At 37.1% G+C, this 288,358-nt stretch overlaps 4 protein-coding genes, 1 non-coding gene and 3 pseudogenes across 13 annotated transcripts; 3 read left to right on the forward strand and 5 right to left on the reverse strand.

The window, feature by feature from the left end:
* The first annotated feature begins 13,450 nt into the window (after positions 1 to 13,450).
* COCH (cochlin) lies at positions 13,451 to 27,551 on the forward strand. The gene is made up of 12 exons (XM_047863186.1): positions 13,451 to 13,516; positions 13,863 to 13,920; positions 14,012 to 14,059; positions 16,096 to 16,252; positions 17,574 to 17,707; positions 18,213 to 18,275; positions 19,349 to 19,393; positions 19,480 to 19,627; positions 22,594 to 22,697; positions 23,413 to 23,639; positions 23,809 to 24,325; positions 26,928 to 27,551. The coding sequence occupies exons 2-12, from the start codon at positions 13,887 to 13,889 to the stop codon at positions 27,101 to 27,103; spliced, it is 1,653 nt and encodes a 550-aa protein (XP_047719142.1). The 5' UTR covers positions 13,451 to 13,516; positions 13,863 to 13,886; the 3' UTR covers positions 27,104 to 27,551.
* A 3,001-nt stretch (positions 27,552 to 30,552) lies between these two features.
* Positions 30,553 to 137,724, reverse strand: STRN3 (striatin 3). 3 transcript variants are annotated; one of them, XM_047862931.1, is made up of 18 exons: positions 137,197 to 137,724; positions 85,874 to 85,977; positions 85,169 to 85,242; positions 80,181 to 80,262; positions 77,452 to 77,625; positions 73,083 to 73,212; positions 70,499 to 70,640; positions 65,344 to 65,458; positions 55,518 to 55,654; positions 50,640 to 50,773; positions 49,101 to 49,276; positions 48,859 to 48,906; positions 48,440 to 48,561; positions 44,540 to 44,707; positions 43,107 to 43,247; positions 39,002 to 39,109; positions 32,373 to 32,459; positions 30,553 to 32,288 (listed from the first exon to the last, which is right to left on the reverse strand). In XM_047862931.1, the coding sequence occupies exons 1-18, from the start codon at positions 137,476 to 137,478 to the stop codon at positions 32,119 to 32,121; spliced, it is 2,394 nt and encodes a 797-aa protein (XP_047718887.1). In that variant the 5' UTR covers positions 137,479 to 137,724; the 3' UTR covers positions 30,553 to 32,118. The 3 variants fall into 3 exon arrangements, with proteins under 3 accessions (XP_047718887.1, XP_047718885.1, XP_047718886.1); XM_047862929.1 differs by lacking the exon at positions 55,518 to 55,654 and having other exon boundaries at positions 30,637 to 32,288; positions 65,348 to 65,458; positions 137,197 to 137,721; XM_047862930.1 differs by lacking the exons at positions 55,518 to 55,654; positions 65,344 to 65,458 and having other exon boundaries at positions 30,637 to 32,288; positions 137,197 to 137,720.
* On the forward strand, positions 136,910 to 187,204 carry AP4S1 (adaptor related protein complex 4 subunit sigma 1). Of its 3 annotated transcripts, none has more exons than XM_047862933.1 (7): positions 136,910 to 137,074; positions 165,818 to 165,993; positions 166,635 to 166,837; positions 170,029 to 170,115; positions 170,959 to 171,027; positions 177,353 to 177,364; positions 186,584 to 187,204. In XM_047862933.1, exons 3-7 carry the CDS (start codon positions 166,700 to 166,702, stop codon positions 186,710 to 186,712), a joined length of 435 nt encoding a protein of 144 aa, XP_047718889.1. In that variant the 5' UTR covers positions 136,910 to 137,074; positions 165,818 to 165,993; positions 166,635 to 166,699; the 3' UTR covers positions 186,713 to 187,204. The 3 variants fall into 3 exon arrangements, with proteins under 3 accessions (XP_047718889.1, XP_047718890.1, XP_047718888.1); XM_047862934.1 differs by having other exon boundaries at positions 165,821 to 165,993; XM_047862932.1 differs by lacking the exon at positions 165,818 to 165,993.
* LOC125168104 (small nuclear ribonucleoprotein G-like) lies at positions 144,270 to 163,116 on the reverse strand (annotated as a pseudogene).
* On the reverse strand, positions 172,733 to 173,294 carry LOC125167975 (ubiquitin-40S ribosomal protein S27a-like; annotated as a pseudogene).
* A 1,921-nt stretch (positions 187,205 to 189,125) lies between the features above and the next one.
* HECTD1 (HECT domain E3 ubiquitin protein ligase 1) lies at positions 189,126 to 280,810 on the reverse strand. 5 transcript variants are annotated; one of them, XM_047862926.1, is made up of 43 exons: positions 280,220 to 280,810; positions 278,612 to 278,772; positions 259,124 to 259,358; positions 255,120 to 255,347; positions 253,880 to 254,161; positions 253,513 to 253,783; positions 252,912 to 252,988; positions 252,728 to 252,826; positions 249,994 to 250,108; positions 249,182 to 249,356; positions 240,874 to 241,012; positions 240,514 to 240,684; positions 235,221 to 235,443; positions 234,430 to 234,693; positions 234,255 to 234,331; positions 230,084 to 230,218; positions 229,384 to 229,530; positions 227,744 to 227,838; positions 225,902 to 226,007; positions 223,881 to 224,015; positions 222,978 to 223,117; positions 222,372 to 222,695; positions 220,997 to 221,163; positions 220,729 to 220,905; positions 216,200 to 217,036; positions 215,279 to 215,500; positions 211,091 to 211,218; positions 208,891 to 209,013; positions 207,166 to 207,322; positions 204,332 to 204,554; positions 203,180 to 203,234; positions 202,776 to 202,958; positions 202,185 to 202,392; positions 202,015 to 202,100; positions 201,670 to 201,797; positions 199,218 to 199,419; positions 197,639 to 197,776; positions 195,475 to 196,082; positions 194,450 to 194,528; positions 194,229 to 194,322; positions 193,374 to 193,524; positions 190,889 to 191,033; positions 189,126 to 190,779 (listed from the first exon to the last, which is right to left on the reverse strand). In XM_047862926.1, the coding sequence occupies exons 2-43, from the start codon at positions 278,749 to 278,751 to the stop codon at positions 190,642 to 190,644; spliced, it is 7,827 nt and encodes a 2,608-aa protein (XP_047718882.1). In that variant the 5' UTR covers positions 278,752 to 278,772; positions 280,220 to 280,810; the 3' UTR covers positions 189,126 to 190,641. The 5 variants fall into 5 exon arrangements, with proteins under 5 accessions (XP_047718882.1, XP_047718880.1, XP_047718881.1 ...); XM_047862924.1 differs by having other exon boundaries at positions 211,085 to 211,218; positions 280,220 to 280,809; XM_047862925.1 differs by having other exon boundaries at positions 211,085 to 211,218; positions 278,612 to 278,881; positions 280,220 to 280,809.
* LOC125169334 (small nucleolar RNA SNORA15) lies at positions 245,040 to 245,177 on the forward strand. The gene has a single exon (XR_007153642.1). It is a non-coding gene; the product is annotated as a small nucleolar RNA SNORA15 (small nucleolar RNA).
* Positions 247,978 to 248,367, reverse strand: LOC125167977 (elongin-C-like; annotated as a pseudogene).
* Positions 280,811 to 288,358: the final 7,548 nt, after the last annotated feature.

A 288,358-nucleotide genomic window follows, 5' to 3' on the forward strand; every position in this document is an offset into this window, starting at 1 on the left:
TAAGCCATTACCTCAATAACAGGATATATAGTTTACTTTCCTAAAACAGAAACAGGCACAGAGACTTAAACAAAATGAGAAGACAGAGAAATTTGTCCCAAATGAAAGAAAAGAACAAGGCCACAGCCAAAGATCTAAGCAAAAGAGATGTAAGTAACATGGCTGATGGAGAATTTAAAGCAATAATCATAAGGATACTCACTGGACTTGAGAAAAGAGTGGAGGACATCAGTGAGACTTTTAAGACAGAAATAAAGAATAACATAGCAGAGATAAAGGGCTCAATAAACAAAATGAGAAACACTCCTGATAGAATGAAAAGCAGATTGGAAAAAGCAGAGGAATGAATTAAGGAGTAGAGTATAGAAGATAGAGTAATGGAAAGTAATCATGCTGACCAAAAGAGAGAAAAAAAGAATTATGCTACATGAGAATAGACTTATAGAATTCAGTGTTTCCATCAAATATAATAACATTCATATTACAGGAGTCCCAGAAGAGAGAGAAAAGGGGGCAGAGAATTTATTTGAAGAAATAATAGCTGAATACTTCTCTAATCTGGGGGAGGAAACACATACCCAGATCCAGGAGGCACAGAAAACTCCCATAAAAATCAACAAAAGCTGAGCCACACCAAGACATTTTATAATGAAAATGTCAAAATTACAGTGACAAAGAAAAAATAATAAAAGTAGCAAGACAAAATAAGACAGTTACATACAAAGGAAACCCCATAAGGCTATCAGCAGATTTATCAGTAGAAACTTTCCAAGCTAGAGAGGAGTGCCATGATATACTCAAAAGTGCTGAATGAGAAAAACCTGCAGCCAAGAAGCCAAGAATACTCTATCCAGAAAGGCTATCATTCAGAATAGAAGCAGAGATAAAGGGTTTCCCAGATAAACAAACACTAAAAGAGATCATAACCACTAAACCAGTCCTGCATGAAATATTATAGAGGATGCTTTTGGGGCATCTGAGTGGCTCAGTTGGTTAAGTGTCTGACTCTTGATTTCGGCTCAGGTCATTATTTCATGGTCATGAGATGGAGCCCTACATTGGGCTCCACATTAAGTGTGGAACCTGCTTAAGATTCTTTCTCTCCCTCTCCCTCTGCCCCTCCACTCACTGCTTCCTCTCAAAAAAAGAAAAAAAAGAGAGAGAGAGAGAGAGAGAGAGAGAGAGAGAGAGAGAGAGACTCTTTGAGTGGAAAAGAAAGGCCAAAAATGACATTATGAATATGGGAAATAAAAAAGTAATAAAAATGAATATTTCCATAAAAAATCAGTCAAGGAACTCACAAAATAAAAGGATTTAAATATGACACCATACCCCTAAAACATGAAGAGGAGTAAACAGTGGGTTCAAACTTAAATGACCATCAACTTAATATAGACTGCTATATGCAAAAGATGTTAGATACAGACCTAATGGTAACAATAGATGTCATACTGACATGAAAGAATAAACAGAAATAAATCCAAATATATCACTAAAGAAAACCAGAATATCATGAAAGAAAAAAAGACATGAAAGGACCAGAGAAGAGTCACAAAAATAATCACAAAACAAGTAACAAAATGGGAATAAATACATATCTATCAGTAATTACACTGAATATAAATGGACTAAACACTCCAAATCAAAAGACACAGGGTAATAGAATGGATTAATGAACAAACAAACAAATAAGACCCAACAATATGCTGCCTATAAGAAACTCTTATCAGACCTAAAGACATCTGCAGATTGAAAGTGAGGGGATGAAGAAACATTTATCACGAAAATGGATGTCAAAAGAAAGCTTAAGTAGCAATATATTGGACAAACTAGACTTTAAAACAAAGACTGTAACAAGAGACAAAGAAAGGCACTATATCATAATAAAGGGGACAATTCAAGAAGAAGATATAACAATTATAAATATTTGTGCACCTACTATGAGAGCACCCAGCTAAATAAAATAGTTAATAACAATCAAAAAGGAATTAATCTATAATAATACAATAATTGTAGGGTACTTTAACACCCCACACACACTTATAAACTTGTATCAATGGACATCTTAGCAGAAAATCAGCAAGGCAACAATGGCTTTGAACGACAAACTGGACCAAAGGAATTTAATGGACATATTAGAACATTCCATGCTAAAACAGCAGAATATGCATTCTTTTCAAGTGCATATGGAACATTCTCCAGACTAAATCATCTATTATATCACAAAACAAGTCTCAAAAATTTTAAAAATATTGAAATCATACCACGCACCTTTTCTGACCACAATAATATGAAACTAGAAGTCAACCACAAGAAAAATCTGGAAAGACCACAAATATGTGAAGGTTAAATAACATGCTATTAAACAATGAATGGGCCAGCCAGGATGTCATTGAAGAAATAAAGAAGTACATCGAAAAAAATGAAAATGAAAACACAAGTATTCAAAACCTTTGGGACTCAGTAAAAGCAGTTCTAAGAGGGAAGTTTAAAGCAATACAAGTGTACCTCAAAAAGCAAGAAAAATCTCAAAGAAATAACCTAACCATACATCTAAAGGAGCTAGAAAAATAACGACAAATGAAGACTAAAGACAGCAGAAGGAAGGAAATAATCAAGATGATAGCATAAATAAATGATACAGAAATAAAAAAAAAACAAACAATAGAACAGATCAATGAAACCAGGAACTGGTTCTTTGAGAAAAATCAATAAAATTGATTAGTCTCCAGTCAGACTCATCAACAAAAAAAGAGAAAGGACCTAAATTTTTAAAATCATGAATGAGACAGGAGAAATAACAGCCAGTCCCACAGATATACAATCATAAGAGAATATTATGGAAAATATATGCCAACAAATTCGACAATTTGGAAGAAATGGATAAACTCCTAGAAACATATAAACTACCAAAACTGAAACAGGAAGAAATAGAAAACTTGAACAGACTGATAACTAGTCTCTGAATTAGTAATCAAAAATTCTCCCAACAACCAAAAGTCCAGGGCCAGATGGTTTCACAAGTGAATTCTACCAAACATTTAAAGAAGAGTTAATACCTGTTTTTCTTAAATTATTTCAAAAAATAGAAATGGAAGGAAAATTTCCAAACTCATTCTATGAGACCAGTATTACCCTGATTCCAAAAGCATAAAAGTCTTCACTAAAAAAGAGAATTACAGGCCAATATCCCCAATGAACATGGCTGCAAAAATTCTCAACAAGATACTAGCATATTGGATCCAAAAGTAAATTAAAAGAATCATTCATCATGCTCAAATGGGATTTATTCCTGGGCTGCAACAGTGGTTCAATATTCGCAAATCAGTCAACATGATACACCACATTAATGAAAGAAAGGAATAAGAACCATATGATCCTCTAAATAGATGCACAAAAAGCACTTAACAAAGTACAATAGCTTTCATGATAAAAACCCTCAACAAAGTAGAGACAGAGGAACATACCTCAAGATAAAAAAGATGATAGAGCTAAGATCATCCTCAATGGGGAAAAACTCAGAGATTTTCCTCTATGGTCAGGAACAAGACAGGGATATCCACTGTCAACAATGTTATTCAACATAGTACTGAAAGTCCTAGTCTCAGAAATCAGACAATAAAAAAAAAAAAAAAGGTATCCAAATTGGCAAGGAATAAGTCAAACTTTCACTATTTGCAGATGTCATGACTCTATATAGAAAACCCAAAAGACTCCACCAAAAAATTGCTAGAAAATTGCTTTATTGATTTCAATAAAGTCACAGGATATAAAACCAACATACAGAAATATGTGACATTTCTATACACCAATAATGAAGCAGCAGAAAGAAATCAAGGAATCAATCCCATTTATAATTGCACCAAAAATCATAAGATACCTAGGAATAAACCTAACCAAAGAAGTAAAAGATCTATACTCCTAACACTATAGAACACTAAAGAAAGAAATTGAAGAGGACACAAAGAAATGGAAAAACATTCCATGCTCATGGGTTGGTAGAATAAATACCGTGGAAATATCTATATTACCCAAAGCAATCTACACATTTCATGCAATCTCTATAAAAATATCAACAGTATTCTCCACAGAACGAGAACCAACAATCCTAAAATTTGTATGGAACAAGAAAAGACCCTGAATAGCCAAAACAATTTTGAAAAAGGAAAGCTGGAGGCATCACAGTTCCGGACTTCAAATTATATAACAAAGCTGTATGGATCAAAACAGTATGGTACTGGCACAAAAATAGATACATAGATCCATGGGACAGAATAGAAAACCCAAAAATAAACCTACAACTGTATAGTTAACTAATCTTTGACAAAGCAGGAAAGAGTATCTAATGGTACAAAGACAGTGTCTTCTACAAACAGTGTTAGAAAAACTAAACAGCAATATGCAAAAGAATAAAACTGGACCGCCTTCTTTTACCATACACAAAAATAAATTCAAAATGGATGAAAGGCCTAAATGTGAGACCTGAAACCATAAAAATTCTAGACAAGAACATAGGCAGTAAGTTCTTTGACACTGCCCATAGCAACTTTTCTAGATAGGTCCCCTGAGGCCTATGGCAAGGGAAACAAAAGCAAAAATATACTAATGGAACTTTATGAAAATAAAAAGCTTCTGCACAGCAAAGGAAACAGTCAACAAAATTAAAAGGCAATCAATAGAATGGGAGAAGATATTGGCAAATGACATATCCAATAAAGGGTTAGCATTCAAAATATTAAAAACTCAGACAATTCAACACACACACACACACACACACACACACACACACAAATAATCCAATTAAAAAATGGACAGAAGACATGAACAGACATTTCTCCAAAGAAGACATACAGATGGCCAACAGACACATGAAAAGGTGCTCAACATCACTCATCATCAGGGAAATACAAATCAAAACCATAATACCACCTCACAACTGTCAGAATGGCTAAAATTGACAACACAAGAAACAAGTGTTGGCAAGGATGTAGAGAAAGGGAAATCCTCTTAGACTGTTGGTGGGAATGCAAACTGCCGCAGCCACTGTGGAAAACAGTATGGAGGTTCCTCAAAAATTAAAAAAAAATAGTGGGGTTCCTGGGTGGCTCAGTCAGTTAAGCATCCAACTTTGGCTCAGGTCATGATCTCACGGTTCACAGGTTCAAGCCCCATGTCAGGCTCTGTGCTGCAGCTCAGAGCCTGAAGCCTGCTTCAGATTTTGTGTCTCTCTCTGTCTCTGCCCACTCCCACTCATGCTCTGTCTGCCACAAATCGATAAAAACGTTTAAAATTTTTTTTAAAAATTTAAAAATAGAACTACACGGTGATTTAGCAATTGCACTACTAGGTATTTACCCAAAGGATACAAAAACACTAATTCGAAGGGATACATGACCCCTGATGTTTATAGTATCACTGTTTACGGTAGCCAAATTATGGAAAAGAGCTCAAATGTCCATCTACTGATGAATGGATAAAGAAGAGGTGATATCTATATACAATGGAATATTACTTGGCCATCAAAAAGAATGAAATCTTGCCATTTGCAATGACGTGGATGCAGCTAGAGAGTATAATGCTAAGTGAAATAAGTCTGAGAGAAAGACAAATACCATATGATTTCACTCATATGTGGAATTTAAGAAACAAAACAAAGGGGCAAAGGGACAAGAGAGAGAGAGAGAGAGAGAGAGAGAGAGAGAGAGAGAGAGAGAGAGAGAGACAAACCAAGACCAGACTCCTAAGTAAAGAGAACAAACTGATGGTTACCAGAGGGGAGGAGGGGAGGGGGATGGATGAAATAGGTGATGGGGATTAAGGAGCACACTTGTGATAAGCACCAGTTGATTAAAATAAAAACTTTTTTAAAAAAAGTATATAATCCTAAAAAAAAGTATATAATCCTGCCAATAAATAAGTACCATGTTAAAAATAAAATAAAAATTGATGTATAATGAAAAAATTGGCTTTTGCTACACACAATTATTTGGAAACATTTTGTTTCCAGCTTACACTCTTTGTTCCAGTAGAAAATGTTATGTGAGCTTCACATTTTAGTAACAGTGTCAATTTATAATTCCCCAGAACCACATGTAGATATTTTATTTCAGAGCTAATGGCTGAAAAAATCCATTGGACCAATGATTTCAAATAACCATTACTGTCACTATCATCTGACCACCCCACTGCAAATCAACCACATTTCCTGGGGGAGAATAGAATGAATAGTCCCACTATATATATACTGTAAAATGGACCTTTGGAGGAAAGGTTTTGGGATCATCACTAATACCCATCTACCTCAAAAATTAACTGAATCACATTAGGCTTTTGCTCCATATAGATATATTTTTGAAATTATTGGTTGACCTGAATGTTAAGAATATGAGTGGGGCGCCTGGGTGGCTCAATCGGTTCAGCGTGTGACTTCGGCTCAGGTCATTATCTCACAGTTCGAGGGTTGGAGCCCCATATCAGGCTCTGTGCTAACAACTCGGAGCCTGGAGCCTGCTTTAGATTCTGTGTCTCCCTCTCTCTCTGCCCCTCCCCCACTTGTTCTCTCTCTCTCTCTCTCTCTCTCTCAAAAATAAATAAACACTAAAAAAAAGGAATATGAGGAAAACCTGCTGTATTTGTACTTGGAATACATAATAATATTTTATAATTATCTTGTTATGCTAACCTACGGATTATATGCTTCTCTTGAGAATGTACAAATTTCATAGCAGATCTCAGAGGCCACACACCAGTCACCCCCACTCAGGGATTTATTTCTTCTTTTTGCATATTCTTCTAGCTCTTGTCACTTCCTTCACCTCCTTGTGGCTTTATTTGGCTATCATGAGGGAAAACACAGTATAACCTGGTGGTTAAGGGTGTGTGGGCTTTAGAGAGCTAGATTTGAATTCTGGCTCTGCTTTCTAGCTGTGTGATTTGCGACACATCTTCTAATCAATCTAGACATAAGTTTCTTCATTTATAAAATGAAGATGATAACCACAAAGATATTGCAAAGATTCTATAGGAACAGGTATAAATGCAAAGATTCTATAGGAACAGGTATAAACAGCTGTACACAGTGTCAGAATTACTATTATAATTAGCATTTTTATTACACCTTTGCCAAGAGCCAAATGGGCAATTTTCTGGCCCAAATCTTGCAGTGAAAAAGAAGAGTAAGTCATCATCAGAAAGCTGTCAGGACTGGAAGCTATGAACCATCCTTTATACCAGTGACTGAGCTTCTACCTCTACTCCAAAGCACTGTGCAAGTCGCTGGGATATAGAAGAGCATATGGAATAGTCTCTGCCTTCAAGATGCTTATAGCCTTTTGGAGAAGAATTACCACATATAAAAAAAAACCAAGTAGAAAATAAATAAATAGAGGGAAGGAGACAAACATCCTTGCAGAAGAATTTCCAGTAATTTATATAGCTACTCTGCCCTCAAGGAGGTTGAACCTAACTCCTCACTCCTTTTTTTTTTAATGTTTATTTATTTTTGAGAGAGAGACAGAGTGTGAGTGGGGGAGGGGCAGAGAGAGAGGGACTCACAGAATCTGAGCAGGCTCCAGGCTCAGAGCTGTCAGCACAGAGCCTGACGTGGGGCTCAAACTCACTAAATGTGAGATCATGACCTGAGCCAAAGTACAAAAGTGTAACTTTACAGCAGAGAAACCTGACAAACACCACCTCAGCCCCAAGACCAAGGTCAATGTCAACAGTATTAAGTCATGTTGATAGGATATATGCAACCTTGCTATGATGTGAGGAGAATGTTACTTCACCTCTGTGGCCATCCTCCAAAAACCCATAATCCCGACCTAATGGTGAGAAAAACATCAGACAAATCCCTACTAAGGGACCAGTACTCTTCAAAATTGTCAAGGTCATTGAAATAAGGAAAATCTTAGAAAGCTTCACCAAGAAGAGTCTAAGGAAATACATGCTGACTAAAAGTAATGCGGTATCCTGGATGGGATCCTGCAACAGAAAATGGATATTAGGTAAAAACTAGGGAAATCTGAATAAGTTGGGCTTTAATTAATCATAATGTATCAGTATTGGTTCATTGACAGTGGCATCTATACCATACTAATAAAAGATGTTAATAATAGGGAATCTGGGTGTAGGATTAACAGTAGCTCTCTGTGTTATTGATTTTTTGGTAAACCTACTGCCAGCATGGCTTAGTTGGTTAAGCATCTGACTTTGGTTCAGGTCATGACCTCCTGGTTCATGAGTTTGAGCCCCACATTGGGTTCTGTACTCTCCCTCTATCTCTCTGCCCCTTCCCCACTTGCACTCTCTCTCTCAAAATAAATAAATAGAGCTTTAAAAAATAAAACTGTTCTAAAGTACTTTCTAAAAATTAGTACAAGGGGGCGCTCCTGGCTGGCTTGGTCTGTACAGCATATGGCTTTTGCTCTCAGGGTCTTAAGTTCAACCACATTGGGCACAGAGCTTACTTTAAAGTAATAATAATAATAAAATTAAAATTAACAGATAAATAGTACAAGGGAACAAATGATAAGATAGAATGGGATTGATTCATTCATTCAACAAATACTTATTGAATAACCATTATGTGCTAGACACTGCATTGGGAACTACGGGGACAGCAATGATCAAAGAGGGAAAGAAACTTGTTCTTGAGGAGCTTACACGGGATGTAGGCTTGGCCTTTTAGAATGAATACATGTTCCCTGCCACAGCTTTCCTCAGGAGGGAAGTTTTGGTGGCACTCCAGTGGCCAATGTGACCTCTATTACTTGATGTTAAATAGGGGCAAAGGTAATCCAGTCCATAGTTTAGCAGTGAGAGGTGAAAAGAAAGGGAACTTGCATAAGAAATGATGGCTTCTGGGACAGGTGAGAGCCAGCTGGCACAGCCAGTGTTTCCTAAGGCCTTCCAAACCCCAGAAAAATGGCATAGCCCTTGAAGCCACTATATGCCCAGGAAGCATTTGCCCAATCACAGAAAGTGGCCAGGGGGAGGTCTCTTCCAATCACTTGGTCTAATCCATTTCACCCTATAGGAAAGGAAACTGAGTTCCAGAAAAAGAGAGTGATTTCTAGTGGTCACAGGACTATCTCTGAATCAACTTTTTTTCCCCCTCCACGTTTTTATTTAAATTACAGTTAGTTAACATACAGTGTAATCTTAGTTTCAGGTGTAGAATTGAGTGTGAATCAACTTTTTGATTTTCACACCTCAGAAGCTGTAGACAGTTATTCTGTTGCCAGAAATCATCAAAAACTGAAAGGCCAGATGTACATACTTGCTTAGTAGTAGATGTGAACAAAAAACAATCAGGCAAACTAGATCTAGAAAAAACATCAATGTGGTAAGATAACACAGGTGATGGGAGTTTTCAAACTGATTATGGTCCATAACCTATGGGATCCTGCAGGATAAACATACACTTCCCTAAAGGGAACAAATTCACTTTAAGTTCACTGTGACTGAAATAAAACCAAGTTACTACGTATTGCATTAGCTAAGTAAGTTTACAGGGGAGCTAAGGATAGGGGGTGGGACAGGACTGATACTCTTTTTAAAGATAAAAATTAAAATTAAAAGGGGTACCTGGGTGGCTCAGTGGGTTAAGCGTCCAACTTCAGCTCAAGTCATGATCTTCCGGTTTGTGAGTTTGAGCCCAGCATTGAGCTCTGTGCTGACAGCTCAGAGTCTGGAGCCTGCTTCGGATTCTGTGTCTCCCTCTCTCTCTGCCCCTCCCCTGCTCATGCTCGGTCTCTCTCTGTTTCTCAAAAATGAATAAACGTTAAAGAAAATTAAAAAATAAAAGATCAACAACAAGAATATTAAAACTTCCAGGTAACACCAGCTTCATACTTAGGTAAAGACAAAACAGAGAAGGGACCTGTAAACTAAGAGCTTATCTGTGCAGGTAATGAACCAAATCTAATCAGAGAACCACACTATTCTTGAGGAACTCTTTTGAGCTGCCAGCAGCATCCTGAAGCCTAAAAATCCCACTTAGGGTAATAGTTTTACAGGTAGGGTGGGAGGGAGGGGAGGGTGGGTGATGGGCATTGAGGAGGGCACCTTTTGGGATGAGCACTGGGTGTTGTATGGAAACCAACTGGTCAATAAATTTCATATATACAAAAAAAAAAAAAAATAAAATAAAATAAAAAATTAAATTAAATTAAATTAAAAAAAATAGTTTTACAGATAGCTCACTCCCTTAACAAGGCCAGCCCATTCTGTGACCTGACAGCACACTTGGGGATAATTACTTTTGAAACTGAGTTTTCAACTCTTCTGTTAGGGATTATTTTTAAAGTTTCATTTATTTATATTTTTAGTAATCACTGCACCCAATGTGGGACTCAAACTCATGACCCCCTGATCAAGAGTTGCAAGCTCTTCTGACAGAGCCAGCCAGGCGCCCGTTAATGATTGTTTTTAAACAAACATCAGGCCAGAAGATGCTTCCATGTTTTATCTGGGAAACACAGTAGGCATATTTTTGATGGAATTTTAATGAAAAGATAATGAAAGAAGAGAGGAAAATTAGAATTATTAGCTTAACCTCTAATATTGAGCTAAGTATTATGCATCCTGGGCAGCCCATTAGAATCACCTGGGAGCTTTAAAAAATTCTAACACACTGGCCCCATCCCAGACTAATTACATAAAATCTCCAGGGTGGGACTCAGGCTTTGGTACTTTTTAAAGCTCCCCCAGGTGATTCCATTGTGCAGTCCAGTTAGGAATCCACTGCTCTACAAGGAGTTATTCTAAATTTTGGATATCAAATAGTCTTAATTAAAGCAGGGTAAACTACCCAGGCATCTCAGGAGTACAATAACCCGAAATGTCACCCAACTGAATGCAAAACTATAATTTTAACAATTTGTCTTTTTAAGTCAAACATACCCAGATTCCTTTGGCTTTCCCTCTATTCTACAGATATTCCCACAGCAGAGACAACTACCTCTCAAGTTAGTTTTTCCTTAATATACTTATGGTGAACATGAGGTACAAACTGAGAATGAAAAATCTCATCCCCACTCCCCCACCCTTCTTGGTTGGCCTTTCAAACCAGAAAAACAAAGGAAGAAAAACTTCTCTTAAATGTTTCAAAACAAAATAATTAAAATTGTATCTTTGGGTAAACAACTGTGAAACTCAATGAGGTATTTCCTTTATTTTTTAAGAGTCATAGACTCAAGAGTCAATCATGGAAACAGCTGCATAGTTTTCATTCTGCCAAATGGTTCAGTGAAATTACATCACAGGAGGGCTGTACCCCATGGGAGTTCTGAAGAGCATGCACCCCTCTGGCCATTTGGGCACCTGTCTGCAGAGCTGTGGAGTGGGAGCTGTTTTCCAAGGATCTGAACTCTCCCTCATTATATAGCATCATGACAATCTGCCCAGCCTAATTGGAAGAGATTATCCAACACTGATTGAGGATACTCAATAAACAATCATGGAAAAGACAGTTTTAATAGTCCTGAAGGCTTGAAATTTCTACCAAGAAAAATACCAGGGGTGGTGGCTAGAATACTGGGTTTCGAAGAAAAGGGCAATTGTCTCTACCATGGAAGAGTTTACATCTTTAAAGCAGCCATGAAAGTAAGAATAAAAAACTTCCCAGCCAACAAATGTTATTTAATTAGTCTTTCTCTCCAGAAGACACTCAAATAGTAAATAGTAAAGGGAATGAAATCAGCACCACCCCCCTCCCCCCCCACAGTTGCCTGATTCAACACTGACTCATTCCAGATGGAGAGGATAGTTGTAAAACCACTACAGTGTTTGGCTTCCAGGTGGGGGTGCTATGTATCTTTCCTAATACCAAATGTACGGGAATACTACTGAGCAATAAAAAACAAGTACATACGGGCACCAGGGTAGCTCAGTCGGTTAAGCATCCAACTTTATTTCAGGTCATGATCTCAGCATTGGGAGTTCGAACCTCGCCACCGGGCCGTACTGACAGCTCGGAGCCTGGAAGCTGCTTCAGATTCTGTGTCACCCTCTCTCTCTGCCCCTCCCTCACACTCTGTCCCTCTCTCGCTCTCAAAAATTAATAAGCATTTAAAAATCTTTTAAAAAGCAAGTACACATACATGCCACAACATGGATAAACCTCAAAGACATTATGTTCAGTAACAGAGGTTGTATTATTCCATTTATATAAAATGTCAATAAAGGCAAATGTATAGAGACAGGAAGCAAATCAGTATGGCCTAGGGCTGAGGGTGGGGAACAACTGACTCAAGGAGGAGAAGGGGTCCTTTTGGGGGTAAGGCAAAGGTTCTAAAATTGGATTGTGGTGATGGCTGTACAACTCTGTAAATTCACTAAAAATCATGGTTTTATGGCATATAAATTATTGCTTATTCTTTGGACTAAATAAAACTATTTGAAAAAACGATACCCTGCCACCTCTTCTGGGTCTGGAGATGGTTCCTAGGCTGCTGTGGAGGTCACTGCCACGGAGGTCACACTGCCTGTCAATTCTGCTTTCTCCCACTTCCACCTGTTAAAAATTACCAGGATGAGAGAGGACACATTACCAAATCTGAGGTTCTGTGCAATCACTACAGACACCAGGTCTGGGAACTGGGAGAGGAAATCAAGCATAATTCCTTCCTGACGCAGAAAGGAAGAAAAGGCAAATACAATGAGGGGCCAGGGCCACAGTGGGGCCAGGGCATTACAGTGAATGGAGCCCGCTGGAGAAAATCCGATTCCAGCAGAAACCAAGTCGGAAGGCTGCTGGATCCCTATGGTCGAAAGAATAACCAATCAGTTGACAGGGTTTCTAAAAATACGAGGGACGCGTTTGCCAAACCTAGGTTGCGTTTGCTTTAGAAGTAGGAACTCCGTTTCCATGCGAGCACGAAGTTGGAAAGTTTGGTTCCGAGGCCGCGTGGACCTGGTATCTCTCTGGGGGCACAAGGCCTGGGCAGTCGGTGGCCCTGGGTCACCTCAGCCGCCTGGGCCAAAGCAGAGCCGGGGTTCACCGCGAGGGCCGCAGCTCCGCCGTCGGGAACCGCGAGTGGGGGACCATCCCTCCTCAGCCCGGGTGAGGCCGGCCCCGCACGTCGGGCAGCCTCCCCGCCCGGAGCGCAGTCCAGCCGGGGCGGCCGGCGCCGGGGACCCCGGGCTCACCGCGCGCGTCCCCAGGCGCGGGTCCCACCGCTGTCCTACACGCGTTCCCACACCCCTGACGCCGGGTCCCGCGGGGTCTCCGGGACTCTGCCGCGGGCCTTCGCGCCTCCCCTAGGGACGGACGCGGCGTCCGGGTGGCCGAGGTCCGCGCCGCGGGGGGAGGCGCCTGGGCGCGGGCCTCCCCCCGGGACCGGCAGGGGGTGAGGGCGGAGCTGGCCGGCCGCCGCCCGGCCCCGGGGGACCGGCTCCCAGCCCCCTCCCCACGCGCCCCCCGCACAGTGCTCATGCGCGCGGCCCGGCCTTTATAGCGGCGGCGGGAGCCGCGCTTTCCGCACTCAGGCGCAGCCGGGCGGATCCGACTCAGGTGCGGAGCCCTAGGCGTCCGGCGGCGGGCGTGCGGGTCCCTGCCACCTGCTTGTCTGAGTCTCTCCTTTGTCGCGCCCAGCTTCTTTCTGTCTTGATATCGCACCCCCTCCTCCGGGCCGAGGTTGCACATCGATGCTGGGTTTGGCTCGATTTGCAGCCAGAACATCGCCTCCAGATAGAGCGCTAGCTCGGGGGCAGCGGCCTCTTAGGTCTTCTCCCTCCCCTCCGCCGCCCCTGGGTTTCCGAGGGGTGCGGGATCTCTAACGGGAGGGCCGGCCCAGTGTGGTGGGGACGTAAGGGTCTCCCTTCCCGAGAGCCTCCCTTGCATTTTCCCTCTCTCCCAGGACCGAGCAGCCCCCTCGACCACCATGTCTGCAGCCTGGATCCCCGTTCTCTGCCTCGGTGGGTACGCGCTCCTCCCCGCCCCCCTTCCCCTCGCACCAAGCGGGGTGGAGGCTGGAGCGATCCCTCGCGCTGTGTTCTCTTCGCGCAGGTGTCTGTCTGCTGCTGCTGCCGGAACCTGCGGGCAGCGAGGGAGCCGGTGAGTTACGTGTTCACGGGTCAGGGAAGCAGGGCTCGGTCCAGGCGGTGGGAGGGGCTGGGGGCCGGCGGGTAGAAGCGCGCCCAGAACTAGTCCCTGGACTGTGGCCCTAGGGAAGGTTCAAGGCGCCAAGGTTGGAGCGGCTGTCTGGCGCACCCGCATCCATTCCCACAGCCTGTCTACGCGGGCTTACTCATTTCTCCCGCGCGAGGGGGCCCCTGGTATCCGATGGGGACGTTCTTCCCCAAGGCGCCGAGAACGAAGCCTCCCGGAATCCACTCGCCACATCGCGGGAGGCACCTGGCGACGCGATCCTCGGCATCAAAGGTCAAGACGGGGGAGTATTCGTTGAGTCCCACCAAGAGGCACACTAGTCCCGGGTTGTCCACGGCGTTTGAGGCCAGGGATAAGGCTCCCAGACCCGACTAAAGACTGCAAGAGCTGACAGGGACAGAGAAATGCTATGTCCCACCTTGCTTGAACCCCTGGTTTCTAGGAATAACCTCTATTTATAGACCCATTTCATATTGGAGAGAGTCTAAAAAACAGTTTGTTCCACATGTATAAGTCCGAGTATGGGTGTGTGTGTTTTCTACAATATAAAAGGCAAACTCTTTTTACAAAATCTATCCTTTGTTTTCCTGAAAGGAGGAATCAGGGTAAGTAAGACACACACTCACTCACTCACTCCCTTACTCAAGTCAGCATTGGCAGCTAAAGGCAGAGCCTCTGATGACACCAAAAGTGGTAGGAAGGATTCAGGCTGTTTGATAACAGGTATGGGGCGCATAGGTTTGAGGCTATTGTTTTTGGTAAGGATTTTAACTTGCACCGCGATCTTTAGTGTTGCACAGCTAAGGAGTCAGGATTGTACCTGGCATCCTGCCTTCCCTTCCATGGACGTGTACAGTCCAGGGTGCAGCTCAGCACAGAGAGCTTTGGGAAGAGGGTCATTGTTAGAGGCAGGCTACTCAAAGGGGCAGTATGACCAGATAGTATTACTGTCTTGGGGAAAAGGTGCTTTTTTGTTTTTTTATTAACATCTGTTTCAGAAAGGTTTGGGTAATCACAATATTCTTGTGTTTGGAAAGGAGTATTTAATAACATTATTCTCAACTTAAAATTTATAGTAAATTGATGAGTTAACATGTGGTATTATATTGTTACATGTTGCCAGTAACTTGTGTCTACCTAACATCTTTTGCAGTACAAACTTCAGTTCCTTATTAGTTGGGTTGGCTGTGTAAAACTTGAGAGTATTGGCACTGTTTTCTAAAAATGCATTCACTGTCTGATAGATCTCTCTGGGCAGATTCTGACCAGAAATAAGCAGGTTCAGTTCAGATAAAAATGCTTCATTCCAAAGGGACTAACTTCCCTGATTCCCTGATTCTGATTCCCTTCCCTGATTCTGCAGAAGTTGAGCTGTGTGACCTAGAGCAAATTAACCCCATGGCTTTAATTTCTGCATCTGTAAAATGAACGATTGAGCTAAATGACATTTTATAAAGTGAAACATCTTTTTACTGGCCTACTTAAGAGATAATTTTAAGACACTGCAGTTGGAGGAAAACTACTGTAAATGGTCTTCCAAAGCAAAGGATGAGACTTGAAGAGGTTTGTGCATGTGTCTATGAAGATATTCCTCATAGGCTTGGCCCAGATATAATATCGTTAGCTCAGGCAACTGTGTCCACAGTTATCGCTGTGAGATTTTTACGTTTCTAGAATGAACTAATAAATGGTGACTGACTAATGTCATTTTCCAGTTCTGATATATTCCCAGTTATATATTCCCAAGCTCATAAGAACTGAGAAAATTCTCCCATTAGGCTTTGGAGTGGTTGAGGACTAGATTATATTGGAAAGCTGGGTTTTGGCTAGCTAAAATCTGGAATGGTGTGGTACATATGTTAATATTCTTAAGAAGTGTAGAACTTAGGGAGGTAAACGTTCAACCTCAGACCCTAGTTTCCACCTCCCCATCCCCCTCAAAGTCCCAAGAATGGTCACTACATTCCCTCCTTTCTCTTCAGTTCCCATTGCTATCACATGCTTTACCCGAGGCCTGGACATCAGGAAAGAGAAAGCAGATGTCCTCTGCCCAGGGGGCTGCTCTCTTGAGGAATTCTCCGTATTTGGGAACATAGTGTATGCATCTGTATCAAGCATATGTGGTGCAGCTATCCACAGGTAAGCTGAAACATGCCAAGGGGAGAGAAATCCAAGTGTGATGATTTCCTTTCCCTCTTTAGCCACACGGACGGACCCACTATCTTCTTTCTTTTGGTGCCAATTTTGGCCATAGAAGATAGATACATTTTTAAACTATTTTTTTAAATGTTTATTTATTTTTGAGACAGAGAGAGACAGAGCATGAACGGGGGAGGGTCAGAGAGAGGGAGACACAGAATCTGAAACAGGCTCCAGGCTCTGAGCTGTCAGCCCAGAGCCCGACGCGGGGCTCGAACTCACAGACCATGAGATCATGACCTGAGCCGAAGTCGGCCGCTTAACCGACTGAGCCACCCAGGCGCCCTGATAGATACATTTTTAAGGTTTTCCTGGATATCCATGAAGCACCAGCTACACAAAGTAAGCTTTCTGACTAAAGACAAATTGTATTATTTCTTGGCAGCTAGATTCCTGTGATTTTAGAACATTCCTAATCATGTAATATATTAGTGAGTTTTTACTGTGTGCCAGACATAGTTTCAACTTCCATGAGAACTTGAGAATTGTATAAGGTGGGTACAGTTTTATTCCATTTTATAGATGAAGAAACAACTCAGTTGCCAAGGATCTTGCCCACGGTCATCATTGTTAGGCAAGTGCCAGAGCTGGAAATGAAAGGCCAGGTCTGCTTCCAGATCCCGTATTCATCACCCATTCTGCTATCCTACAAGACTTTGTGTGTGTGTGTGTGTGTGTGTGTGTGTGTGTGTGTGTGTTGTCCAAAGACATGTAGTTAAAGTACCTTAGAAAACTAAGAAAATTATTTGGTGCTCTTAACCCTGAATCTCCGAGCTGCAGGGAATGGGATCGTATAGGTATGTTCCTATCAACATTTAAGAAGTTTGACAGCATAAAACCATTTTTTCCCAGGCAGATGTTGTACCTATGTTAGCACGTTTTTAAAATTTTTTTTTTCAACGTTTATTTATTTTTGGGACAGAGAGAGACAGAGCATGAACGGGGGAGGGGCAGAGAGAGAGGGAGACACAGAATCGGAAACAGGCTCCAGGCTCTGAGCCATCAGCCCAGAGCCTGACGCGGGGCTCGAACTCACGGACCGCGAGATCGCGACCTGGCTGAAGTCGGATGCTTAACCGACTGCGCCACCCAGGCACCCCTGTTAGCACGTTTTTAAAAAGGCCAACAGCATCCTTAGATGTCTTCCCTGATAAACTATTTTCTTGATTATCAGAACAATAGATGTAACATGGCACTATAAGTCAGTTGGATACCCCTGGAAAAGTGTGGGTAGAATATCGGCTGTTTTTCTGTGTTGCAGGGGAGTAATCAGCAACTCAGGGGGACCTGTACGAATATATAGCCTACCAGGTCGAGAAAACTATTCCTCAGTAGTTGCCAATGGCATTCAGTCTCAAACACTTTCCAGATGGTCTGCTTCTTTCACAGTGACAAGTAGGTACAATTACATTGATTTTACCTTTGTGTAAATATTGCCTGACTCTCAAAAAAGTTTTCTGCTGTTCTTAGCCCAACGTCTTTGACTTTGATAGAAAAGCCTGTGATTAAGACTTGAAAGAGTCAACTATGGGTTAGAATCAATGACCTGGACAAGCAAAGCCCACTCAGGCCAAAGTTGGCTGAATGGAGGAAGGATAATCTTGCTGTTAGAAGGTTGCAATAGAAACTTGTGATCAGAATGCCCTGACACTTACAAGTAACACTAAATCAAAAAACTAGTGAATGAAAGTGAATGTGAATTCATTTTTGGTGATCCTTTTAAAATACAATTTAATAGATAAGAATTCATTTTGGTCTTTGAAACTCGCATGAAGCAATTACTCATGCAGTTGCCATTACTTGATTACATTTATCATCCCATAGACACCTAAGTTAGATTCATGATATTTTGATGGTAAAGAAGGAAGAGGAAAAAATAGTCTTCTCTTTATTTTAACAGAAGGTAAAAGTGGTACCCAGGAGGCCACAGGACAAGCAGTGTCCACAGCACGTCCATCAACAGGTATGGAAGCTATCTCCTAGTAGCCTGGCACAACATTTAGAAGTTAAAAATAAATGTGTTGTTGATAGCTTTCCTTTAAAAAGTAATTGACGTTGGGGCACCTGCGTGGCTTAGTTAAGCATCCAGCTCTTGGTTTCAGCTCAAGTCATGATCTCACAGTTTGTGGGTTCGAGCCCTGCATTGGGCTCTGCACTGACAGTGTGGAGCCTTCTTGGAAGTCCTCTCTGTCCCTTTCTCTCTGCTCCTCTCCTGCTTGCTCTCTCTCTCTCAAAAAAAGTAAGTTAAAAATAAACAAATAAAAAATAAAAAGTGATGTTAAACACAAAACCAGGGCACCTAGGTAGCTCTGTTAGTTGAGCATCCGACTCTTGATTTCAGGTCAGGTCATGATCCTGGGGTTATAGGATCGAGCCTTGCCTCGAGCTCTGCACCAAGCATTGACCTTGCTTAAGATTCTGTCTCTCCCTCTGCCCCTCTCTCCTGCTTGTGCCCTATCTCAAAAATTTAAAAAAAATTAAGAAACACAAAATAAATATCTTAAGTTTACTAGTGCATTATATAAGGAAACATTTTATATTTCAAATTCCTATCCTTCTATTTTCAATTATAAACTCTGCTACCAAACATTCTCTTGAAGTCCTACTATTTCTTTCTGATCTAATAAGCCATGCCTAGAAACTGGACAAAGTGACTTCCTAGCTCCATTCGTCATATGAATAAAAGGAATTCAATGTGTGTCCATTTTAACAAAGGCCAGGAATCTCCTTTCCTAAGATTGTGGCAGTTTTAAAGTCAAAGAAATTAAGAACATTAGAATCTAACTCTTGGCATTTCTGGTCCTGCCTCAGTTGTGGGTTTGAGATATCAAGTCCTGAATTGGTGGCAAGGCTTACAACAGTCCTGACTTCTTTGTTGGGGCATTTCTTCCCCAGTCCAAAAAGCTGTGAACAAATTAATTTTTTTACAAAACAAGTGTTTTTAAGAATGGCACTCCTTGTCACAAGCTTTTCCCCATGTGGGCTTCTTGCTATGAAACTGTCTTCCTATTGATGCCACTGCTTCCTTTGTTTCAGGTAAACGACTAAAGAAAACACCTGAAAAGAAAACTGGCAATAAAGGTAAGAGTCCACATATCCATTTGGGAAAATAACATTCTCCCTCCCTTTGAAACTGCTAACGGAGAGACATGTTTGGGTTTTCACAGACTGTAAAGCAGACATTGCATTTCTGATTGATGGAAGTTTTAATATTGGGCAGCGCCGATTTAATCTACAGAAGAATTTTGTTGGCAAAGTGGCTCTAATGTTGGGAATTGGAACAGAAGGACCACACGTGGGCCTTGTTCAAGCCAGGTACCAACTTGTTAAAATGGAAAGAGACTTGATGATAAAAGATCAGCCATTTTAGTGGATACATGTATTTCAGTACAGTATAAACACATAGAGTTGTGGATAGTCTGAATCCCTGAACTGTAAATATAGGATGTAAGACTGCCTAAGCAGACGGGGTAGGTCTAAGTGCTTCCTTTTTGGAATAAAAAGATTTAGAGAATTTGATGACCAGAAGGTAGACTAAAAAGGTTTTGTTGTTCATACAACAAAATTACCTCTGTACAAATTACCTCTGTACATACACTCTGCTCAATTCCTGATTCTTCTTTGCTGAAGGAAGAAATTATAGGTCTGTTTCTCTTCCCTATTCTGTCATTATTCTTTTAAACATTTCCCATAGTTCCATGAGTGCAGATCTGAAGCTCGATCTTTTTAATTTTATTCATTTAAAAATAATATTGATGGCTTTTAGGAAAATAATATGCTCACTATAGATACCTTGAAAAACATATAAAGCACAAGAAAAACAAATTTCCCAAATATGCTCTCCCGAGATAATCACTATAAAATGTTTGATACCCTTTCAGTATTTTAAGAAAATACTTGCTTGTACATGTGCATGTCTCTGTGTGTGTGTAATTGAAGTATGGTTGACACACAATGTTACATTAGTTTCAGGTGTACGACATAGTGATTCAACATTGTGGATTATGCCATGTTCCCTGCAAGTGTAGCTCCCATCTGTCACCATAAGATGCTGTTACAGTGCCATTGACGATATTCCTTATGCTGTACCTTTTATTCTCTTGGCTTATTCATTTCATAACTGGAAGCCTGTATCTCGCATTCCCCTTCCACCACTTTTTCCATCCTTCACCCCATTCTGCATAATGTGTTTCTTTTTCAAAAGCTCAAACTATAAAAATGTTTTATGTCCTGTTTTTTCATCCCTTTGTATTTTGAGCATTTTACACCACAAATGCTCTAAATCGATGATGTTTTAGAATGTTCCTTTGCATGACTGTTTAACTGTTCTTCCATTTTTTTCACCATCGGACATTACATTGTGATTAACATCCTTATGTCACCCTTGTGCCATCTTTGATTAGTTCATTAGACTCGATTTCTAAAAGTGAGATTGGGTCAAAAGGTTCTGACATTTTTAAGGTTTCGGATACAAAGTTTAATTGCTTTCTAGAAAGTTGACCCAGTTTAAATTGCTGTCACCAGTACTACACCTACTAATTTCTATTTCATTTATTCTTATGTTATGTTTTACAACTGGTTCTTAATTTAAATAGAATTTTTTTGGTATGAGAATTTGGTATGAGAATTTTTTGGTTTTCTACATAATTTAACTATTTGTCCCATATCTTTAAAACAGATGACTTTATTTCATTGATTTGTAATGCCAATTTTATATGCAAGTTAAGCAAGTCAGTTTCCTTGATCTATAAGCCAATTCTTACATCTTTTCTACAATGCTCTGATAATTGTAGCTTTATTGCACATTTTAACATCCTGGGGGGGGGGGACAAATTCCACTCAGTACTTTTCTTCTTACATTTTTTTCTTTGCTATTTGTGTCCAATTCTTTTTCAAGATGACAGCTACGCTATCTCGTAGAATCAAACAAGACTAGCTTCTCTATAAACTTTGAGACTTCTAGTTTACCGATTAAAAAAATTTTTTTTAACGTTTATTCATTTTTTGGTAGAGACAGAGTGTGAGTGGGGGAGGGGCAGAGAGAGAGGGAGACACAATCCAAATCAAGCTCCAGGCTCTGAACTGACAGCACAGAGACCGACACGGGGTTCAAACTCACGGATTTTGAGATCATGACCTGAGCTGAAGTTGGACGCTTAACCGACTGAGCCACCCAGGCACCCCTATAGTTTTCCTGTTTTAGGAAAAGCCTCAGAATAAACTATATAAAGAGTTTATATTTAAGCAGAATAACAATGTAACATTAAGGATGCAAAATTAAGAATAAATCTCCTAAATCACAATTGGGATAGTTCAAAGTGACCATTAATGTGAAAAGGTTATCTACCCATAATATCTGATTTTGTGGCCCAACATTTCACCAGATATACAGAAAGATATGCAGAAGTACAGTCAGTGCTATACTTTTACCTCAAAAATCTTGACTTAATGGCAATTGATAATACTAAGATCTTAAAATTTTGCACTTATGAAATACTGACTTACCTAAAAACCAACACAACAAATGGTTGTGTAACTGTTTTACTCAACATGGTCTCTAATAAACGTAGAGTAGTGATAAAAGTGAGTTGAAATCCTTTTACTATTAAATATGGAAAGTCCCAAATATTACAATATACATAATTTGAAGATCAGCGTATGTCAGTATCATTTTTTATAACACAAATCCAAAATTGTAATACTTGATACATTTTCTTGTTATCTTCTCATTTTTAAAACGTTGGCCTCGGTGTCCTTGAAATTGCCTCTTCTAACCAGAAGCCTGAGTTAATAGACTCACACTGTTGAGTGCTTCCATGGTCTCCCACTGGAACAGACCTAGCCTCACACCCAGTCACCTTCCAATACTCTGGTGCCCTACTCTGCAGATTTCCATTAAGCCCAGTGCCTTCAGCTAAACCTGGTTTCAGGTGTTCTGGAGCCAGACAAACCTGAATTTAAAGTGCAGCAGTGTTTTGTTAGGCAACCTACCAAAATGCTGTGAGCCTCAGTTTCCTAAGTTAGGATGAAATGAGATGATACATGTAATACGTATTTAGCATATTACCCAGATAAACCCTCAAGGTAGCAATTGTTTTTGTTACATTTCTGCAAGATGCCTTGAAATTTAAGTAAGGATGCAATACTTTAGTTGACTGTACACTATGGGATTAAGAAACTCAGGCATTGGCCAATTTACTTTTTTTTAAGTTATATAATGTTGCTTGTTTTGCCTTTCCACTTCTCTCTAGATAACATTTTTTTCCTATTTTTCCACTTAGTGAACATCCCAAAATAGAATTTTATTTGAAAAACTTTACATCAGCCAAAGATGTTTTGTTTGCCATAAAGGAAGTAGGTTTCAGAGGGGGTAATTCCAATACAGGTAAGTAGACTCTGGCACCTGGAATGTAACACAGGAGAGGGTTATGAAGCAGTCAGACATGTAAAGCAGTATTAGGCTATTTTATTTCAGCAGATGTGAAACTCTTCCTCTTGACACTGAAATCTTGGCTAGGTTTGTACTTGATCATCTAAGATACTCAATTTATAATGAAAAATATGCCAAAGGGTTAATTAATATTGCTTGTTTAAAACAAGCCAAAAAAGTATCGTGATTTATAATCCTTCTATTGGATAGAACAGATGCCACTTTAGAGAAGTACGTGTTCAGCAAGTTAAAAAGAAGCAAAGATCAACAGACTTGTTTAACAAATGCAGATGTGGCAGAAAGAACTAGCTTAGCACTATAGACCCTCTGAAGGGACATTTCTTGTTCTGAGTCTTTAGAGGTAATCAGTCACTAAGGGGCTAGATAGCAAAAGTACAGTAGTGGGAGTCAGTTGTGTTTCTGATGATTGATGTAAGGTAAGGAAAAATGAGGCTTCTGGGAGGTGATGGGGGAAGTAATGTGGGTTGTGAAGACAAAAAAAAGTTGATCTGATGGATAATTAAACTTTTGCATCTGATGCATCTATTATAGAACCAAGTTCTATGTAAGTTAAATTCTTAAACTTTTGGTGTCATCAAGTTGGTACAGGGAAATAGAAATGTCACTTGAGCAGTGGTGCTGCTCCAGCTTGCTTCTTCTTCAAATCTAGGAAAAGCCTTGAAGCATACGGCCCAGAAATTCTTCACAGCAGACGCTGGAGTAAGAAGAGGGATCCCCAAAGTGGTGGTGGTATTTATTGATGGCTGGCCTTCTGATGACATTGAGGAAGCAGGCATTGTGGCCAGAGAGTTTGGTGTGAATGTATTTATAGTTTCTGTGGCCAAGCCTATCCCTGAAGAACTGGGGATGGTTCAGGATGTTGCATTTGTTGACAAGGTAAGGAGGTGAGGGGTCTTTTCTGTTAGGGTAGTTACTCAGTTTTTGGACCTTCAGGCATAGTGCTGACTGGCCCTTATCTGGATTAACTCTGAACATTCAAGATTTAATGTTTTTATCATTTTTAAGAAGACACACTTTTTGATCCCGTTTATGTCTCCCCCATTAGGCTGTCTGTCGGAACAATGGCTTCTTCTCTTACCACATGCCCAACTGGTTTGGCACCACAAAATATGTAAAGCCTCTGGTACAGAAGCTCTGCACTCATGAGCAAATGATGTGCAGCAAGACCTGCTATAACTCAGTGAACATTGCCTTTCTAATTGATGGTTCCAGCAGTGTTGGAGACAGTAATTTTCGCCTCATGCTTGAGTTTGTTTCCAACATAGCCAAGACTTTTGAAATCTCAGACATTGGTGCCAAGATTGCTGCTGTGCAGTTCACCTATGATCAGCGCACAGAATTCACTTTCACTGATTACAGCACCAAAGAGAATGTCCTAGCTGTTATCAGAAACATTCGCTACATGAGCGGTGGAACAGCTACAGGTGATGCCATTTCCTTCACTGTTAGAAACGTGTTTGGTCCTGTGAGGGATAGCCCCAACAAGAACTTCCTGGTAATTGTCACAGACGGGCAGTCCTATGACGATGTTCGAGGCCCTGCTGCTGCTGCACACGATGCAGGTAAGTTCTTGTCCTTTGTCTGGGTAGGGAACTGAGAAGGGGTTCAGTGAGTTTTGTAAATATAAATGTAAGCATTTATTTTATTGAACAAACACGTATGTAATGGCAATCATTGTTCTAAGAGCTTTACTCAATATTAACTGACTTAAGTGTCAAACCAGTCCTATGAATGTCATTCTACAGATAAGGCAACAAATTTCCTCAAGACCACAGCTAGCAAGTGGTGAGGCCAGTATTCAAACCCAGGCATTCTGGCTGAGTCCACACTCCTCACCACTGTATTGTTGGGAGAAGTGCCATGAGAACCATGTCATGTGTCAAAGAAGCATGTTACAGGTGCTTATGTTGGCCCCAAACTTGGAATATATACCTCCACCCAATCACAATTTATCATAATTTACCATGAACCTATTTGATAATTCATCCTTTTTTAAAAAGTAGTTTTGAGTCTGGCATGAGTTTTCTAAGATGTTAGAGTCTCCAGTAGACTTTAATTCTATTCCATCTAAACTTCCTTTTTAGATTCTTAGTCTTTTTTAAGATAATAAAAACACACTCTGATGTTATAAAACAGTATAAAAAGGTCTTCTTTCTCCCTTACCCCAACCTTAATATTACTTTTGGCAAAGGCGACTCATTCCTGAAAACATTAGCATAATGTGTTGCTGAGATCAAATAGGGCAACAAAAAGCTGACGTTCCCTTTTCTGGGATAAAACTGAGTGATTGTGGTCCAATAATACTTAATAAAAAAAAACAAAAAACAAAAAAAAACGCTAACTTGGGAGAGGGGAATAGCGGCCTTGCATTTTTGTATACTTTTCCACACTTTTCCCTATTTAATTCCTCATGACTTAACTTTTTCCCTCTTACACATTAGCCACTGTTATATACTTTTATATTGACGAAATGCTGTTTAGTAGGGTAGAGAACCCATCCGCACAACTTAAGCTATATGTTGGCTTATTTATATACATCTAGCTTGTTTTATCCATCAGTAGCTAACCTAAATCGAAGACCTGTTTGCTATCATCCTTCTTAAAAACGTATCTTACTGAACTAATTTGTGGTTAACGGGGTTCAGGCTAAATTAACTGAAATAGATTAAATCAAATATATTTCCCCAATGTAATTAGCTGAGCTTCAGGAGGTTATGCCACACCATTTTCATGAAAATTATCCTTTAGAGATTGTGAAGTGCAAGTTAACAAAAGCCGGAATACAGGTAGGTTTTCAAGGCTAGGTCGTAACTTTTTTAATTGTTTAGCTCTGACCCAATATATAATTACAATCTGAGCTTCAGTCAGTCTACAAGTGAGGAAAACTGAGGGGGGGTAACTTTTTGTTTTCTTTTGCCAGGGAAGGAGATGAGAGTATTGAGTGGGGTAATAAATCAGAAATTGTTTCAAGGAGCTTTTACATAATCTAAACCTGCTTTATTTACATCTCAAGTATTTACAATTTTGAGCACTGAATACCATTAGAATGGGGATGAAGTCCTAGAAGTGACTTCGGAAGCTCTCCAAACATAGGAAATTTCACTCAAAAGAAAGATGGTAGGATACACTAAGAATGTGCTAAACAACTACTGCAGTTGGATTGAGGTAAATCAAACTGGTGTAGTTATCACCTTAACCAAAATGTAGTTGGAATACAAGCCGCCTACTGGTGCAAGGGAATGTAGAGGTTATGCCTCAATGTGTAACTAGAAGAAATTATTCCAGCTGCACAGACCCTTTTCTCTTTGGCTGTTTTTTTCACCAGATTTTTGCTTTGGGGTTAGACACTGACCAATTCTTTTTTTGCGTTTTAAGTATAGTTTTAGAGAGCATGTGGGCACAGGAGTGCACACCTGAGCAGGAGGGGGGGGAGGGGGGGGAGGGGGGGAGGGGGGGAGGATATCCCAAAGCATCCAACGCTAACAGCGGAGTGGGGAAGGGGCAGAGGCATGGAGGGGGGGGGGGGGGGTCAATCCCACAACTGTGAGATCATGACCGGAGCTGAAACCAAGAGCTGGAAACTTAGCCAACTGAGCCACCCAAGCGCCTAACACTGACAATTTCTGACTACTGGTCATTTTGCCAATGTAACATACACATCAAAATTGCAAAGTTCTCATTATTCAGAAGACTAGTCACCATTTCCAATGCAAGAGCCTTAGAAAACTTCCATTTATGTATCCCAGACTCTGTTATACTGGCTAGACCTCCAGTCTAATGATTAACTGGAGTGATGATAGCAGGCAGACCATTCTCCTGCCAATCTCAGGCAGTTTTCACCATTTCACTAAGTATGTTATAGTTATTTATTTTTTTAAGAAGTTATCTATCAGGTCATCACATAACTTTTTGTCAGTGATCATGTGATTTATTTGCCAATGTGGTAAGTTATACTGATGGCAAACTTTTGGTTTGGGCCCAACTGTTTAGCCATTCTCATGACTGTTTAAACCTAGCTAACCATTTGGTGAAGCAGATTTAATCCTTCAGACATTATAGAGCTTCCTCTCCAACTGTAAACTGAGTCATGAAAAATAATTACACCTGGTTTTCTATATAAGCTGCAGCTTGGTTCTAATGCATGCAAAAATATTTTCATTGTAGGTATTACCATCTTTTCTGTTGGAGTGGCTTGGGCACCTTTGGATGACCTGAAAGATATGGCCTCTAAACCAAAGGAGTCACATGCTTTCTTCACAAGAGAGTTCACAGGATTAGAACCAATTGTTTCCGACGTCATCAGAGGCATTTGTAGAGATTTCTTGGAATCCCAGCAATAATGGTAACATTTTGACAACTGAAAGAAAAAGTGTAAGAGGATGTAATGTATAAGTCATTTTCTCCTAATACTGAAATACTATATAGCATACTAGGACCAGATACAAAACGATTATATTAAAAATGCCAACAGCTGTTTCAAGCAAATAAGCATTCATTTAAAGCTACTACCTTCTAATTACAATTTAGAATTATTAAACACTCTGCTGAGGCTTCATAATCATGACCCTTATAAACTCTGGAAACAGGAGATATTGTGGATCTGAATCTTAAGAATTCTAAAATGCGTGTTAAATGTACAGAGACATAAATTCCATAGCTCAATAAAAGAATCTGATACTGAGAACAAAAGCAACATTCCTTCTCTCATCATTCTGTATTAAATATATAAAGAGAATGAAACTTAAATAGTTCTTTAACTCAGTTCATATGTAAGTCATTTTCCCCATAATGAATGTTGTCTTAAAACCAATAAGAGTTATTACTTAATAAAAAGTTTTAATTATGAATCAAATGGAAGGGAATGAAGTATCAAGCTTCTTTTGTAGTGTATTTTCACAATAACATAACTGAACTATCTCACTGAATAAGATAGAATTGTCTGATATTTTTCTATTTATATCCTTAATTTTATATGTGTATAGATATATTTGGCTTATACTCTAAAAGTCATCCATGTACTGAAAAAAATGTTGGTAAATTTTTACTTACCACTTTAAACATTTGGCTTTAAGGAAAATCACTTATTGAAAATGGAACTGCAGGAAAAATTATTGTAGTTTGACCAAGCAATAAAACTGTTAGTGACTATTATTCTAAGCTGCTTTACTTTTATTATTCCAAGTCCTCGCTCCCTGGGACATGGTAAAAAATCCTACATTCAGTACTTTATGTAGAAAGACCAACCTGAATTTTTTCTTAAAATTTTTATATTTATTCATTCAATTGTTTATTGAATGGCTACTGTTTAGGCATTATACACAGCCACTACCAAGTTAAACAGCAGGAGATGCTTAGTTACTTAGTTCAACAAAAATGTTTTGTAATTAACATTTTTACTTAAACATGCTTGTAAAGTTCCTAAGAAAAATGATCACAATACCCTTAATATAGAGCTCTCCCTTCAGATACAGGTGTTGTCATCCCATCTCGCTTGTCTACAGGCAGAACCTGTCCTCCCCCTCAGCCACCTGTACATCCTAGCTCCCTGCCCCCACACACTGATCCTATCTGAAACTTACAAGTTGACCTGAAATAGGTGTTAAATGGTCTACAATTAATACTTATACTCCAGTAAATCTCTGGAGTCCAGGGATTTTATAGGTGTGTAAAAGCAATGAAAGCAGCATGTATGAGAAAGGCAGAACTGAAATTGCCTTGGACAATTTTACATAAAAATTTGACAAAGTATGGGAAGATAATAAACTGACCCTTTCGTATAAAATGCCACATATATCCACGTAACAAGAATTTTCATTTAATTAAACAGGGGCACCTGGGTGGCTCAGTCAGTTAAGCGGCCAACTTTGGCTCAGGTCATGACCCTGCGGTCTGTGAGTTCAAGCTCCACATCAGGCTGTGCTGACAGCTCAAAGCTTGGAGCCTGCTTCAGATTCTGTGTCTCCCTGTCTCTTTGCTCCTCCCCCACTCATGCTGCCTCTCTTGCTCTCAAAAATAAAAAAATAAAATAAAATAGGTTTAAACTTTTACACCACAAATTCTTGGCTGAGAGTATCACTCCTTGAAAAATTAAACTCAAATGAAAACCCAGCCTCCAATCGTCTTTTTTTTTTTTTTTAAGTTATGGCTTCCTGCCCAGTGCAGAGCCCAATGCAGGACTTGAACTCACGACCCTGAGATCAAGACTTGAGCTGAGATCAAAAGTAGGATGTTTAACGGAGCCACCCAGGCACCCCCTCAGTACCCCTTTAAAACGCTTTTATTTTTATAAAGGACAAAGTTCTGAGTCATCTGAGGTAACCAGGGAAACTAACATTCTGACTTAAAGAGCATTAAGAGCAGAAATGACCCCTTTATTAAGTTACTATCAATTATTTTGTAAAAGCAGTAAAGTGTAAAGCACACTTTAGCAGGCATGCCAATTTTTCAAATATGCTATTTATAACATTTAATAAAGGTGTTAAGTGAGATGCTGGTCTTTAGTGGATAACTTACTTTGAAATGTGAGAAAAGTACACAAAAATAAAATATGAAAACGGCAGAATATGATTATTGAGAAAGTCAACATACTAAAGTTTGTATATAAAAATATTAAGCTTTATAAAGCACCATTTAATAGTCAAATGAATAATTTCCCAGAAGTCACAAATGGAAACACACAAAATAAGACTTTCTTTTTGCATCCTTTAGTCTCTTCCAAATGTTTAATATTGTAGAGAAAAACACGACCAAAGTAAACATATGTTTTAATTTTTATTCATTTCCATTTCAATACATACCCAGAGGTGAATGTTTATGCACTGCAACGATGATAATCACATTTCAGTTAAACAGTAATGCACTGGTTTGGAATTGCTGCCGGAAACCATATTAGCTTTGGAAAAATTATAATTCCCAAAAACAAGAAAAAATGCCCCTTAATTGGTTAAGTTGAATCTTCAGAAAATCAAAAACAAAACAAAAAAAACTTTAGGAGTATTTCTGAAAATTTTTAGTGTTTCAGCAGTAATGACTAAAATGCACACTTGGATTATGGCAGAAGACAAAAGTTCACAATATAAACACAATGTAATTTCTTTTACCAAGTAGGCATCCAAATAGAATTTTGCCACCCTAATTTTTGGATAGAACTTAAGAAAAAAATTTTTTTAATTTTTTGAGAGCGAGACAGCAAGTGGGGGAGGGGCAGAAAGAGAGGGAGACAGAATCCCAAGCAGGCTCTGTGCTGTCAATGCAGACCCTGATGAGGGGTTTGAACTCACCAAGTATGAGATCATGACCTGAGCTGAAGTCAAGAGTTGGACACTTAACCAGCTGAGCCATCCAAGTGCCCTTTAATGTTACCTTCTAACTGCATTTGCAATTTCCTTCCAAGAAAAAAGATATTACCTTGTTGAAGAAAGAAGTTTTGAGACACTAACACTTAATATTATTCATAGGGACAACTTTTAATTAATGAGTAATGTAATGCAGTTATTTTCTGAACTTTTTTGTGGAAACAGGCTAGATAGGAATGACAATACTATTAACTGAAATCCAGATTCAATAAAGGCATAGAATGTCTAAGGAAATGATTGAAAACTGTATCTCTGCTTTTCCTTTCGCTGTTGTGAACTATGTAACTTATACCAGTAGAAGATTTTTTTAAATTCCCAAATGGGGTGAAGTACTTAGAAAGTTATTAATACTGTTAAGTGTTCTAATCTTATTAGAGTCTCAAGCAATACCATGTTTAATAGAATAGCATAAAAATGAAGGACTCACTGAGAAATCATCTCCATTTCCTAGTTTAATGATGGAGAGTAAAGTATTGCACTTTATTATTCAACACAAAATAATGTAGCCAACAGTAACATACAGGTACACAATTTAATATTTATTATATGCATTTTATATACATTATTTTTCAACAGCTGTACGTTAGCTATGTGGTACAATCTTAAAAATTTGCTGATTCATAGTTTGTAAAACAAAAACCTTACAAAACTCATCAAAACTCGCAAACTGATCAGAAAAGTTTTTGGAAGACTAGAAAAAATACTTTATTGTCTTAATCATGCATTACACAAACAAAATCTTTAGTTACACCATAAAATTAAGCACATCTGAAAAAATAAAATGGGATAACTAGTCCAAACACAGATTTCTGTATCCTGATTCAACTATTTTTGTATCCTATTTGTAATGCAAATACAATTTTACCCCAAATATTTTTAAACAAGATAGTTTTGTTTGGAAACATGGTAAACCAAGATATGCATCTGGGGGAAATCACCTTGGTTTGTAACTTAAACTATAAAATATTCCATTTTTAGTCTATTTTAGACTATTCAAAGAGTTCCAAAATAGATATACAGGTTCCTTTAGCACATTAATAAAAGGATATAAAGACCAACAAAAAGTGAAATAAATAATAGGCTATTAGCAAGATGGATAATCCTTGATAAATAAACTTGTAAATACAGTAAGATGTACAAAATATCACATAGTGATAGGATGCCAAGATTAGTTCATTTTTTTTTTAAAGAGTTCATCTGGAGTACTAAACCCCACTGTTTCATTTTTAATACACTTAATAGTCCTTGGTTTATATGAAGACAATTATGTGATGATGAAGGTGATTTAGCATCTTTATGGAAGGACTTAGCTGAGCTGTATTAGGCAAAAGAAGGAAAAAGTGTGGTTACACGGCAGCGGGTCAGTGAGATCTCTGTGTTTTAGGGTTGTATAATGCAGAAAAACTTCAATACAATCTTGAGCACTGTTGTGACAGGCTAAATATATAAAAAGACTTATAAAAACTAGAATTTTATCCAAACATTTTGTGCAACTAATGCTAAAATATTTTAAGTTAAATTTTCTTTTTTTTTTTTTTTTAAAGCAAAATAAGTTTAAAAGGGAATCTGTGGCATTCAACTGATAAACAGAAAATCACTAAGAGATGAAAAAAAGCTACTCTTGGAGCTCACTTTCCCCCAACAAGAGCACCACATTCCTAACCCTAAGGCAGCACACAGAGTCCAAAATAAAAGTCTTTTTAAGATCAGACTCCACATTGGCTTAAAGATACCTAAAAAACAGACATACGCTCAGTTCATATCCAGTACAGGCCACAAATAATGGAGTCCTTTTTATTTGTCCCACGAAATACAGTAATTACAATTAAATTAATGAGCCTGACATTAAGATGTGATTTCCACCAATTTATGCCTGCCTCGAATAGCCTTCTCCAGGCAGATCACATGTAGTGTTATATCAGTAACCTTGTTGATGGCAGTGATGCAGACCCTCTTTCTGTCCAAGCAAATCTGTTGTTGACGATGTGATTTTTGCCGATTCACACAAATACTTTGGCAAGGGCATCAGCCCCTGCACTGGCAATATATGCTTTTGATGGATGGAAAGCAACATCATAAATTGATTCATCTAATTTCTTCCTATGTGCTGTTATTTCTTGTACACATGTCTTGCTATCCAAATTCCATAATCTAATAGAACAGTCATGGCCTGTAATAAAAGAATAAATAAAGTATGTTACTAGGTAATGATTCTTTTGTAAAGCTTGTGGCAGTATAGTAAGTTCAGACTTACTTCCAGACATCAAATAGATTCCATTAGGATCTACTGCTAGACTTGTAACAGCATCCAAATGAGCTACCATAGAATGGATCATTTTACCTAAATAAAACATAACACAGAAGATAAAGTTTTCACAAATAGTTACCAACTTGAGAGATCAGAAACCATAACACAGCATCAACATAAAATAGACAATCACTATAGCAATATATTTTTATTGTGGTAAAATACACATAACATAAAATTTACCATTTTAACCATTTGGGAAGGTACCATTCAGTGGCTTTTAGAGCATTCGCAATGATATGCAACCATCACCATTATCCAGTTCAGAACATTTTCATCACTGCAAAAGGAAACCCGTACCCATTAAGTAGTCACTCCCTATTTCTCCCCTTCCCCCAAGTCCCTGGTTACCACTAATCTACCTTTTCTATGATTTAGCCTATTCTCGATGCTTCATACAAATGAAATCATACACGTAACATGTGGCTTTTTGTGTGTGCCTTCTGTCATTTAAAGGTTTTCAAGGTTCACCCAGTATACAGGCATACCTAGTTTTACTGTGCTTCACAGATACTGCAGTGATTTTACAAAATGAAGATCTGTGGCAACCCTGTATTGAACAAATCTACTGGCGCCATTTTCAGTAACATTGTTCACTTTGTGTCTCTGTGTCAGTTTGGGAATTCTTGCAATACTGCATGCAAACGTTTTCATTATTAATATATCTGTTACGGTCATCTATGATTGGTGCTTACAACCTAGTGAAAGCTCAGCAATGGTTAGCAATTTTTTTGCAATAAAGTTTTCTTTCATTAAGGCAGGTACATTGGTTTTTTAGATATAATACTATTGCACACTTAAGAGATAACAGTAAGGTATAAACATGACTTTTATATGCACCGGGAAATGAAAAAATTCATTTGACTCACTCTACTGCAAAATGGGCTTTAATGCAGTTGTGTGAACCCACAATATCTGTGAGGTATGCCTGTAATAATTTTTTGAAGGAATTTTAATTCCAAGGCAGAACTTTCCCAGTTATTCCTAAAAAAGGCATCTGTGTGACAATCTGACAGTATCTGGTAGACAGTGAAAAACATAATGACTGTATGGTTGCATCCAAGGTTTAAGATCATGTAAACTGGAATTAAACTAAAAACAGGAAGAATCTCTCTCATTAAGAAATGTAAAGAGTATTTCATTTATGGGGTTCCTGATAAATAAATCACTATGGGATATATTCCTAACTAAAGATTCTACTGTTATCAAATTCATTTATCCTTTGAAATATTAATCATTTTGTACATTAGAAACAAGAAAGGGGAGAGAGGTGGGAGTATATCAGAGAAATTATTCTGGATTTCCCCAGATAGTAACAAAAACACTGTTCTGGAAAACGGAATTTAATGAGTATCTTCAATGAAGATTTGGAAGAAAACGGGATTCAATGGCAAGTTAAAATTTAAAAAAAAAGTTACGAGTACAAAGTTGTGTTGCATAAATACTTTGGGGGCAGGGGAATTAGCCTCCGCACTGGCAGTATATGCTTTTGGATAGACAGAAAGCAACATCATAAATTCATTTATCCAAGAAGAGAATAAAATAGCAAATACAGATACTTAAAAAAATTTCCTCCCCTTTCACTCAGCAATGAGTCTTTACTATTCAAATGCTTGAGCTGCTCCTAATGAGAGGCCTTCTCCAGAATTCTAGTTACAATCATTTGCCATGTTTCTGGTCCTCTGATGACATTCCACACTGGAATATGAAATATATCTACTTTTGTTATTTGCTACAGCTACTGGCCTGAATATAAAACCACAACATAATCAAACGTGCAAAAAGTTACTCTGAAAAACATAAAAAGTCCTATCACTTTCTGGCAATACTAAGCATGTCATCAGTTAAGTACAAAATTAAGTCTCTCATCATTTCAAATGACATCTGTTGGTTTTTCACTAATACTAACAGAATAATTTTAGGGATTCTTCTCTACTACAGAAAAATCATTCAACATACTATCTTTAATTGCTTAGTCCAACACAATTCATCTATCAGTTCTAGAATCCATTCCTCACAATATGCCTATAAAAAAACCAAGTATGAAATTGTTGGCTTCCAGAACAATAATCTCAAATAATTAGGGGTTAAGCAAGATTAGCTTCTCTGAAAAAGTCAAATCTTTGATGGTCACTCTTAACTCACAGATCTAGTGCTAACTTCTTTCCTGAGAATGATCCTGTATCTCCTAAATTTAACATGTCTTAAATACAAAGAATTCTTTCATCCAAACAGCAGAAATACCCATTTCTTTAAGGGTACTATAATCTTCCCAGTTTATCTCCTGTGCACTAAATTAACCCTCACTATGAAAACCTGAGTCAGTTTAGAGTCAACCCTTCCTCTCCCCAAATATGTGGAATGCAAAACCAATTTGAATGCTGGGCTTCCACTGATAACCACAGAAGTCACAAAACTTGACACCTCCCAAGAATTAGGATTCCTCCTTTCTCAACATATACTTAAAGCTTCTCACATTTAACCAATTTTACTTTTGCCTCATGCCTCTGCTACTACCTCTCTTCGCTGACCAAAATTAATTCTTTCCTTCTGTAACAGAGGCAAATAGAGGATACATGCAGTCACCTGTTCTCCCCTCCCTGGCACCTTAAGCCCTTGGACTTGGACAATCAATATCATGGGCCGCTAAGAAATGGGGACAAAAATAGGTATTAAAAAAACGTGGATTGCGGAAGCAAACTGAATAAGTGTGAATCCCAACCCTTTAATTTCTCTCTGCTGTGTAACAATGAACTAATTATATAACTTAAGACTTTTATTTCAAACCTAAAATGGAGACAATAATAATATATCTACTTTACAGTTAGTTATAAGAGGAACAAACATGTTTATATGTAAATCTAATAGAACAATGTCTCACTTGCAGTAAGCAATATAACACTAGGGTATAAATTCTAAGAGGACCAGACATTTTGTTTTGTTCACCAAGCAATGAAAACTATGCCAAGGATATGGCAGACACTCAATAAATTGTGAATGAATGAGTCCACAACAAATTCAGTATCTTCTGTTTCCAACTCCTCCATATTACTCACTTATACACCTTCTCCTAGACTCACTATCACTAACTAAATCTCTCAGGAACAGTATATGCAACACAAATTTATATCTCTACCAAATTTTAAAAATCATGAGCCCTTAATATTTCTCTAGAATAGTAGAAACTGAAATTATTTAAAGTCAAAGATCTACCAGATAATGCAATTTAAATAATCTTTCTAAACCAATTTTATAAACCCCTACTCAAATATTTTAAGTGGTTTTCACAGTGTATAGTATAAACAAAAATCCATCATTCTTAGCCTGGCTATGAAAAGTTCTCCTCCATTGATTGGGTTTCTCTTCTCCAAACTTACCTTTTTGGCGTTACCTATAAGAAACTTCTGTTCTAGCCCAAGTTTCTACCACCATGCTGACTCTACTCAAAATATGCCCTTATCTGGAATTTCTTACTACCTTCTTTCCTTAAAACAACAAGAAAAAAACCTTACCATTTCTTTAAGGCAAAGACCAAACTCTTACTACGAAAACTCCTTTATCTAGCATGGCTCATTTTACTGCATGTACGAGTGCACACGTGCGCGTGCATGTGTGCAAGCACACACATACATCCTATTTCCCCAAACAATGATAAGCTCCCAGAGAGCAGAAACCACACCTTACACAACATATAGCTAGTGTGCGTGGAATACAAAATGCTAAATATATTTTTGCTGTTAAAATCTAAGAACTTATTGAATCCATTCATAGTATCAATTTCTATAATGTTTGAGATTAAAAAATCAATTAAATATATTAGTCATTTGCCAGAATAATATTCTATTAGAAACTTAACTAACTGGCAACATCAGACCAGTTATGGAAATATTCTAGTTTGTCACATTTACTTTTTTTTATTTTTTTTAATGTTTTTATTTATTTTTAAGACAGAGAGAGAGAGCATGAGCAGGGGAGGGGCAGAGACCGAGGAAGACACAGAATCTGAAGCAGGCTCCAGGCTCTGAGCTGTCAGCACAGAGCCCGACGTGGGGCTCGAACTCACAGACTGTGAGATCATGACCTGAGCTGAAGTTGGACGCTTAACTGACTGAGCCACTCAGGCGCCCCACATTTATTTTTTATAAAGTTTTTTTAATGTTTTATTTATTTTTGTGAGAGAGAGAGAGCATAAATAGGGAAGGGGAAGAGAGAGAAGAGAATAGAGGATCTGAAGCAGGCTCCATGCTGACAGCAGAGAGCCCAATGTGGGGCTTGAAGCCACAAACCGCAAGATCATGACCTGAGCTGAAGTTGGATGCTTAATCGACTGAACCACCCAGGTGCCCTTAGTTTGTCACATTTAAATGAATTAACATTTTTCAGGGAAAAGTTTCTTTGGAAACAGTATATCTAAACACAATTTACAGTTTAACTCAATGTTGTTATGTATAGTGTTTACCTGTGTGTGAAGTGAGACAGGATTTAAATTTTTTTTTCACATTTATTTATTTTTGAGAGAGAGCAAGACAGAGTGTGAATGGGGGAGGGGCAGAGAGAGGGGGCATGGCGGGGGGCACAGAATCTGAAGCAGGCTCCAGGCTCTGAGCTGTCAGCACGGAGCCCGACACAGGGCTGGAACTCATGGACCATGAGATCATGACATGAGCTGAAAGTCGGACGCTTAACCGACTGAGCCACCCAGGTGTCCCTAAGTGAGACAGGATTTAAAAATAATTTTTTTCATTGTTTAGAGCCTATCGCTTTGTCTTTACATTACAGATAAGGTAACCAGACTAGTTAACAGAAAGAATAAATTGGTAGAATTTGTAAATGATCTGAAAAACTACAGGCTCCTTGTTATTAAATAAAATTTTAGTACTACGTTCTTGATTTCTGCCAATAAACTAGCTCTAGAGAATCACATTTTGCTGTTAATACACTACTAAAATTCCTGAACCTCCCCTTACAAATATAAATCCTCAATAGGTAATTAAAAAAAAAAATCTTTATAGGAGCACCTGGGTGGCTCAGTCTGTTAGGTGACTGACTTCGGCTCAGGTCATAATCTCACAGTTTGTGGGACTGAGCCCCATGTCAGGCTCTGTGCTGATAGCTCAGAGCCTGGAGCCTGCTTCAAATCCTGTGTATATCTCTCTCTCTGCCCCTCCTCTACTCATGTTCTGTCTCCCTTTCTCAAAAATAAACATTAAAAAAATTTTTTTAATCTTCTTATAAATACAGTAAAGGAAATTATCTCTGTGCTAGCAGCAGAGGTAGATCTTGAGGCTTCATAAATATGTTCAAAGAAATTGGGGCGCCTGGGTGGCGCAGTCGGTTAAGCGTCCGACTTCAGCCAGGTCACGATCTCGTGGTCGGTGAGTTCGAGCCCCGCGTCAGGCTCTGGGCTGATGGCTCGGAGCCTGGAGCCTGTTTCCGATTCTGCGTCTCCCTCTCTCTCTGCCCCTCCCCCGTTCATGCTCTGTCTCTCTCTGTCCCAAAAATAAATAAAAAACGTTGAAAAAAAATTAAAAAAAAATAAAAAATAAAAATGTTCAAAGAAATGATTTGAGAAGGTGTTAAACTGAGAACTTTCATATGAATATGAATCTTCTTTCCTGTGTAATATAGATTGTGAATATCCATTCTCTTCTCAACTTGTTCCACTGAGTTAAAAGGAACCTGTCCATTAGAGTGTTATTTTAACACAGGGATTTGTTGTTAGACTCTAAAGATTAATAATTATAACTATGTTCTCTATAAACTTCAAAGAGAATGTGTAGTTCTGATTTGCTGTCTTGCTTAATCTATTGCCCGGCAGTAGGGTTGCAATTAACATTTAAGTTTTTTTACTTGGAAATCCTTCAATACCCATTTTAACTTCTCAAAGAAGCTTCTCTAGCTGAGCACAAACAGTAACTTATGTGGTATTCTAATGACAGATGAAACAGGTCTATGGCCAAATTAAAATTTATTTTGACTTCTATATAATTGGTAAGTTTCCTTACAAGAAATGGAGGGAAAATGGCAATAAACCATTTCCACTATTTTATCATTTAAGCTGAGAAATAATTCTAACAGCATATTTGAAATGTCCAACACCAGAAAGAGACCTCTTCTGCTATACTAATGCCCAACAGAATATGAAGAAAAAAATTCAAATGGATGAGTTTATATTTAACATGACATGAAAAAATCGTTAATAGATAGGCAAGGTATTATATATGCCTAAGAACAGAACTTGACATGTAAGTAAAACAAAAATCTTAGTTAAAATGGTTTAACTTAGCAATCTTGAAGGCAAAAAGTCCATGTGTCTTACATAAAAGAACAGCCTTTTAAAAAAACAACAAAAACAAAAAAACAAACAAAAAAAAACACTAGCCTTTGTGCTCAGTGCACAGCCCAATATGGGGCTTGATCTCACCACTCTGAGATCAAGACCTGAGCTGAGATCAAGAATCAGACACTTGATGGACTGAGCCACCCAGGCACCCCCACCAAAATAGCATTTTTGATCATGTCAAATTTACAGTATTATTAATAAGACTAAAAAGAAAAAAAGACAATCTACTTACCCGTTTTATTATCAAAAAATTTGATGTGTCTATCTTCATGAGCAGTTATTGTAACAGGAAGTGTGGGATGACTTACTACTCTGTTAATGTGATTATTGGATTGTAAACCTGAAAAATAAAGGAAGATAATGCAGTAAAATTCAAACCTTCAATTAAAAACTGGATGATGGTTTTTTTATTCTTACCAAAAAATAAGAATCATTTAGAAATTAAAGCATTTGTATAAAATAAAAATATGAGAAAACCAGAGCCGTAGAGAGATAAAGTTTCTTTAAAAATACATGTTTAAGCTACCATGTCCTATAATATGGATAGTACTAACTCTGAGTTTAGGAAAAGTTAGAAGTACTTTAATGCAGATTGTCAGTACAGATGATTTAGAATCTTTTATTTGTTTGAAAGAGAGAGAGCAAGTGGGGGACAAACACAGGAAATCCCAAGCAAGCACCACGCTGTCAGCAGGGAGCCTGATGCAGGGCTTGATCCCATGAACCATGAGATCATGACCTGAGCTGAAATCAAGAGTTGGATGCTCAACCGACTGAGCTACTCAGGCACCCCTAAATGATTTAGAATCTTAAAAGACTCACGGTAATTATTACTTTAAATAAACAGCCCATAAATGAATTATAAACATTTAATGAAAAAATGTGTAAGTAATAATTAGATGTTTGCAAGGAACAATGCCCATCCTACCCACATTCACCAAAAACAAAAAAACAAAACAAAACAAAAAACACCACAAGAACAGGAATCAATGTTCTTAGGGATACCTTTCTTTGTAACCAAACTCTTAAAGTTTTTACTAAATTAGACAGAGAAGGATCAAAATTCAGAGGGGCGTGTGGGTGGTTCAGTTAGGTTAAACATTGGACTTGTGATTTTGACTCAGGTCATGATCTTACGGTTTGTGAGATCAAGCCCCATGTTGAGCTCTGTGCTGACAGCATGGAGCCTACTTGGGATTCTCTCTCATAATAAATAAATGTTAAAATAAAAACTAATGGGAAAATATCAACATTATTAGATTTAAACTAAATCAGTCATTCCACATATATATAAGAACTCTTAACTGAACTTAAGATACATTACCTAAGAGGGAGAAAGGGAATAGAGATGAAAAGACTTCTCTGAGCATAATGTGGAGATTTGACCATGAAAGCATTTAAATGGTTTAAATAATAATAAAGTGATTATTTTTTAAAGCACTCACAAAAAACACAAGTTAACTTAAAAGAATGTAACTGTAGGGGCACCTGGGTGGATCAGTCAGTTAAGTGTCCAACTTTGGCTTAGATCATGATCTCACGGTTCGTGGGTTCAAGCCCTGTATTGGGCTCTGTGCTGACAGCTTGGAGCCTGGAGCCTGCTTCAGATTCTGTACCTCCCTCTCTTTCCCCCTCCCCTGCTCGCACTCTCTCTCTCCCTCATAAATAAATAAACATTAAAAAAATTAAAAAAAAAAAAAAAGAATGTAACTGTATATCCAATTGGGGTATGAACACACAAAAAAAGAACCATTTCAAGTAACTTTAAAGCATAGTAATTAGCCTGTCTGTCCCTAGTGGAATATACCATGAATACAAAACTACTATTGGTAGTAGTACTGGTTTTATTATTCTGAGATGACTGTATTTGTACTGTGGAATAAATCAAACAACAGATTACAATGATTTTGCTGAGAACCAAGAGTTTAGCATGAATAAAATGAGGTAAGGGGCACCTGGGTGGCTTAGTTGGTTAGGTGTCCAAGTCTTGATTTCAGCTCAGATTATGATGTCATGGTTCATGAGACTGAGAGCAGCGTTGGGCTCTGTGCTATTAGTGCTTGGGATTCTCTCCCTCCCTCTCCCTCTGCCCCTCTCTCACTTGTATTCTCTCTCAAAACAAACTTTAAAAATAAATAAATAAGTAAATAAATAAATAAAATGAGGTAAAAAGCAATGACAGAAATCTAATAATCTTTTTTTTAATGAAATATTAATTCATTTTTAAGAGTGTGTGTGAGCAGGGTAGGGGCAGAGAGAGGAAGACAGAAGATTTGTAGCTCTGTTCACTGAAAAAGCCTAAAACAATGAGCAACTCAAGAGCTACAAAAGCCATGAGAACCAATCCAATAGCCTTGCACCTATATTGTGGTCTCTAAATGCCATTTTCCAATAAAAGAAACTATGACTCCTTAGAGAAATGGGTAATTTCAGTCTGAGGCACAAAATGAACAAGATGGACCTAAACATCTTGCTACATCAGAAAGTGAGAAAGCTATCAATGACTAGCAGAGTCAGGTCAAAATGACTCAAGAGCCAAAGTGAATAAGCTCCCACTGGCCAAAGATGAAATAATCTGAGGAGTGATAAAGATAACTTGCAGTAGATTAAAACACATCAGATAATTTATATCTGAGATCAGAGATTACGATGGTAATAAAAACAAACACCACCCGAAGAGATTCAATGGACACCTTTTTTTTTTTTAAAGTTTATTTATTTTGAGGGATAGAGAGCGCACAAGCAGAGGAGAGGCAGAGAGAATCCCAAGCAGATTCTGCACTGTCAGCACAGAGCCGTATGTGGGCTCGAATTTACGAACCACGAGATCATGACCTGGACTGAAATCAAGAGTTGGATGCTAAACCAACTGAGCCACCCAGGCACCCCTCAATGGTTACCTTTAGGTGATGCTAGGAAACCACTTCATTATTTTGAAAACTTCATTCATTATAAAGGTGGGGGGATCAACAACTGACCTTCCCCTTCACTTATAATCACTAACTCCAGGGTAACCAAATTACTGATAAGGGGTATTCCCTTTTATAGACAGATTCTAGCTAATAAGTGGAAAAGAAATGAAAGTATTAGAAAATCATTTTTCAAGAGAATTATGGACCTATGCAATAATCAAGATTGAAAACGTAAGAAAAATATAAACAACCAGACAATATTTACTTCCAATAAAAGTTCACACATTACTATGAAATAGTCTTGCCAAGAACCTTTAAAAACTTTAAAATGAAGACAAATAAAAACATTAAACCTGAGTTTGAATAAGCTTCTAGATCTATAAACTATTTACAGAAATGAAATGAAAAGAGAAAGCACCTTAAATGATACCACAAGGATGCAAACAGCAAAATTCACACTGTGGAGACTCTATAGGACAAACTATCCAATTTCTTCAATTAAAAAACCCAAAGGAAATAAAAGAGATGGACAGAGAATCTACAGATAGGAAGAAACCTGAGACTTATCAACCAATTACAATGCATAGGCCTTATCTGGATCCCTATTTAAATAAACTGAAAAACACATACCACTTTCTAAACATTCAGATGTAATTACTGGAGCTGGATAATGAATTCCTCAGGCTTATATTCTCTACTTTTATATGTATTTCCATTAAAAATTTTAGGGGCGCCTGGGTGGCTCAGTCGGTTAAGCTCAGGTCACGATCTCACGGTCCGTGAGTTCGAGCCCTGCGTCAGGCTCTGGGCTGATGGCTCAGAGCCTGGAGCCTGCTTCAGATTCTGTGTCTCCCTCTCTCTCTGCCCCTCCCCCATTCATGCTCTGTCTCTCTGTCTCAAAAATAAATAAACATTAAAAAAAAAATTTTTTTAATTTTTTTAAAAAATTATTTCCCTCGGGGCGCCTGGGTGGCTCAGTCGGTTAAGCATCTAACTCTTGATTCTAACTCTTGATTTTGACTCGGGTCACGATCTCACAGTTCATGAGCTCGAGCCCCACATCGGGCTCTATGATGATGGTGAGGAGCCTGCTTGGGATTCTCTCTGTATCCCCCTCTCTCTGTTCCTCCACTTGTGCTCTCTCTCTCAAAATAAATAAATAAACTTAAATAAACTAAACTAAACTAAAATAAAACAAATAAACTCCCCTTTTGCATTTGTGTTGCTCTACTCTCTGTCCCCTATACTCTCTAAGTTTTTAAGCATAATTTGAGAAAACAGCAGAAAACAATGTAAATGAGTACAACTACAACACATTAAAACTATTTTTTCATCATAAATTCAAACAGTCAAAATGTGAAAATTAAGATTATTGTTATTATTTAATAATCTTGTAAGGTTTCAAAGAAACTTATGGAAACTTACCAGAATCTATCTGTGAGGAAAGCATCACCAATGATTGTGATGTTTCTAAATCATAAATTACTGTACTACCAGTGTTGAAAGAGGTCACCATATGAGCTGGATCACAGCCTATAAAGTCAACTGATGTAGGGATTCCATGCTCTGAAAAGGATCCCCAAAGAGACACAAAGTAAAAACAATTTAGAAATCCCTGCTTTTCTCAAGTATTTTTGAAATAATGTTAATAATGAAAACGAGAGTGATTATATTAGGATAGTGAGATACAACAGGTAATTTTCCCTTAATTATTTTAAGTTGTTATAATATTCTGTTTAACATCATAAGAAAAACAGAGGGCTCAAAAGTTAAGAGGAGATATGTGCAGAAGTTAATTCTCTTATGCATTTTCTGCTAAGAAAGAAAAACAATCCAAGGTGAGTCTGCTGGCCGACTTGCCAACATTATTTTTTACCGTAAAATGATAAATTAGCATTCTCACATCACTGTTGTGGGAGAATACACCTGTTTGAGACCTATAAGCCTCATCATGTAGCTCATACAGATTGAATTTTTGGATCTGTGAACATAAAGCTTAGAGTCTGGAATCTGCCAATGCGTTACTATCCTGCCATGTCCAGAGCAGCAATTTCTCTCTTTATTGAAGTCAATGGGCCAGATTAATGCACAATTAGGTGAAATCCAGAGTCAAGCAATTAATTACCCAGATGAAGTAAGAAACAAATATCTAAATCAATTTTTACCTCAAAAGCTTGGGTAATTGAAAAATTAGTAGAACCACTAATGTATTGAAGAGACTTAACAAAATTAAGCATATATAATTCATCTAAAATCCAACATAGTTTTAAAGGTCTGATTTTTAAAAATAACTTTAAAGTGACTCAAATATGAGTAATACTAAAACATAAACATATGTACATAAATAAATGTTATCGCAAAGCAAATTGCCTAAAGCTTTATTGACAGGAAAATATTTGAAACTGTACAAGTAACTAACTCAGTTTGTACTTCCCACTTAAGGTTACTATTTCAATGATTATTAGACTTCTCAACCAATGTGCTCATAACATGGTATCAGCTATGCTTAAGACTGGGATCCCTTTAGTCTTTGTGGGCAGCCACCTGGAATTGGTGGAGGGTTTCAAGTTGTTCATATAAGTGGCCTCATTTGTCTACTGCACTATTACAAACAGTTTTATTTTTTAAATAGGATACGTCCTGAAAAGGTCAAAAGGCACCAAGCTATAGGATGTACTTGTAAAGCACCTTTCTTGTTTATAAGAAATGACTGGGAGTAAAAAGAGTATCACAAGCTTTATAAAATTCTTTCAATACATCTCTTGGAGTAGCAAAGAAATAGTAAATCAATTGCTTTGTTGTTTGTATCTTCCAAATTATTAAAAAGGTAACTTTTTTATAGGGCCAAATATACTCACCCTTGTCTCCATTGTAAGTGCAAATACATGGCAATTTTTCTTGTGGATTCCATAACCTAATAGTGCCATCTGCTGAACAAGACAGCAATTGATTTTTTATGCCACTATAAGCAAGACCCCAGACAGCATCTGTATGTGCAACTAAAGTGCCAGCTAGAACATTTGGCTCTGGGAAGAAACAACAAACAAACAAAAATTAGCTTAAAACAGTTGGAAAGAAATGTTTTGGATAAAGATAACTTACCATATAATTATGTATAAAAGACTACATATGATGGCCCTAAGAAGATAACCAAAGTGTACACAATGGTCATCACTAAGTTGTGGAATTATGTATGGGTTATTTTTATCTCCCCCACAATACTCTCCTGTATTTTTGCAATTTTCTATGCTTTTATTTTGTCTTGAGTTTAATTTTATTTAATTTTAAGTTTTTATTTAAATTCTACTTAGTTAATATACGGTGTAATATTAGTTTCAGGAGCAGAACAAGGGCCCTCCTTAATGCCTACCTGCCCTCCATCAACCCTATTTGTTCTCTACAGTTAAGAGTCTTATTTTCAGATTTGCTTTCCTTTCTCCCCCCCCCCCCTTCCCCTATGTTCATCTGTTTTGTTTCTTAAATTCCACATGGTGAAATCATACGGTATTTATCTTTCTGACTTATTTTGCTTAGCATAATATACTCTAGCTTATGAAGAACATACACTTTTTAACAAACAGCTTTAATGAGATATAATTCCCATACCATATAATTCACCAATTTAAAGTGTACAATTCAGTGGTTTTTAGTATCTTCACAGTTATTCAATCATCAGCACCTCAATTTTAGGACACTTTCATCACTCATTAGCCACGCCTTCCCCATCCCAATTCTCCCTGCTTTTCCACAGCCCTATGTAACCACTAATCTACTTTGTTTCTAGAAGTTTGTTTATTATGGACATTTCATACAAACAGCCTTTTGTGACTGACTTCTTACACTTAGCATAATGTTCCCAAGGTTCATTCATTCTGTAGCATGTCAGTACTTTCTTTTTAATGCTGAGTAATATCCATGGTATGGACATACTACATTTTATCATCATTTGATGGACATGGTAGCTGAAAATAACACTGTACACAATCTGTCCTACAATCCTGTATCTCTAGTAAACTTCCACTTTCCACGGCTATTTAAAAAAAATTTTTTTTAATGTTTATTTTGAGAGAGAGAGAGAGAGAGAGAGTGAGAGCGCAAACAGGGGAGACATTTCCTGTCTGCAGACATCCTAAGCAGGCTGCGCACTGTCAGCACAGAGCTGGATGAGGGGCTCAAACCCATGAACCATGAGATCATGACCTGAGCCAAACCCAAAAGTCAGACGCTTAACTGACTGAGCCACTCAGGAACCCCTCCACAGCTATTTCTTATTATCTCCAGAATTCTCATAGTTCCCAACCCCCCTTCCTCATGAATGATTACTTCACTGAGAAAATAGAACACTGAAGAACCTCTCCCCCATCTTTCCACCACCCAATCTACTAGTGTCTAAAGCCATCTTCTCCTTGCTTCCATATAGGAAGTAAGGAATTTTCCTTTTTTTAAAAAAATGTTTATTTTTGAAAGAGAAAGAGAGAAGGGAGGGGGAAGAGAGAGAGGGTGACAGAGGATCCAAAGTGGGCTCTCTGCTGTCAGCGCACTCAGGAATTGTGAGATTATGACCTAAACTGAAGTTGGATTGAGCCACCCAGGCACCCCAGGAATTGTTCTCCTTCTTATCAAAGGCTAATTCTATCACGTATATTCTGGATTCCATTCAACTCACTAAGTTGCTTTCATGATGACAGTTTCCCTACTATACAGTAATTCTCCTTCTCCTTGGGATCATTACCACAGCAAACAAATATGCTCCAGAATCTCCTGACTTAAAAAAAACCTTAACCTTACATCACCATTCCAAGAGACCTACAGAAAGGCATATTAAATAATTATTCTTTTTATCTCTCATTCACTCTCTCAATCAGTCTAATCTGGTTTCTGATACCATCACTACACCAAAACAATCCTTGCTAAAATCACCAGTGATGAATTCTCTTCTAGCAAGTTTAAAAAATTTTTCTGTCTTTGAAGATTTCTTTGTTATTCTCATCACACTGCTTTTCATTCAGAGTGTGCCCAGAAAAGTTGCCCAGAGGTCCCTTTACCTTCTGGTCTTAATCCCAGTATCCAACCTCCAGCCAGCTAAAACCTGGGTGACCTATTTGACACTTATAAAAAGGAACCTTTCTATCCTCTTAATATTATACTTCTCAGCAACATTTCAAAGTGCAGAATGTTTCCTTCTTCTCAAAATGGCTTTTTCTTTTGGTATGCTTCCAAGATCCCATTGTCCTGCACCTCTTCCTTCCTCAGTTTCCTTTGTTGGTTCTCTTGCTCTAGTCACTCTCCCAATGTCAGAGTTGCTCAGGACTTTGCCTTCTCTTCATGCCCTACACAACATGCTCTCCCTGTATTATACAATCCATTCTCATATCTTGATATTAATTACTTGATATGCCATTTCTTAACATACCTAAAAACCGAACTCACCATCTTTAATCTTCTTACAACTGTTCCGCCCCCATTTCAATATGTTACCATTATATACTCAATTGCTCATGTCAAAAAATACAGAGTGGTGGTAAAAATGTTCTGAATTAGATAGTAGTAATGGCTGCATAACCCTGTGAATATAGTAAAAACCACTGAACTGTATACTTAACAAGGGTGAATTTTATCATATGTGAATGTCAATAAAGCTGTTTTAAAAAGTAACAAAATCAAGAATCACTTATCCATCAATTTCTCTACTCAATCCAATTTTTCAGTAGATTCTGCTTATTCTATACCTTACCTCCCCAATATATCATAAATTCATTTTTCACCAACTGCTTTGCTACCAACTGGTTTATCACCACTATGATCTTAGAAACATCATCTCTCACCTACTCTACTAGAGCACTACATCAGAACTTTACATTAGTATTCTTTTCTACACTTCTCCCACCCCTAAGCTATTCTCCTTGGCTTAAATGTCACTATTTTGGACTACATCTCAAGATTCTGTCACTCTTTCATAGTACTGTATCCTCATACCACTTACCATAATTTTTAACCACAGACTCCACCCCCTTATTTATTTATTTATTTATTTATTTATTTATTTATTTAATGTCTGTCTTTTCCATTGCACTGATTATTATTTCTTGATGTAGTACTTAACACTCTACTTGGCAAATTAAGGCACCAAGTGTATATTAAATAAAAAGACCAAGGAGCTCTTGAATTCTTTTTGAATGAACCAAACATTAAGTAGACCATTGTTTATTTAGCCATTCTCAAACTAATAAATATTCATTTAATTTTATTTTTTTTGTAATTGCAAACACTGCCCTTATAAATATATTTGAATAATATACAGGTATTTCTGTGGGACATATTCTAAAGTGACATTTATGAATAAAAGGTTTTTTTTTAATTAAGAAATTTTTTGTCTTCTAAAAAATTGTCCTGATTTACACGACGGTGCCTATTAGTTTCTATTGTCTTCTGCCAATAGTTTTGAACTACATAAACTATTTTTTAATAGATTAAAATAGTTTAATATATTATTCTTTTTATTAAATTTTATTCTCTTCCTTTTTGTTAGCTAGTACTAAAATTGACGTTTTAAATAACATAGTTTTTTATTTTCGGACACAATAAAGTACCAACTCACAGGCTTAAATATTCCGTGGCACAATATTTCTTAATTTTTCTCTTTAACAAAGTAAATTAAATGAAAGCTAAAAGAGGAGACCGATACATGTTTCAACAACCTTATAATAATATTTTGTCAGCTCCATTCACTTAAAAAATGTTTTAAGTCTTTTACTTACCATATGTATCATATGGATCCACGTTAGGGCTAGGCATATTCCACCACTGGATGGTTGCATCTATACCACCACTAAAACACTGTTCTCCATTAGAACTAATAGCTAGTGACAGAACAGGACCACTATTATAGGAAAAGAAGGAAAAAATTACTTATGAAGCCTAAGAAGAAACTCAAATCCATACTCCCCCAACCTCTAAATTTACATGATATCTAAAAACTGTTTAAAATAAACATGTAAATTTGAATAGTACTGATTATATTCTCACTAATACAATTATTAATCAAAATATTACTCAACTAATATATTTTCTAATAAAAAGCAAACATTATGAGAAAATTACAAGGTTTGAAGATTGATAAAAAATAGTGAACAATAACTATGACTGTTAATTTAAATACAAATTCAATAAAACTTACATGTGGGCCCTAAATGTGTAGATAGGCTCTACATCTAAAGAGGCACTCCTAAAAGAGGAGAACACAAGGGTGGGGGAGGAGAAGGTAATTAAATAACTTCAAATCACTGGCTGACATTCAGGAATCATTAGGTAAGATCAAATGAATGCATAAATAGGATGACAAAGAAGAAGAATTGCTTATAATTATTAGCAAATTTGGAAGAAAAAAAAAAAAAGACAGGCTAATATGAAAATACTTGCTTTTTGGCAGGAACTGTTTTTTGCAAGTTCCAAAGTTTCAGAGTATGGTCCTCAGAGGCAGTAACCAGCACAGGTTCTACAGGATGAAAAGCTAATGCCCGTACTCCATCGAAATGGCTACGTAGTGTATACTTGGGATTCCATGTCTTTCGAAAGGCATCTTTATTGGCAGGCAACTACAAAGAAAGAGTCCAATATTAAGTGGTAAAAGTAGTAAATTGATAGGCATGTGGAGTTTCGTGTGTTTTGGCGTGTTTAAAATATACATATTAAACTGCTTTGATAAAATGTCCAGTGGAAATTTAATGTACCCTAAAAACTTGATAACCAATCTTTATCATTTAACAAATGATACTAAGAAGAATAACTTCAATTAGCTTTCAAATACCTACATCAAATGAAGAGTTTCTTAATCTGTTTTACCTAATCATCAGGCTAAACCCAAAGGTCCTATTAAATGTGAGATGAGAACAAAAAAATAACCATGCTGCAATGTTTTACATGGAAACAATAAAAATTATATAAATTACTACCAAAAATCCAAGAGAACAGTATTAAATACAGTTGTCATTTGGAAAATTAGCATGTGAAATTTTTAAAGGCAGCAGATTAAGATACTTTCCAAAAGTCTGAACTAAAGACACTTAAAGAATATTGTCATCTTATCTTTATTATCATTGTTGATATTGGTACGAGGTTAATCTTTTTACCTTCATTTCTCCATCTGTAAAGATAGGCTGTGAAACCACTTCTAAAGTAGTCAAAAGTTTAATAGAATTTAGTTGCTTATATACTTTGAAAATATAAATGAGAATAATAATCCAGCCCACCAAGGCTGATGTCTCTAAAAGCATGCTAATATAGGTAAAACATAAGTATAACATGTAGAAAAAAGGAGTTTGTTATAAAAGGGAAAAATTTAATTTGCTGAAAAACTGCAAATTCATTCATACAAAATCTAAACAAGTATAGTTAACTCTCAATTGAGTGTTTATTGTCTATAAAAAATTTAGTTCAAGACTAGTTTCACCTCTAAACACTATCCTTCCCATCCAATCTCCATCCTTTCCCCATCCCTCAAATGAAGGACTAAGTAAGTGTTCAGGAAATGGCAAGCTAACTTTAACATTATCCTTAAAAAAATAAAAGTTTAAAAATAAAACATAATTTTTAAGAAGTATCCTGAAGGCAAGTGATTCAGGTTACCTATTTTTCTCTTGTTAACACCATAATATGGCTTAATTTGAGTAGATAATTGAGAGTTGACTACTCAAGATAGATACTTATCAACCAATATTATAAGGTAATCAATCACCCCAAACTTCTAGCTAATCCACCACAATACCTAAGAAAAATTTAAACACCACAAGGCAAGTAGTTACAAAAGAAAAACTACGTCACTTCAAATCAACATACTGACACACTTAAACTTATCTTTTCCATGCACCTTGACATTAATTCTGTTTTATAAGTGTTTCCAAAAAAAATAAGGAGCCTTCTATTAAATCATTAAAAAATTAAAAATAAAACTGCACTTACATCATAACTATAGTCTGCATCATTTGTTACCGTCAAGTCTGCAAGGTCTCCAAGGCCCAGTACACTTAACAAAACATCATCAGAACCCATAATAAATGACTTGCCTCCTCCAGATGGAAACGTTATTGGTTCAGCTATAAAGAACAAAACCGCTTCTTAAATGCTGAAAAATCATACAGTACAAGACAATATTGTGGGGGAAATGTAAGCACTTAACAGTTACAATATTAATATAATTAATTTTTATTTTCCCACTTCCCTCCTATTTCTTCCACTCAAAAAATCCTATTACTGAGTAGTAATAAACAAATGTTTATTTGCATATTTATAAACTGCAACATAATCTTCCACAAATCAAATATGCACTAGATATATTATTCCAGGATGGGACGTGGGGGCACAAAGGCTTTGTCTATTTAAATCACTTTTCACTTTTGTACAATTATAACTATACTATTTTTTAAACATTACAGCTTGTTAAGTCCTTTTGCTTTGGATCATATTTGCTTAGAAGTGCTAGGTATTCTAGTCCCTGATAAAAATTAATGTAAGCATTCAAATGTAAATGGTTTCTAGTCTGCAATCGAGTTTGTAAGTTTATCGAAATGAAGCCTTACATTGCTCAGATTACTCCAGGAACAGCAATGTTCTAGGAAAAGGGCAGTTCTACAACCAACAATGTCAGCTTCCTTTCCATAAAAGGTTAATCCATGTGATGTTCAGAATGCCTTCCAGTTTTCAAGCTTTGACTATAATTTTTTATTTTAACTTTCCTTTTATTTACCATACTTCTAAAACAACTACTCTATATTAACTAACTATAGAACTTTAAATTTGTTACTTTGATCAATTAAAATCAAACTGCCATAATCAGAATAACTATACTATTTTATAAATATTTTGCTCCAACAGTTACAGTATAAGCAATAATTCTCATTATTTCATACATGCTTTGAAAGCAAAATTTTAATCTGAAAATGCAAGAGGAGGAAAAGTACATGTCATTGTAATACAAAACAACTCAACATATCAAAACACATTTAAAATTCATGATAAAATTCAAAAGAGAAACATCATATAAAAACTCAAGCTAATTATTAATTCTGAAAAGTTCCTATGAAAAATGATGATATCAACTTAATACACTACAAGCATCACAGGTGTAATGAAATTTGTCGGTCATCACCAATACTACTGAAAATAATTGTAAGATACAAGTCAACTTCTCCTAAATATACACTACTGCAAAAATAGAATTCATCTCTATTTAGAATGTCTTATTTTAGTATTTCTCAAATCAAGCTAAAATATCAAAGTAAGCTATACAGTTTGACTCAAATAGGGTCCTAAATGATGACAATACTAAAATGAAGCTGTGAGTGAGCAACCAATCTAGAGTGAATCTGACAGAAAATATACACAGGTATGCTAGTAGTATTTAATCTTTCAATGATTATGCTCAATTGATTATAGTACTGATCCTTCCTACCAATACCTAGTATGCAATTATTGGTAATATCAGAAGCTGCAATGAACTATAAAATAAATTATGTTTTCATTAGGCAATATTTTCTCAAAGCATGTTTAGCCTGTTTAAGGGCGTATTTTTCTTTTAATCTCGTAATTTGTTTGTAAGACAAGTTAGAACAAAATGCCACAATTCCTCCCACTCACAATTACACACTCATTAACACAAATCTTGAATAAAAGCCCAGTAAATCACTTTTAACATAGTAACAAATTATTTTGCATTATTACATATAGTCTTTTTGCAGAGACATTGCTGATTAGCTTTTGACAAATTTAGGGGCATGTAAAAGGAAGTGCCTGGGCAGTATTAACTACTTTTAACCATTTCTAATTAAACATATTACTACATTTCTCCATCTCTCTCTATATACATATATTTACCCACATACAGCAAGCTATATTGTTCATTCAGCATTACATATGTATCTATCTAAAAGAAGTACTAAAAAAAATTTTTTTAATGTTTATTTTTGAGAATGACAGAGCGTGAGTGGGGAGGGACAAAGAGAGAGGGAGACACAAAATCTGAAGCAGGTTCCAGGCTCCAAGTTGTCAGCACAGAGCCCGATGCAGGGCTTGAACCCATGAACTGCGAGATCATGACCTGAGCTAAAGACGGACATTTAACTACCTGAGCTCCCCAGGTGCCCCTGAAAGAATTATTTTAAGCTGTATTTCTACTTTCCATAACGACCCATCACTGGGGCATACAGTAATCACAGTAAATACTCAGATAACCTAAGAGATTTCATCAAGCAACTTAAGAATACTAGTATTATTTATTATTGAATTTCCTTTTTTTGAAATCTTAAGGTCTACACAATGGGATCTTACAACAAGGTTCTTTTCATATTTCTAGAACTAATTCTCCTTTGTATGGACACAACAGACCAAGGAAACCAGTAGCTCATATATCAAAAAAAACTCTTCCTTTCTTCAGTTTTATCAAACCTAAAGATCACAGCCCAATAATTGATCCCATTTACTTCAGTGGTGTCACTGTATATTTTAAATCTTTATTTAAAACAATCACTATTAAGTCATTCGGTTAAGCATCTGACTTCAGCTCAGGTCATTATCTCAGAGTTTGTCAGGTCTAGCTCCACATCAGGCTCTCTGCTGTCAGAGCAGAGCCCACTTCAGATTCTGTCCCCCTCTCTCTTTGCCCCTCCCCAAACTGCTTGCTCTCTAAAATAAAATAAGCATTTAAAAATAAAGCAGCGGGGCACCTGGTGGATTAGTCAGTTAAGCGTCCAACTTCAACTCAGGTCATGATCTCCAAGTTCACAAGTTCGAGCCCCACACCAGGCTCTGTGCTGACAGCTCAGAGCCTATAGCCTGCTTCTGATTCTATGTCTCCCTCTCTCTCTCTGCCCTTCTCCCACTCATGCTCTGTCTCAAAAATAAATAAAAACGTTAAAAAATAAAAATAAAATAGAAATAAAAATAAAAATAAAGGGGCGCCTGGGTGGCTTAGCTGGTTAGCATCCAACTCTCGATTTTGGCCAGGTCATGATCTCATGGTTTGTGGGATTGAGCCCTGCAGCAGGCTCTGTGCTGACAGTGAGGAGCCTGCTTGGGATTCTCTCTCTCCTCTCTCTCTCTGACCCTACACCCGCTTGCGTGCCTACCCACCCACTCGCTCACGTTCTTTCTCTCAAAATAATAAATACACTTTAAAATACCAAAAAGCCTGAAAATCTACCAATGACTGGTTACTTTTTTTTTTTTTTTAATGGTCTGGCTGAAAACATTCTGTCTTTATAAATATTTGCAATATGACATGGAATTCAACAGGAAAGCATCAAGTTGGAGACTGCCACTGAAACAAGAGGTTATGAACTCTAATGTTCACGTCTTAGCTCTAAGTCCAAGGTGATTTGCAACTTTTTTAAATAACAAACTCTAAAAATTTACCCTTTAAAATGTGTAATTAGGTTTGTGCTTACTGGCCCCCTTCTCCTCCTACCATTAAGAAAGAGTCAGATCACTGACCTAAATTTTTCCTTTAAAAAGGACACATATACAGGGGTGCCTGGGGGGCTCAGTAGGTTGTGTCCGACTCTTGGTTCCGGCTCAGGTCCTATCTCATGGTTTCGTGAGTTCAAGCCCCGCATCAGGCTCTCTGCTGTCAGTGCAGAGCCACTTTGGATCCTCTGTCTCCCTCTCTCTCTGCCCCTACCCTGCTCTAGCACATGCTCTTTCTCTCAAAAATAAACAAACATAAAAAAAGAAAAGAAAACACCTCCTAAAGTAAAACAGGAAAATAGAGATCTGGAAAAATCTGGATCTGGAAAAATCAATACACTGCTATTTTTCATGCTTTAATGTATTTTGTTTTGGTTTTATTATTTTAGAGATTTTCTTTATTCTACCTCAAATTTTCTCACAGTTTATGACAAATGGTAAATATTACATGCAGAGATGACTATAAGGAAAAATGCAAAATTATTTAACTTTATGAAAAATGTGCTACTCGAGAGGTCTTAAAAAAAAAAAAGAGGTATTCAAAAACATTTAACTGGGGCATCAAACTCCCTTATACAGCAAAAGCAGAAACAACAATGAAATGCAGTCTATAGGCCAAATTATCAGATACTGAATTATCCTATATCACAATAAACCTTTGGCAAGAATTCAGTCTCATTACTTAGAGTTATAACTACCTAGACCTAGATTTCTAAGTGATTCAAATACATCTATAGATTTTCTGCTGTAATCAATTTTGGTAAAAATGCCTTAAGCAGTACTTTCATTTCCTACACATTTCTAGCTTAGGCACATTTTAGAAAATTCATTACTAGGTAAGTATATCTTTGGTACCAAGTTAAACAATAATGCTGTTACCTTTTTCTAGAATAATTAAATTGGCCATTTGTTCATATATTTTTAGAAATTATATATATAAAGTTCCCAGTAAATGTTTGGCATTTAGTTGTCTCCTAAAAAAGCAGTAGTTACATTATCAGTAGCTAAATTCAAGCAAAATGACAAAATGACTAGTTTTTTTCCAATATGTACTATTTAAACTCCTTTTTTAAACTACTGTGTTCGTGCTATTAGATCTGTAAGCTAAAGGTGGATTCCAGGAAAGTACTCTGAACTGACCGGCAGAAACAACTCCATCTAACATTAAAAACAAAAATAAAATCTGCAGACATAAAAGCCAAAAATTCCAAAATCCCTAAGACAATTATACAAAGAGCTTGCCCAACACCTTCTCTGAAGATTATATAAGCTGATCTTCAGCATTTTAAAACAGCAGCAAATTTCACAATATTAAGGAGATATGATTTTGGAATTAATGTCTTTTGTAATTTAAATAAACCTGGTAGCTAAATTTTGTACCTTCCTTTGCTCTTACAACTTCATGATCAGTCATTCTAATAGAGGCTGAACTAGACTGACTAATCATTTGTGAAGGGATAAGGGGCAGCTTATCTCCCAGATCAGCTATCTTGTGATAGAGTTTTGTCCTGCTGACCCTATAAATTAATGTCAGCAGTACAGGTTCATTTATTGGCTACTGCCTGACTTGCTAGCAGCCTTTAAAACTAATTTACTAACAAAACAGGCTTTTTGAAAGAAGTTCTAGTTATAAAAATCTCAAATAATTAAATGTCTTCAATTTTCCAAGCCATCCCTCCAGAAATATTAAAAAGATTTAAATACTTAATACATTCACAATTTCTGTAGAGAAACAGATATTCACTATGTTTTACATCTAAGTATAAAACTGAGTATTCGGTCACTCAACCAAAGTTCTGTAAGCTCAAAGACACAGAAGGTACTCTTAAAACAAAAGGAAATTTTGGTATTTAAGATTAAAGTTTAACAAATCACAGAATAAAACATGACTGTTTTCCAATTTAACTATCTTAAAAAGTTAACCAAGAAATAAGTACACACGATTTTTATAAGAGTGCTACAATTAACTTTCCCTGGTGTTTACGTGAATATTTTCCTACCATATTTACACAAATGTGTCATTAACAAATTAACCACAATTTTTCTCAAAAATTTGCTTCATTTTCCCAAATTTGCAAAGCCTAATTTACCCATGAGCTGAGATTCTCAGTATGAAAAGTCAACACTGTCATAGGCTGTAAATTTAAGGGGAGAATTTCAGCTGTAGCCTGGAAAATTCAGGCCAAAATATATAAAACTCAAAAGCATCTGCAGTACTGTGGGATCTTTTTAATTCTGAACTTCAGAAATGACAGAACTGTTTCTCATAATTTTGAAAGAAAATAGCTTCAAGAGGGGCGCCTGGGTGGCGCAGTCGGTTAAGCGTCCGACTTCAGCCAGGTCACGATCTCGCGGTCCGTGAGTTCGAGCCCCGCGTCGGGCTCTGGGCTGATGGCTCAGAGCCTGGAGCCTGTTTCCGATTCTGTGTCTCCCTCTCTCTCTGCCCCTCCCCCGTTCATGCTCTGTCTCTCTCTGTCCCAAAAATAAATAAAAAAACGTTGAAAAAAAATTAAAAAAAAAATAAATCAGTATATAACTTTATAAAAAAAAAAAAAGAAAATAGCTTCAAGAATGTCAGAAAAAAATAATTTGGAAAAACAAAAGAAAATATTATAAGTTAATATCAAGTAAAACAAAACAGGCAAACCCAAGGTCACACATCATGACCCTGTATTTACATTAATGGACTGGACAGCTGTATAATTATTAAATTTCACTATGGGTTTTAAAATATTAGTAACTCTAAGGGCACCTGGGCGGCTCAGTCAGTTAAGGCTCTGACTTTGGCTCAGGTCATGATCTCATAGTTGCTAAGTTCGAGCCCCAAGTCGGGCTCTGTGCTGACAGCTCGGAGCCTGGAGCTTGCTTAAGATTCTGTGTCTCCCCCTCTCTCTGCCCCTGCCCTGCTCATTTTCTCTCTCATCTCTGTCACACTCTCTCTCAAAAATGAATAAACATTTAAAAAAAATTTTTAAAAAGAGTATCAGTAACTCTACAGGAATTATCATTCATCTGTGTATCCCTCCCTAACAGAATGCTACGCAGTGAGGTATTAACACTTAATGTAAATTGGTGAAATCTTACACATTTATTGGCTTAACAGTAATCCCTAACTTCTTAGAAAGTATCTCTACTCCTGGATGGAGGTATGCCAATATGTCAAATAGTCTCAATTTTCTAAAATAGTTACCATGGAGATTTAGATGAGGATTTTCTCTGTGACACTGAAGTGAGTGCAAATTCTCTAATAAATGAAAAACTGTCAACTGGATGTCTAACCATCAATTAAATTCAACATGAAAAAAAAAAAAATGTTATCCAGGGGCACCTGGGTGGCTCAGTCAGTTGAGCGTCTGACTCTTGATTTCGGCTTAGGGTCCTGATCCCAGGGTTGTGGGATCAAGCCCCAGGGCTCCATGCCCAGGGCATGCATGGAGACTGCTTGGGATTCTCTCATTTTCCCTCTGCCCCGCCCCACATACTCTGTAAAGTAAAAAACACAACAAACAAAGATTTAATTAAAAAAAAAAAAGGTTTAATAATTAAAAAAAAAAGTTAGTTATCCTTACTCACAAAATAGCTCTCCTTTGTAACTTTCCCATTTATGAGTGTCGCCACCATTGGTCTGGTTTCTGTTCTAAACTTCTACACTACATTTTAACAATTCTTCTTCAACTTTTAAAATGGGGGTGGGGTGGGGTGGCTGTTTTTAAAAAGAATTCTCCTTTATTATTCTTCAGATTAATCTCCTCTTTCTGTTGACTTTATTCTAATAAAAGCTTTCACTCTTATCAATTACTGCCATAGATTTCCTAATTAGTTTTCCTACCTCCCAGCTCCATTTATCTTTAATCAGATTTGCATACCATAGCCAAATGAATTTTCTAAAATTATCACAATTATCACCCCTTACTCAGAAACCACAAGTGGCACTTCAACATTCTTTGGATCAAAGCTAACTAAAATCTTGTCCTTCATCTTACATGTGCTTCATGATCTGTTCCTATTTTTCCTATCCAATCTTATTTATCTTTTAATGCTCCATGACAACAATCTCCCTGATTTTCAAGTCAAAGCAGTTTCCCTATGTATCAATATTCACTAAAGTTTATTTCTTCCATATTTTGTCCTCAGCTATTCTTCAGGAAAGTGTAAACACTTCCTACACACACACACACACACACACACACACACACACACACACACACAAAGTTCTATCCTCTAACATGCACTTCACCCTATCACAATTCTACCCATTCTTTCAAACCAGTTCCATCTCCTCTATGGAGCCTTTGCTGACCTTTCCCTGCTCATTCTTATTATATTTGTATGTACCATAACATTTGACTTTATTAGATATTACCTTACAGATAATTTCATGAAAGGTAATGTCAAAAACAATAAAGATGAGAAAGGATTTTATTACAGATGTGAAGTCATAATCTTCCTGAATACACAGACTGAAAAATGTGGAAGGAAAGGAAAATAGGAGATAGCATGAAAGTTATTATTTAAACTGAAGAACCCAAATTACGTAGTAACTTTTTTTTTTTTTTTTTTTTTACTACAAACATTAGTCTTTTTGTGGCATAGTGCCAAGTTCAGGAGAAGATGTAAGAACACTGCTTTAATTCTAGTTTCTCAAAAATTGCTACAAGATCAAAGCAGATTTCATAACCAGATATAAGTCTTATTTAGTCCCTAGTTTGTAGAATACACCTCAAATACAAATTTAATGTGTCTTCATTCTCTTTCTAAATCTATCCGAGATCCTAAATATAATAAATGCAACAAAATACAATTTCAAGTAAAAAATCTGAGTCTAATTAGCAGTATTCAGAACACTGTAAAGGTATTAGTATAACAATACTATACACATTATAAAAACATTCAAGGGCCTAATTGAAAACTCATTAAGCATTTATTAAATAAAATCTGATTCTTAATTACTATTGGACTCCACAGAAGGAAAAATAACTTTACAACATGGAAAACATATTTTTTTACTATGAATTATAAAACAACCCACCTACCTCCTAAACCATGGCCATCAAATCTATACAAATCACAATCCTCTAAACAGATTACAGGACAATGAAACACATACTAATTATGCCACATGTAAGCCAAACTATGGACTGGTCAGACTGCTGTGTTAGTGTTTTTAAACCTATACATATTCTCAATCACACATATTCAGGACGTGTGAAATCTACCTTTCTATAGACTGTATTATTCTAAATAAAACAGTATTTTTTTTTTAACTGAATCTAACATTTTCCTTTTCTCAAAAGCACCCTGTGTTTATCAAAACTTATATTCTGAAGTGAAAGCAACCGTTAGTAGGCAATCTGGAAAAGGTAAGTTTATTTTAAAATAAGGATTTAGCTGGGGCACCTGGGTGGCTCAGTCAGTTAAGCATCTGACTTCGACTCAGGTCATGATCTCAAGGTTTGTGAGTTCAAGCCCCAGGCTGGGCTCTGTGCTGACAGCTCAGGGCCTGGAGCCTGCTTCAGATTCTGTGTCTCCCTCTTTCTCTACCCCTCCCCCAGTGGCTCTCACATGCTCTCTTTAATTAATAAATATTAAAATTTTTAAATAAGGATTTATATCATGTTTACTAGATCTGTTTTACTTTCTAGTATTCTAACTAGAATAAAGTTTTCACATGATAAAATATCATCTTAAAAAAAGTAACATCACAATTATAAGGAAAATCAACTAGTTTAGCCACAAAGGGATTCTGCAGTTTTAAAAAGAGTACTGCTCTAAAGAGTATCAATCTGATACTTTCTGACCCTTGTCAAAATGAATTAGTTAAGATATTTTCTCAGGGGCGGGGCGGGGGGCGGGGGGGGGGCGACAAAAATCAAATAAAGAAAACTGAGTTGATGAAGTGAATGGTTGGTTTTAAAGATGTGAAATTAAAGCAGGAAATATAAAACCAACCACACCCTTTTGCTATGAAACAACTGCTTTTTGTCTCTGATTTGATGCAAAAGACAATACTGAACTGTTTTATGAGCTCTTCAAATTTATACTATACTCCTAGACAGAAGCAGCTTAAATATCAAAGATATCTCATCGTGTGTGCCAAATTGTTTTGAAACGCTTACAAAATGTTATTGCTGCAAATGAATAATTTCTCCTTAAATGCTAAAATGTTCAAAATACAGATATTTGGACAAAATTCAGACTTGACAAAATGATTACATTTTCTGGTCATGGTTTGTCATCTTGGATCTGGAAGAACAAGTGACAAACACTCATAGGAAATGTAAAAAAAATGAAAACGAGAAAACAATCCAGGGACACTCACTTATAATTTATATTTTAAAAATACTGAAAAAAATAAAGACTTCCCTTTTCCAATGTACTGACAATCAAATCAAAAGATGTACAGAAATTCAATTAACACTAGGAAAGAAGGGGAATGAAAAATCATATTCTATACACTGAAAAGACCGGAAAGTTGGAACAAATGACACTCATTAGGAAAACTAAGTTCATTCACTAAGAACCAGAACTGTAAACATATATATTCTCAGAATGTGAATCTTTGAAATGGGAAAAGCCTATAAATCACTTGAAGAAAAGATACAAAATAATCTAATTTTAATAAGCTTCAATTTTAAAGGTCTTAAATAGCACAGGAGTAACAAAAGGGCATTGAATAAAAGCATCTATCAAAAGAAAATACACCATAATCCACAATTTAAACTTTCCACGTTGAAAAAAGACAAAAATCAAAGGAAATCTTAAAAGATTTTTAACTCCTCCCTCATATTGTAAATAAAGGTTTCAGATGCTTCACACTTTAATTTTTATTTTTTAGTGTTTATTCATTTTTAAGAGAGAGACACAAGCAGGGGAAGGGCAGAGACAGAGAGAGAGAGAGAAAGAGAGAGAGAGAGATACAGAATCCAAAGCAGGCTTCAGGCTATGAGCTGTCAGCACAGAGCCTGACGCAGAGCTTGAACCCACTAACCGTGAGATCATGACCTGAGCTAAAGTCAGATGCTTAACCGACTGAGCCACCCAGGCGCCCCTCAGATGCTTCACACTTAACCTAGATGCTACACTCTGATTTTTGTTACTTACACATTCTTACTGAGGTATGAAATACAGTAAAATGGAGACCATCAAAAATTTTTCTAGAAAAATCATACCAGACCAAAATATTAACACAATTAATTTAGATCCTTCCCCTTGACTCCCTTTGCCAATTATAGAACTCTTAAGAAATTATTAAAGAATAAAAGAAAACTGAGTTGTAGGGTAGATAACAGTACTACATCACTTAATTTCCTGATTTTCATCACTGCACTGTGGTCACTTAGGTAATGTTTCTGTGGTCAGGTAACATATGTTAAAGCATTTAAGGAACAGCACGGTTACAACCTGTTTTCTGAACTGTTCATAATAATAAATGCATGTATTTATAGAGAAGAAAGAATAAAGCAATGTGGTAAAATATTGACATGTGGGGAACCTGGGTGAAAATTACATGGAATTCTTTGCACTTTTCTTGCAATAGCACTTTTCCTTAAGTATTAAATTATGTCAAAATAAAAAGTTAAAAAGAAAAGGAAGCTTAACACTTAGGAAGTCAGAGAGCAAAATAACTGCATCAAGTCTCTTTAGTTTCATGATCTTTGCTTTTAGAAGTATTAACAGATAGGGGCGCCTGGGTGGCTCAGTCGGTTGAACATCCAACTTCAGCTCAGGTCATGATCACACGGTCCGTGAGTTCGAGCCCCCCGTCAGGCTCTGTACTGACAGCTCAGAGACTAGAGCCTGGAGCCTGTTTCAGATTCTTTGTCTCCTTCTCTGCCCCTCCCCATTCATGCCCTCTCTCTCTCTCTCTCAAAAATAAACATTAAAAAAAATTTTTTTATTAAAAAAAAGTATTAACAGATAAAGTGTATCTCCTAAGTATATCTCACTTAGCATGACATGAAATTAATACTGAATTATATCTACAATCTAAGGCAAAACTGTCACTTTTAAGTCATTTTCTTTTGCCTCAGGTGGAAAGAAAAGGGTAGAGTGGAGTAGTCAAGTTAGAAGACATGCATTCGTTTCTTAGCTTTGGATTTTAGAATTCTTTCCAATTAAGAGTCAAATCATGGTTGAATCTTTTTACAAAGTTAAAAAGTTGATACGCTCACCTTTTTTTTCCTTTTCATTAAAAAAAATGCATTTAGGTTGGATTACATCTGCTGAATGTATGTGCTAAAATTAGCAAATAATTTTCTTCCCTCTAAAAATCTGTAGAAACGTAGTTCTATGGTCCAGTGGGTCTAATTCACTCACATTTTGGGATAAAGGAAATAAAGAAATCAAAAGACTTCAGTTTATGAATTATTCTATCTTTTACAAAGCTATATCTGATAAAATAGCAGAATAAAATCCAACAAAGATAGCTAAAAAGAATAAGAAAATTCATGAATTATCCTTTTCACATAAAATTAATCTTTGTACTCATATGATGATCTACCTAGATTAAGACATTAGAAGTTATGATACATCAATTTAAAAAGTAGGGGAGCCTAGTTGGTTAAGTGTCTGACTTTGGCTCAGGTCATGATCTCACAGTTCCTGAGTTCGAGCCCCGCACTGGTCTCTGTGCTGACAACTCAGAGCCTGGAGTCTGTTTCAGATTCTGTGTCTCCCTCCCTCTCTGCCCCTCTCCAGCTCACACTGTCTCTCTTTCAAAAATCAATAAACATTAAAAAAATAAATAAAAAGGAGTTTTTTTTTTTCCCCCATTAAATTTTATCTTCACATCAGGGATTCAGAGCCAATATGCTCACATTGAACTCTACATTGAAGAACAAAAAGATTTAATTTAAATTCACAGAAAAGTGCAAAAACAAACACATTATCTCCTAATTCGTTACTAAGACATTTTGCTGGAAGCCTCACCTTTTTATCTTTCTCTTTATATAGGTAACTTGACATTTATAAAAACATTAAAAATGAGAAATAATCTGAAGGTCTAACTAATGGATGCCAGGTTAAATCTACAAAATACAATACTATGGAGCCACTAAAATTGTATTTCATTCACAGGACTGTGAAGCATTAAGAAAAAAATGACTTAAAAACAATTTAATAATATTCTTGTTGAAAAATGAAAAAAAAAAGATACTTAGAAAAACATGGAAAGATAGATTGCTAAATATTAATCTCTAGGTAATAAGTTTGTGGGTGTTTTTCATTTTTTTCTTTTTATTTCTATATATTATACTTCTTATACTGTCTGAATAACAATCATGTGTTATTTTTATGGTTATATAAACAAAGTTAGTTCCTTTTTTGAAAAAAACAACATAAAATCAAAATTAAAAGGACCTGGCTAAATAATACAGCACATATCTAGATAATCAAACAGTATTGAGACATGAGAGCCTCAGGCATTGATGGCTCTGTGGGCCCCAGCTCCTGATTTAATCACAGCAACCCCCTTTTGTCTACTTCACATAGTTCTCCAATCTTATATTTGACAACAGGGTACTTTTTTTCGGTTAAAAAACAAATGAAAACATGTTATACAGCAGGAACATTTACTGACATGAAATGATATCTTCTATGAAGTGTCAACTACATAGACAAGTAACAAAACTGTTCATAATATAACCTAGTTTTAAAAGTTAATTAAATTAAAATTTTATGGGGGTTTTGAATTTTAGTTTCAGTTCATTTGTTTCTAATACTTCTTAAATAAGTAAACATATTTTAAAAACATAAAACCATTTTTTAGAAACAGTTAAAGCCTACAACTAAAAGAGACCTTAAATTAGCTTCTATCTTCTTTCTAAACCTGAAAAAGGTATAGATCTAATGACAGCAGGGAAAAAAAATGTATTTATTTTAAATTAAAGCAACATTATCTAACATTTTGGAAAGAAACCTTCAGCAGATGAGTCAGTTCATGAATAACATACATTAAATAAGTAATCTAATATTAAACTACTTCATTTCATTAAAAAAAAGACCTAAATCCCAAAATTCTAATGTCATGGTGTCTGTATTACAATAGTCGTCATGCGAAAAGTATTTCATACTACACATGCATAAATTATATAGGCAAGTGATGTTAGAGCTGAACACAGCCCCTGCCCAGCACTAAATTATTTAAATACAAAAAGTTCACTGAATAATCTGAAACTTCTTATAGAACAGTTTTCATTCACATGCATAACAAATTAGCATAATGTTATAAAAGAAAATTGTGTAACAGATAAAGTCCCCAAAACACATTTATTAGCTTCCACAATAAATTAAACCATTTAAAAGAGTTTTACTGAAAAAAACTTATACCCATTTCCACTACACTCGCTATTTTATAAACTAATCTATCTGTTCCACAGAAAGGAATATGACAGAATGCCTATATGGTTTTAGTCTTTGCTATTCACTTTGTCCTTGACATAGTCAAAAAAGTTTCCCCAAAATAAGTTTCAAGTGTCTTCATTTAATACTCAAAGGTCTGAAGATGTCGTTCATGTGGCTGTTCTTAAAGTTTGATTCACAAAATGGAAATGAACGATTTCTTTGAGAGGTGCTGTAGCTAAATTTATATGTTTATAGTACAGTGGTTGGACACAATACAGTGAAAAATACTATGAGGTTCCAAATGTTCCTCACTCACTGACCAAACAAACCTTTCTTGTGGCCTTCTGCTACAGAAGTCAAGAAAATATTACCCAAGAGAGATTTTTCTGCTGCATCCTGGTTTGCTGTTGGATTAAGGCCAGAAAGCACTAACAATGGAAAGGTCTTTTGAATTTACTAAATTTAAGGATTCCCAAACTAAAAGATGTAACCTAGATATGAGCTGATTACAGCTGTAACATCCTACTTAAAAAAATAAGGAAATTTATACTTTCTCCCTTCTGAACAAATTTTTATTACTTTTAATTCCAAGGCCAATACTCCTTACAATTTGGTAAACTTTTTAAAGCTTAAAAAAACAAAAACAAAAAACCCTTCCTTGAAATCTTTCCTTCATCCTCAATAACATATTTTAAATGATTTTGCATTTAATAACACGTCCTAAATTATATTCAAATAAATTTTAATTATACAACAAAATTTAAAGTTAGTTGCCCAGTACACAAAAACAAAAAAAAAACAACACAGAGTTGAAGAATTTTTTTTCTCAAAGATCGGTATACAAAAATTATAATAGAATCTGCACTTACTCTTCACCCCTTTCTTCCCCTTTCGTTCCTTCTTGTACTGTTCCTTCAGTTTACTTATTAGCCCCTGGTCTACATCCCAAACCTCAGTAGGTGGGGAGAGGTCATCTTTATCTACATGCAGCATATTATTAAAAGAAAAAAAATCAGCAGTTGGCAATGCAAGCTGTTGGCAGTTAACTGTTATAGCTTTACATAATCATAATAAAAATGTACTAACAGCATATACCCAAAATACTTTAAAGGTGCAGTTTCAGTTTTGGTATTCACAGCTCAAACTCTAAAAGCCCATCTCACAAGTTTCTATACAGTTAATACTAACAGTTAAATGGTGCTTCATTTCTATGAATCACAAATTTGAAGGTTATTATTCTTTCAATGACTAATATTCAACAGACTTATATTAGAAAACTAACATTATACAAAATAGATCACTGCATCTTTATAAAAATGTTAATAAAAATTATTCAGCCAGCATCATAAAAGCAAATGAATGAATTACATGCGAACTATTCATAAGAGTGCAAGCTGGAAAGGTCAGTGCCATTTTATTGATGAAAATACTCATGCACCTTCTGTCACACTGATTCTGCATGCACGGGATAACTATACTAATGGAGAGGCATTCTAGTCCAATATAATACATACATATAGTTCCAAAATACAATGTCTCAAATAATACATACAAAGCATTCAGAGAAGCCCACCTTGGCCCCCACCCCACCCAAATAGTTCCACATCTCATTACCTTCTTCCATTGGTCTACAACTAAGATTAGCAAAAAAAAACAAAAAAACAAAACTCAAATTCCACTGAAGAATTTTTTTAGGGCTGATTTTTTTTAGGGTAAGATAAAAGCAGTGACAAGCATGGAAAAGTAAAAACATACATAGCTGTACATCTGCTAAAGAAGAAACTTCAGCTATTTTAGCTGAATCACAAATCTGTATTTATTTTAAGTAGATACTTGTGCCTGCAAAAATTTTACTTTATGGTAATCTAGAAGAAAAACAGCATTAAAAAGAAGCAGAATAAACCTAAGTCTATTAGAATTCCTTTTAAGTATTATGGGCTTTTCCTTCATGTGTTTAGTTCTAAAACAGCCATGTTATTAGGATAAGTTTAACACTCTGTAAAAGAGTAACAACCAGGAATTTATATAAGCATGTCACTAAATAAAAATTATACCAAAACATATAGGCTAAGTCTATCAAGACTGACAAAATAGTAAGATTTTAGGGAAAAAACACTTGTTACATTTTTGGTAACTCATTATTTTAGCTCACAAGTCTTATAAACTGACTGGGCCTCACTGACTTAATCCATATTCAGTGGACATTAAATAGCCTTTTTCCTCCCCTTTTATAGATTGCTATATCTAGTAAGTAAAAGAAACTCTATTTGAATGACACATACAAATTCAATTACTTACTGTACCCTGGGCCTTTCCTACTATAATTATTATCACTTTCTCCCTTATGGATATACCTATAATCTTAGGTAGTCAGTATATAAAAAGATTAATCCAAAACTTTAAGTTAATTTGCCAACTTGAATTACTTAAAAGTAGGTTGCTTGAGACTGAAATTTACACGTAAGATTATTTGTCAAATCTGCAAATCTTAATACTGTTTGTAATAATGTAGTAATAATGATTTAAACAGAAAATTCACTTTTCGTGTACTCTAATCATGAAGTTTACAGAAAACTGTGTTGTATGAGAAATCCTTCTGTGCACTTACTGAAGACTCCAAAAAAAAAAAAGTAATGTGAAGAATTAATCATTTGCACTCATCTTAATGAAGCAATTAATTACTTTTAAAAATGACCACTTAAAGTAAGCCAAATGGACACATTTTAAACCTACAGAAGCAAACAAAAAAAATCTTAAGTGGTAAATAATTCCACAGGATCTAAAATTTTAGTAAGATAGCCAGTTTTTCAAAGACCTCTGTAGAAAAAATAAAGCTGTGAGTAACTGTAATTAAAGTAGCAAAGGGTACTGGAGTAAAAAAGCAAAAGAAAATAAACGGGTAAGCCTAAGGAAAAAAACAAGTATTACTTGCAAGATAACCTAAAGTCTAGAAAACAAAGGTTAACTCAAGGCAGTGCAACGAACAGGTTGGTGAATGCATATGTGCTCAGAAAACATCCTGAAACTTGCCTGGTAAGTAACAGCTGATTTGATATTGCTTTTAAGAAATAGTTAAGAGCAAAAAGGAAGAGGCAGCATAATCTTCTACATATTAATTCTGTTTTTTAAAAATCTAGGGGGGAAAAATACCAAGAAATGAGGTTGAATCAGTTACGGGAACTTTTTTGTTTAAAAGGAAACACAAATATGCACACACAAAAAAATGACCCATAACAACTCAAAACCACAAAAACATAAAATTCTTTTATGGTAATGCTAACTATCAAAGCAGAGGAATTATATAAACCTACTTAATGTAACATAAAAATATAACCAACTTTATGCATATATTCAATACTTTAATTATCTATTATATTTAAATATAAACATTCAGATACTAATTATTTTTTTTTAGTCTATACATTTCCACAAATCACAGTTTCAAGTTGGAGGAAAAAAAAACCAAACATGCTCAAAATGCCGAGTCTCCATGAGAGAAACAGCAAATTTAGAAAGCCCACTAACATTTCTGATTAGCAGAAAAACTAAAAACTACCAAAATTAAACTCAGACTACAAATGTAGGTAAGAGAAAAAAACAGGATTTAAAAGCTCTCTTAAAAGCAGCAGTTTTACATGATAAAAGGTTTCAAAATTTGATATATCTGAGCAGATTTCTGACATACAAAATAACATATTATCCACTGGGTATGTACTGGGTTATGTTTCATTAGGATACATTACTTATTAAAAACAAACCAAAAAAATACTAAAAAATTGCCTTTACCCAATAATTTAAATCTCAAAACCACCACCTTCCCATTTAAGTAAATTCAAATTTAAGCAAATGAGTTAAATAAATGTTATGTCTGTATATCCATCCTCTTTGTTTTAGAAAAACTGAATATAAAACTGTTGAGTAGAAAAGATAAATTCAGAAACACTGCAAAGATCCTTTGACAGTTTTCATTTGTTAAGGAAAGAAATTGCCTAAACCATTTTGTTCTTTTCCTTCTAAAGAACTTAAAATGCTTTAAAGATGTTTCAGTCTCATCTGGAAGGAAGAAACTTTCAGTTACTTCCATTTACACAGAGATTCAGGTCACTCAAATATTAATAGTAAAAGTAAATAACATTTTATAGTTATCATTCACTACTTAGGCCTGCTCCTCACACTGCAAAAGTCTTTGGAAAGAAGGACCATCAACTGTAAACAATATGGTACTTCATTATTAAAGAAATAATGCCATTTTATACAAATTAAATTCCCCAAATTTTTGTATGTTTTTGAGTAATAAACTTCCAGCAATTTTAGGTGAAGAAAGCAGGAATGATGATGTGCCAAGATTTAGCTACACAGATCTTCGAAAACTGATTGTTATCTTTAATGAAAATAATCTAAATATTCCTCAGTAAAACCCCAATTAAATAATGGAAGATATTGACAAAATATTATGAAGCTATTAAAACTGCTGTTGCAGAAGAACAATTAAGTGAAAAGTGTGGGTTATAAATCAGCACTCAGCAAAATCCTTTGTTAACTAAAGATAAATATACATATATAAATGTTAACCATGATTCTCTCTACATAGTGGCATTATAGGTAATTTTTAATTTCTTCTTCATGTGTCTGTGGGTTCTAAACCTGAAGTATACATGTTATAAAATAATTATATATATATATAATTTAAATGTATTTATATAATTATAAAATAACCTGCAAAAAAAAACCCAGTACTTTAGAAACTACTAGAAAAAAAAAAAAAATAGGTATCTCCAACACTTGAATGGGTTGCACAAAGAAGCTTAACAAAAACTTTAATACTTTTACCATGTCTCCTGAGCAAGGCTAATTTTTAAGAAAAGTAAACTAGAATATAGCCATTTTCAAGTAAGTACAGAAATGTATAATCAAAGACTATAAAGTAATTCTGAAGTTTTTTCTTATTTTCAACTAATGTGCCTCTTCTCTTTCCACTTAGAAGAGGTAAGTGAAGGTCTGAAACAATGCTTGAGAATTATAAACAGTAAGAAAGCTGGCAACAAAATCCAGATTTTTAAGCGCTTCAAATTGTTATCTGGATAGTTAACAATTATCTTACCTATGAAATTTTATTTCTTCTATTAGCAATATTAGTTCAATATATAAATACAACATTTTTAATAACGTGTTTCCCATCACCAAAGTAGTTTTTAAGTATTTAGTGCTAATTCCTCCTGCAAATAGCTAAGCAACTTTGGTGTTTGACTGAAATATGCGTTAATGTACACAGTAACCTTTTCCGATAAAGCTCGGTAAGCACAATGTGTGTTCTACCTGCCAGATAACATGCTTGTATTAAAAGCTGATTAAATGAACAACATATTGGACCTCAGGTTATTATCTTAATATAATTTTTACACTTTTATTTTACTTTCTAATGAGGTTTTCTACCCTGTATAAATAGAAAACTTTTCTTTCAGTTTTGGCTGAATTATTATTAGCATTACATATCATTCCCAAAGGCTAGGCCCTAATATATGCATACTAAATATTGTATGTAATAAAGTTTAATACCTTCACTAAACCTTGTTCAACATAAAGCTATAATTAAGGATTAGTAGCTTTATTACTTTCTAGTAATAAGTCAGATAATATTATATAGGCATAACAAAAAGAGTTAAGTCTTCTTTAAACCTAGATACATTGCCAAATTAAATAATGGGAATGTTTAAAAGTATATACATGCATGGTTTTTTTTAATCTGCTAAAAAGAAAGGAAGTGAATTTATTTCACCTTTAAATCAATAAGCTTCAAAAATCAAAATTTACCAAAAAGTATATATTAAACATAATTTTGTCACCAAACCTAAATAAATTGGTGCAGAACACCCTGAAATTATTCACTACCACTTCTCCTTGTCCTTGCTTAACCGCTACCATACATTCAAATACTCACATTCCACATAAAATATTTAATAGCAATATATCTTTAAGGGCTAGATATTATCCCACCCCCGTATTTTTTTTTATCAACTTACCCCATTCTGTGCCATCCCCTGAACTCCGTGCTTCTCCAGCTCCTTCACCATCTTCAGCAGTCACTAAAAAATCAAATTCTTTCAGTGCTTCCTCAGTATCAGGATCATCAGTTAGGTCAGCAGCTAAACCTTCATTACCTATCTGTAAACGGAACATAAGCCAAAAATTATTTTTATCCTAGATTTTATATGTTTTTAACACCATTAACTTAATTTTTTTAATATAATTTATTGTCAAATTGGCTAACATACAGTATGTACAGTGTGCTCTTGGTTTTGGGGGTAGATTCCCGTGATTCATCGCTTCCATACAATACACAGTGCTCATTCCAACAAGTGCCCTCCTCAATGCCCATCACCCATTCCCCTCCCCACCCATCAACCCTCAGTTTGTTCTCTGTATTTAAGAGTCTCTTATGGTTTGCCTCCCTCCCTCCCTGTTTGTAACTACTTTCCCCCCTTTCCTTCCCCCCCCATGGTCTTGTTAAGTTTCTCAAATTCCACATATGAGTAACACCATTAACTTTATATTAATACTCCCATTTTTAAATTACTTAAATACACAAAATTTTAGTTTTTGCATGTAGTTCAACAATCACAGATTGTACCCTATATAAATGGTTACCAGCACCATGTGAAGATTACTGTTAAGATGTGATGCAAGTAATGTGGTAGTACAAAATCGTTAAAATACTAAGCAAGAATATTTAAATTCTTTAATTATAAGATTCACAATTACCCTATTTATAGACCCATGCAATCACTTATATTCTGATACACTGTGTTGAACTGATTTCACTCACTGAGAAGTGCCTACGGATTCTATTATTCACAGGGATATGGCATAGCTAAGAAGGATATTAACTGATCTTAGGTCAACAGCTGTGATAATAACAGTGCTATGCATCCCAGCGGGAAAAAAACAAACAAAACGAAAAAAGGGAAAGGATCAAAATCTCTATTCACCCGTGTTACACACATGAAATGTGACAGAAACACTGAGAACTGCAATTACAGCATGGCAACTTTTTTTGAGGAAAGCTGGCATTTTCCCCACATTACTTAATATCCCAAGGAACCAAAACTTAACCTATCCACTTTTTTTTTTTTTTTTTTAACATACTTGAAGTATTCTCGGGGTGATTGGGTGGCTCAGTCAATTAAGTGTCTGACTCTTGACTTAGGCTCAGGTCTCACAGTTCAGATAGAGCCCTGTGCTGGGCTCTCTAAGTGTGAAGCCTGCTTGGGATTCTCTCTCTCTCCCTCTGCCCCTTCCCTGCTCATGCTCTCTCCCTCTCTCAAAAATAAATAAGCATTAAAGAAAATATATACTACTATGATAATTCAAAAATGGATCGTCTAATTTGCTTATATTTATAGTTAAACCACATCACTGATCAAATAGTTAATCCAGTTTCCTAGGTTACGAGCAAAAGTAAATTTTTATTAATCCTTACCAAAAAACAAGAATGTGAACACACATATTTACAATCCATAGTTTACTCCCTCATCCAGAGTGGGAGTATCCCCACTGTAACTTGAGTTAATTTATCATGTGTTTTACTGCACATGAAGAGTCAGACTTCAGCAGTGACTGTTAACTGTAGCAGCAGTGGAGAGAGGGTTCCTGGTTATTTTTTTTTAAGTTTCAAACCACCAACTAGTTCTATAAAAACAGACCCTTTATGGCTAGTTAGTGAATGATACACCAAATAATAATTTCTACTAAATGTGGGTAATAGTAACAGCTGACTATATATAAAACTTTCATGTGATACGATAAAATAAAAAATGATCAATCACTCTAATGTAGCTTAAGACATCTTGAAAATTTCTATTCCAAATAGAATAGATTTTTTTTTTCAAGGGGAGCAACATGTTCTTTTATTGATGCAAGTACGTCCAGTCACACCAACAACTGACATCCTGTGTTATGGTACAGCTTTGTACTCAGAGTTCATCTCAAAATACCAAAACATAGTAAGGTGTGTACCAAATTGGGAAAATAAAGTAGCAAACATAGACACTGTATCAGGTGGGTACTAGGACTGATGACCCAGTGGAGTGCACACTGACATGAAAGCTCCTTAACGTTGTATTCCAAATATATATTCTCAAGTTTTTAGCCTTTCTGTATCTCAAATACATAAAGTAATATGTACTACCAAGATACGATATGTACTATCTAGAACATCTGAAAAGTGCAAAAACACTGTGACAATACAGTGTAAATAATCTTGTTCCACCCAGGGCTGAGGGCGACGTCCATATCGGATTGGGGAGCCACCCCTTCCTGAGGCCTCACCTCCACATCTCCAGGTTCTCCTAGGAAGCTTTGGGAATTAGCAACTAACTGACCCATCCTCACTTGGGCATCTCGGCTGCAGGCTCCTGGGAAGCCAGGCATATGGAGAGAAACAAGGGTGAGTAGTTCTGAATCTGCTTGTGCAGAATGAAAGCCCTGCTGTGAGGGAGAAAGAATCAGAGCAGATGGCCCACCTCTGGCTTTTGAGGGATCAGGACTTGCCCTCCCACAGCCACAGTGTGTGTATTAGCTAATAAAAATTTAAAAATGAGTTCCTACTTTGTGTTTATTCATCCGATGTTTATCTTTTCCTTCTGGGATGCCTTCAATCATGTCATTTTCCTCTTCTTCATCACTGTCATCAGCATTTTCTAAAAAATTGAATGTCTCAAGAACATCACCAGAGGGCCTGTCAAAGGGGAAAAAGATGAATCCAGATATTCCAATGGTTAATTCTAACATTTCTTTCTGGTTCCTATTTTAAAACAGTACTTGAAAGTAGTATAGAGGGGCCCCTGGGTGGCTCAGTCAGTTAAGTGTCCAACTTTGGCTCAGATCATGATCTTACAATTCGTGAGCTTGAGCCCCAGGTTGGGCTATGCACTGACAGCTTGGACCCTGGAGCCTGCTTCAGGTTCTGTGTCTCCCTCTCTCTCTCTCTCTCTGCCCCTCCCCTGCTTGTGCTCTTTCTCATAAATTTAAAAAAAATAAAAGGAAGGAAAGTAGTATAAAGATTCAAATGATAACCTACTTATAATGTAACGCCTAAGTATTCTACCCAAGAAAAGATTGTTTTCTGGCTCAAGTAAAAGTGATTAAGTTTTTCCAATGTTTACTGTCCAAAATATTTTTGAGTAATTACTGTATCAAAATAAAATCACATAGTGACACTCAAATGTGCTATTATTTCTCAAAATAAAGCCATCACAAGCAAGCAACTTAAACTTAGCATTTCTTTTTCTTTTTTTTTTTCAACGTTTATTTATTTTTGGGACAGAGAGAGACAGAGCATGAACGGGGGAGGGGCAGAGAGAGAGGGAGACACAGAATTGGAAACAGGCTCCAGGCTCTGAGCCATCAGCCCAGAGCCTGACGCGGGGCTCAAACTCATGGACTGCGAGATCGTGATCTGGCTGAAGTCGGACGCTCAACCGACTGCGCCACCCAGGCGCCCCTCTTTTTCTTTTTTTAAGTAAGCTCCATGCCCAACATGGGGTTTGAACTCACAACCCTAAGAGTCACATGCTCTACTGACTGAGCCAGCCAGGTGCCCCTAAATTTAGCATTTCTTAAAGTTTTACAACCTCTTGTAGCTTGGCCCAAATATTTGAAGACTAAAACCTGCCCAGATTTAAAGTTATGGGGTAAATCAGACATAGATATTCCAATCCATTTCACAGATATTCTTACCTAGAAAACAGGATTTTTAATATACTAAAGAAATACTTTCAAGTCTTTCAGAACCATTTGTGTACTAGGTAATAGTGATTATTTTTATCTACCTACAAACTCATTTTTTAAGCTATAATCTGAGTTCCTCTTCTATTTACAAAAGAAGTTTTTAAAAAGCTTTTTAAATATCTAACAACACAGCAAGAGAATGGTGGAAATTTCAGCTCAACACAGCCTCTCACAATAAAAGTCTCTGTTCTTCCATTAACTACATGACTGAATTTGGCCAAGTCACTTAAACCTTTTAGCCTCAGTTTCTTTACCTGTAAACTGTTTGGGTTGAACTAGATGATCTTTGGGTACCAAAAAGAATAATCTAAAATTTGGAGGTTTTTTTCCCCCTCCCTGATTGTTTCTAGGATACAATATAATTCAGACTATTTTTTAATAGCCCTTTAACATGGCATAGATTTTAACAGGTCTACTATACTCTGCCTGTTCCAGCACATTGTTTAAGGGCCTGCATAAAAACTGAATGTAGTTAAGAGATGGTTTGTCCAAATACAAATTAGTAAAGACAAACAAAAAACTACCACAATAACAGAACATATACTTTTCAGCTCAACATTTACTGTAACTCTTAACATTTGGGGATTAAATGAAAGGCAAAATGATAGTTGACAAAATTGGTACATTAATAGCAGAAAAATAGAAAATAGTATATTGAAGACCTGAAAATTCTGTTTTGAACTTTGACAAATGAAGTAGTGCTGTCCCTTGGAGAGAAATTTCTGTCTCTAAAGTGAAACTCGTGTTGTAGGTTTAGAATTGTTTTTGATCACAGCAATATATGTGCATGGCTTTATAAGACAAATAGAACACAATCCATAAAAGGAAAATGATGAATCCAACTTCCCAAAATTAAAAACTTTGTTCTTTGAAAGACACTGTTAAGAGAATTTAAAAAGAAGCCTATAGATTGAGAGAAAATATTTGCAAGTCACATATCTGATGAAGGACCTGTGTCCAGAACATATAAAGAACACTTAAATGTTAACAGTAACAAATAAAACAATAAAAATGGGAAAATTACTCAAATAGACACTGTATCAAAAAGATACATGAATAGCATAAACTGATACTCAACATCATTAGTCTTCAGGAAAATGAAAATTACATCTACAAGGTCTGAGACTTTACTACTTGCATGCTAGTATGCTGTTTATTTTGAGATGTTTCTTTCTGGCATTCATGATGGTGGCCTTTGTTTTTTTGTTTTTCTTTGAGAGAGAGAGCGTGAGCAGGGGAGAGGGGCAGAGGGAGACAGGGACAGCGAGAAAGAGAATTGTAAGCAGGCTCCATGCTGAGCATAGGGCCTGACGCAGGGCTCAATCCCACAACCCTGGGATCATGACCTGAGCCAAATCAAGAGTGGATCGCTCACCCAACTTTATATGGATCTTTTTTAAAATTAATTTTATAGTGTAATTGGGAAGAATCCTTTCCGTCTGGAAACACCCTTGGAAATACATGCTGTAACTATATTCCAGCAAATTTTCTTTTATTACTATTTTAATAATCTGTAAGATAATTTTACCTGTTCTTTCTGAAATTCCTAGTCAGATGTTGGCCCTGCTGGAGTGATCTATGAATTTTCCTACCTTTTCAGTTCCATTTCCTCTCTTCCCTTTTTTGGGGGGTGGGAGGTGATTCTTCAATCTTATCTTCCAAGTTTTACATAGAAATTATTTCTATGACACCTTTTAATTTCTATTAGCTTTAAGATGAACCTTTTAAAAACACATCCCACCAGAGTGCCTACGTGACTCAGTTAGTTAAGCGCCTGACTCTTGATTTCAGCTCAGATCATGATCTCACGGTTTGTGGGTTTGGGCCCTGCATCGGACCCTGTGTTGGCAGTGTAGAGCCTGCATGAAATTCTCTCCCCCTCTCTCTCTGTCCTTCACCCACCCTCATGTGCTCTCTTGCTCTCAAAATAAGTAAATAGAATAGAATAGAATAGAGTAACATCCTATTTGTTTTGTAGATGTATTATCTTCTCTCAGTCTTTTTAGAAAAGTAATTATGGTTTTGAAACTCTTCTACTCTCTGTTTTCTGCGTTTCTTTTTTTGTTTGTTTCCTTTGGTCTCTAATTACTGTATTAAAGTCTTTCCTAAATGTTCACATTTAAAAGTGAAGCACTAAAAGGCTAGCTGTATGAACTGTGTACATGGGCATGGCTTCCCAAGCAGCTGGCTTCACTTTTGCATGATAGGACAGAGGCTCACCATTTCATTGGCAGATCCCAATTGTCAGGATCATTAGGACTATTAATGTAATAAATTTCAACATCTCCCTAGGAAGGGATATCAGACCCACTGCCAACATACCAGATGCTGAATGCTTGAAGAAAACAGGGAATCTCACTGCTTAGCTGGAGACGGAGATAATCCTCCTGTTACCAGTTCAGGAAAATCTACCGTAAGTTGCTTTATTTCTGAAGAAATCAGAAATCACTGGTTCAACTTCACTTGAAAATATACCACCATTGGTGGAAGTGTGTTCCGTGAGCTATAGAGGATAAAAGAGGGGCACACAGCCTAATGTGGGGCTCGAACTCATGAACCATGAGATCATGACCTGAGCCAAGATCAAGAGTCGGAGGCTCAAGTGACTGCACTACCCAGGCGCCCCAGTGAGATGATGAATTTTTTTAAACTAATATTGTGGTGATAGCTGAGTGAGTCTGAATATCCTAAAAACAAACTATATACTTTAAATGGCAGAAATGTATAGTGTGTGAATTTTATCTTAGTAAAGACATTTAATTTTAAAAAGTATAACTGGTGATTTTCTAAGCCCAAATATAATGCAAAACCTTGTTTCTTTCACACTAGTGTGTATATAACCATTGCTATTCTAGTTACAGAGTACCAATATAATTTACTGAAAATACCCTAGCAAAATTTTAAAATCATGATATTAAAATAGCTCAGAACTGCAAGAAATCACTCTCAAATTTAAATTTAGCACCTATTTCAGAACTATAGCCATTCTCTTGGCATCAAAACTTAAAATAGGTCAATTTTAAAAAACATCTAAGCTAAACTTTATTTGCCCCTATTACCATGTACAAGGAAAAAGTCTTTAAATGTGAATTCTACCTGCTTTAAAAATTGTTACCCTAGTAGTAACAAGAAGTTAAAGAGATTCATAATTCCCATTATATAAACAGTGTGAACCTACAGATCATACCTTTTGATTTCTTGTCCTTTTTGCTTAGGAGATTCACCTCCATTCAGGATCTGTTCTAAGTTCTTTGTTTCTACCGATCCATTTGGTTCTGAACTGGATAGTCCAAGTAATGACCTTACCCGCTGAGATCGGACATCTAATATTGTATCTGTGTAACCTACTTCCTGAAGATATCTGTTAAGAGAAAATTTAAAGTATTAGATCCCATATATTAACACCTACAAACATGTTAACTCAAAAATCACATCAAGCAATGACTGATCAAGGAAAAAACCCATAATCCTGTAAAATATGATCCTCCTTTGCCTCAAAACTTTCTTCTCTATACACTAGTTCCAATTCTAAGAGAACAAAGCCAATTACAAACAGAAATTTAATTAAGAAAGCATACAGGATGGCTAATGCTAATTAAGGGCCAATTATCTTGAAGCTTAAAAAACTCTAGAACCTTAAAAAACTTTTAGGAAGTGATGATATATGCTATTAAAAGAAAAAAAAAAAAAGTCCACAAAGTGGACCTCAGAATAGTGACATGCTAAGTTTAAACCTAGGTTCTTAGTCAGAGGATGATGGACGGGTTAGTTCTCCCTCTGGGATCTAAAACCTCATGGTACTGAAACTTTCTGTATATTTAATCTAGGATCCAAGGTAAGACTGGAAAAGAAGGGGACCAGATTCTGACATAAATATAGATAATGGGTCGTGAATGGTTTTGTATGATAAAGAATTTCTTCTTAAAGTATTTGACAGGCTAAGGAAGGATGCTAAACAGGAGCCTTACACAATATGCAAAAGAAAAAACAATTTTTAGCTGAAAGTCAATAGCAGGGAGACTGGTTAGGACACTAACACAGCAAGAAATAAAACTGAAGAGAATAAACATGAGAAATAAAAGCAAGATACAATCGTAGAGACCTGGTGCACAAATACACATGGCAGTAGAATGAAAGAAGATACAAGAATTTTAGAAAATTTTCAGGTTTCTAGCTTGGATGGTTGGATGGTGGTTCTATTCAATGAAATGAAGAATAAAGAGTCCAGGTCTGGTTTATAGGGTATCTATCAGATAATCACGTAGTAGCGAAGAAAGTGACATTTATTAGCACAATAATAAGAAAGGTCAAAGCTCAGAAGAGATTGGACTCAGCATCTAGATTTGGGAGTTATCAGTGTTTGATGGTATTTAAACCCATGGATTTAAATGAAGTTACCCTGAGAAAAAATTCTCGAACAGATAGCCTGGGACACAGAAACCTAAAGGGCTAAAAGAATAAGAGAAACTCAAAAAAAATTAAAAAAAAGTACTTGAGAAATAAGGGGGGAAATGGTAGCATAGAGTTAAGAATTCAAAATACAGGGGCGCCTGGGTGGCGCAGTCGGTTAAGCGGCCAACTTCAGCCAGGTCACGATCTCGCGGTCCGTGAGTTCGAGCCCCGCGTCGGGCTCTGGGCTGATGGCTCAGAGCCTGGAGCCTGTTTCCGATTCTGTGTCTCCCTCTCTCTCTGCCCCTCGCCCGTTCATGCTCTGTCTCTCTCTGTCCCAAAAAATAAATAAATGTTGAAAAAAAAAAATTAAAAAAAAAAAAAAAAGAATTCAAAATACAATGGTTAATGCCTTATGTGTCCAAAAGATCAAATAGGAACAAAAAAGTTCTCTTAACTATGTCTGTGAGTAGCTTCAGTGGAGTATCACAATGGAAAACAGAGTACACAGTTGACAAATGAACATGCAAGATTACAGAGATAAACTACTCTCAGAGAAAGGAGGAGAGACAAAATATTAATCCAGGCAATAAGACTAGGCTTTTATAAGAGAAATATTGTACAACTGATTTCGCTGTAGCTATTGGACTCTTCTAAAAACCGCAATTCTCTTTTTGGGGGGAACAACTGCGATCACACTCTAACCATGTGGTCTGAATGAGCAGACAAAATCTCACACAATCCAGGTAAAAACACTTGACTCAGAGTCATTTATTTCATCAAGTTAAGCCAATTCTGACTAAAACAGACTAAAACAGTAAGATATGTCACACAATTACTTTTTTTAATGTTTTATTTATTTGTTTTGAGAGAGAAAGAGAGAAAGCACGAGCAGGGGATGGGCAGACAGAGAAGGAGAGAGAGAATCCTAAGCACTGCCAGCACAGAGCCCAATGCAGGGCTCAGTCCCACAAGCCGTGAGATCATGACCTGAGCTGAGATCAAGAGTCAGATGCTCAATAGACTGAGCCACCCAGGTTCCCCGCCACAGAATTACTTCTAATAATACAGCAAAGAATTTAACTATCAAAAAGCTTCCTCAAAAATTCAAGTAAAAGTAGGATTTGGCAAGCCACTTATGAAAGGTTTCAGGTTACCAGCTAAATTCCTTCTATAAACCAGTCACAGTCCCACTTAAAACCAAGTACATGAATTCTGCAATAACAGGAATGGGAGTATCTACAAGTATGAACTCTGTATTGTTTTTCTTCTGGCCTTCCAGCCATCCAGCTTTTATGACATTCTACATGACAAATAGAAAACAACATCATGCTGAGCAGTGTCCAAAGGAACATTCATAGGATACCAACTTTAAAAAGATCCAATAGTCAAAAGAAACAAGAAAGCAATAAAAACTATACACACTGTCCTATTATCATCAAATAATTTTTTACTTGCAAAGTTACTGAACATAAGCATTTGCATACCTAGATCCTTAAAGAAAGCTGAAAATGAACTATTACTTACTGTCTTAACAGTTGTCTGCCTTGCTTCCACGTTAACTGGCTATTCTGAGGTGCTGTGGGAGCTTCTGTGTCTTTGGTTTCTTCTAAAAATTAACACATACACAAAATAGACAATTTCACACACAGCATTTCCACTCTTGAAAATATTGCCAAAGTTCTCTCAGGGATAAATTCCCATAAAAAAAATAACTGAATGTTTTATAAATGATAGAAGTAAATTAATAACTATTGAGTATTTACAGTCATTTTAAATGTGTTTATCCCAATAAACAAAACACTCAGGTACAACCTGCCTTGTTTTAAAACTGGGAAACCTAAGAGTACATTAACTATTCTACAAGGGATTCAAAAACCAAAAACTCAGGCTTTGAAATGATTTCATTTCAGTGATTTCAATATTTATTGAAAAAAAAAATTTTTTTTAACTATCAGAATTCTGCTGGGTTGATGGGTTCAAAATTAAAAAGCTACGTTTAATATTTACTTAAGCTATTCAAAATCAACACTGTTAAATCTAGTATAAATAAAACTATTCAATGACTTAATTTTGAGTCTATCAGGAAACTTTAAATCTTACTCGTAACACTTTATATAATTAATTTCATTGTTAGAACTAAAACCAGAAAATAGTTTCTACTATATATAAAAGGTCATATTTTATTCTCAAATATGAGTATATGTACTAAGAGTTTAATAAATACTGTAATCTGAGGTGAGTTAAGCTCTCAATAAGTATCCCTAGTGAGAAATTTACAAATACTTATCAGCACTAATGATACTAAAGAAATATTTTCGGGGCGCCTGGGTGGCTCAGTCAGTTAAGCGTCCGACTTCAGCTCAGGTCATGATCTCGCGGTCCATGAGTTCGAGCCCCGCGTCGGGCTCTGGGCTAATGGCTCAGAGCCTGGAGCCTGCTTCCAATTCTGTGTCTCCCTCTCTCTCTGCCCCTCCCCCGTTCATGCTCTGTCTCTCTCTGTCTCAAAAATAAATAAACGTTAAAAAAAAAATTAAAAAAAAATATTTTCCTAAAAATTCCCATTATGAAAATAAGATAACGCAGACAACAGAGGTTCATAGAAGATCAGCCCTCACAATGAATGCTGAGAACCTTTAGCATGGCTCACAGTTGTCAGGTTCTTAGACTCCTCAGAGTCATGAAAAGAAAAACTTACTGGTAGTTAATTCAAATATTCCCTGCCTTACTTCTCTAACAATTCCATTATTTACACCTTCTCATTCCTCCCCTGAACAGAGAGAACTTCTAAGATTTCTAGAAATAATTATTTCATCTTAATAGCTCCTATATTTGTTTATATATTTCATCTATTTATACAATTTTGTTTGCTGTTAAATCATGTATAATACATAATCACTGGAGAAAAAAATACATTCTTTAACTTTAAGTTTATTTATTTATTTTGAGAGAGAGAGAGCGCGCGCATAAGCGGGGAAGGGGCAGAGAAAGAAGGATAGAGAGAATATCCCGCAGGTCAGCAATGTCAACTAGAGCCTGATGCAGACCTCGAACCCATGAACTGTGAGATCATGACCTGAGCGGAAACCAAGAGGCAGATGCTTAACTTACTGAGCTATCCAGGTGCTCCAAAAAAATACATTTGTAAAAAGAACTACAACGCCCCAAATCCTATCATTAAAACTGTCAGTACTTGAGACTTTATCATTCCCATTTTTCATCTCAAAATACATACATAAACTTCTCCTTTCCTTAAAAATGGGGCGAGGCACCAATGTGTATACTGTCCTATAAAGCTGCTTTTGACACCTAACATATTTGAACATTCTCTTGATGTCAATGAACACAGATTAATATTACATAAAATGATCACACAGTATTCCACAGAAAGTATATGCCTATTTAATTTAACCAGTCCAGGGGCGCCTGGGTGGCGCAGTCGGTTAAGCGTCCGACTTCAGCCAGGTCACGATCTCGCGGTCCGTGAGTTCGAGCCCTGCGTCAAGCTCTGGGCTGATGGCTCAGAGCCTGGAGCCTGTTTCCGATCCCTGTCTCCCTCTCTCTCTGCCCCTCCCCCGTTCATGCTCTGTCTCTCTCTGTCCCAAAAATAAATAAAAAACGTTGAAAAAAAAATTTAATTTAACCAGTCCACTAATGTTGACATTAGTTTCTACCTTCCATTATGATAAATAGTTTTTCTACAGATATCCTTGAAGTACACCAAAAGCATATATGCAGCTCAAAAAATTTTTTAACACATCAAGGTAATCAGTTCCTAGATGAATAAACAAAACATTATTAGTGTCCCAAAAGCTTTCCTTGTACCTTCCTGTAGTCACTAGACAGTTCTATAAGAGTATCAATACTATCCTGATTTATAAAAATTAATTTTTAAATTTGATACACATGAGATCATTTATATCATTTTTCAGTGTTATGTTACCTGTCCATGTTGTCAGGTGTAGTTACAGCTTTTTCACTTTTGTTGCTAAATAGCATTCCATTATGCTAAAATCACACATTACATGTATCCATTCTAATACCGCAGGTCATTCAAGCTGTTTCCAGATTTTTACTACAAGACACTATAAGCATTCTTATACAAGCCTTATGATGAGCACATGTATGCATTTTAAGAAGTAGAGTATGTCGACTGGAATTACTGGGCTTCAGAGCATGCCGCTATGGCTATGTTCCCTTTAGTCTTATTGGCAAACTACTTTCAGAGCAGTTCTATCAACCTGCAATCCCAACACCAGTAGATTTGGTTGTTCTATATCCTCATTTAGACTTGACTGGTTTTTTTTTGTCTTTTCCATTTTAATTTAGCCATTCTGATAGGTGTCTAATTGTATGTACTGCACTTTGGTTGTATTTCCTCAATAACAAATAACATTGAGCATTATTTCATACACTTATTGGTCACTTAGATATCTTCTCTTATGGGCTGCTTTTTCTTTTGCCTATTTTCCTACTGTCATAGATTTTTCCCCCCTAAATACACAAAAAAGCTCTTTACATATTTAGATACAACCCCTTTTATAGGGTTAGGTTTAGGCCATATATATACGTATTACTGAGACATAGGTATAAAAACGTGTATCATACTTCTGTCAAGACAGTATTTTATATTTTGATTTATTTTTGGGTATATAAAAGGCAACACTAATTTGTTTAATGGTTATCTCGATCTATACTTTGAAGTAATTTTAACCGATTTTGTTTGTATGTTATATATTGTCCATCACTTCATCGCTCCCCGCCCCCACACTAAACACTATGAATAGTTTTTCTACATCAATAAAGAAAATCTACTCTATTAAATATTGCTTCCCATAAATAAAACACCTGAATGTCATTTTATTCCTCATTTTGAGGAAGTTTTAAAACTTAAAACTTAAGTTTAGACAGATAAAAACAAGTCTGTTTTTAGCAGGCAGCAGACACTTATCTGCTAATGATTTGTTCTACACACACTATTGCACTGAAACCAGCTAGCCAATTCTGACTGGCTCCAGGAACAATGTGGCTGCAACTAGCCTCCTTCCTCACATTTACGCAGACCAAGTTAGGGGGACAGCCCTTGAGTCAGAAAGTGAATACTTATTTTCTCAATATTCTAGCCATATTAGAAAGAAAAAGATTCAAAGAAAAGCTCCAGATTCATTAACTTCTATGAAGCCACCCCACTCCCTCTAACTGCAGTAAGACTACTGTAGTCAACACGGCCCAAAATATATAGACCTTCCATCTTTTTATTTTTTATTGTTGCTTTTCCAAGGATGAGGCCATAATATTATTCCCTACTGTCAAAGTGAACCTTCACCATCACTGAAAAGCTAGATCAAAGGAAACCCATGCTGCTGATATGTTGGTCTCTTTATTTTAAAGTATAGATACCAACAACTTGAAGATATAATAAATGATAAAACCGGTAAGTGTAAAAAATTAAATTGTGTATGAAGTGTTTCTGCCAAGTTCTAAGTACTTAATATTAAGTATTTAATATTAACATTAAACTAAAAACCAATTAATTTTTTAAAATTTACTCTTCCACCTAACAAAAAAAACCAACCTCCATATCTAAGTTTTATCTTCCTTACCATATATGCTTTAACTTTATTAGATATGGTACAACTTTATTATAAAAGAAGAAAAACTGCATATCCAAATAAAGATACACTTTTTTCTTATCTTAGTAACCACCATCCAAGAACAGCATAGAATTCAATTTGAATGCACCATCAAAATGTATATGAGTTCTAAATATACCTGAGAAATAAGAAACTGATAACATTCCCAATATGCATAACATAAATCAAAGAATTCCTTATTCACTGTTAGATGTTTAGACTACCCACGTTGTAATCATGTAGAACCCTAAAGTTAACGTTAAACTGTTAGCTTTTTCCTATATCCAGCCATCTCTTCCAAGCATAATTGTTCATCAGATACTACTCTCACACTCATTATCTATTTAGTTTAGTGTAAAATGCAAGATTTGGTACAGAGCAAGATGAAGTGGAGAAGATTCTTTTCCTTCTCTTATTTGGCTGCCTATGAGGTTTCCAAATTCAGTCAAATTTCCTATTTTCAGAATTAAACTATGGTAATCACAGCTCCTCCAGATAAAAAGAACTTTGTAATAAAAAAGTAAACTTTTATAGAACGGGACAAGAATTTTCTACAAGGGTAGAATTATTTCATTACCTTTCACTTCTGATACCAAAATGCACTCACAATTTTACATACATTTCAACACAAGGAAAACAGGATAAATAACCTCAGGATTTAGATATAGATACAACTATTTACTTTTATTATTAATAAATTTTTATTATTTATTATTTTCCCCAAAATATTAGGCATTATTACAGTGGTCAACCATCTAACTAACCAATGCTATCGAAGCAAAATGAGGGTGAAGAAAACATGTCTGTTACAGAAAAATGAGCTTAAACCAATTTTTTTCTTGAAGTGGGTCAGGAGAAGGTTAACAGAAGAATCCACTTTACCTGATTCAAAGGTTGGCATTTTCAAATCACCTTGGTTCAGTTCTGTGCCATATTTTAATTTGTGATATTTTGCCCTGAAAATGTAACAACAAATTGTTGAAAGAAAAAAATTTTTTCCTTTTCTACACAGTTAAGTAAATACTAGTATATATTTCTCTGAGAACACAAAACATAATATGAATACCTGTTTTTTAAGCTTTACGGAAATTAGAGAAAAAAGTGTACTGCTATATAAGAAAAAAAATGTAAATGTAAAAAATGAAGACAAATTTTTTTCCTTATCTTTAAAGAAAAATAAAATTCCCAAACTTAGAATCTATAACAAAAGACATAATTTCAATTATAAATTTTTTTCTAATGTTTATATATTTTTGAAGGAGAGGGAGACAGAGAGAGAGGGAGACACAGAATCTGAAGCAGGCTCCAGGCTCTGAGCTGTCAGCACAGAGCCCAATGTGGGATTTGAACTCACAAACTGTGAAATCATGACCTGAGCTGAAGTAGGACACTTAACCGACTGAGCCACCCACTATTCAATTTTACAGATTTAAATCTTTTCTATTCCCTTATAAGAATCAAATCCAAGTATCATCTTGTATTTGGGTCAGGGTTTCATACTTTCAAAGTATTTTCAAATACAATGCACACTGGTATAAAAGAGAATACTGTTCTACTTTGTATTATAAGAAAACAAGGCACACGTACCTTTCTTGTTTTAATGCATACTCTAACATCTTTATTCTTCTTACTAAATCCTTCTTCAAGTTTTCTTGTCCTTTTCTTTCTCCTTGCAAAAATGCTATCCGGGCCTAAAAATATAACAGGTTCATTTATTTTCATTTTTTTCCTAATGATACATTAAAAAAAAAAAAACCAATAAATAGTAACTTGTTCATGATGGCAAGTTTTAAAATTGATAGAGGCAGTCAACCAAACTTTGTTAGTAATACAATTACTTTAAAAATCAATGACTATAAATCAGCTATTTGCTTAATCTTAAGGTCTCTAATGTTAACATTTTTTACATAATCATAAAAGGAAATTTTATACATAAAAACTGAACCTACTTCCTAACATACAAGTCACAAAAAACTAAAAAATACTATTCTCTTCATGGACACAAGACACAAAAACTTCCATGCTGTTCTGCTATCTTGGCCCCTCCCCAAATTATTATTTTTTTAAGTAAATATTTTCCCCCAAATGAGATGTTTGTTTCAAAAGACAGTACCATTACTTCAAAACCATTTTGCGTTCACAAAATACTTTAAAAATGTGTAATCTTTTCTATTCTACCCACCTACTCCAAATTGTTTCAATTCTTGAAACAGTAATACTAGAGTACTGCAAATAGTTTAAGTAAAGCCACTGTATGTTCAAAGAACTCATTACTTTCTGTTGTCATTTTTCTACTACGAGAGGGATTATTTTCTTTTCAATTGCCTTATTTTCTGTGAGAGGCAGCTTTAAAGAGCCTGGCATCTGTATGGAGACATTTGCCATTATGTACATAATTACAATAAAACTACCTTCCACAAGGGGGAGAATGCCCTTGCTGAGATGACCCACAGGTGTATTTATTAAGAAAAAGAAAAGCTACTATTAGTAAGCTAAATTATAATTTATTTTTTAAAATTTCAGTGAACATGAAATCAGAACAAATGAATTCAGCTAGATGATTTAACCCAGTAAGTTGGATCTGTTTTTCTATGATAGAAATACACTGGCCAGCAGACCAGCTAAATCAAATTGATTAATAAGAACATGTAAGTATTTAAATGTCCACTGCCATCAAAACAAGCTCTTCTCTATTACCCTTAAAAAAAATAATAAAAAAATAAAAGAATCACCTACAACTCCTTAACACTTGTGAAGTTAGACAGCTACATAACACTTCCAAATATAAATTTCAAAACAAAAATAAAACATCAGGAGGAATGGTAACTATTCAGAACCTAAGAGGCTAAGCTGCTAAAGAAAAAAGTAGCACTTAAGCAAATGTAAAACGTCAGTTTCACCACACAGCTTCAAGAAACTCTGATTAAGTTTTTTGCCTTAACTTTCTTTTTTTCACAACAGTAAGGGCAGTCACCATCCAACGTCAACATACAACACCATTACAATATTACTGACTATATTCTCTATACTGGACTTTTCATTCCCCTAACTTATCAATTCTATAACTGCAAGTTGCACCTGTTAAACCACTTCACCTATTTTGCCCATCCCTCTAACCTCCTCCCCTGTGGTGACCACCACTTAATTCTCTGTATTTATGACTGTTCAATTTACTATGTTCTTTAGATTCCACATAAAAGTAAAGCATATCATATTTGTCTTTCCCTGGCTTATTTCACTTAGCATAAAACCTTCTAGATGCAAACCATGTTGTCACAAATGACAAGATCTCATTCTTTTTGTGGCTGAGTAATATTCCATTGTGTAATATGCCATCTTCTTGTTCAACTATCAATGGACACTTAGGTTGCTTCATATCTTGGCTATTGAAAATAATGCTGCAATAAACACAGGGGTGCACCTATCTTTTTCCAATTAGTGTTTCTATTTTCTGTGGATAAATACCCACTAATGGAATTACTGGATTATATGGTATTTCTATTCTTAATATTTTTATTAAAGAAAATAATCTTTTTTGAGAAAGAGAGACAGAGTACAAGCAGGGGAAGAATAGAGAAAGAGACAAAGAATCTGAAGCTGGCTCCGGGCTCTGAGCTGTCAGCACAGGGTCTGACATGGGGCTCGAACTCACAAACCACGAGTTCATGACCTGAGCCGAAGTCAGAAGCTTAACCAACTGAGCCACCCAGGCGCTCCTCTATTTTTAATTTTTTGAGGAATCTCCAGCTTGTTCCCCACAGTGGTTACAGCAATTTACACATTCCCACCCATGATGCACAAGGGTTCTCTTTTCTCTACATTCTCACCAATACCTGTTCATTTTTGTCTTTTTGATATTAGCTGTCCTGACAGGTCTAAGGCAACAGGTCTCTGTGGTTTTGTTATGTATTTCCCTGATGGTTAGTGATGTGAGCATTTTTTCATGTGTCTCTTGTACATCCAAATATCTTCTTTGGAAAAATGTCTATTTAGGTCCTCTGCACATATGTAAACCAGATTGCTGTTATTTTTTAATATTTTGTCTTTTATTTTTTTGAGAGAGACAGAGAAAGAATGCAAGCTGGGGAAGGGCAAAGAGAGAAAAGGAAAGAGAATTACAAGCAGGGTCCACATTGTCAGTGCAGAGACCAATGTGGGGCTTGAACTCAATGAACTGTGAGATCATGACCTGAACCAAAATCAAGGGTTGGAAGCTTAACCAACTGAGCCAACCAGGTACTCCCAGACTGCCATAATTTTTATTTTTTTTTTTGGTGTTCAGTTATATAAATTTTTACATATTTTGGATATTAACCCTTTATCAAATATATCATTTGCAAATACCTCCTCCCATTCAGTAGGATAGCTTTTTTCTTTTAATGTTTATTTTTGAGAGAGTGAGTGAGCAAGTGAGCAGAGGAGGTGTGGGATAGAGGGGAGGATCTGAAGCAGCCTCTGTGCTGACAGTAGACAGCCCAATGCAGGGCTTGAACCCATGAACCATGAGATCATGACCTGAGCTGAAGTCAGACACTTAACTGACTGAGCCACCCAGGCACCCCCAGATAGCTCTTCATTTTGTTGACGGTATCCTTCGCTGTGCAAAGCCTTTTTATTTTGGTGTAGGCCCAATAGTTTATTTTTGCTTTTGTTTCCCTTGCCTGAGAGGACATATTTATTAGTAAACTGCTGCTAAGGGTGACGTCTACGACATTACTGGCTATGTTTTCTTCCATGAGTTTTATGGTTTCAGGTCTCATGTTTAGGTCCTTAATCCATGTGAAATTTATTTTGTGGACCGTGTAAGAAATTGGTCTCCTTTCATTCTTTTGCATGTAGCTGTCTGGTTTTCCCAACACCATTTACTGAAGAGACTATCTTCCTCATTGTGTACTCTTGCCTCCTTTACCATAATTAACCACGTAAGCATGGGCTTATTTCCGGGTTCTCTATCCTGCTCCATTGATCCATGTGAATGTTTTTATGCCAGTACCAAACTGTTTTCATTACTATAGTTTTGTAGTGTATCTTGAATCTGGGATTGTGGTACCTCCAGCTTTGTTCTTTTTCATGGCTGCTTTGACCATTTGGGGTGCTTTGTGGGTCCATACAAATTTTAGGATTGTTTGTTCTAGTTCTGTTAAATACACTATTGGTATTTTCATAGGGGTTACACTGAACCTGTAGATTGGTCTGAGTAGTATGGATATTCTGACAATATTAGTTCTTCCAATCCATAAACATGATATACCTCCCATTTTTTTGTGTTGTCTTCAATTTCTCTCATCAATATTTTCTAGTGTTCAAAAGACAGGTCTATCACTTTCTTGGTTAAATTTCTTCCTAGGTATTTCATTCCTTTCGGTGTAATTGTAAATGGGATTGTTTTTCTTAATTTCTCCTTCTACCACTTCATTATTAGTTTATGTAAATTCAAGAGAATTCTATAAATTAATTTTGTATCCTGTGACTTTACTGAATTTATTTATTAGTTATGATAGTTTTTGGGTAGAGTCTTCAGGATTTTCTATATATAGTACCATGTCACTGCAAATAGTGATGATTTTACTTCTTCCTTACCAGTTTGGATGCCTTCCCTCCCTCCTCCAACCTCTGGCCTGAATGCTATGCATAGGACTTTCAGTTCTATGTTCAATAAAAGTGACAAGTGAATACCCTTGTCTTGTTCCTGAGGGATTAAAAAAAAAAAAAAAAAACAACTACACAGTGGTAATGCATCCTATTAGAATCTTACATTGTTGTATATGTGCTACCGAAGCAGGCACTACAATCTAACACTATTGTGAGACTTCATTTTGACTTCTTGCCTTAGCATTCAATTTCATATTAGAAACAATCCATATATATAGAGAATCTAGTAAATTAAACAAACAAGCACAAACTACACACAAAAAAAGCATGAATCTCACAGCAGCTTCTGAAGAGGAGTTGAAGAAGGATAATTCACAAACACAAAGAACAAAAAAAAAGGTGAGAATTCATTAAGACAATGCCTTTTAAAGGAGATATCTTAACCCAAACCACCTCGAGATGGGGGTAAAAGCAAAGACCAGATATGTCATGACTACTGGATATGACCTTATGACCTTGTATCACAAAGTATCTATATGGGTACTTTGAAAAGGTGAAAGTTATATCTGACAGTGATTAAAAAAAAAGACCAATTAAATAAGAGACAACATTTAATAAATTAATAACAATGAATTCTGAGCCATTTTTAAAGAACATAATTCATCACTAATAGCATCATCTCAGCAAATAAATACTTTAAAAAGTAACCACAGGGGCACCTGGGTGGCTCAGTCAGTTAAACATTGGACTTCAGCTTAAGTCATGACCTGATAGTTTATGAGTTTGAGCCCTGCGTCCAGCTCTGTGCTGTTAAGAGTGGAGCCTGGAGCCCACTTCGAGTCCTGTGTCTCCCTCTCTCTGCCTCTCTGAGCCTCCCTCGCCACCCCACCCCTCCCCCCCGCCCTGGCTCTCTCTCAAAAATAAGCTTTAAAAATTAAAAAAAAAAAAAAAGTAACCACAAAAAGAAATAGCCACAACATATTACGATGGCATAAAAAAAAAAATCACCTAGGAATAAACAAAAATGTGCAAGATCTCTGCACAAAAAACTGCAATCTGTACAGAAAAAACAATCTAAATGGACTAGCAGAGTCATAAAAACAATTATCACACAAACTAAGAGTTACTGTAACTCCACACAAACTTTCAGTGTGTGTGTGTGTGTGTGTGCGTATGTGTGTGTGTGTAGAACTCGACAGGCTGATTCTAACATTTACCAAAAAATTCAAATTACCAAGAACAGGCAAGACAATCACCAAGGAAGAAGTGGTGGAACTTGCACTACCAGAAATTCAGATGGTTTCTGAAACTAGAGAAATTAAAACAGTGATTGGTACAGGGATAGACAGATTAAAAAACAAACAAACAAAAAAACAGAACAGAAATCCCAGAAACAAACCAATATATATGAAGTCACATAATTTATCAAAGTAGAAGTTTACAACAACAAGGAAAAATGGCAACATCAAAAATTATGCTTAGAGTGGTGCCTGGGTGGCTCAGTCGGTTGAGTGTCTGACTCTGGCTCAAGTCATGATCTTGCGGTTCATGGGTTCGAGCCCTGCGTCAGGCTCTGTGGTGACAACTCAGAGCCTGGAGCCTATGGTGACAACTCAGAGCCTGGAGCCTGCTTCAGATTCTGTCTGTCCTGTCTCTCTCACTCTCTCTCTGCCCCTTATGCTTAGTAGACATGGTAAAGACATTGGGGAAGGGAGATAAAATAAAACTTCTGGCTGACACATCAGTTGTAGGATTATAGACCTAAATGTGAGGGCAGAACAATAATGCTTTTAGGATGTAATATAGATCTTCAAAATCTCAGATTAAGGAAAGAATTCTTGAGCAAGACAAAAGCACTAACCGTAAACAAAAGGATGAATAAATTCATTACCATTTTAAAGGTCTGTTCAAGATACAGCAGGGATTAGCAGCCTACCTCAGGCTTATTTTTGGACAGCCCCAGAGTGAAAAATGGCTTAATAAATGAAAGAATAGGTAACACAGACCAAAAACATGGCTCATGTAGCCTAACACACTTATTGTTAAAATCTGTAAACCTCCTATACTATTATCAGGCAAAAAAGATTTTATTTTTGTGTGAATTAATTTTATTTTTTAATGTTTATTTTTGAGAGTGAGACAGTGAGCCTAAGTAGGGGAGGGGTGGGGGGTGGACAGAGGATCCAAAATAGGCTCCGCACTGACAGCAGTGAGCCTGATGCGGGGCTCAAACTCATGAACAAGATCATGACCTGAGCAGTTGGACACTCAAGTGACTAGTCACCCAAGCATCCCAGACAAAAAAGATTTTAAATCAAAACGGACTGCAAGAGACAAATGACAATATATACGACCAAAAAGTTCAATACAGCAAGAAGATAAAACAATTATAAATATTTATGTACTTAATAAGATGATCAAACATATGAGGCAAACATTGAAGGAAGAAATAATTTCACAGTAACAGGTGGAGACTTCAATATCCCACTCTCAATAACCAATCAAAGAATCAGAAAGCAGGTAAGGAAACATCTTCAATAACACAATAAACCAACTAGATCTAACAGATGTATTATACAGAACACTCTACCCAATAAAAGAATACACATTCTTCTCAGATACACGTGGGATATTCTCCAGGATGGGCCATATGTTCATGCAAATTAAGTCTCAACAGATTTAAAAAGATTAAAAAAAATTTTTCTCTGACCATAACAGATAAAGAAATTAGTAACAAAGAAACTGGAAAACTCACAAATTAGTGGAAATTGAACAACACACTCTTAAATCATGAGGAAAATTAGAAAACACTCAGGAATAAAAATGAAAACACAACATACCAAAACCTATGGGATGCAGCAAAAGCAGTGTTGAGGGAAAAACTTATAGTTATAAATGCTTACATTAAACAAGAAGAAAGAGGGGCACCTGGATGGTTCAGTCAGTTAAGCATTCGACTCTTGATTTCGGCTTAGGTCATGATCTCACAGTTAGTGGGATCAAGCCCCACATCAGGCCCCATGCTGAGTGTGAAGCCTGCTAGGGATTCTCTCTTTATCTCTCTCTCAAAATAAATAAACTTAAAAAAAAAAAAAAAAAAAGAAGAAAGCTGGAGCAGCTACATTAATTTCAAACAAAGCAGACTTTAGATTAAGCTAAATAGGGATAAAAAGAATGCATAATGATAAAGGGGTCAAAGACATAATAATCCTTAATATGTATGCACTGACAAAAGTGTGTCAAAATCTGTGAGCAAAAACTGGTAAGACTACAAGGAGAAATAGACTAAATCACTACTATAGCCGGAGACTTCTACACTCCTGTATTAGCAACTGACAGATCTAACATACAGAAAATTAGAAAACTGACATCTATAGATTATTTTAACCAACAAGGCTATTCACATTCTTCTCAAGCCCACATGGACCATTCATCAAGACAGACCACATTCTGAACCTTAAAACACACCTTTAACAAATTTAAAAGATTAAAAATCATACCAATGTGCTCTCCACTCCAAGAGTGTCTATCTTTTAACTGGCTTTAAATTCACATTTAAAGTGATTATTAGAGTACACTTGTCATGATGAGCACTGAGTAATGTATAGAATTCTTGAATCATTATATGGTATACCTGAAACTAATACTGTATGTTATTTATACTTCAACTTAAAAAAAGACAAAAATTTGATGTGCTCTTAAGACTGCAACAAAATTAAAATGGAGATCAAAGGGGTCACTGGGTGGCTCAGTTGGTTAAGTGTCTGACTTCTGGTTTTGGCTCAGGTCATGCATGATCTGACACTTCATGAGTTTGAGCCCCATGTCAGGCTCTGTGCTGATGGCCAGAGCCTGCTTGGGATTTTCTCTCTCTCCCTCTCTCTCTGCCACTCCTCCACTCATTCCTTCTCTCTCAAAATAAAATAAACATAAAAAAAAAAAAAAAACCCTGCAGATCAATAAAAGATAGTGGGAAAATTTCAAAATACATGAAGATTAAGTAACACAGGATATCTGACATGAGTCAAATATCAGGAGAAACTTTAAAGTATTTTTTTTACTAAATGAAACCAATATAAAACTTACTAAAATTTGGGGGATGTACAAAAAGCAATGTTTACAGGGAAATTTATAGCAGTCAAAGTACATATTTGAAAAGAAGCCCTAAAACCAACCATTTAGCTTCCATCTTAGGAAAGTAAAGAAAGAACAGCATTATAAACTTAAAGGAAGCAGAAAAGAAGTTAGAGCAGAAATCATTAAAATTGAAAACAGTAAACCAATAAAGGGTATCAATGAAACTGCCATGACGTGGATGGAGCTAGAGTGTATTATGATAACGGAAATAAGTCAGGCAGAGAAAAATACCATATGATTTCACTCCTATGTATAATTTAAGAAAAAAACCAGATGAACGTATGGGAAGGGGAAAAAAGAGATAAAGAGAGAAACCTTAAGAGACTCTTTTTGATAGAGAACTTAAGGTTGATGGAGGGGGGTGATTGGGAGATGGGCTAAATGGGTGATGGGTACTAAGGAGGGCCCCTTGTCATGTTGAGCACCAGGTGCTATATATGTAAGTGATGAATCACTGAAAACAATATTACATTATATGTTAACTGGAATTCAGATTTTAAAAAATTGAAAATAAGTATCAATGAAACTGATTCTTTGAAAAGGTCAATAAAATTGATTAAACTCTAGCTAAGCTAACCAAGAAAAAAAAAGTGAAGTCAGAAATTAATATCAGAAATGAAGGAAGTATCATCATTATTAATCCCATGAACAGTGAATGGAAAATATAGGAGTATTGTGAACTCTATGCCCACAAACTTGATAACTCAGATGAAACAGACCAATCCTTAAAACACAGTCTACCAAAATTCACATAGGAGAAACAGATCATCTGAATAGGTCTGTATCTATTAAACAAATGTAATCAATAATTAATTATCTTCCAAATCAGAAGGCATCAGGCCCAGATGAATTCAGTGATGATTTCTACCAAACATTTAAGGAAGAAATGATACCAGTTCTCTATAATTGAAACCAGGATACAGAATCAGAAGGTACACTTGCTAACCCACTTGATGAAGCCAGCATACCAGACAGACCAAAACCAGACAGACATCACAAGAAAAGAAAACTAGTATCTCTTTCATGAACATCGATGCAAAATCCCTCAACAATGTATTAGCAAATTGAATCCACAAAGAACTATATAACAAGTGAAATTTATCTCAGGTATGCAAGCTGGTTCAACATTTGAACATCTATTACGTATGTTATCATTAACTGGCCAAACAGGCCCAAGAAGAAAAACCATATGACCATATTAATATATGCACAAACAGCCTTTGACAAAATCAATTACCCATTCAAAATAAAAACTCTCAGGAAACTAGGGATAGAGGGGAACTCTTTTAACATGATAATAATCTACCAGAACCTACAGCTAAACATCCTATTTAATAGTAAGAAATTAGATGCTTTCCTTCCTAACATCAGGAACAATGAAAGGATGTCCCCTTTCACCACTCCTATTCAACACTGTAATCAAAGTCCTAATTATTGCAATAGGCAAATAAAAAAGAACATTTTAACTGGAACAACAGAGAAGATCAGCACTGCCCTTGTGCAAAGATAACACACAAATTCAAAAAGCATTCCATAAAAAAGAAAAGACAAATTTTAAAGTGTACAGATCAAGAAGGAAGACAACTCTATCTGCAGGTGATATATCTATGTAGAAAATTCTAAAATTCTAACCACCACCACAATAAACCCTTCTAGCTCTAATGAGCAATTATAGCAAGGTTGCAGGATAAAAGGTAAATATATAAAAGTTAATTGCTTTCTCACATACCAGCAATGAACAATAGGAATTTGAAACTGAGAACAATAAATACTATTTACATTAGCACCAAACAAGGAAAAATAGTGGGTATAAATCCAGAAAAAGATGCACAGGAATCGACATAAGGAAAACTACAAAAATTTCTGATAAAAGAAATAAAAAATCTGACTAAATGAAGAGATATTCCATGTATGTGGACAGGAAGACTCAATATTTTGAGATGTCAAATCTTCCCAACTACATCTGTAGATTCAATGGAATCCTACAAAAGTCCAAGGAAGCTATTTTGTGGATATCGACAAAATGATTCTAAACTTTATAGGGAGGGGTGCCTGGGTAGCTCAGTCAGTTAAGCTTCTGACTTCAGCTCAGGCCATTATCTCATGGTTCATGAGTTTGAGCCCCACATCGGGCTCTCTGGTGTCAGCACAGAGCCTGCTTCAGATCATCTGTCTCCCTCTCTCTCTACACCTCCTATGTGCTATTGCTCTCTCTGAAAAATAAATAAACATTAAAAATAAAAATAAATTTTATATGGAAAGGCAAAAGACCACGAACAACAAACACAATTCAGAAGGGCAAGCTGGAAGACAATACCAGACTTCAAGACCTACTCTATTCATATATACATATATATATATATATACACTTATTATGTGTTTGTATACATATATATACATACACAGATACATATTTACTATCTATATAAATATATAGTATATACTAAACATGTACTATAAAACTTTTAGGAAGTAAAAGGAGAAAACCTAAGTTACTTTGTGTTTATGAGTTTTTAAATACAAAAACCAAAAGCATGATCAATGAAAAAAAAATCAGTCTTTATTAAAATTGGAAACATGTCTGTTCTACAAAAGACCTTATTAAGAGAACAAAAAGACATACCACAGACTGGGAGAAAATATTTGCAAAAACACCTATCTGATTAAGGACTGATACTCAATACCTACAAAGAATTTTTAAAGCAATTATTAACAGCCAACTCTGATCAGCAACCAAAATTTTTAAAAGGCAAAAGTTCTGAATGGTCATGTCATCAAAGAAGATACACAGATGGTAAATCTGAAGCATCTTAAAAGATGTTCCACATGATGGTCATCAGGAACATGCAAATTACAGTAAGAGTGAGAGCTACCACTGCACATCCATTAGAATGGCTGAAAATCAAAACATGGGCCAGGATGTGAATCAACACCAACTCTCAATCGTTGCTGCTGAGAATGCCAATGAAAATGGCAACTTTAGAAAACTGTTTGGCAGTTTGTTATTACAAACTAAATGTACTCTTATCAAAGATCTATCAGTCATGCTCCTTTGGTACTTACCTAAATTAGCTGAAAATCTGTGTCCACACAGAAATCTATACGTGAATATTTAATGCTGCTTTATTCTTAACTGCCCAAACTTGGAATCAAACAAGTATCCTTCAACAAGTAATGGATAAATTGCAGCACATCCATACAAGGAACTATTATTCATCAATAAAGAGATGAGCTACCAAGCCATGAAAAGACATGAAGGAACCTTAAGTGCGTATTTCAAAAAGGAAAAGAAGTCAGTCTGAGGAGGCTACACATACTGCATGATTCCAACTATGACATATAGAAAAGGCAAAAGTATCAAAGATCAGGGGTTACCAAGTATTGAGGGGTATGGAGGAAGATGAACAGGAGAAGCACAGGGAAATTTTAAGGGTGGTGAAACTGCTCTGTAGGATACTGTAATGATGAATCCGTAACATTATGTTTTTGTTGAAACCCACTGACCAATACAACACAAAATGAACATTAAACTATGGACATGATTTAATAATAACAATGTATCAAAACTGGTTAATTGCAGCAAAGGTACCACTGTAATGCAAGATGTTAACAAGAGAGGAAAACTGTTTTGGGGGTTGGGAGCACAGCACATATGGGAGCTCGATGCTAAATGATGTTTTTCTGTACAATTGTTCAAAATATTCATCAATAAGTGTTGGTGACGATGTGGAGAAACTCTGCAACTCTTGTGCACCGTTGGTTGGATTATGATATAACCATTACCTGCATGGATTACTGTGACAGTTCCTCAAAATATTAAAAATATAGCTATTAATATGATCCAGAAATTCCGCTTGAGTATATATATCCAAAAGATTAAAAGCCAGGTCTTGAAGAGACATTTGCATGCCCATATTCATAGCAGCCCTATACGAAAAAACCAAGAGGTGGAAGAAACCCAACTGCCCATCAGATGATGAATGAATAAACAAAATTCATATACATACCAAGGAGTATTATTTGGCCTTAAAACAGAAATCCTGCCACATGGTATACAAATGAACTGTCAGGACACCATGTGAAATGAGGCAGTCATATTAAGACAAGTATGTACGATTTCACATTTATGAGGTAAATGGAAGTAGTGAAATGGATAGTAACTTAAAGTAGAATGGTGGTTAAACAGGAAAAGGGGAGGAATTGTTGTTTAATGGGTTTAATGTTTCAGATTTGCAAGATGAAAAAGTTCTGAAGATCTGTTTCACAACAATATGAATATACTTAACAGTACTTAATTATACACTTTTATAAAATGTGCTAAAAAGCATAACACAGTATTTACCATCTTATCCATTTTTAAGTATTAAAAAAACTTTTTCAGGGGCACCTGGGTGGCTCAGTCGGTTAAGCATCCGACTTCAGTCAGATCATGATCTCACCATTCGTGACTTCGAGCCCCACGTCAGGCTGTGTGCTGACAGCTCAGAGCCTGGAACCTGTTTCAGATTCTGTGTCTCCCTCTCTCTCTGTCCCCCCCGCTCAGGTCATGATCTCATAGTTCATCAGATAGAGGCCCCTCTCAAGCTCTGCAATGACAACATGGAGCCTGCTTGAGATTCATTCCCTCCCTCTCTCTCTCTCTCTCTCTCTCTCTCTCTCTCTCTCTGCCCCCCTTTCCTTGCCCCTATCCTGCTCACATTCTCTCTCTCAAAATAAATAAACTCAAAGAAAAATTTAATAAATAAATAAATAAGGCAAACCAGAGACGCCTGGGTGGCTGAGTCAGTTAAGCATCTGACTCTTGATCTCAGGGTTGTGAGTTCAACCCTGCATTGGGCTCCATGATGGGTGTGGACCCTACTTTAAAAAAAAAAAAAAAAGGCAAACCAGATGGAAGAAGGTATTTGCTAAACATTTAACTGAGAATGGGATCATATACATAATATAGAATTCATATGCATTCCCCAAAAAGACATACCATGTAATTAAAAAGAGAGTCTGATGGAAATATTGTAAAAAGACTTACACTATAACAGATCACAAGATATCAAAAAGGCCTATCAAGATATGAAAGAGTTCTCACCTCATCTGTATTCAAAGGAATACAAGTTAAAAATTTCAATAAAGTAACACAATACCAAACTGGTTAAACATTTTAAAATCTGACGACACAATTTTTGAGGAAGCGTGAACAGAAATTCCCATAAATGGGGGCGCCTGGGTGGCGCAGTCGGTTAAGCGTCCGACTTCAGCCAGGCCACGATCTCGCGGTCCGTGAGTTCGAGCCCCGCGTCAGGCTCTGGGCTGATGGCTCAGAGCCTGGAGCCTGTTTCCGATTCTGTGTCTCCCTCTCTCTCTGCCCCTCCCCCGTTCATGCTCTGTCTCTCTCTGTCCCAAAAATAAATAAACGTTGAAAAAAAAAAAATTTTTTTTTTAAATAAAAAAAAAAGAAATTCCCATAAATGACTTAAGGGACCATAAACTGGTATAGCCTCTTTATAAAAGTTTTGCATTACATTGAAGATATAAATACATTAAACCCAAAATTCCTAGATACAGACCCAAAAGAAATACATTTACATATGTATGTACTAGGAGGCATGTAAAACAATATTCCCAAAACTATTTTTTGTAACAGCCAAAGGTTGCAAACAATCTAAATATCCATCAATTAGAGAAGAATAAATTGTGGCATATTAGTACAATGAAATAATACAGAGCAAAGGAAATTAACAAACTACAGCCACACATAACATTTATGAACCAATACAAAGTTGAAGGAAAAAGCAAGACACAAAAAACATCCTATATGATTCCATTTATATAAAGTTCACTATCAGATATAACTAAACTAATACATTTGAACAATGAACACTTAGAAGCATATGAAGAAAAGCAATAAAATGACTGCACAAAACCAATAGTGGTTATCCCTATGAGAGAAGGAGGCAGTAATTTGGAAGGACCAGGTAGTTAAGGCTCCTGGGGTACCAGCAGTGCTCTGTTGATTTCTTGACCTCTCCAAGAGTGATCTCATGGTTGTTCCTTTTATAACTGGCTAAACTGTACAATTATGTTTTATACACTTTTCTGCATATAAATTATTTTCATAACTTTTAAATTTTTTAAAAATCATTCTTAATGGTTAGATTTAAGAAGTATGTTGTTACTGTAAAGATGAGGTCAATGACCTAGGCACTTTAGTTACAGAAAAAGGTTCCACCATGGAGTGTATGGTATTGTCAATAAAAGAAGGACTTTAAAAAAAAAAAACACAAATTGTCATTTTTTTATTTGCCCAAGTCACCTAATTTTAATGTTTTTAATTATTTGACCTTAAGATTATAAAGGTGATGATTAACTTGAAATTCATTACTATAAACATACTGTATAAGCAAAAATGAACCTTATAAATTTGTTTCTATATCTAATCTCAGTTAATTTGGAGCAACAAAAAAAATTTTTTTATGTTTTTGAGAGAGACAGAGTGTGAGCAGGGGAGGGGCAGGGAGAGAGGGAGATACAGAACCTGAAACAGACTCCAGGCCCCAAGCTGTCAGCACAGAGCCTGACATGAGGCTCGAACTCATGAACTGCGAGACCATGAACTATGAGATCATGACCTGAGCCGAAATTGGACACTTAACTGAGGCAACGAGGCGCCCACAGAAAAACAAATTCTACTGTTGTTGTTTGAGACAATTTTTCTTCCTCTAAACATGGGTAAAGGTACTTACTGGGACCATATTTTTTTCCATCACCTGAATTCAACAGGTTCAACAATCAGCATGTGATTATCACATGAGACCTAAAAAAAAAAATTACTTGATACTGACAGATCACTTTTAAACTGCAAGACCACTAGAGGTCACCAGTGCAAAACATTCAACATTGAGCTAATACCAGCCTCAAGTTATTTCACGATTACTATAGTTTCCAGGGTTTCCAAAATAAGAGTATCTTGCTTAAAACGTATAAATTACTCAACAATATCTGTTTTACTGTAAGTTTTCTCTAAACAAAATTTAAACTAAATGCAAACACTAAAGACAAGTGAGTTTTAATGATTTTAAAACATTCTTTAGAACTTTTTGGGAAACTGATTATGCCAAGGAATTAACAAAGAAACTTTTAAATACTTTAGGTACAGAAGCAAATTAAAGACAAAATCGGGTTATAGCAACAATTAACAAATTAAAAATACCATTATTCTAAATAGTAGGCTCTCAACAAGTGTTAGCACCCTCTCCCCTAAGGGCCAACTAAAATTATACAAAATTATTCTGGGGTTAAGCAAGGTTCAGTCAGTTGTAAGTAATTTAGGATAAAGGTAAAAAGACTCAGCTATCCCAGTGATATTTTATATAAAATGAAATACTTAATACAGAGGTTTCAAAACCTAGCTAAATATCAGAATCACCAAGGAGCTTAGATATTAAAACAGACATACTTAGCCTCATAATTCAGTGTGTCAAGGTATTGCTCAGAAATCTTTGTATAATCATCTCATGATACAAAAGCAGTTCACCATTTAACAACGTACACTCAAATGGCATACTGAGTTTTTAAGAATGAACAAAAAGGCTGCTTGCAATAACTTTCCAACATATAGATAAGAATTCCAGAGAAAAGAGAAACACTAAAAATACTAAAATTTCCAGAGACAAATAAAATCTCTGTTTTGATCTCTTCTACCAGAGCTTAGAACAAAATTTAATAAAAATACCACTCCATCCTCTAAAATCCCAGTATCATTTTTTCACGGCAATAGTTGGTTTAAAGCATAGGAGATTTTCAACTATCAACTCTGTATTCTAATAAGTTCTCATTTATCTGGTATTTGAAAGGATTTAAGCTCCATTCTCCATAAATACCCCCTTTTAAGTATAATACTGTAAGCCATTTTAATGGGCTCTCTAAAAACACTGTTTACTGATATTGTAACTATTTTCTAAATCTGTTATAAATACATCATATACAACTTCAGAAAAACTCTCAAATACTGCAAAAGAGTAACATGGTATTTTATAGCACTTACTTAGAATCAGCAGAATAAGATGGACACATCCTCTGAGCTGCGCAGAGCTACTTCTCCTATCAAAATAGTATACTTAAAACATTCTACCAACTTAAAAAAAATTTTTTGTTTATTTATTTTTGAGAGAGAGAGACAGAGAGAGAGCCGGGAAGGGGCAGAGAGAGACAGGGGAAGACAGAATCTGAAGCAGGCTCTAGGCTCTGAGCTGTCAGCACAGAGCCTGATGTGGCGCTGGAACTCAAGAGACGTGAGATTATGACCTGAGCCAAAGTCAGAAGCTTAACCGACTGAGGCACCCAAGTGCCCCACATTCTACGAACTTTTAAAAAGACTTTTCCAACTCTTGGTCAAGTTTGTTATCTATACAACTGAAGTACTGGCAACAAGCCTCCCCGTTCTGTCAACCATCCTATTTTGTGCTAAGTTAGGAATCCAAGTTATATTTAAGCTAAGAATAAATAACCTCCACTTCTAACATAGTGACTTGGGGCGCCGGGGTGGCTCAGTTGGTTGGGCAACCGACTTCGGCTCAGGTCATGATCTCGCAGTCCGTGAGTTCGAGCCCCGCATCGGGCTCTGTGCTGACAGCTCAGAGCCTGGAGCCTGTTTCAGATTCTGTGTCTCCCTCTCTCTCTGACCTTCCCCCATTCATGATCTGTCTCTCTCTGTCTCTAAAATGAATAAACGTTAAAAAAAAAAAAAATATATATATATATATATATATATTAGTGACTTTCAGCTTCTGTTTTGTTTTTTTTCTGCTGACAGGATTGATTCCTCAGGAGAGTCAATAACAGGAATGTTGACTAAATGAAAGATTACTGCACTGTGATAAAATAACAAAATAGCTTTCACAGCACTTTAAAACTAGAGGGGAAAAAACCATGATTCTTGTTACTGGAGGGCAAACTTATGTTCTCAAGACTGGTATGTTTCTTGAAACCATTTTTTAACTCTAAAGAGATATTCCAAATTTTAAGGTAAAAATAAAAAGATTACAAACTATCTTACAAGCAAGTTTTCAAGAATAATAGCTGAGGGGAATTTATTATTTTTTCTCTTAAAAGTCAAAGCACTTTTTTACTCATCAACTGAGGCAATTACTTATCAGGTAAGCTATTTAAAATCACTATGGGGCAGCTAGGTGGCTGACTCTCGATTTCAGCTCAGGTCATGATCCCAGGGCTGTGGAATAAAGCCCCACGTTGGGCTCCGTGCTGCGTGTGGAGCCTGCTTGGGATTGTTTCTCTCTCCCTCTGCCCCTCTTCCCGGCTCGTGCTGTCCCTAAAAAAAATTTTTTAAATTATTATAAATTTTGAGATATTAATGTGAAAAAAAGACACAGTTATGCAGTATGAGTTTCACTAGCACAGGTCTGCATTCCTTTATCAAAACCTTCAAGCCAGATGTGTTCTGGAATTTATTACTCAAGTGTATATACCACACATTAGGTAACACTTCATCCAATGAAAGTTTTAACAAAATCAAACAAATACAACAAAGTACTTGTATATGACTTTCAGTAAGTGGGATAAAGACTAAAAAGTTTTGTGTTACTCCAAATAAGGTTTCTGCCATCAAATGGTTAACAAAAACCTTTTGATTATCAGAACTTTGGGACTCTCAGAATTATAAATGAAAAGGAGGAGTAATAACTATCACAAATGCTGTATGTGACAAACACAGTTTTAAGTACTTAAGTATATGAACTCATTTACTCCTCAATGATCCTGAGATGGTATTATTTTCACCACTTTACTAAACAAATGGGGTACAAAGTGGTAAGAAACTAGGTCATCATCCTAATAATAGCAGTGCACACCTGCAAGACTTGAATCCAAGCAGTCTCACTTCAGAGCAGCTTCTCCTGACCACCAAATGCTGCTCAACGGAGTGGGGAGAGAAAATCAGCTACATCGACAATGGCAGGGTTGAGGACAATCTGATGATGCTACCAGTTCCCCTCCCAAACCCAAAGCAGACATCAATAACTTTGCCTTGGTGTTAGAATTCTTTACATAACTTAGGTTCCAGGCAGCCACGACAAACTATTTGAATCTGCAAGCAGGATGCAAAATATTTGCCAGCCCAATTTCATACTAAGAAAATCAAAATACTAAACAAAATCAAATGTCCTTGTTTTGCTACAAATTAGACAAACGCCACTAAAATGTAAGCTCCAGAATATTAGGAATATTTGTCTTGTTCACTGATGTATTCCTATTACCCAGGACAGTACATGGCATAAGTAAAAACTCAGTAAATATTTGTTGCTGAATAAATGAAGTCACAATTACATAGTTTCTCAGTTTTCTCAATTGTAAAATATGGGAATAACCCTATATGTACAACTTCTAGCTGAATCTCAAATCTGCAAGCATTTAACTCATCTAGGATAGAAAATGACATTACTTCTAAAGAAGGTTGAGAGGTTTTTCACATGCTTAAAAGAAGAATTCACTTTGGTTAAATAAATGTGTTTGTGATTCTGGCAATTTTATCTAATCTGTATTAATTCAATATATTAATGATCAAAATTAAGAAAACATTAAGGGACATTTAAGCTGAGCATGAATAAGCTGAAAGAATTCTGAATTTAGGAGTCCTAGGTATCTATAGCCACATCTATTGCCAGAGGGCTAAAAATCAAACCAACGTACAGTTATTTAACCTCAATTTTTAAATTTCCAAAGGGACAAAAAATCTGAACACAATCCCGGGTATATATTTCAATAACCTTAAGAAAAATCAATGAAGAGAAGAATAATGCTTTTTGGAAATTCTCTTTATTAACAGCTTATGTAGACATTATTACTTCATAAAAGTTTCCCCAAAATAGGATGTCTCCAATTTGGCCCAATTGTGACCACAGTCTTTTGTATGGGGCAAGACAATCAGAACCTATGATTTACAGATGGTCGTCAAAAGCATATGACAACCTGCATTTGCTATTAGCACATGAAGGGGCAGCAGGGCGGAATGTGTCCTATGGGACTGAGCCCTTAAGCCTACGGATGTGATGCTATCTCCAGTTAGATACTGTCAGAATTGAGTTAAACTGCAAAACACTCAGCTGTTGTCACAGAATTGCTTAATGTTTAGAAAACCCACACAACTGATATCTAAAGTGAAGTACAGTTAACCCATAAACCACAATGGTTTGAGATGAGTGGGTCCACTTATACACAGTTTTTGATAAATGTAATACTGTAAATCACTTTATTTTCCTTATGATTTTGTTAATAACATCTTCTTTTCTCTAGCTTACTTTATTGTAAAAATATAGTACATATGTAATACATATAACAAAAAATATGTGTTAACTGTTTACCTTATCCATAAGGCTTCCTTTCAACAGTAGTTATTAGTAGTTAAGTTTTGGGGGAGTCAAAACTTAAATGAGGATTTTCAACTGTGTGGGGGGTCAGTGTCCCTAACTGCGTAGTTCAAGGATCAAATGTACTGATAAACTATTGATAGTAGAGGAGGCACACAGAGATGAGTTTGTCCTTATAGGGACAGCCTCAAGTTTTGCTTAGAAATGATGTGCATTTGGCCCAAACACCTTTAAGAACCCAAGCATTTATCAGGAATCTGAATATTGTAGTAGTAGCTATACAGGGTATATTTGCAAATGAGAGGAATACCTAATCTAAAAGGTAATAAATAAACCTTTTACTTAACATTATTATTCCTATATTTCTTTTACTTTCCATACTATGCAGAAAGTAAATTCTTTGAAAACATAGACCACATTGTTACATCCCTCCAATACCTTGCAAATTACATTTTCCATTCTGTATAAGACATGGTGCCAGCTAAATATGTGTTGAATAAATTAATGTTTCCCTGAGTCTAGGAAATAAACAGAAAAAAATACCACTCTGGTTCACACGTACTTTAACTGAGATATATAGCCTTGCTAGTATATCAATGGTATCAATGATTTTTATTAGTAGTAAAGTAGTGAAGTTAACACAAATTCTCAAGTCAAAAGGGGGGGAAAATGCTGAATTTTAACACTGTCTCACACATTCGCTCTCTCTCATACACACACACACCCTACATATAGTTTACTCTGTGTGTTGTTTCTCAAACCCACACAGCTGCTCTAGACATTAATTTTTCTATGTTTACACCAATTCCTACATTTAATGAGTTATGCATATTTTTGCTACCACAACATGTTTTTAGTTATTTACTCTTACTTTTACCAAATAAATTTACTAAACAAATATGTACAAGTACAAATTTGCTGAGCCATAGTACAACAAAATTAAAGCATTTAAATGAATGGTGATAAAACCACACAACTAGGACAGAATACAGATTTTCTCTTTTTAAATGTCTAGATGGTAGAGACTAAGAATTATTAATAAAGGAAATGAATTCTGTGCAAATCACAGACTTAATGATGACAATAATGATAAAATACACTAAGAAACAGAAATAAAGCCCAGGGGTGCCTGGGTGGCTCAGCTGGTTAAGCAACCAACTGTTCATTTTGGCTCAGGTAATAATCTCACCGTTCGTGAATTAGAGTCCTGTGTCTGTCTCTGCACTGACAGCTCCAAGCATGCTTGGGATTCTCTCTCTCCCTCTCTCTCTGCCTCTCCCGTGCTTACTTGTGCACACCCTCTCTCTCAAAATAAACAAACATTAAGGGGCGCCTGGGTAGCTCAGTCGGTTAAGCATCTGACTTTGGCTCAGGTCATGATCTCATAGCTCCTGAGTTCAAGCCCTGTGTCGGGCTCTGTGCTGACAGCTCAGAGCTTGGAGACTGCTTCAGATTCTGTGTCTCCCTCTCTCTCTGCCCCTTCCCCACTCACAGGCTGACTGTGTCTGTCTGTCTGTCTGTCTCTCTCTGAAAAACAAATAAACATTAAAAATTAAAAAAAAAAAAAAAAAAAAAAAAGGAAGCCCTGATAATATATAGGAAGCCCAGATAATATATAGGATCTGTGTTATTCCAACTCAGAAATGTGGACCTGGGACAGGACAAGAGGCTACAAATTTAGGAAAGAGACTCCAAACAGATTAAAAAAAAAGAAAAAAATCCTGGCTCAACAATCCAAGGAGCTAAACAGAAGTAATGTGACAGCAAACCAGAATGTTAGGGTACTCTAGCAGAGTCTTCAGGGGTACTAAGACTCTTAAGAGATAACACAAAGGGAATGGGGGGGGGGTGGGTGGGCACCTTCTTTAACTTGTAAGTATATAAGAAAAATGCCAGAAAAATATAGCCATAATTGTCTGCCTAAAACTGACAGTGCACAGAAAATTCCAACCTTGACAATACTAGAAAAGGAAGTAACTGGGATTAAGATAATTAAGACAATTATGACTTAGTTTACCTCAAATGATATAAGTAAAGAGAAGACACTAACCATAGTCTAATCAGCTGCTTCGGGGTTAAGTTAGCTGTATTCCTAGGCTCTATTTTCATTAGCCTAAGCCCAGATATGATCATATCGGTCAGCCTTGTTAAATTAAACAAGAAAGCTATTAGAGTGAGGTGGCTTTAATGCCTTGGTAGCCTACATACGCAAACCAAACCCTTAAGCCTATAATGCCTAAAGATTAAGAAATCATAACCTAGGGACAATGAATCACAAACAGCCAACTAGGCTTTCTCAAATTGTACCACCTCCTTATTAATTAAGTCTTTCCCCTGAATCCTGTCTGCAGTACCCTCCTAACAACTTCTGGTCTGCTGGTGCTCAATTTGAATTGATTTTTGTACAAATAAACTCATAAAAAACTTAACAGCCTGCAGTTATATTGAACGTAAGGTGACGTAGGGCAAAGAGGAAACCTCCTTTTCCTCCACTAGATTTGAAGCTGTCTACATGTATTAGAAATGTGTTTAAATACTGGTACTGGTCTTCATTCTTCCAACAATATTTACTGAATGATTCCTATGGCTCTAGGAATACAATGATGCACAAAAGGCCAATACAATCCCATTCTCACTGAGCTTATAGCCTGCTATAGGAAAGACAATAAATAGATCAAACATGCGCAATGAAGCTTAATAAATTTCATGATGAAGGAAGTTCACTACATAGAGGACCTAAATTACACTTGCAGGCTCAAAAATGGTTTCAGAGGAAATGACAGCTAAACTTTAAATTGAAGAGAAGAAAGTTCAAACAGGAGAGGAAGTGCTCCACATAAAGAGCATGTATGAAGGCCTAAGAGAAAGGAGAATACACTAACTTTACCAGAATTTAAAGAAACAAAATATGACTGGAACTTTATATGTCTAGGGGGAGAAAGGTAGAACAGAGGAAGAAGACATACAAGGGAGATAAAGCTGGAAGGCTGGAGGCTGGCAGACGCCATATTGTGAAAAGGCTTACTAGAAAATACCACAAAAAATCATATGTTTTTGAATGTATCAATACAGGTGACATACAGTGCAATGTATATAATATAAAAAACGTTATGAAGACCTCTTTTAAATATTCTCCAACACAACAGCAGAAATAATAGTATAGAAAAAACTCAACAACAAAAAATAACCTGGTTTAAAAACGGCCAAGTGAGGGGTGCTTGGGTGGCTCAGTAGGTTGAGCGTCCGACTTCGACTCAGGTCATGATCTCATAGTTCATGGGTTTGAGCCCCACGTCAGGCTTTGTGCTGACAGCTCAGAGCCTGGAGCCTGCTTAGGATTCTGTGTCTCCTGCTCTCTCTGTCCGTCCCCCCAACCCACTCACACTCTGTCTCTCTCTCTCAAATAAATAAACATTAAGAAATATTTTTTTAAAAATGGGCAAGTGGGAGCGCCTGGGTGGCTCAGTTGGTTAAGCATCTGATTGGCTCAGATCATGATCTCATGTTCTTGAGTTCCAGCCCTACACTGGGCCCTGCAATGACAGTGTGGAGCTTGCTTAGGATTCTCTCTCTCTCTCCCTTTCTCTGCTCTCCCTTGCTCCCTTGCTCTCAGTCTCACTCTCAAAATCAATAAACTTTAAAAAACAAATAAACAAAATTAAAACAAATAAAAATGGGCAAATGAATTTGAATAGACATTTCTCCCAAGATGACTTACGAATGGCCAACAAGCATATGAAAAGATGGTCAACAGCACTAATCATTAGGGAAATGCAAATCAAAACCACAATGAGATAATCACCACACAACTATTAGGATGACTACTATAAAAGGGGGGGGGGGGGCAAAGAAAGAAAAAAGAAAACAAGTGTTGACAAAGATAGAAAGAAATGGAAACTTTTGTACACTCTTGGTGGGAATGTAACATGGCACAGGCACTATGGAAAAACAGATTGGGAATTCCTCAAAAAAAAACCCTAAAAACTGAATTATCATGATCTAGCAATTGGCAGGTCTCAAAGAGATATATGCATACCAATATTCAAAACAGCACTATTCACAAAAGCCAAGAAGTGAAAGCAACCCAATCATGTATCAGAGATGAAAAAAAAATTAATCAAATTGTGGTATATACATACAATGGAGTATTATTTAGCCTTAAAAAGGAAGGAAATTCTGACATATGCTACACTATCGATACACCTTGAATATAGTATACTAAGTGAAATAAGTCCATAATAAAAAAAAGACGAATATCATATGATTCTACTTATATGAGGTAGCTATAGTCATATTCACAGAAACACAAAGAATAGTGATTGCCAGGGGCCAAGGGAAAGGGTATATGGAATGCTGCTATTTAACAGGTAAAAACAGTTTCAGTTTTACAAGGTGAAAAAGTTTCTGCACGCTGGCTGCACGGCAATGTGAATACACTTAACACCACTGAATGATACTTAGAAAGATGGTAAATTTTACATTACGTTTTCAAATACACACACGTTCCTCATATCTATCACCTAGCTTCCAAAGAGTATCAAATTTGATGATTTTCTTTCATCTCATCTCCTCCCTATCCTTTTCCCTTCTCCCTCCCTAATTAATATATTTTAAATCAATTTCCAAATACCTTATTTTTGCACTTTGGTAAAAAATATTTTTGCACTTTGGTAACAAATGAGGATATCTCATTTACATGAAAAAAGGCCATTACCACACCTAATAAAATTAACAATATTATAGCAGCACTATCAACAATAGCCAAAGTATGGAAAGAGCCCAAATGTCCATTGATGGATGAATGGATAAAGATGTGGTATATATATACACAATGGAGTATTACTCAGCAATCAAAAAGAATGAAATCTTGCCATCTGCGACTACATGGATGGAACTGGAGGGTATTATGCTAAGCAAAATTAGAGAAAGACAAATATCATGACTTCACTCATATGACGACTTTAAGAGACAAAACAGATGAACATAAGGGAAGGGAAACAAAAATAATATAAAAACAGGGAGGGGGACAAAACACAAGAGACTCTTAAATATGGAGAACAAACAGAGGGTTACTGGAGGAGTTGTGGGAGGGGGGATGGGCTAAATGGGTAAGGGACATGAAGGAATCTACTCCTGAAATCATTGTTGCACTATAGGCTAATTTAGATGTAAATTAAAAAAAAAAAACAATAAAGTTAAAAAAATAAATAAAAAATAAAATAATTGGCCCCAAGTACAAAAAAAAATTAACAATAATTCTTTTTTATTATCTGATAGCCAATGCATACTCATATTTCCCCAAGTGTCTCATCAACATATTTTTTACAGATTTTTAAAAAAATCAAATCAGGTGGTCGGGATGCCTGGGTGGCTCAGTTGGTTAAGCATCCAACTTCAACTCAGGTCATGATCTTACAGTTTGTGAGTCCTAGCCCCACATAGGGCTCTGTGCTAACAGCTGAGAGCCTGAAGCCTGCTTCAGATTCTGTCTCCCTCTCTCTCTCTTCCCCATCCTGCTGGAGCTCTGTCTCTCTCTCTCAAAACATTAAAAACAAAGAGAGAAAGAAATAAAAGAAGAAAGAATTCAAATCAGTTGGTTATGTCTCTTAAGGGTGAAGAATCTTATGGGTGCTTGGGTGGCTCAGTCCATTAAGCATCCGACTCTTGATTTTGGCTCAGGTCATGACCTCATGGTTCAGGGGATTGAGCCCCATGTTAGGCTCTGCACTGTTAACACAGAACCTGCTTGGGATTCTCTCTCTCTGCCCCTCCCCTGCTGTCACACTTGCTCTCCCTTTCCAAATAAATAAATAAACAAGCTTTCTAAAAAAGAGGTGAAGAATGTTAATAGCATGGAGAATTTTAAGTAAAAAAAAGAACACAGTAATAGAAAATGTAATGCTGAGTAAAAAAATAAAATAAAAAAATAATCTAGATACCAAAGAGTATTTACTGTAAAACTGTAATGTTAAAATGTAAAACAGGCAATGGGGTGCCTGGGTGATTCAGTTGGTTAAGCATCCAACTCTTAATTTCAGCTCAGGTCATGATCTCACGGTTCATGAGTTCAAGCCCTAAACTGGGATCTGCACTGACAGCGTAGAGCCTGCTTGGGATTCTCTTTCTTCTCCTGCCCCTCCCCCACTTGCACTCTCTCAAAAATAAACACTTAAAAATGTAAAACAAGCAAAAGTAATCTGTGATAATGAAAGAATAGTAGTTACTTCTGGTTGGGAGTACTGACAAAGTAAAAACAAAATAGACATACCTTGGGCACGGTAATATTCTCCTATCTTGATCTGTGTGATAATTACATTGGTGTATAAATTTGTAAAAAACAATGTGTATTTAAAATTATTAAGTGGATTGTTATACTTCAAGTTCAGGGAAAACATACTAAAAATACCATTCATCTTGGGGCGCCTGGGTGGCGCAGTCGGTTAAGCGTCCGACTTCAGCCAGGTCACGATCTCGCGGCCCGTGAGTTCGAGCCCCGCGTCAGGCTCTGGGCTGATGGCTCAGAGCCTGGCGCCTGCTTCAGATTCTGTGTCTCCCTCTCTCTCTGCCCCTCCCCCATTCATGCTCTGTCTCTCTCTGTCCCAAAAATAAATAAATGTTGAAAAAAAAATAAAAAAAAAATACCATTCATCTTTTAAAAATATCGTTCATATATATAAATGTCTATTTGCATAGTTATATAAAACTATCACTTAGCACACACGTATCCTAACACCAAAATATTAATAAGATTATCTCTGGATGGCGAGATAAGTGATCTTCATTTTCTTTTCTAGGCTTTTCTACAATCTCCCCACAATTAAAACATTTAAAAAATTCCCTCTAAGCATTCATTCATCCTCTCTTCTCACATTGATAAAAATATAATTTTTTTCTCCCACACAATTTGTCTTCCTACTCTATAGCTCTGTCACTAGTCAAAACAAATGAGTATTAAAATCCAACTTTTGGTCCCTGGCTTACAATGGCCAACAAAGCCTAAACAGTCTGATCCTTTTTTACTTTTCAGATCTCCCTTCCTACCACTCTCCCCTACATTTCACTCCACTTCTACGACATTGGTCACCTTACTAGTTTCTGAGCACATCTAGCACCTACTTGCCTTGGGCCTTTGTATTACCTGTTTGCAATGCCAGTGAGTTCTTCCACCACAAATCTACAAAACTCCATTACCAAATCTTTGTTCAAATGTCATCTTCTCAATGAGACCTATCCTAAGTCTCCTTTCAAAAACTACAGACTGTTCCACATTTATATATGCCTCTTAACCTTTACTCTCCCTCTTTTTCTTCTTACCACAACACTTAACACTTTCTAACAATATATATTCATATAATTTCTTAATAACTTATTTGCATGTAATTGTTTGACTCCTCCCACCTTCAGACCCAAGAGAATCTAAGTTCTATGAATGGAGGAATATTTGTTTCATTCTAGGTTATATCCCAAGCATTTTGTAAGAGTTTTTTTGTTTCCTTAAGTAATCGCTACCCCCAATGTGGAGCTCGAATTCACAATCCCAAGATCAAGAGTTACATGCCCTTCTGAATGAGCCAGCCAGGCATCCCTATCCCAAGCATTTAGAACGGTGTCTGGCAAATAGCAAGTGAGTAAGGAAGGAGTAAAAAAGAAGAAGAAAGAAAAAAGACCTGTGGAAGGTTTAATGACATACCCAGGTGGATAACAGAAAGAAAATTACATTGACAAATAATTCTTATTAAAATTATAAATTAAAATTAGTGAAATATCTTCAAGGTTTAAGGACTCACTCAGGAAAACTTCTATTGGTACTCAGTACAATTCATCATATTTAGTTTTATACACATTTATATTATTCCCCATTAGAAAGTGTGTAAACTGTAAGCAGTACCTGACACAAAACAGGCATTCAGTAATTACTGGTTTTATCACATGGATCTTACTAGGTAGAACATGACTAGTCCATCACAAATACCTACACTCAACTAAATAGCAGTCTGAGCACCTGGGTGGCTCAGCTGGTTGAGCATCCAACTCTTGATCTTGGCTCAGGTCATGATCTCACAGTTCGTGAGTTTGAGCCCCACAATGGGCTTTGTGCCGCAGGTACAGAGCCTGCTTGGGATTCTCTTCTCCCTCTCCCCATCTCTCTCTCTCAAAATAAATAAATAAACTAAAAAAAAAAAAAAAAGGTTAAAATGGTCATTAAAAATAAATAACTAAATAAGTAAATATAAATAAACAAAAATAAATTAATTAAAATAGGTTTTGGGGCACCTGGGTGACTACACTGGAAGACTCTACTGTAGCAAAGCTGTCTTTATTTGACTAGACTCAGCTCATCCAGTCTACATAGCCTTTTCTCTGGGTGCCTTTGGTCAAAAACAATCAGAGGCAACTGTCAAACTGTGGTCCTTAACTTTACACTTTGTAGAAGCAGAAAAAGAAAGCTAGCACAGTGGTGTAAACTGCCTGGCTGAGTCCCAAGGCATGTCCCAGTATACACACAGAGCCCCTTAGCAAAGACTGAAAGATTTACAGGTTCCAGGCATCCAAGGAAATTTCTGCCTACTCATTAGCTTATTGATAAGAGACTTCAGTAACCATATACAACAAAAAAAATACAGACTTTATGGCATTAGTTCCAAAAGTCACTCAACAAAAAATAGTAGCACTAAATTATCCAGAGGGGTGGGGTGAAGAGGGAGCAGTCAATATAAATTATCCCTAAGGAAGAGCAGACACTGAACTTACTAGCCTAAGATTTTAAATCAACTATTTTATTTTATTTAAAAATTTTTAATGTTGATTTATTTTTGAGAAAGAGAGAGAGCGCTAGCAGGGGAGGAGCAGAGAGAGAAGGGGACATAGGATCTGAAGTAGGCTCCAGGCTCTGAGCTGGCAGCACAGCTGACATGGCTTAAACCCATGAACAGCAACACCATGACCTGAACCAAAGATGGACACTTCACCGACTGAACTACCCAGGCTCCCCTTAAATCAACTTTTTTAAATGTTAAAACTAAAGGAAACCATATCTAAAGAACTAAAGGAGAATATGAAAATGACATTTCACCAAATTGAGAATATTAACAGACAAATATTATTAAAAAAAAAAACAAAAAACAGAGGGGCAAATGGGAGGTTCAGGCTCCCCTTAAATCAACTTTTTTAAATGTTAAAACTAAAGGAAACCATATCTAAAGAACTAAAGGAGAATATGAAAATGACATTTCACCAAATTGAGAATATTAACAGACAAATATTATTAAAAAAAAACAAAAAACAGAGGGGCAAATGGGAGGTTCAGGTGGTTAAGCATCTGACTCTTGATTTTGGCTCAGGTCATGATCTCACAGTTCGTGGGTTCGAGCCCCACATCAGGCTCTGCAATGAGTGCAGAACCTGCTTGGGATTCTCTCTCTCTCTCTCTCTCTCTCTCTCTCTCTCTCTCTTTCCCCCTTCTCTCTCTCTGCCCCCGCCAAAATAAATAAACAAACAAACATAAAAAAAACAAATTACAGATTTGAGAAATAGAGTAAAATGAAAAATTCAATAGAGGGGCTCAACAGTATATTATATAAGCAGGCAGAAGAATCAGCAAACTTCAGGCAGTTCAACTGAGATTAGCCAGTCTGAAAAAAAAGATGAACAGAGCCTTAGAAACCTGTGGGATGCCATTAAACATATCAATGTATGCGTAATAGGGAGATGAGAGAAAAAAGAACAGAATACTTAAATAACAACCCCAAACTTCCCAATGTGATTCTTAAAAAACCATGAATATACACATCCAAGAAGCTCAATGAATTTCTTTTTTTTTTTTTAATTTTTTTTTTTTCTTTTTCAACGTTTATTTATTTTTGGGACAGAGAGAGACAGAGCATGAACAGGGGAGGGGCAGAGAGAGAGGGAGACACAGAATCGGAAACAGGCCCCAGGCTCTGAGCCATCAGCCCAGAGCCTGACGCGGGGCTCGAACTCACGGACCGCGAGATCGTGACCTGGCTGAAGTCGGACGCTTAAGTGACTGCGCCACCCAGGCGCCCCAAGAAGCTCAATGAATTTCAAGTAGCATAAACTCAAAGAGATCCATACCAACACAACATCATAATGAAACTGTCAATAGCCATGAGAAAGGGATTATCTTGAAAACATCAAGAAAGAAGCAACTCATCAACAAAGGATCCTCCCAAGATTAACAGTTGATTACTCAGAGAAACCATGCAGGCAGTGGGACAATATATTTCAAGTGGTGAAAGAAAGTGACAGCCAAGAATTCTACATCCAATTATTTAAAAACGAAGGAGAAATTCTGACATTCCTGATTAAAAAACAAAACAAAACAAAAAAACTAAGAAAGCTTGTTGTTAGTAGACATGCCCTAAAAATACATACTAAAAGGAGCCCCTCAGGCTTAGATGAGAAGACAGTAACTGGTAATTGAAATCTATATGGAAAATACAGAGCATCAGTACAGGTAACTTTTCAGGTAACTGTAAGAGACCTTATATTTTTGTTTGTAACTCTTTTTTTCCTCATATCTGATTTACAAGATGACCACATTTGGCAAATAATTAGAAACGTGTTGATAGTATACAATAGAAAATGATGTAATTTGTATGATAATAGTAACACAAGGGAGGCGGAAAGGAATGGAGCTTCATAGGAGCAAAGCTTTTGTCTGTTATTGTAAATTAAATCAGCATTAATCCAAACTTGATAAAATGTGAACTGTAATCCTCAGTCTAACCACTCACAAAGTAACTCAAAAAACCACATAAAAGAGCAAATTAAAATGGTACACAAATAAAAATGGTACACCAAAAAATACCTTACAGAAAAGTAGACAATACTAAAGGAAGAGAGGAACAGAAGATATCTAATGTTCAGCAGTGAGGTTTTTCCCTGTTTAAATAGTAATCTCTTACACACAAATCCATTCCTTAATAAGTAAATCACACTTCTCTGCTTTATCTCCCTCTACAGCACTTACCACCACATGACAACCTTTACTTTCTCTACGCAACAGAATCAAAGCTTCAAGAGGACAAAAACTTTATTTTATATTTTATTATTTTTATTTTTAATTTTTATTTTGTTTTGTTTATAGCTTTAAACCCAGACACACACCTATTGAGTAGGTGCTTAGTAAACAGCCAATGACTGAATAAACAAATGAACAATCGGTAGAGATCAGCCTTTTAAGAAATGTCTCCCATTTTAAGAGCAGCCTAAGCGCACATCTACAATTTGTAGATTTGGTAGCAGGAATATAAACAACTCCCCATCTGATGGGTTTCTATTTTCTCTGTTAAGTAGGAGATAAAGACATCTGCTGAGTTAGAGGGGAAGGTGGAACAACTGAAAATTTACAGACAGTAACTAGCTGCCTGGCATGCTTCTGCTGAAAATTTCTATATCAGACTCAAATTCTGACAGGTTTGATTTAGGCACTGTTGTCTAAATCAGCAGTCACATGATTTCATGTAAATCTGCCAGTCTTACAACTTAAAAAAAAAATGTTCGAACTTTAAAAATTTTTTTTTTCAACGTTTATTTATTTTTGGGACAGAGAGAGACAGCATGAACGGGGGAGGGGCAGAGAGAGAGGGAGACACAGAATCGGAAACAGGCTCCAGGCTCTGAGCCATCAGCCCAGAGCCTGACGTGGGGCTCGAACTCACGGACCGCGAGATCGTGACCTGGCTGAAGTCGTACGCTTAACCGACTGCACCACCCAGGCGCCCCAAAATGTTCGAACTTTTAAAAAAATCAACAAAAATACGTAAATGCCTTGAATTCAGATTTTGAAAAGAACATTAGATGAAAAAAAGTCTATTATCTGTAAGTATTGAATTTATCAATTTTATTATCAAGTAAGATATATCAAGTAAGTACAATTATACCAAAAGAAGTGAAAGCTGAGTCTTGAAGACATATTTGTACACTCATGTTTTAGCAGCATCATTCATAATAGCTAAAAGGTATAAGCAACCCAAGTATCCATCAACAGATAAATGGATAAGCAAACTGTGGTATATGTATACAATGGAATATATTATTCAGCCTTAAAAAAGAAGTTAATTTTGACATATGTTACATGGGTGAACCTTGAGGACATAATGATAAGTAAAATAAAGCAGTCATGAAAGAGACAAAAATGAATTATTCCAGTTACATGAGGTACCTAGGGTAGTCAAATTCCTTGAGATAGTAGAAAGGTGGTTTCCAAGGACTGCAGGGAATGGGCAGTTATCATTTAACGTGTATAGGGTTTCAGTTTTGCAAGATGAAAAGAGTTCTGGACATGGATTGTGGTAATGGTTGCCCAATACTGAAGTGTATACTTAAAAATGGTTAAGATGGTAAGTTCTGTATTTGTATTTTACAATTTTATAAACAGAGGGGAAAGTCAATTATAGTATATTATGTATTAAAGGACAATAAAAATGACATACTGTTACTTTTAAAGAAAAAAAACACTTTCTTTAGAAACTGAATTTAAATCATCTGTACTACATGCCATATGTTTGTTTATACCAGTTAGCACAACAGAAGCTAAAGGTTTGAGATATTCACTCCCTTTGAGAAGGGAACTTTAAAAAAGAAATTGAACTTGGTTTGCAAAAACTAGGATTTAAGGACACCAGAAACTGTGAAAACAGTGTAGAACACAAAGACCCTACTAACCAGAAAGATGGAGTATATGGCTAAAGAATAACTAAAGGACAGTCAAGGACTTAAGTTTACATAAGACTGGTAAAGTGGAAATAATAAAAACCTAGGGAGAAAGTGACCATCTACTAATGGAAGATATAGGATATAAAAAAAACATAATTCCAGAAAGAACTAATAGAAGACTTGAAGAAAAACAGACTCTAAAAAAGTACAGCAGAGACAGAATATTATCCTGCAAGTAGGCTCAAAACAAAATGTAGCACAAGAATGATAAATTCTACTTCCATATAGTTAAAATTTCAAAATCACAATGATGGACATTTGAGACCATTAGCAGTCTGCAAAGAAGTTATCTGGAAAAGTCAGAGAATAATAAGCTCAGAGAACCAATTATAAGTAACTAAAGATTTAAGAAAACAAACTTATCGTAAGGCTAAAGCAAATTAAAAGTCACTGTCGTTGAGTTTTAAAAACAAATACTAGGTAGGCCTTTCTGAAGAATGGAAATAAAAATAAGTTTTAAGAAAAGGTACAAAAAAAAATCTCATAGTTACCATCTAGCCTTACAGTATCTCACTCTTAAGCATGAATAGACAGTCAATGGTCACCAATATTTGAGGAAAGCATGATGTACTGAAGATGGGGAGGCAAAATAAAAATGAAATTTGAAGGAAACCATCAATAATAGGTAAAGAATGCTTCAAAACAGAAAATCCACTATGCCAGAAAAAAAATCCATTAAAAAAAAACAGAATACCATTCTTGTAAAAGTTCAAACAAGAAAATGTTTTTTATTTTTTTGTTAATATAATATAATATAATATAATATAATATAATATAATATAATATAATATAATATAATATAATATAATATATAGAGAGAGTGAGTGAGAGAAAAAGCACATACATGCATGTGGGGGGGAGAGGCAGAGAGAGAATCTCAAGCAGGCTCCACGGTGTCAGGGCAGAGCCCAATGCTGGGCTCCATCTCAGGAACCAGGAGATAATGACGGTTCGATGTTTAAGGGACTGAGCCACCCAGGTGCTCCAAGAAAATGCTTTATAAAAATTTAAGACACTAGACTGAAAAATAGAGTTGGAAGAATATATCTCAGAAAACAGACCAACAGGAAAAAAAAAAAAAACAACAAAACACAAGACAGAAGAAAAATTTTAAGTCAAGCATGTCCATAATCAACAAAACATGTGCCCTAATGACTTGGGATTAAATTAACAGTTCTCAAAAAAGATTAGTACTGCTGCCCTATAGGGGGGTGTTTGAAATGTCAGGGGACATTTCTAGTTGTCCCAATAACTACTGGGTTATACTAGTATTTATTTAGTGTCTCGGAGGCAGGGTGCTCAAATCCCTATAAGCATAATATAGTCTAACTCAAAAGTAGTAACTACAAAAATGCCTATAGTGCCCTCTATTGAAAAAGACTTCGAATACGCTCAGTGCCTGACACAATATGCACTTTCATGAAATTTATTAACACCAGGATAAAACAAAGATACCTAGAGAAAAATTCAAGCCAAGCATTAAAAAAGATCCAGAATAAGATCCACCAAATTCTGTAAAAGCAATACTGAAAGTTCAAAGAAAATATACTCCAAATGTTGATAGAAATTTACTTTGAGCCAAATTACCAATCAAGTGTAAGACTAAAATAGACATTTTAAAAAGTTACAAGTCGCTAAAATGTACCTCCTATGTAACTTTATTCAAGAATCAATCAGGTAACAATTTCAGCAAAATGAAGAACTCAGCCAGGAAAAAAGCTGGAATGGGATCCAGTAAAAAAAAAAGGGGGGGGGGGTTGGCGGTTGGGATTCCCAACTGCTGAAGAGTGGACACAAGTTTCAGAATAGCAACTCTGAAACAAACAGAACATCCCACAGAAGTTTCAGAATACCCACTCTGTATCAAATTTTAATAACAAGTCTAAATCAGGGAAACCTGGGTGGCTCAGGCCCTTAAGCTTCTCACTCTTGACTTTTTTTTAATTACAAAATGTCTTTTAATGTTTATATTTGAGAGAGAGGGAGAGAGAGAGTGTGCGTGCAAGCTGGAGAGGGACAGAGAGAGACGGAGATAGAACCCAAAGCAGGCTCCAGGCTGTCAGCACAAAGCCTGACTTGGGGCTCAAACTCTCGGGGCTCAAACTGACGAGCCATGAGATTGTGACCTGAGCAGTAGTTGGACACTTAACCGACTAAGCCACCCAGTTGCCCCCCTTTTTTTTTTTTTTTAAATGTTTTACTTATTTTTCAGAGAGAGAGAGACATCAAGGGCGGGGGGAGCAGACAGAGAGGGAAACACAGAATCTGAAGCAGGCTCAGCACATACGGACTCCTGATTTCAGCTCAGGTCATGATCTCACAGCTCGGTGAGATCCAGCCCCCACGAACGCATCTGCACTGACAGTAAGGAGCCTGCTTGGAATTCTCTCTGTCCTTCTCTCTCTCAGACCCTCCCCCCATGCTCTCTTGCTCTCTCTCTCTCAAAATAAATAAATATTTTAAAAAAAGAGAGAGAGAAAGAAAAAGTCTATGGGGCACTTGGGTGGCTCAGTCAGTTAGGTGTCAGACTTCAGTTCAGATCATGATCTCAGCATTCATGAGTTTGAGCCCCACATCAGGCTCTGTGCTGACAGCTCAGAGTCTGAAGCACGCTTCAGGTTCTGTCTGTCTGTCTCTCTGCTCCTCTCCCTCTTGCACTCTGTATCTCTCTCTCAAAAATGAATAAACATTAAAAAAAAAAAAAAAAGAAAAAGTCTAGATCAGAGCAATGGGATAGACAGTTCTCTCCACTCCTCTCCCTCCATACAAGCAGCAAAACTGATAGATAGTATGATGCACTCTTAACCAAGAATTTGAAAACCCTTACAGCTTTCTAAGATCTTTTGGAAAAACAGCAACAAATACACAGAAAACTAAATAAAAAGAGGCACATAACTGAGAAAAACAAAAAAATGTACAAAAAAGGGAAAGTATTCACAGTATTCACTTGATTCACTATTATTTACATGGTAATAATAATGTAAAATCTAATGATTTAACTAATTTTATTACCTATATTGAATAATGAAAGAAGACAAAAGGGGTGTGATAAATCCTCTTCTACAAGAGGTTGGAAGATAATGTAAGATATTGTCAGAGACAGAAGTTTCAGATTTCTACTATTTAAGAATAACTAAATATCAGTTGACAGTGATTGTTTCTGGAAAGCTCGACTAGAGGACAGGATGGGGAGAGGACAAACTATTTTGGCCATAAGCATTCTAGTATTTCATGTGTTTCTAAGCAAAATTGAGAAATGACAGTGTTTATATTCATACATTTTGTACTATTAAAAATTAGGGAGATTTATGCATATTGAGGTGGTACAATATTTATGATAAATTATAGTCTGAGGTTTTCTTGAACTAATATACTCACTCAACAATACCACTACCAGGCATTTTTCTAAGCACTGGAGATGAATGGAGATGATCTATATAATCACACATATACAGTTACCTGTACATCAGTTTCTTTTAATTTCAGCATTATTGACATATGGACAACATAATTTTTTTTATTTGGGGGGATAGAGGACTGTCCTGTGCATGTTTAACAACATCCCTAACCTGTATCCACTAGATGTCAGTAACACCCCCTCTCTGGTTGTGATAACCAAAAATGTCTCCAGACACTGCGAAACATACCATGGGAGCAAAATTGCCCCCCCCACCCCCGACCCAAGTTAAGAATCACTGTTGTGTATGTATAGAAAAAGTTCTGGGGGAGGTGCCTGGCAGGCTCAGTAAGTAAAACATGTGATTCTTGTTCTCAGGGTTGTTAAGTTTAAGCCCCATGTTGGGTGTAAAGATTACTTAAAAATCTTAAAAAAAAAAGAAAAGAAAAAAGTTCTGAAATGATACCCAAAAAGACACCAGTGTTGTTACTAGAAAAGTAAAATTAGCAAAAAAGTCACTATCTTTGACATTCCGGTAGTTTGATTTTCATATAAATTTATTATTTCAACAATAAATATTAAAAACACAAAAAATCACAAAATAAATTAAAAGCAACTAAATGCAGCCACAAAACAAAAATTTTAATCGTAAAATAAAATCTTAAGAAGAAATAGAGGGTATCTATCAGTTTTTAAAGAAATCAGTAAAAAAAAAAAAAAAGGAATAGCGAAAAGATAAACTATAAATTCATTAAAAATACGAGTAAGTTCAGGGGCACCTGGTTGGCTCAGTGGGTAGAACATGTGATTCTTGATCTTGGGGTTGCGAGTTCAAGCCCAACATTGGGCATACAGCTTACTTTAAGGGAAAAAAAAAATAAACTAGTAAGTTCAGCTTGTTGTTTTATGATTAAGTATTTTTCAACAATAACCATATAGATATAAACAATCCATTTCTGGGGCGCCTGGGTGGTTCGGTTGGTAAAGTGTCTGACTCTTGGTTTCAGCTTGGTTACTGGGCTCGAGCCCCACACAGGGCTCTGCACTGACAGTGCGGAGACCTGCTTGGGATTCTCTTTATCTCCACCCCTCCCACATCTCTTTCAAAATAAATAAATAAATAAACTTAAAAAAAAAATCCATATGTGAAATACCAATTTTAATAGAAGAAAATATCTACTCTGCAATATTTGCTGTGTCTTTTTTTTAAATAAGGAAAACAGAAAAGTTGCCAATAATCCCATCACCCCAAAATCATAAAGGTTTCTTAAATACTTGTACTATATTTTTCAACATATTCTTTATAAAGCTGATTTAGCACATAATATGGAACTCTTATTTTTATTTTATTAGAAGCATTGAGTAGTCATTAAACATTCTTCACAAAAATCATTATCATTTTATAAGGAAAAAGTAATTTGACCCCACCTCTACCCTCGCATTAATCCCAGAGAGTAATTTTAATTATGTTGTGATTTCTTTTATACTCCATTTCCCAGGAGGGGAAGAAGGGAATAAATAATTTTGAATACCTTATTAATAAAAAAACAAAGCTCGGTTTCATTCCAGTAGCAAATGAGAGGTCAAGGGAAGAACAGTAATTTACTATTGAGATGTTATTTCCATCTTGTGGGCTTTTTCTCCTATTATATACTACAAAAATTACCATTCAGCTTCTCATATCTAACAGCTTAACTTCACTCATTTATAATTTGTTTTAAGTAAACTCTACACTCAACGTGGGGCTCTAACTCAAGACCCTGAGATCAAGAGTCGCATGCTCTACTGACTGAGCTAGCCAAGTGCCCCAACTTCACTCATTTAACAAATATTTAGCAAATACCTATTACGTGCCAGGTCCTTTAGTGTCACATTAGGTATAGGTGTGTATGTGTATATATATATGTTTAAAAAAAAAAAGTAGACTCTTCCTCTCAGTTTACAATCAATCTTAAGGGGGAAAACAAGCAAACAAGTCTAAAATTATAAATTACATTAAAGGTTAGGAACCAAATGACCTGGATGTAGTGATATACATGAAGCATAAAGATTCATAAGCACTGATTTTCTAGAATTCCAATCCCATCCCCACCCCCTTTTTAAATATAATTTTATGGAGGAAGTCCAGTCCACTTTTTAAAGCTCTAGAAAAAAACCAACAAATGTTAGTGTAAGCCACTCTAAAATTATTTTATTACCTGAGACAACTATTAGTTGCATATTATTATACTCACCCACTGTTTCTCTATCATTTACCTACATCCTCTTCCCATTTACCCCACCCCCATTTTTTCTATTTCATCATCTTCTTTGTTTTGCCTTTCTCCATTCTTCAAGATTTCAGTAACAGACTTACATTTTAAATGAACCAACCTCTGGTTAACAGTTTTCAAAGCTAAAATATTCATGACTTCTAATTTAAATTCAGATTTAAATGCAAACATGAAATAACAGCAATAAAAAAAATTTAATTTTACAAGTGCTAATAACTCTAACAAAACAAAAAGCAATTCAATAGAATTTATTCTGAGGCAGCAATGCTGGTTGCTCACACATTTAAGAAGAATATAGCTATAAATGCTATGGGAAAATTTAACACAAACATCCAGCAATAGCAAAGTACTGTAGTTAAATCAACTGGCTAGTCCACATAGTAGAATACTATGCAGCTGTTAGAAAAAAGTGAGAATACTCTCTACTAAAAAATATAGAATGATTTCCAAGAAATATTAAATCAAAAAGTGAAAAATAGGGTAGTGTATATTTGCTTTTGTCTATTTGCATAAAGAAAATGGGAAGGATACATATAGTACTAATAAAAGTGGTTACTAATGTGCGTCCAAGGGTGGACAGGCTTATGATAAGTACAAGACTTAATTTTGAACCACTCCTTATTAAAAAAAAAAAAAAAAGTTTGAAATTGTTCAGTAAGAATTTTAAAGATCTTTTTTACAAACTCTATCTGAAGGTGATCCAAAATTTCACTACACAATTATAATTACTCTAGTTACACTACTTTTTAGACCTTGTCACACTGAGCCTATCCATTAGTCATTTGCTTACAATTCTTCACCACTTAGGTGGTCCCAAGGAACACCAAGTACTGGTATCAACTTAAAAGAGTGTAACATACTGTTCAAAATCAACTTGTCAGCTTCTGACTTCATTACCTATACTATTTTATGGTGAGCAAGTTATTTAACCTCTTGCCCATGTTTCCTTCTCTCTAAAATGGAAATAACTGTATCTATGATTTAGGCATGGTATGAAAATTAGAATGATTCCCAACACACAGAAAACTGATTAAATGTTAGCAGATATTATCACTAATAGTTCTTTTTATGGACATGTAAAGTTTTCATCTATGCAATCAAACACCATGGTATGTTTCAATCAAATTCAATCAAATCAAATATTAATTCCTGTTAATGAGTGGCTTCAATGTACTAGAAAGCAGAAAAGTAAAATATTAACAATAAAAATAAAAGTACAACAATATAAGTATACATATGCAAGTCACTTTGAGCGCAAAGAAGGGAGCAATAAACACATTGCTAAAGTTTATAAAATACCAATAGGAGAGGGGCACCTGGGTGGCTCAGTCGGTTGAGCACCCAACTTTGGCTCAGGTCCACGATCTCACGGTTCGTGGGTTCGAGCCCCACGTAGCTCTGTGCTGACAGCTCAGAGCCTAGAGCCTGCTTTGGATTCTGTGTCTCCCTCTCTCTCTCTGCCCCTCCCCAACTTGCACCCGGTCTCTCTTTCTCTCAAAAATAAACATTAAAATAAAAATTTAAGGGGCACCTGGGTGGCTCAGTTGGTTAAGTGTCTGACTTCAGCTCAGGTCATGATCTCACAGTCTGTGGGGTTCAAGGCCTGCATCGGCCTCTGTGCTTACAGCTCAGAGCCTGGAGCCTGCTTTGGATTCTGTGTCTCTTTCTCTCTACCCCTTCCCCACTCACACTCTGTCTCTCTCTCTCAACATTAATGTTAATATACAAACATTAAAAAAAAATTTAATACCAATAGAAGGAATGAGGATTTTGAAGAGAAAGCAGATGGAGAAATGGACTATACCCAATCATTAATAACCTTTTATTATTCAGGTTCCTAAATCTGGCTGATAATCAAAGTTACCAGGTATACATTTCAAAAACCCAGATTCCAGCTCAGATTCCTTAATCACAATGACGAGGAATGGAATATAGGAATCTGTGCTTTTAAAGCATCCCAAGTGATTATGATCATTAACTAGGTTTGGGAGCCACCATAGGTCCCACTCTTGTACAATTAGAGACTTTAGAAGTATCTCCAGATATAGTTAATCATTACCTTTGGTAGCTCTTGAGCCAATGGCAAAGTGCTATTAACAATTAGTCATTCTTTTACACTAAACCACTAAAAAACCTTTTAAAATAAATATATACTAAATGTTCTAAATAATAGTGTGGCTGCCGTTTACTGAACAATTATTCATAAATGACTAGAAACAACGCCCAACATCATTCCAACCAAAACCAAAGTAAATGACAGGAGAGAAGAAAATAGAGAATACAATTTAAAAATAGGCAAAAGAACTGAAAAGACACCTCACCAAAGAAGATATAAAGATGGCAAAGAAAACATATGAAAAGATGCTCAACATTGTGTCATTAGGGAACTGCAAATTAAAGCAAGATACCACTACACACCTATTAGAATGTCTAAAATCCAAAACATGACAACATCAAATGCTGACAAAGATGCGGCACAACAAGAATTCTCATTCATAGTGGCACCTCAGTTGGTTAAGCATCCAACTCTTTGATTTCGGTTCAGTTCATGATCTCACAGTTCATGGTTCATGCTTCCTGAGTTCGAGCCCCATGTTAGGCTTTGTGCTGACAGTGCAGAGTCTGCTTGGGATTCTCTCTCTCCCTCCCCCACTCCTGTGAGCTCTCATAATAAATAAATAAACTTAAAAAAAGAAAAGATTTCTCATTCATTGCTGGTGGGAATGCAAAATGGTACAGTCACTTTGAAAGACTATTAGGCAGTTTCTTAAAAAACTAAACATACCTTTATCATATAATTCAGCAAGTAAGCTCCCTGTTATTTACCTACATAACCTGAAAACTTATGTGCACACAAAAACCTCTACATGAATGTCACTTCATAATTGCCAAATCTTGGAAGCAGCAATAAGGTCCTTCAATAGGTGGACAGGGGTGACTGGCTGGCTCAGAGAGTGGAGCATGCGACTTTGCTCTCAGGGTTTCAAGTTCGAGCCCCACTTTGGGTGAAGAAATTACTTAAAAATGAAATATTCAGGGGTGCCTGGGTGGCTCAGTTGGTTAAGCATCCAACTTTGGCTCAGGTCATGATCTCACAGTTCATGAGTTTGAGCCACTCATCCAGATCTCTGCTATCAGCAAAGAGCCTACTTCAGATTCTCGGTCACCCTCTCTATGTCCCTCCCCACCTCATGCATGCTCTCTCAAAAATAAAAACATTTAAATTTTAAAAAATGAAATCTTCAAAAAAAATTGGTGGACAAATAAAGTGCAGTACATATATACAATGAAATATTATTCAGCACTAAATAAAAAGATCAAGCCACAAAAAGACATTTAAGAAGGAATCTTGAACATTGCTGAGTGAACTGACATTCTGGAGAAAGCAAAACTATGGAAGACAGTAAAAGAGCACTAGCTAGCTGCCCAGGGTTTGGGGAGAAAAAAGAAATAGGTGGAACACATGGTATTTTTAGGGCAGTGAATCTATTTTGTATACTATAAAGGTAGACACAGGTCATTATACATTTGTTAAAAACCAAAGAACATACAATACAAAGGGTGAACCTTAATATAAACTATAGACTGGTTGATAATGATGGGTCAATGGTGGCTCACGGTTATAACAAATATACCAAAATAGTGGGACTATCGATGGAGAAGAGGTTGAAAAGTGTATTTTCCCCCCAAATTTTGCTGTAAACCTAAAATTGCTCTAAGAAATAGTGAATGAGAAAGAGAGGATAGAGGAAGAAAAAATTTGAAACCAAAAGAAAATTAAATAAATTCAAGGGAAAAAGCATTTTGTAAAAAGAAAAAAATGATTAAAAAAATACATTTCAAAGTTAAAAAAGGGGCACATGGCTGGATCAGTCTGAAAAGCATGTGGCTCTTGAGTTCAAGCCCCACCCTAGGGTAAAGATTACTTAAAACAAGCAAACTTCAAAATTAAAAAAAAAAAAAAAGTAAGGGTGGAACCCTCCTGCATTGCTGGTGGGAAAGTAAAATGGTGCAGTCATTTTGGAAAATAGTTTGGTAGTTCCTCAAAAAGTTAAACATAAAATTCCTCAAAAAAGTTGAACATGAGCCAGCAATGACACTCCTAAGTATATACCCAGGAGTTGTAAATGTAAGTTTACACAAAAACCTGTGCACAAATGGAAACAGCAGCATTATTCATGACAGCCAAAATGTAGAAACACCCAAATGTCTACCAACTGATGGACAAAATTTGGTATATCCACACAACAGAGTATTATCCAACCATAAAAAGGAAAAAAGTACTGCTACATGCCACAACATGAACCTTGAAAACACTGTCTTAAGTGAAAGTCACAAAAAGCCACATATTGTATGATATGGAATCCTATTAGTGGTAGTATGCAATATCCAGAGTAGGCAAACCCATAGAGATGGAAAGTATTATTTCTTTCACAGAGACAGAAAGTAGTGGTTGCTGGGGGAGGGGAAGGGCATTGGGACTAACTGCTAATAGGTGCAGTTTCTTTGTGGAATGATGAAAATATTCTGAAATAAAACAATGACGACGACTACACAACATAGTGTATATCACATAACATATACTAAAATCCACAAAATGTACATTCCATAAAGGGTAAATTTTATGTTACATGAATTATATCTCAATTTCTAAACAACTTTTTTAAAATCTAAGAGTGGCCCTACGGACAGAATGTTCCTAAGCACTAACAACAGCCTGCTAACATAAAACATAACTCTCAACAGTGTAGTCTTACCCTCTCCCTCCCCTTCCCCCAGAAAGAAAATAAACCATTTCCAGTCAAGCCCCTAGATCCAACCAACCATGTTATAGGAAAAACAAACAGAACAGAATATATTAAGCTATACTATAGGGAAGGACTCAGCAAAATGCAGACTCTGGGAACCTTTATAAGGACCAAACACCTGATTTCTTTAAAAAAAAAAAAAAAAAAGGAAGAGACAAAGAAAGAAAGAAAAAGAATGGCAAGAAAAAGATGGAGAGAGTTCCAATCGAATAATGGTGTGTAGTTATCTTTTAAAGTCCTTATCTTTTAGATACACACTGAAATATTCATAGATGCAATTATATGACGGAGATTTACTAGAAATACTCTAGGATGGGGAGGAGTGGATACAAGTATAAGTAAAATAAGACTGGTCAAGTTTAAGATGAGTGACAAGTCTGTGGAAGATCACAGGTACCATATTATTTTTGTGTATATTTAGAACTTTCTATAATAAAAAAAATGAGTATATGCAACACAATCATATTTACAACGTAGAAAATAAACTGTTAAGACAGGGGCGTGGATGGAGGGAAACTGATAGGAGATTTCAGAGAATTCAGGCAAGAGGAACACCCTGAAGGAAGACAGTGAAGTGAAGAAATGAAAATCACAGATTAAACCAGGATAATTTCCCCAGGTCAGTGGTTATCAGGCTTCAGGGATATTCTATGCAAAATTTTTCACCCGTCCTTTTTTTTTTTTTTTAAACTAAAAGAGGCTTCGCAACTTTCATTATATATGCAAAGGAGACTAAAATCCCAAAATATTAATTACTAGATTAAAATTTTTTTAGCATATTAATACAATCTTTATTAGATAGGCCCTTGAATCACTGTAATCCAGTTAACACACTTTCAAAGCTCCTTCCAGCTTTAGAACTTCCTTCCAATTTAAATACCATGGTTAGGTACTCATACTTCAGATCTAAAAGTATTCTTACCCTCTGGGGGCTTTACGACAATTAGATAAGCTAACATAGTAAGAATTTAAATTTTTGGCATATAGAAATTGCTCAGTAAATGTTACCCGTTTATCTGAAAGTCCATTGTCTACATAGATTTCCCATCATCATTTATTGTCTCACCATCCTGTACGTTTCTGGTTTATCACATTTTATTATTTCTGGAATACAAGCTTCATGAGGGAAAGGTCCTTATTTCATACATCATTTTGTGCCTAGCACAAAATAACACTCAAATATATTCACTGAATAATTACACTAGATAGAATCAATAAAACTCAAGACTCAATGATGACAAGGATGGTGATAAATGTTAACAGAGGAAAACGAGAATAAGTAAGTTGTAAAAATAAGTGTGTTGTATGGGGAGGGAGAAGCAGGCATTTGAGATGAACTGAATAATTAAATTTATTATTTTTTTAATGTCTATTTATTTTGAGAGGGAGAGAGAGAGAGAGAGAGAGAGAGCATGTGCATGCATAGGAAAGAGGGAGACAGAGAGAGATGGGGAGGGAGGGAGGGAGGGAAGGGTGGGGGGGAGAGAGACAGACAGACAGACAGACAGACAGACAGACAGACAGACAATCCCAAGCAGGCTCTACCCGGTTAGAGTGGAGCCCTATGCGGGCTCAAACTCACCAAGTGAAATCATGACCTGAGGTGCTGAAATCAAGAGTCAGATGCTTAAGTGACCCAGGCCATGCAGGCACACCTGAAAGTTTTGACTTTAAAGTAACAAGTTAGGAAATTAGAAATAGGAGACATTTGAAAACCAAACCAAAAAAATCTAGTAGTCATAAGAATACTGTTTGTAAAGGCAGCCTGTCCAGCCTGCCTGCTACTTGCATGATCTCGGGCCCATTAATTAACCTCTGCGTCCCAATATTCTAGTGAGTGCCCCCCCTCCCCCCGACAACCCCCTCAAACCCAACAACAAAAGAAATCAACTGTGCCAACCTCACTGGGTTGTTTCAGGATTAAAGGAATTAATACTGAAGCACTGGAATAACACTCAGCAAACAGTAACCAAAAGATGTTACATAGTAAGAGCTAAGCAGTAGCTGTTCTGATTCCGAATGAAACATACAGCCAATATACTAAGAGAACAAGAGTCCCAGAGAATAACTGGGAACAATGGAGAGGTGGTAACATGAAGAAAAGTTTTAAGTGGACAAAAGGGAAACTAGAGAATTACATAGTAGAAGCCAAAGAAAAGGATTTTAAAGAAGAAATAGTCAAGAGCAAAAAGTGCTGGTTAAGTGTATCAAGTCTGTAAAAAGGCCACATGATTTGGCAACTTGAAGGCTGACCATCAAAAGAAAAAAAACCACGTCCTACAAGGTGTTCAGACAGGTTTGAGAGAGTAAGGCAAAAGGGCCGACTATACAGCAGAGTTGAGGGGTAAAAAGAGGAAGAGAGAATTCTAGATTAGTGGTCCCTAGACTTTTTGTTTGCAAGAACTTCAAAAACAGGGAAAATGACATAAGGTTGCATCCTCTTAATTCTATCAAAGTTTGTTTCCTCTGTTGTCACCATCATTTGAAATAGGGAACTGCATTAACAGTGAAAATTTATGAAGCCTAAAACTCTGAGAATAAAGGGAATGGCTTTACACAAAACCACCATACTGTTCATATTTTTGTAATTTCATAGATTGATAATAATGAAATAAGGGAGCCTTGGTGGCTCAGCAGGTTAAGCATCTGACTCTTGATTTCCACTCAGGTCATGATCTCAGGGTCATGAGGTTGTGAGACTGAGCCCTTCAAAGGGTGTGGGGTCTGCTTAAGAGTATTCTCTCCCACCCTCTCCCTCTCAAAAAAAAAAAAAAAGTTGTAAGCAACTTAAGCAAATTACCTACGAAGGTCTTTAAGTGGCAACATCTGTCAAGTCATGACAAATCTGTAGGCCAGGATGTGCAAACACAAACACTAATTAAAAGTTTTACATTTGTTGGGACTCCTGGGTGGCTCAGATTAACCATCCAACTCTTGATTTAGGCTCAGGTCATGATCTCACAATTTGTGAGAACAAGCCCCATGTCCGGCTCTGTGCCGACAGACAGCACAAAGCCTGCTTTGGGATTCTCTCCCTCTCTCAAAATAAATAAATAAATAAATAAACTTAAAAATTTTTTTTTTTACATTTGTTGCATAATAGTTTTAGAACACGAACTCCTGGACTACATTTTCTATGCATTATCTATGTCATATTTTTATAGCTAACAAGCATTTGGTGTATATAAGTACATATATTACATACCATTACAGAGAAAAACAGGAGGACACATTTGCAACATACATAAACTACAACTGGCACACAATTGAGGTTCAATAAAACTATGTTGAAATGTACCAATGTGTACCACATAATGGTGGATAAAGAATTACAGGGGTGCCTGGTGGCTCAGTTGGTTAAGCGTCCGGCTTTGACTCAGGTCGTGATCTCGCCGTTTGTTGAGTTCGAGCCCTGCGTCGGTCGGGCTCTGTGCTGACCGCTCAGAGCCTGGAGCCTGCCTAGGATTCTGTGTCTCCCTCTCTCTCTGCCCCTCCCCCGCTCATGCTGTCTCTCTGTCTCTCAAAAATAAATAAACATTAAAAAAAAAAAAGAGGGGCGCCTGGGTGGTGCAGTCGGTTGAGCGTCCGACTTCAGCCAGGTCACGATCTCGCCGTCTGTGAGTTCGAGCCCCACGTCGGGCTCTGGGCTGATGGCTCAGAGCCTGGAGCCTGTTTCCGATTCTGTGTCTCCCTCTCTCTCTGCCCCTCCCCCGTTCATGCTCTGTCTCTCTCTGTCCCAAAAATAAATAAAAACGTTGAAAAAAAAAATTAAAAAAAAAAAAAAGAATTACAAGTCAGATTCCCTTTCTATAAAAAATGTTAAGACAACATAATACAGTGGTTATAAAAGTGGTAATAAGACAACAGGCTTTGGATTCATACAAACCAAGGTTCAAATCTCAGCTGCAATACCTTATAGGTGAGTGACCTTGGCAAAGTTATTTCACCTGTTTACCTCACCTATAAAATAGGAATGATATCTACCTCATAAGGTTGTAGTGCTCATCAAATGTCAGTTATAATTTTTCCATAACATGAATTGCCAAAATCCCCAAACGGTCTATCTTTTACAAGTCCTAGACCAAATTAATCCAAAAGTCTGGAAGATAAGGCGGCGACCTGCATAGTTTTAAAAGTTTTACAAGTGATTCTGATTAGCACCCTCACTTAGGAATCACCGTCCTAGAGCCTTACTACTCAAGCTTTACCTGAATCCCATGTAAGTTAATATCACAAGAATAAAATAGCACTATTAAGACATGATCCTCTACTTTAGTTCCAGGTTGCTAGGACAGACCTTTACCCAAAGCACTTTTTACAGAGAACAGAACCACACTGCAAAGTTCCAATTTAAAATCCTTTCCAAAGCCAGGGAAAATATGATTTCATATTGAAATTTTACATCAAAACTGGGAATACCTTAACCTAGTCATATTTGTTATTGAATAGTTTTTTTTTTTTAATTTTTTTTTTCAACGTTTATTTATTTTTGGGACAGAGAGAGACAGAGCATGAACGGGGGAGGGGCAGAGAGAGAGGGAGACACAGAATCGGAAACAGGCTCCAGGCTCTGAGCCATCAGCCCAGAGCCTGATGCGGGGCTCGAACTCACGGACCGCAAGATCGTGACCTGGCTGAAGTCGGACGCTTAACCGACTGCGCCACCCAGGTGCCCCTGTTATTGAATAGTTCTAATACTGAACATTTTTTGGTCACTTCATCTATACATCAACAGTGACCCAAGGCTGTACACAATGATATTTAAACTTTCTTATACGTTATCATTCTTTAAAATAAGTTTAAGTTTACAGTCAAAATACAGTGATGCTTCACCTAAACTCGAATAAATTTTTCATTTGACACATTTTTTTTTTTTAAGATTTTAGTTTTTGGGGCACCTGGGTGGCTCAGTTGGTTAAGTGTCCGACTTCGGCCCAGGTCATGATCTCGCGGTTCGTGAGTTCGAGCCCCGCGTCGGGCTCTGTGCTGACAGCTCAGAGCCTGGAGCTTGCTTTGGATTCTGTGTGCCCTTCTCTCTCTGCCCCTCCCCGGCTCATGCCCTGTCTCTCTCTGTCTCAAAAATAGTAAAAATATTTTAAAAAAAAAGAAAAAAAAAAGATTTTAGTTTTTAAGCAATCTCTACATTGAACGAGGGGCTTGAGCTTACAACCCTGAGATCAAGAGTTGCATGCTCTACTGACTGAGCCAGCCAGGCAATCCTTGACACATACATTTTTAAATGTTTATTTTTGAGACACAGAGAAAGAGAGAGGCAAGAGAGGGGGGACAGAGAGAAAGACTGAGGCAAGAGAGGGGGGTACAGAAGCGGGTTTGGTGCTGACAGCAGAGAGCTGGATGCAGGGCTCAAACTCACGAACCATGAGATCATGACCTGAGCAGAAGTCAGACACTAAACCAACTGAGACACCCAGGCACCCCAACACATACATTTTTAAAGTGCTTCTCACAAGCAATCCTATTCAGGACTGAAGTTATCTAAAGTAAATTCAGTATTCCAGAAGCAAACCTGAAACCCAATTAACTAAGGAACCCAACAAAACATTTTAGAGAAATATGAAGAACAAAATCATACAAATATAATCACAAACATTTTATTCCAAAAGAATCTCTGTGAAATAATGAAAATCCCTGGAAACAAGAGTCTAGAAACACTGTAGAATTTGTTCAAAATAAACAAAAAAAACTTACAATGGCTTTATCAGGACTAATATGCCAATAGCACATCAACTGGAAAGCAAACAAGGAAAAGGAATCTTAGAAGATTTTTACGGGTGCCTGGGTGGCTCAGTCGGTTGGGCGTCCAACTTCGGCCCAGGTCATGATCTCATGGTTTGTGAGTTCGAGCCCCGCATCGGGCTCTGTGCTGACAGCCTGCAGCCTGGAACCTGCTTTGGATCCTGTGTCTCCCCCTCTCTCTGCCCCTCCCCTGCTCGTGCTCAGTCTCTATCTCTCAATAATGAATAAATGTTAAAAAAATTAAAAAAAATTTTTTTATTACCATTACTGGCAAAGAGAACTAAAAGGGAAAGAAAGGGCTAAGGCAGACAATATAGATCTCATTAAGTTATAGATTTTATTAATTTAGACACAAATAAGACATTTTTTCAGATACTTAAATTAGTGGAGCTTATAAATGCATTGTTAACTTGCAAAGTGTTAAAATCCAATATTTCAAGGTACTTACAGGGCAAAATAAACATCTCACCCTCTAGGGCGGGGAATACAAGCTTTCATACCATAGTGCAAAGGTCATAGACACTGTATCCAGGGACTGGTGAGGTATTATTTAGTGAGTCCAGGCCTTGTGCGTTTGTAAATGCAATTTTAAAAAATAACTGTCCCACTATCTTCACAAAAATATTCTTTGCAACATAGTATAGTAAAAAGTTGTGTATCAGTAGAACTCTATAAATCCCAGACATTTTAAACCACATTATACACAAGTTTAAAGAAACAACAGACAATTCTTACCTAAGCTTTTTGAAAACTATACTTTTAAAAGTCCAAAAGTATATCAAAGCACAATTTTATTTATTTATTTATTTTTAATTTTTTTTCAACGTTTTTATTTATTTTTGGGACAGAGAGAGACAGAGCATGAACGGGGGAGGGGCAGAGAGAGAGGGAGACACAGAATCGGAAGCAGGCTCCAGGCTCTGAGCCATCAGCCCAGAGCCTGACGCGGGGCTCGAACTCACGGACCGCGAGATCGTGACCTGGCTGAAGTCGGACGCTTAACCGACTGCGCCACCCAGGCGCCCCTCAAAGCACAATTTTAAAACACTGAATTGACTAACAGGTATTAACTTGTAATTAATTTTTTTGAAGACTTGATAAAGAGTCAAGAAATATAAACACCAATGCTTTTTTTTTTGTTTGTTTTTCAAGTAGGTTCCAGGCTGTGGAGCCCCAAGTGGGGCTTCAACTGATGACCCTGAGATCGAGATCTGCCCTGAGATCAAGAGTCTGACACTTAACTGACTAAGCCACTCACGGCGCCCCGAAACATCCTTACCCTGTAAAAAATGTTTTTAAAGTTTATATTTGAGAGGTAGAGAGAGACAGAGAGAGCGCGCGTTGGAAGCGCAGAGAGAGCGAGACACAGAATCCGAAGCAGGCTCCAGGCTCCGAGCTGTCAGCACAGAGCCCTGCTCGGGCTCAAACTCACAGATGGCAAGATCTTGACCTGAGCCGAAGTCAGACACTTAGCCAACTGAGCCACCCAGGCATCCCAACATCCTTACTTTTTTAAAAGTTTAGCTTCAACAACTTTGTAGAGTCCAATGAAAGTTTACTAACTCAAAATTAAAGTAATATACATTTGTTTGAAGACACTCTAATCCAATCTTCCTTCTTTAAACACTACATTTTCCTAACTATTCACCAACATATATGACGTATATATCAGCCAACACTACTGCTTACATTCTAAATATATACCAGTCTGAAGAACAGGTGCGACACTATTTAGATGCATGCTTTTTTCTTCTAAGCCTAAATTTGCCCTGGAAAGGGATTTAAAAATAAACACAAATACCCAAGAGTTGAACAATCCTCTTAAAAAGATATAGCCGTTCTGAAATTCAAGACATGAGGGCTTCAGCTACCAACATCTTCCAAAAGTTAACCAGCCTATCAAAGTTTCACCTTAAAAAGATCAAATAAGGCTCAATTATTAAGTGTCCTGAGGATATTTAACTTTGCTTCCCCTGTGTTAGTAACGTGGGGAAAGTACGTTTTACTTCAAGCTAGTATTAAATCTTTTCTCAGTCGTTTCATAAAGACAGCAGAGATACTCTGGTTTGGCTTTTTATGGATAAAGGGGATGGAGGAGGAGGAGGCCGGCTGAAGGGTACTCTAAAAAGAAAAACTCAATTTAGGGAAGCACAGATGAGTCAGTCACTGAGGAAGAACTAACTAAAAGAGAACCTAAGTGAATAAGGCAGCATCCCAGGTAAGAAGGTACCTAAAGTTGGCGATAGGAAATGAAAACTTCACAAGTATGCAGCAAGACCTGGAAAGAAGCGTGGCTGTCAAGGGGCAAGTGCGTACCAACTCCGGGGGAGGGGGCCAAAAATGCCAAATCGGATGGGGGGGGGCGGGTGATGAGGAAAAAGGTAATAAAATGTCCATCCCAAACCCCTTCCTCGGGTTCTCCATCTCAACAGGCACAATCACAAACCACCTCAATGCCCAGTAACCCCAAGCCGGACTATCCCACAGAAAGGAGTTTAGTCCCAAGCCCCGGAGGCCCGGCAGGCCGCCTCCAGAGGAGCCCCCGCAGACGCCATACTAAAAGTCAAAATGGCTGCCCCAAGGAAGCCCGCACCGCGCAGCTAAGAAGGGTTGGGGAACAAGCTTCTGCGGGAAAGGGGGAGGGGGGCTCTCGGAAGAGCCGTCGCCAGAACCATAGGCAGGAGTATCGCCCCCCCCGAGATGCACAGGTAGGTTCCCCTCGGCCTCCCAAGGCCCGGGGCTCGGACGGAGGGGAGTCCCGGCCCCACCCCCCCCCCCGACCGGGAACCCTGCCGCCGCAGCCGTCCCGCACACCGCCCCAGCGAGGTACCTGCAGTTCGGCCCGCTCCACCTCCCAGTGCGCCCGCTCCATCTCGAACCGAGCCCACTCGTGCTGGATGTAGTGCAGGATCCCTGGGATAGTGTATTGCTGCGGCCGGGACAGCTCCGGGCCTGACGCGGGACCCGCTCCCTCGGCGGCTGGAGGACCCCCGCCGCCCGCCGCTCCATTCCCCCCTGGCGAAAGGCTCATGTTCCCCCCAGGTCCCTGCTGCTGCCGTGGAGGGGCCGCCATCCCCGGGCCGCTACCACCGCCTCCGGCAAGCTCGTCCATTGTGTGTGGGGCCCCGGCCGGGGCGCAGGGCGAGAAGCCGACGGCTGGGGGAAGGGCCGGGGAGGGTGGCCCCGCGCTGGCGGCGGGGCGGAGGCCGGCTGGGAGAGGAGCGAGGAGGGGGTCGGTGCTGTATGCTTGCCGTGGGTCAGAGTAGGGAGCTGCCGGTCGCCGCCATTACAGTCCCTCCTCCATCTGTCCGTCTCACTCACTCACTTTAGGGAAAGGGGGGGGCCGCGGCGGGAGGGGGAGAGGGGGCTGGGTTGGGAAGGGGATAGACGTAGGGCCGTCACAACCGCGCAGCATGCCGGGTAGAGAACGCCGCTGCCGCCGCACGCCCAGCAGCCAAATAGAGTGCGGCCTCACCATACGCAGGCGTACTGAAGACTCAGTAAGGGTTGGCGTTTGAGGCTGGGTATGAGCTCTAGCCCCGCCCCTAGGCCCTCCCTCAGACTTGCTCCGGGTGTCACCGTGTGGGTACCGGAACGTGAGCCACTCGCGCTTTTGGGAGCCAACCGGTCTCATGCTGCCAACAATTTCCGTCGCTCAGTCACCAAGCCCCCAGGGCGCCTTTCCCCACCCAAGGGTCTCAGCAGCATGCCTGCCTACAGAGCTGGGTTTTAACCTGGCTGGGCGCTCTGGCCAGCCGCAGCCGGTCCCGGATTCCTGACGTTGCTTTTGCATTCCTTGCGTGTTTCAGGATGTCCCAGAGGGTCGGGCCTCTTTCTGTGCTTGTCACTCGTTCTTTCTCTGGTTTCTTAGCACCAGTTTCTGAGGCTTTGGGGACGTTGTCTTTTGGCAGATTGCCCAGATCCTTCCGGACATGGTGACTGATCCCGGTCTCCGTTTCGAACCCGGATTTAGCTAATTCTGCGCTTTGGGTCGCCCGTCGCAACTTGTTCCAGTTTGCCTCGCCTCTTCTTTCCTATCTGGGGTGGGTTGTGGGGGTGGGGGGAGGAGCAGGAACGAATGTTTTCATTTTTTTCTTGGGAGAAGGGATAGTGAAAAACTTTAGGTCTTGACTGTGATGCGTTGAGGGAGAAATAACTTTGAAAGGGACTTAGACTAAAAATGCAATGTTTTACAATGAATAGGTTTACAAATAGCAGGATTCATAGCAGAATCTTTTGATGAAAATAGAAAATAAACGCATCGTGAATACAACGTAAAATCCTAGATGAACAGCTGAAGATGTTTTCCTGGATCATTAAACGATGTTTGAATGAATACAATATACAAGCTTAATCTTTTAAGTACCATAGTGTGTGTTTTTATGTCCTTAGGTTGACAGGAAACATTCTTAATGAGCTAATAAGCTTCTAAAGAAAGTTAATATAGCTACTAACCTCTTGACTGAAAATTAGGACAAAAGTAAAGATGTTAACAATTAAAGCTGTGCAGGAAAATTGCACATAAAACTGATGGCATTAACTTTTTTTCTTCTCTACTACCAATAAAATTATCACTATGGAATACACACAACCACTCAAGGTATAATTTCAAAAAGATAAAAATAGTACATCTTATTTTATCATGTCTGCTTTACTGTTATTACAGTTTAATGGACAGCATTGGACTTGTAACCCATGTTGCCATGTTTTATTTGTATATGAACTGGGGTCTTAGGTCACATTATTAAGAACTATGTTTCCATATTATTAAAGTACTATTTCTCCATTTTATAGTGACCAACATACAACCTGCTTATTCACTCCTCTTCCTTTTTGAGGGGACTGATAACACATAAAAAGTTACAAAATATGTCTCCCAAGAAATATGTGTGAGCAGTTGTGATTGATCTTTGTCCTCAACTGAAGAAGAACATGTGCACTTGTACTTCCTACTGGTACCTCAAGCTCAAGTAAAGACTTAGATTTATAATCCTTCTATTTTCCTCCCCACCTTCAAAAACAAACAATTCTGTTTCTTTTCTATTACCTATCTTGTTAAGTGGCATATTCAAACCCGAGGTCTAGCAATTGTTCTAGTACCTTCCTTTCACTCTCATATCCAATCCCTTTCTCAGTAACATCCTTCATTTTTATTACTTATCTATTTCATATCTATTCCATCATCTTTATTCATGTGTTAAATTTAAATGTTCACACCTCTACTCTTCTCTTACCTCCACTACCACTGATGCCTGAGGGATCTTCAGAAGGCAGATCTGATTCTGTTATTCCCTGCTTAAAATATTTGAGTCATCCTCAGATTTAGAATGAAGCCTGAACTGTAGCATAGCATATAAAAATACTTCAAATTCTAGATCCACTCTATCGCCTAATCTGCCATTACGCTATCATGGCACCCATTCTTCTCTCCAGCCAATCTGCACTGTTTGGTTCCTCAAAAACAAAGTACTATTTCATTTCACAAGAATTTAACAGATACTGTACCCCTTTGGCTTTCCTTCCCTTCCCTTGGCAAAGTATTACTTTGCTAAGAAGCTTTTTAGATCCCTGAATTAGATTCACTTTTAAAATCTCAAGTACTAGGGCTCCTAGGTGGGTGGCTCAGTTGGTAAGCATCCAACTCTTGATTTCGGCGTAGGTCATGATCACGGTTTGTGATTGCAAGCACACATGTGTTCTCTCTCTCTCTCTCAAAATAAACATTTTAAAATAATAAGGAAATAAAATTTCAAGTGCTTCCTATTTGAAGAATTCCGGTTGAACATGTCTACACTCACTTTCACCATGGTTTTATAAATGCCAATAACGCAGTCCTTGTCCATGTTCTTCCCAGATCATAGTCATGTATCTGAGGATTGCAGCCTGTTAGAGAGGTAGGAGCCATGCCCCTCTTGTTTGTAACTATACTCCCAGTGTCTGGAACGGTGCAATCTCCTCAAAATGATGAACAATTTAGGGGTGCCTGGGTGGCCCAGTCACCTAAGTGATTGACTTGGGCTCAGGTCACAATCTTACAGCAGGTGAGTTCATGCCCCACAGCCTGATGGCTGTCAGCACAGAGCCAGCTTTGGCTCCTCTGTCCCCCTCTCTCTCTGCCTCTCTCTCTCTCTTTCAAAAATAAATAAATATTCCTAAAAAATGATGAACAATTTAAATTTAGAATAACAGGTATATTTTTCCTTCACCTCGATCTTTTTGTATTATTTTTACTACCATTATTTCAGCTATTTCAAGGGTCAATGACTAAAACTGCCTTGAGTTCTTATTTTGTTTTTGTTTAGATTTTTAAATTATTTTTAAGTGATCTCTACACCCAATGTGGGGCTCTAACTCACAACCCTGAGATCAAATGTCTCAAGTTCCACCTATGGAGCCAGCCAGGTGCCCCTTGTTCTTGTTTTTATAATTGAATTTTTACCCTGAGTATCAAAAGTAAAAGACACCAAGATTTTCTCCTCTGAGAGAATTAAAAAAAAATTTTTTTTAATGTTTCTTTATTTTTGAGAGAGAGACAGAGAGAGAGAGACAGAGCATGAACAGAGGAGGGGCAGAGAGGGAGACACAGAATCTGAAGCAGGCCCCAGGCTCCATGCTGACAGCACAGAGCCCGATGCCCATGAACTGTGAGATCATGACCTAAGCCAAAGTCAGACACTCAACAGACTGAGCCACCCAGGCGCCCCAAGAGGAGAATATTTTTTATATTATTTTCATTAGACTTTGTGTCCATGACTCCTGAGGACGCGCTGCAATCAGCTCCTAGAATCTTGTCCTCTGTACATAATGAGTTTCCCAGGCCATAGTATCATCTACAACTCACCTAACTAGACCTCCCTCCTGGAATTGTGGCTGAGTCATTTCCTGTCTTCAGTTTCACCTTTGAAACTTCCTATTTGTTCTGTCCTTTCATCTATCCTGTTCATTCCTCCTCCTCTCCCACTGATTTGATTCTTAGTTTCAGTATACTGCTGAGAATGCCTATTTATATTAAATATAAATTTATAAATTTAGAATTTTAGATTTTTTTTCCTTTCCTGTTAGCTAATCTTAGACACCTCTGTGATTAGACACCTCTGTGATTTGGTCAGACACTGTCTGACCAAAAAGGGATTTGTCATATTTGATGTACATATATTGTGTCAGCAGAGGTATGTTAAGGAATTTCAGGTTTTTAAAATAAGTCAGGAGTAATTAACACTCAGATGCCTTCTTTCCAATTATTGTAATACCTGATGTACAAAGAGTTTTGGCCCTGCCTTAGAGAACCATATGGTTCCCTGTAATTACTCACCTGAACATCCAGTTTTATACCTTGCTGGCTATGAACCTGACATCCTTCTAACAGGGAGCTCAAACCGGTTCACAAACACTAATCCAGTCATCTTTTTGCATCATGTGGAAAGGTGGCAACAAGTATTATTATCTCCAGTAACACAAGAAAGCTGAGGTATAGAGTTCTGGGTCACCTCCTCAGGCCCTTAGTAGAATAGGAAGTGGGCCCACTCTTCTATCAGTGAGTGTATGTTTTTATTCAGAAAAAAATAAAATCTCCCTTCACTATCCTGCCTCCTACTGTCCTATCAGTGGCTCGATATCACTGTCTCTGGTTCTCAAATCATTTGCACTCTTAAAATCATTTTTAGGTGGTTTTGGGGTGATTTCAATCACTTGAGGAAATTATGTAGTGTTTACATGTATAAATATAGAGAACAAATGGAGCAAGGGTGCCTGGGTGGCTCAGTCAGTTAAGCATCCGGCTTCAGCTCAGGTCATGATCTCGAAGTTCATGAGTTCAAGCCCTGCATCAGGCTCTGTGCTTACAGCTCAGAGCCTGGAGCCTGCTTCAGATTCTGTGTCTCTGTCTCTCTTTGCCCCTACCCTGCTCATGCTCTATCTCTCTCTCTCTCAAAAATAAATAAATATAAAAAAAAAAAAAGGAGCAAACTATAACGTAGATGGAAAGGAAAAAGAGGAGATAGCTTTGCCCTGTGCAATGGTTGTACCTGCAAAATAAGATCACTACAAGAGTTGCCTGTGGCTAAGAAAATTGTAGAAATACATACAGGGCACTGGAACTATTCAAACAATATGTTGTGTGGGAAAGAAAAGGAAAAAGACCTTCAAAGATTATAGAAAAATAGGTACCAAAACCTTTAGGAAACTCAGCGGGCTATATAAAATTCTAGTCCAAGTTCATTCCTGAGTTGTCTTCTGGGTAACATGAGTCAGAAAGCAGTAGGCTGTGATACTATTATATAATAGCTAACTCACAGAGATGTCAAAATTGAAGAAAAAAAATTGCCTGGAGCAAAGTCCCTCCTGGACATTGGCTAAAAGTGAACAACCAGGTCTACAACCATAAGAAACAAATGACTGGAAAATGTGACTGAATGGGAAATTGCCAAAACTTTCCTAGGTAGTAATTTAACAATCTTGGAAGTGTGGTTTGTCTCCTGTTAGAGCAACAGTGGAGGATAGTCAAAAGAATAATACCAGATACAGACACTTTGCCTGAGAAATCTATGCTAGAGAATATTCTCTTTGGAGAATGTTATGAATTTGGCAAAAAATCACAAAAACTTGTTTTTTTATAACATTTTTTTAAGTTTATTTACTTTAAGAGAGAAAGACAGAGCACGGGGGGAGGGGCAGAGAGAGGGAGAGAGAGAGAATCCCAAGCAGGCTCCGCACTGTCAGTGTGGAGTCAGGTGTGGGGCTTGCATTCACAAACTGGGATCATGACCTGAGCTGAAATCTAGAGTCAGATGCTTAACCGACTGAGCCACCCAGGCACCCCTATAACAAAATATTTTTTTTTAATTTTTTTTTCCACGTTTTTATTTATTTTTGGGACAGAGAGAGACAGAGCATGAACGGGGGAGGGGCAGAGAGAGGGAGACACAGAATCGGAAACAGGCTCCAGGCTCTGAGCCATCCGCCCAGAGCCCGACGCAGGGCTCGAACTCCCGGACCGCGAGATCGTGACCTGGCTGAAGTCGGACGCTTAACCGACTGCGCCACCCAGGCGCCCCTAACAAAATATTTTTAAATGATGGTTTTGTCTTTCTATTAATAGACTCACCTAAAGCACATGATGATTACCCCACAAAAAAAGATTGAAGAATTCTTCAGAGCATTTTTAAATAAATCCTATTCTCCTTTGCTCCTTTTGCTTTATAGGTTTTAATATAGTAATTAGATATTCTAAATCATGTGGTGCATAGACTTTTTCTATTTAACTTTTTAGTTTGAAAAAAAGTTTTTTTAATTTTTTTATGTTTATTTTTGAGAGAGAGACAGAGTGTGAGCAGGCAAGGCACAGAGTGAGAGAGAGGGAGACACAGAATCCGAAGCAGGCTCCAGGCTCTGAGCTGTCAGCACAGAGCCTGACCCGGGGCTCCAACCCACAAACTGTGAGATCATGACCCGAGCTATAGTCGGACACTTAACCGACTGAGCCACCCAGGCGCCCCTATTTTGAAAAATTTCAATCATGGAGTGCCTATCTAACTCAGTCAGGAGAACATGCAACTCGATCTCCGGGTTGTAAGTTCGAGCTCCACATTGGGTATAGAGATTACTCAAAAACAAAATCTTAAAAAAAAAATTCAATCATGTAAAAATAGAAAAAAGGTCTTATGACTACACTTTCAACAATTATCAAGGTTTTGCTGTTCTTAGTTCATCTAGTCCACCTTTTTTCTGAGGAATTTTTTTTTTACTCTTACAAAAATTTATTTAATAAAACAGTTTAATATAAAAATGTATGCAGCCCCCCAAAAAATGTATGCAGCCATTTCCATATCATAGTAAAACTGGCTCATTGGAGAGGAGACGTGTGAAAGCAATTGATTTCTGTAGTGAATAAGCCTTTGTTTAAACTCATTCTAAGGCTTCTAACATGATGATACTATTTCCTCATATTACCACCTTTCCAGTATTGTTCTGTTGCCCACTAACTGCCATCTCGATGCATTCATTTATCACAAGTTTCATAAAGCTGTCAAATTCCTCAATATTCCTTGGACACATGTGCCCCTTTTTAATTTCAATTACAGCTTCTTGGCCCTAAATTTTTCAACTTGGGAAGGTAAGCTTTGCTCGTGATATTACTTGACAAGATCAAAGATGCATTGAAACAGAATTCATGGCCTCCCCCATGCTCCCATGGCAAGCCCATTAATATTTTAAAATAAATCCGAGACATCATATTATTTCATTGGTATATACTTCTCTAAGTATCTTTAACAGATTAGGACCTTTTTTTTTTTAAATATACCACAATATCAATGTCATACCTACAAAGTTAATGGTAATTTCTTTATGTAGTCTAATCCTTAGTTCGTATTCAATTTCTGCCAATTGTGTCAAAAAAATTTTTTTTAAAGAGTTCATGACTTCACGGATTGCCTGGGCAGCTCAGTCAGTTGAGTGACCGACTCTTGATGTTGGCTTAGGTCATGATCCCAGGGTTGTGGGATCGAACCTGGCATCCAGCTTAAGATTTGTGGGGCTTGCTTGCTTAAGATTCTCTCTCTTTTTGCCCCTCTCCCCTGCTCATGCTTGCTCTCTCCTCTCTAAAAAAAAAAAAAAAAAAAAGACTTGGTGACTTCAAATCAGGATCCTAACAAAATCCACATATTTCATTTAGTTGATATATCTTTAGCTCTTTGTTGATTTTGCCTTCCCCTCACCCCAATATTGTCATGCCATTTTGTTGAAGAGACCAGGTTATTTCTCCTACAGAATTTTCCACTTTTGGCTGATTGCATTTTTATGGTATTATTTAGCATATTCCTTTCTCCTCCATATGTTCTGTAAACTAGATCTAGATCTAGAGGCTACGTTTGATTCAGGTTTTATTTATTTTTTTGGCAAAACACTTCTCCACTGGGGATGCAGTGTACTTTCTATTGCATCACACCAGGCAGCACGTAATGTCTAGTTGTCTTAATTTTTGTAATGCACCAATCTTGATCAGCTTGATCTAGCTTTGTCAGCCCTCGCTAGCTAGCTAATTTTCTTTTAACAGATATATTATGTTCCACCCTCAGTAGTTCCTCCTCAGCGTGGGATCTGTCCTACAAAAGAGCTTGTGCTAGGTGTTGCCTGCCCTTTAGTGTCCTGGATGGGACCTTTCCTTGTACTCATTGGCAAAAGAGACCCTGCCAGGACTCCTCCCAGTTCTCACAGTGGTTCTTAGATTCACTTCTGGGTCTCTCATTTCTTTTTTTTTTGGGGGGGGGGGGCGGGGGGAAGCCTCTCACTTCAAATGGGGGAGCGGGGTCCCTTCCTTTGGATGAAGACTTGGCAATTTCTGGATTCTTTTTCTCTTTTGACCCTTACAAGACCACAGTTTCAAACCTCCACTGTAGCCAGCACAGTTGGGGTCACCCAGTTTTTGTTGCTAAGTGTAGTTTGACTCTACCCATTAGAGTTCTAGAGTTCCAGGGGTTGTTTTTCACCCGATTTTTGGTAAAGATGTTGCCTATAGACTTGTGGGTTTTTTCCCCCATCTTTGCTGCTATCACCATTTTTTTCTGAGGGCATCCTGGGAGCTCCCAAAACTACTCTGCTGCTATCACCACTCCCTTGCCTGTCTACACTCTTGGCATTTTAAAGTTTAAATTGCCTGCTATTTAACCTAAAGTTAATACAGCCTGCTACTGAAATAGTTTCATTGGACCACTACTAAAGTATTCGAGACATTTTTGCTCTTCAAGGATTGTGAGATATTTAAGCAAGTATAAATTCAAGTATGAATATCCTTGGGGCAACAGTTGGGCCAGCTCTTGTCTGACAACTTTAATATCCTATGTACATTTTCAGTGGGAACTATAACATGTTGCTATCCCTTATTGTGCAATTCAGAAAAGCAAAAGGTGCTCCTGGGCAAAGGGCAGCCAAGCAGGCCACCTGAAAAGCCCTGCATTCACTCTGATATTTGATCTGAACGAGAATGATACTAAATTCAGATACGTGTCTGCAAACTTGCCTTGGACAGCATTTGCTGGGTATGTTTTATTTATTGGAAGTAGAAAGGGAGATTAGCTGAACTCACTAAGAGGGCAAATCAGACGTAGGAATTTTGGAAGTTTAGGTCTAATTACAAATGTTAAGCACGCTGTTTTAAATGTAGTAATATGAGTTTTACTGTCCTAAATTTGCACATTATCTGCCTGAATCATTTTAGGCTCCATGTTGAGCTCAACTAAAAGCAAATAATCTGTTAGAATTGCACCTTTTGTGTTTTGCTCCAGGATCAGAATCAAACTGCCAAAATATGCACGTTAGCCAGTTAAAGGTTTTGTACAGAGAGTACAACCGGCTCGAGTGAGATTTACACTAGTGAATGAAGAGTGAAATTGTGCATCCCTGGTCATATTACTGCCATCACTGCATTACTGGTGTCTTGAGGCAAACCTGGAGGTAAAGAGCAGTGGATAGGAGCACAGACTCTGGAGTCAGACTAACCAGCCTTGAGTCCTTTCTCCACTGTTTTACTGGGTGACCTTTGGCAAGTGACTAAGTTTGGACATCTATAAAGTAGAAATAAAAACAGTCTGTAACTCATAGAGCTACTATGAGGATTAACTGAATGTAGGTAAAATATTCAAAACAGCACCTGGCTGTTTAGTAAGTACTGTGTTAAGTGTTTTCTACTATTATTATCTCCCCTCATGAGTTAGTTTGTTGGGTCATGTTCACACATCATATTCCAAAGAGTGAATACTGCCTTCCAGGATACAGCTGAGAAGGTCTCTCACAACCACCATCAAATATTGGGAGCATTAATTACTCATTTGTGGTGGCTGTGTCACTAATGAAAAAGATAGATCCTGTTGGGTAAGTAAACTGATCCCCAAACTGAAGCTTAATGCAGTAATTTTTGTGTTTCATTGCTTCTTCTGTTCAGAGTGATGATCTGCAGAAAGAATTTGTTATTGGAGCCATAATTTTCCACATGATATCTTCAGGCCCTGAAATTATTGATAGAGATTCTGATATGCTTGATTTTAACTCAGGACATACTTTATGTAATTAAGAAGCTCTTGAAGTAAGAGCTTTAACACATACCTACAGTTTCATAGTACGATTTTCTTGTATATTTTTTAGAAAAAATTCACAGAGTAACTAATTTTTCCTTAAGTAATGTGAACATTAGATTAAAAAAATTTACAGTGTTGAAACACATTATTTGGAGATAAATTATGGAGTGATTGTTTTATATAAGCATTTTCCATAATTCCAGTATAGTATTTAAATTCAATGTGTAGTCAACTTCTCAGAGATACATTTTGTGTAAAGTGAGATTCCTTTGTATCCCAGTGATGTTTTGTTTTTTCTTTATTTGACACAAAACGATAGGAACATCAGCAAATCAAATTTTAATTCCAAATTGCTTTAGTTTGATTTGAATTTAAAATCTGTAACATTGCACTTGACCCTTTAAGAGCACTTCATAGGCCTGTCATTCAAATCCTAATGCAATGCTGTTAGATGACTACCCTTCAGAAGGACAAATGTATAAGAAAAGTCTGTCTTTGTATAGCTTTCACAGTTTTCATTGGCAGTCAGATGCCCAGCAAGAATTAACAAGACCTATCTAACTTAAGAAATACAGAAGTTATGGGGCACCTGGGTGGCTCAGTTGGTTGAGTGGCTTACTTCATTCAGTTCAGGTCATGATCTCACGGTTCGTGAGTTAGAGCCCCACTTCAGGCTCTGTGCTGACAGCTCAGAGCCTGGAGCCTACTTTGGATTCTGGGTCTCCCTCTCTCTCTCTCTGCCCATCCCCGATTGCTCGCTCTCTCTCTCTCTCTCAAAAAATAAACATTAAAAAAAATTTTAAATAAAAGAAAGAAGTACAGAAGTTAGGGGCACCTGGCTGGCTCAGTCAGTAGAGCATGCAACTCTTGATGTCAAGGTTGTGAGTTCGAGCCCCATGTTGGGTGTAGAGATTACTTACATGAGAGAAAGAAAAGAAAAGAAGTTAAATTTATCAGAATCCAGAATATCTGGTTTGAAATATTTCCAGTTTGAGGGGGAAACTTGATAACCATTTTATAGGAATGGGAAGTAATATGTAGTAAACTCAGTTATCTTCTCGAGTTTCTCCTTACAACACATTATAGTATCAGAATAGCAAGTCCTGGGAGGATCCCAGCCATGAGACCTCTAGATCTCTGCTCTGCACTAACTCTTCTCTAAAACTAAGATACTGGATGTCTTTGTTAGTCCAAAAATCTGATAAAGATTTTTAGTCATTAAGTACAAGTATTTAATTTGTGTGGCTAATTTTAACCAAAACAATTTATCTTCTTCTTATTTTTTTAACATTTATTTATTTTTGAGAGAGTGTGCGCACACACACAAGTTGAGGAGGGATGGAGAGAGATGGAGACCAAGGATCCAAAGAGGGCTGGGCGATGAAGGCACAGGGCCTGATATGGGGCTGGAATTCACGTACCAGGGGATCATGCCCTGAGCCCAAGTCAGCACTTGGCATTTAAACTACTGAGCCACCTAGGCACCCCCGAACAATTTAGAATAAGATTACCCACACAATGGTATTTCTTCACTCTTTTTAACCCATGCCCATGTTTTGTCAAAATAAAATGTGTTCCCTATTTTAATGTTATTATAAATTTCAAAATAAATTACCCTCCACATAAAACTAAATAGAAGAAAGATAATTTTAGAAGAAAAAACTTAGATTTCAAAAGATAAATACTGTTATCTCTATTGCATGTAGTAATGGGAAGGTTGAGTCCCATTATTTGAGCCATTATTATGAGTCTCATTATTGCCCCAAAGCAGCTTTTCTATCCAAAGAAGAGTAGAAGGTAAGATAACAACAACAACAACAACAACAGCAACAGGCTCATGTGAACTGCAGCCAGTATCAATTTGTATCTTTAAACTGCACAATACCTCCCACCATCACCAGACCTGGTAGTCAATACCTCTCTGGCAGATGACTGATGGGGAGTCTATTCTCAATCCCTCCATCCCCCCCCCCCCCACATACACATGACTAATGAGTAAAAATAAAACAAGTACTTTCAAACAGACAATGTAATGGTCTATTTATAGTACATAAATCCTCATCCTCAGTTTTTGAAATATGACTTTTCTCCCCCTGCCTGAATCATGTTGCTGTAAAGACCTTACAGTTCACCCTCTTATTTAGGATAGGAAATCTGATACTTGAACATCTCCAAAAATACAATATCTACCCTTTTCAGTAAAACTGCTAGCTTATCTCTGATTGATTTATTTATGTATGTTTTAAAGTTACAAATAACCACACTTACTTAAACTTGTATGTTGGAAGGAATTTGATGAGATTTCTAAAAAAAATTTTCATTATTGAAGTATAGTTGACAATGTTACATTAGTTTCAGGTGTACACTATAGTGATTCTACAATTCTGTATATGACTTAGCGCTAGTGCTCACTGTGATAAGTGTACTTGGTGACACTTTTTGATCAATTTACCAAAATGCCTTTAGAACAAGATTTTAGGGTCTAAGGAAGCTTTAGAAATTTTTCAGATATATTCCTAGAAAAATGACAGACCAGAGTATTGAGGTTTATTCCCAAAGTACTTTTCTACAGAAATAGCTTTGGGATTTCCACAAATCCTGAATTTGACTAAAATTTAACATTTTATTTATTTTTTTTTTACGCTTTTATTTATTTATTATTTATATCTTAAAGATATTTATTTATTGGGGCACCTGGGTGGCTCAGTCAGTTAAGCATCTGACTTCGGCTCAGATTATGATCTCCCAGCTCATGAGTTCAAGCCCCACATCGGGCTCTGTGCTGACAGCTCAGAGCCTGGAGCCTGCTTCAGATGCTGTCTCCCTCTCTCTCTGCCCCTTCCCTGCTTGTGCTCTGTCTCTTTCTCAAATATAAACAGACATTAAAAATATATATTTATGTATTGTGAAAGAGAGAGAGCAAGAACGAATGGGGTAAGGGCAGAGAGAGACAGACAAAATCCAAGGCAGGCTCCGTGCTTTCAGCATGACAGCTGATGCAGGGCTCCATCTCACAAACTGTGAGATCATGACCTTAGTCGAAATCAACAGTCAGACGCTTAATCGACTGAGCCACCAGGCGCCCCTAAGACTTTATTTTTAAGTAATCTGTATATCCAACGTGAGGGCTCGAACTTTACAACCCCAAGGTCAAGAGTTGCATATTATACTGACTGAGCCAGACAGGTGCCCCAAAATTTAACATTTTAAAGCATTTTAACTATTTTAAAACCAAGTTTAATTTTTTTTTAGTGTTTATTTATTTTAAGAGAGAGAAAGAGCACAACTGGGGTACAGGGGAGGGGGTGGGGCATCGGTGGAGAGAGAGGTAGAGAGAGAGAGACAGAGAGAGAGAGAGACAGAATGAATAGTCCATGCAGGCATCTATTCCCAAGAACTGTGAGATCTTGACCTGAGCCAAAATCAAGAGTCGGACACTTAACCAACTGAACCACCCAGGCGCCCCTAAAACGAAGTTTTAAAAGCAGCACACGTGTAAATGTGTTAAATGCCAAATTACTCAAATGTGGTTGAGGTATTTCTTGAGTGACCCAGGGATTTAACACAAAGGAAGAGTCTCCAGTGAAGCTACGGAAAATGTATTCTGGATCATAAAAAAGAGAGAGATTGGAGGAGAGGAATGGATGGAGAGAAAGGAAGAGTGGGTGACAGGTTTCCTAAAGTCAAATTTCAGTAGTCTTAGAACTGCAGCAGCAAGAATCTATTGGGAAGAATATCTAACCTACACTAGGGAGGAGGATGAGGAAGTTTTCAAAAAGGGGGGCTCTAAGTGCTGTACATTTCCTTCATGTCATTTCATCCTCACAGTAACTCTGTGAGGCAGCTGTTATTATTCTTAGATGACAGATGGGAAAACTGAATCATTGAAGAATTCCAGTTAAATATGAAGCAAAGAAACTGTTTTAGTGTATAAAGAAAGAATATACAACATATTACAGACTCTGAGGGAGGTGATCCAAATTAGGTGAAAATCTGCTACTGACCAGTATTTCCTCTCATTTAAGGATGGAGACATTCCAAAACAGCTAACTTTGAGGCCTGTGGGAATCGATATGATGTGGCAAGTAGAATCTAGTAGTTTGTATTTCCATGTTGCCGATGTTTAGTCCATACTGATTAGATGCTGTCAACATGTCCACTTTGAAAAACAGTACATGTTTTAAAGAAATAACACATTTAGAAATGTCACAATAAATGAAACAATAGCTTGATTAGTTTGAGTTAACATTTATTTTCCAGTTGGATAATTTCAAAAATTATGTAACGCAGCTCAGCGTTCCTAAACAAACTTTTTATGTGTGACAGAAAGCAACAGATCTCTTAAAACTTGGGAAATAAGGCAAAGTAAAGATAGAGAATAAAAATCGCCCCTAATCCTACCATCCAGATTTAAGCAAAATGCATTTTTAGTATAATTACTTCCTTCTCTGGTTATTGCTGCATAGTAGCTCTGAACTTTATGTAATGTACACGTACAATGATTTTTAGTAAGTTTACAAAGTTGTGCAAATATTTTCACACAAATAAATACAATATTAGAAGATTTTCATCATCCGTAAAAGAAACCCCATCCCTATTTTCCCCTAAACCTCTTCTTGCTCTGATTGACTACTACTGTGCTTTCTATCTGTATAAATTTGCCTTTGCTGGACATTTCAGATTAATGGAATCATTTAGTAGATAGTATTTTGTCTCTGGCTTCTTTCACTTAATGTTTTCAAGGTCCATCCATTTAGTAGCACGTCAAAGAAGTATTCTGTTGCCTTTTATTGCTGGGTCATTTTCCATTGTATGTAGATATACCATATTTTGTTTATCCATTCATTAGCTGGTGGACATTTGGGTTGTTTCCACTTCTTGGCTATTACGAATAATGCTTCTGTGAACATTCACGTGCAAGTTTTCTGCGGGTGTAGTTTCATTTCTCTTTGGCTTATACTTAAAAGTAGAATGGCTAGATGATATGGTAGATTTGTGTTGGAGTTTTTTAAAACTGCCAAATTGTTTTCCAAAGTGGCAGTAACATTTACTTTCCCATCAGCACTGCTTTGGGGTTCCAGTGCCTCTACATTCTGGCCAGCACTCGTTATTTTCTCTCTTTTTTATTATAGCCACTCAAGTTAGGTGTGAAACGGTATCTTGTTGTGGTTTTAATTTGCATTTTCCTAAGGGTTAATGATGTTGAACATTCCTTCATGTACTTATTAGCAATTCGCATGTCCTCTTTGTTCACATGTACTTTCAAATTGTCCATTTTTTCAGTTGTGTTGCTTGTCTTGCTAGTAAGGAGTCTTTCATGTAAATACAAGTCCTTTATTAGATATATGATTTGCAAATAATTTCACCCAGTCTGTGACTTTGCATTTTCTTAATGGTGTCTTTTGAAGTACAAATTTTCTAGTATAATAAAATCCAACTTATTAGGGGCTGGGTGGCTCAGTCGGTTAAGTTGGACACTTAACCGACTGATTCATGATCTGATTTTGGCTCAGATCATGATCTCTTCCTTCATAAGATTGAGCCCCACATTGATTCTCTCTCCCTCTCTCCGTCTCAAAATAAATAAACTTAAAAAAAGTTTATCAATTTTTTTCTATTTACAGATTGTTCTTTTGGTCTGAAATCTGTTTCTTCTAAAGTTTATAGTTATGGGGCGCCTGGGTGGCTCAGTTGGTTGAGCATCTGACTTCGGCTCAGGTCATGATCTTGCAGTCCGTGCGTTTAAGCCCCACGTCAGACTCTGTGCTGAAGTTCAGAGCCTGGAGCCTGCTTCAGATTCTGTGTCTCCCTTTCTCCCTGCCCATCCCCTGCTCACGCCCTGTCTCTCTCTCTTTCAAAAATAAATAAACATAAAAATAATATTTAAACAACTTAAAAAAAGTTTTATAGTTTTACTTCTTATATTTAGGTCTGACCTATTTTGAGTTGATTTTGTGTCATGGTGAAATGTGAAGGACTAAATGCATTGTTGTAATTTCTTGAGGTTAAATGAAGTATTCTAGTCAACTACTAGTAAATTCTTTTTTTTTAATGTTTATTTATTTTGAGAGAGAGAGGAAGTGGGAGAGGAGGAGGAGGGGGGAGAGAGAGAGAGAGAGAGAGAGAATCCCAAGCAGGCTCTGCACTGTCAGCACAGAGCCAAACACAGAGCTCCATCTCATGAACCGTGATAGCATGACCTGAGCCAAAATCAAGAGTTGAATACCACCCAGGTGCCCTAGTCAGCTACTAGTGAATTCTTGACAAAAGAATGGTTGTCTGCTTCCTGGAAATGTCATTATATTCCAAAATATGTACAGCTTTGAGAGAGACCAGCTGAAGCCATGAGGGATGAGACCAGCTAGCCAGAGCACCTGATGAAACTGAGGACATTTGGGGTGACATGTCAAGACCTTTTGCCCCCTCAGGGTGCATGGGTGGCTCAGTCAGTTAAGCGTCTGACTCGTAGTTTCAGCTCAGGTCATGATCTCATGGTTTCGTGAGTTCAAGCCCCACATCTTGCTCTGTGCTGGCAACACGGAGCCTTTTTGGGATTTTCTCTCTCTCTCTCTCTCTCTCTCTCTCTCTCTCTCTCTGCCCCTCCCCTGCTCACACTGTCCCTCTCTCGAAATAAACTTAATTTAAAAAAAATAAAAGCTTGCCCCCTCAATCCAGCATTCTATGGTTTAAGAGCTATGACCGAATTAAAGAAATTATCATCACACCTGTGTTTCTGTTTACTCTGTTCCTTGCTGTCTTGTACCTGGTAAGCACTCAATTCTTGTTATTTAGTCTGACTTGATGTTGAGAAAGGTGAACTTCATGACCTTGTAGGTGTGCACTTTAATGAGTCTTCTGTGCTCTGCCACTCCATGTATGGTTCCTGCTCCAGACCTACTAAATCAGATTCTATATTTTAACAAGCTCCCCCAAGGGATTTGTGTGCTCATTAAATTTGATAAGCATTGGTCTATAGCAGAGCAGACTATAGCCGGCAGACCACATCCAGTTGCTGACTTTTATAAATAAAGTTTTCTTGGAACACGCTACACCCATGGCTTTACATATTATTTATATCATGTGGGCTGCCTTCATTCTGCAGTAGCAGAGTAACTAGTTGAGAGAGAGACCATATGGCCCTCAGAGCCTAAAATACTACCTGGCCCTTTGCAGGAAAAGCTTTTCTGAACCCTGAACTAGGGGAAAAGAAGGAAAGTTCCCAAATGGTGATGTGTGGCAGAAGAATTACTGGGAGTCAGAGGTTATCCAGGTCAGAACAGAGTTTGACCAAAGAGCAGACTAAGCCGTTTATAGAACATATACCTTGACACACACACACACACACACACACACACACACACACACATATCATCTATTAAAATTAGTATGCCTCTTAGGTAAAAGAAAATAGGAAAGCCTGAAGTGTAATTATTGAGAATGTTAATAAAAATAAACCTCATACCTAAATATCCTTAATATACTGATAAAAATTTAGATATTTAAGCAATAAGCAAATATAACTAATATAGCCAATATGACATAGACTTATACACACAGACACACCAACAAACAAACCCTCTTCACTCTAATACATGACCCCAAGATCAAGAGTCGCATTCTCTTCTGACTGACCCAACCAGGCACCCCTCTCTCCTTAAAAAAGAAATTTTTTTATTTAAAAAAAAATCTTAATGTTTATTTTATTTTTGAGAGAGAGAGAGAGAGACAGAGCACGAGTGGAAGAGGGGTAGAGGTGGGGGGAGACAATGTGAAGCAGGCTCCAGGCTCTGAGCTGTCAGCATAGAGCCTGACACGGGGCCCAAACTCACCAACCGTGAGATCATGACCTGAGTTGAAGTCAGATGCTCAACTGACTGAGGCACCCAGGCGCTCCCCCACCGCAAATTTTTTTGAAATTTTATTTTAGAGAGAGAGCACATGGAAACAAGAGGGGCAAAGGGAAAAGAGAGAGAGAGAGAGAGAGAGAGAGAGAGAGAGAGAGAGAGAGAGAATCTCAAGCAGGCTCCATGCTTAGTGCAGAGCCAATGGAGGGCTCAATCCCACAACCCTGGGATCATTAACTGAGTTGAAATCAAGACTTGGCAGCTTAACTGACTGAGCCACTCAGACACCCCTCTTATTTTTTTTAATGTATGTTTATTTTTGAGAGGAGAGAGAGAGAGAGTGCAAGTGGGGAAGGGGCAGAGAGAGAGGGAGACACAGAATCTGAAGCAGGCACCAGGCTCCCCAGCTGTCAGCATAGAGCCTGATGTGGGGCTCAGGCCCACAAACCATGAGATCATGAACTGAGCTCAAGTCAGATGCTTACCTGAGTAAGCCACCCAGGCACCCCACCCCTCTCCTTTTTAAAGAGTAAGCTTTTTATTTGGAATCATTTTAGATTTATGAAAGAGTTGCAAAGATAGAGAATTTCTGAATACCAGACCCATTTCCTCTAATGTTGTCATTTCATCTTTGGTATATTTATCACATCTAAAAAACCAACATGGGTAGCATTATTATTAACTTTCTAAGTTTGTTTGTTTATTTATTTATTTATTTGTAATCTCTACGCCCAACGTGGGGCTCAAATTTACAACCCCAAGATGAAGAGTTGCATCCTTTTCTGAATGAGTCAGTCAGGTGCCCCTCACCAATTTTTTATTACTGTCCTTGTTCTCTTCCAAGATACCACATTGCGTGTGGTCACCATTATCTCCTTAATCTGCTGTGATCTGTAACAGTTTCTCACATTTCCCTTGTTTTTCCTGATCTTGACAGTTTTGGGAAACACAGGTCAGATATTTTTTAGAATGTCCTTTGGTTTTGTCTAATGTATTTTCACATGATTAGAATGGGGTTATGGGTTTGGGGAAGAACACCACAGAGATGAAATACTTTTCTCATCACCTCATATCAGGGGGACATGACACCACTGATGATGTTAGCCTTCATCACTTGGTTGAGGTGGTGTGTGCCAGGTTTCTCTACGGTGAGGTTCCCATTTTCCACTTCCATATGCTGTCCTTTGGAAGTGAGTCACTAAGTCCAGGTCACCTTCCAATGGGTGGGAGAAATTAAGCTCCCTGGAGGACTTCCTGGAGGAGAGAGTATCAACATACATACAGGTATCTCCTTCTATTAGTAAGATTTTGCTTTTAGGAAAGATCTACATTAGTACCTGTTGTCATTAACTGAAAGAAATCCAAAGAGCATTTCATGTTTATGACAAAATAGTGTCGAGCATCCGTGTTGCAGTGAGCAGTCACAAAGGCAGCACACCTCAAGCAGCAAGAGTGGCCCCACCAAGTTCCTTCCTTGGCAGCTACATTCCGCATGCCAGCATCAAGCCACCAGAGCTTCGGACTGTGTCTCTGAGGATCAGTGCTTTCTCTCGATTTATTTTTTACATCCCTTAGGCATCAGAAAAACCTAAAAGGTTACTTTTTTGTGTCTGGGAATGCTCAAAATTTTTCCCATATACATTAATGGTAATTGCTTCTTTGCTTCACCACCGTTTTGGCTTAGTAAAGGTTTCCCAGGAACATTCTACTTTCGGATAGCTGGGGGAAACCTGTATGTGGGATTCTTCTGTCCTGTTTATTTATTTATTCAATCGTGTATTTATCAGTATGTACTCATGTGTACTTATTTTATACTTTGGGTAATAATCCGATACTGTTATTTGTTGTCCAGATTGTTCCAGCTTTGTCTTCCAGATTGTCTGGTCTATCTCTTTTTTAACAGGATTTATTGAGATATAATTCACATACTATACAAGTCACCCATTTAAAGTATACAATTCAGGGGCACCTGGGTGGCCCAGGCAATTGAGCATCCGACTCTCGACTTCAGCTCAGGTCATGACCTCCCAGTTCCTTGGGTTCGAGCCCTACGTTGGGCTCCCCACTGACTGTGCAGAGCCTGTGTGGGATTCTCTCTTTCTCCCTCTCTCTCTCTACCCCTCCCACACACTCATGCCCTCTCTCTTTCTCTCTCTCAAATAAATAAAGTGTGCAATTCAATGGCTTTTATATACTCACACTTGTGCAACCATCACACCTCCCATCCCAAACTCCCATCCCTGGCAACCCTTCATCTACTTACTATCTCTAGAGATTTTCCCATTGTGGACATTTCATATAAATGGAATCATGCAATATATTTTCCTTGTGATTGGCTTCTTTCAGTTAGCAGAATGTTTCCAAGGTTCATCTGTTTAATCTTTTTCTTTTTTTTGTTTCATTTCTTATTTTTATATGATTTCTGTCTAGTCTCTATAATCTTTTTTTTCTTTTTTCTCTTTTGAGGGAGAGAGAGCATGAGCAGGGGAGGGACAGAAAGAGAGAGAAGAATACCAAGCAAGCTCCACATTATCAGTGCAGAACCCAAATTCACAAACCGTGAGATCATGACCTGAGGTGAAATCAAGAGTTGGATGCTTAACCAGCTGAGCCACCCTGGCACCCCATCTATCCAGTCTCTATAATCTTTATTCAGATCTTGCTTTTACATAATAGTAATCCATGTGGGTATAGAATTTGGTGTTCTGATTTGTGACTTAACATTATTTTATCTACATTTTCCCATTTTTCTGCAAAGTCTGCGTATTTATTTTAATGGTTAAAATACATCAAGTTGGTGTCCATTTAACACTTGGTTCTCTGTAGTATCTGAGCTTGTTTCATTTTTCACTAGTATAAATATGTTGCTATTTTTTCACGCGTATGGATTTTAAATTATACCTTAGGATAGATTCTCAAGACTGAAATGCTTCAGTTAAAAGGTAGAATAATTTTCATGATTTTTTTTTTTTGGTTAAATTGTATCAGGTTACATTGTAGGAAATTTGTAACAATTTAAGGGGCCACTAACAATGTATACAGACACCTGTTTCCTTATAATCTTAGCATGTCTTTCCAGTTTAATACACAATGAGAGGAAATGAAAGAAGTCAGTGTGTTAAATGTTTTACAAGAATTACATTATTTACCCCATTTAATCTTCCACCGCCTCTCTGTAAGCTGCCTTTTACTCCCAGTTGACAGAGCAAGGGCTGGGTGCCAAAGGCTTCAGGGGTTACAGCCAGAGGGCAAATACCAAAGGTCAAGTCCTGGAAGATTGCAGAACTCCAAGCCAGGTCATTAAGAACTAAGGCCAGAGAAAGAATGGGAGCCAAGGCACCGGATCCAAGAGGACAAAGACCCAGGAAAGCCTGAGCTAGAATGATTCAACAGGAGGTGCTCCTGATGAATTCCAAAACATATCTCTTTAGTGCCTTTTTGTAGGATCCAGCCAGGGCTTTGTGAGTGGACCTGGTTCATTTAAAGCTACCAGAAGAGAATAAACCCTTGGCTAACCTCTTGATATACTTTGTTTACACTTAGTTTTAAAAAATACAGTTGCCATACTTGCATGCATATTTACATGTAAATGTATAGAAACTCCAGAAAGATATACACTAAAGGTAAAAACATTGGTTTTCTTTGAGAAAACTGACAGGCTTTGGGGCAGGAATTAGGGTACCAGGGTAATTTATATCTCTGCTTTGTTTGAATACTTATATGATTATTATTTCATTCATTCAGTAAACATTTATTGGATATTCTCTATATACTAGGCACTGTGCAAAATCTGAAATAAGATATGGACCCTACCCACAAGTTCATGTTCTAGTATAGTGTTTTTTCAAACTTTTGGGCCACAGGTCTCTAGTGGCTTCTGAAATTAAAAATCAGTGGGTCATACTGAATTATAACCCAAAGTATAAAATAAAATATCCATGAGTTTCTATTGATACAAACAAGTGATTTAATAAATAAATAAATAAATAGGTACAATAGACAGAACTCCTGTGCAGTAGAATTCCAAATAATTTACACAGGTACTTCTCCCTCAAAGAGATGGAACATAACTTTCCACCCCTTAAATTTAGGCTACATATAATGACTTCCCTCGAAAAAGTACAGTATACAAAGGGGGGAATAAACTTACAGGAGAGAAACCTGACAAAAACTATCTCAGCCAGGTGACCAAGGTCAATATCAACAGTGATAGATTATGTTGATAGTATGTGCCTTTCACGTGTTGTGATGAAAATATCACTTTACCTCTATGGTCTTCCTCCCCAAAACCCATAACCAGTCTAATCATGAGTAAAGCATCAAACAAACCCAATAGAAGGACATTCTATAAAATACCTGACCAGTATTTTTTAAAACTCTCAAGGTCATCGAGGCGCCCGGGTGGTTCAGTTAGTTGAGTCCGACTTCGGCTCAGGTCATGATCTCAGGGTTCATGAAATCAAGCCCCACAATGGCCTCTGTGCTGACAGTTCAGAGCCTGGAGCCTGCTTCAGATTCTGTGTCTCCTTCACTCTGCCCCTCCCCTGCTCATTCTCTTTCTCTCTCTCAAAAATAAATAAAAATTAAAAAATAAAAAAAAAAAAAACTGTCAAGGTCATCAAAAACCTGAAAAACTGTCAGCACCAAGAGAACTCTAAGGAGACATGAAGATTAAATATAATGTGGTATCCTAGATAGGGTCCTGGAGCAGAAAAAGGGCATTTGGTAAAAAATAAGGAAATGTGAATAAAGTATAGACTTCAGTTAATAATCATGTACTGTATTGCTATTCATTAATTGTAACATAAGATGTTAATAATAAAGGAAATGGGGTATGGGTATATGGGAACTCTGTACTGTCTTTGCAATTTTTTCTATAAATCTAAAACTGCTCTAAATATATGAATTTAAAAAAAAACAGTGTCCCATAACTAGCATTTTTCCTCAACATTTCATTGCAACAGTTTTCAAATATACTACAAAGTTGAAAGAATTGCACAGTGAATTTGTGTATGTTCACCACCAAGATTCTACCATTAACATTTTACTATATTACTTTATCATGTATCTAACCATCTATTATTTCTCTATCCATCCATTAATTTATCTTAGTTTTTTGGTGCATTTCAAAGTAAACTATAGATATCAATATACTTCTCCCAAATACATGAATATCATTAACTAAAGTATTAGTTTATTTTTATGTAAAATTTATATAAAATACATGAATTTTTTAAAATTTTTTTTTAATTTTTGAGAGAGTGAGAGACAGAGCACAAGAGAGGGAGGGGCAGAGAGAGGGAGACACAGAATCCAAAGCAGGCTCCAGGCTTTGAGATATCAGCACAGAGCCCCAGGTAGGGCTCGAACCCATGAACTGTGAGATCATGACCTGAGCTGAAGTCAGGGGCTTAACCAACTGAGCAACCTAGGCACCACTAAATTCATGAATCTTTTTTTTTTTTTTTTTAATTTTTTTTTTCAACGTTTATTTATTTTTGGGACAGAGAGAGACAGAGCATGAACGGGGGAGGGGCAGAGAGAGAGGGAGACACAGAATCGGAAACAGGCTCCAGGCTCTGAGCCATCAGCCCAGAGCCCGACGCGGGGCTCAAACTCACAGACCGCGAGATCGTGACCTGGCTGAAGTCGGACGCTTAACCGACTGCGCCACCCAGGCGCCCCATATTCATGAATCTTTAATGTACATTTGGTACATCCATATATCTTGTGTAACCCAAATACCTCACAAGTACATTTTTTATAAAATGTCATAGAAATCACTAGAGTACAATACATATAGTACGGGTAGGTGTTGTTTGGTAAACTTCGTATATATTTGAATCAGATATATATGTACCTGTATGCTGGGTCACAATGTAAAATACATCTCTTACTGTCACAATGAAAAAGTGAAATCACTGGTCTTGTAGGGCAGCTCAGCATATAATGAAATAATGATTATACAGGATGAAAACTTTTATAAGATACAGTAATAAGTTCAAGGAGAAAATAGCCAGCTCTTTATGGTTAGAAAGAGGGGACTGGGGGACACCTGGGTGGCTCAGTCGGTTAAACATCTGACTCTTGATTTCGGCTCAGTCGTGATCTCACATGTTTGTGGGTTTGAGCCCTGTGTCACGCTCCCCACCAAGAGTGGGGAGCTTGCTTGGGATTCTCTCTCTCTCTCTCTCTCTCTCTCTCTCTCTCTCTCTGTCTCTCTCTCTCCCTCTCTCCCCCTCCCTCCCCTGTGCTCGCTAGCGCATGCACACACACTCTCTCAAAATAAATGAATATACTTGAAAAAAAAAAGAAAGAGGGGATTGGGATAAGCAGGAAAGGCTTCACTGAAGAAAAAAGGTGATATATTATCATAATAACATTTGCTAACACCTATATAGCACCTAACTGGCAAACACTGTTTTAAGAACATCACATATACTGGGGCGCCTGGGTGGCTCAGTGGGTTAAGTGTCCAACTCTTGATTTTGGTTCAGGTCATGATCCCAGGGTAGTGGGCTCCATGCTGGGCACGGAGCCTGCTTGGGATTCTCTCTCTTCCTCTGCCCCTCCTCCATTCACTCTCCCCCTCCCTCTCTCTCTCAAAATAAAACAAACTAAAAAAAATGTAAAAATAAAATAAATGTTAATGTTTAAGAAAAAAAAACATATATATATATATACACACACACACACACACACACACTAACTCCTCTAATCCTCACAACCCAGAAAGTACTATTGTTATTCCAATTGTACCATGGACTGAGTACTAAAAGATTAGTAACTTGCCCAGGATCACAAAACTAACTGTGAAGCCCCAATGCATACATTTTTACTATTATGCTGTATGAGGACTTTATGTTTTCCTGGTGGAAATTTGCTTCTTAACTTGAAGGATTTTATTTCAATCACTTTTATGGGGGTAAGATTGTTTTTGTCTAATATTACGTGTATGTGTGTGTGTGTGTGTGTGTGTGTGTGTGTACTAGAATAATCTGGAGCTAGAAAGGATATTAGCCATCATCAAATACCACTTTCATTTCTAGAAACTTCATATTCTACCATTTTCATGCATTGTCATAGTTTGGTATTTCCCAAATTGTGCAGCAGCATTAGAGAAATTGACTTGATTGTTCCCAGAGCTACCTAAAGTTGATGCTTATTTAGTTTAAATGAACACTAATGACACTAATACACTGAGCAAGGCATAGAGGCAATGTCATAAAGCGAGCATTATATTCTAAGTCAGGATACCCGAATTCAGGACTTCACTCTACATCTCAGATTATCAGTTTTCCCATCTGCAAAATGAAGGGAGTGCACATTGGGGAAGACAGATGTGAGGTGCATATGTTGCCACACCCTGCTTCCTAACCCACAACTGACATTACTAATCATTCAAGGCATCTTTGAACCTGAACAGTTCCAGAATCCTTCCCAACATGGTGCTCAAAGCAGCTAATACAGTTAGTCACAGTTGGCACCCAAGTTGAAATCTATTTGTCATCTTTGGATAGGACAGTTTGTAAAGACTTCCAGTTCTAACTCCCAGACTACACCATCAGAAATATGACAGTGATGCCCAATTCAGTATGTATTTCAATCTTTCCAGTCTGTCTTTTCTGTAGGCATTAAGTTTCCATCATATGGGGTCTTGGGACATTGATCTGCTCATATTCTACTACGACTGTACCAGCCTCCCTCATCTTGGCCTTTAGGCATCCTAGCACCCTTTGCAGAATGCTTTCCCCAATGAAATTTCCCTTCTTCATTCGTCCTTGATTCACACAGGCTCTTGGGCGTGGAATCCCCTAACTTCTGGCAATCAAACATCTTCCCCAGCTTTGTGTGTTGCTGAATGCAGAGTTTTATAAACACAGGAAGTTCATACCTGCTCCCTGGCCACTCCCAGCACTTGTCTAAGCATATTCTTTCCTTACTGCCCTACCTGAGTTTCATAATTATTTGACTTCCCTCCTCCCTGATGATGAGTAACCAGGATAGTTGCTTAAAGCATTCATCTTCTGTTCTCAAACATGTACTTGTCTCTGAGTCTCCACATTGTATATTTCGGCATTGTGTATTTTATAATAGAGTTTACAGTTTTGCTTGGCCACTATTACCACTGTGTAATCCTACAGTTATAAATTGTGTAATTGTTTATGAGCATGCAGGAAAAAAAAAAGATGATGTATTCGAGTCTTTAGATGCCTTCAGCTACTATTTTCAAGACTTGCATCCTAATGACTGTCAATTCAACACGCCCTTGTTTGCCATCCTTGCTCTTGAAGTCAGTGGGAAGGAATGCTGTGCTTGTTAAGGTAGAAACCAATTTGATCTGTTGGTGTATCATCTCAATGTGATCATTTTACATCCCATTTTACCACTTAATGCAACCAAGACAATAAGAGGCAAAGGTTTGGCCATGAGTACCTTTGTGACAATATTTTATTTTCTTCTACCTGGCAGCTGGAATCCAGAGTCTAGGACTGTAATTTCTAACTTTTGTGAAGATTGTTTTAAATTTTTTTTAATGTTTCTTTATTTTTGAGATAGAGAGACAGAGCGTGAGCCGGGAAGGGACAGAGAGAGAGACACAGAATCCAAAGCAGGCTCCAGGCCCTGAGCTGTCAGCACAGAGCCCGATGCAGGGTTTGAACCCACAAACTGTGAGATCATGACCTGAGCCGAAGTTGGACACTTAACCAGCAGAGCCACCCAGATGCCCTGAAGATTGTTTTAAACTTTGCTAACTTTGCTAAAAGGGACTAAAAGAATGGGTGATAACTTAATTTACTAGTTGCTGGCCATAATTTACTGGCAGTAATTTGTGAGAAGAAAAGAAGCCCTTAATACCAAATGACTAAACAGAGTATGTTGCAATCCCACCTACAGTAGTGAGCCTATCTTCCTGGAAAAGGGAGTGAATGACCACAGCCCTTCCCCCCACTGGCACAGCTGCCATGTCCCCAGCTGGGTCTAGATAACATCCTGTTCTGCACCCTGAATGAACACAGTAGCCCAGGCTTTGCCAGACTGGGCCTGGCTCTTTCTAGCTCTTAATGTTTGGAATTGTTGTGAGATAACCACCTGTCTGATAGGGTTCAGGAAATGAGATGAACTGGGAGGGCAAAAAATAACACAAAACTTAGTCTAAGAATTATCCCATAATCTGTTGCAACTTTCTCTGTAGAATTATTCCAAATTTTACAAGTTCATTTAAGAACTATTATTAACCTTGGTCTTTTGCACTGAATTTTAAAGGATATTCCAAAATGTGAATATGATACTGGCAGGTGAGTCAGTGAGGTAGTTCTGATACTCGTAATGAAAGAAGCACTGGCCAGATGGCTGAGCGTCCGACTTTGGCTCAGGTCATGATCTCACAGTTTGTGGGTTCAACCCAGCGTCAGGCTCTGTGCTGACAGCTTAGAGCCTGGAGCCTGCCTTGGATTCTCTGTCTCCCTCTTTCTCTGCTCCTCCCCTGCTTGCGCTCTGGTCTCTCTCTTGAAAATAAATAAACATTAAAACAAGAAAGAAAGAGAGAGAGGGAGGGAGGGAGGGAGGGAGGGAAGAAAAGAAGAGAAAGGAGCACTAGTCATTGTCAATATTGTGCTCTTTTGCACTGATCATTTCAAAATACAGAATAAGTATAGGAAGAACAAGCACGAGATTCAATACACCTGAGTTAGAAATAAAACTGCAAGCATGAACCCTTGAGTGATAAGGACAAGTTAGCAGGTGTCAGGGATCTGTGCATGAGCTTGACCTCTGAGCTGCACCTCATTTCTGACCTAAAGTAATATAGAGACTATGGGTGTTTAACATCCCTAAACTTCAATTTGCTTGGCCTTAGAATGGGGATAACACAAGTACCTGACTCAGATACTTGTGAGAATAAAGAAAATATATAAATTGCTTGATGTAGGACCTTACATAGGACTTGTTAGAGGGCCTTATGGGGGGACTTTGGCAAAGAGTGGAGATTACTACTATGGCTTCCAACACTGAGGAAAGAAAAGTTCACTCTAGATCTTGTCTCCACTGCCCATAAAATAAAGTTCACATTCCTTAGTGTGACTTCTAAAGCCAACTTTATTTTATGTGAGCAGCTCAATTTCCTGCAACTATTATGCTTGCCCCCTGAACTACATCTGCAGTGAACTTTACAAAGCTACCCCTGTTTTCTCTGCCCCACAGTCCCTCATTCTTCAAGATCTTGCTTAAATGCCCCTTCCCTGGAAAGCCATTTCCAACTCTCCCATGATGTTCCCTATCCTCCCTTCTGTGTACCATAGACGTATACCTGTCCCCATCACAACTCATCTCCTTGTACTGCTATTACTTGTTTACCTACCTGGGACCTTTGCTAGGGGTAAAGATCAGAAGATCAGAAATCACTACTTCTTAATTTTCCATCAGACAGAACTTTATAGTTCTAGTACAAATACCCTCCACTCTGCCTTTCATGTACTGAATTTTTGCTCAAGCAATGAGAAATTGCTTATATTCTTCATATCCTTTTGAATATTAGCAGAAGCTGAAGAAAAATAGCCTGGCTGTGTCCTTATAACCTCAACACAGTCGGTAGGATGAAGAAAATCAGACCACAAGTTAGACCTACGTCAACTCGTAACTTGTCCTCTCAGGATGGCTCCAAGTCTGAATCTCCCAAGGAACACATTTCCAGGCAGTACTGGATTACAGAAGGTAGGGGACGGCATTCACTCAGGTCTTATATCAGTGCCATACTCAGCAGGGAGCAGTTCTATCCATTTTGGGAAATCTCCATAATTTTCAACTTCTGAACTTTTTAAGACCTTTCTGCATTTTTACGTGTGTATGACTTGAGTGGTGTGATCAATGTTTCTGTAAATATTTACTGTGTTTTTCTATTTCACTTAATGCCAGCAGTTTTGTACTTTAATAAAATGTTCTATTCCCTCTCTCTCTGCCCCTCTTCTGCTTGTGCCCTGTCTCTCTCTCTCGAAAGTAAATAAACATTTTTTAAAAATTTTAAAAATGTTCTAAACATTTCAAAAAAAAAAAAAATCACTGCTTCTTCCTCTTTGTAATCTCTTAGTACTTGACACATAGTTGGCGCCAAAAAAAAAAGATGAATCAAATGAACAAATAGGAGTAGAAGGACTGTGGAGACTCAAAATTATGTTTTGGAAGATAGCTAATGAAAATGTATGTTTAGTTACTTATTAAAACCTCATTTAATTAATAGAAGTAAAGATCAGTATTATCAGATCACATTTTATTTACTTCTGCTTCATATGTAGAACACATTTAATACTATTCTTTGAGGACTGATCTCACCTTTTCGTTGTTCTTTCATCCCTCAGGTTCTAGTTTCAGATACCCCTTGACATAACTTTTGAACTATCCGGAAAAATACTGGCCAGGAAAAATGATAAAATTTTTCCTCATGGTGAATAAACAAGGGCAGACCCGACTTTCTAAGTACTATGAACATGTGGAGATTAATAAGCGTACACTTCTGGAAACGGAAGTCATAAGGAGCTGTCTCTCCCGATCCAATGAGCAAGTAAGTTTCTGATTCTCTCTTTTATCTCTGTATTCAACTTGTCAATGGCAGGTCTGTTATTACTGAGTCTCAAGGGCCATCGTTTTCTTTGAACTACATTCTTTCCATAGCTATTAGGGACAATAACAAATGAAGTGACATGAAGACTGAAGCATAGCTCTCTTTATATCCCCTTAAGGAAAATACAAACAAGGAGAACCAGGAAACATCTTGAGTTCTTATTTAGGCCAGCATATTTGTCTCAATGCACTGTGGAAGTGGCAGCTCAAATTTATTCCAGCTAATAGACATCTTCTTTTTTTTTGTTCACATGAATTTAGCCCTTACAACGCTCAGGAGTGCCTCTAGCAGGTGGCTTTCTTTAAGCCAAGGGACGAAGGTCAGATGATTGGTATAGAGGTGAGCACTCGAGACAGACTTGGTGCCAGAGGATGACAATATGATCCTCACATGAAGTGTAATTTTTTTCCTGCTTATCGTTTTTATAAACTTAACACCAACGTAATACTAGAACTAGTGACTTAAAAACAAAACAAATTTGGGGTGCCTGGGTGGTTCAGTTGGTTAAGTGTCTGATTTCAGTTCAGGTCATGATCTCACAGTTCATGGATTAAGCCCCTCGTCGGGCTCTGTGCTGACAGCTCAAAGCCTGGAACCTCCTTCGGATTCTGTGTCTCCCTTTCTCTCTGCCCCTCCCCTACACGCACTCTGTCTCCTCTCTCTCTCAAAAAAAAATAAAAATAAAAAATAAATAAACTTTAAAAAATAAAATAAAAAACCAACAAATTTGATTGGAACTTGTCTTGTGTTATGATGTAGATGGAGTAAGTGGAAGTTAAAAATTAATAGCATATAGTAAATCTATCCATTCTGTCAAAATTGAGGTTAAATAAAATCATTAAAATAATAACGAATAGGAATTTTAAAAACTGAGTTCATTTTTACAAAGAAGTTTACTTGGATAATTACTGAATCCAGGTCCTAAACTTTGAGTCCACTGAAAATCACTGAACAAAGTGCAGCAAAATCAGAAAGCTTGTTTAAATCGCCCATTAATTTTGCCACTTCTCCATGTCACAGCATATGTAGAAAGGCTGCCTGTGGGAACCCCTGCTAAGTCTTAAAATATTAAGGTCCATCTGTGCTCAGAAGTTACATGTTGGAACTGTGTTTCCCTTGGCTTCTAAATTGATTTTCCAGTCTCAACATCTCAGAGTCCTCTTTGAATTACCACTTTGGCCTGCCATCGCACACACCGCCTCACTTAGTTGTCTAAAGGGAACAGAAACTATTAAAGGGCCGTGTTAATAGCCACATACTTTAAGTAAACATAAACAAACTCCAGAAGCATTCCTGTTGAATCCTTCTGCAGAATGCAGGCGCTGCACAATTTCAGGCACTATTTTCACTGATAGGTTACCCTTGGAAATACATGCTTTGGAATGAATATACTGTTACATAATTTTGAAGCATTCTAAATTATTTTAGATTTTAAAAGGAACTCCCTGGGCTTTGGGATAATTAGGCACTGAAGTAACACAATCTCAGCTTAGTTTTTATGTTATCCACAAAGGTACTTCGTTGTTTTGTTGTTGTTGCTGTTGTTTTGTCTTTTTGTTGTTGTTGTTGTTGTTGTTGTTGTTGTTGTATGTCAGAAACTCCTGAGAGGCTTTGAAAAATGTTCTTTAGTTCTTTCAACAAGGATGTATTTCCTTGAAAGATCCAACTGAGCAGAAATCACACTGGCTCTACAGTGAACAAAAGCTGCAGAACAGTCCTGTACTTCTTTTATCATAATTTTATTTCTTTTTTTTTTTATTTGAGAGAGAAAAAGAAAGGGGGAGGGACAGAGAGAGAGAGAGAGAGAGAGAGAGAGAGAGAGAGAATCTCAAGCAGGCTCCATGTTCAGCGCACAGCCCGACATGGGGCTTGATCCCACAACCCTCCGATCATGACCTGAGCTGAATTCAGAAGTCAGATGCTCAACTGACTGGGCCACCCAGGTGCCCCTATCCTAATTTTAAATAAGAGCCCCAAATGCCTCCATTTTAGATTCTCAAATGACTTTCCTATGGAAGAAATTTCACAATTAAAACTTACCACTTCATCTCCAGGTACACCAAAAGCAATTCGGGCACCAAAAGCGATTATGCCAGTGCAAAAAGCCATACAATTCATGTTCAGTCACATTTGGTCAACCACACCCAACAGTCCAAAGAAAGGGCAACAATGTGCTGTTAGCCTGCTGTCCAATTTCTATCTACCCAGTGCCTTCCCAACACCCTTTGTACAATGGATGTAGGAGAGAGATGAATGGGGAGGGAGTTGTTTTATCCACAAGTCAGTGGTGGTAAACTAGTTATTAACTCCTAGGAAGCAATGTTTACAATGGGAGATTTTGACTATCATCTGCCCCACAAAAGCCAAGATTTTAAATAATTTATAAAAGAGTCTACATTGATTCTTTTCATGGGTCTAGAAAAAAGAAATCAAGATTTTTCTTGATACATACATGTATGTATGCCGTATATATTTGGCTGTTCACTGGCTATTAAATAGGACAAAACAAAATCTCTGATTGCTTCCAAAAGAGCCTAGCGGAAATGGAAAGAAGAAAATCTTTGTCATGTTGGCTTATTTTCATGTTGGGGGCAGTCTGGTACCTTTGCCTGCTGACTTCCACACAGAGCAAAGCAAAGGAATGAGAAGGAGTTCAGGGGGAACCCACGTGGATGCTCAGAGCCTTTTTTTCTAGACCCCTTCTCTGCCTCCCGCTAGAGATGCTTCCATAGTCCCCTGAATATTGTGAAGAGGCATCCAACAAAGATTGTTTAACATTTTTAAATTGTAGATTTCTAGGAATGTGTTGACCCAATACTGAAATCAGAACCTAGAAATTATGCATGCCATTTTGAAGAAATACTTGTTGTCAGGGCACCTGGATGGCTCAGTCATTTGAGCGTCCGACTTCAGCTCAGGTCATGATCCCACAGTTTGTGGGTTCAAGTCCTGAGTCAGGCTCTGTGCTGACAGCTCAGAGCCTGGAGCCTGCTTCAGATTCTGTGTCTCCCTCTCTCTCTGCCCCTCCCCTGCTCATGCTCTGGTTCTGTCTCTCAAAAATGAATAAACATTAAAAAAATTAAAAACACTTGTCAACTATAGCAATTAGTATCTAATTGTGTTTTTTCTAGTGCTCTTTCATTGAATTTAAGGATTTTAAGCTGATATATCGACAGTATGCAGCTCTCTTCATTGTGGTTGGAGTTAATGACACTGAGGTAAGATAAGAGAGGAGCCTATGGAAAATGCAAGAAAACTAAGAATAATAGTCTGATTTTTATTCCTCCGTAAATTGATATATTCCTCCCTACTTGCCTACCTAAGAATTATCTTGACTCTTGAAGGATCTTGGTTTCTGTCAAGGTTAGGGAAAGCTGTGTGGAAAAGAAATACCTGGGATTTTTCTTGGATTAGATGAGTAGCTTGTGCGGAAGCACAAAACCACAGAATGCCTTCCTCAACCCTAAGCAATACCAATGTCCTACCGTGTTCTTTGTGGCACACTGGGGCAGCTTAGACATGTGTACAGGCCAGTCAGTTGTAGCGTTAAATACTGGCTCATATACAAGAAGCCAGAGCAAATGATAAATATGGTTGTGTTGTGATTGAATTTCCTCAGATTTAGTTCACCTTTCCAGAAATGTCAGTCCCAGATCAACAGTACCTGTGGCTATTGAATCCTTGAAAAACTGTTTAAGATCTAAAATACTTGGAAATCTCAAGTTGCTTATTTTTTATGTGTGAACCAAACCTTGAGGTAGTTTCCCCATCTTCACAAACAGAAAAGTAGTGGCAAGAAGATCCTGAAAAACTGCTTCAGCCACTTGATGACGAGGTCAGGGAGTAGTGCTCAAAACCCTAAACACTAGACTCGGTCTGGTTTCAGTCCAGCTAAACTCATTATGAACTTAAAATCTTAGAGGTTAAGATTTTTGACATTTCCCCTACCGATAAGCGTCTTTCCAACAAGTGAGTCATAGAACCATTCTGAATATTTGTCCGTGTCCAATTTCCACATGAGCTATACTAAAACTAATTGTACCCTTCCTTTTTTATTTTAGAATGAGATGGCAATTTATGAATTCATCCATAACTTTGTGGAAGTTTTAGATGAATACTTCAGCCGCGTGGTAAGTCTAAAAACTAAAAAAATGGTTTTTGTCTTCAACCCAACTTCCCAGAAATAGGTCTATATCAAGAACACATGTTAATATAGAACTTCAATGTGCAAAAGTTAAAACTCAAATGAGGCCACATTTTCTTTACCTTTCCTTCTGGCTCATCAAAGTGTTACAAACCTATGTGTGCCTTAGATCTTTATAAAGACTTAGTTCTGCAAGACTGAGAACCTCTTATGTCTTTCTTTTAACAGACTTTGCTATTTAATTTATTCTCCCTCTCTTATTTTTCTTTTGCTTTCCCTCCTAAGGCACTAGGACCCTTTTTAGTTTAGGAATCATTTCTATCCAAACCCTTGCTTTGATGGTCAAAACCAACTCCCCTTAAGGAACACATGAGTTCCTTCCCCAAAACCCCTTTTTAAAAAAATGAAATGGAACAAAACAAAACAAAACCCCAGCTGTATTGAAATATAATTTACATACCCCAAAACTCACCCATTTAAAGCATGCAGGCCTTTTTGGGCACCTGGCTGGCTCAGTAGGTAGAGCGTGTGACTCTTGATCTCGAGGTTGTGAGTTTGAGCCCCACGTTGGGTGTAGACATTACTTAGAAATAAAATCTTAAAAAAGAAATTAATTAAAATAAAGTTTATAGGTTTTAGTATTTACACGAGTTGTGCAACCACCACACAGTCAATTTTAGAATATTTCCTAACCCCAAACAAACACCATACCTATTAGCATTTCCTTCCCAGTGATCCCCCTCCACCTGCTCCAGGTCTACTTTCTATCTCTATAGGTTTGCCTCTTCTAGACGTTTCATGTAAATGGAATTGTATAATATGTAGTCTTTTGTGACTGGCTTTTTTTACTTAACATAATGTTTTCAAGATTCATCCATGTTGTATCAGGTATCAGTACTTCTTTCCTTTTTATTGCCAATTAATATTCTGCTATATGGATATACCACATATTATTTATTTATTCATTAGTTGATGTATATGTGGGTTATTGATACTTTTTGGCTCTTATGAATAATGCAGCTTTGAACATTTGTGTAAATATTTTTGTGTGGCATCATAGTTTTAGTCTACCTAGGAGTGGGATTGCTAGGTGATATGGTAATTCCATGTTTAACATTTTGACGCACTGCCAAACTGTTTTCCAAAGTGGCCGCATGATTTAAATTCTCTTTAACAGTGGTTGAGGGTTCTAATTACTCCATGTTCTTACCAAAGTTTGTTATTAACTGTCTTTTTGATTATAGCCATCCTAGTGGGTATGAAGTGGTCTAGAGGCCAATCAATGGTGGTTTTGATTTGCATTTGACTACTGGACAACAAACATTGAGGAGCTTTTCATGTGTTTATTGGCCATTTGTATATCTTCTTTGGAGAAAAAGTCTTCAAATCCTTTGCCCATTTTTCGCTTGCACTATTTGTCTTTTTATTGTTGAGTTGTAAGAGTTCTTTCTATATTCAGAATACAAATCTCTTTGAGTGAATTGACTGAATACAAAAACAAATCTATTTGATTGAACTAACTTGAGTACCTATCAGATATAATTTAAAAATATTTTCTCCCCTTCACTGGCTTTCTTTTCACTTTCTTGATAGTGTTCTTTGAATTACAATAATTTTTAATTTTGATGAAGTTCAATTAATTTTTCTTTTGTTGCTTATGTTTTTGGTGTTATGTCTAAGAAGGCTTTCGAGCACCTGGGTGGCTCAGTTGGTTCAGTGTCTGACTCTTGATTTCACCTCAGGTCATGATCTCACAGTTCCCTAATGTCATGAAGATTTACTCCTGTGTCTTTTATTAACCCATACACAATTTCTTGTCTTCAGGTTTGTTGAAGCAATACGTCAGGCAACATTTGCCACCATAATGTCTGTCAAAGTGGCTAGCACCACATTCATCTGAAGGGCACTCCTGACAAAGGGACTGATTTTGACATTCTCATCCAACTTGCAGTATTTCAGGATGGCCAGTTTAACCTTCTTTCTCTTATGCTTATTCTTCTTGGAAGTGGTGTTTAGACTTCTTCCTTTTCTTAGCACCACACAAAGTCTCAACACAAGATGAAGAGTGGGCTCCTTTTGCAGTTGTAGTCAGAGTATATCCATCTTCCGGTTGCTTCCAGCAAAGATCAGTCTCTAATGACCAGGAATGCCTTCCTTATCCTGAATCTTGGCCTTCACATTTTCTGTTGTATTTGAGGGTTCAGCCTCAAGAGTGATGATCTTCTCCATAAGGGTTGTCATGAAAATCTGCATCCTGGTGGTGGTTCCAGATGGCAGATTGGAAAAGCTTGAGTAATTTTTGTATATGCTATGAAGTGGGGTATAACTTCATTCTTTTGTATGTGGCTATCCAATTTTCCCAACACCATTGGTTGAAAAGACTGTTCTCCACCACCCTCTTAGTGAATTGTCTTGCACCCTTGTTAAAAATCAGTTGACCACAAGTGTAAGGATTTACTGAGGCACTTGGGTGGCTCAGTCTTTTGAGCATCTTAGTTTGATTTCAGCTAAGGTCATGATCTCATGGTTCCTGAGATCAAGGCCTGAGTTGGGTTCTGTGCTGACAGTGTGGAGCCTGCTTGGGATTCTCTGTCTCCCTCTCTCTCTGCCCCTCCCCTGCTCATATTCTCACACTCTCTCTCTCTCTCAAAAATAAATAAACATTTAAAAAAAAATTTTTGTTTTAATGTTTACTTATTTTTGAGACAGAGAGAGACAGAGCATGAATGGGGGAGGGTCAGAGAGAGAGGGAGACACAGAACCCGAAGCAGGCTCCAGGCTCTGAGCTGTCAGCATAGAGCCTGACACAGGGCTTGAACTCACAGACCGCGAGATCATGACCTGAGCCGAAGTTGGATGCTTAACCGACTGAGCCACCCAGGCGCCCTGATAAACATTTTTAACAAAAGAGCGCATGTTAAAAAAAAAAAAAGAATCAGTGAAGGTGTTTTACTCTGCTCCCATAGGCCTTCCTGAGCCTTAGTTAGATATTCTTGAGAGGTAGTAGTGGCACAAGCTGAGTTTTCAAAGTTGTTATGTTTCTTTCATTTTGCTTTAAATTGTTTTTTAATGTTTATTTATTTTTGAGAGAGAGAGACAGAGCATGAGCATGAGCAGGGGAGGAGCAGAGATAGAGAGGGAGACACAGAATCCAAAGCAGGCTCCAGGCTCTGAGCTGGAAGCACAGAGCTCAATGTGGGGCTCGAACTCACGAACCATGATATCATGACCTGAGCCCAAGTCAGATGCTTAACCGACTGAGCCACCCTGGCACCCTTCTTTCATTTTGCTTTTAAATACAAGGATTTGGAAGAAACTGTTTCTAGGCTGCTTCTTCCTGAAGCAGTGAGTGAAATCTCCATAATAAGTAATATTGAGTTCACTAAAGCCTGCTAAGGGCAAAACTCATGTTAAGAAGTTATATCTTCAGCCTAACTCCTAATACCAGAATTGTTTGGCAAATTCCTTCTGCATGGGACAATCAACTAGCCTGTCTTCATTGCCTTAGTGCAGTGGTTTTCAAAGTGTTGTTCCCAGCGACATAAACATCACCTGGGAACTTACTAAAAATACAAATTGTGGGCCCACCTCAAAGTGTTGAATCAGGAATTCTGGGTTGAGGTTCAGCAATCTGTGTTGGTTTTTTTTTTTTTTTTTTTTTGAGACAGAGAGAGACAGAGCATGAACGGGGGAGGGGCAGAGAGAGAGGGAGACACAGAATCGGAAACAGGCTCCAGGCTCTGAGCCATCAGCCCAGAGCCTGACGCGGGCCTCGAACTCCCGGACCGCGAGATCGTGACCTGGCTGAAGTCGGACGCTTAACCGACTGCGCCACCCAGGCGCCCCAGCAATCTGTGTTTTAACAAGCCTTCTGTATGATTCTGATGCATATTTAAATTTGAGACCCACTAACTTAATGCATGAGGCTTACTGTCAGCCACTTCCTCATTCAGGGGTTGGATCTTGGAATTGCCTCGTGGCCTGCAGGATGGCAGTGCATCTAGTTAGGAAGGAAGTAGTGCTGAAGCTGGAAGATGGCAAGGAGTCAGGCCTTTCCAGACTGGCCTTGAGGAGACAGGGGCCACTGAGGCTGGCTTTAAACTCCATGTTTGTATTGACTGCTTGGAGAGGATGCCATAAATCAGCACTGACCAATAAATATAACTTTCTGCAGTGATAGAATTGTTCCGTGTGTGTTATCCAGTACAGTAGGCACCAGACATGTATGGCTTTTCAAAACTTGAAATGTGATTACTGTAAAGGAGGAAGTGAGGAATTTAATTTTAGTTCATTTAATTTACCACATGATGCTAGTGGTTACCATAGTAGACAGCACAGCTCTAGCTCCTGCTCAATCCTGACAACACTGTCTTACTTACTTACTTATTTATTTATTTTTGAGAGATAGAGAGAGAGAGAGAGAGAGGGAGAGAGAGGGAGGGGCAGAGAGAGAGGCAGACAGAGGATACCAAGCAGGCTCCACACCATCAGTGCAGAGCCTGAAGCAGGGCTCAACACAGGGCTCGAACTCACGAATAGTGAGATCATGACCTGAGCTAAAATCAGGAGACACTTAACTGACTGAGCCACCCAGGCCCCCCTGACTACCACTCTCTTAAGACAGATTGGTTTGCAAGTCAGGGTCTGTGATTCAGAGCTGGCCATGTTCAGCCATTTTAAGGCAACACCTATCAAGAAGAATAACATTTCCCAAAAGAGTAATGTTTTAAACCTGGGATGATAAGAGTGAGTACAAGGGCTATCATTGCTAAGGTTTTTGAAATTATTATTATTATTATATTCAGTGACTGAGAATAAATAGCACATTGCTGAATTCTTGCTGTAATTCTGGGAAGAGAGTCAGTGACCACATAAAGCACAGAAGTGAAGATTAGAATTTAATGTAAACTGGTGATTACACAGGACTCGGACAGTACTGGGAGATGACTCAGTTTAGGATGACAGTAGCAGAAAGGAGAGAAAAGCGGAGGGAAAAGAATACTATGGGAAAGAAAATAGAATCTGTCCCACTCAAAGAATGCCTTGTCATCTAAGATTTATTTTTAGGTTTGTGAGTTTTAAACATTCTTTCTGAGGCTATTTTTAATCTTAGTTTCCAAATCTTAAATTTGGAGATCAGTCTCATGCTGTCTGGGCTGAAGGAAGCATCTCAGCATCACGTTTCAAAACAAAAAGCCAACCCAGTTAGCTTCAACGGAGGCAGTTTTGCAAGAGAGGACAGTGGCTGTTGAGGTGGGCTCAGCGTTTTCAGTCCTTCACTTGACAAACCCGAAGTCCTTCCAGATACAAATTTAACTCTGTTTACTTTTTTCTCCCTCTACGACTTTTATTTTAAATGTTTATTTACTTTTGAGAGAGAGAGCATGAGCAGGGGAGGGACAGAGAGAGAGAGACAGAGAGAGAGAGAGAGAGAGAGAGACAGAAGATCTGAAGAGAGAGCCCAACACAGGGCTCGAACTCCCAAACCGTGAGATCACCACCTGAGTGGAAGTTGGATGCTTGACCAACTGAGCCACCCAAGCACCCCAACTTCTTTATGATATAAACATCTATGATCACTAAAAAAAATTAAAAATACATATAAGCAAAAAGAAAGGGGAGAAGATCATGAGTAAGTTCATGAACTACTGATAGATACTATTAGGTACATTTCCTTTTAGACTTTATGTATCTGTCTATATCCAACTACATCTGTATCTATCTTTACATATACATATATCCATGGGATAATACTGAATATACCGTGTTGTAACTTGCTTTTATTTAACAATGTCAGTACTTATATATCTGTATCCTCATTTGTGGATCTGCTATAATTTATTTAACTAGTCCCCCCTTGATAGATACTTAGCTTGTTTTCAATAATTTGCTACTATAAACAACATTACCCTGAACATCCTATCACACATTGTTATGCTGTTATCTAATTATCTCCTTAGGATAAACTTCTAGAAATAAAACTGATGGATTCAAGGGGTATGCATATTATTAAGGCTTTTGATACACATATCAAATTAGCTACACGTCATCTGAACAGGTTGAGTTAGTCTAGTCTCTCTACCTTTCCAAGATGAATTGTTCTGGTTGGCAAAATTCCTCTAAACTGCAGCCTGTTTTTCTTCTTAAAGAAAGCACAAGCCCAGACTCCGAGCCTTCCTGCTCTCACGCTTCTATGTACAGAGCTGCGTCCCCCACCTGCTCCCCGGCTTGTGGCCAGGGCAGCTGCTAACTGCTAAGCGCACGTGTCCCAGGGGCTCATTCTCATCCTTGTACTCTTTTCTCTTTTCCAGAGTGAATTAGATGTATCCTTTTTCAAAGCCATGAGCCAGGTTTTCCTCAGTACTTGGCAAAGCACAGGCTAGTCCTGGTCAGGTAAGTGCCCTGGGTCAGGAAAACAATTCAGCAGAATCCAGTATGCCGATCATCAACAACCAACAAGGTAGTCAGAGGTATGTAGCAGCTTTGCAGAAACAACCCTGCCCTTTTTTACAAAGATAATTCTTGTTATGATTTTTCTATTTTTCAGACATGGCAATACTATGGTAGTAGTTGATAATAACTGATATATAATAGTGTAACTTCTTATAAGCATATAGAATAGACCTTTCCAGAATCTAACACAGCCAGAAAGTGCTTGGTCCTCCTAGAGAGAATGGATTTTCATGGCTCCAGGTATAAATCTCCAGAAATCCCCCATGTGATCAGAATAAGGCCTTCAAGGATGATAAAATGGAGGGTTAAAGAAATTGCCTGACTTGTATCCATTTACTTTTATAGCAGAGAAAGCTCTCCTTTTCTTCACTTTCTTCTCCCTTTTAAATCAAAGTATGCCAGGGCCTCCTCAAATAAATATTATTTGCTTCAAATACTGCAGACCTGTGGATTTCAGCAGGGCCCCCTGGGCTTTGTAAGTACTCTGAGAAGCAAGTGGACTTTTTAAGTTAATTTTTACTACAAAAATCTGCATACCATTTGAAAACAATAAATGAAAGAATCCACTGGGAAAACATCAGGCTTAAATCTAGAATAGTAACATTAAAATAAATATATATTAATTATAACATGTTTATATATCGATATCTATATCGACATAGATATAGATATATATATCTATACCACACACATATCCATTAGACTGGTATATTTGGGGGAAATGGCCATTTAGCGCTTACTGTTGATAGAAAATGTCATCATGTTGATGACAAATTGGAGGCTGTATCTGGGAGCCTCTTTAAATTGACTGAGAAAATCTGAGTGCCCTCTAGTGGTGAGTGACCTAAATCTATGCTCCCTTTGACCTAGGATCCCCAAGACCAGGCCGTGTATTAAGGTGTTATTTTTATTCAGCATGTTACATTCCATTTTAACTAAGCCCTTTAAAGCAACTTACAATAAATCTCTTCCTCTTGTACAGGGGAATAATAAAGATGCCTTTTGATTTAAAAAATCAGGAAGATGGCAAAAGCTGTTAAGACACTTCATTAGGAGTACAGAAACCCAAGTTCTGCTTTCAAACCTGCCACCAAACTATATGTGTTGGACAAGACACATAACCCCTTTATTTCAAAATAAGAGAATTAGGCTAGAAGAGCTTTAATTCCCTCTCGGCCTTAGTATTTGATGTTGCCATGACTCTAAGTGAGCTGAGTTACCTTACACCTAGAACAGGAAGAAAGAGTCTAACTGGTCTAGAAGTTCAGAAAATTAAAGTGAGTCAGATATAACAGAGTACGTATTATAGCTGAACTTGTTGTATTGATGTGTCTTACGTACTAACTACAGGTAGAGACGGGTTTGTCTTTATAACCCTCTGGGGTATAGCCTAGCTCCAAGTCATGAGCTCCACCATTCTTTCTCTTTTCTTTTTTCTTAAAGATTTTATTTTTAAGGAATCTCTACACCCAAAGTCACAACCCTAAGATCAAGAGTCGCATGCTCTTCTGACTAAGCCAGCCAGGTGCCCTGAGCTCCAGCATTCTTGTCCAAATTTAATTTCCACACCAAGGCACACAGTTTGTATTCTTTCCCTCTATTTTACTTAGTTTCATTTTTGCCTTCCCTTCCTTTCTACCTTTTTTTTTTTTTTAAACATTTTATTTATTTTTGAGACAGAGAGAGACAGAGCATGAACAGGGAAGGGTCAGAGAGAGGGAGACACAGAATCTGAAACAGGCTCCAGGCTCTGAGCTGTCAGCACAGAGCCCGACGCGGGGCTCGAACTCACGGACCGCGAGATCATGACCTGAGCCGAAGTCGGCTGCTTAACCGACTGAGCCACCCAGGCGCCCCTACCTTATTTTTTTTTAATTGAAATACAATTAACTTACACGGTTAGTTGCAGATGTACCTCTGACTAACTGACATTTTACTGGCCTTAGGAATTACTTAGGCATATCCACCTGAAAGATTAGGAATTTTGCGTCGGTAAGAGAAGGGAACTAAGTCTTTCCAGACCTGGCAGTGTATGCCTTTGCTCCAGGCATAATTTCACATGGACTTCTGGTGGCCTAAAAGTGGAATGGGTAGCAGGGCAGGTAGGATATGAGATACCTGTCTTCTATTAACATTTTTAAAAGATTTCCACCCTCAGCCATCTGAAAAAAAATCTAATTAAAACCCATGTCTTTAGTCTGCCTCATACATAGTTTTTTTTTTTTTTAACTATCATGGGCCCAGGGAAGACTGCTACATGCCAGTTTCATAACAGTAAGACAAGGGAGCCTGTTGGAGATGCAGCCTCAGTTTCCTGCCCCCTTCTCTGTGCAGGACCATAGGTGTTCTGCATCACCACCCTGGTAGCCTGTAACCAGGAAGCTGCTGAAGCAGCTAACATTGTTTAGGTCTGCTGTGCCAGGAAAGCTTCCTCAAGCCTTGAAAAGCTGAAAACAAGCAACTTATAATCACTGCAGCCTGGAGCTGGTTCTCCCAACACTCAGAACACCCATCTTTGTGCTTGCTTGGGCTTAAGAAAGCTTTACTCGTCCGCCCACAGGAAACAGACATGTTTTTAGGTTTGGCTTTGGTGCAGCACCCGGAGGATGGAAGTCAAAACCTCACGGAATTCCCAAGAAGCCCTTTACTTGCAAGCTTTTCCTCCAGAAGCTTTATCAGCCTGAAGCACCTTAAGAATGGGGCAGCTTTCCAGAATCCACCTGTTTAGACTTTGAGAAATAAAATGCACCATTTGTATACAAGCCCTAGAATGGGCCTGTTCTAGTAGGACTAACATCACAGAACATGACAGATGAGATTTTAAAAAATGGCCTAAGCACAAGAAATCAGGACAGAAATTCCGACTTCTTGAAAACCCTTCCACTAAATGGAAACTGTGTGTTGCATTTAGTGTCAAGAGGGGCAGACTCTTGGGACCAAGCATGTCAGTGACATAAATCATTCACGTGCAGTGCAGAAGTTCCTATACACTCTTTGCGATCTACTCCACCTGCTGGGTTGAAATGTTGGCCAGAGAATTCCTGAGGCCCTGCTTCTTTAGGGAAAGTTTGCCCTATCACTCTAGTAGACTTATTTAAGACTTCCCATTCTGTGAATGAAGATGGTTTTTAGGAATCAGCTAATGAGCTTCTCCAGATGTGTTCAGCTATGTAGCCCCAGGTTTGCTGAATTCTCCAGACAAGTGATAATTCAAAGGAGCTGTCTCCACCTGCTTTGGTAAATACGGAATGGCACCAGTGAACAGTGCTGTGTGGGAGATGCCCAATTCCTCCTCAGTTCAGTGCATACTTACGGTATGTGTGAATGTACAGAAAACCTTAACAGCCTTTTTGGTATTTGGTGCCTTTAAAGAGGCTTAAAGACCTTGGTTTATTTGGGCTAGAGTAGAATCCAGGAGTGCTATCTTTAGACTTCAACAACTAGCGTCCCTTTCCTGGGTCCTGTGCTTTAGAGGGCAATACTCTGGCTCTCCTTCAGGAACATCTCTCTCTCCATGGGGTGAGGATGCTTATCCAGAGCCTGCAAGTACCCAATCCACTTCTTGACCACCCTTCAGCTACCTTGGTCCCCAAAACTCACTGGGTACCCATATACCTGAGCTTGCTGCTAGCAGGACTGGTATAGACCTCTCCCCAACCCTTACCCCAGGACTGGGGGGGGGGGGGGGGCAGGAATGACAGACAACCTGGGATAGTAGCTGGGGAACAGGCTGGAATCCCTATTTATATTGCAGTGCCACCTATACCATAAATATAGGGTAGGCCTAGAATCCAGAATGTTTTTCTTGATTCAAAAATATCTTTCAAATAAATCTTTATTTTCTAAGTCCTTAAAACCCAAAAGCCTGAGCAGTTCTAGAACCTTAAAGCTCATGTGGGTGATGTGAAAGTACCTCTTTATCGCAGTTGAGGGTGGGGGAGAAGGAAGGGCTTCCCTGCATCCTGCTTGCACTCTCTGTGACTCAGCTAATTTTCTTTTTTTTTTTTAATTTTTTTTTCAACGTTTATTTATTTTTGGGACAGAGAGAGACAGAGCATGAACGGGGGAGGGGCAGAGAGAGAGGGAGACACAGAATCGGAAACAGGCTCCAGGCTCTGAGCCATCAGCCCAGAGCCTGACGCGGGGCTCGAACTCACGGACCGCGAGATCGTGACCTGGCTGAAGTCGGACGCTTAACCGACTGCGCCACCCAGGCGCCCCATCAGCTAATTTTCTACCATAGTGCTCCCTGGAGGAATGAAGGCACCCAGGCAGCACTAATCAGCACCACCAAGATTTGAAGTCAGGCCCTGATTAGGGCCCAGAGCCCACTGTGGGGCATCAACCTCTTGTTCCTTCGTTACTATCCTAAAATTAGAAACACCTTTAGAGGTCCAGAAACCAGAATAGGGCTTCTCTGATTAGGAGATAATTTCAAACTGATTTAATGAGAAATCACAAAAGCACTTGTTCAACCAGGGGCTTTGGAAATGCTGGTAAGAAGAACAAAGTTCTCCAGGGAATCCCTCCAACACCACAGTGGTAGCTTCTAAATAAACTGAAATTGTCTCCATGTTCTGCCAGAAAGTCACAATAATAAATTAAGTCATTACCAAAAGATTTCTTTTGAGGTATTATGGAGTATGTGATTACATCAGGAATGGCTTGATATTGTCAGATAGGAGTAAACTAGCTCCCCTCTTCCTGAAGGTTACATTTAGAGTCCTAAGATTTGAGTACTTTGGAACTAGAAGAAAACTACACAATCATCAGGTTAAAACCTCATTTTTTAGATGAAAAGGCTGAAGCCCAGAGGGGTTCTGTGACATGTCCCAAAACATAGGGCTACTTTGGGACACAGCTGGTACCAGTCTCTGGGTTCCAGGGCCCTTGACTCCATGGCTATAAAATTAGAAGATTAAATTTGACATTATATATATATATATATATATATATATATACATATATATGTATATTTACATATATACATATATATATATTTTTACAAAATTTGTTATCATCTGGAGATTGTGGTGATTTAAGACTTAACAAGGCATTTATATAGTGCCTGTCACCATGCTATCTTGGTGTTGTCAAAGTTTTTCCTAATGTAGGAAAGAAGTTTTGGGGAAACCCTAGTTTTCGGTTGGAGGAGTCGGATATGATGAGGGTATCTGCCGGTCTTCGTAGAGCGTGCTCTCCAGGAGTGGCGTTCACATTGAGTAATTTCTAAACATCTTTTTTTTTCTTTTTAAGGTATGTAAATTGAAAGCAGGGCTGCAAGGGGTGAGAGCTGGCCCGTGGGCTCAGGGAGTGTGTCTTTGGGAAGGGGAGGCCCTGAGGGGCAAGGGAGCCAAAACCTTGTCAGCACGAGAGCTGCAGTTAGTGCTGTCATGAGTGAAGAGTCTCAGAATGATGAACAGTCCCCAAGGGAGTCAGCCATTTACCTGGGAAAGGGATGTGAAGGTTCCAGGTTAAACAGGTCTGCCCTCCGGACTTCTCCGACTCTCACTGGACTCTCACTGGCCTTCGCCGTCTCCTTATTTTCTCTAAGTGCGTTCTCTGCGTCCTTCGATGCCATATCCATCCGCCACTATACCTGCCCAAGTCAGCCTGCCTGCCTTCCGCCCACTCCTTTTGTTCCACGCTTCCGGCTTCCAGCTGTTTGACTCAGAAATAGGGACAGCGGGTTATGAGGGGCAACAGTGTTAGGGGAAAAAACAAGAGAAACGGACAGGCTCATTTGACCCAATGCTGACTTTCATATTTGTGTGATTTTACATAAATCTATATAAATTTAAAAAAAACTACACCTGGATGTCTTGTTGCTCTCAGAATATGAATGGGTCTTTAAGGAAAAACCTATTGAAAACAAACAAAACAAAAAAGATAAATTCCTTTTCAGTGGCCTAATTCACAGGAGGCAATACTAAGCCTAAAAGTGAGCAGCAGACTATATTACCAGTAGAGTATATCCCGGACTGTGCACTGTTGTGAGTCTTCTATAGAATAATATTTGAATTTTTGTAGAAAATGTGAACACAAGGCCCTTCACAGTTTACCTAATTTCATGGGAGACTGAATTAAAATATAAACAGGAAAGCAAGTTTTTTCCCCACCCCACTTAGTTTTTCAACAACTTTGTTAGCTAGGATCTTAAAAAGAAAGAAAGAAAGAGAAACCAAGGAAGACGACAAGGGATCTAAGACCAAAATCTAGAATTATACATTTTAGTTTCTAGGCTGAGTTCTGCCTTAGAATTGCTTTTCAAGTCCCATTTGAATGTATGCTGCTCAGTTTTCTCTTATTAAAGGATAAATAGACCACTACAGTGGTGTTAAATTACCATACTGAAAAAGTGATTTATGATTCAGAGACCAAAATTCCAATGTGGGAACCAGAAACATTTTAATTAGAAAATTGGTTTCAGGTGGCACTAATATTACTGGGGTCCTAAGATGTTCCACTTCAATCCACATTACACATAGAAATTCAGCAAGGCTTTTGGGTCTCAGGATTGGGAAAAAGTGGGGCTTTCTGAATCTGCTCTTTAGGAGGCTGGCTGTAGTTCACATCAGCTCCAACCACAGGGTGTCCACAAGGGGAAACCAAGTGCCTGATGGATCTTTAAGTCAGTCAAGTTCAGTGTAACCCCCAACTAGGACCCTCTTGAAAAAGTCCCTTCTCAGCTCGCCACAGTAATAGACCAACAGCCTGGGCCTTTGTCGCTTCATCCTATTTGAGATGTCAGGGTTGAAGCATGTTTGCCTATGTTTATTGCCACAGGGCTTTGCATTATAGGGCTTTTTTTTTGGTCCGTGCTCACCTGACATGCAGCTCAAATGCCATTATTCTTGGCTTCACCAGTGTGTACAAGTTGCTTATAAACCAAATCAAGATGTAAACAACAGCTGGATTCTTATTTTAAAGGAGTCACATGATTCCAGGTGGAAATCTTCTTTCAGGGTTTTGCCTCACACTGGATTTGGTCTGTGTTTTCCCTATATGGTGCCAGAAAGCTACATGGTTATTAAGGGTTTGAACCAGATACTCAGACAGGCAGTCACATGCCCACGGTACAGGGTGATCTCACTAAACAACTCATGTTTCTAGGATGTTGGGAAATTCAGACTTGTTGAAAGACTTTGTCTTTACAATGTGAGGATGTCAGTGGTTGATATGATTCAGCAGCAATTCTAATCTGAATTTCAAAACAAGTGGCTTCTTGCTCAAGGGGACATCTGAATTTTAGATCATCTACTTACCAAAGTCTTCAGCTTGATCCCTAAACTAACTCAAATAGACAGATTAAAATTAGATCTCCTCTCTCCAAGAAAATCATCTTGGATGAGTTCACATTTTCAATGCACCAAGGCTTTTCATTGCCCTTAATGAAAACAAAAGGGGATTCTGCAGGCCATTTTTCATGCAGCCCCCTGTGCTCCCCAACTCCACTTTGTACTGAGCTGACATTCCCACTTTGGCTTCTAAGTTCTGGCTTCTGGGTCTGATGGAGTCAAGGGCCTAGTATTCCAGTCCCAATTTGGTCATGGACAAAGCAATCATCATCTATATAATTGGAAGACATTATTAATAGGTATATCAGAGTAAAGCTTTTTTTTTTTTTTTTTTCTTTTCTGGGTCATTTAAGGACAGTTCCCATGGGTTCCTGAAAAACAGTTTATTCTGCTAGAGGACTATTTGCACAGAGCTTAATGAGATATTAATGCAGAGCCTAATAGGAACTTAAAAGTCATTCACAGGGTTGTATCATTTTCTGTAGATGTACTTCACTAAACAAATACAATATAGATTTGAACATGTGAAATTATTGAGAAAAAAACCAGGTGGTAACAATTCACTTTACCAAGGTTCACTATTTAATTATGAACTTCCCTAGTGCATTTAAATCACTCATTTGTTGACTGAAGTTTGTCTATCTGAAACAATGTTTCAATCAGCTGTTTGTTTTTTTTTTAAGAGACCAGGATCATGTTCTTTAAAGACATGGATTAATAAGCTATTAAAGTATAAAATTCAGAACCATTCAACTATTATCATCATCTCATTGTAGTTCCCATTCTCCTTTCACAAAAGTTCTCTGAAGGGGCTACTGGGAGAAGAACTTGGCTCCTTCCAATTAGCTAGACATTGTAGTCTAACAACATTTTCGTCTTCCCCCATGTGCTATACTGACTTTCCACTAAGAACATCAGTGGAAGTAGCTCTGTATTTCTCAAATGAGTATTTTTAGAACTGTTCATTTATGCAAGATAGTCTCATGAATTTCAGAATTTTTATCTACTTGGGAATTAAGTCAGCATTGACTTGCTTCCTTCATTCATATCTACTCTTGGTTATTTTTTTCTTCAGCGCGACAGAAAAGATAGCTTAAGACATGAGGTTTTGTAAAAGCATTTGGTTTTGGATGAAGTATTTAGGGCTGAGGGAGGGTATATACTTAGTAGCCTCAGGCCTCTCCTGAGAAGTGTAGAAGCAGAACCATCAAGCCAAAGCTGTGGCCGTAAATTCCAGCTCCTGGCAATTACCAGCCATGTGACCTTGGACAATGGCTCTGAGCGTATTTGCTCCATGCAAAATGAGGATAATGTGTAACATTTATAATAGAGTTGTAGAGAAGACTGAAAAAATTATGTAAAACAACACAATGCCTGGAACATGAGTATTCCATAAATCGTGGCTATTACTGTTGAGGTTATTATTGTCTGGGAAGACAATACTGTTCTTGTCCGGTCACCTTCTTGCCGATGTCATTTACTTTATTCTCTAGTTTATAGTAGATTCACTTTCCCTCTGGCTAAAAGGTATAGCTATTCCATTTCTGTGCACATAGGCCAATTAGCTTAACCAGGATGAAATTGGGTGTGCATGTGTACATTACGGTAATAATTTCTAAAATAGACACCAATTTTAAATCTAATTTCATAAATTCTGTAAAATAAACAATACTTCATGCGTAGACTAATTTACATGGGAAAAATTATAGGCTAAGTGGTTATTTAGTGTTACATGTTCATGTTAATAACATTTTTGTATCTCTAGAACTAATTTCCTTAATGTGAACTTAGATAATGTTTAATTTGGATAAAGTACACATTATTTTGGATGAGATGGTGTTGAATGGCTGCATTGTGGAAATGAATCGGGCAAGAATTCTTGCCCCTCTACTCATTCTTGATAAAATGTCAGAAAGCTGAATAATGGAAGTCTCTGCCAGGCAACATCAACTTGTGGAAGTGAGAATGCCATGGAATACCTCTTTACATCTGTAGCCCAAAAAGTCTGCAAGACTGTACCCTGCAAAATGGGGTACCCTTCCAAAGACATTTTATATAGGTGTTTTCCACAGTTCCTAAGTGGAAAACAAACTGTATTTTAAAATATGGTGTACAAAGAAAATTTTTCTCTAAGAGACAAATTTTATTTTCTAACCATAAGCATTTTTTCCCCACTTGTTCAACTTTTGTTGAGTTCTGAGGGTATCTTTTTTGTTCTTTGCTTTCCTTTGTATATTTAATTCAGGATAGCAGCATGAGAAGAACATGAGACAACTATCAGCCAATAAAGTTCTAAACACAGAGCACTTCGAATGTTTTCTGAATGCTTTTTCCTTAAAATGTCTTAAGTCCAAACTTCACTGAATTGTGTACCTAATAAAAATCGAGAATTAAATTTGATTTGCCAGTTTCTAAAAGCCTAATATCCATTTTATTGGCACTTGGTAATTACAATGTCGTCATGTAATTGATTCACTTATAATGTTACTACCAAAAACTGAGTGGTTATACATTAAAGGAGAGCCCTTACAACCATACTTTAGGCCATGCTGTAAATGGTTTGTCTTATTAGTAAACTTATTTGCAAATGAAGTTTACTTTAGTTCAAAGTCTAAAAACAGAATGCAAGAGAGTATCTCTGTTCAGGTTGGCATGATATGAAGCCTTCTCCCCCACTCCCTATCTTATTCCTTTGACTCCTTGACATGTCTGGAAGCAAAGAGAACTTAGTCACCATAGAAAACCAATGACCTAATCCTTCTCAACTTTTCTAGATGTTTTTGCTGCTCAGTAGAGCACAAAGAACTGTCTTAGGTAGAAAACATGTTTATGTGCATATAGGGTAGAAAGGCAGATATAATGGAGGAAACAAATATAATCATGGTACTTTAAGATATTGTGCCATCCTATGGAATTCCAGGAGTTCTTTCATCTACAATACTATTCTCCAAAAGAAGACATACATGGACATTCCAGGCACTGATGATTCATTCAGTACTGTTTTTGTGTATGTGTGTATGGGTTTAAGTCTTTGTTTCTAAAAATCTACTTACATATTTAAAGTTTGCATCTATAAAGATCCAAGCAACCAGTCAATAATGGATTCTAAAAGCAAACCTGAGTTGGTTTAGACCCATTCAGAAAAGCAGAAGAAAGGCTTCTGACCTGCCAGAACAATGTGTATTGATCCGATACCTTTGCATTAAGTAGCCAAGGTCTGGGGAAAGCCCAGCCTAGATGAAAGTGCTTTGGAGGTCTTTCTAAGACATATTAGTTGGGAAACACTGTCCTAGTTGGTAGGCACTTAATCAGTAGCACATTCAGGTAACTGCTGAAACTGGTACACCAGAAGTAACTAGGGAGTGAACAAAATTAATTTTCAGGTCACACCAAAATAGCACTTGAATAACATCTTGGCACAGATTTCAGTACCTTTAGAGAATAACAATTAAAAAAAAAAAAAAATACTAGGTAGATACCACAGAAAAGAAAGCTGAAGAATCCAGTATATGTGGAGACCCTAGTAGATATCTCGTAACACTTGACTCATGCAAAGTCAACTGTAATGTGGCTATCTGTCCTTCTAGGCTGTGTCATCTTGCTTCAGGTTTATTGCTGAACCGTGATGAACAGCTTTAAGTGATTTTCACACTCATGAAATTTATGTCTCAGATTGGTCAGCTGTACCTTGACTCCTAACATTTCATTTACTGAATATATAAGACTCATCAATTTTACAGGCTACAGCAATGTGCTATGCCAGGATTCAGCAAACCTTTTCTGCAAAGGGCTAGAGAGTAAATATTTTAGGCTTTGTGGGTCATGTGGTTTCTACAAAACCTCAGTTCTACCATTGCAGTGTAAAAACAATCATAGATAATACATAAATGAACAAGCATGGCCGTGTTGCAATAAGTTTATTTATGGACATTTGAAATTTGAATTTCATAAATTTGAAATTTCATTTGAATTTTGACTTTTGAAATTTGAATTTCAAAAATTTTTCACATCATAAAATATTGTTCTTTTTTTGCTTTTTTTCAACCACCTAAAAATTTTAAAGCCATGCTTAGCTCATGGGCAATACAAAAGTAAGCAGCAGGCTATTGTTTGCTGACCCCTGTGCTAGATTATAGATTAGTCTTGGTAAAAGCTGGGTATTGACAGACATTTTGCAGACTTAAATAAATGGCAATACTAAGCACATAAACTGAATTTTAACTCTATCACTAGAATAAAGTTTTAGTCATGTATCCATGACTTTATTGAGACCATCACCACGACTATTTTTTGGATTAAAGCATAGGTCATACATTTAAATATTGCTATTGTGTTTTATTTTAACTTTTATTCTCAGAACTGTGAAACTCACAATAAGATGAATTATTTAAATGCTGCCACTGATTACATAGTCACAACATTCTCATGCAGAGAATAAAAACAGTATTCAAATGATTGACTATAGTGGGACATATCTCTTCTAATGTAGAAAGGGAATGTATGTACCTTTTAAACAGGTAAATAATGGGCAATTCCAAAAAAAATGCTTTTCACTCCTAAAAAAGCCATCTGTCTAAATCAGGCCTACTGACGTTTCTTTCACCTAAGGGCAGAGATGTGATAAATCACAGAATTTGGAAAATGGAAACAGAAGCCATTCTTCAAAACCAGGAAATGGCCATATCCTGGTGGTTTCTTTTCACACTAACAACATTCAGAAATCATTCTTGAATCTTAAACTACACATCCCTGCAGATACAATGGTAAGTAGCAGATCTGGTGTTTAAAAAGTTAACACAAATAACTTGGCTATTCACAGCTGAAGAATACTTTAAGACAGAACACAACAGTTGGATCACAAGCATGTGAACATAGATTTCTCCTAGATTTCCAGTTTCACTAAGTGTATTTACTATAGAAAAATACATTTCTTCATGTAGTAATTTCAAAAAACTATATCTCAGTGATTCAAAATAAAAACTATCTGGTTAAGTTCTTAGGTCTGACCGTTGCAGTGAAATAGTCACATGACACAGTTTTGTACGCTGCAAACATTTTAATGATTATTGTTGAGCATACATTTTGGAAATTTTTTACTTCAAACTGCAACAAGTTAAATAAATGTTTATAATATACAAAGAAAATACAACCAAAAGTAAAACTTGCTTTAAGTGTGCCTTGCATCTAGACCAGTGTTTTTTTTCCCCCTTAATATATCTTTACCTTTGAGCTGCACAAACACACTTAAGAATTTGATCTTTATAGTATGGCATTTAGGAAATAAAAATATACTCCCACCTCAAAGAAATAAAAAGGTTGTGCATGATTATATGCCAAACAAAAGAGAGAACACTAGAATACTCTGATAGTGCAGGCATCATTAAAAAGGAAAAGAAAAAGCTTGAGATGCTCATTAACTATGTTTTAAGGAAGCAGGATTTTTGACCAAGTAGCTTAAAAGCCAGCAAAACGGGGATCAGTGACGGCAACTGTAGTGTATGAAGTATGAAACGACAAACTTTACACAAATACACTGTTAGAAATTTACCAGTGAACACTGAAGATCTGAGAAGCTGCTCTTTGGAACAGTCAAGTAGGACCACCTTTTTCCAGTCACTAAGCCCTTGTAGCAACACACAGTGTTCTGTGCTATATACTTGCTGGCTGGGTAGTTAAAGGATTTGTTTTGTCATTAGCAGCTAACCAACTTATTCCACGTGTTCTTAAAGCCTTAATGGTTGAAATAAAGGCAAGTGTCATTAGCGTAGAGGATCATATACTTCTCTGCACACAAACACAAGAGGCTTCACTAGTATTTTATAAGTCTCTGATGTCTCCCATTTCAAAGCTCAATTGAGATGAAAGCCTTTCTCCATGGTAGCAGCTAGCAGGCGCTCTCTCATGATCTCCTCTGAAGAATATTCCGGTAACTTGAGATAATGCACACATGTATTTACTGATGGATAGCTTGCATCAGTAGCATCGACCTACAAAAAGAAAAGTGAAAACACAGGAAGACCAGGACTTTAAATTTTTATTTCTTTCAATCCTGAAGTAAATTCCATTTGGATTCCTCGTTAGCTATAAAGTTTGTACCTTGCGAACAACTGTGAGCCTGGGATGCAGGTTAGCCAGTCCACCTGGGGGAAGAGTTGAGCAACCAGTGGTAAACTGCAGGAATGCTTTCCTTTCATCTGAAGACATGCCACACAAAACCCTCACGAATCTCAGGAAACCAGGGCTACAAGAAGAAAAATATAATTATACTCTTGTGAGAGCTGATTTAAATGAAAAACACTACCACTACCTTGTAAGCCAGCAATAACCCAAAAAACAATTATCAGTAGTATCTAGAGTACTAGAGACTCTTGACTCAGCATGAAATGAGCAGATATAAGCTACTTTAAAAATATCCTACAAAGACTGTCTTGTACTTATAAACAGAACCAAACTGATGGAGTACAGGGATCAAATATGCAACAAAGCCAGCAAATCAGAAAAGCTCAAGATGCACATGCATAATTCATCTAAATATGGCTAAAGTGGATCTGAAACAATCCATTTTTGTTAACGGTGAAATAAACTGCTATATGCCACAACAGGCATGAATTTCACAATCATAATGTTAAAGAAAAGGGGGCACCTAGGTGGCTCAGCCAGTTAAGCATTGGACTCTCGGTTTTGGCTCAGGTCATGGACTCATAGTTTGTGAGTTTGAGCCCCATGCCAGGCTCTGTACGGTCAGTGTGGACAGAGCCTGCTTGGGATTCTCTCTTCCCCTCCCTCTCTCAAATAAATTTTTAAAAAATTTTAAAAACTTAAAAAAAAAGTTGACTTAGGAAAAAAAATGCTATATAAACATTAGAGTTAAGTTTAAAGTAATTCATAATACAGCTGACCTTTGAACAACACAGGTTTGAACTGCTCAGGTCCACTTGTACATGTAAGTCTTTTCAATAAATACAATATAGTACCGCAAATATATTTTCCCTTCTTCATGACTTTCTTTTTCATTATTATTATTATTTGAGTGTAGCTGACACACAATGTTATATTAGTTTCAGATGTACAACATAGTGATTTGGTAAATTTATACATTATGCTATTCCATCACAAGTGTAGGTTCTCATAGTTTTCTTAACATTCTTTTTTTTCTCCAGCTTACTTCACACAAAATATGTTCATGTTATTGGTAAAGCTTCTGGTAAGAGCAGGCTATTAGTAGTTAAGTTCTGGAGAGTCAAAAATTATATATGAATTTTCAACTGTGCTCCTAAACCCTGCATTTTAGTAAAGGGGTCAACTGTATTCTCTCATTTTAGTTAATTCGGAAACTTTTTTTTTAAGTTTATTTATTTATTGTTATTTTTTATGTGTATTTACTTTTGAGAGAGAGAGAGACAGAGGTGTGAGTAGGGGAGGGGCAGAGAGAGAGGAAGACATAGAATCCGAAGCAGGCTCCAGGCTCCTAGCTGTCAGCAAAGAGCCCAACTCAGGGCTCGAACTCACAGACTGCAAGATCATGACCTGAACTGAAGTTGGATGCTTAACCAACTGAGCCACCCAGGCGCCCCATGTTTATTCATTTTGAGAGAGAGACAGAGACGGTGTGAGAGGGGGAGGTGGCAGAGAGAGAGGGAGACAAAGAATAACAAGCTAATAGCACAGAGCCTGACACGGGGCTCGAACTCACAAAACTGTGAGATCCATACCCTGAGACGAAACCAAGAGTCAGATGCTTAACTGACTGAGCCACCCAGGTGCCCCTGGAAACTTTTAAAAAGAAAAGGTAATATACAGCCTGTAGTCTTAAAAAAAAAAAAAAAAAAAAAAAATCTAATAATCAGTGGTATGAAAGAAAAAACAACAACTCAAGAACTGTTTCAGACTAAAGACCTATCCCTCCAAAAGTTCCTATCACAACCAAATGCTATTTCCTGACAAGAGACAGTGGTGATGAGGGGAGTGCTATTAAGGACATTACTGGAGTAATCAACAAACCTGGACTATGGACTACAGGTTACCTAACAGTATGAATTTGCTAGCTAATGTGGATACATGGGAGAATATCCGTATTTTCAGAAAATGTACACTCAAGTATTACAGAGTAAAAGGGCATGATATAAGTAACATATTCTCAAATGGTTCAGAAAAAAAAGTATACATACACATATACCATGTGTAGGTATATATATAAATATGTGTGCTTATGCATAAATAATATAAAGCAAATTTTAAGTACAGTTGAATCTGGCAAAGGCTATTTGGAAATTCTTTCAACTTTTTTTTACAAGGCTCAAATTTAAAAACAATAAAGGTTAGTATAAAAACAATGAAGCCTAAAGGTTTACAATTCACCCAATTCTTAAAAGAGCGAACAATTAAAATGGAATCTTAACACGAACAAAGACTCAATTTTCTTTTTGTATAAACTCAGCCTTATCAATGGATATGAAGACTTAACTGCTTTCTCACTTATTTTATGAATGTAATTCACTGAGTCATAGTTCTTTAGAGAATCTGTCATTTGATTTTGGGACATAAACTATTTTACTGACCTTAGAAAATAAGCAACACTTACCTGTCACGTGTATAACCCAACTTAGGTTCAGTATAATTAATAATATCCTCTGCTGCCCAGGATGGTGACTGGTTTCCACAAAGAATCATTTGGACTTCTTCATGGCTGAAGGAACTTAATTTCTCCATTGGAAAAACTTTATTAAACCCATCTACATTATACATAGCAAAAAATAAAAAACAATAAAACATGTAATTCAATTTCCTAAGTTATAATTCCAAAATGCCAAATTTCAAATCAAAATACCTAATATCAACAGAATGGAATATGAATAAATATTAATAAATTTTTAAAAAAACAAATATAAATTAAAATAGCTTGAAATCAAAGCTATGCTAAGGTTTTAAGTACAGAAATCTCCCTTAATACTGCAAATGTGAACCGAGATACTCGCTCAGTCACTATGGTCAGTAGCCAGATTCTAGTAATTTCTTAACCAACTCTTTGCATCATACGAGCTAGCTGAATCTATATTCTTTTTCAGAACTAGTAAGTGACAAACAGTCTAACATATTGTGCTTCAATTTTCTCCTGAAGAACTTAGGTTCTAACATGGTTTAAGTCATCCTGATCATGCAATGTGGAAAGTACGCAAACTTATGTTCACGTACAAATGAAGAAATGGAGGACAAAAGTGGGTCTCCCATTACTTAGGAGGAACAAGCTGAGGGTATGCCACAGCTTGAGAACATTCCAACCTGTTCTGGGTAATCTGCAGGACCTAACTATCTGGAAGTCAAAAAACCACAGGGCAAATCTAGAGACTACCAGCAATTCTTGACAAGGTAAGTGCCAGAATTTCAACTGTCTCCAAGTAAAAGGAGAGGTATTAAGCTCAAGAGCCCTAAAAATTACCTCTAAAGGCTTCCATCTGTTTCTGAATACCCGTATGCATACAAAAGTCAAACATCAAATCCACATATTCTTCTGCATTATCCATTGTTATCATCTGCAAAGGAAAATTTGCCAACATTATTGTTAATATCCAGGGATGTTTTCAGTAGCTCCTACTACAACTGGCCTCATCTAGAGGATGTTTCTGAACTTAACAACTGTATCAAAAGCAAAATTTTTACCTCATCTTCCCCACTTGGCTTGAGATCCACAGCTGTAAAACCATATATTCTTGAGGAAGGGCAAAACTGGAAATTTAAACTGGGAAGACAAAAAGTATTAGATTAACATTCAGCTACCATTGGTGTTTAATTTTGAAAACACTGCTGCCAAAACCATGATCCCCCCCACCCCTCTGGCTTAGATGTTAAGCATGAGGCCTTTTGAATGCAAAAACCCCATCCACAAAAACTAGTAGGCCAATCATCACCAAACCTGGCTTTGCAAAGACTGCAGGAAACCACCACCTTTCCAGATTTCATTTCCCTTTATGGCACAAAATTAATAAAGGGTTTTTGCAACAAATTAGGACAGCAACATCTTTACTTTTTTTTTCCAAGAAGAAACTATTGCTTCACTAATGTTATTCAGGCTCTGTCCCTACCCTCAAAAAGGACCTTGAATATATAATTTATCAAACAAAACTTCTCAACATTATCAAGAAAGGAAGAAAGAGAGAAAAAGAAAAAGAAAAAGAAAAAGAAAAGAAAGGAAAGACAGACAGACTTGCAGTCAACCCAAAATCACAGGAAAACATACCAAGGGTATAATACTACATGTATAGAAATCAAAAGAATTTTATCAAAAGATCTGTAGCATCGGAGTCAGTTAGTACAGCCATTGGGCATAAGGCCTACATATAAAGCAAACTACTTTGAGCTTTGCCAAATACACTATATATATTAATTAGCTATGATTTCTCCAAGTATCTTTGACTTTGGACTTTCATACAATACATATACATTAATCACATCTGATAAATCAGATACCCTTCCAGAGATTTGACGATTAATAAACTATATTCTGGTATTCTGAATGTTGTCTCTATAATATGAACTCTTTAAAATTCAAATCAATAATATTTCCTACAGCATATTATTGTTCTTAACCGACTATTTACTCATACATTGCAATTAGTGGGGACAAAGAAATAAAAGCTTTAAAATCTATTCATCCATTAGGTTGAAGAATGTATATATAAACTTACCCTAAATCCTCTATGCTAAGTGGAGGACCAGACCCTGATGGATTCTTTAGCACTAGTTCCTGTAATTTTGTGTTCTTCTCATCTTCAGAAAGACCTTTGTTGCTTAAAATCTGACGCCTCTTGACAGCAAGGTCTTTAATTTCTTTTAAAAATCGGGCTCGGTGTGGGTTTACTAGTTCAAAGTCTTCCCAAGTTAAAATTCCATTAAACCAAGCTGGGGGTTTTGGTTTGGGGGGATCTAGAATAAACTCTGATTTTGAATCCTCTTCAAAGCTTCCTACAGAGAGTGAATCATGACCTTCTTCTGTAGAAGCTTCAGACTGACTTTCAGTACAGTGTAAGTCTCTATCACCTCGTGACTCATAAATTAATTTACTCATATTGCTTTTAATGTCACCCATACACATAAGTTTAAAGAAAGGCTTAGAAATAGGTAAGTCCACAAGTCTATTGTCTTGAATGCATTTGGCCAAGAAAATCCCAAGGAAATGAAAGAGTTTTGTGATCCTTTCAAGCTCATCACTATCTTGTGGAAATGGTGCCGTGAACAGCCCACATGATCTCTGCACATAGTATCCGGGAGGTTTCAATCCACCTCCAAGATCAACCTAATTTTTTAGAGGGAGAAATAAAAATAATATTAAGCAAAATATGCATAAGTATTAAACATCTTCATCAATTTAGCTATCTTAAAGTATTTATATATACCTTTTATTAGGTTTTGGTGACTGAATTTTCTTCTTTAAAACCATTTTAATAATATCAAGATTAATCAATAATGGGGGCCCCTGGGTGGCTCAGTCAGTTAAGCATCCAACTCTTGATCTCAGCTCAGGTCAAGAGTTAAGCATCCAACTCTCGATCTCACAGTTCAAGAGTTTGAGCCCCATGTTGGGCTCTGTGCTGTTAGCATGGAGCCTGCTTGGGATTCTTTCTCTTCCTCTCTTTCTACCCTTTTCCTGGTTGTGCTCTCTTTACATTAAAAAAAAAAAAAAAAAAAAGGCAAAGGAATTGAAGGCAAAAATGAACTAGTGGGACCTCATCAAGATAAAAAGCTTCTGCACCGCAAAGGAAGCAATCAACAAAACTAAAAGGCAACCAATGGAATGGGAAAAGATATTTGCAAATGACATATCAGACAAAGGGCTAGTGTCCAAAATCTATAAAGAACTCACCAAACTCCACACCCAAAAAACAAATACTCCAGTGAAGAAATGGGCAGAAAACATATATAGACACTTCTCTAAAGAAGACATCCAGATGGCCAACAGGCACATAGAAAGATGCTCTACGTCACTCCTCATCAGGGAAATACAAATCAAAACCACACTGAGATATCACCTCATGCCAGTCAAAGTGGCTAAAATGAACAAATCAGGAGACTATAGATGCTGGTGAGGACGTGGAGAAACGGGAACCCTCTTGCACTGTTGGTGGGAATGCAAACTGGTGCAGCCACTCTGGAAAACAGTGCGGAGGTTCCTCAGAAAATTAAAAATAGACCTACCCTATGACCCAGCAATAGCACTGCTAGGAATTTACACAAGGGATATAAGAATGCTGATGCACAGGGGCACTTGTACCCCAATGTTTATAGCAGCACTTTCAACAATAGCCAAATTATGGAAAGAGCCTAAATGTCCTTCAACTGATGAATGGATAAAGAAATTGTGGTTTATATACACAATGGAATACTACATGGCAATGAGAAAGAATGGAATATGGCCTTTTGTAGCAACGTGGATGGAACTGGAGAGTGTTATGCTAAGTGAAATAAGTCACACAGAGAAAGACAGATATCATATGTTTTCACTCTTATGTGGATGCTGAGAAACTTAACAGAAGACCATGGGGGAGGGGAAGGAAAAAAAAGTCAGAGAGGGAGACAGCCAAACCATAAGAGACTCTTAAAAACTGAGAACAAACTCAGGGTTGATGGGGGGTGGGAGGGAGGGGAGGGTGGGTGATGGGCACTGAGGAGGGCACCTATTGGGATGAGCAGTGGGTGTTGTATGGAAACCAATTTTACAATAAATTTCATATTAAAAAAAAAAGATCAATAATAAAAAAGTTCGAAAACCTGGCTTAAATTCTGAAAGCATAACTTATTTTTAATACTTTCTAAAAGCAGAATCACAATCACAAAATGGGAAATAAATCTTACATGACGAGATTCATCATCTGGGAAGTTATCATCACAAAGCCACGCTCCCAAATCAGTTCTCTGGAATTCTGCTGCCACCAGAGCATAAAATTCTAATGTAGGGCCCAAGCCAGTTCCTTCTTCTCCTAAAAATTCAACCTAAAATATGAACAAATTGTGGGGGAAAAGTGAGCTTAAAGAAAATGTTTTAAAATTATCCCATTCTTACCAAATAATACATTTTTTTAATAATAGCAGAATAGTATAACAACACAGAAGTTTTATTCTAGTTTTTCTAAAAAGTATATTTATTGTACACTATTACACATTTAAACACCATGGTGAACATTGTTCACAAAGTGACTGATCTCTCACACCAACTTTACAAAATAGATTTTCATCCCTTTTGTTACACCAAAGGAAACCAAAGTTTAGATAAAAAGGTTAAATTATTTGCTTGAGGAAATGATGGCACACAGATTTGTGTGTGTGCCTATATGACACCAAAACCTAAACTCTTCCTCTATTCCTGACTTGAGGAAATTACTTCCAAGGTTTTTGTGTCCATACTCTACATAGTCCCCAAATGATGTGAGAGGCAGCTTACAAAAACATACAGTGCATGGTAAAAAAATAAAATAATTAAGGATTTTCTACTTAGAGGAATATATGAGTAGGAAGAATAAGATGAAAGCAAATAGAGTTTAAAGTGAAAGCCAGAAGTCTCATATACTTTCTAAAGATACAGCATATCTGTCACGATCAGTCTCTGATCCAAAAGATAAACTAAGCAGCTGGTTCATATTTGTAACAGAACAGAGATTTCTTTCATTGTCCCTCATAGAAGAAAGAACAAGCATATAGGATATGCTCGACAATGCCTACGATAACATCTCTACAGAAAATACATCATGTTTTATACTGCCATTTATTATAACAGCTCTGAATACAGACCCATGGTATAATGCCAAGCACAGTTTAATATAAAACAGTATGCTCCAAAAAAATGTGTATATCTAATAGCATAGCTTAATGTACAGGTAAAACTGAGAACATCAAAAAAAAATTTTTTATCTTTATTTATTTTGTGAGAGAGAAAGACAGAGCATGAGCAGGGGAGGGACAGAGAGAGAGGGAGACAGAGAATCTGAAGCAGGTTCCAGGCTCTGAGCTGTCAACACAGAGCCTGATGTGGCACTTGAACTCACAGACTGCCGGATGATGACCTGAGCCAAAGTCCAACGCTTAACTGACTGAACCACCCAGGCGCCCCAAAATTGAGACTATCAAAAAAATCCTTAGTGAGTGCTATTATTCAGTTCATTAAGAAATGAGAAGTATCCTTCAAAAAGACCAAGCATTCTCCCACCCCAAGAGGGAAGATAGTCTTTGCTACTCATCAAATCAAAAGATCCTAACCTTTAAGGAGGTGAGCTGACATCCTATTTCAAAAGATGTTCTATGAGAGGGAAAGGCCTTAAACAGAGGGCAGAGAAATCCTTTCCCGTTTCTATCTAATGCAGTTTGCATGCTGTGGAACAAACAGGTTAGCTGGTTCTCTGTCATTCCTGCATACTAAAAGAAATTCTATGTGCGGTACCTCAAGAACTGATTTCCGATCTGCATGTATTTGCATGACATTCTCAGCCCATTCCATCAGAGATTCACCACGTGGAACTTTTACTCTTTCATGCTTGAGACGACCCACTCGAAACTCCCCAGGATCATCTCGCCTTACACTACTGGTGGTCCTTGTTCTTTCCACGGTGGCTTCACGTCGGTTTTGTAACCACACTATTGCTCTGAAATAGAAAAATACTCATGCAGCTGTAACGTTCAGTAATAGTTTGAATGTACTACTAAACCAGCAACATAATTCCAAGATAAGAATTTTAAGTTGTATTTTATTAGGTGAGAAAATACAGTAAACTTTTTATTGTATCAATTATTATTTCCTCTCTGAGTTAAAACATATAAAGCTGTTTTATTATTTTCCTTAAACAAATTGAGGAAGTACTTGGGCCTGCATTTTTCCTCTTTACCTGAGTAATTAACAGATCAAAATAAAGGTCTCTGGTCCAAACCACACAGAACACATAAAAATACACACAAACTAGGGATTAAAGGAATAGCATAGGGAATATAGTCAATAGTACTGTAATAGCATTGGATGGTGGACAGATGGTTGCTACCCTGGTGAGCACAACATAATGTACAGAGTTGCTGAATCATGGTTGTACACCTTCAATTAATGTAATATGGTGTGTCAACTTCAATTAAAAAAACAGACAAACTTATAATACACAAAAATACAAGCAAATGATTTCTTAACTATCAGAGAAACTATAAAATGGTTAAGCTGACTTAATTATTTATTACTGTGATACAAACTGAAAAATGCTACTGATTTTAAAGTATTTTCTTTTGGGGATACCCGGCTAGCTCAGTTGGTAGAGTGTGCAACTCTTGATCTTGAGGTTGTTAAGTTCGAGCCCCATATTGGGTGTGGAGGTTACTTAAAGTAAAATCTTTAAAAAATAAAAAAATACTTTCTTTTGGACAATACAGAGCTAACCCACCCTAGAGGGTGGGAGAATCTTGAACTAGAAGGAAGAAAATGAAAGATTTGCTCTCATGTGTGCTACAATTTGTTGTTAATCTCAAGCCAATCAGCTATAAACTCTGAGAATCAGTTTCCTCATCTGTAAAACAGAAACCATAACCAATGCCACTTGTGACAACAGGGCTATGATCTCATATGTACAAATGATTTGTAAATAGTATAACTATCATTATACTGCTCCATTTTAAATTATAACTTTTCTACTTACATCTACTTCGAAAGTATTCTGGGTACTCAATCATTCAAAAAATATTACTGAATACCTCCAATGTGCTGTACATACTGCTTTAGGAACTGCAGCTAGATCAGTGAACAAAAACTGCCAGAAATTCCTGCCCTCATCAAACTTTCATCTAGTGGAAGCAGACAGAAAAAAAAAAGTATAAAATTATGTAGTATGTTTGAAGACTGTAAGAAAAAAATGATGGCCAGAAGGAAGGAACCTTTCCATGTTATCAAAGGTATTCATAAGCATTTAATTTGGTATTCCTGAGATAATTTATGTAAGCTACTTAGTAAACTGTATTGTAAATGCTGATGGAAAACACAATACATCTGATCCTTGAGTAACATAGGCTTGAACTGCATGGGTCCACTTATACGTGGAATTTTTTTTTTTTTTTAAATAAATAAATAACAGGACTACACACTTTTCTTCCTTATGATTTGGGACCTGGTGGCTCAGTCGGTTAAGCGTCAGACTCCATGAATGAGATCATGGTTCTTGAGTTTGAAACCCAGCATTGGGCTCTGTGCTGACAGCTCAGAGCTTGGAACCTGCTTCAGATTCTGTCTCTCCCTCTCTCTCTGCCCCTTCCCCACTCACGCTCTGTCTCTCTCTCAAAAATAAATGTTAAAAAAATTTTTTTAATAAAAAATGAAACAAAACATATTATTTTCCCTAGCTTACTTGTTCCTAAGAATACAGTGTAGGTGTGCCCAGGTGGTTCAGGCACCCTGAGGTGACTCCTGATTTGAGTCAGGTCACGATCTCACAGTTTGTGAGATCAAGCCCTGCGTCGGGCTCTCTGCTGACAGCATACAGCCTGCTTGGGATTCTCTCTCTCAATCTCTCTCTCTCTCTGCTCGCTCACACTCCAAATAAACAGACAAATAAAGAAAACTTAAAATACATGTTAACTGTTTGTCATCAGTAAGACTTCTGGTCAATAGGAGAAGTCAAAAGTTATACTTTTTTAAATATGATTTTCAACAGTGCAGAGGGGTTGGCGTCCCTAACCCCACATTGTTCAAAGGTCAACTGTAAGAGAGTACATATCCAACTGGAAACCAAAACGTGTTTCAATATTGATAACTCTTTATAAGAAAACAAGATAATATATTCCTTCCATCAGTCCTGACATAAAGTATACTTGCACATTTTGAGCTTATTTGACATTAAAAAAATATTAAAGGACACATTTCCTACCTTGACGCACCAAATGCTGTACATGTGAAATAAAGCTGTCTAGTTTCAAATGGTATTAGAAAAGGACACTTGCTGGTTAACTGTTCACACCAGTCTGGCAGAGCCCCACTTGCCAATGCCAATGGTTCCTGTAAATTAACAAAAAACAATGTCTTAAGCCAATTATTTACAAAGACAAAAAGGAGTTCTTAAAAGTAATTAACGAAGAAATTAATGCAGCGGACCATATGGTCTAAATCACTGAATCAGAGAAACAGTAGAGATGGTGGAAGGTAGAAAAGGAAGAAGAGAGAGTACTTGAAAGTCCAAAAGTTACAGACTGAAGAGTTCGACTGAGTTTATTACCTCAATCTGCTGCAAAATTTTTGTTGTGATTTTTTTGCTAGTGAATTCATCTGGTGGAAAAGTAAACTGGGGCTGCTCATCACCTTCTGTAAAAGTAATAAAATTAATAGAAATATAAACTGACTTCCTTTTTAAAATGCCATAGAATTGAAACAAGGATTCTTACGGACCTTCTTGGGATATTCTTGAATAAGGGTCACTTGCAACTATATAGAGAATACGCAGCAGCTGAAGGACATCTTCCACTCCACAAGAATTCTGACCATTACCGGCTTTGGCCTGAGGTTGTTCTTTCGTCAAATTAAGAATATCACTACTCTGAAGGGTAGAAATGGCCCCCTGGTTTAATCCAGACTTTGTTCCATGCTCACAAAAATCCTATAGAAAAAATTAGCAAACTAGCCATTAATCACATTTTCAAGAAAAGCAATATATCATACTATTAGTATTTAAAAATGCTGAAATTTTTCAAAGAATTGCCTTCTTTTTAAATAAAAACACTATTACCCAAATTGAAAATCAATGTGTTCTAAACCATTAGAGCTCCTGAATAAACTATAACCACTGTAAGCTATAGTTAAAACCATGTACTTAGATCCAATATCACAAATCATATTTGAAATTTTAGTACTTGGCATATTAACAACATTAATTCAACCTCATTTTTTCAAACATGTCCCAATGAACCTTTTTCTTAAGAATCTTAAGCTGCAAACAAAGCACAAAGCCATTCCCAATTGTGTTTTGAAGCCAATATATACCTTATATGCAGCTATGAGCTGAGAACAATTTCTGTTTTTCCTAATACTTTTATTAGTGCCAGTTAATTTCCAGTGGCGCAGGAAAGCGGCGTCTGCATTCTTCTGCAGGTAGGTTATCAAGTCATTCTTTGGTAATTCATCAGTGCCGAGGTACTGTTCCACATGCTCTATAGACCAACAACCCTACAATAGGAAAAACCAAATGTTGGCCTTTCCTGATTAAAAGTCTATGCTATTTCACATGCATTACATAAGGTAGCTTTAAAATCATGCATTTAACCTCATCTAAAGAATTCCATGTTAGTAATTTTTTCCCCTCAAACGTTCAATTAAAAGTATCAGTTTTTCTTTATTTTTCCCTTTTTTCACTAAGTAGCCAAGAAGACCCATTTAATATAACTTACCATTTTTCCATTTTCCTTCTCTTTGTCAGAATCCTTCATTTCTCTGTACATGATTCTAAACATGAAGATAGTTTTCACATTAATTCATAAGTCAAATGATTTGTGGTTATTTCCAATAAGGCTTCAATTCTTTAAAAGATATATGAATGATGTCATTCATTAGCCATATGTTTAAACATTAAACTCAGGGAGAATTTATGAAAATAAATGTGTCAAACATGGGGGAAAGTAGCAGAAATCATGTTTCTGAAAAACAGCTACTATTTACAAATTTAGCAGAATTGCAAAGAACGCATACATCAAACCTAGAACTTTTAAAGGTATGAAGTAATACATTATGTCATGTTATAACTTTCATATACTGTTGTAAAAATAAAAAGAGATGAGAAATGGTTTGCTTCTGGGTCAAGATAGAAAAATAGGATAGGAATAACATGGACCAGGAGCACTTATATTCACACAGGCAGTGAAGATCAAATTTGAAACTTTAGTAAAAATTGAACAGGGTGGGGGAAATACCCTGACAGCCTTGTGTACTCTCTCAAAAGGATCTACATCACTTTATTAGACATTATATAAAATTATCAATGATGTTAACAAAACATCAGAAAAATAGGTTTACATAAGGATGATTGTTAAGTATTATTAAATTATATTAAACTATATTATTATATAAATAATTATTATAGGGAATACTGAGCACCCAGACAATATTGAAAACACTTTATGTATATTAATTCATTGATTCCTCACAGCTACTCTCATTTTACAGATTAATAAAATGAGGCACCAAAATATTAAATGTGCCCAAGTTCATTATTCATTACTTGTTCAACGAATGAATGAACAAAGAGAGGTAGATTTAAACTTGCAAACCCCAAAACAAATAATAGAAAATATTTAGTACTTCATACACAATCCCAAAGAGTTCAACAATTATTACATAAAATATTAGTCTAGTTTATTTCTAATTAAACCAGTTGAAACCTTAAACCATTTTACATCATGTGTCAGAAACACTCTTGTCTGCTGCTGTAAACCAAGAGAACAAGAACCATTTTGTTTCTACAGGAAAAAATACAGAACTACAATGCTTCTTGGCTCATGTACCATGAAAATATTTACTTAAAACATTACGTGAAAATCTCTTACGTGTATGTTGGCTCCCAAATACGCCTAAGTTTATCTGATTTCACATTGCCATTACAGGACAACTGAAGCAATTTTTGTACATAGTAAAAAATAGTTGATCTGAAATTAGTGAGTGGTAATTCAACTTCACGAGTTGTTCCAAGACCTGTTACTTTCAAAGTGAGGGCTAATCGAGGTGATGGAGTACATTCAACTTCTTCTAAGAGCTCTGAATGAGGTGTTCCTAAAAATAAGACATCAAAAAAATTACACTAAAACAAACAGTCCAGAAAGAACACTGCACTGGGAGACAAAGCTACATGGTATCTAAACTCTTCTGCCATTTATTAGCTAAAGACAACAACTACTTAGGACTCTCCTGGCATCAACATTTTCGTTTTTTAGAAATGAAAACAATCAACCTAGGTTACTTAAAGATGGCACTAAAGCTGCATTTATGCATATGATAGGGATCTCTCATTATTACAAGAAAACACATGCCACTATCAACAACAGCCAAAGTATGGAAAGAGCCCAAATGTCATCGATGGATGAATGGATAAAGATGTGGTATATATATACAATGGAGTATTACTCGGCAATCAAAAAGAAAGTATGAAATCTTGTCATTTGCAATTACATGGATGGAACTAGAGGGTATTATGCTAAGTGAAATTAGTCAGAGAAAGAAAAATATCCTATGACTTCACTCGTATGAGGACTTTAAGACACAGAACAGATGAACATAAGGGAAGGGAAGCAAAAATAATATAAAAACAAGAAGGGGAACAAAACATAAGAGACTCTTAAATATGGAGAAAAAACAGAGGGTTGCTGGAGGGGTTGTGGGAGGGGGTATGGGCTAAATGTGTAAGGGGCATTAAGGAATATATTCCTGAAATTATTGTTGCACTATATGCTAACTAATTTGGATGTAAATTAAAAAAAATATTAAAAATAAATTTCATTTAAATTAAAAAAAAAGAAAACACATGCTAACTGTATGATTTCAGAAACATTTTATTCTTATAAATGAGAAAACTAAAATTATTCATAATTCTACATCGAGAAAAAAACCACCTACTGAGAAAACCACATACTCTGGTCAATGACCTGCTCATGTTCAATGAGTGGATTGTGAGGTAAACACCCACACCCACACCCACATACAGGTTCATAGTGTATTTGGTGGTGCAATCTTTTTTTATTAGTTCAGGAATTTTTTCCTCATATCATGATAGAGTCTTTTAAAGTATTACTTTATTCATTGCATGGCATTCATACCATTATACCTTAACTGAACCATATCCCTGTTATTATACATAATAAAGGTCATTTCTAATTTTCTGACAATATAAATAATACTTCTATAGTCATCAGTATATATAAATCTGGGTACAGAACCAGTATTTCTTTGGTATAGACTTTTAGTAGTAACAATATGAAATATATTGCCAAAGAGCTCTACAGAAAATTTGTAGAAATTTATATTGTAGGAATTTATATTCCCTAGCATAGGTTTTTCTTTTTTGAAGGGATCTTGGAATATCTTGATTCAGTCTATACACATCCTCACCATAAAGCATTATACTACGAAGCATACTTACTTCCATATTTAACACAGGTATCATTCTATCATGTAAAGAATACATTCTATACTTAATCAACATTTAACTCTTCCTTAAGGATAATATACTGAGTACAATACTGACGTTTATTGAAGCACACACCAACTGTCATGCTAATAACCTTATATGTTTTGCCTCATTTAATCTTTTAGCTACCTTGTCAAACAGAAACTATTATTTTCTACACGTAAGAGGTGAGAAAATTCAGGCTTGCACTGATGATATGCTCAGTATATTAGCTTCCTATTGTTGTTGTGACAAATTACCATCAACCAGGTGGTTTGAAACAACTAGTTCTAGAAGTCAGAAATCTAAAATGGGTTGGCAAGGCTTTGTTCCTTTTTGGAAGCTCCAAGAAAGAATCTGTTTCTTTCCCTTTCCTAGCATCTAGAGGCTGCCCATATTCCATAGTTCATGGCCCCTCATCACTCTCATCTCAGCTTCCTGTTGTCTAATCTCTTTCTCTGTCTCAGACCTTCCTGTATTCCTCTTATGTGGACTCTAGTCATTACACTGGACCTACCCAGATAATCCAGGATAATTCTCCTATCTCATCTGCAAAGTTACTTTTGTCAGGTTAACATTACCTATTCATATATTCTGGAGGTTAGGACCTACATGCCTTTGGGGAATCATAAGTATGCCTACCACAACCAAAATAGACTTGTAAGAGAGAGAGTTACCAGGATGAATAACTCCAGAAACCATAAATGAAACCACTATACAACATTTCTTTTTCTTTTTCTTTTTTGCTTTAAAGAGAAATAGAGCAGAGGAGGAGCAGAGACAAAGGGAGAGAGAGAATCCCAAGCAAGCTCCAAAGGGTCAGTGCAAACAAAGCCCAAACCACAAGATCATGACCTGAGCTAAAGTCAGATGCTTAATCAACTGAAGCGCCCCATACAACTTTTCAAAATAAAATCTGAACAGGAATAATTCATAGCAGTTCAGATCTAGTGGAATACAGGATACAAACAATCCACCTTTAAATGAGTCTTCCTTTAAAAATTACACAAATACAAAACACAGTGCTTTAAATATACTGTTATTTGCTCCTTTAAAAATAATCTCATTTTTAAGGACTTGTGGCTGATATACAGCTTTTTTCCTGAAAATTTTTACTTATCAACCTGCACATATAAATAGCCACTTACTTTCCTGATTAGATATAACTACCTTCCTTGGTATCTATTAAATTTAAATCACAAAAACTAAAATACACAGTACCTGGGGGCGGAATCTCTAGATCAGTTGTTTGTTGGACATTAGTCCGACCAGGTCTAGGATCAAAAGCAGGAACCAAAGCAGAAAACTGCCGCTTAAGCACATAATCATCATCCCATGTTCTCCGACGTCCTCCTTTAGTTTCATACTCTTCTTCTTCCTATTAAAATAAAATTCCACATACAGACAAACAAGATAAAACTTTTCATTATTACAAAAGTGATGTGCTATTTCTTTTTTTAAGTTGATTTATTTATTTAGGGAGAGAGAGTGTGTGTGCAAGTGAGCAGGGGAGGGGCAGTCAGAGAGGGAGAGAGAGAATCCCAAGCAGGCTCCAGCTGTCAGCACAGAGCCAACATGGGGCTCAAACTCACGAACCCTGAGATTACCTGAGCTGAAATCAAAGAGCCAGATGTTTAATCGACTGAGCCACCCAGGTGCCCCAATGTGCTATCTTTAAAATAAGGTGTGTAATAAATACTTCTCTATAGGCATTACACTTCCTTACTTAGCTGTATTTCTTAAACACACAATGAGCCAATATAAACATGTATAGGCACATACATTTCTTAATGATTTAAGCTTACCAAAAAGTAAGTTGCCTTAGTGGTGGTTACATAGAACTACACATGATAAAATGACAAAGAACCACATACATACATTGCACCAATATCAATTTCCTGATTTTGATATTATACTCTAATTAGGTACGATGTAACCACTGGAAGAAATTGGGCAAAGGGCACAAGACTGCCCTAGTATCTTTGCAATTTCCTGTGAATCTGTGAACTTATTATTTTTAAATAAGTTGCTTTTTAAGAAATGAAAACTTTATTACATACTGAATTATATACAAAATATAATGCTAGGAAGTTGCTTTAAATAATGACGGGACAGATAAATCAAACACGTTTGATAAAGTGGTAGTAACCACTAGAATCAGATGATGTGTTAGTGGGATTCCATGCACTATTCTACTTTTAGAATGTTTGAAAATTTCCCTAATGCAAGTTTTGAAGGAACATTTTCTCCTCCCCTTCACTATTACTATCAACAAAAAAAGAGTTCAATGAATTATAGATGTTGCAAATGTCTGATGTAAAAAGTAACAATTATGTATGTACTTAGAGACACACATAGCCCCTCATGTTCTGAATACTTAATTAAAATTAACTTTTAGAATAATCAAAGGTATACTTGATAGCTCTGTAGCCAGAATGTTTGGGTTTTAGTCCTAGATCCAAAACTTCTATGTTTGACCTTTACCAATCACTTCATCTGAAAATCAAGACTAATAAGAACCCTCAAAAAGTTGTTAAAAGGTTTTAATTAGTTAATACACTTAAAGTATTGAAAACAGTGCCTAGGACTTAACTAATGATCAATAAATGTTTAGCTAATAGACTAATATTATCTCTACTACTGAAAACTATAAATCTTAGATTAAACAGTTAATCATTTTAATATATGTTCACTGCTACCCAAGGGTCAAGATGAAGGGTTTTCAAACAAGAAACTCCTTTATGCATTATGCCAGAGCAACCATGGACTCTATCTAGAAAACAGAACCCAAGCAGTAAGGGAAATTTCTTTTTGCTAATTCTATCTGGTAGCTAGCTTCTTAACCCCCACCCCAATCTCCATATATTTTTCTAGACATTTTGGTTGATGCCTTGCTCTGAAAGGAAGAAAAATACACTGAAGGGAAGATAACCATTAAGATATTACCTGCTCCCCAATAGGTCGGCTCCCTGCTCCAGCAGGGACTTGTGGCAGCTGCGAGGTGACAGCATGGTGTGTTACATCAGAGCGGGAGCCAGCTCGACGCTGTAGGGATGGACGTCTCAGAATCTGAAATAAGAAAATGTGAACAGACATGTCTAATTATTTAACACCTATATATATCCCCATTCAGACTTAACTTCAAACTATCAGCCCCTATTATCAAAACTATCTTTAAAACACTTCATATTCATTAGCCATCTTCAGAAAATTGAATGCTTTATATTCAACTTACATTGTATACTAACCTTCACAAGAAATATGCTACTGTAATCTGTTTTTAAGTAATATATACTAAAAGCATTTCTTGAGAGTTTTTCACCTCATTAAAACCCATCTTTATGAAATTTTTAAAAATCTACTAAAATTTTATAAAGAGAAATAAAAAATATACAAGTTATAATAAAGGGTATTTGCAGGCAAAAGTTCAGTTTGAAGACAATCATAGTGGTTAGATATTAAGAGTCTAGATCAAACTTTCTAAGTTTGGGTTCCCATTTTTGTACTTAACCTAACTAATTAGGACATGCTTTTTTTTTTCTATGCTCTACCTCGTAGATGTAAGGACTGATGAAAATAATACACAGATACTGCCTGCAATACATTACGTACTAAAATATAATTATTGTGGAAGAACCATGAAAATCATATTGTTTAGGATTAGTGCAGTTCTTTACACTTTTAAATCAGTCAAAACATCAGCATGTGACATTGTAGTATTTTCCAAATACTGTAAAACCTTGGATTGCAAGTAACTTGTTCTGCCAGTGTTCTGCAAGACAACATTGCTAATAAATTATAACTTGCTAAACAAGCAATGTCTTGCCATATGAGTAGTACATGATGCCAAATGTCACATGATCACAACTGAGTCAATGGTTCTTCTCTCTCACTGTGGATTGGAGATGATCATCTCCCATGCTCGGATGCTTGGTCTCAGGTCGCGGTGTTTGGCAGAGATGTGATTTTTTAGAATGTTGGAAGGTACCCACAACTGGCACTAGTGTATTTGTTGTCACTTCAAAGCACCTATGGACAGTACTTTGCTTTTCCATACAAGCATAAGCTTAGGAATGCTTTGCTTCATTCTAGGTCAGGCTGCCTGCAGATATAGACCCTTTCCTCGGCTGCCTTATTGCCGGTTACATTAAATAGAGTATATGACAAGAGTTTATTAATACTATACTGTAGTCAACATCCATGCAAGTGCATACCATGGCCCCCCTGCAGAAAAAGGTTGAAAAGAAAGGTAGTAAGGAGATGATTACAGTCAAAATTAAGAAGGAAATCATCAAGAAGTACAAACGAGGTAAGCGAGTGGCCGAAACTGCAAGATTTCATAAGAAGTTTACGTCTGCATCTGGTCTACAGATGAGAAGGAGAGAAAGGCAGAGAAATCCCTCATCTCAATGAGATTAGGGAAATGTGTAAAATGTGGGAAATTGCAAAATTGTGTAGAAAAGCACCACCCGAATAAGGCTATAGCAATGTGAGCAATGAATCTGTTCAACAACAATGCAATGTTACATTTTGTGAAATCCTCAAAAGGAGGCAAAAGCATGTGTCATTGGATAGTTTCCTCGTTAAAGATGCACAAAAAGAAAAAGATTCCATCGAGCCAACAGCAGTGATTCCGTTAGTTCCGTTAGTGACAGTGAAAGTCATCCTGCATAATAACCCTCCTCTCCCTTGTCTCCCTCACACCAGCCACGAAGGTTTTCAAAGGTAAGTGCAGGTTAATTTATCTTGCTTCTTATTTTGTATTTTCTTTATTATTCTGTATTACATTACAGTATTGTAATCATTTTTTATATGAATATTTCTGGGTTGTGGAACAAATCATCTGAATTTCCATTATTTCTTATGGGGAAATTCGCTTTGATATGCAAGTGCTTTGGATTACAAGCATGTTTCTGCAAGGAGTTATGCTTGTAAACCAAGGTTTTACTGTATAACCGATATATTTTCTTTTAAGGGAGAAATGCTCAGATTAAAAGTGCTTTTCTTAATTAACCACGTTTTTCATACTCATGCCATTATTTCCTTGCTTCACAGTTTAACCAGGACTTTGCTTTTCCTCTCTTCATTCCAATTATTAACATCTTATATTAGTTAAGAGAATGGGAGACACTCTCTCTACCATAACCTCCTCGTATTCTTGGTCCTCCTGATTGTCATCTTCATTCTCATCATCTTCCTCATCTGGCTCAGGCAAGTCTTCATCATCATCTAGCTCAGCTAATAGAGTACTGGCACGGCAGCTATCCAGGAAATCTGGAAAAGAAAACCAACAACCTTACTGTCAACACAATTAACAAAGCATGATAAGGTAACTTTGCATATTGGTTTTACAAAACAGAAGTAAAATTCAAGACAGACAAGTATAAAGACCACATTTAGCCATGCCACCCTTCTACCACCACGAAGACAAAATGAGTAATACTGGTCACAAGCATGGCAGAAAACAACAGGATAAAGTTTGACCATAAACTAAATCCAAGTCTACAAAATCATAATATAAAAAAAGGTCAGCAGTACGGGCTAGGTTTAAAAATAAGAATCCTATCACCATTCTCTTTATAAGTCACAGGAAGCACAACATGGTGCAAAGAGAACACTTTGGAGTCATTCACTCTCAAGAAATATCTCTATTGAGTACCTACTCTGTTCTAAGAACCGTGATAGGCACCAGATATACATAATTGTGAACAAAACAGACCTGGTCCGAGCCCCCATGGAACTTATAGGGGAGAGAGACATTTAAAAAACAAACAAATGAATATATAAATAGGAACTGGGGTGCCTGGGCAGTACAGTCAGTTAAGTGTCCAACTCTGGCTCAGGTCATGATGTCGCCATCTGTGAGTTCAAGCCCCATGTCAGGCTCTGTGCTGATAGCTCAGAGCCTGGAGCCTGCTTCAAGTTGTGTGTCTCCCTCTGTATCTGCCCCTTCCCCCGCTCACACTCTGTCTCTCTCAAAAATAAACATTAAAAAATAATAATCAATCAATAAATAGGAACTGTAAAAGACTGTAGGAAGGAAAAGACAGAATAAAGTTAATCTGAGAGACCTGGGATGTTCATAACTGCTTAAGGACACTACCTATCTACTATGGAGTAACATATGTACCATCTTTCCTATTATCTATATTCCCCCCAACCCCCAATGAAGACTGTATCAGATAAACATGGTCCCACATAATGAAGATGCTGATGAGCTGTTCTTCACAAGAAATGAAAAGAAAAAGTAATAATGAGGCTAAAACAGAAGTTTTTACTGGATACAAAAGAAAAAACAAACTTCTATGGATAAAAAGACACACTCTATATTCCAAAAGAACATTCAGAAGACAATTTATAACTGCTTTGTAGAATCTTCTATCTGCAAACCTCTGAACCAAATACATATTTTTTAAGTCTAATAATTACACAGGACTGAAATTCAATACCTTTTATTAGAAGGCTAGTAGAAGAATGAGGCCCAATACTATAAGCAATTAGTTTCTAAGGCACATTTTTTTTTAACATTTTCATATTCTGGAGTCAGAATGTGTCTTACAAGCAATGGCAAGTCTCAGCTGAATTGTCAACATTTTCTCCTTAGTGACATAAAATAATTATAATTATTGCCATCTTAAATTTGATGAAATATATTACCCTTAACCCATGTAAGGTACCATCCTGCAATTTAGGAGTGGTCCTCATAAATGTGATGTGGTAGTACACACACAAAATCAATTCCACTTTTGGTTTATTTTCAAAGGAACATAATCTGACTGAAATTCCATCTCTCACATGTTATAATTCACTGAAGCCAACGGCTTTTTTTTTTTTTTTACTCATCTTCTTATTTAAACAGCTCCTTATTTCATAGATTTGACCATATCACAGAATCATGTTCCTCGAAACCTAATACAGTAAAAGTTTGCATACATAAAAATTATTCTCTAAGGCAAATGTTACTCTGATCCTTGACAGCAGCACCCTTAAGATAAATCTTCTAGTTTTAGGATTGTAAAAAAAGGAATTTATAATCATGTAACATTAATTTTCAAAAGGCAAATGGGAGCCCTAATACTTTTTTAATATTCTTTACCACCAGCATACCCACAACATTTTTAAGTTTCACATAATCAAGAATTAAAGTTTCAATGAAGTTAACATGTAACCAATGAGTAGGGAGGGGCAGAGGGGCGCCATGAGAAAAACTAGAGTAGAATATAGCTTATTCGATGAATTTACATTACTTTGGTGTAATCATCATCATAATTTTGCTATATACACATTTAATAGGTAAGGTAGATACAGAGAAATGTAATGATCTTCCTAAAACCAAAGAACATCAGATCCAATTCTTGGCTTGAATTAGGGGAGGACACATTCAGAGGAAAACAAACACACATGAAAATAAGATTTACACACTCCATGTTAACTAACTAGAACTTAAATAAAAATTTGAAAAAAAAAGATTTATATAAAAGAGTAAACTGTATCTTCATATAAATGTTCTTTTATTTGAAATTACCAAATTTAATTTTTATTTATTTTTTATTATTTATTTATTTATTTATTTTTAAATGTTTATTTATTTCTGAGAGAGTGAGACAAAGTGTGAGTGGGGGAGGGCCAGAGAGAGGGAGACACAGAATTGGAAGCAGGCTCCAGGCTCCGAGCTGTCAGCACAGAGCCCAACGCGGGGCTCGAACTCACGGACCGCGAGATCATGACCTGAGCCGAAGTCGGACGCCCAACCGACTGAGCCACCCAGGCGCCCCTCAAATTTAATTTTTAAATAGAACAGGCACTGGCATCAAGAATGTATGTATGTATGTATGGTAAAAGATATTCCAAAACAATAATGACAGAAATGCAACCTTTTTGAAAGGCAATTCAGCAATTACTTCTTTTAAAAATGTATCTTAAGGAAATATACAAAAATACAGTTCAAGATGCGGATTCATAACAATGTTTATGGTAAAGAAAGGGTGTGATTTAAAGGTCCAAAATGGAGAATTTATTAAATAACAATTGCATAGTCTAACAGTGGAATATATGGCAGCCACTTCAAACACTGGAGAAATCCATCAAACAATATGAAAATAATTTTACAACGTACTAAGTGAAAGGAGCTGTCTGGAAAGATGATCCCTTTATGGGAAAACCAGAAGAGCCAGGTATAAAGTTCAGTCACCAATGGCCAATAATTTAATCACTGTGCTTAAGTCATGAAGCCTCAAAAAACAAACAAACAAACAAACCCCAAAATAGGGGGCTCAGAGAGCTTCCAGGCTGGTAGTGTCCCTAAACACCAAGAGTACAAATGTGCCTGTGCGTGGGACCTTCCTGACCTCACCCTATGCATCTCTTCCATCTGGCTGATCCTGAGTTATATCCTTTTTATAAGAAAAGGGGTAATCCTGTAATAAATAAAATATTTTCCTGAGTCCCGTGAGCTGCTCTAGCAAATTAATTGAAGAGGAGGAGAGGGCCAGAAGAGCCTCCAATTTATAGCCAGTCTTTAGCACAGATGACAACCTGGCCTTGCAATTAGTGTCTGAAAGGGTAGGGAGATAATTTTATGGGGCTGAGGCTTTTACCTGTGGGATCTGACACTATCTCCAGGTAGTTAATAGTGCCAGAAGTGAGTAACTTGAGTTAAACTGTATGACCCCCCAGATAGTGTCTGAAAACTGCTCAATGTGGGAAAACATTTGGTACTTAGTGGTGGCAGCAGAAAGTGTTGAGAGTAGAGGAGGCACACGGGGGAGTGTTTTTCCTCTTACATTACAGTGTACAAAGAATATCACTTTAACAAAGCCTTTTAATCTATTACACTTCTATTCTTCTCTGATAAAGGTGTCAACTATCTTTGTTATTATGATTCTCCCAATAAAACTTCGTTAGTGGACCAGAAAAAAAAGGAGAGCACAGAAGTTCCTAGATACCTGCTTATAATCAGATAATTTAATAGTCCCTTATAGCACTGAGTTTTTTCATCATACATGAAGATGCCATATCTTTAAGAAGAGAGAATTACTACTTTCTAATCAAAAGTTAAAACAACATAGCAGAGGGGCGTCTGGGTGGCTCAGTTGGTTGTCTGACTCTTGGTTTTGGCTCAGGTCATGATCTCATGGTTCATGAGTTCGAGCCCCACAACAGGCTGTGTGCTGACAGTGTAAAGCCTGCTTGAGATTCTCTCTCTCCCTTCCTCTTGGCCCTTCCCACACTCTATCTCTCTCTCAAAATAAAAAAAAAACTTAAAAAAAACAGCAGGAAAACATAGTAAAAGCATCACTAAACAAACACCTAAATATTTTAAACTATAACTTACCATATAACGAATATTCTGCTTCCTGACCTGTGTCACTCTCACTGGAGGTTGACGTGAGACTGGTGGTTAAAGTATTACTTAAGGACTGACCAACTGATAAAACTGTTGTTGCTGTGGCTACATTGCTGCTGCTAGTCACACTGGATGTTGACATTGTCACTGTTGATGTGGTACCAGGAGTCGTCAAATTGGGGAAACTCTGAGCACCCATGAGAGGAGAAGCTAAAGATAAAAAATGAAGCAAATCAGGACTGATGAGATTGCATAAACCTTAGAAAAAACTATGTTGTATATTTAGTAAAAAAGAATGAAATCATGAAACACTAATTATTAAAAGACTGAAAAGCAACAACTTTGGGAACCCAACTGAAATCCAACTACAAGTCCTTGTTTTTACAGCCCTGTTATTTTCCAAGAAATTAAGCCTTGCTTTTTTAGAAAGGGAAACAGGCAATGAATTAATTCCCAGTCATGTTTTCCAAAGGAATTACTTTGACCAGTTAGCTTAAATTAGAATTAAAGGACTTTTAGAAGATAGTAGCAATTTAGGACCTAAGGAAAAGTTAAACCAGTGTGATGCTCTGATTTCAGTTGACTATGATAAAATTTAATAGTCATCTATTTCCTCATGCAGCTGAAGTTAACAATTTATCATAGAAGAGTGAAAAATAGAAGTGTGTTATTGTTTCATCCTTTCAGATTACGAGGTTCTTTATTATACCTGATCTGAATTCTTAAGAGATCACGATTCTATAGAACTTAACTTCATATTCCTAAAGTGCTAAATTTGACGTGGTTGTATGTAACACGGTTAATGATCTAGTTAACGACTGCAGTCAGAACCCACTGAACAAGAAACCCTACTTTGCAATCCCTCAGAGTGGAAAAACCATTGGGTTCCATAAGGAAAAGCTCACTTACTTGCTGTGCTCATCACATTCCTCCCCAAAGTATTAGTGTTGTTATCACTGCTGCTTCGGCTTAGATTCATGTTGTTCGTGGCATTAGTCCGTGCTATGTTTGCCACTCTCCTTACAAAACTCTCCAAGCTAGATGTTTCTCTTGAGGACAGATTAGGTACACTTGCACTAGAGCTCATAGGGGCCCCAGCAGCCAACAAAGAACTTACTGACAGTCTGTTACTTGCTGAAGAGCTAAGGGGTCGTTGTGAAGCTGCTTCTTTATTAGTTAACTCAGACACTGAACTAACATCAGGAGAACTAACACTAACAATTCCCATGGATATTGCACTAGACTCCCCAGGAGTGCGAACAGAACTATCAGGGCCTAACTTTCTTTCAGCATTTTCACTTCCCGTTTCCGCAGTTAAGGTGCTGGTGCTTGCACTGGATGATGACCCTACTTCTGTTTGAGGGACGTTTTCAGCAGATGAAAGAACAACAATTGGTTCATGGACATCAGCTCCTGAAACTATACTGTGTTCCATTACAATTTCTGATCTCCGTTCCGTTTTGGTCGAACCCAAGCTGATGTCGCTGCTACTGGCCACGCTACACACAGAACTGCTGCTTCCTTTTCTACTTGAGGAGCCTGCAGCAGCAGATGTCTTGTCTGGACAGTTGTTTTTCACCAAGCTGCTCCATGATTGCGTTGTGCCTGAAACAGTGGATGAAACAGGTTTGGGTGATGCCACTGTATCAGGGTCGTACCCTGGTGCAAGCTTGAGGTCAAATTTTCCTTCTGCGCCCATACGGTAAGAGTTTGAGCCACCAGCATCCCAGGTGACATCAATCCAGCCTGGAAAGGGACAGGAGTTTGTGAGACCCAGCAGAAAGCAGATAGGAGCGTGTCAGACAGTAGCTCCACAATATGGGATCAGCTTTTCATCAGTGCTGTACTTCTCTGAATTTCTACAGTCATTTAAGGTCTGCCAACTAAAATTAAACTCTTCATTTTATTTCTCTCATTTCTGAACTGCTTGCTCTGCTGATATCTGAAAACAATGTAAGGGTCATGTTTACATCTACGGGCCTATCTTTTAAGGGGAAGAACTGTTAAAAAACCATAAACAGATGGACACAAATGGAGAAAGAAATACTGCAAGGTCAGTTAAATAGAGATGAAATCTAAATAAAAAGGTTTTTTAATTGCTAAATAGAACTATGTAGTCAAATGTTCTTTACAGAAAAAAAGTTCTGACTCACCATTAATTTTTAAGTTTGGGCTAAATCCTAATAATTGGCAAACAAAATATCCATATATCACTGCATAAATTTTAGGTCACTAGCTCAAATAACACTAAGTTAGCATTTCAATTGTGTTCTCAAAGTTCAGTGGTTACTTGGTTTTCTTATGATTAAGTTTAAAAAATTTAAATACACACAGAAAATTCTGAAAACAAAAATTTTAAAGTATGCTAAGCTCTTTTATTAGAACCTATAAGCTAAATCTAATAATGTGTAAAGAACTAATGAATAGTTCATTATTCATACATATTATACATGATATTCAATGTATATTTACTTGTAAACAATACTTGTTCTTTAAAAAAAAAACAGTAACTTCTAAAAGCAGTAAAATAAATTGCCTATTAGGAAAATAATAAAAATTTTACAATCTTATTTTAGTGTCATAAGCTAACTACTGCAAGGGAAAAACACAACACAAAAAACATATGTATTCTTAAAAATATAACCAGTCTTTATAAAGTTTGAAGTTAGTTTATGCATACATGCAGGTACCTCCATGCATGTTCACATGTGCACACAACACATAACAAGTTCATGTATATTTATGATGACAGGCTAAGAGGGGTGTAAGTAATACTGAATTACCTGTGGGGATTATATGCTTAGGAGTTCTAGGAGATGAAAACTACCTGCCCCAAATCTACATCACCTAGTTCTGATGAGATTTCAATTGTCTCCATTTAGTCTATATGCTGAAGTAACTTCTGAAGAACCAGCACTCAACTATCTCTTCTGCAACATGGAACAGTGTGAATAAAGGCTCAAAAACGTATCCCAATTCCAAATGAAATTAATATTTATACTGCATTAATCAGTCTAAAAATATACTGATAATTTATTTCATAACAATCATCAAGATCTGTAATTGTATGTTTATCGGTTTCATTCAGAAGGCAGGGTATCATACTTTTTTGGGGACCATTGTATATCTGAAGTCCAACAAAGTACCTTTACATTGCAGGGACTCTCACATTTGTGGAATACATGAAAAAAATGGATATTCCCACTGACACATAGATTCTTTAGGAAGGATTTAATTGATAATAATGCAGAAAATAATTTTTAAATGTAAACTATTTATATTAGTATTGAGAGTGTAATTAAATTGCTATCTAAGGGGAACCAAGAAAGGACACATACATACTATCCATATAAGTGCATAGGTACAAAACTCTGAGCTCCCACTATGCCCGAAAGACAGGAAAAAAGATAACTAGCTGCCATATTAGAAACAGTTGGTTCAGGGGTGCCTGGCTGGCTCAGTCGGTCGGTAGAGAATACGACTCTTGATCTAGGGGTTGTGAGTTTGAGCTCCATGTTGGATGTAGACATTACTTAAAAGTAAAATTTAAAGAAAAAAAAAGAAGAAAGAAAAGGAAATCACTGGTTTATTTATAAGCTAAGTACTCTCTCTGACATAAAAATTTTCATGTGAGACTTAATAAGAATGGCCACTTTGGTCGGCCACAATTCTGAACTCTACATTAGATTAGCAAAAGTAAGCTTTTCTTACAAACTAAATTCTATAATTAAGATTCCCATTTTCCTAGACAGCTGCTTCAGCTGACTGCAGCATGAGAAAAATAAACTGCATTCATATAGCCCCAACTAGCTAACACACTTAAAAGCCCAAACAATTTAGGAGAAATGGAATATTAACGGAGTATTATTAAGATGTCTAAAAAACATTTAAAATTTCTGGGTTGGGGCGCCTGGGTGGCTCAGTCGGCTGGGCGTCCGACTTCAGCTCAAGTCATGATCTCAGTCTGTGAGTTCGAGAGCCACATCAGGCTCTGTGCTGACAGCTCAGAGCCTGGAGCCTTCTTCAGATTCTGTATCTCCCTCTCTCTCTGCCCCTCCCCTGTTCATGCTCTGTCTCAATAATAAATTTAAAAAACATTAAAAAAAATTTTTTTTTAGTTTCTGGGTTGAAGGTACTAATGTCATCTCAACTATTACTGGTTTTTATGAACTTTGGCAGTTACATATATGTTCATTCACCATAACCTTGCTAAAATGGCAATGATTTGCAATTAGAGTATAACTATATAGAAATACATTAGGTAGTAAGGTAATTCAAGGAATAGAACCTTAAAAACAATAAAATCAAGAGGTTATTTAGGTAAATAAATGTCCAGAGCACACAGAACATGAGTATATTAAGATATTAAATGTTTATTCACTCTCCTAAGCACTGTCACCTTTATTATAGCTCTTTAAATATTTGGTGTAAGAATATGAACATTTTACTCCTTTTTGTTTTTAATGCCAAGCAAAATTCTTAAGAACACACTACTAGCTAAGCAAATTATCTGCTAATAAATCAGCCTTTTAAGTTATAAGGAAAAAATTAGCCATTATGAGTTGCTTCTGGGAGTTAAAAGCAATTGATTAACAGGATATGGACTTCTCTAAAATCCACAGCATCAAAAGTTTAAAATGAACTTGATTTAGGGGCGCCTGGGTGGCTCAGTCAGTTAAGCGTCTGACTTCAGCTCAGGTCATGATCTTAGGGTTTGTAAGTTCCAGCCCTGCATCAGGCGCTATGCTGACAGCTCAGAGCCTGGAGCCTGCTTCACATTCTGTGTCTCCTTCTTTCTCTGCTCCTCCCCGGCTCATGCTCGCTTGCTCGCTTGCTCGCTTGCTCGCTCTCTCTCTCTCTCTCAAAAATAAATGTTAAAAAAATTTTTTTAAATCAACTTGATTTAAACAACAACCCTTACCTTATAAAATATCAAAGTTTAAAATCCAAAGAAATGTTAGTAGGCTGAGAAGCATTATGAACGTTATCTTACAATCTACTAATAAACGAAGAGGCTACAATTCTTATTCTATTCTTTATTGAAAAACAGTAACTAAAGATGTTAATACTTTTTCTTCTACATGACTGAGTATAAAAAAAATGACTGCCTGATTCCCATCAGGCTAACAAGTGTAAGCAATTAAAGATCTATGGAAACTTACAAATAATAGACAAAAAAATGCAGAAAATGTGTCTTTAGAATATTCAACTTATACTAGCTTATTAATCACTTCAAAATATTAGCAAGAAGTTCCAAATCAAAACAGAAAATAAAATTTTCCCTTAATACTAGGTAAATGATTTTTCATTTTTAATGTTCTTCTACATAGTGCCAGGACATTCATAAAATGTGTAAACTATCCCAAAAAGAACCAAAGAAAAACACTCTGTTATTTAATACTCCATTTTTACACTACAAATGCTAAGTACCTACTCACCATTATGCAGTTCTCCTGTGACGGTACCTTCTCCCTGTGGGCTGCCATCCTGATCTCGCCATTTCCAATCAAGGCCTCTGATCACACGTGCCCCTGGAACCATGTATTTCAGAACCTGGGAGCGTACTAGACGTCTTTGTCTTCTAAGATTAGCTTCTGCTTCCTTAGCTGCTTTTCCTGTAAAATAGAAATTAGAGAACTATAAACAAGTCACTTTTTATAAATCAAATTGTTCCAGTAAGTGAAAAACCTGCTAACATCTCTTTACCTAGCTGGTCTTCACATACTCCATTTACAGTGCCATAAAGTTCGAATCCAGATAGTGACAGGTAGTGGGTTTGTCCACTGGCATTCTTCCCCATCTGTTTAATTCTCACATGTCGCCACCCTTGTTTCTCATCCTTTGGTGGATCAAGAGGCCAGGTTGCTGTTGACCTGTGAAGGTGTTAGGGAAAAACTGGTGTAATGTTTTAAAGCAGATGGGGAAGATTTTTTACATAATAGAGATCTACTGAAAAACCAACTTCTACATTCAGTCTACAGTTTGTTACACAAGAAGCAAGAAAGCAAAGGAGAACAACAGCCATCAAGAACATAAGTTAAAGATGGTATGTTTAAATGTATACTATTAATGACTTATAACATTAAATGATTTATGATTAATACAATCCAAGAAATAAGAAATTTTATGAGTAACAAATATGCTTGAAAATTTTATAATGCTTGAAAATATGCTTGAAAATTTAAAGCTTGAAAATATTATATGCTAATTAACTTGGATGTAAATTAAAAAATAAGAATAAATAACAAAAGAAAAAAAAGAAAAAATTATCCATTAATCCTAAAGATAAGGAGTTCCTTCCACACTACATTAAATGCAGAAATTAATTTAACTCCATGCCCTATACTCCCCTCAAAATTAAAACTTATTAGAACTAAAATTTTTAGAAGTACTTTCTGCCTTCAAAAAAATAATATACGATCGGGGCGTCTAAGTGGCTCAGTTAAGTATCTGACTCTTGATTTCATGATGTTACAGCTGTAAGGATCAAGGCCCACATTAGGCTCTGTCCTGGACATGGAGCCTGCTTGAGCTTCTCTCTCTTTTTCTCTCTCCCTCTCACTCTGCCCTTCCCTGACCACCCCCAAACTCTCAAAAAAAAAAAAAAAAAAAAAAAAAAAAAAAAAAGACTAAAAAAATAATATATGATCAACCTATAAAATTTAGGAAAAGAGACATAATTAAAAAAAGAAAACTTTAAGTCAGGCACAATTCTACAACAAGCAATAGCTACTGTTAATTTGGAAAACATACACATATATCATGTACACATATGAAGAGTTTAGTAAAAAACTAATTCCATTTTTTTGTTTTTATTAGTGTGCTATATATACATATATATTTCAATTCCTTTTTAAATAAATAGGCTCAATGTTCTACTTGTATTTAATCTAAAGCTGCTAAAGTTCTGTCAAAATTATTATTTCAAAGTTTTAATATTTAAATTATAGTATCAAGTGATGTTTTTAAAAAAATCTTGCTTCAATATTCCATAAAGAAGAGAGCTCTAAGGGTATACAGTTATAAAAATAAACAAAGCTCTTTACTGAGTTTTTCAATTTGCAAAGACTCCTCAACTAACCCTGGTTCATTGAGACTGCAGTCATCAACATGGGTATACAAAGAAGTCCAGTTCTGTCCATCTTTGGATACCTGGAAAACCCAATTTCTCAGTGCAGACCTTCCATAACCACGAGCATGACGAAGTGTATATGCTGATGGTATCACCCAGAGACCCAGATCTATGGCAAACCAGGCATTCTTATCATCATTGCTGTGGCAATTTAAAGCTGAATTATCACGACTTAGTATGTCTTCTAAGCGGCCATAAGGTAGATTTCTTCCTTCTGATGATGTTACTACTACAAGTCCATAAGCAGCTGGATTCACCCATTCATATGCAGTTCTAAATGAAATTAAAAAAATTAAGCAGTTAACACTACTAAAATAACTGTATTTTGTTCATATTAGTTTTCCACATAAAACTGTATTAATTTTTTAAAATCCTACAATTGACAATTTAGATTTTTTTCTTCATAAAACATAACTGAGATAGTCTTAAATTTAATCTCTAAGACAAAAATTCCTTAAACTGAAAGACACTCAGAGTAGTTAATAATTTTACTCTACTACCAAGAATTTTTTACCAGGTGAATGTTTTCACTCTACATTAAATAGCATGACTTACTTGGCATTTGTCCCAATCCAGTAAATGATTCCATTTTCATCAAAATCATGCTGGTGCCGAAATATAAAATTTTGGCCTTCTCTTAATTTTCGAACAAAAACAAATGAAGATCGGTCAAAATCATACCACTGCTTTGCTACCTACACCAAAGAAAATACAGGAGACACTCACCTTAATAGGGCTATTTTCAAATGCACTGCCCACTTTTTCCTGTTCCTTCAGTGTGATTTATTTTATTATAACAAATACTCATTAAAGAATATATGGGGGAAAAAACCAGAAAGATACAAATTTCTACAACCAAAGTACCCCACACTATTCATATGATACACTACTTCTTTGGTCCATTATTTCAACTGATAGAGTAAAAAACATCTGATCTTACTGTACCATAATATTTTTTATCAGTTTTTATATTTATACATTTTATATAGCTACATAATATTCAAATAAATGGAAATAATTATAAACCTGATACTCCTTTTTGACTAGCATCAAGGTTTTGTTCACTATTTTAGTGACAAATGACACTAAAATGACTCCAATACACATCTTTACGAAGAAACCATTTGTAGTATACAAAGATTATTTTCTGAGAATAGAGTCCAGGGGTGCCCAGTAACTCATTTGGGTGAGCATCCAACACTTGATTTCACTTCAGTGAAGATCCCAGAGTTGTGAGAGTGAGCCCCTTAAGATTCTCTCTCATTCTCTCTGTCTCTCTCTCTCTCCCCCCACCCCCCCCCCCCACACACACACAAAGAACAGACTCCAAAAAATGGAATTACTAGGTCAAACCTGGTATTACCATAAATCTACAGACATATTTCCCTAACTACTTTTCTAAAAGATTAAACCACAGCAGAGAATGCCTATTTCACCATGGCCTTGCCAAAAACTCACCATTTTTAAGAGATACTGTTCCAGAGATTCAACTGTAGCTAAGGGTTCCATCTTCAACATCCTGCCAGTCCTGTCTATCAATGCAGTTTCACCAGGTGCACGTTCCAACCGAAATCTTAATCTTCTTGTAAGTATCTGTGCAAAAATTATCAAAATGCTTCAGAAAATACACTGTTTTTCTCTTAGAATTATAAAAGTGAGACATGTTCTCAATAGTAATTGAGAATTATAAAAGTACAACCATAAAAGGATAAATGTCTGTTTTCTATTAATTTTTTTTAAAGAATCACTGAATAAGTGACACTGGCTTTCAAGAAAGAAACAAAATTAACTACATACGCAGATAATTTCTAAACAACTTCAAATATACATGGTTTAAAGAAATCATAAAATAATTTAACTTAAGTAATGCATTTCTTACAAGTTGCAATTTTCCAGTTAAGTCAAAAAAAAAAGTGGCCATTTAGCTAATTTGTTTCTTTAAAGATAGTCATAGATTATTTGATATATTCTAATAAACTTTCTTTTTTTTTTAAGGTAGGCTTTATGCCCAATGTGGGGCTTGAACTCATGACCCCAAGATGATGAGTTGCATGCTCTACCAACTGAGCCAGCCAGGCATCCCTATGGCTAATCAACTTTTAAAAACACACAATAGCTATCAATCCAATACATTTTGGTAAGCAAGTAGGAAACTAGCAATTTAGGTAGTTTCATTGCTGTTTAAACCTTAACTAGTTCCTACAGATGCATAATCAAATACTTATATGGACATGTGGGTAGCAATTTAGACTGCAAAATTAACATACAGCATATTACTAGCTTTCCTGTCTTTTTACTTTGCACAGTCTCCTAAAATGAGAAGTGCATAATAAAAGATGTTGGTGCTCCTAGGACTGTATAAGGAGAATTTCCAGCCACTGAGACTTACCTGCCTCGTTTACTTATCAAGGGTAAAGCCTTCAAAGGATGCACTGTGGCATCTGGCTAGCTGAGTCGGTACAGCATCCAACTCTTGGTCTTGGGCTTTTAAGTTCAAGCTCCATGTTGGGTATAGATATTACTTAAAAATTTTTTTAAATAATAAAGTAAATAAAAACAATGTGCCACAAAGGCCCTTACCCTTCTTTTTTACCTAAAATTAAACACAAAGTAGAACTTGACATCACATTTAATCTAACACTATGTCAGGCTTATAACATACTTTAACTCCCTAGACAAGCTCTCTAGTCTGGGAAACTAGTGGCTTTGGTAACATTCCTGGGTTCTTGGGGGTATGGCAAGATTTTTGCCCTAGAACACACTGTCTTGGCAAATACAGATTCTTAGTTACTTATTAAAGGCTTTATTTGAAAGAGAAAGCTTTCTATTCCATGCAGTGCAATGCAGGATAGGTTGGATAAAGGCAGGATTGAGCCAAAATGACCAGCTAAGGAATTCTAAAGTAACCTACAGAAGATGTAATTTCTGTCTATTCATATCTGCATAGCAGATACTAAGAAAAGAATAAAGGAATGAATGAATGTGAATGTCAACCAAAAAACATTTAGGAAAATAATAAACGTTTTAGAAAACCCATTGGCAGATTTCCCACAGAATCAATAATAGCTAAGGCAGGCCATCTGGCTTTAACCAATGACATTAAAAAAAAAAAAAAAAAAAAAAGAAAGCAGGAAAAAAACTGTCCTTGAAGTATTCTCACACTTTCTCATCTGCTGATACACATAGAAATGAAAGGACTTAACTCGTAATTCTAGAACAAAAGGACCCATTTACGTCCTGCCTTTTCCACTGATAGTCTTTTTCCACTTACCACTGATCAAGTATGATTTACAATAAACATTTACTGAAAACCCATAGTGATTTGATCAAATTAAAAACTGAAATATTAATAATTCAAGAGTCATTACAAAAAACCAATCAAGTGGCTTTAGGGTTAGTCTTTAATGAGTAAGCAGAATCATTACAGACTGCCCTTAAATGTATTCAGCAATAATAGTGCCGGTACTTTTCCTGGTTACCTGCAGGTTATACGTAGATCCAGGTGTATCATACAAATGGAGAGGGAGACGTTCAATAGATTCAAGTACAGCTATTAACTTCCGAATTAATGCAACTGCTGGTCGACTATGAAGAAAAAAAATTGTTGAGAGTGTTTATATAATTTCATACCCAAGTTCATAGAGAAACTGCAGTAACCAACCTCATGTAGACCCCTAGTTTCTTTATGAGTGTAAAGAGAAGTTTGATTTTCTATTAGACTAAATCTAAGCAAGCAAAGATACTCTCATAACTCAATTTCCTTCATTTAAGAATAAAATATTTCAGGGCACTTGGGTGGTTCAGTTGGTTAAGCATCTGACTCTTTTTTTTTTTTTTAATTTTTTTTTTTTTTAACGTTTATTTATTTTTGAGACAGAGAGAGACAGAGCGTGAAAAGGGGAGGGGCAGAGAGAGAGGGAGACAAAGAATCTGAAACAGGCTCCAGGCTCTGAGCTGTCAGCACAGAGCCCGACGCGGGGCTCGAACTCACAGACTGTGAGATCATAACCTGAGCCAAAGTCGGACACTTTAACTGACCGAGCCACCCAGGCGCCCCAAGCATCTGACTCTTGATCTCGGCTCAGGTCATGATCTCAGGGTCATGAGATCAACCCCTGCACTGGGCTCTGCTCTGAGTGTGGAACCTGCTTGGGATTCTCTTTCCCTCTCTCTCTGTCCCTCCCTGGCTTGCATGTGCATGCTCTCTCTTTCTCTTTGTCACAATCAATAAACAAGTAAATAATAAAATATTTCATTTACAAGACTTATCAACTGCATTCAAGGTAGACATGCAATTTATTTTTTAAAGTTTAAACAATTTTATTATTTAGTATTTGACACATATAAAAATATACAAAGCAGCAAAGTTTGGAAAATGGTATTATTTGTTAGCAAGGCAACACTGGTGTAATGCTTCTGAAAAATAACAATTTGTATCAAGGACCTTTAAAGATCATTTACAATCTTTAACTCAGTAATACTACTTAAAGTTAGGAATTTATGTGAAAAGATGTTTCCATTGAGATAAGTATATTTTAGTATTAGCAATAATTTCTAAAGAGCTAAAATGTTTAATGCTGTAATGCTTCAATAAATTACTATTCACCCATAAAACGAGGTGACTCATTTAAAATAGTACCTAAAATTAATGAAATGAATTTCATTTATTATTTTAAAAATTCAATCACTTTCAAAAGTAAATAAAATAGTAAAATGAACCTTCATCAACCCAAGACCCAGCTTCAACAAATTGATTTCAATTTCCCCACCCATTTCTCTCCATCCAATATATTTTGAAGAAAATGCCAGAGAACATATTTCATACAGAAATATTTTGAGTATGTATCTCTACAAAGGAAGAATTCTTAAAAAAACAAAACTCATTCTCACACCTAAAAAAAGAATGAACAATTATTACTTAATATCATCAAATACTTAATCAGTGTTCAAATTTTCAGTTTTATAGTAAAGAGGTATCTAATTTCTTAACTTTTTACTTAGGTGTAGATGACACACAGTAGATGTGTAGATGACATTATATTAATTTCAGACATACAAGGAGGCATGTAATTTTATTAAACTGAGTAGTCACAGCTGCATTCATAGAAGACATGTAATTCTTCTTTTATTCCATAAGATTAAAAAATGCTTTAAAAATCTTTCCTATTATTATATACTTAAAATATAAAGCTACACTATTTATTAAATTTAAAAGTTCCTGTTTTGTATATAAGCACTATATATTAGACTCTACTTTAAAAAAGAAGCATACCAACTTTCAAACACTGCAAACAACAAATAAAAAGAAATTGGTGATTTACCTTTCATCATCTTCATTTTCACTAAAGGCTGTTTTAAAAACATTTATTCTTTCTACCAGTTGACTACAATCTTGTTTCATATCTAAATCCACACTCTAAAAAAAAAAACCAAAAAGAAGGCACAAAAAAATGTTTTCAGGCTGCTACCAAAATTTATCAAAAACACAAACTACAAAGATGAATACTAATACTGTGTATTATTACAAAATTATCAATATAATCTGGTAAAATCATTTTTCTTTCAATTAAAATTCTTTTTAGTTTATGATTAGTAGGCCATAGCTAATAGATTTTTCTTCCTCCCTGAATGTTATATAATGGGGTAGCAATTACACTGCTAAATTAGCTTTTCCCAAAGTGTAGTATGCAAGGTGATTTCAGATTACTAACAAATGAACATTTTGCATTTTAACAATATTATATACTTTAATTAGCATTAGAAAATACTAACTGGTATATTAAAACAATTATTTCACAGATATTACTAAGCGGTGTGTGAATTTAATCAATATAATTTTAATAAATAAAATTAACGAATGGTATATACAACTTACAGAAGTTAAAGTGAATTTTAAGAGTGTATACCACATATAGTGATTAAGAGCAAAAACTAGGGGTGCCTGGGTGGCTCAGCTGATTGAGCACCCGACTCCTGATTTAGGCTCAGGCCATGGTCTTGCAGTTCATGAGATCGAGCCTTGTGTTGGGCTCTGCATTGAGAGCATGGGGCCTGCTTGGGGCGGGGGGGAGGGGGGTCTCTCTTTCCCTCCCTTCATCTCTCGCATTCTCTCTCTCTCTCAAAATAAATAAAAATGTTTTAAAAGAAGAGCAAAAACTAGGGGCGCCTGGGTGGCGCAGTCGGTTAAGCGTCCGACTTCAGCCAGGTCACGATCTCACGGTCCGTGAGTTCGAGCCCCGCGTCAGGCTCTGGGCTGATGGCTCAGAGCCTGGAGCCTGTTTCTGATTCTGTGTCTCCCTCTCTCTCTGCCCCTCCCCGTTCATGCTCTGTCTCTCTCTGTCCCAAAAATAAATAAACGTTGAAAAAAAAAAAAAAAAAAAAGAAGAGCAAAAACTAAAGCGGAAAATAGAATTGAAATAGAAGGCAACTTTCACTTTTTATACTTTTGTCAGAATTTGTTACAATAAGTATATATGGTATGTTTTGTTACAGAAAAATTTTTATCACAATAAAGAGATATTAAGGTAGACTAAATTGTAGACACACATTAGGTTATAACAAATACTTGTCAAATATTCAGAGTAACTTCCTAAACAGTCATGGCTCATAAACTAATTTTATGCAAATAATCTAAGTACTTATGAAGATCTACAGAGTAACTTCATTTTAAGAAGCAATCAGAGCAGTGAATAACATTAAAACTTAGGCCAAAGTACATGTTTTGTTAAACAAAACCTAGAACAAACTATAAGTGGGAAACTAAAAAATCTAAAAAGATTCAATTACTGAATTCAACTGGCTCAAACTAATGACACAACAAAGGAAAGGCTAGAGAAATTATAAATAACATTTATTAACTTGGTTTTTAAATATTTCTTGCAAAACACTGCTTTGCCAAAAGTGCAGTTACAAATAATTTTTTAAACTACATAGTCTGTTCTGTGCTACTTTGTAAACTTACATTGTTTAAAACAGTAAGAAGGGCTTGCACCAACCCACTACTGCACATTTCATATGGTGAAATTGTGTTTTCATCCTTCAAAAGTACAATTAGATTTTCTAAAGCTGTCTTCATTAAATCTCTCCAAGTGTTCTCACTCTCAATACACTAAAAGAAAAAAAAAATTAATGAAGACAATCAAAAAAATAAACAGGTTGTAACATACCTAATTTATCACAGTATTAACTGCCAAGAAAATAAGTCAGATATTAAACAAGAATAAGTTCAAATTATTAATGTAAATGATCTGTACGAGAGTCAGAAAACATTTTAAGGGTCAACTATAAATATTTCAGGCTTTACAGGCTATTTGACCTCTGTCACACCTATTGAACTCTGCCCTGCAGCCACCAAAGCAGTCACAGACAATATGTAAGAGTGAGCATGGCTGTGAGCAATGTAACTGCTTTTGGATACAGTCATTATTTTATATAATTTACATGTATCAGAAAATACTACTCTTATGATTTGTTTTCAACCATTTAAAAATGTAGAAACCATACTTAGCTCACAAAGCCATATAAAATAGGTGGCAGGCCAAATTTAGCCCATGTGTGACAATTTGCTGACCCCTAATCAATACCTAGAATATAAAGGATAAAGGGGAAAAACTAAACAAAGAACAATGTGTGCCATAAAATCTAGAGGCTAAATAACATACTTGTCTATTTGTGTGAAGTTCCCAAGATGACTCTAATTGAGTTGCTATGTTTCTGAGCGTTACCACTACTCCACGAGGCATGCTTTCAACAGCTTTGAAGTGGTCATCATATAAATCTCGAGCCATAGTTCGTACCTACCAAATGAAAATTGCAAACGTGAATTTTCGTTACAATTAACAGTTTTAACAAAGTTTCCCTTTAATCTCCCTATATGTGTGCAACTTTTAAAAGATTTTTGTGCCATTACCAACCTCCAAAAAATGTTACTACTTCTACTCATATATGTCAAAGGTTCTAATGGCTGTAAAAGTACCATAACTAGATTTAAGCAATATCAAATAAAAGAACTCACAATTTTAATTTTTGGTTAAACTTTATAGTCATATAACAAAGAGGAGCTTATTTCACTTAAACCAATTTGAACAACCTGTAAATAATTAACTTTGTTCTTTTTTATAAAACTAGCCTGATTATGGCAAACCATATAGAAAATATAAATAAGCAAAAAAACAAAAACAAAAAAAACCAAACCCAAAAAACTAAAATGCCTATAATTCAACCAACGTTAAAACTTTTTAAATTTTTTTGTTTATATGATTTTATTTTTTTAATTTACATCCAAGTTAGTTAGCATATAGTGAAACAATGATTTCAGAAATAGATTCCTTAATGCCCCTTATCCATTTAGCTCATCCTCCTTAATTTTTTTTAAACTTAAAGACCTAACTGGTTTTTATTCAATGATTCATGGATCAGGCAGCTTTCCATCTAGTAAATAGGAGTTCCCTCAGAGTTGAACCTTTTAACATTTTGTGGTGTATTTTAGGTTTAATTTTTTTCTATTTATAGTATTCACACAAAATATATATGACACTTTTATTTGCATATTTAATCATAAGGAAGAATGACTATTATCGGTTTGGGCCCTAGTTATCTCTCATTTAAGTTAATGTTATCTGAAAGAACCCATTTGTGTCCCAGGCTTGGGTCTGATAAAATTCAGTACATAAGAGCCTTTAAAAATATTTGCTTAGGGGCGAATATCAGTGTCTCAGTTGGTTAGGTGTCTGACTTTGGCTCAGGTCGTAATCTCATAGTTTGTGAATTCAAGCCCCATATTGGGCTCCACATTGACAGTGCAGAGCCTGCTGCGGATTCTCTCTGTTTCCCACTAGCTCTCTGCCCTCCCCCACTTGCATGCTCTCTCTCTCTCAAAAAATTAATAAAACTTAAACAAATTGCTTAAATAATGTAAATTTAGGACTTACGTAATTTCATTAAAATCACAAACTAACCTAGCATAACTCTGTGATTGAAAAAACTTCACTCCTGAAATGAATATTACTTTTTCATTCTATTTTGGTGTGCCTTTCAGAATTAAAAGGAAAATAAGTTCTGACTAGTAGACAAAATTTAAGAAACTACTCTTTTATAAAACAGTATTAACAAATAAAAATGAAGATTAAAATAGTTAAAATTATTTTTACCTAAAATCAGTTGATACGTACTTTCATACCAAAAGAATAGCCATATGGTCAATGAGGCTATTCCTTGATTTACTACTAATACTACGGATTTCAAGAAACTGAGTCAAAATTACTTATTTTTCAAGAAAATGAAAACAGGACTCAGACTATGTTCTTGATTTACTTTTCTTCTGTAGTGTGAAATTTCAGTACCCTGTGAGTCTAGATTTGGTTGGATAATGTAACCCCTAAGGAATTGCAAGAAATTCCTGAGACAGCTCAGTGGTAGCTTTACAAAAATTTACAGTTGAGGGGCACCTGCGTGGCTCAGTCAGATAAGTGTCAGACTCTTGATTTTGACTCAGGTCATGATCTCACTGTTTGCGAGATCAAGTCCCAAGTTAGGCTCTGCACTCACAGCATGGAGCCTGCTTGGGCTTCTTTCTTTCTCTCTCTCACTGCTCCTCCCCAACTCATGTTGTCTGTCTCTCTGTTTCTCTCTCAAAATAAATAAACTTTAAAAAAATTATAGTTGATCCTCATTATTTGAAAATTCTATTTTTGTGAATTCAACTACTCACTAAAATGTGTTTGTAATCCCCAATTCAATACTCGCAGTGCACAGTCACTTGTGGGCATACACAGTGCAGCAAAAACTCGGGAGCTGCCTCACGTGCATGTTGTTAGGTGAGGTAAACAAGGTAATCTCTACCTGTAAACAAATGTCATACTTGCTTAAGCCCTCATGCTATAAACAAGTATCTTTCCACAGTCTGTTTTGGGCATGTTTTTCACATTTTTGTGGTTTTGTTGACTTCACTGTTTAAAATGGCCACCAAATATAGTGCCTGAAGTACTGTCCATTGTTCCTAAGCACCAGGCACAACATGTGCCTTATGGAGAAAATATGTGTTAGGTAAGCTTCATTCAGGCATGACCGTGCTACTCAACACATGTTCCATGTTAACAAATCAATAAGACACGGGGGCACCTGGGTGGCTCAGTCGGTTAAGCGTCTGACTTCGGCTCAAGTTACAATCTCACAGTTCAGGAGTTCAGGCCCCATGACGGGCTCTGTGCTGAGAGCTCAGAGCCTGGAGCCTGCTTTGGATTCTGTGTCTCCCTCTCTCTCTGCCCCTCCTCCACTCATGCTCTTTCTCTCAAAAATGAATGAACATAAAAAAAAAATTTTTTTAAGTAATACACTTATGGTGTCTTTAAACAGAAAGACACATAAAAAACAAGGTTATGTATGCATCAGTTACAAAAATGTGACCTCATAGGAACCTAACCCTGTATTTCCCCAAAGAGCAATGGTTCAGTATTCACAGAAACTTTAGTTAACACAACTACCATGAATAATGAAAATGGACTGCATTTAGTTGAAACTCCTTTTAGCATCTAATTGCTATCTTCAATTGAGTAATTTCTTCCTCAACTGTCCTTAAGATACCCTGAATTAGAAAAAATTTCTGGGATGCCTGGGTGGCTTAATTGGTTGAGCGCCTGACTCTTGATTTTGGCTCAGATCATGATCCCAGGGTTGTGGGATCGAGCCCCACATCAAGCTCTGCACTAAGCATTAAGCCTGCTTAGGATTCTTTCTCTCTTTCTCCTTCTGCCCCTCTTCTCAGCTTGTAGTCCTTCTCTCTCAAACAAACAAAAAAAACAACAACACATATTTAATGGATAGAATTTAAAAATTAGTACTGTGATTTTGAAAGTGGAGTCAGTAAACATTTGCTCCTGTATCTTTTTGAAAGAATTATTTCAGAGATGCCTGGGTGGCTCAGTTGGTTGAGCATATGACTTCGGCTTGGGTCATGATCTCACAGCCCTTCGAGCCCCACATCAGGCACTGTGCTGACAGCTCAGAGCCTGGAGCCTGCTTCAGATTCTGTGTCTCCCTCTCTCTCTGCCCCTCCCCCTCTCCCTCCCTCCCTCCCTCCCTCTCTCTCAAAAATAAATAAAAACATTAACAAAAAAAGAATGATTTCATATAAGATGGGCCATTAAACTAGGCATCAAAATATGTGAATCTAGAAACAGGCATTCAAGTTACTTTATCATAAAGCTAATAATTTTATCAGGATTGTAAAATATTAGTGATGTATTTTCAATTCCACTGTATTACTAAAAACATTACTATCAATAATAATTAAAGCATGAGTTCAGGGGAGCATGGTTGGCTCAGTCAGTTAGGTATCTGACTTCAGCTCAGGGCATGATCGTGCAGTTTGTGAGTTCGAGCCCCATATGAGCTCTGTGCTGACCACTCAGAGCCTGGAGCCTGCTTTGGATTCTGTGTCTCCCTCTCTGCCTCTTCCCTGCTTGTGCACTTGTGCTCTCTCTCTCTCTCTCTCTCTCTCTCTCTCAGAAATAATAAATAAACTTAAAAAAAAAAAAAGCACGAGTTCAAAGTTTTTGTGAGACATTAGTCAAATCATTTAAATTTTATTGTCTTACTAATTTTCACTGTTTCAATTTTGGTGTTTAGCACGTGTATAAAAATCATAAGCAAATGTATATGTATTGTGGAAAATAAAACAATAAGCACAGAAAAAGAAAAACTGAAAGTATGTTAGATTAGGGTAACTTATGTTATACGGTTCAAGGTTTTTAAATGCTTACAATATACCAATGAAACCTTACCATGTCAGTATAAAAAAAACAAAAGAAAGAAAAAGAAAATCTCACAGTATACCTTTTGCTTCGTTTTTTCTAATTTAGATTTCAGTTTTCTGCCTCTTTTGCCAGTCCAACCAGTCACAAATTCTGAACCTTAGAAAAAAAAAAGGACATTGCAAAGAATTTATTTTAATGCAATGTAACACACTCATTTATTCTTATAAATATTTTATATTTCCTACGTAACTTACCCAGAGAAGTTTCTGCAGTAAATGAATGTTTGGTTCCTCTATTAGATTCAAATACAAAACCAGGTAAATCTTCTTTCAATATTGTTGCTTGCTGACCATCTGAGTTATGAATAGCAATTTCTCCTTCTTTTAAACATGTTAGTGACCAATTCCCTACAGTGAGTTTAGTAGGTCCTGGTGCTGACAGTATAGGTTGACTTGAAGTAGATGGCTTTACTTGGCCTCGAGCTCTTTGTAATTTCTCTAAGAATTCACTTCTGCTTTCTATAAAAACAAAATAATTATTTTAGAACCTCATTCTTTTCAAATGATCCTTTTTTTTATAAAAAAGGAAACTACCAATGAGAATATCAATTTTATGTAAAGAAGTGCATTAGCAGAGTTTTGTTCTGTAGTGTATTCTCAGTCATTAGATGTATTTAGGTTCAGGCATAAAAGCAATCCTATAGTTAAAAATTTTTGAAGTATAAGGCTTTTGGAAAAAGATACAACTAGAGACAGCATCACACACACATATACAATTCATCATTACATGATATGAGGTAGCTTCACCTAAAGGATTAGAGGTATTAAAAGTAGACGCAACGCTACTGCTTGTCTCAAACCAAAAAAAAAAAGGCATTTCTTAAATGCTTTCACGGTACAATAGTTTTTCTTTGTTGATATTAAAGAAACTGGCCATATGATCATCAATGATCATGTTTCTATGACAATGCTAGCAAAAATATTAGAAAAACAAATCATCAAAATTACAGAAATTTGTAAAACATTTTAATTGAAACAAACATTACCTGAACTATCCGATCCACCTTCAGGACTACCACTTGAATACATGGTGGCAAGTTTCCCGTCCAAGATAAATCTGAACCATCCATTACTGCCGTTAGATAATTCCAAGGCTGCTGCATCACTCCATATATATAAGCAGTCTCTTCCCCTAATGATCGACCAGTCTCTCCAATGATACGGTTTACCCTGCTGCAATTCTTTAGCATCTTCCTGTGGTTCATCTTCCTAAATGTGTAAAATTATTCAATGAAACAAAATAGTATCTCTTCAAAATATTCGCAAGTATTTTTTAAATATGTCCATGTATCAAATTTAGAATTAAAATATGCTGAATTTGGGGTGCCTGGGTGACTCCGTCATTTGAACATCCAACTGTTGGTTTAGATGCACGTCATGATCTCACGGTTCAAGGGTTTGAGTGCCGCATCGGACTCCACAATGACATCATAGAGCCTGCTTGGGATTCTCTCTCCCTCTCTTTCTTTGTCCCCCCCCCACCACCACCCTCAAAATAAATAAACATAAAATATATTATGTGTGTGTGTATATATTAAAATATGCTGAACATAACATTTAGTTGCCTCTAGTTTAATATGTATTGAGTCACTGAGTTACCTATAACTAAATCTTGTAAGTCCTAAAAATGTTAAGAAACTCACATAAATAATGACCTAAGTTATAACATTTCCAGCTGCAGTAGTACAGAAAGCCAATGGATTAGGTCTACACACAACTAGCTAATTATCTAGGACCCTGGCAAACTCACCACATCTCTGGGCCTGATCATTAAAAAAAAAAAAAAAAAACAAAAAAAAAACCATAAAAAGGAATGTTTTTACTGGATCAATGGTATCCAATCCTAGAGGTGCACCTGAATCATTATAGATGCTTTTTAGGAATAAAGTTAAGATTCCACCCTTAGCAGAGTGAATTAAATATACTGGATCATTTGTATGATCATAAAAAGATTTTAGAGCATGTTTAAAACAAAGAACAATTTGTAAACACTGTTTTCCTACCCTAGCATCCTAAAAATTTTTATTCTGTTGATAACATGTAATATAGAGAATATTCATCATAAACATATATGAACTTGGCATGTGTGTGCATGCATGGGTGTATGGGTAAAGCACTTTTAAACTTCATAGAAACTTATTATACCTAAATATGTATTTTCCCCCTGAAATAGTTTGTAACACTAAAATATTATAAAATGTGGATTATAAATTTCTCTAAACATCAGTACTTGTGCTCTAAGCCATGCAGGTTAACAAGGTCCATTCTTGTTTACCCTACTGTAAACAACTAAAAACTGGACAAAATATATGAAAAAGTGATTTTCAAACACTGGACAATATGCAACACAGGACCATGATCCCCCAGAAAATAGAAACAAACAAGGTAATTTCCTTAGGCCCAGACACAAATTTCTTGCTAAGGTGTTAAGAAGAGGGAACAAAGAATCCAGCACTATGAGTTGAGGAAATGGAGATCTGTGTTTGAAGAGGCTAAAAGCAAATAGAATATGTAGAGGATGAGTTCAGGATTAGGGAGCCAAGCAAAAAAGACCTCTAGAAATCTGCAAAGTGATCAGCATGTCTCTAGCAAATATTCTGCAAAGTGATCAGCATGTCTCTAGCAAATACTAAACCACTCATTTCTAGGGGGATACTCCATAAGGCTGGGCAAAGAACACACGGAAAACTGTAAGCTGAATAATTAATTCCCAGAGATCATACAAGGTGGTCAGAAAGTTGCATTCTAAATCCTGAACAATTTCCAAATTTGATAAAAACTGTAAGCCCACAAAGAAATTTAAACAATCCTGAGCAGGTATGAACACTCACATGTACACACATACACAAACACACCAAGCACAGCAAAGGACAGCAAAGTCAAATTGCTAAAAATCAGTGATAATATCATAAGAACAGCCAGAGTAAGAAAGGATGTTGTGAGAAAAGATTTATGTTATATAACAAGGAACTAAGACAAGAAATGGAGCAAATTTCTCAATGGAGACTATGCACATCAGGTGACAAGGGAACATCTCTCAAAGTGCCTGAAAAACAATTAGCCAAAGTCCTTGTGGGCATTGAAAATATCCATCAAAAATGAAGGCCAGGGGTACCTGGGTGGCTCAGGTAGCTAACTGTCCAACTCTTGATTTCGGCTCAGGTAATGATCTCAAGTTTCATGAGTTCGGGGCCTCACACTGAGCTCTGTGCTTGCAGTGTGGTCTGCTTAAGATTCTCTCTCTCCCTCTCTCCCTGCCCCTCCCCTGATTGCTCTCTCACAAAAACTAAATTAAAAAAAGAAAAAAAAAAAAAAAAGAAGGCCAAATAAAAATGTTTTCAGGGGCGCGTGAGTGGCTCAGTCAGTTAAGCATTTGACTCTTGATTTCAGCTCATGATCTCACAGTAGTAAGATCAAACCCCAAGACCTGCTCAAGCTAGGCATGGAGACTGTTTAAGATTCTCTCTCCCTCTTCCTCTGTCCCTCTTACACACTCATGCTCTCTCTCAAACTTTCTTCAGACAAATAAAATTTGAGGGAATTTTCTGGGTTGTCTTTTCATTTTCTAAACAATGTACCTTGAAGAAAAGAAATTGAATTATGATAAAGTAAAACTTCCTGATTTTTTTTTATTCTTTTTTTTTTTTTTTTTTTAATTTTTAAGTAATCTCCACACCCAAGGTGGGCCGTGAATTCACAACCCTGAGATCAAGAGTCAGATGCTTTTTCAACTGACCCAGCCAGGGGCCCCTACGGTATAATCTTTTAACATCCTATTTAAGAAGTCACTGCCAAGCTCAAAGTCAGTAAGAGTTTCTTCCTTTTCCTGTAAAAGTTTTATAATTTTAGCCTGTACATTTCAGTCTATGACTTTTTTCTGTCAATTTTTTACATGGTACCCATGGAAAGGGTCAAACTTTCGTTTTTGTGTGTGTACATATCCACTTATTCAAGCATCACTTGTTGAAAAGATCATCTTTTCTTCATTGAACTGCCTTAGCACTTTGGTTGAAAATCAACTGACCATGTATGTGTGGGCCATTAACCTATTCCCCCCACCCCGCTGCTAACCTACCTTTTACAGTTAAGACTTGAAATCTGCTGGTAGATGTCCTTCAACTTATTCCTTTTCAATGTTGCTTTGGCTATTCTAGGTCCCTAGAATTCTCATATGTTACAATTTTCTTGTTAATTTCCACAAAAAGCTGGGCATCTATAACCTTTTTTATAAGTTTTTATTGAAATTCCAGTCAACGAACAGTGTAATATTAGTTTCAAGTGTACAATACAATGATTTAACATTTTCATACATTACCCTGCGCTCATCACAAGTGTACTCCTTAATCCCCATCACCTATTTCACCCAGCCCCCATCCCTCTCCCCTCTAGTCACTATCAGTTTGTTCTCTACAGTTAAGAGTCTGTTTTTTAGTTTGTGTCTTTCTCCATTTCACCCACTCTTTGCTAGTTTGCTTTCTTTCTTAAATTCCACACAAGTGAAATCATATGGTATTTGTAACCTATTTCTTGGATAAAAGAATTCTGGGGGGATCACCTAATATCACCTCATTTTTTTAAGTTTCTTTATTTATTTTGAGAGAGAGAGAGAGAGAGCACCCAAGCATGTGTGTGAGTGGGGGAGGGGCAGAGAGAGAGGGAGAGAGAGAATCCTAAGCAGGCACCAGGCTGTCAGTGCAGAAACTAAATGTGAGGCATGTACCCACAATCCATGAAATCATGACCTAAGGCTGAAATCAAGAGTCAGACGCTTAACCTACTGGGCCACCCAGGCGCCCCCAGGTATCACCTCTTATTTTGTTTTGTTGTTAAATCCCTCAGGTTCCTCAAGTAATTTAGGAATATCTCTATCACTCACCCTCTCAGGATTCTACAATAAAAACCTATACTCTACCATTCTCTCAAAAATATTACCTCTCTGTCACTAATATATAGGAAGCATTCACTACATGTTAGGTCTCAGTGCTGGAATCTGTAGAGACAGATAAGGCATATTTTAAATTTGCAATCTAAGGCAAGATTATCAATGGATACTGAAACTCACAGGTATGGAGCACCAGGGTGACTCAGTCAGTTAAGTGTATGACTTTGGCTCAAGTCATGATCTCACCGTTTGTGAGTTCAAGCCCCACATGGGGCTCTGGGCTGCCAGCACAGAGCCAGCTTTGGATCCTCTGTCTCCCTTGTCTCTCTGCCCCTCCCCTGCTTGCATGCTGTCTGCACATGTCTGCTCTCTCTCTCTCAAAAATAAACTTAAAAAGAAAGAAAGAAAGAAAGAAAGAAAGAAAGAAAGAAAGAAAGAAAAACTCATGGGTATACGTTTAATGAGTAACCATAGATTTACACAGTCTCCCTATAAATAAATTACTTATTAATTACAAAAGGAAAAAGAGTAACTCTGTGATAGAGAAACCAGACAGAGACAAACAACCAAGTGATCCAAGTAACATAATCAGCAAAAAAGCAGACACTGTGTGCCTCTAAGAGAAGGCACATTATACATTGAGAAAAACGTAAATCCCCTCTGTGGTTTCTCTGCTTAAAACACATAACCTGAATCTAACCACATAGAATCACGAACGCAAAGTAAGGGTCACTGTCCAGATTAACTGGACTGTCCTCTTCACAAATGCCAAGGCTATGAAAGAAAAAGAAAGGCTGGGTTCTTAGGAACATGATAACTAACTGTAATACATGCTCCTGGATTCGATTCTAGACCAGGGGGGAAAACTGCTATTAAGGACAATAGCAAATTTGAATATGGTCCTTGAATTAAATATAGTTTTATATAATATTAAATTTCCTGATTTTGATAACTATACCAGGATTATACAAGAGAACGTCCTGGTTTTTTGGTGAAGTTTTAGGGTGTTAAAAGAGGCACTATGTATCCATGCCCAGTGTAGGATTCAAACTCAAAACTCTGAGATAAACAGCCTCATGTTCTACCAACTAAGGCAGCCAGGTGCCCCTCAAATATTTCTTAAATGTACACATACACACACACACACACACACACACGCACGCACACACACATAATGTCTATGCAAAGTTAATAGGGCAAAACGTCAATAATTAGTAAATTTATAAAGAACACTCCAATACTCACAATTTTTTTGTAAGTTTTAAATTTTATCAATAAGTTTTTTAAAGTACCACTACTTCACACTGCCATTATTTTGCCAAAAGCCATCATAAATTAGAACTAGATTTCCTCAAAGATACCCTATTCCAGATAACCCTGCAATTAAGATCACTCACTTTTTCTGGTTTTGACTCCTCTTCATTCTCATCATCAGAGGAAGGACCTGCCAAAGTTGACACTTTGCTAATTACACCAAGTCTGGCTAGCTGATCCAAAAAAATATCACCACCTTTATCCACCAAATCCCTTATGATCTGCAATGCCAGCAAGTGACCATCATCATCATCCTGGGAGGAAAAAAAAAGAAAATTATGGGAAAATGATAAAAGTAAGCTTAGTTGCCTCAAGTAGACAAATGCAGTTGTTTCTCAGACAAAACAATTTACTGAACTTAAAACAAAAATTAAATTATCTTACTGACCATTGTCTAAAGGAAATTAATGGTACATGAGTCTCAAAAAAGATAAAAAGCTCACCTCCTGATCAAGGACAGTTGCAGTGATTTCCACTAGTACTGTAGGCAAATTGTGACCAACATCAGAATCGCAAACTTCTTTTAAGAGTGCTTCAGAGCAAAAATGAATCATTTTTCGAATGAGAGCAAGACTTGCCTTCCTTAAAAAATAAAAAAAAATTAAAAAAAAGACTTTTAGGAAGACAGGGTAAGAAGCTAAAATAAAATAAAATGCAACTATACACTAACGAAAACTAAAATATCCAATGGTAAGTTTTATACATTCTGCTAAAAAGTACACTTTAATAAAGGTATATAGGGGCGCCTGGGTGGCTCAGCCGGTTAAGCGTCTGACTTCAGCTCGGGTCATGATCTCACGGTTCGTAAGTTTGAGCCCTGCATCAGGCTCTGTGCTGACAGCTCAGAGCCTGGAGCCTGCTTCGGATTCTGTGTCTCCCTCTCTCTCTGCCCCTCCCTCCCTCTCACTCACTCTCTCTCTCTCTCTCAAATAAATAAACATTAAAAAAATTTTTTTTAAGTATACAGAAAAGGGGCGCCTGGGTGGCTCAGTCAGTTGAGCGTCCAACTTCGGCTCTGGTCATGATCTCACGGTTCATGAGTTTGGGCCCCACATCAGGCTCTGTGCTGACAGCTCAGAGCCTGGAGCCTGCTCCTGATTCTGTGTCTCCCTCTCTCTCTGTCCCTCCCCCACACATGCTCTGTCTCTCTCTGCTTCTCAAAAATAAATAAAACTAATTTAAAAAAATTTTTTTTAATAAAAAAATACAAAAAATAATACTAGCACTAGTTTATGTTCACTTTTTTTTTAGGCAATTTCACAAATTTTCTGTTAATACAGTAAACTCATTACAACTGAAATTATCTTTAAACTTTCTTAAATGTGCTACTCTATTTTATATTTAACAGCATGGCTATTAACATGTCATGGTAATTTTATAAAATCAAGTAAAGAATAAGCTGTAACTATCTTAAAATTCCCTATAACCGAAAACACAAGGCTCTAACTTAAAATATCTGGTAATTTATATGGAAATCAATTCTCAAATTAAGCATTTTTGTCCTCTGTCAAATTTAAACTCATGGTCACTATAGTTATGCCTCATATAAATGAAAATAAGAGATTCAAGTAATCCCATGTCCCTAAATATTCCAACTGTTAACAATTCAGCATGCTTCCTTTTCCTTCTCATCCACTGCTTTGCTCAGAACATAGATACTCCATAAAATCACACAAACTAATCTCAAGGAACCTGTTCTTCTAAAATAAAATAAATGTATATCCACACTTTTAAATTATAATAGACTAAAAGGAGACTGATCTATTACAGAAAAGACAAAAGTTCATCTGACATATTTTCTAAGCATAGAACAAAATCCTAGGCACCAAGCTGTAGATATCATTAATTCGGGGGTAACCTGCACAGGAAAGGATGGAAACATTCTTCAACTAAAAAAAGTATTTTATTACAAATTCATGTACATTACAGAAAATGGCAGGTTAATGAAGGGCAAACTGCCCCAATAGGATTAGTTCTTTCCAGTTTTTGTTAATGGTTATTTATATTTGGTTGTAAAATAAAAATATTTATATATTGTCTATCTGTCACTATCGCGCTAAGCCATTATAAGCAGAAACCCTTTTACGTATTTTAAAGACACTACACTTCATTTAATCCCTACAACAAACCCTATGAGGTGGGTTTTATTAGCTCAGTTTTACAGATGAATAAGTGAAACAAAGAAAGGTAGGCAAGTCTACTAAGGTCACAGGGCTAATACATACAGAACCCAAACCCAAACTCTTCTGTTAACTAATACACTATAAATAGTATTCAGAACCTAAAATTTTCCTAACACTATTATATAAATTATGACCATTTAGCTTGCAAGGCTTTTCTATTGCCCTATTTTTGTGGAAAGTTTTATTTCTTCATTGGAAGGATTCTTGGATCTAAAGATCTAAAAACTTTCTTATGCACTGAATGTGTGCATAAGAAAAAAAGTGCCCTATTTTTGTGGAAAGTTTTATTTCTTCATTGGAAGGATTCTTGGATCTAAAGATCTAAAAACTTTCTTATGCACTGAATGTGTATCAGTACTGAATCCATACTTGACAAACTGATTTTTTTTTTTTAATTTTTTTTTTTTAACATTTATTTATTTTTGAGACAGAGAGAGACAGAGCATGAACAGGGGAGGGGCAGAGAGAGAGGGAGACACAGAATCGGAAACAGGCTCCAGGCTCTGAGCCATCAGCCCAGAGCCTGACGCGGGGCTCGAACTCACGGACCGCGAGATTGTGACCTGGCTGAAGTCGGACGCTTAACCGACTGCGCCACCCAGGCGCCCTGACAAACTGATTTTTAAAAAGGCTATTAAGCAACAACATGTACAGACCTTGAGGGTATTATACTAAATGAAAAAAGCCAGAGAATGACAAACAATGAATGGTATCACACATGTGGAATCCAAAAAAAAAAAAAAAAAAAAAAAAAAAAGGGTCAACTCACAGAGATGACAGAGTAGAAAAGTGGTTGCCAGGGACTGAGAGTGAGGAAACTAAGATGAATGAGGTGTGAGGATCTAATGTAAAACAGGATGACTATAGGTAATAACACCATGCTACGTAACTGAAATTTGCTGAGAGCAGAACTTAAACATTCTCACACACACACAAAAAGATAAACATGTGATGTGATGGATGTATTAGTTAACAAGATGTGAATCCTTTCACAAGGTATACATATGTCAAATCACCAAGACATATATGCTTTAAAAATCCTACAATTTTATGCCAATTATACCTCCATAATTATACCTAATATTTTTCTGTCAATTTCTTGAACACTTTGCTATGTCTTCAGCTCATTTAGTTAAAGAGGCTCTTATGTTTTTACCAAAACCCTCTATGTGTGCTTTGTATAAAAAAAAAAAAAAACAAACAGTATCCCTTGGTCACAGTTGCTAACAAGTATTTATTTGGATTATGAGTTTATATTGCTGGCACTTTTTTGGCTCTGGGTAATATTGTTTCTCATATGTAGCTTTTTTTGATAGACTAAATTTGAATAACAATCTAAATAAATTTAACATGATAGCACTAACACAAACAAGCTTTGAAAGTCATTCTTCCTATCAAATTCTGATAAACATTCAAGAATATTTTTTTCCATAGTTTTTTTAAAAATTTGTTTTAAATTCACCTAGAATTTGGTTAGATATACAGTGTATAGAACTAACCTGATTTTTTTTTAAGTCAAAACACAAAAAAGACATTCTTTTATTTTTTTAAGTTTATTTATTTAGGGCAGGGGGAGAGAGAATGCATACGACTAAGCAGGGGAGGAGCACAGGAGAGAGAAAATCTTAAGGAGGCTCCACATTCAGTGAGGAGCCTAATGTGGGGCTCAATCCCATGACCCTGGGATCATAACCTGAGCTGAAATCAAGAGTCAGTTGCTCAACCAAGTGAGCCACCCAGATGCCCCACAAAGTAGACATTCTAATGCCATTTAATAACCCTCCCTTCTCTCAAATGATCTATGAAATCTCCATTATAACACATCCAATTCTTATATATTATTGGCTCAATTTGGGGGGCTAGACTATTGTACTGATTTATAAACTCTTATGCTAGTTATCATAAAGATTTAATTACTGTAAGTTTATACTAGCTGTTCAGATTATTAAAATCTCACACATTCATTCGTCCAGATGAACTTTAAGATCTGTCAAGTTCTAAAACAAACTCTGTAGTTATTTTTAAAACTGCATAATCTCTGAATTAATTTTGGCAGAATTTGTATCTTTATAATATTTAATATTTTCATCCAAGAACAATTTCCCCTTTTATTCAACCAAGTCCTACTTTTTTCTCAAAAAAAATTGGATCCTCAAGGATTTCTGAAAAGTAAACTCAATCTTTGTCCAGTTATTGACACTAACTCCAAAGCTGTTTACCAAACCTCTTCAAAATTCTATGCAGCCTTTCCTTAAAAACAAAGTGTACAGTCCTAGGTCTAATCATAACAAAAATACATAAATAAAATCATTATGTTGTACACTTTTAACTAATACAATTATATCTCCATTAACTGGAGAGAAGAATCTTAGAATACTATCAGGTTTTTACATACTACACCACCATTAAAACTGCCCTCCTATGAGGCATAGCTGAATATGGTGTTTTTTTCAGTAGTTTACAAAGCCAGACACCATGCAAAAGTAAAGTCTTCTCTTGAAAATGCCTACAATAGATGGTATGCTAAGTTTGTTCATAACATACCATTTAAAAAAAAAAAATAAAGACAGGGGCGCCTAGATGGCTCAGTCAGTTAAGCACGTGACTCTTGATTTCGGCTCAGGTCATGAGCTCACAGGTCCTTGGATTGAACCCTGCGTCAAGTTCTGTGCTGACAGTGCAGAGCCTGCTTGGGATTCTCTCTCTGCCCTTTTCCCCGACTCATTCTCTCTCTCTCTCAAAATAACTAAACATTAAAAAAAAGGACAGAAGGAAAGGAGGAAGGAAGGAAGAAAAGAAAGCATATTGCTATCCTGTTTAAAAGCCCTAGGGCGCATGAGTGGCTCAGTTGGTTAAGCGTCTGACTTTGGCTCAGGTCACAATCTCACAGTTTGTGAGTGTGAGCCCCACATCAGGCTCTGTGCTGACAGCTCAGAGCCTGGAGCCTACTTCAGAATCTGTGTCTCCCTCTCTCTCTCTGCCCCTCCCCTGCTTGCGCACTGTCTCTGTCTCTCTCTCTCTCTCAAAAATAAACATTAAAAAATAATAATTAAAAAAAAAAGCCTTTACTAATCTGTCATACGATTTTTATTTCCTAAGCAGACACTGTGCATTACAGAATATTGACAGGTAACAGCTAAAGTCCATACATTGTAGACCCTCCTTTAACAGTATGATCAGAGTACACAGGCTGAGTATTCAACTATTCAACTCTTAAAATGAGGGGCACCTGGGCAGCTCAATTGGTTGCACATCCAACTCTTGATTTCAGCTCAGGTCGTGACCTCACCATTGGTGAGATGGAGCCCCGTGTGGGACTCCACACTAACAGTGCAGAGCCTGCTTGGGACTCTCTCTTTCTCCATCTCTCTCTCTTTGCCCCTCTCTTGCTCACGTTCTCTCAAAATAAGTAAATAAACTTTAAAATAAATCTTAAAATGAAATGGTAAAAAAATCAGGTTGTAACCTACTCCCCTTTGTTTTTAATTTTTTTAAATAATGCTAAATAATTCTGTAAGTGAACTTTTTTCAAATACCTCTAAAATATTAGGCACTATGCTAAACACTTAATCACATCTAATTTTTTTTCTTTTACCTAAAGAGAATTTAGTGTAATTATCTCCACCTTAGAGATAAATCAATTAAGATGAAAGAAGTTAAGTACTTTGCTCATGGCCACCTATCTAGAAATGGCAATGCTGGCATCTGGACCCACTTTGCACTGACTCCAGAGGCTGAGCTCTTACCTAAAACTTGGGCTTTCTTACTTGCCACAATTAAATGTGTCTATTTATTACCTGGGAGAATTTGGCATCAAATACACTAAACTAAAATTACATTTAGATAACCTTAAAACATTTAAAAGGGTGACAAAATAAACATCTAATAAAAGAACCCTCTTATATGGTAGCATACTTTATAATTTTCTGATGACCTTATCATGAAGCAATTCTACTCCAAATGTATCAGGATTCTTTTATTATACTGACAGCTAGTCCTCTAAAATTTTCAGGTCAAATTATCTTGTTCAAAAATGAACTTGCTCACTCAAGACATTTCTAAGTTTTATTAAAAAAAAAAAAAAGGTGGCCCCACTAACACCTACATCTCTGTAAGCTATTTGGAGAAGAATAAAAACCAAGTACTTCATGTTCACAGTGAATTGTCTTACTGACACTTTTCTCCTACTTAAAGCATGCTGCTTGAAGTTTAATGTCAACTCTTAGGCACTTGATCCTACGAAACTACATGTTCTAAAGACCTCCTTAACTTAAAATGACCAAAATAAAATTCTCAATCATTCAGCCAAAAATTCAGCAGTCATTCTTCACCCTTTCCTTACCCTCATCACTCGTATCAAACTGGTCATCAATCCCTTGGGTCAAACAACCCATCTCTCAACCTTCCGAATTTATTCCCACCAATCCAGCCCCCAAGCAAATGTTTGAAGTTCATACACTTCACAGTTCACAATGAACTGTTTAATAGCCTTCTTGCTCTCCCCCAGTCTTTTTCTCCACTGGGCTGCCAGTGTAATCTTTATAAATCACAAAATCAACTGTAACAAATATCCTCACAGGTATTTAATGACCCTTCTTTAACTCTGGAGTAAAGTCCATGCTCATTAGCATGGGCCACAGGGGCCTTCCATAGGTCATAAAGGCTCCTACTTTATATTATTCACTGAGCTATCCAAACATATCACAGTAATCCAAACATACTCCATCGATACTAAAATACTTGCTACTGCTAACAAAGCACACTCACTCATGCACTAAATATTTATTGAGTTACCTAGTAAGTATCAAACCCTATTCTATACCTCCTTGTCTTTGCAGCAGTACACAGGGCTACTTCTCATGGAGTTTACTTTAGAGGGAAGGCAATAAAACAAACAAAAGTCAAAGAAGAGCAAGATTTCAGACACTGAAAGCTCTATGAGGACTGCAAAACATCATGTGTCCTAGGGGTAAATTTAAATTAGGTGGATAAATACCAGTAGAGAAAACATTTGAACTGAGACCTAAATGATATGAAGCAACAGACCATTCAAAAGACCCGAGGACAGGGGTGCCGGGGCAGCTCAGTCAGTTAAGCGTGTGACTTTGGCTAAGGTCATAAGCTCAGAGTTCGTGGGTTGAGCCCCACAACAGCTGACAGCTGACAATGTGGAGCCTGCTTGGGATTCTCCCTCTCTCCCTCTCTCTGCTCCTCCCTGACTTGTGCACTCTATCTCAAAATAAATAAAACTTAAAAATAAAAAGTTCAACTGCACACAGGCAACATGCTATATATGAAAAAATTAGCTGAAGTACAGGTATTAAATCCTGAAAAAAGTTAACAGTTTATTATACTTTATTTTACTTAACAATCTAGGAAGTTTGCAGCTATCAGCAGTTCCAGTGCAATTACAGGTGCAACTGGGAATTCAGGGATCTCTGTGGAGCTGTTAGTATAGCGAATCTTATACATAAAATACATGTATACTTTTGATAGCATATGTGAGGGGATCTCTCTAAAACTGACTTCATTCTAAAACTGACTTCATCTCTCAACATGGCTTTTATTGTTCCAGATGTTAATGCATGTTCTCTTTTTACAATAAATTCATGACTGTAAGATATCAATTTGACATACATGGTTTCAGTGCCTTCATAGGCACCATGGGTTTTCTCTTCTCCATCCATTATATTCTTAGGAAATTCTAATTTACTTCCACAGGAACTTTAGCAGTTTCTCATCAGCCCTGCAGCCACTGCATAAGGTCCCCACACCACCACAGCCTCTACTCCAGGGCTGCTCCACCATGACCAGCTGCCTGTTGCCAAGGGTCTAAATCTCACTTTTTTTTTTTTAATGTTTTATTTATTTAGAGAGAGTGCATGGGGAAGGGGCAGTGAGAGGAGGATAGAGGATCTGAAGCCGGCTCTGCACTGACAGCAGCAAGCCTAATGTGGGGCTCGAACTCACAAACCGCGGGATCATGACCTGAGCTGAAGTCAGATGCTCAACCGACTAAGCTACTCAGGTGCCCCTAAATCTCACTTCTGCATTAAAATTTTCTCCAATTTGCACAGCCTGATTAGCTGTTAAGTCATCTATATTCCCAGAGAACTCTGATGGTATGTCTAATCTCTCACTACTCTGTATTATTACTCACATCGTCCTCACTAAACTGCAAGGGTAGAGTGAACAAAAGCCAAGTCCCACTTATTTGGGTAACTCTTCCAATAACCATCTCACACTGCCTCTTCCTAAAAGGCCTCCATAAAGCTCAATAAATGTTTGCTGTACTTACCAAAATTTCTCTAGAGTTGATATTCAGAGAGCTACAAAAACTCTTAGGAATCTAGTCTTCTTCACTTTCTAAACTCCTTAAGTCAGATCATCAGAAGAAAAGATTTAACTCTCCAATCAAATTTCCAACCTAACTTCTTATGAAGTCTAACAATCTAACTTATGATACCTTTTCAATATTAAAATAAAGTTCAATCCTTTTGGAAGAGGAAATAAATAGTGTACAAATGGCATAATTTAACTAGTAAACACAAATACTATGAATAACTACCTTATTGAAGGCAGCATAGTTTGCTGAAATGTCTGTGCAAACACTGGCAATAATCTTTTCAAGTATATAGGTGCCATTTCTGGATCTCCTTTTGGCTCATTACATTCTTCTTCATCTTTATTTGTATCTTTCTTTTTCTTATCATCTCCTTTATTAACTGGACACATCCAATCACCTGCAGATATTATTCAATAAATAAACTTTTGGAAACTTTTTCTCTCAATGAAAAAAAAAAACAAAACATTAAGATGAATGTACCCAATTTCAAACTATAATTATCCCTAATTAACAATATTAAATTGAAATTAAGATACTGTATCTATCAAAGGTATTTGTAAGAATACTACTGTTCCAATTTTTTTGTATATATGCTGCCAAAGCAAGCACATGAATACTAAAGAACATGAGTCACACCAATAAACTGAATCTCAACTTAAGGAAATAATTTTGGATATTCCATTTGATTCCAGAAATTATCTCATAAAGACTCTCCATTCATCTACTCAGTGAAAACTTGAAAATGTGGTCAAAGTACTTCAGCTACACAATCCCCAACTATTCTTTACGACATTCCCATGCCCCTTAAACTTTTGATTTTGTCATTCTGGAATCACGCACCCACAGTCTCAAAGTACACTAAATAGCACACTATTAAAGGTTTATCAAATGTGAATGTATACATACATAATTATTTGACTTCAGAGAAAAAACTCATTTATATAATGTTAATATATATACAAAAAGCTATGTCTCTAAAAGTGAAGTTGAAAAGTAATAGCAGATGGCTTAAAGACAAAGATTTTGCCACTCACCTGGAGACTGAAGAATAGCTACTACTTCACTGTGGCCCCTTTCCCGAGCTTTATCTAATGGAGTCTTCCCATCTTCATCTCTCAGATCTGGGTTTGCACCATGCCGTAACAGAGTCTAGAAAAGTAAAGCATTTAATTTGAATATAAGAACTGACACCTTAATTCTTCAATATCCAATTCTGCAATCATTAGACTGTACCCAAGGATTTCAGATTCTCATAATTACTTAAAGCAGGCACCAACTCAAATCACTACTTTTTTGCATATATCACCTTAAAAGTGGTCTATCTATATCTTGAAAATATTACAGATTAATTTCACTTGGTTATTTATTAACAACTCGAATGAAGTACATTCACATCTGAACCTATCATCTTCTCCATCAAACTCCTCCTCCCAATATTTTTTAACGCAGAGGTCCTAGTGTAAGTTTGTGACACGGTAATTTCATTTCCTATGCAGTACCAATTACCAAGTTAAATCAATTCTCCTTGAACAAACTACAAAATTTATGTCTTAAATACTAATTCACCCTATTCACTTTTTTTTTTTTTAATGTTTATTTTGAGACAGAGACAAGAGAGTGCAATTGAGAGAGGGGCAGAGAGAGAGGGAGAGAATCTCAAGCAGGCTCCACACTGTTAGCACGGAGCTGATGCAGGGCTCAATCCCACAAACCGAGATGGTGACCTGAGCTGAAACCAAGAGTCAGACATTTAACCAAATGAGCCACCCAGGTGCCCCTACTGTTCACTCATTTTTAATGGTCACTGTAAGTTCCAACAGAGAACACGTCTCATGTTTTTCTTATCAGTCTCAGAGCTGCAGTTTTTTAAACTTCATCATGATGTGATATATCTGACAAATAAGTGAATACATACACACATCTGGAAAGTATGCAGTACTGGCCAAAAAAATCCAAACTGCTGGGGTTTGAATCATAATTCAGTATTTTACCAAATCTAGGATGCCACAGATTATTAGATACATCATTAATTACCACTAAGAAAGAAAAAGATGCCAGTTAAATTGTGGAACATGCTTTCCTATTGCTTGGGTTTTGAATGTATTGAAAGAACTTTCTTAAAGTTAAGATTTTTTTCACACATTACTTGGACAAACATAAAAAAGACAATATAAATGAACTATAAGGTATTCTGAACCTTCCTCATATTCTGAGCACAATTCTTCATAATTAATTACTTTCTGATTCAAAATCAACAAGATCTGTATTTCTACAAACAATGCTATCATCTGTGCCATAAAGAGCATTAATGATGCAGCATTTCTGAGCGCTCCTCTATCAGACAGGAGTCTTTACTGAAATCACTAAATCCATTTCACAGTTTTTGTTGCATGAACAGGTAATGATAACTATGCTGCAATTTCTATCCGGTCAACAGCAATTATACAACATTTCCTATTTAAGAGATGTGAAAATGTGTATGGAGGGGGAAGAGGGAAAGTGGCAGTGTATCACAGAATCAATTAAAACCAGAAGGATCTATGAAGATTAAATGATAAGACATGTTAAATACCTAAGACACTGGCTAGCACAGAGTTAAGTGCTCAGTACTACCTATCATATCATTATTAGTAATAGCAGCTATTGCTCACTGTAGGCTGATGTATAACCAAGACAGGTTAGGGTTAGACACAATTCATTTGGCTCTTTCTCTCCCACTCAACCACTCATAACTGCAAAACAGTACAGGTCAAAAGAAAACAGGTCAATAAAAATTTATTATCCTTAGAAGCATCAATCTCTCTAAAAACTAACCAATTCAAACTGACAGAATTTGGCCTTGAAGAAAACACCTTTCCCAGGTTAGAAAGTGAAGTTGTTATCCCAAATTTTCTGATAGTGTAAAGACAGTAACAGCAACTATCATTTGAGCATCTACGATGTGTTGACTGCTACACTGTTTTTCATGTATTTTTTTTCTAATTACAACAATAATCATGCTATGAATATACATTTAATTGATAAAACTTCACGTCAAATTTTTGCTGAAGTGCTAACAATCTTTTTACTAATAAGTTGAAACTTGAATCCAAATGTGCCTGACTTAGTAGCAGACTAATATTACACTGTGTCAAATTACTTCACAATATGAATTTTCTAGAGATCTAGATCAGTCTCACATTTGGTTTAATTCAACCCTTATCATTTGATTTTGCTGGACCTCAATTTCTCTCCTAAGTGTAAAAAGAACTTTCCAAGGTCCTTTGCTAACCTAAGAGTCAAAAATATTATGATTCTTCAGCAAATAAGTTATTTGCTTTAATGATAAACAAAAATAACACAAATATGTACAAGGTTACTTGGTGCCAAGAGTAAGAAAGAAAAGACAAAGTGTTTAGCAACAGGTGACTGGCTGAATAAATTTGTGGTATATCTACATAGGGTAAGTATACACATGTAAAAAAGTTACCCAAATGCTAAAAGGAAAAGGACTTCAATATATACTATTAAATGAAAAAAGCATAGATCAGTGTATGTAACATGCTACATTTTATGTAAGGAGGGAATAAGCATATATATTTGTTTGTATCTATGCTACAAAACACTAAAAAAATAAAAACGGTTACTTATAATGAGCAATGGGGAATGGAGTGAATGGAGATGGCATGGAAGCATGACTTATCAGAATAAAAGTTTTTATATCATTCTAATTTTGGAACCACGTAAATGTTAAATATTAAATTAATAATTTAAAAACCTGGATTTTACCTTTGCTACTTGAGGTCTTCCAAAACATGCAGCATAATGTAATGATGATGACCTTTGACCCCTATTAACATCAGCACCTCTTTCACAAAGAAATTCTACCTGTAAAATTATGAAGAATCATAAAGTTGCCTTATTAACAGTTCTATCTTTGATTTAAAACACTAGCTTTTATTTATCAGCTTACCATTTCCTGAGTTCCAAAAGCAGAGGCCCAGTTTAATAGAGTCTGACCCACATCATCCATAAAATTTACTTCAAAGGCTGGAAGTTTGAAGGAGAAAAGTAAGTTTTTAAAAATCTAACAAAATCACACTGAACTTCTCTACAGTGGGAACCATTTCAAAACTGTTATTAATAACCACTAACCACGAAATCCAGAGCCAATTTTAAACACTTAAGTAAACTGTACAGTAGTAAATAACCCACAAATTCTGCTAAGAAAAAAATATTCTAAAATGTTTAAGCCACTGAAGATTCACCAGGCTGTAAGCCTTAAAAATAAACATAAAATAAGAAACAAAAAACCTAAATATATAACACAACTCAACAGGATACAAGTTTCCTTTACTCATTTCATTTACTCATTTAATAGGCATTTACTCTGGTCTTACCATGTACCAGGCTGATAATTATATACATGGGGAGAGGATACAGAAGTGGATGGCCATTCTATTATCTGGCTCAACTGCTAAAACTACTGTCCATAATCTAAAAACTAGAAATTGCCCATGTAATTCCTTATCTCACACGTTTTTCTTTTTATATTTAAAAAAATATTTTCCGACCTCCTGTGTCAATTGCATCTATAAGTGCATCGGTATCTTTACTTCGAATACAGTCTATAAGCTGCCGATGTGAGCGCTCCCCGGAGCTATCCAATCTGCGAAGTCCTGGGATTCTGCCTGTAGATCCAGCACTAGACTTTGGCAAAGCTTTTCGTCCTTCAAATAATAGCACCAAGAGAAGGTCAACCAAACGCATGGTATCAAGCACACATCTTTCATCACCCTGCAATGCACTTTCAATTGAATCCGGAAGTTCTGACCTCAGGAGATCCTAGAAAGGGAATGGGAGAAAAGTTTAATATATTTGCATTATACAAAAACAGTTTTTCTGCAAGATTAAAAATCAAAGATTCAAAAACACTCTTACGTGTGTGACTACTGGAGAGCCTCTGCAAAGTGTTGAGAGCAGACTTACAATTGTCGACACCTGGTTACTCAATTTGGAATCTGCAGCTGTGGAAGGCGCTCCTGTAGTGCTGCGACCTGGTTTACAAGCTGATGATGGTCCTGATACAGTACCACCAGCAGCAGCCATTCGAGATAACAGCTCCTCAGTTAATCCATGCTTCGCTAATGGAGCTGGGTCAACACCACGACGGGTAAATCGGTCTGCTAGTGATGCAAAACACCGCAGAGCTCCATCTGAAACCTAATGATGTAAAGAATATGCATATGGATAAAATTCACCTAAAAAGGGCTAAAGGTGAGTACTGCTAATTTCATTACTGAGAGTATAAGAAAGGCAGCTACAGAAAGGATATAAGGTCTAGATTTTAATCCTGGCTCCACATTCTGCTAACTCTATGACCTATGGATGTTACTTAACTGCTTAACGAGCTGTTTCCTGATATGTTAAATGGGGTAATAGTATTTATAATTCACTGTCCAAGCTTAAATAAGATGATATATATGAAGAATCCAGATAGGCAGTGAAAGCTCAATAAATACTATTATTATGAACAACTCTGCCAAAATAACCAATGAATAACCAAAAATAACTAAATGGAATGGTAAAAAGGCATTTAAAAGTCCAGTTCTATTTCCTAAAGTATGCTCATTCAAAAAAATTTTACACATATAAGATTTTAAATGCTGTGTTATTTTACTTCAATGAGAACTACTTGAGTCAACAAAATTGTGCTGAGTCATCAAATCACACTGAGTATAAGGTAGCTTTAAAAAATTATATATTTCTGAAATGTTTAAATTTTACAAATAAACTCATCATGTTTATAATTTAAAATGTTTGGGGGCTCAGTTGGTTAAGTATCTGACTTTGGCTCTGGTCATGATCTCACGTTTTGTGAGTTCGAGTCCTGTGTCAGGCTCTCTACTGACAGGTTGGAGCTCGGAGCCTGCTTTGGATTCTGTGTCCCCCTCTCTCTCTGCCTCTCCCCTGCACTTGCTCGCTCCTTCTCTCTCAAAAATAAATAAACATTAAAAAAAATTTTTAATAAAAAATAAAATGTTTCACTGCCGAAACATAAAAGGAATACCGTATAGAAATATAAAATGAGAAAAAGAGAAAACAGAATTACCTCTACTTCATCAGAGTACACTATAAAATCACTTTTTGAATACAAAGTATACAACAGTGATTTATTTACCTGATGATCCTCATGTTTTAATAAACTAGACAGAGATTCCACACAAATTTCTAAAGAAGAATCTTGAGGTTCCATTTTGCCACAGAGTCTTGATACCACAGCCATGGCAGAGTGCAAGGTATCTTTATGAACCAAGTGTCCGCTGTCACGAATGAAGGTAAGCACACAATTTAAGCCACCAGCCTCGAAGACTGCTCCTGACTCACGAGTACATATCAGTTCTAACACCTACAATTAATTAACAAAAGAATACAGTAAGTCCAATTTTAATTTTCTAGCATCACAGAAAACATAATGTACCCTCTAAATTACTTAGTAGCCATACTTTAAAAAGTAGAGCAAAATGAAGTATTATATTTAATTTAGTCTAATACATGCAAGGTGTCATCATTTCAAGTGTTATCAATGTTAAAAAATTGATAGATTCAGGGCGCCTGGGTTGCTCAGTTGGTTGAACATCTGACTTCAGCTCAGGTCATGATCTCGTGGTTCATGAGTTCAAGCCCCCCACACATGGCTCACTGCTGTCAACCTATCAGCTGAACTGACTTCAGATCCTCTATCTCCCTATCTCTGCCCCTCCCCCTCTTCGCTCTCCCAAAAATTAAAAAATTAAAAAATTTGATATATCTTACATTATTTTATGTATTAAGTCTTCAAAATCCCATGTAGGTTTTATATTTATAGCACATCTTTGTTTGGGGTAGCCACATTTGAAATGTCCTATATGGCGACCACGTTGGACACTATTGGTTCAGAGGTTAAGGACTATATAGCAAGCTAAGCAATTAAAGTAATTAAGCAAAAGTTTATAAAGGTCCTAGACATTTAAAAAAATCATTAGGGGCGCCTGGGTGGCGCAGTCGGTTAAGCGTCCGACTTCAGCCAGGTCACGATCTCGCGGTCGGCGAGTTCGAGCCCCGCGTCGGGCTCTGGGCTGATGGCTCAGAGCCTGGAGCCTGTTTCCGATTCTGTGTCTCCCTCTCTCTCTGCCCCTCCCCCATTCATGCTCTGTCTCTCTCTGTCCCAAAAATAAATAAACGTTGAAAAAAAAAATTTTTTTTTAAAAATCATTAAATGCTTGCTGTTACATTATTCATCATCCTCACACTTACTCTAGGAAGGTCAAAACATTAAAAACCAACCTTGATTTCTAAATTATGTTGATGTTTAAGGAGTTTGGGTAGAAGCAATGAGTTAACAGAGTCCACAGATCTTACGAGCATACCAGAAATTTAGACTATTCTTTAAGCAAGAAAAAAAATTTTTTTCAAGCAAGAAAAATATTTTCAGCATAAAAATAATATGATCAGGTTTCTAGTTAATAACTGGGAATGCAGCACAGAAAGAGTGTAGAGGCAAATGCAAAAAAAAATTCAAGCATGAATATTCAAGACAGGATGAGAGCTTAACTAAGGCAGTTAACAGAGACAAACAAAAGGAAATAAATCAGAAAAGCACTTGATTATGAATTACATGTGTGGAGTGGATAAAGTACAGGTTTCTGTTTAGAGTGACTGGGTGAAGTTGATGACAATTATCAAAATAACTGTATCTGTAGTGAAAGATCATGAATTCAGACATCTAGCTGGAGTTGTCCAACAGCCTTTGAAAACGGAGTCTAGAACTCAAGAGAGGTCAGGCCTACAGATAAGAATGTCTGAATGGTATTGATGTTAATAGCTAAGACAGTCTAGGCAAATTTATATAGTTTTAAGAAGGTAAAAAAGAACCTTATATAATATCACCACTAAAGAAAAAAATCAGTAATAATAATCTGCAAAGGAAACAGAAAAAGGGAGAGGAGGGTGTAAGAGACAAGAAAGAATTTGAAAATATGAGTCTGTGAATAAACAGTGGAGTAAAATAACAGACCTGAAACATGAAGTGACATGATCAAGAGACTGAGAAGAGAAAAAAAGCTCTAAACAGGAAAATATATACCTCTTCCTCCGAGGCTACAGACAGAAATAAATCTACAGATGAAGAGGCAGAAAATCAAGACAGTAACACCTACATCTGCAGCTCTCAAAGTGGAAAGAAGACATTTTTAGGAATCCTTGAAATAAAAATTTTTTCCTAATACTAATACCATGACCGTAATTATTTTTTTCATTATCACTTTCTCGGGAATATACAGCGGAGTTTTTGAGAAGCTGTATGTGATATAGCAACAGACTGAATGCCAAAGTAGGTATGAAGAGCCACCTTTTTTTTTTTTTAATGTTTATTTATTTTTGAGAGAGACACAGAGCATGAGCGGGGGTGGGCCAGAGAGAGGGAGACACAGAATCTGAAGCAGGCTCCAGGCTCTGAACTGTCAGCACAGAGCCTGACGCGGGACTAGAACCACGAACCGTGAGAACATGACCTGAGCTGAAGTTGGACGCCTAACCAACCGAGCCACCCAGGTGCCCCCCACCTGTCTTCTATTAAGCCAGACACTACCAAAGACATACAAAAGTGCTTAACAATGCTACTGTTCTAATTTTCTGTTTGTTCAAGAAATAATTATTTTCATTAACAGGGGCACCTGGGTGGCTCAGTTGGTTAAGCCTCTGACTTCAGCTCAGATCATGATCTCACCGTTTATGAGTTGAAGCCCCACAACAGGCTCTGTGCTGACAGCTCAGATCCTGGAACCTGCTTCGGATTCTGTGTCTCCCTCTCTCTCTCTCTGTCTCTCTGTCTCTCTGTCTCTCTCTCTCTCTCTCTCTCCCCCTCCCCAGCTTGCTCTCTGTGTCTCTCTCAAAAAATAAAAAAAAATAAAATAAAATAAACCTTTTAAATGTATGTTAACATGAGTTTGTTATTTTCAGATAAATATTCTAAATTTCTGTTTTAATATCTAATATAGTAAATATAAATATATAACCTACATAAACAAAAGCTCTTTGAGGGCCCTTCAATAGTAAGGCTTATAAAGTGATCCTGAGAAAGTGTAAAACTGCTGACCTAGAGCAGCAAGAATCATAACAAGAATGAAACAGGAATCATAAAAAGAAAATCATACAAAATCTAAATGTGTTCATTAAGTACATCTAATAAAGCCACTAGCCCAGTACTGGTGCTTTTAAAATCACAAAGTTTAAAAAAAAAAAAATAATAAAATAAAATCACAAAGTTTATAATTAGTCCCACCAGGAATGAAAACAAAACAGCTAACTCTAAAAGAAGTATAGCAAAATGGTTAGGGGCACTGTGGTTCAGTCAGTTAAGCATCCAACTCTTAAACTCAGCTCAGGTCATGATCCAGGAGGGATTGAGTCCCAAATCAGGCTCTGCAATGGGTGTGGAGGCTGATTAGGATTCTCATTTTCTCTCTCTCTCTCAAATTGAATGGAATGGAATGGAATGGAATGGAATGGAATGGAATGGAATGGAATGGAATGGAAAGGAACGAGGAACAAGGAACAAGGAAAAAGGAGAGGAAGGAAGAAAACTAGTTAAATCCATGGGCCCTAGAACCAGACTTCCTAATGTTCATATTCCTAATCTTCAAATTTTGACTGTGCCACCACTTGTATCAACCCCAGTGAAGTTACTCAACTTCAGTATACTTGAATTATTTGAGAAAGTAGAAATGCTGATGTTAGCAGCACCTATGTCATGTGAAGTTGTCATGAAGGTTTAAAAGAACACATGTACAGTGTTCATTACAATGTCTGACTCCAAAAGTTAATGTTACTTGTGGTTGCTGTTATTACTATTTTCAGAGAAAATCATTTGGCTAACAACGGGGATAACCTATCTCAAAATGATTGTGGCTACCAGAAACCCAAGAGCCAGCACAGAAGCGCATGAGCAGTGAGTGACCCACAATTTTCCATCAAAGATAAGATTTCTTTCCCCAAACCACACAGGATCTTCTCCAGTGCCACAAGGACCGTGTTTTCCACTGCTGTCAACCACTCTCAAAGAATAATGAAAGAATTTTTTTAGCAAAATATATTTTTTATTCTCTAAGTGACCTTCAAATGGGCCAATAAATAACAAAGACTTACCTTTACACATTGTTCAGCTAAGTCTCTGCTAGTCCTGTTATTAAGTTCGACCACAACTAAACGATTACAAAGTGCTTTTATAGCTCCATCAACCCCAACAATCCTTCGGGTGCATTCTGCAGATACATCCAGGTAGTATGTGATGGCACGGGCTGTCACCTCTAACACATTGTCCGGAGCACTTTCATCAAGAAAAATTTTGCAGAGGGCTGGTAAGAAAGTGCGAGGAGGACATCTGTAGTGAAAAAAAATCGTATTACACCTAGAATTATTAAATTCTTCACATCAAAATATTAACAAAATAATAAATAAAAACTGTAACATAATACAGCACGTTTTATACTGTGTCTGCATGTGTATTAGGCAGTATTTCTCACAATGCTTTTGTTTCTATAACAATTCTCACATGCTAATTTCATCACTGCTGAAAATATCAAGTTAACAGTTTAAATAAAGTAGCAGCATTATCTTGAAACCCCGTTAAAAAAAATTCCTACTCAATACTCAGCTCGAACATCAACTCCTCTGTAAAACCTTCCCTAACCTCTTCAGATAGCTAACTGGTACTTTCATGTTCCTAAAACCTCATACAAATAGTGCCCATGTTATCTAATCTATCATTTTATTTCCTTATTTACATTAAAAGGTCCTGAAGGCCAGGAACATCATTCAATTCCTGTTTTATGGGAACAAGTACTGATTTGGGGTTTAACAGACAAGGGAAAAACTTAAAACTTTTTAATCTTTCTGGTCCAATTTCCCCATTTGTAAAGCAAAGATAATATCTAAAGAATACATACTTTATATGGATGTTACAAAAATTAAATAAAATTATATAAACACTTAGCTCAGTACATTGTAACCATATTAAACTAATTAACTTTAGCTCTCCCTCCCTCCTATGAATAGTCTAATGCCTGCTAATATAAACCTGCATAAAACAGTTTTATCAAAAGTAGAATTTGTGAGGTGCCAATAATATCCCCTATATTTTATCAACACTTAAAATATGAAAGACCATGATTCACATTTCATAGAAATCTCAGTTACATGAAATCAAATACATTATTCTAACTTCTCTGCACAAACTAAGCTTTAAATGGACTACAGATAACACAAAAGGTAGTGTGCTCTAAATGTTTTAGTGGAATTACTTTGTCCTCCAATTTTTGTGTGCTTACCTTTAAAACTATCTGTATGAACATCAAAGCAACTCTACTCTTAATCTGCTTAGATGATCTTAACTTAAGGAGTCCACCAGCAGGAATACTACCAAAGATTTCAGAAGATCTCTTACAGAGGCACCTGGATGTCTTAGTCTGTTAAGCATCAGACTCTTGATCTCAGCTCAGGTCATCATCACTCAGTTCATGAGATTGAGCCCTTCGTACTGCTCTGCTCTCACAGTGTGGAGCCTGCTTGGGATTCTTTCTCTCCCTCTCTATCACCACTTCACCTTCTCTATCTCAGCCCCACCCTCTCCCTCTATGCCCCTCCTCTGCTATCACTCTCACTTCAAAATAAATAAGCTTAAAAAAAAATCTCTTGCATTCCATGATTGACCAGTCATTGATTAAACACAGGTGGTTTTTATTAGTCCACAACACTAGCAATCTCTGTCACACAGTCACTTGTAATCTTCCTGAGCAGGAAATGCTCTGAGGCAACATTATAAGAGATAGTCCTCTAGCTCTCAGGTAAGATCAGAAGACTGAGTAGCATATCAGAATCTTAAAGCACTTTTGCTGCTGTCTACCTATGCATATGTAGTAAACTGAAGAAACGAAAAGAGACTATAAAAATGTTAATACTATTGGGGAACAATATAGTCTTTTTTTTTTTTAATATTTATTTTGAGAGGCAGAAAGCATGTGAACATGTGCGCATGCACACGCAGGGGAGGGGAAGACAGGGAGAAAGAGAATACCACGCAGGATCTGCACCATCAGCACAGAGCCCAAAGCGGTGCTCAAACCCACGAACCATCAGATCATGACCTAAGCTGAGATCAAGAGTTGGACACTCAACTGACTGAACCACCCAGGCTCACCCAACAACACAGTTTTTAAAACTATTTTTTTCTTTAAAAAACAGTAACTTTTGAATAAAAAATAAGATGCTGAAGCAGACAGTCCTTGATTCAAAGGACAAGAACTGATCTACCACATGCTTTACATTAAAAATGTTAATTATTCATCTTTCTTACCCAGTACAAAAACTGCCCACCAAAAAATTAACAGAAAACAAATGTTTAGTGTAACTTTTCTATATTTCATGTGGAAATGTAGTATTTGCCAATTTGGGGACTATATTCCCTGCTGTGTCCTCCAAAATATGACAAATCTTCTGAACAAGTATGGGTAGGGGACAGTTTAAAAAAAAAAAATTTTTAAACATAGGTTCTCAGATTTTAACTGTGATCAATTTTATTACCAAGAGAAAAATAAAGATGGTCAGAACACATAAGAGCTTACTTTATGTCAGGTAGACTGAAAACCTGCTTCATGAACTTTCTAAAATTATAGTACAGAACATGGGCTGTACAAATGGGCAGAAAAATAATTCTTTTTATGGCTCCTTACTTTTTCAACAATGAGAAAGTATTTAGGCATTTTCATATATAAAATCACTAATTTTTTATTTAGAATCAAAGCAGGGGCACCTGGGAAGCTCAGTTCATTAAGCACCCGACTTTGGTTCAGGTCATGATCTTGCAGTTTATGAGTTTGAGCCCCACATCAGGCTCTGTGCTAACAGCTCAGAGCCTGGAGCCTGCTTCAGATTCTGTCTCCCTTTCTCTCTGTCCCTCCCCCTCTCATGCTTGCTCGCTCTCTCTCAAAAATAAATAAACATTTAAAAAAAAGTGTTTAGAATCAAAGCAAATTACAAAATCTCAATACAAATCAACTATAAATTGAGCATAAAGGCAGGGAAAAACATGCCAATATTAATTAATGATCTCTAAAAAGCACAAAACAGTTGAAAGAACTATACTTATATTACTTAAAAATTCATAATGAACTAAAAAAAATCACTAACAAGTATTTTTTTTTAAAACAAGTATCGTTTCTTAACATACTCTACTGGTTTTCCTGCTTTAAAACAACCACTGTAATATTAACATGTAATACCTTAAAACTGTGCCTTCAGTTGTTGGTTAGGGATTTTTTTTTAATCTTTTTTTTTTTTTTTTGAGTATAGTTGACCGAGAATTTCTTAATATCATTTTCAGAGAAACCCTATCTTGATAGATAATTCAACTTGGTCGTTGAACTCAACCTCAACTTTATGGTTATCACAGGCACCTTAAAAAGAGCATATCCTAAACAAAACTCCTGCTTTGTTCCTCCACTCCCAAATCATCATCTTTGTGATTATTACAACCATTCAAAAGGCCAGAAACCTAAGAATCATCCTTAGTTTTTCCCCTATTTTCCTCACATTACACATCCAATCCATAAGTTAAATCACACCAATTTTCCCTCTAAAATATATCCTAAATCTGTCCACTTCTCTCAATCATCTTTTACAAGCCAACCTCAAACTCTTGTTTGGACTATTCAAATAGCTACTTAGACATCCACATAAGATATATGCCTAGCATTGGGGTGTCTGGGTGGCTCAGCCAGTTAAGCATCCAACTCTTGATTTCTGCTCAGGTCATGATCTCATGGTTTGTGAGTTTAAGCCCTGCATCAGGCTCTGCACTAACAGTGCATTCTCTCTTTCCTTCTCTCTCTGCCCTTCCTGTGCTCATGTTCTCTCTTTCAAAATAAATAAACATTTAATAAGATAAAATAAAACTTTACTTCATAAAATTTGACTGGCCACAATAAAATTAATAAACTTTTAAAATTAAACACAGAATGGGGCACCTGGGTGGCTCAGTTGGTTAAGTGTCAGACTTCGGCTCAGATCATGATCTCACGGTGGGTGAGATTGAGCCCCACATATCAGGCTCTGTGCTGACAGCTCAGAGTCTGGAGCCTGCTTCAGATCCTGTGTCTCCCTCTCTCTCTGCCTCTCCCCTGCTCGCTGTCTCTCTCAAAAATAAATAAACAATGAGAAAGAATGAAATATGGCCTTTTGTAGCAATGTGGATGGAATTGGAGAGTGTTATGCTAAGTGAAATAAGTCATACAGAGAAAGACAGATACCATACGTTTTCACTCTTATGTGGATCCTGAGAAACTTGACAGAAGACCATGGGGGAGGGGAAGGGGGAAAAAAAGTTAGAGAGGGAGTCAGGCAAACCATAAGAGACTCTTAAAGACTGAAAATAAACTGAGGGTTGATGGGGGGTAGGAGGGAGGGGAAAGTGGGTGATGGGAATTGAGGAGGGCACCTGTTAGGATGAGCACTGGGTGTTGTATGCAAACCAATTTGACAATAAATTTCATATTAAAACAATTTTTTTAATTATATTAAACACAGAATTATTCAACCCCCCACCAAGAAAATAAAGAACCTAAAGCTGTACACACACACACATATACATATATACAAACACTTCAGGACACAAAGAGTTTCTGATGAGAATAACAAAAAATTACCAAGTAAATTCCAAAATGAACTCAATCACTCATATTTTTTTAAAGTATATATTTTTTCATGTTTTAAAGTGTATTTATTTATTTTGAAAGAGAGAGAGGGGGGTGCCTGGGTAGCTCAGTCGGTTAAGCCTCCAACTTCAGCTCAGGTCATGATCTCACAGTCTGTGAGTTCAAGCCCTGCGTCAGGCTCTGTGCTGACAGCTTGAAGCCTGGAGCCTACTTCAGATTCTGTGTCTCCCTCTCTCTCTGCCCCTCCTATGCTCATGCTCTATCTCTCTCTGTCTCAAAAATAAATTAAAAAAACATTAAAAAAAAAAAAAGTTAAGAAAGAGAGAGAGAGAGGCAGGGAGGGCGAGAGGGCCAGAGAGCGAGAGAGACAGAGACAGAGAGACAGAGAGAATCCCAAGCAGGCTCTGCACTGTCAGCACAGAGTCCGATGGGGGGATCAAACCCATGAACTATGAGACCATGACCTGAGCCAAAATCAAGAGTCAGATGCTTAACTGAATGAGCCACTCAGGTGCTCCTCCAATCATTCATATTTTATTCCTGTATTTCTAAAACAGACCTTATTTCTGTATGAACACATACTTGAGGTACATACAAAACCATGCTGGGCAAATATAAACATCATTTTAAAATTTCCATTCCAATTTCTCTTAAAAGATAAAAATCAAAATTTAGAAACCTACTCATTCATTGCTCCAAGGAATGAAAATTTGTAACATTATCTTCAATTGGATTTTCCTACAATAAACTGTAAAGTTCAAAACAACACAAAACCACAAGGTCCTCTATCAAATGCAGTACCATTTTGAAGGTGGTTCTAAGAAGATAATTATATACAAACACATTTGGTCAGATTTCTAAAAATAATTAAATATTTCAAACAAATGAGGAAATTTTGATTTCCTTTTATATATAATTGTGAATTCAAGACTTCAAAAAAGTTATCAGGCAAAAATGTACAAAGATTTCAGTGATATGAACTATATATATCTAATAAGGGCATAATTAAGTATATGACATAATTGTATGACAGGTTATGAAGGTTTTATTAAGGTACTTACTGAAAACTTATGATACAAATATTGTTTAACAGAAATATAAAATAAATGAAAAAACTCATAGCCATTAGTGTTTGTGTAAAAATATCCTGAGAAAAAACTAGAGGAAAAAGTTAAAATGGCTTATTTCTGAATGGTGCAGTTATAGATAATTTCTCTGAAAATTAGAGAAATTCTAAGCTTCTTTAAACTCTTCTGAATTTCCCAAATTTCTCATTCTCTAAACTTCCTTTTCTGATTTTTTTTCAAATTTTTGAAACAAACGTATTTTGTAATTCCCAGAAAATAAATTTAAAGTTTGGGACAAGTCAACTTCACTAAGCTTATTACAGCCTATTTCTCCCAATGATTGCAACCAAAAACCTTGGACAAAACAAAAAAAGCAACTGAGACACCTGGGTGGTTCAGTCGGTGAAGTGTCTGACTCTTAATCTCAGCTCAGGTCATGATCTCACGGTATGTGAATTCAAGCCTGATGTCAGGCTCTGTGCTGAAGGCACAGAGCTTGCTTGGGATTCTGTCTCTCCCTCTCTCTGCCCCTCCCCCACTTGTGTTCTCTATCTCACAAAATAAACTTACTGGGAAAAAAAAAAAGTATCTGAGGACTCTGAAAAGTACACAGCAGATAGACTGGATAGGAAGTCAAAACTTAAATAAAGACCCATGATGGAAGTGAGTTTCAGAGGCTTTTTCCTTTCCTCTTTTCTTTCCTGGTTTGACCCCTGGATGAGGCAAGTCCCCAAACTATGTAGCAGGAGCACAGAACAAAAACTCAGAACCAAGAAAGAGGGTCGTTGTGAGCCAGAGAGTGTGAGGAAAAAGTACTGAGGCTTTTTCTCCCTGCCTGGCCCAAAGGCTAGCCTCAGAGTTAAGCCTCAAACTAAACCCTGAATGACACATCCACAGTGCAGTGGAGGTGGCCTGAGCATCTAAGGCCCTGCAGGGCCTTAGAACTAAGGCCTGGGAACTAAGAAAAGGAGCCCCTTTGGTCAAAAGAGCATGAGAAGAATCCTATTATCTTCTTTTTTTCTCAATACTTTCACCTGGGGGGCAGTCTAGTCTAGTCCCAGCTCAAGGGGGAAGAAGAATGGAGGATAGGGGGTGGGAAGAAGTGTAGCTGTAACATCAAGAGAGTCCCAGTTTCAGAACACTAGTGAAAAAGGGCTCTGGGTAGCCAAAAGATACAGGGGAAATCTCAGAACAAAGAGCAAAAAAGAGGATCCCCAACACAAATCCTAAGCTCACCTCCAAACTGCACAGTGGAGGAGAGGTGAAGAACAGCAGCGAAGACTTTGACAACTATGACATAATCCACCATCCAAGTCCCAGATTATACTAAGAATGACACATGTACAGAGTAGATCCAAACACCATAACAAAGGCTATGAAATCACGGACATTGGAACCACCACCTACAAAGAGCAAGACAGAACTTGCAGTCTAAATCTAACTGGGTTGACTACATACCAATATAAAACAACAAAATCAACATTATCTTCAGAGGATTTTTATAAAACCCAGAATCTCACAATATAATATCCAAAATATCTAAGATAAAATCCAAAATAACTTGAAACACAATCAGTACAATCTGATCTATCCAACTCAAGAAAAAAAGACAGCCAACAGATGCAAGCCTGAGTCAATCTGGATGTTAAAATTACCAAAGAGGATTATAAATCAGCTTTTATAGCTATACTCTACCAGGTAAATGTGAACATTCTTGAAATGACTGGAAACAGAAGTTTTCAGCAGAGAAACAAAATATAAAAAAGAATCAAATAAAAGTCTTAGAAATAAAAAGCACAATTTGTGAGGGGGAAAAAACCTTACGAATGGAACAGAGAGTAAAAAGATTGGGAGGAAAAAAAGGAAAACTCTCAGGAACCTGAGGGAGCATTATCAAAAAATGTAACATTTGTGCCACTATTGTCCTAGAAGGAAAGGAGAAAAAAAATGGCTATAGAAAATAGATTTGAAGAAGCTTCCCAAATTTGGTCAAAGATATACAGATTCAAGAAGTTCAGTAAACCTCAAATAAGACAAATTCAAAGACAACCATGCACAGAAAAAATCATTATCCAATAGCAAAAAGCCAAAGGCATATATTTTTAAAAACCTTAAAAAGAGCAAGGGAAATACAACACAAAGAAACAAAGATTAGAATGAGCGCAGATTTCTCATCAGAAACCATTAAAATGAGAAAATAGTGGAATGATATCTTTTTTTTTTTTTTAACGTTTTATTTATTTTTGAGACAGAGAGAGACACAGCATGAACGGGGGAGGGGCAGAGAGAGAGGGAGGCACAGAATCGGAAGCAGGCTCCAGGCTCTGAGCCATCAGCCCAGAGCCCGACGTGGGGCTCGAACTCACGGACCGCGAGATGGTGACCTGGCTGAAGTCGGACGCTTAACCGACTGCGCCACCCAGGCGCCCCCGGAATGATATCTTTAAAATGCTGAAAAGAACTCTCAACCCAGAATTTTATATCCAGCAAGAGTATCTTCACAGCATGAAGGCAAAATAAAGATATTCTCAGATGAAGGAAGACTAAGAGAATTTCATCAGTAGCAGACCTCCCTAAAAGAAATACTAAAGAAAGTTCTTCAGAATGAAAGAAAAGAACACCAGAGAAATACATGAAACTTTACAGGAATGAAAAAAAGAAATAAATACATAGGTAAATATAATAGATTATTCTTCTCCCATTAACCTGACTGCTGAAAGTGAAAATTGTAACAGAGTATCTTGAGATTTTCAATGTATATCAATTTAAAACACATAAATATTAGGGGTGCCTGGGTGGCTCAGGTTAAGCAGCCGACTTCAGTTCAGGTCATGATCTCAGAGTTCACGAGTTCAAGCCCCACACTGGCCCTGTGCTGACAGCTCAGAGCCTGGAGCCTGCTTCAGATTCTGTGTTCCCCTCTCTCTCTGCCCCTCCCCTGCAGGTGCCCACTCACACACGCTCTCTCTCTCTCTCAAAAATAAACGTTTAAAAATATATATACATAAAGGGACAGAGACAAAACACAATAGCTAAAGTTAAAATATAACACTACAAAATATTCTACACTTTGAAAGACAGGAAAGAAAAAAAACTGAACAAAAAACAAATATTCAAACATTATACATATATCCAAATACACTAAAAGTTATATCAAATGTAAATGGTCTAAATTCATCAATTTCAAACAAGAGACTGTCAGGTTGGATTTAAAGAAACACAAGCCAATAGCTCAATAGAGCACGTGACTCTTAATCTCAGGGTTGTGAGTTCAAGTGCCACAGTGGGCGTGGAGCCTACTTAAAACACACACACACACATACAAGCCAACCATATACTGTCTACAAGAAACCCACATATATACAACGACATAGATTGGTTAAAACTGAAAGGATGGGAAAACATAGACTAAACAAACACTATCAAAAGAAAGCTTGAGGGGTGCATAGCTGGCTCAGTCAGTGAAGCATGTGACTCTTGATCTTAGGGTTGTGAGTTTGAGCCCCATGTTGGGTGTAGAGGCTACCTAAAATAAAATCTTAAAAAAAAAAAAAAAAAAAAAAAAAAAAAGCAAGCAAGCTTGAGTGGCTATAGTTATAGAAGACAAAATAAACTTTAGAACATGGAAAATTACCAGAGATAAAGAGAGTCTTTTCATGACAAAAGGGTTGATTCACCAAGAAAACAATCCTTTTAAAGACACCTCAAGGCTTCAAAATACTTGAAAAACAGAAATAATGGAAGAGAAATACTTGGAGACTTCAACATATGTCTTTTGGGAACCTATAAAACACATGGACAGGCAATCAACAATATAGACTGATCACCACTATCAATCAACCTGACCTAATATGACACTTAGAGAACATTCCACCCAACAAGAGCAGAATATACATTCTTCTCAAGTGCATGTGGACAAATCACCAAAAAACAGACACATGGGCCATAATACAAACCTTAACAGATTTAAAATAATTAAAATAATATAAAGTATATTCTCTGACCACAACAAGAACACAAAAATATCTGGAAACCCCCAAATATTTGTAACTTAAGCAACACTTTTAAATAACCTACGGGTAAAAAAGAAAGTTCTAAAGGAAGTTTTTAAATTTTGTGAGCCAAATGAAAAGAAACAAAATCAACTAAAGCGAAAAGAGGAATTTATTATTAAATGCTTATATTAGACAAGGTCTCAAATTGTAACCTAAGCTTCCACCTAAGAACCAGAAAAAAAGGACAAATTAAACTTCAAACCAATGCAGAAGGAACTAATACAGAACAGAAATCAATAAAACTTAAAACAAGAAAATATAAAAAATGAACTAAACCAAAAGCTGCTTCTTTGAAAAGATTAATAAAATTGGTAATCTTTACTCAGACTGATCAAAAGATAAAAATTACCAGTCTCAAAATGAAAAAGAAAATTATCACTACATACTGTACAAACATCCAAAGGATAAAAAAGGAATACTACAAACAACTCTATGCCCATAAATTCCTTCAAAGACATACTACCAAAATTCACTCAAGAAGAATTAAGTAACCTTAACAGTCCTCTATTACAGAAAGAATTAAACATATCAATTTATTCCTACGGATTGTGTTGTTGGTGTTTATTTAAGAAATATTTGCCTAACCTAGGGTCACAAAGGTTATCTCCTATGTATTCTTCTAGAGATTTTATAGTTATACGTTTAACATTTAGATCTATGATTAATTTTAAGTTTATTTTTGTGTAAGGTGTGGGGTATGAATCACAGTTTTCTTTTTTCCATGTGGATACAATTGTTCCAGCACCATAAAAAACAAACAGACAAAAAAAAACTACCCTCTTCCACTGAACTGCCTTTGCACCTTTGTTGAAATGAGGTGTCCCTGTACATGAGTCCATTTCTGAACTATTCCATCTCATCAATCCATTTAGCTTTACATCAATACCACACTGTTTTGATTACTGTAGCTATAGAACAGGGATTCAAATACAGTATCATTAGTCCTCTAACTTGTTTTGGTTAGCATAGGTCCTTTGCATTTCCATGTAATTTTGAAATCAGTTTCCCAATTTCTGCATCTTGTCAGATTTTTCTCTAAGAATTTCAGAAGAAATGAAAATTCATATTTACACAGAAATCTGTATGCTAATGTTTATAGCAACTTTGGTCATAATGACCAAAACTAGAAAAACCATTTACCTTCAAGAGGTAAATGGATAAACCACCTCTGGGATGCATCCATAAAATGGTACTACACAGCAATGGGAAGGAAGGAACTATTACACACACGGCAACATGGATGATTCTCAAATGCAATATACTACATTTACATTTGAATCTGAAGCCAGATTCAAAGGCTACACAATGTATATATGATTCTACTCATACAACACTGTGTAGAAGACAAAACTATAGCAGCAGAGAACAAACCACTGATGGTCAAGCACTGGAGTTGGGGAAGGATTTAACTTCAAAGGTACGGCTCTAGGAAACTGCTATGCATTTCAACTGTGGGTGGTGGTTACATGGCTCTGCATTTGTCAAAAGTGGAACTTTACTGTAATTTAAATATATTTAAGAAAAAAATAAAGATCATGCATATAATAATCACAGACCTCCCTGAATAGCACTAAAAGTATACACCTATGGTATAAAATCTTATTTTCAATTAAAGAGTTTTTCAAAATTTTACTTGCTAAATATTTGTCTCTTACTTTATGGGTAGAAATTACATTTATACAGTATATTAAACCTAGTACTATACTATAATACCAACCTATAAACTCAAAGGTCTATGTTTTTTAATTAGGAAACATTAGGATTACTCATCTATATGGAACTGTCAGACCAGTCAACCACACCAATGAGATTAAGAAACTTCAGATGAATCCATATTTAAGCAATGGTTTCCAAAATGCTACCTGCAATCACATCAGAACTTTTCCCCAATGAAAAGCAGAGATAAATAAAATAAGAACAAGTTTCATGAGGTTCCAAAGAGAAATAATTTCCCTGGGCACTGTAATAGTTTTTATACTATATCATACTCTTTTTCTAGACTGCATCACTTGAATTTTGGCCAAGATTTCTTAAGATTTACAATATAAAATTTAACTTTAAAAAAAAAAAGGAAGTTATGTATAGTGGCAATATTTTACTGACTACGGTCTATAAATTCTCCATTTCTTTTATATAAAACTAAACAAAAGTTTAACTATAAAAGTCTAATAAATTTGGTTTTGTAAAGATAATAAATAGCATCTTTTGAGTCCTTTCATCTTTTATTTTACTTTATTAATTTTTTTATTTTAGAGAGAGAAAGAGTGTGAACAAGGGAAAGGGGCAGAGAGAGAGAATCTTAAGCAGGCTGCATGTTCAGCATTAAGCCCCATGCGGGGCTCGATACCATGTCCCTGAAATCATGATCTGAGCTGAAATCAAGAGTCAGACATTCAACTGACCAAGTCACCCAGGTGCCGCAAATCTTTTATTTTATTTTTGTCCCTGTCCCAGCTTTGACTCTGTGTGGCTTAACTAAAAATAACTCATGGCACGGCAGTTGAAAATCATGGCCTTCCCTCTCAAAGAAAAAAGGAGTAAAATTCCAATATGTAGACTTGCTTTTCTCCAGTTAAAATACACACACAAATCTGACTGCAATTCATCCAACAAATATCTACTGAATGCCTTTTTATGCCAAGTGTTGTGCTAAGTGTTGGGGGGTAGGATACAAAGATGAACAAGACAGTGCTAAGCTCTGCGGAACTCAAAGGTCTAAAATTTTCTATAAACTGGAAGAGTTGGCTTTTTTTTTTTACATTTTAAGGCGATAGACACTTTGACAAACAAAGCTCACTGAAGATCATTATCTATGAGCCCCCTAGAGCCCAGGGATAAGAACCTTAGAGAATGGTTTTCATCTTCCAGCGCTTCTTTCTGCTGTCCACTGAAAAGAAGTATATAAACACCTGATTTCTGTAAACAGAAATTACTTAACTTTTCAGGATTATACATATTTGGTGAACATTCTCTAATCAAGAAAGCATCAGCTGTGGGCTGATCAAAAAAGTAATTTAACTTCCCTGTTACTCTACCATGAGGTAGATGAAAACAGGAGTTAATATGGAAAAGGCAGGTACATAAACGCAGAGAGGTAGGGAAAATATATATTGATGCTGTCATTGTTTGTACTACAGAGAATACAATGCTCCTTCTCTTGCATGCTTACCAACTAATTTCATGACTCCGTAAGTACTTTTTTTAGGCATTTTAGGCCTAAGTGAAAAACAAGCACAACATGAATAATTTCTTCAGCTTCTCAGTATCTGGATATTAGCTATTGTATGCCAGGCACTATGCTTAGCAACAGAAAAACAAAAGTAGTAGTTATATCATGTATCTAGTACTGTAGGAACACAGGAGATGTCTTTGAAATCAACATTTAAATTCTGTCCGTTAGGTAAAGACCCAGAAGATTTTGTAAAAGTGAGTGATACAATCAAATCAGTATTTTAAGACCCTTTACACCTCAAAAAAGTTGGGTGAAAAGACCATGAATATTTTAAGACTATAACTCTGGGTACAGTCAGCTTGGAGACAGGAATATCTGTTATGAAGCTACTAGCACTATATGAGCATAATAATTTCCCCATACCAATCCGAGGTATTGTCACTCTTTTTAGTCTCCTACTCCAGGGAGAAAACAGATGTCATCAGACAGAAATTCCTTCAGCTTTTTACCATCAAACCTAAAACATCTGCATTTAATCTCTCCATCTTCCCTGCTTTACAACAAGAACACACTACCTAAAATCTCTCTCTCCAACAGTGAGAGCTTTGCTACTAAACTAAGATATTCCGACCAACAGCTTCAGCATTATCTGGCAGCATACTAGGAATGCAGACTATCAGGTAGCACACCAGACCAAATGAATCATAACTTGCAATTTAACAAGATCCCCAGATGATTCACATCATGCACACTGAAGTTTAAAAAGCACCAGTCTTAACAGAAGCTGATTTTCTCCCAGTTTCTCAGAATCCTAAACACTATAGATATTCCATTCTCTCTCCTACCTCTATAACCTTTAAAAGACAAAACCCTACACCCCCATTCCAATCTAATTTTTCAAAAACCTTTTCCACACTCCCCATCTCTATTTCTTCATATCCTACTTCTGGACCAATTCCAATCTGTCCCTTATCACCCTCCATTCAGCTCTCATTAAGATCAATAATCTTAGGGGGTGCCTGCGTGGCTCAGTCGGTTAAGCATCCAACTTGATTTGATCTCAGCTCAGGTCATGATCTCTCAGTTCTTGAATTCAAGCCCCACGCTGGGCTCCGTGCTGGCACTGCGGAGCCCTCTTGGGATGCTGTCACTCCCTCTCTGCCCCTCCCCCACTCATGCCCATACTCTCTCAAAATAAACTTAAAGAAAAAAAAAAAGATCAATGCCCTTGAGAATGAGGCTAAAGGACACCTTTCAGTCTTCACCCTACTTGACCTCTCACCACAATTAAACACAATTGTCCTTTCTCTTTTTGAATCACTTTCCTCCTGTGTTGACATGTATACTAATGACGCAAAAGCAATGGTGGATGAAACTGCTGGTGCTTCAGCATGAATCAAGGCCAGGGGTACTAAACTGTACTAGTACTAATTGGATTCTTCACTGCCAAGCTCTAGCATGGGGGGGAGGGAGGAGCCAATTTCACTACAGAATAACCTTGATGAAGCAAAAATAATTATTTTACTGTAACTCAACCCTCGAATACCTATTTTTTTAATATCCTACATCAGAAAATGGAAGTAAGTGTAAAGCACTTCTGCATCCTGAAGAATGATGGTTGTGTCAAAGGAAAGCACTGTTATAGAGCTGAACTAGACACTTTTTTCATGCAACACCATGTTTACTTGAAAGAACTTCTGACAAACCATGATTATTCAGACTTGGATATCTGGCAAACATTTTCTTAAAACTTAACGAAGTAAATAAGCCTTCCACTTCAAGGAAAACAACTGACAGTATTTATCGCCAATGATAACATTAAAGCTCTCAAGCAAAAATGACAATTTTGGAAAACTTGTATCTGCCACCATGAACTGGACAGCTTCCCAATATTGAAACTTTTCTGATATCAGTATTCACATTAAACAAATGTGAGTTTGTGATACTGTAGAATGACATATGTTAACATTTGGAATATCTGTACAGCTCAGTAAATCAATGATCAGTGCACAATTGTACAAGCTTAAAAATGGGTACAGAGTATAAAAAGTTCACTGACATGATTCAGAATCCACATTGTAACTAACCCTTAAGAAACTATCACTTGTCCAGTTTTGTATGGTATCAAAGAATACCCATAATTATATTTAAAAAATCATTACAACATTCCTCCCTTTGCCAACTACATCTATGGAGGATTTTTTTTTCATACATTTCAATCAAAATACAATGCAATAGACTGAATGCAGAGGCAGATATGAGAATCCAGCCAAATCCAAACTCATGTTCTTAGCCCCTCAAAACTCTTCCAGTGTTCTCTCTCAATGAATGGCACCATCATCCATTATAACCTGAATATTCCAGATACCTCCTTTCTCACTCTCTCATATACAATCATTCGACAAGTTCTATTTTACCTCCTGAATCTATCTCAAATCTATCCACTTCTTTTTACTTCTGTTACTACAAACCTCTCTCTCTGGATAATAATCTACCAAGTCTACAAGCATTTGTTCTTTCTGTCCTCTCCACCTATCTACTTTGTTAGAGTAGTTAATGTTTTTGAAAGACAAACATAATCACATCAGTCACTCTTACAGTACTCCACAGTCTTCTACAGTACTTTTATCTCTTAAGATAAAACCAAAAGCTTTTCTTGTCATATATACAAGACTCCATCCCATCTAGCCTCTATCTTCTACAAAGCACTCTGCAACCTTTCCTTGTCCCAGTGACAGTAGTTTTCTCTAAGTTACTCAATCACATCATACTTAGCCACTTCAAATTCTTCACACAGCGCCTCTTCTTTGAACACCTTTCTACCTCACCTCTTCATAGTTTATCCCATAAACTTATTCATCCTTCATATCTCTAGGAAAAACCACTTCCTCAAAGAAGGCCACAGTGACCATTCCCACCCCTCCAGGTCATGTGTGTTCTACATACTGTCATAGCACCCTAACCTTTTCCTTCATCGCACTTATCACAATTTATAACCACAATTTTATTTCTATAATTACTTAATATCTGCCTTCCCTATTAGACTAGTAGGCACCATAAGAGCAGAGACTCTATCTGTTTTGGTCATCACCATATCTCTAACATCTGACATAAAGTAGGAAGACAATTTATAAGGTTAAACCCTTGTCACTGTTGTAGGTATTTTTTATTTTTTCCTGTAAATACACAACAGAAGGTTTTTACCACTGTATTCAACCACTTTGGAATCCAGACTCGAGAGTCTTCTTTGGGATCTCACCCAAAGAATACACTAGGAAAATCTTTAATAGTGGTTGCCTTTGAACTGATTAGTCAGAAACAGGAGAGCAAGAGACTTTGTACTCTGTATCCTTTTGTGCCCTCATAATTAACTAAGATGGTTATTTTTTAAAAAAGAGCCTTCTGGTACCTAAAAGTAGTACCCCTAATATTCCATTTTCTAGATCTTCTGGGGAAATCTTAGATTCCACCCTGAAAAGACAACTTTTCAATTATACTGTCTGAAAATATAGTAGGCAGGATCTACGAGAACCCAGGATGCACCTACTTATAATAGTATTACAATAATCATCCATTTTAATGTGAATGCAAAATCATTTGTAATTCATTTAATTCTTATTAAATTTGTAACATATTAAATTTAACTCACTAACCACAAATGAAAGCAAAAACTAACCCTGAACTTGTATTTTACTCTCTAGGGCATAACCTTATAAGTTCAGGCATTACTAAGAAACATCACAGTTTCACAGAAAATGTATATTCATTAACTTCCAAAAGACAGACAAAACTGGTACAAAAAATGGAGAGCCATGTAAAATCTAAATTAAAGAAAAAGACTTAACATCTGCCTTTTTTGACTAAACAGACATATAACTATTAATATCTGAACATATATTTACTCAATGTAACTAAGGACTCTTTGCTAGTATCTTATGAATTCAAGTTGGTATGGGAGATTTTCACCAATATTCAAAATATGCGTATCATCTTGTTTTTCCCTACCTTATTTGTTGACTGTTGCAAAGAATTTAAAAAGGCTCTCCAAAATCAATCACTTTTACAAAATAAAGTCCCAAAATGAAATTCAAAATTAGAAATTTAATATTAGTATGCAGCCCACTTTAACCAAAACACTTCTCACATACATTCTTTCATTTAATCCTCACAAAGAGCCTACAATAAAGAAGATAACTGCTATTTTATAGAGAAAGAAAGGCTCTCAAAAGCTAAATTACATGTAGCTGATCAAGAATCCAAGAATCTGAACTCAGATCTCTGATGCCACAGCCCATTCTTTCCACCTCACTATGGGCCTCTCTGGTTTAAATTTTCCTTATGACAAGAAAAATCTGACTAAAGAACAAAGAGAGCAAACTAAGTTTTGTTTCTTTTTTTAATTGTCACAAATGTAATCAAACATCCATTTTTAGGTAGACAAATGACTGTTATGCCACATGAAACAGGGATAACCATTCCAATTTGAAATAGTCTTGTATCTTTACTAAGTAAATAAAAAATATAAGTCACATCGACTTTAATTTCATCTTTCTTAAAATTACATTGTATCAAATATAAAAGTCTAGAAGGGAAAATGGAAAAAATAACAATTATGTTACGATGGCAGAATTTTATATAGGGATGAGTTTTATATTTTAAAAATGTCCTTAAAAATTGTTCTTATATGGTAGCACTTTTTTTAATGCCATTACAAATTACTATACATTAGTACCTAAGAGAAGATGCAAAACAACTGTTAATTTGACTAGCAAGTGTAACTTTTTTTTTTTTTTTAATTTTTTTGAACGTGTATTTTTGAGAGAGACAGTGTGAGCAGGGGAACCGGGCAAAGAGAGGGAGACAAAGAATCCAAAGCAGGTTCTAGACTCTGACCTGTCAGCACAGAGCGCGACGTGGGGCTCAAACTCACGAGCCCTGAGCCAAAGTTGGACATTTAACTGACTAAGCCACCCAGACACCCACAAGTATAACTTTTTAAAATACCAAAAGTGGGGCCCCTGGGCGGATCAGTCGGCTAAGTGTCCAACTCTTGATTTCAGCTCAGGTCATGATCTCATGGTTGTGGGATCCAGCCCTCTGTCAGGCTCCATGCTGAACATGGAGCCTGCTTGGGATTCTCTCTCCCACCCTCTCTCTCAAAATAAATAAACTTAAAAAAAAATTTTTTTTTTTTTAGGGGCACCAGGGTGGCTCAGTTGGCTAAGTGTCCAACTCTTAGTTTAGGCTCAGGTCATGATCTCACAGTTCATGAGTTCAAGCCCCACATCAGGCTCCACACTGTAAGTGCTTAGAATTCTCTCTCTCTCTCTCTCTCTCTCTCTCTCTGTCCCTCCCCAATTGTGCTGTCTCTGTCTCTCTCAAAATAAATAAAAAAGAAAAGAAAAAGAAAAATTAAAAACAAGAAAATTTTTTAATAAAATACCAAAAGTAATTCTCAAGTTAATAAAGACCTTCTAATGAAATCTATGAATATTCAAAATTCTACTTCACTTTGCTATGAATCCTGCTAAAACAAGTGTCAACAGGAGGGCTAAATTATTATAAAGTTCGTTAATAACAAAAACTAGTTGACATAAATTGGCCATTAACAAACTATGATTTTGAAACTTTGTTTATAAGGGTTTTTATCCTAATATTTTTATCATTTTAATCAGATTTACAACCAAAAGTTATTTTCATTTATTAATTCATCTTAATTATTCATTCAAAATTGAAAACAATTAAAAATACTTTGTCAATTTAGTAATAAGAGCCTTTATTGCCATCCAAAGAAATTAAAATAATTATACCAAGTTTTAAGTCAACATCTAAAACATTTTCTAATTTCTTCAAACTAGCATTAAAACAAATACAGAAACAACTGAGTTTTCATTTACTAACTACTGGAATTCAAAATTGTAATTAATTAATATAAGATAAACAATAAAAACCAAATGTGTTCAGCATTCAGAAGAATGGTTAATCTAACTGGGCAAGTATCACACGAGGGAAAAAACAACATTTATAGCCAATCTAGTAATGAATTCTCTTTTACATTTCTGCACTAATTCTACATTAAAACCTCTGAATAAAACTGTTTAAACTCTCTAAAATTTCAAAATCTGTTTCTACCATTCCAAAAATATGCTATAAGAGTAACATCCAATTTAAACCCTCCAAACTGAAATTTACAAAGCAATCATTTGCTTTAACAAAAGTACAATGTCATATAATACTAATGAAGAAAGGGGAGATTGGAAACTAAGTTCATTATCTTTTCTATTTCCTAGTTTATTTCAAGGTAATTTCTTGGTACAGAAATAGGTACCTTTAAAGAAGTATTTGTATTTTCTCAGTTCATAACGTATTTTGAAAATGAATCAAGTTACAATTAGTTTTCCCTAATTCCTATTCATTCAACAAACATATTTGTGTCATGACAATGATCATTACAGGAATTTCTTCACTTACTAATTTTTATTTCTCAGAAATAAAATGTAAAACTGCAGAAACTTCTAAAAAGTTAACTTTAAAACTCACTAGAGAAAATTCTATGCAAAGTGAAGTCAGCAAATGGTTGAAAACAGATGTCACCAGAGCAACTCCAAAAGATGATGAAGGGATGTACTTACGTTTCAAAACAACGATCCACGTTGTCAGACATCAAAAGCAGCATGCATAGCTGTTCAAGGGCTATTAGCTGCATGTCCCTTTCATCTCCCTGTCCCATCTGTAGCCATTCCAACAATGTATCAGGATCCACATCTGCCATGGTTTTTTAAAAGCCTCTTTGCTTAAATTAAAAAAGTAAAAGGAAAATTCCTTTAAATATCCAGGACAGACCAGCTTGGGTTAAAATTTTTTTTCTTTTATATCAGCTAGAACCAAATGTTCCTGGTGTCCTAGGAATTAGAAAAGACTCATAAGTATGTTTGGAGAAAGTACTTTAAAGCAGTTTTTCCACTTTCCTTATTCCTCAGGTTTAATGTTTATATATCATACTAAATAAAAACCAGTTTTGCACAAGAGTATAAGGGTAGGTAGTTTCTACTTAACTGGAAACCAGAGCTGTCTTTGTCAAACACAGTCAAACAAGCTTCAGATCCCACTAATGCTATCACCCAACGTCTGTGCCAAAAGGCAAAGAACACCTTCCTAAAGGTTCTTTTTTTTTTTTCCAGCAAACTTCTTCCCCCCTCCTCCACCCAAAACTGATCTTCAGATAAGGGTTAGATTCAGTATTTTGAGGAGACTCTAAACACTTTGATCCAATCCCCCTCTAAAATAAGTTTCTGCTTTAAGATTATCTCCAATTCCACAAATTCTGCTGACTTCCTAATTTACTTACTGCTTCTTAAGATGTCCACATACGAACAATAATTAGATACAAGATGTATCTATGAATAAAGGCTTGGTTAAGAGTTCTGGCAGTCCTGGCAACTATTCTTAAAAGTTTAAAAAAGAAATGCTAAAAGTAAATGCAATGGACTAACACCTTACGGATCAGAATACAAGCCAATCTACGGTCCTCTTTCCCCATCCCCACAGAATGGGACAGTTGGCTTAAAAACAAAACAAAACAAAAACAAAAACACGAAATAAGAGAAGCAGCCCCAAAAGGCAAGTCATTACAAAAGCCCGTAGGCGCCCTGACGGGACGACAGCTTTGGGTCCCACGTACGCCAGCTGCAGGTGTGTGAATCCAACCGCGGATCACGGTGGGCACCCAACGGCGGCGACCAACAGGAATGACCCAACACTCCGGGCCCAGCCGAGCCCCGCGCCGGGAGGCGCAGGCACCTGGCTCTGGTTTCTTGGCACCAAACCCCGCTAAGTTAGCTACCTGTGTCTAGGAGGGGGAAGTTCAGGAGGAGAAGCAGCAAGCCTCCAGTGCCCAGAGCAGGCCGCCGGGCCGAGCAGGGCGGCGGGTCTCTCGGGAGCTGCGCCCGGAACTCCAAGGCTCCGGGGGACGTCCCTGGCCGACCCGGCGGCGAACGCTTCTCAAGGGCAAGGGGGGCCCGCCGCGGGCTCCGGCTCCGGCAAGCCGGGCCCCGCCGCGGGCAGGGCCGAGGGACGGGAACAAAGGGGCTAAGCGGGTAAGCCCGCAGCAGCCCGGCCGACCTCAACTGGAGCTGGGGTCTCGCTCCCGGGACGCCGCCGGGCATCCCGGATCCCGGCCCCCAGGCTGGCCCTTCCGACCGCGTAAGGCACTCCCGCCTCCCTATCCTTTAAGCTCTTACCCGGGCTTGTCGTCCCAAACCGCTCCCGTCCAGCTCCAAGCAGGCCGCGGGCAGAGCCAGGCCCAGCCGCGGCCCTCGAGTTACCAGGAAGCCGCAGGCCGCGCAGGTCGAGCCGGGCAAGCGGCACAGGAAAAGCCGCGCCTCGTCCCTCCCCTTCCTCCGTGGGGACCTGGTGACAGGGAAGCGAGAGGTTCCCCCGACCGGCTGCAACCAGCGCACGTCCGGTCCCCGGCACGCGGCTCCTCAGGCCTGAAGCTCAGAGGCTTGCGCGGTGCTGCCGGCGGCGGGGGGAGGCCGCGTCCATCGCGATCCCGGAGGGGTAAGGGAGGAGGGTCGATCGAGAGCGGGGCGGGGAAGCTGCGGAGGGCAGCCGAGCTCGGCGGAGGCGGAGCAAATCGACTCTCCCGGCAGCGGCCCCGCAGGCCGCCACGTGGGGCGCTGCAGAGACCTGTCGGCCCGCGGCGCAGCAGCGCCAACCTGGGGCGCCGGGCGACCGGACGCGTGGCCGCCACTACCGGGACGGTCTGGCCCCGCGGGCCTCGGACTCCCTTATCAGGAGTCGCTTTTCGGTCCTATGCCTTGGCGCCTTTACGCTTCGCTGGCAATGCGAGCACGCTCCCAGCACCCCCGCACACTGGTGCACGCACGCTCAGCTTGTTTTGCACCGTGCCTACACACTTAGCGTGCTCCTGCTGTTAGGCCCCCACGCTGCACGTCATAGCGGTGGCCCAACCTGTCCTTGCCTAGTCTCCGGCCCGGCGGCCCGCACTCCGACGCGAGCTCCCCTCCTCCCCGCCCAGCAGCCCTACTCGCGCGCGGAAGTGCGTCGCAGGAGGAAAAGCACCCCCCCCCCCACCCGGTGTCCTGGGAGGCGAACCCCCTGCAGTTCACGAGAAAGAAAACCTTTCACCATAACCCTGAGAAGAAAATATTTTCAAGTATTATCTCCATCCCACTGATAAGAGAACTGAGCTGCAAAAAGCGTGAATTCAGGCTCAGTGGCGTCCCGGTAAGCAGCGCAGCTGAGAGTGTGCTTTTGACTGTCTTTTCTGTGGGTTGTGGTCTCAAGTACATCCGTGGTTATTCCTTTCAAACGTTTTGTTTTACACGCTCTGAAAATAAAATCCGCTTGCTTCTAAGACGTACTTGGAGATTTTTAGGATGTAGTTAATTGGAAATGTAAATATAGCTGTTTTTAATAAAGAAACGAACCCCTTGGTTTGTGAGATAAGCAAACCCATACCTCGGACACTCTCACTGTACTTTCCCCTTTTCATCTTTTAAACAAAAATGAATATTACATGATAGTATTTGTGTCCCTTTAAGCAACCTGCATATGCTTAGCCAGTATTTTGGAAATTACAGATTTTCACTTCAAACATATATAGGCACGTGTCCCACTGTCGCAGGTAATGATCCCTAGGTCTCCTGTTAACAGTTCAAATCAAGAGAAAAGGGTAGAGGATTCCATTATCTTGTCACAACTACAACACATACAGACAATTCTTTGGTAGCTATAAACACGATTTGGAGCTACCAGGAAAATCTTCAAGGAGGAAGTAGCATTCTTTCTGTACCTTGAAGAATGGGTGGAATATAGACAGTGCAAGGGAGGGGGAAGAAAACAAGCAAAGCCTGATATCTTCTGACAAAGGAAAGAGGGACAGTGCCCCGAGCAAAGAATCTGCATTAAACAACGAAGGGGAGAGAAGGTAGGGACTAAAGTTAAGTAGGGCCTCGAATGCCAGATGCAGAATTTAAGCTTAGGTGAGTAGCAAGTTTTGGATTAGAACACTGACTAGAAGAATTAGGTCTTAGAAAGATTGATAGAATGGCTTAAAAGGAGCTACCTAGATGAGAAAATTAGCTGGGAGGTTGCTGAAATCCTCCATAGGTGGAGGGAGAAAGGGCCTAGTTATTGGCAATAAGAATAAAGAGCTAGGGGCGCCTGGGTGGCTCAGTCGATTGAGCGTCTGATTTCGGCTCAGGTCATGATCTCACAGCTCGTGAGTCGAGTCCCACGTCGGGCTCTGTGCTGACAGTTCAGAGCCTGGAGCCTGCTTCTGCTTCTGTGTCTCCTTCTCTCTCTGCCCTAAACCACTCACAGTCTGTCTCTGTCAAAAATAAATAAACATTTAAAAAAAAATTTTTTTTTAAAGAATAAAGAGCTAAATCTAAAAAATATTTTTATTTTTTAAAAAGATAGAATTTAAATGATTGACTTCATTTCGTTGTTTTTTTTTTTTTTTAACCTGCAGAGAGAGCACTTGGAAGCTAGGAAAATGATTATGCTATTAACAGAAAATAGAAAAGTTACAAGAGGGGCACCTGGATGGCTCATTTGGTTAAGCATCAGACTCTTGGTTTGGGCTCAGATCATGATCTCACCAGTTAGTGAGTTTGAGCCCGGTATCCAGCTCTGCACTGACAATGCAGAGCTGCTTGGGATTCTCTCTCTCTGCCCCTTGAGCTCTCTCTCTTTCTCTCTTTCTCTCTCTCTCTTTCTCTCTTTCAATATAAAAAAATTAAAACTTAAAAAAAATGAAAAGTTGGAAGAGACTACTCTTTACTAAATTTTTTTAAAAGATTTTATTTTTTTTAAGTAATCTCTACACCCAATGTGGGGCTTGAACTTACAACCCAGAGGTCAAGAGTTGCATGCTCTACTTATTAAGCCAGCTAAGTGCCCCCACTTTACTGAAATTTTAAGGTGTATTTTCCTTTATTCCTTTACCATCTTTATTCGCACCATCTACTTCTACCCCAAAATGAATGACTGAGGTATGCTTTAAAGAAACCTTATCCAAAAAGTACTGTGACTTTTATTGTAATTATTATTTTAAATTCAAATGTGAACAAGAACATTAAAGTAAAAGAATAAAGCCCTGAAGAAAACAGAAGATATTGTGATGGCAACTGACCGTACTTGAATATATGTCCCAAGAAACCAAGATATGTTTACCTGGTAATATTTCACCTTGGTGTCAAAATATAAGAATAATGGCCACTGGGAATTGCTATGTGCCAGGCACAGTGAGTCACAGACCTCATCTTCAATAAACTATAAATCTAGGGGAGGGTAGATGTGAACACAGTTCCCTTGTCTGCCTCTGTGGTAGTGCTTATCACATAATATTGTCAAGTACACTGAGATCAAGGAGGTAATGGTATCTCAGAAGGCTTCATAAATGATGTGTGAACTAGATCTCAGATGTTGAGTTAGAGCTGGCCAGACATTAGGAAGACCATGTGGAGAGGCATAAAAGTGTGAAGAATGCTCCTCACCTTTTGGCATAGGCCCCACTTCTATGAAATATCTTCAGAATATACAGTTACTGGGATCCATTCACAGGTTCAAAAAGGAAATTCTCATCATTCAAATTTAAACTCTTATACCACCAACTGACATTACTATGAATTTATTTTTAAAATAAGTCTTATCTTATGAATAACACAGTTATATGCCATTACATATTTTACATATCAAAAGCATCATTAGATGTAAACATTTCAAACAGGCTACAAATAAGATATCTGGGCATTTCTTCAACTATTAACTGAAAATGGGAGTGTCCCTGGCTTCTCTCAACTTTTGAAAGGCTGCAACTATGCAGGAGTGTAGCCATTTTGAAACAGTAGAAAATTAAGTTTGGCTGGAACCTAGAATAAAGTTAGTGGCCAGAAGAGGACATTGAGGTTAATTGGAATTCATTTTCTAAAGGTCTTAAAACACCATGCTAAGGAGTCTGAAGTTTGTTCTTTGGGCAATGGGGAGCCCTTGAACATTTTAAACAAAGGAGTACTATGATATGATGCAGGTTTTAGGATTATTAGCCACCCTTAAGCTAAAATTGGTTTCCATAAGGGCACCTGGCTGATTCAGTCAGTAAAGCATGCGACTCTTAATCTCAGGGTCTTGAGTTCAAACCCCACTTTGGGCATATAGCTTACTTAAGAAAATTTTAAAAATTAAAAAACATAAAATTTATTTGTATAAAGGTTTACAGTTAGCAAAAGACTAAAAAATATTTACTCTTCCTATATTATTTTAATATATTTGAAAAATGACCTAACAGAATTAGCACAAGTATTTTCTTTATATTACAAACAAGAAAAAATTCAGAGAAATTAGGTGACTTGCTCAAGGTCTCACAACTAGTAAAGGACAGGTCTAGTTCTCAAACATAGGCCTTCAACTCTGACTCTTAAGAGTGTAAAGGAATATCAGGGCACCTGCGTGGCTCAGTCGGTTAAGCATCCGACTTTGGCTCAGGTCATGATCTCATACCTTCCCTCTACCTTCCCTCATACTGAAAAACAAAACAAAACAAAACAAAACAAAACAATGTAGCAGTCTGTGCCATCCCTGACTTGTTATCCAGATTCTTCTATAATATTTCCAGTGTTGGGAAATTATTTATGAGGCACTGCATTTTACTTTGATCTACCAGCTCCAATTATTAAAAGACTGTATGGTAAAAAAGGTTATACATTAGAGTTGGCCAAGCAGTGTGTGAAACCTAGTTCCCATTTTACTAGCTTGGTGAACTTGGTAAATTATTTAAGCCTTCCAGACCTCAGTTTCTTCATATATAAAATAGGATAGCCACAGCTACCTAATCAGATGGATATGAGAAGAATTGAAGAATGGGGCACCTAGGTGGCTCAGCTGGTTAAATGGCTCAGATCGTGTTATCAACGGTTCATGTGTTTGAGCCTTTCATCGGGCTCTCTACTCTCAGTGCCCATCCTGCTTCGGATCCTCTGTCTCCCCCTCTTTCTGCCCCTCCCCACATGCTCTCTCTCTCAAAAATAAATAAACATTTTTAAAAACTTTTTTTTAAAGAAATGAAGGAGGTTATATATGCAAAGAACCTAGGCCAGTAGTTCTGAACCTTAGCTGCACATTAGATTCACTTGGGGAACTTTTTTTTTAACTTTTTTTAAAAATACACTATTTTTTCAGATCCATTTTAAGCTCACAGCATAATTGAGCAGAAAGTACTGTTTCCATATACCTCCTACCTCTATACCCGCACAACCTTCCTATCAAAATCCCACTATCAAAATAATTATATTTATTACAATTAATGAATCTGCATTGCCACATCATTATCACTCAAAGTCCATGTTTTATGTTGGGATTCACTCGTGGTGTTGTACATTCTATAGGTTTTGACAATGAAATGCATCATGACACATTTTCATCATTATAGTATCATACAGAATAGTTTCACTGCCCTAAAAATCACCTGTGTTCCATCTATTCATCCCTCCCTCCTCAGTAGCCCTGGCAACCACAAATCTTTTTACTGTGTCTATAGTTTTGCCTTTTTCAGAACGTTGGAATAGTTGGAATCATATAGTATGTAGCCTTTTGGGATTGGCTTCTTTCACTTAGTAATATGCATTTTCCCTTAGTAATGTGCATTTAAGGTTCTTCCATGTCTTTTCATGGTTTAATAGCTCATTTCTTTTAGGACTGAGTAATATTCTGTTGTCTGAATGTACCATATTAATCTATCCACCCACTGAAGGACATCTTGGATGCTTCCAAATTTTGGCAATAGGAATAAAGCTGCTGTAAACATCCATGTGTAATTTTTTTTCATGTGCAGGCTTTTCTGTGGACATAAGCTTTCAACTCATTCGAGTAAATACCAAGGAGCGTGATTTCTAGATCATATGGTAAGAATATGTTTAGTTTTATTAAGTACCAAAGTGTCTTCCAAAGTAGCTGTACCATTTTTGCATTCCCATAAACAATAAATGAGAGTTCCTGTTTCTCCACATTCTCATCAGCATTTGGTATTATCATTGTTTTGGATGTTGCCCATTCTAATAGGTATATAGTGGTATCATATTGTTGGTTTATTTTGCAATTCCCAGAGTGCCTGGCTTGTTCAATTTGTAGAGTATGCAACTCTTGATCTCAGGGTCAAGAGTTAAAGCCCCACATGGGGCATGGAACCTACTTAAACAAACAAACAAACAACTAATAATAATAATTTGCAGTTCCCTAATGACATCATATTGGGCATCTTTTCATATACTTATTTGCCACATGCGTATCTTCTTTGGTGACGTGTCTGTTTGGATCTGTGGCCCATTTTCAAATTGGATTATTCATTTACTCATTGTTGAATTTTAAGAGTTCTTGGGGGCATCTGGCTGACTGAGTTGGTGGAGCATGCAACTCTTGATCTCAGGATTGTGGGTTCTAGCCCCATGTTGGCTATAAATATTACTTAAAAATAGAATCTTTACCAAAAAAAAATTAAATTAAATTAAATTAAATTAAATTAAATTAAATTAATAAAATAAAATGTCAGATACCCAGGCTATATCTCAGACCGCATCAGTCAGAATCTCTGAAGGTAAGGTCTAACCATCAGAACTTTTTAAAGTGTAGTAAGAGACTCTAGTGTGTAGCCAAGGCTTAGAGCCATTGGCCTAAGTCAATACAATAATAACAACATTTAAGTATAATTATAGTAATTCTTATTACTGTTACAGCTAGATTTTATTGGACACTTACCATGTTCTAACACTCTTCTAAATGTATTACAAGTATTACTTCATTATGGGTATTAACTACTTTGACCTACTATCTGTGTGACCTTGGTCTTTCTGAGCTTTATGTTAATGATCTGTAAAGACCAAGATGATGATAGGAAGTAACCCCTCATTGAATAATTATATTAAACAAGATGATGCATATAAAATGCATATCATGTGTTAAATACTCAAAAGTGCCAGCTACTAATATTATTGTATTACTTGTTCTGCTCTCTTATGTGGTATGCTAGGTTTGCTCCTTCTTTCATAAGATAGGTCATGAAACAATTGAAGACAACAGTCATGTTCCCATGTCCTCTCTTCTCCAGGCAAAGCAAGTCCAGTCCCTTTGACTGCTTTACCCTCCTTAGGTATGTTCCAGCTTCCCCATGTTCATTAACTGATTCCTAAGCCAAAAACAGTGCTTCACATGAGGAAAGACCAGAACAAAGGAGTGCAGTCTTTGTTGCATTGGGTTGGGAGGGTGGTAATCACATCCCTCTTCTGGCTCACACAGAGTTTGCAGTAAGCTAAAGTTGTAATGCCTTGCTCCCTCAACTTCCAAGGCAGCTTTCCTTCTTCACTCTTTTCAGTAGATATTTTTGACCTTACTATTTAGACTTATTAAAATCATTTTGCTCGTTCTGTCACAGTGCTGCCTTCTGTGGCAATCTTTTTGAATCCTGATCAAATATGACAATGTATCATCCATACCCCCCAGACTCTTTATTAGTAGTCAGTTAGGTAAAGGTGTTGGACAGAACATGGCCAAAACGAAGGCTCTGGCATATTATAAACCTTTCACCAGGGTTTATTGGTGAAATAAACCTTACTTATCCATTTACTTATTTATTTCTCCATTAAGTAACATCCTCTGGATATAGTTGTTTAGGCAACTATGACTTTGTCTTATGACTTTGCCTAACAACATAATCACCTGACCCACTTTTCTCCTTCTTGGCAGTAAGAATTTTAATATACTTTCATTTAAAAAGTGACAATATTGGGGCGCCTGGGTGTCTCAGTTAAGCGGCCAACTCTTGATTTCAGTTCAGGTCATGATCTCACAGTTGTGGGATTGAGCACCACATTGGGCTCAGTGCCAAGTGTGGAGCCTGCTTTGGATTCTCTCTCTCCCTCTCTCTCTCTCTGCTCATGCTGGCTCTCTCACAATTAATAAATAAACTTAAATAAAAATAAAAAGTGACAATATTGAGAAAATGAAAACCAAAATTGAATTTTGTAGTATAAGATGAACATATTTATATGTAAGAATTTAAAGGAAATCATTTCAAATACCTTTTTTAAATTAAAAAAAATTAATTAATTAATTAATTTTGAGAGAGAGGGAGCATGAACAGGAGAGAGGCAGAGAGAGAGAGAGAATCCCAAGCTGGCTCCACACATCAGCACAAATATGGGTCTCAAACCCAGGAACCATGATATCATGATCTGAGCCGAAACCAAGAGTCCAACACTTAACTGACTGACTCATCCAGGCACCCCATCAAATACCTTCTTGAAATTGACTTGCTTCTACTGTGGCCCCTGAATAATAACAGTTGAGGAAGTTGGATGAAG

The sequence above is a fragment of the Prionailurus viverrinus genome, chromosome B3 (assembly GCF_022837055.1).
Source record: "Prionailurus viverrinus isolate Anna chromosome B3, UM_Priviv_1.0, whole genome shotgun sequence".
NCBI classification, from domain to species: domain Eukaryota; kingdom Metazoa; phylum Chordata; class Mammalia; order Carnivora; family Felidae; genus Prionailurus; species Prionailurus viverrinus.

Bases quoted from the DNA above. Each gene is read 5' to 3' on its own strand.
- STRN3 (XM_047862931.1), bottom strand. From the start codon at position 137,478: ATGGACGAGCTTGCCGGAGGCGGTGGTAGCGGCCCGGGGATGGCGGCC. The intron at 65,459-70,498 runs GTAAGTTGATAA...TGCTGCATGTAG, and splicing joins AGGGGATGGCACAGAATGGG to ATAAAGATGACCTCTCCCCA. The intron at 48,907-49,100 runs GCAAGTATTTTC...CTCCTCTTTTAG, and splicing joins AAAACAGTTCCTGCCAAAAA to GAGTGCCTCTTTAGATGTAG.
- AP4S1 (XM_047862933.1), top strand. From the start codon at position 166,700: ATGATAAAATTTTTCCTCATGGTGAATAAACAAGGGCAGACCCGACTT. The intron at 166,838-170,028 runs GTAAGTTTCTGA...TGTTTTTTCTAG, and splicing joins TCTCCCGATCCAATGAGCAA to TGCTCTTTCATTGAATTTAA. The intron at 170,116-170,958 runs GTAAGATAAGAG...TTTTTATTTTAG, and splicing joins TTGGAGTTAATGACACTGAG to AATGAGATGGCAATTTATGA.
- COCH (XM_047863186.1), top strand. From the start codon at position 13,887: ATGTCTGCAGCCTGGATCCCCGTTCTCTGCCTCG. The intron at 23,640-23,808 runs GTAAGGAGGTGA...CTCCCCCATTAG, and splicing joins ATGTTGCATTTGTTGACAAG to GCTGTCTGTCGGAACAATGG. The intron at 24,326-26,927 runs GTAAGTTCTTGT...TTTTCATTGTAG, and splicing joins TGCTGCTGCACACGATGCAG to GTATTACCATCTTTTCTGTT.
- HECTD1 (XM_047862924.1), bottom strand. From the start codon at position 278,751: ATGGCAGATGTGGATCCTGATACATTGTTGGAATGGCTACAGATGGGA. The intron at 217,037-220,728 runs GTGAGTAGGTAC...GTCCCTTTCCAG, and splicing joins CACAGGAGAACTGCATAATG to GCTGGATTGATGTCACCTGG. The intron at 201,798-202,014 runs GTAATAAACTCA...GTTAATTTACAG, and splicing joins AAATTTTGCAGCAGATTGAG to GAACCATTGGCATTGGCAAG.